This window comes from Bos indicus, chromosome 21 (assembly GCF_029378745.1).
Source record: "Bos indicus isolate NIAB-ARS_2022 breed Sahiwal x Tharparkar chromosome 21, NIAB-ARS_B.indTharparkar_mat_pri_1.0, whole genome shotgun sequence".
Lineage (NCBI taxonomy): Eukaryota > Metazoa > Chordata > Mammalia > Artiodactyla > Bovidae > Bos > Bos indicus.
In genome coordinates this window covers 3,009,488-3,297,845 of record NC_091780.1, presented here as the reverse complement: position 1 = coordinate 3,297,845, position 288,358 = coordinate 3,009,488, and the positions used below count along the sequence as shown (strand labels likewise).

General features: G+C 46.0%; 1 protein-coding gene and 1 non-coding gene across 4 annotated transcripts; one reads left to right on the top strand and one right to left on the bottom strand.

Annotated features, from left to right (window-relative positions):
* Nucleotides 1-97,480: 97,480 nt before the first annotated feature.
* On the top strand, nt 97,481-286,629 carry ATP10A (ATPase phospholipid transporting 10A (putative)). Of its 3 annotated transcripts, none has more exons than XM_070774988.1 (22): nt 97,481-97,575; nt 99,784-100,335; nt 172,922-173,138; nt 220,062-220,147; nt 228,679-228,785; nt 229,148-229,279; nt 230,527-230,657; nt 232,491-232,743; nt 239,345-239,562; nt 240,928-241,122; nt 242,945-243,512; nt 254,433-254,536; nt 254,614-254,740; nt 256,254-256,438; nt 270,841-271,150; nt 273,848-273,924; nt 277,629-277,754; nt 281,905-281,991; nt 284,336-284,416; nt 284,495-284,599; nt 284,998-285,185; nt 285,329-286,629. In XM_070774988.1, exons 2-22 carry the CDS (start codon nt 99,890-99,892, stop codon nt 285,945-285,947), a joined length of 4,362 nt encoding a protein of 1,453 aa, XP_070631089.1. In that variant the 5' UTR covers nt 97,481-97,575; nt 99,784-99,889; the 3' UTR covers nt 285,948-286,629. The 3 variants fall into 3 exon arrangements, with proteins under 3 accessions (XP_070631089.1, XP_070631087.1, XP_019838729.2); XM_070774986.1 differs by having other exon boundaries at nt 97,561-97,575; nt 281,791-281,991; XM_019983170.2 differs by lacking the exon at nt 97,481-97,575 and having other exon boundaries at nt 172,922-173,126; nt 281,791-281,991.
* On the bottom strand, nt 119,285-119,387 carry LOC139178384 (U6 spliceosomal RNA). Its single transcript, XR_011562784.1, has one exon. It is a non-coding gene; the product is annotated as a U6 spliceosomal RNA (small nuclear RNA).
* Nucleotides 286,630-288,358: the final 1,729 nt, after the last annotated feature.

The following is a 288,358-nucleotide window of genomic DNA, read 5'->3' as shown; positions in this document are numbered from 1 at the left end:
TCAAAAGGGAAAATAATCATAGCTTCTCTTGGCCATGACAGTTTACTGTCCTAATAGTTACCTTAAACATTACATGTTGTCAGCTTTCTTAAGCACATCCCAAATTACCCTTAAAAATTCCATAATGCTGCTTAACACTCCCTCCTTATTCTTCCCAAAACAAATATACAGATTTTCACACACACACACACACACACACACACACACACACACACACACCAGGAAGGAAAAATTCTCCCATAATCATAGCTGTTTACTTGTTCAGTCACAGGAAAAACACAGTACTCACTTCCTTCCACTTTTATTATCTTTTTCAGAGAAGTAAACGTAAGCCAAGTTCCAATAATCTATTGGGTGTTAGAACTGGTACGAACATTAGAAATTGTATAACCCAGTCCCTTATTTCAGGTGTGAGGAAACTGAAATCCAGAGTAATGACTCAATCACTTACCCAATCATGGAACCATCACACTAAAGATGGAATCCATATCGCTCATTTTCCAAGCCAAAGTGCTTTCCATTATACCATTACAGCAAAAGACCTCTTTGTTATAGAAAGTATATTGAAACAACCGAAAAAGGAACAAAGAGGAGACTCCAAGCTCTTCCCTTTTTGTACCCAGAGGCAAACTCCGGGAGATGGTGAGGGACGCAGAAGCCTGGCATGCTGCAGTCCATGGGGTCGCGGAGAGTCAGATATGACTTGGCGACTGAACAGCAACAGCATGTTTATGGGTCGGGAGAGGACTTCAGAGGTCCAGGGTATGAGCCTGATTAACTGAGCAGAGGAGTGGCTGAGAAAGAAATCTGACTTCAACATCCAGCTCTGAGATTTACCCTCCATGTGGCCTTGCGAAGCCTTCACTGGGTCTCAATTTTTTAGAAAAGAGGTTTGGATTATCAGATGATCTGTTTTCTGTAGTGATAAGCATTTGATAAATAGTTGAATAGAACTCAATTCCATGGCATACAGATGACAATTATGTTGTAATACAGTGCCAGTTCCTGAGTTAGTCAAAATAAATCTTAAATAAAGAGGTTTAAATATTAGAGCTGTTCATTGAAAGTACTTCAAATGTATAAAATATTGGATTTTTTTCAGTTATGTGTTGTTTTTGTCTGGCATCTTTTTCTCTTTATCCATGAGCGTAACTGTGTCCATTTAAATAATTAATCATCAATTGAAAAGTATAGTGAAGAGACAGCCCAGAAACTTCTCAAGATGGAATCATGATTATCAGACTTACTTCCCACTGGAAAGTTATAAAAATGGACAAAATGTATGAAACTTCTGTTTTCAGGCCTGAGTAGAAATTCACAAAGGGCTCTGATCCTTAAGAGAAGAGAAATTCAAGGGCTGAGCTCTACATATATTCAAGCTTCTGCTTGGGGCAATTTTCAAAATCCAGGAAAGGATAAAGCACCAAGAGAAAGCTGAATTATAAGCTGGAAAGGACAATAATATATGCAGAGCAAAATACTGGGGGAAGGGGAGCTTCACAAGGAGAAAGCTTTATATGCCTTTCTGAGGGACCCCCTGAATTTTTGGCCAAACATTAAGCAGATCTTCCATAGAGTGAGACCCCCTTGAGGCCTCTCAGGGAACAACTCTGTGGCTTGTGAGCTGAATGGAGACTTTAAAGTTCCAACATCCAGAGCAGCCAGTCTGCTGTACATTTCAAGCATTCCATTGAGAACCCAAAAAGGTTACTGAAGTGTAGTAGTTAATATGGTATAGTGTTCCTCTAGCTTCATGGTGCTCAGCTGGGGGCAGTTCTATCTCCTCAGGGACACTTAGCAATATTCAGAGTTATTTTTGGTTGTCACAACTGTGAGGATGCTACTTGTATCTAGCGAGTAGAGATTAGGGAAGCTGGGACAAGCCCCCTCAATAAAGAGTTGAGTCCAGAATTCAGTCATGCCACTGCTGAGAAGCCTTGCTCTAACTCTACTTCTCTAGACCTGGCTTAACTTTATAAAGCTCAGAACCAAATCCCAATGGATGATGTTTAGCTGCTACTAAATTGACTGCTTTTAAGAACAAAATTCAACACTCTTTAGAGGAAATCAGCATAATTCAGACTCACACCAGAATATGCACAATATTCAGCATACAATAACAAAATACTATATATACAAAGGAGCAGGAAAATATAATCCAAAACTGGAGTGGGGAGGGTCAAAATAAATAGATTCAGAGATGATAGATATTGAATTTAGCAAATAAAGACTTTCAAAATGCTATTTAAATATTATAATTCCAGGAGAGAAGAGACATTGAGACCACAGTCTGTGCAGGGAGAATGAGGAATTGCCTTTGCAGAAATTCAAAGCAGAAACATCACGTTTGAATTAGAAGAAAGGTACTCCCTTATTTTAAATCTAACTTAATTAAGAGGCAGGGAGAAGAGGTGATCCTGAGGAGCATACATCCCTCCTACTGCACTGGAAGATACAGAAATAGCTGGAGAGTCAACTGCAACCAGTCAATGATTTATATCGCTCTTTGCTGTTCTTTGGGGAAAATGATTAAAATGGATAAAAACCTGAAGAAGGTAATATAGAAAATGTTCTTTCCATTCAGCTGCATCAAAATCTTAATCTTGGACCTAAACCAAGGGAAACAGAATATTAACAGACCACCTTGCTGTTCCTGAGAACAAGTTACATAATTTACATAGAAGCTTGCCATGAAATGTATAAGACAACTTCTATCAAATTTAGTAGTGGCCACACCTCAGCATGCAAAATAAACTTCATGGTAAACAGACTTCTGGCATGAGTTGTTTATGAGTGCTTCCTTCATTTCTCTTTTTAGAATGTTTAAGCACCTCAAAAAGAGTGATCACATGCATTTATAGTGACTGACATTTCAGTCCAGTAAATTATAAGCTTAGATGCAAGAAACACAATATTCTTGTCTTCAAAAATATCATTTGGCATGTTTTTGTCATCCTACCTTTCATTTTCTGAACAGGTCTAGCTTGAGAGTTCTGAATAAATAGGTCTTTTTTAAACTCATCTTCTATTCTCTGAGACGGTTACATAGCGTCCCTTTCGGCCAGACCCTGTGACTCACCAGTGCTCACTAATGGCAGAAGACAAGACGAAAATAACACAGGACCAAAGAAAAAAAGAAAGAAAGAAAAAAAAAAAAAAAAAGAAAATAACACAGGACCTAACCCAAGTCTGTGAGCTTCTTTGTTCTGCAGAAGGATGGAGCTCAGCTGGGTGTGCACGCACACACACACATGCATAAACATGCATACTCATGTGTTATACGTGTGTTAGACTTATACACATGAATGCATAAGCATACACACCCACATGTACATATGCTCACACATATACATGAACACACACATGTTCACACACACACACAAGGATTAGCAATATCACAAGAGAATTGGAGGGGATGGAGGTTATGTTTTTACTGATTAATTTTAATGACATTGCTAAATCCAGTGCAAGAACCTAATGGATGTATTGCAGGAAGGGGGACCTCTTCCAGGGCCCAGAAGTGGGCTCTTGTCTAACACCCAGAAATGAATTCTCCGAGGAGACACACATGCTGACAAAGCAAGAAATTTCACTGGGAAAGGGCGCCCGGGTGGAGAGCAGGAGGGTAAGGGGACGCAGGAGGACTGCTCTGCCACGAGGCTCGCAGTCGGGTTTTATGGTGATGGGATTAGGTTCCAGGTTGTCTTTAGCCAATCGTTCTGACTCAGAGTCCTGCCTGGTGGGGCACACCTTGTTCAGCCAAGACGGATGTCAGAGAGAAGGATTCTGGGAGGTGGTCGGACACGTGGTGTCTCTTTTTGACCTTTCCCGAACTCTTCTGGTTGGTGGTGGCTTGTTAGTTCCGTGTTCCTTACCAGGACTTCCTGTCATAAAACAGCTCATGCAAATGGTGACTATGGTGCCTGGCCAGGGTGGGCCGTTTCAGTCAGTGTGCTTCCCCTCACAGATGGAGGGGTCTAAAATGTTTTGAGCATTTGCTATGTGCCAGATATTGTGCTAGGCACTTTGTATACTTTAATTAATTTCAAGATTCACAGCAAATCAAGGAAGTGGATGTTAATATTCCTGTTTTACAGATGAATAAACTGAGATACAAAAACTTAGAAAATAATAACAATATCACAACAGTGAACTTAAGATAGAAGTAAGAATTTCCTTGAAGTAAAACAGCTATTAAGAGGGGTAGGATCTAATTCTACTTATCTGTGTTCAGACATGTTTGGACTAAAGTGATGCAGTTAGTAAATAAACTCTCAGTTCAGTTCAGTCACTCAGCTGTGTCTGACTCTTTGTGACCCCATGAATCACAGCACACCAGGCCTACTTGTCCGTCACCAACTCCTGGAGTTCACTCAAACTCATGTCCATCGAGTCAGTGATGCCATCCAGCCATCTCATCCTCTGTCTTCCCCTTCTCCTCCTGCCCCCAATCCCTCCCAGCATCAGAGTCTTTTCCAATGAGTCAGCCCCTCACATGAGGTGGCCAAAGTACTGGAGTTTCAGCTTTAGCATCAGTCCTTCCAAAGAAATCCCAGGGCTGATTTCCCTTAGGATGGACTGGTTGGATCTCCTTGCAGTCCAAGGGACTCTCAAGAGTCTTCTCCACAGTTTAAAAGCATCAGTTCTTCAGCGCTCAGCTTTCTTCACAGTCCAACTCTCACATCCATACATGACCACTGGAAAAACCATAGCCTTGACTAGACGAACCTTTGTTGGCAAAGTAATGTCTCTGCTTTTGAATATACTATCTAGGTTGGTCATAACTTTTCTTCCAAGGAGTAAGCGTCTTTTAATTTCATGGCTGCAGTCACCATCTGCTGTGATTTTGGAGCCCAAAAAACTGAAGTCTGACACTGTTTCCACTGTTTCCCTGTCTATTTGCCATCAAGTGATGAAACCAGATGCCATGATCTTAGTTTTCCGAATGTTGAGCTTTAAGCCAACTTTTTCAGTCTCCTCTTTCACTTTCATCAAGAGGCTTTTTAGTTCCTCTTCACTTTCTGCCATAAGGGTGGTGTCATCTGCATATTTGAGGTTACTGATATTTCCCCTGGCAATCTTGATCCCAGCTTGTGCTTCTTCCAGCCCAGTGTTTCTCATGATATACTCTGCATAGAAGTTAAATAAGCAGGGTGACAATATACAGCCTTGATGTACTCCTTTTCCTATTTGGAACCAGTCTGTTGTTCCATGTCCAGTTCAAATAAACTCTAAAAGTCCCATTTAACTCTGTGATTCTTAGGTTATCTCTGATATTGAAATATCAGCCAGTTAGTGTTGCCAGATAAAATACAGGACACCGAGTTAAATTTGAAATATTTGGGACATTGAGAAGGTAACAGTCAGGAAGGCCAGGGGTCTCCAGAGGAAAAAGGCTGCAAGTGTCAGACATTTTTTATCTCTCCCTTAAGCATCAGGAGAAAACAAACTACAAGTGTCAGATTTTTTTCTCTTAAAATTCTGTGTTGCCATGACGACACTTGGTTCCACCTGAACTTAAACTTTTCTCAAACCTTGAACTAACAATGCTTTTTTTCTTATGGAAATGTTTTTCTTAAGCTATGTTAATGAAACTATGTATTTGCTTTGGAATTTGCCTTTCTTCAAAATTATTCCACCTAAGACTAACTTTTTTCTTTTCTCAAACCTTGGGCTGATGATAGCTCAACAAACCAGTATTTGTATCAATTGTTTTATGACTGGGAGATGACATACCTCATGCCATCCTATCTCAAAAATGCACACTGTGGGACAGGGGCCTGGTGGAACTCCATCAGCCTGGAGGTATCTCTCTTATCTGATTAATAGCTTTCTAACAGACCTAAAACATCCGGCCAAAGACTAGCAAGGGGCACTCTCTGTCCCCCTCTGCTGTCTATGTCAGAGGCTTTCCCTGGCCCTTTTCACTTTAATAAAACTGCTACACTAAAGCTCTTGAGTGATCAAGCCTGGTCCCTGGTCCCAAAGCTAAATCTCCTTCTGAGATCACGAATCCAAAACCGTTCACCATAAGCTAACAACATCCTAAAACGTTATTTGTCATTTACCTGAAACTCAAACGTAACACAGGGTCCTGCATTTTCATTCCTAACTCTGGCAGGCAGCCATATAGTCCATGTACCAAACAGCAAGAAAGTGCCCAACAGAAGCCCAGGTTTATCCACACTGGCCTGGATCCTCCTCATCCCACAGAATGACCTGAGTTGGCTGCCATGGGCTCAGTCACATCTTCCTCCAGGATGGAGTGTGGAGAGACCCTCATGACAGTGACTGGGGATCTCAGGGCTCAGGCACCGTGCAGCCACAGTGGCTGCAGCTTTCACAGCTGCCAGGGCTCAGCTCTTGTCACTGGGCATGCTGACCCCACTGGCTGTGCCTTTGCTCTGCAGGGATCTGGCCACGTGCCTGCTCTGTGTCTTCCCTGGGGCCTCGCCACACCCGCTGGAGCTCTAGTGGCAGTGAGTGCTCCACTGCAGACCCCCATGTCCTCAACCTTTCTCCTCACTTGTCTTCTTATCAGTGAAGATTTGCCACTGAAACCGCAGGGTCAAACCCAGGGACTTTGTATTCCTCCTCTTGAATATTCTCACTTAGTGAAACTGAAAGTCACTCAGTCCTGTTCGACTCTTTGTCAGCCCGTGGACTATATAGTCCCTGGAATCCTCCAGGCCAGAAAAGTGGAGTGGGTAGCCTTTCCCTTCTCCAGGGGATTTTCCCAACCCAGGGATCGAACCCAGGTCTCCCACATTGCAGGCAGATTCTTTACCAGCTGAGCCGTACAGGAAGCCCAAAAATACTGGAGTGGGTAGCCTATCCCTTCTGTAGCAGATCTTCCCAACCCAGGAATTGAACCAGGGTCTCCTGCACTGCAGGAGGATTCTTCACCATCTGAGCTAGGATGGAAGCCCATTCTCATTTAAATCAATCACATTGTTGGGTGCTGTGAGGGAGATGGCTATCATCAGCATTTATGGTTGAGGAAACCAAGGCTATGTCATCAGTATATTTCCTGCTTTCCAGGACACCAGTGGAAGACACAGCAGACATGGCCCCATGCCCTGGAGATGTGTTATCCATCAGGAGACCAGGACATTCATGTATTATATGCATTAATAGGGACACACATGACAGACCAAATGCAACTGAATAAAGCGCTTTGACCCAGGAGCCCTTTTGACAAACAGAAATAGCCACGCTCTCCTTTGGTTTATCTGGGACACCTAAATGAAGAGCATAACTGAAAACGAGTGAAAGCAATGGTGTTAATAGTTGAAATTTGATTTTTCAAACATCATATTGTCCTCTTCATATTTCCCCTCTGCTCTGTTGAAACTTTCAGACAATAATACTTTCCCTCATTTACAACAAGTATAAACAACCACAAAGTGGATACTTGACATACACCCTGGTGAATCCTGGCTTTAAGGAATATGTAACAGCGAAAACCCTAAAACTGCCATTCTTTCTTTGGTTTCTACATATGTCTTCACCAACAATATGTTGAAATGTGTGGGTGTCATTGTATATATAGCTTGGACTTGAAATCTGACAGCCTTCTTCACCTTGCAAGGCTGTGAACTTGATGGGAAGGATGATGTGAGTCAGGGCCAGTGTAGGTGGAAAACCCAGTCAACTGAAATTTAAAAGTACACAATGTGTTTAAGTTTTGTTTAAGGAACTTACTGAGGACCGTGGGATTCCCAAGTGGCACAGTGGTAAAGAATCTGCCTGCCAGTGCAGGAAACAAATGAGTCATGGGTGTGATCCCTGGGTCAAAAAGATCCCCTGGACTAGGAAATGGCAACCCACTGCAGTATTCTTGCCTGGAAAATTCCATGGACAGAGGAGCCTTGCGGGCTACAGTTCATGGGATTGTAAAGACGCAACTGTGGGACTGAGAACAGCACAGCACACTGAGGACTGTAGCATGGGAGACAGCCACCCAGCAGCTCTAAGAACTGCTGGGAAGAGACAGAGGAGGAGCCAGCATACACATACATTCTTTCGGCTGGGATGCACTTGGCTGGATGTAGTCAAGCATACATCTTGGTAAAAGATTACGGTTAATCACAAAGAACAGACATCTCAGATTAACGATTTTAGTGCTTTTCTGTGTGTGGGAAGACGCAGGAATCTGGGGTCACTAAAATTCTTCCTTAGCTATGCATCTTAATCATGTAGGGGCTCCTTTATCCAAAAACACAGCATACTTTGTCCTGTTTCTGGTCCTGAATTCCTTTCAGGGACAGTTCCTGCAATGGCTAATGACTTGATCCCTGTAGAACGGAATGGCAGGAACAGTCTTTATTTTCCAGCCCCTTGAATCCAAGGAGAGCAGCCAGGAAGTATTTAAAGGTCTTGTCTTGCTCAGGATACAAAGCTTACAGATCTGATTACTTTTCTTCAAATAGTGGCTTTACTGAGATATAATTAACATATCATAAAGTTCACCCTTTTAAACCATATAATTCAGCAGGTTTTTATTATATTTACAGACATGTGTAATCATCATCACCAATTCCAGAACATTTATCACCGTGAAAAGGAACACCACACACATTTGTAATCACTCTCTGCACCCACATCTCCCCAGCCCCTCGCAATCTCCCATCTGCTTTCTGTTACTGCGGATCTGCCTATTTGGAACATTTAATGCAAACTGAACCATACACTATGTGGTCCAGTCCTTCTGATTACTTTAGTTGGTGTTCATGGTTTCTGGTTAATGTTTGAAGTTCAGCACACTGTAGCATGCGTCAGTATTTCTTTAGAGTAAACAATACCCCGTCACTTGGAGAGACCACATTTTGTTTACTCTTCCGTCCCTTGATGGACACTTTGGTCATCCCCACTTTTTGTCTATTAGGAATAACATTTCCTTGAATATTTGTACACAAGTTTTTGTGTGGACAGATTATTCAAATCTCTTAGTGCACCTAGGAATGAAATTGCTGGGTATGTGGTAACTCTTCATTTATCATTTTGAGAAACTGGGGAAATGTTTTCTAAAGCACCTAGACATTCCTTCTGCAACTGTGAGAGCTCTCATTACTTCTTAATGTTGATTAAATAATATGTTTAAACATGTTTTCCAAAAGGTTAATGGCAATGCTAGATAAACTAGAAATAGGATAAATAAATTTCAAACCATAATTTATGGTGAACCAAAAAGAATCTAACAATTCAGAGATATTTTTTTAAATATATACATAAATTACTAAGTTTATTTGGAATAGGTTAAACATTCAAATGAAGTTGTAACCTTAGAAACTATTGGAAAGGGAGCCAAAGCCATGGCTCACAAAAAGTCACTAGGTCCAGACAGTTCAGGAGCAAATTCTTTCATAGTCCCAAGCATCAGTGAGCTGTGCCATAGTGGCTGTGAGTGCAGGGCATCAGACAGTCCCCACCGCAGAGGAGGACTGCATTCCCACCTCCTTCGGGTGCTGTGTGGCCATGCAGCAGGCTTTGACCCCCAAAGTATAAGCAGAAGGGAGGTATGTCTTTGCTGGGCAGAAGCTTTAAGGACTGAGGTGGGATTTGCAGTGGCCTCTTGCCATGGAAACCATTCACACTCCAGACAGCACATCCTTGTCAGCCTGTGAACCAAAGTGACAATGATGTGAAGGAGAGCCCCAACCAAGAGTAGGCATATGGAGTGAGGGAGAAACACGTGTCTGCTTCTTTCAGCCATGACATTCTGGAGCTGTAACTGCGGCATAACTTAACCTATTATGCCAACACACAAAAAAATTAGTACCAGAATTGATGTATCATGAAAAATTTACAATATGTGACCCTGTTCTTCAGTGCTAGGCAGCATGCTTGTGAGAAAACTATTACTGGAAGCCAGAAGTATCACAGTCTGTATAATGCAATGGCAAAATAGCTGGTAAAACCACTGCCTACAATAATCTATATGCTGGATCATAAGATAAATATAACCCAGGGGGAAGAGGTTGAAAAACAGAACACTAGTAGTCTACTCTACTTATTATAGGTTTCATTTAGAATGTTTTTACCAAAAAAAAATATGAGCTCAGGGAAAAAGTGGCTTACTTGCAAGTAGGATTAAAAGAAAATGGAATATAAAAAGTCATGGATTTGTAGAGTTTGAAGAGGCAACTTCTCAACTCCAAATGGTAGAAGATAAAACTAATGTGGTCTCTGAGTGGGCTCTACCCTTCAGTTCAGGAAGATTTCAAAGATGAGGCAACTTCCAAGCTCTACTTGAAATATAATTGGTGACCTATCCAGTTGTAAAAATGGTCAAGGATTTCAAATAGAAAGGATCCATCCTTGCACAAGAGAAAATTCTTGTGAAGCAACTTGAAGTGTTTGGGGGAAATACAAGTAGTCAGTGTTGCATCACAGTAGTTTCCAAACCCTCCCAAGGCAAGAATAACTTTCTTCAAGCTCAGGATCTACAATGGAAGAAAGATGACTTGCTTCCCGTTCGGTGGATTGCAGTTAGAAAATCACCTTGGTGACCTGTCAGTGGTGAGGATCCACGTCACCACTCAGTAACAAACCAAAAGACAACATAATCAGATTTACTTTCTGGAAAGATTATTCTAGTAGAGGAGTGACAGGAGAGTTGCAAGGGAGCCCCTAGAAGTAAACTGGCCAAATCAGAGACTGTTTCAATCACCAAAGCATAGGAGGAAAAGGCCCTAAAATCTACAATTGCTCTGCAATAGCACAGAGGGGATTGATGTTAGAGATATTTGAGAGAAGGGGTCAATAGGATCAGACAACTGATTAGAGGTTGGTAGAAAGATATGGAAAGGATGGGGTCAAGAGTAATTTCCAGACCTCAACATGAGAGACAGGATAAAAGGTATTAATAACCAAGGTGAGGAATACAGGGCAGGCAAGGATGGCAATTAGGAGAGAAGGGACTGAGTTTCCTGGGGAAGATGTTGAGTGAGAAATATCCATGATAGCCAGTTTTGTGTCCAGTAAAGAGAATTTGGGAACTCTAGGCAGATGCTAAATCTTGGATGTTGCCTAGACACCAAAAGAAAACACTTATCACCACCACACCACCCCCTACCTTGAGGAAGGCAACATGCCCCACCACCAAGAACATAGCCCCACTCCATTCTCCCTGCCCATGTGGGGGCATAGTGTGTCTTTATCCACAGAGGACAGATGTTTAATTCAAGTAGCAGAGAAATGTCTGCTGACATCTGGGAAGGAGATGTATCCTGCTCCCTCTATTCCCGTCCCAGCTCTCCCTTTATAGATTAAGCAAAACAGTAGTAAGTATATTTCACAAATCCAAAGATGTGTTTGCAGCTTCTGTTAGCCAGGGCTCTTGAGAATGGTTAGACACTGACCATATGGAAGTGGACAGGCGGGGCAGGGTGTTGACTGATTTTTACCTCATCACACGTCTACTGCATAGCACTCCTCTGAGTCAAGGGTTGTTCAGTCGCTCTGTCATGTCTGACTCTTTGCAACCCCATGGACTGTAGCTTGCCAGGCTTCCATGTCCTTCACCATCTCCTGGAGCTTGCTCAAACTCATATCTATCGAGTCGGTGATGCCTTCCAACCATCTCGTCCTCTGTCATCAACAGGGTGGTGAATAAACCACTGGTGGCTCAGATGGTAAAGAATCTGCCTGCAATGTGGGAGACCTGGGTTTGATCCCTGTGTTGGGAAGATCTCCTAGAGCAGGGAATGGCAACCCACTTCAATATTCTTGCCTGGGGAATTCCATGGACAGAGGAGTCTGTGGAGCTACTGTCTATGGGGTCACAAAGAGTTGGACACAACTGGGCAACTCACACACACACACGTCATTCAGTTACCAGATACTGAAAAATTAAGCTACACTTGAAATTTTAACAGATCCAAGTGAGAGTCACTCACTGCATCTATAGAAATGTAGTGATGTGCTCACAAAGTCAGAGTCCCTGAGAAACAGGCTCTGAGAGCCACGTACAGCAGATTTATGGGGATGACTTTCAGGAATCTCTTCCTGAAAGGGAGGGCAGGATGGAGCAAAGGGGTGATTGAACTGTAACACCTCAGTGAACTGAAGCTGGGCTAGCCCTGCCGAGCTTGAGGCAAGAGCGCTAGGACATTGCACCTTCTATAAATTAGTCACAGGATGCAGGTGGCCCAGGGAGCAGGTACAGTCTGGATATGTCAGTTCCCCAGTAGATAGCTTCCTCAGCAAATGGCCATAGGTCCCTTGGAGGAAGGACTGGGAGTGTCATTAATACATACCCTTGCACGATGTCATAGGGCCCTTCCTTGTGGGAACCTAGCATTTCTTCCAGCCAGTGGAGAAGATTTAAGAGTCTAGAACCATTAGCGAAAATGTGTAGCTGAAGATACGTTTTTCACTACATATTCCACCTCAGAGAACAGATATACCATTTTTAAAGACCTTACAATTTTTTTTTCAGAGCAATATCAAAATAGAGAATTAAGAGTGATGAACTTATGCTCAGTACAAGAACTCTGTTCATATGTTCTATGCCACAAAAATTAAGTATTTGTATTACATGCACATTCTCACAAAAGTATATATGTGTATGTGCATACATTCTCTGAAGAATCTGCTGTGTGTGTGGAAAATATACCTGTCTCCAAGGAAGCATCCGATTGCTCACCTGCAAATCTAAGTTAGCTATCACATTATCCTTTGGAAAGGTTGCATGCAAACTCAGTTGTTAAGTAGTGTTTGGTTCTTCGCAATCCCGTGGACTGTAGCCCACCAGGTACCTCTATCCATGGAATTGTCCAGGCAAGACTACTAGAGTGGGTTGATATTTCCTCCTCCAGGTGATCTTCCTGACCCAGGGATCAAACTCACCTCTCTTGTGTCTCCTGCAGTGACAGGAGAATTCATTACCACTGCACCACCTGAGAAACCCTTTAGAAAACCCTTCATTTCAAATTCAATGAAATCTTCTTCCCCTCTTTTCATTACATATCATGAAAAAGGAATATGCTACTGAATATTAAATCTACAAAGTTGCGAACATGGGGAAGTGAAGAGGGGACAGAAATTGGTATGAGTTTAAAAGAGGCATGAAACAACATGGGAGGAGCAAGCATGCACACATGTGTGTGCACATGAATTTTTTCCTGATTCTTCTCAGGGGTTCTTTCTGGAAACCCTGTTCAGTTTTAGCCTTATTACAGGGCACAGATTCATTTCCTTCTCACTCCCCTTTTCCCTCCATCATAATTCTAGACCTCAGTCTCTATTTGAATGAACTTAACCAATGTGCACAGTGGACCCCTCAGCAGACATCCTCTGTTCTGGGTCAGACACCCGTCACTTACACCAGTGTTATCCATGGGAGTTACAACAACCATGCAGGGAAAAGTGGAAATCACAGGTGGGATATATATATAATATGCATACATGTGTTCTCAGTCATTCACTAGTGTCTGACTGTTTGCAACTCCATAGACTGTAGCCCATCAGGCTCCTTTGTCCGTGGGATTTCCCAGGCAAGAATACTGGAGTGGGTTTCCATTTCCTTCTCCAGGGGATCTTCCTGACCCAGGGGTTGAAGCTGCATCTCCTACATTGGCAGGCAGATTCTTTACCACTGAGCCACCAGAAAAGCTCCATATATATAATGTAAGTATGCCCTATGCAATATTTGGGACATACTTGTACTAAAAGTTGTTTTTTATCAACACAAATTCAAATGTGCTGGGTATCCTGTATTTTAATTTGCTAACTCTATTCTTTCTCACTTCTCTTTCACTTCTGCACGTCAATCTTGTTTGCTGTAGAAATTCACATTACCATCCTTCCTTGCCAAAGACTACATACTAGAATCATTGAAAATCTTGAGGATAACAGACAAGTAAGCAGATCTGGTACTCCAAGTCACACCACAGAAAAAGCGAACCAAACTGGCTTCTTATCTTAAGAAACACTCAGAATTTGCCCCAAAATTTAAACATTCTTGGCAGAACTTTCCTACTCAATAACTATCACACATCAGCATGTAATACCAGTATTTGCAATCAGCTTTCATGCTGCTGCTGCTGCTGCTGCTGCTAAGTCGCTTCAGTCATGTCCAATTCTGTGTGACCCCATAGACGGCAGCCCACCAGGCTCCCCCGTCCCTGGGATTCTCCAGGCAAGAACACTGGAGTGGGTTGCCATTTCCTTCTCCAATGCATTAAAGGAAAAGTGAAAGTGAAGTCGTTCAGTCGTGTCCGACTCTGTGCAACCCCATGGACTGCAGCCTACCAGGCTCCTCCGTCCATGGGATTTTCCAGGCAAGAGTATTGGAGTGGGTTGCCATTGCCTTCTCCAAGCTTTCATGCTATTATATCATAAAAAGAATTATCTTGAGTCTATCACCTTAACCTTTCTATCATTCACAGGTTCTACTAAATTATCCCCCAACTTAAGAGCTGAGAACAACTTGATGACTGCTCTGGAGTCTTCTGGTCAGCTGGTCAGTTCTGACTAGCTCAGACTCAGCCCAATGTGGCTGTTTGTTCAGGGAGGAAGAAGCTCTGGGAGTGGGAAGGCTGTAAACCCAGTGGGGCTGATGGAGGCCCGAGTCTCCAGCCACCTGTCAGACCAGCCTAGACTCTGCAGGGCCCCAGAGGAGAAGCACGCAAGGCCCCTTGAAATCTAGAGTCAAAATGGACACGCTTTTACTTCCCCTGCATTCTACCAGCCAATATACATTAAAAAATTCCCAGAGACAGAAAACGGACTCCATTTCTTGGTGGTAGGAGCTGCAAAAAGCATGGAAACTGGAGAGAATAGAAAATCAGGTGCGTTGTTCTAATCAATCTCTCTGTCCTCAACTACTGTCAACTACAAATTGGTGCCTGCCAAGGGTATTTGCCATCTGCCTCTGCAGAGATTAAATCCTGTGCTGCTGCAGCTGTTGACCTTTGCCACGCTCTGAAGGGAGTTCAGTGTGGAGAATGAGGCACTCTGTGCTCCAGGGAAACTGGTGGGACAGGTCTTTAGAGAGTTATATATTTTAGACATTTTCAGGAAAACTGGTGGAACGGGTCTTTAGAGAGTTAGATATATTTTAGGAACTGGTTTCATGATCCCAATCCTTGCATATCCTTATGTCTAGAAAAGCACTTTCCTACTCAATAACTATCACACATCAGCATGTAATACCAGTATTTGCAATCAGCTTTCATGCTGCTGCTGCTGCTAAGTCGCTTCAGTCGTGTCCGATTCTGTGTGACCCCATAGATGGCAGCCCACCAGGCTCCCCCATCCCTGGGATTCTCCAGGCAAGAACACTGGAGTGAGTTGTCCAGTGGGTTTTCACCTTCATGGTGACATCAGCTCCTTGTAGCTAGCAGAAAATCTTTTGTAAGATAAGTGCTTGATCACATCAAACTCTCCCTTCACCAAAATTGTATATATTGACCTTCCCCCAGTACCTCTCTGGAGCAGTTTCTCAGAGTTATCTGTGGTGCTGTCTCCTGGGCTGTGGGCCTCATATCGCCCCAAGTAGAACTTAACTTACAACTCTCATGCTGTGCATCTTTTTTTAGTCAACAATACATTACTGAAGTCATCTGAAATTTTGGAGAAGAAAGTAAAACTTTCTCAATGAAAAAAGCCTGGAATAGATTTAGGAAAGGAACAAAGATTTCCAGAGGCACACCCAGTCTTCTAAGCTTCTTTGGACACAGCAGGGATTGTGCCCAGCAGAGTACAAATCCCAACCTCTACCGCCCATGGAGACTGCAGCATAGTAACGAAGTAAAGGTAACTCTCAGACGGACACCTCCAGGTCGTATCCGTGTAGGGACTTTCCTCTGGTCAAGTCAAAGCTCTTCAGGGCGGTTGACTACTGAATAGCTCTTGAAGCACAGCTATTGAAGTAAACACAGAGATCATAACTGACTTGGCTGCACTGGGTCTCCGCTGCTTTGTGCAGCTCTCTTTACTTGTGGGGCTACTCTTCACTGTGGTGCATGGGCTTCTCGTTGCAGTTCCTTCTCTGTTTTGGAGGACAGTCTCCATGATTGTGGCACACAGGTTTAGTTGCTCTGAGGCAACTAGATCAGGGATCAAACCCGTGTCCCCTTCATTGGCAGGCAGATTCTTATCCACTACACCATCAGGAAAGCCCAAACACAGAGATAAATCCTTTAGGCCTCAGGGGCAGGCATGGGTGTTATCTTCATGACTTTGGAATCACTTACATCATCACCCTTTGGTGTGTCTTTTCTTGGTTCAGAAAAATCCAGTAAAACTTGTTTAATTATCAGCAAATTAGGATATAAAATAAACATTACAAATTTCACTTAGTTGCTTTAACTAATAACGTTAACACTGGGCTTGATTTAAAATTATAATGACTATAAACATCAGATATTGTAGAATAAATGCTCCCGTTTTTTTCAAATGCAGAAGCTCGACTTGTGGGTAACAAGTCAACAACAAAGATCACAGGTGTTAAAGTCCTGTCCTTGTGGCTAGTCTATGGCTCCCACTCACCTGAGTCCAGCGGCCCCTGAACTGGTCCATACCTACTTATCGAGTCCCCTGATGGCACACAGGGATTTGGGGGCAGTGTCAAGTTTCTCCATTCCTCTACTCATGTTCCTGAGGGAGGAGGTAGATAGGGCCCAGGCAGAGCAGTTGGACTTTGTCCCGTGTAAACATATACTCCAGGACAAAATATAACAGCAGAGGCAGAAAGGAGCTGAGTCCTGCCCAGGCCAAAAATAGAGAGACCACATATTCCTCATTCTCAAAGTCAAGGAGACCTTGCCAACTATGAGCAGAAAGGCTTCTCAGGGACTAAAAGGCGGGGGGGGTGGGGGGGGGGTGGGCATCACCCCAGACTAGGTGATGTCAACCTACCCAGAGGCCTCTTCACTAGAGTCCAACTTGGTTAAGAGATGTGCACACCCAGTAGGACCCCAAGGTAAACCAAACAGCTCAGAATCAGGCAAAGCAAGATGACTGGCCAAAGGAAACCCAGAAGAGATGCCTCACATTAGTGAGCGTATACTTCTCTCTGAGCCCAACTTGTGAGTCTATTCACATGTACTCTTTTTCCTGTTAGTAAACACTTTACGTACTTCACTACTTTACCTCTATTTATGGAAATTCATTTCTACAAAGCTGATGGGCCAGGGCTTTGTCACTGGCTACTGTCCCTGGTAGTCTAGTGGCTAGGATTTAGCACTCTCTGACTTCACTCTGGCCAGGAAGCAAAAACCTGCTTAAAGCCACTGCAAGCCAAGGGCCCTTGAGTTTATCACCACATAGAGGTGGTAGGGGAGCAGAATTTGTTACCCCAAAGTGTGTCTGCTGATGATTAATTATTCTAAACTGGTTATTTTTTCTCACAAATACTGAGCATGGGAACCAAATAGGAATTATCCTTTTGTAAGAAACATGTACATTTGTAAAGGCAATCCCCATTCCTTAAGGGTGTGTACCTCCCAGTACCTGGGAGAGGTGTGCGTGTGTTAGTCACTCAGTCATGTCAGACTCTTTGTGACCCCATGGACTGTAGCCCACCAGGCTCCTCTGTTCATAGGATTCTCCAGGCAAGAATACTGGAGTGGGTTGCCATGCCCTCCTCCAGGGGATCTTCCTGACCCAGGGATTGAACCCAGGTCTCTGACATTGCAGGCAGATTCTTTGCTGTTTGAGCTACTTGGGAAGCAATGTACATTTGTAAAGGCAATCCCCGTTCCTTAAGCATGTGTACCTCCCAGTACCTGGAAGAGGAGGATGCCTAAGTCTCAAAACTGCTAGTCACTGCGGTGGCCTAAAGCTGCATCACAATCACCCTGGTTTACTCTGCTTTTCCTGGTCCCTCCCATAACTGACTCTCCCCACTCTTAATATCCTTTTTGTCTTTAGCTGAAGATAATATTTAAGGTGCGGATTTTGACCATTTTGGAGAGAGTTACTTAGGTTCCTGAGTCTCTCCCTTGTTCACATGGCACTGAATTTGTGTTTGACTTTCTCCTGTTAATGGGGCTCATGTCGATGTGCTTCTCAGACCAGCCAAAAGAACCTAGAAGGCTAGAGGGAAAATTCTTCATCCTGACACAACAGACACCAGGAGATAACATGTAGCCGTATTCAACTCAGACCTGGAGTCCGAGCCGAGCCCTCAGATCCCACTCTCTCTGCTGCTCTGTCCAGGCAAGCCAGCTTTGTCCAGAGGAAGACTAAGCATGGCTACTGAAGTTCCTAGAACCTGGGAAGTTCCTCTGACTTTTCTGATGGGTGTGTTCAAGCCAGCTGGTCACATACAGAGACACTGCTGGTTTCTCCTTTTGTGAGTCAGATGGGTTTTGATCCTGGCTGCTTGGTTGAAACCAAGTCCTTCTGCCAAGTTTATGATCAACCTGTCTATCCAAAACCTTTTTCCCCTTCTTGTCCTGACCCAGTACTCTGTCAAGATTGACAAGTATCAGAGAAAAGAGGGAATTGAAACCCAGCAAGACCCCACAAGACCTTCCTCTTATAAATGCCCTTCCGTGTCCCCCATTTCTTGTTTGTAGGGAAAAAGTTTCTGCCTCCTAGACCTTGCTTGAGTTCTAAAGGGCAGATTCAAATAATTAGAGGAGAGGAGGAATGCAGAGATAAAGGAAAGGCAGTTGAGAAAAATAGTTCAGCGATCTGGCAGGGTCCTGGTTCCCCACCAAGGGTTATACATATCAAGCTGAAACAAATCTCTGAGTTCTTCTATATGAACTAAGGCCCCCATCTGGTGGAGGACAGTAACTTCAGGCTGAGCACAAGATTCCTGGAGCACTGCCCTATTACCTCACCTCCAACCAATCAGAAGAAAACCATACACCCTGCAGCCCTCTTCAAATTTTGCTGTAAAAACCCTTCCCTGAAAACCAATGGAGAGTTTGAGCTATTTGAGGATGAGGCACCTGTTCTTGCTTGGTCCTGTTGTTGCAGGAAATACAATGGGGCACAAGAGGATGGTCACATCCCAGGTCACGTCTGAATTCCTGGAATGGCTGCAAGTGTGGGTTCTTGGCTTTGCGCAGGAAAGAATTCAAGAGCCATCCATAGTAGGATGAAAGGTTTATTCAGAGAAGAAACACACTCTGTAGCCAGAGTATAATCCATCTTAGAAGGCAAGAGAGGCCCCAGGTACCGGGTTGTCAGTTTTTATAGAGTCGGGTAATTTCACAGGCTAATGTGTAGGCTAAGTATTCCAGCTATTTTGGAGAAGGGATAGGAATTTTCAGGAACTGGGCCACTGCCCACTTTTTGGCTTTTATGGTTGGCCTTGGAACTATCTTGGCACATGTGTGTGTCACAGTTTGCGGGTGTGTTACAATGGGAGTTACTGGCCTGCCATCTTGGATCCATTTAGCTCTAATCAGTTTATCCTGTGTCCTCAGGCTGTATCATTTTTTTAAAAAGCTGTGCTCTGCCTGCTTCCTGTTTCACTGCAATAAACCTTTCTCTGCTCCAAACTTGGCTTGTTTGTGATCAGGCACCTTGAACTTGTGTTCGACAATATAGTGACCCCTGCACAACAAGCCATTAATTTTCTCTCAGTAGGATGCCTCTCACACCCACTTATGCCTGTGTTGCTTGATTAAATCACATATCCTTTCCATCTCTACCTATAACTTACAGAAATTGGAGAATACACAAAAGCCTCTACACAAATAGATTTGTGCATAGAAAAGCAATGTATTTAATAAGAATCTTTGGATTTAATAAAATAAAGAACATTAGGAGCCTTAAGTATTTCAAAGACCGTCTTGAGTGAGGACACTGACAAGCAGAAGGACAAACAGCTTTGTACAGGACCACACAGCTGACCGCCTGCAGGACTGAGCCTGTGCCCTGGAACCCAAGCGTCTTTCATTATCACAGAAGCTCCAAGAGCTATAATGATTTATAAAGATGTAGAAAATCATCCAGCATTTCCAAGTTGGTCACATTTCATTTCATTTGTATGTTCTCCCTCCCAACAGCTTCCATGTGCTTGACAATTTAATAAATTATGATAATATTGAATTAAATGTCTTACACCTTGACAAGCATCACACATTTTCAGAAAAAATAAAGCAGTGATTTCTAATTTAAGTTGCTGTTATTTACTTATTTAAAGTAAGTTGCCCACTCTTGGGGCATCAATATCATAAAGTAGAAAATGTTCTGAGCATAAATGCTGAAATAGAGGGTTCCATTCACTTATTTCATTCATTTATTCACAGATTCATTGCTGAACTGAAATCAATAGGTCTAATGTATGTTTTGAATGCCCACTATATGCCTGGTATAAGAGACATACTAGGTTTGTAAGAGGCATAATCCCATCACAAAGAATCTCACAGTTTAGTTGCAGCATAGGTACATAGAGAGCAAAAATGCATATTTGTACAGAGCCTGCATGCAAGCTGGGGACCCAGAGTCCCAGGTACCGCCTCATGCTGGAGAACAGCTTGCCTTGACCTCAAAGGATGCTGGAGGCATAACTGATGCAAAGAGCAGGTGTGAGAGAAGGAAAGTCAGTTCAGTTTTGTTCAGTCACTCAGTTGTGTCCGACTCTTTCTGAGCCCATGGATCACAAGGTAGAGGGGACAAGAAAAGCAGAGGAGGCAGCAGGGCAAAGGCGAGGGAAAGGATGCGGAAGGCACCCACTCAAGGGAACTATGAGCAAATCTGTGTTTCCAGTCATAAGAGGCAACATCAGAGGAGCAGGTGCAAAGGTGTGGTCAGATCAGAGTAGGCCAGGGTCTTGGGCACCCTGCTGGCTTTGTTCTAAGTGAGGATTGCCCAACCTCAATGTTATTGCTATTTGGACCAGATGATTGTGGTACGGTAGATGGAGGGGGTGCATTGGAGCCTGTTCAGCAGCATCCCTGGATTCCACCCACCAGCAACTCTGCCCCCAGAAATGTCTCCAGATGCTGCCAAGCCTCCCCTGGGAGAATAGTGCCCTAGTTGAGGATCACTATTGTAGGCAAAGGGCTCCCCTAGTGGCTCATTGGTAAAGAATCCACCTGCCAATGCAAGAGACATGGGTTTGATCCCTGGGTTGGGAAGATCACCTGGAGGAGGGCATGGCAACCCACTCCAGTATTTCTTGCCTGGAGAATCCCATAGACAGAGGAGTCTGGTGGGCTACAGTCCATGGGGTTCCAAAGAGTCAGACATGACTGAGTGACCAAACAACAATAATTGTAGGCAAAAGAGATCCATTCTGGAGTCTTTTCTGTAGGAGGGTACACGAGAGGATTTGCCTGAGCCTGTGGCAGAGCCTGGCAGGTCTGTGGCAGCCATTCTGAGGGATCTCTGCCAGGTAAGAGCATAGGTGGAGAGAGGTGTTACCTGGAGAAACACTGGGGCCAAGCGCAACTGAAATAGAGGGAGATATCCCCAGTCATGCTGTGAGAAAGCTAGGTTTAGAGAGAAACGATGACAAATTCCTTTGAGAACATGTCCCATGTGAAGTGTGAGTTTGGCGTTTTGCTGATGGGGTCTCCTCAGCATGAACCAGGAGGAAGGGTGTTAACTGAAGGCTTCCATCTGGACATCACTGTCAGGTATGCAGTGGCTGAAACCCTAACTGTGACTAAAACCCCCCCAGGAAAGCATCTCACAAAAGCAGCAGGGTGGGGACAACCCTCATTTAGAGACAGTGAGAAAGGCTCCAAGGTGCCCAGAGAAGGCAGTCAGAGAAGGTTAGAAAGAGCCAGGCTAGCTGCTGTCCTGTGGCCACAGGCACAGAGTGTGTGGGAAGGACTATGGCCGGTGATACGGGGATGGAAGGGGAAACCCACGGTGAGAAGAGCTTCTTCCTGCCCCACACAAGCCAGCAGGACAGTCAGAGCTGGAGCATTTGACCTTGCAGGATTTCTAGAATCCTAATGCCTAGCTATGTTAGCTAGTATCACCAGTACTGTTTTTATTTGGCTTATAACGTACTGTCCAAAGCTGTGTTGTTGTTGTTTTTTTTACCAACTTTCCTATTCCTGAGCTTCTATTCTTAAGCACCAAGCCCCAGCATCTTTTTCTATCTCCCTCTGTCCCTTAACATATGTATAAGGAGTTTCCAGTCCAATCAGTTCAGTTCAGTCTCTCAGTCATGTCTGACTATTTGCGACCCCATAGAGTGCAGCATGGTAGGCTTCTCTGTTCGCCACCAACTCCCAGAGCTTGCTTGAACTCATGTCCATCAAGGTGGTGATGCCATCCAACCATCTCATCCTTTGTCATCCCCTCTCCTCCTGCCCTCAATCTTTCCCAGCATGGGGATCTTTTCCAAGGAGTCAGTTCTTCACATCAGGTGGCCATAGTACTGGAGTTTCAGCCTCAGCATCAGTCCTTACAATGAACATTCAGAACTGATTTCCTTTAGGAAATCCTGTCCAATAGACAATTTTTTTCCCCAGAGTATCTTAAATCAACTCCTTCTTATACCTCTAGCCTCTAGCCAGGCCTTCACACCTTCTCTCTGCTTTGCTAAAATCCAATCCTTTAATTTGCCTTTCTGAAGACCATCTGTGGGTCCCCTGTAGGCAAAGGATAACCCTAACCATCTTAACTTGGCCTCCAAGACCCTCTTCCATGCAGCTCCCACCAGCCCTGGTTCCCACCACTTCCTATACCAAGTATGTGTTCATGGACTTTGCGGTCCAGGGAAGAAAAGAAATATCCTCAGGACCAGAATTCAGAAGGTAAGCCCTGTCAAATGGGAAGTGAGTGAATTCCCCTCTTTCTTATGTGGGCCATGCCTCAAAGTACCTCTAGTGATATGGGGAAGCTCCCAGAAGATAAATGTGATATTGTGTTTTATAATAATAAAATAATTTGGTCTTCATCCCTGTTTTTGGCACATAACTCTTAAAACCATTAGAATTTCCTAAGTGAAGAGCATGATAAAGGTATATTTTTATTATGCTAATGAGTGACTTTCAGAAAGCCCCTAGGTGACCTAAGGATGAGGGCTGGTCACCAGTGGAACCAACCATGTGATTGCTGTTGTTCAGTCACTAAGTTGCATCCAACTCTTTGTGATCCCATGGACTGCAGCAATCCAGGCTTCCCTGTCCTTAATTTTAAAAGAATGACATAGCCTAAGGACATGACAGACATAAACTGATTAGAACCAAAGAGATCCAAGATGGCAGGCCAGTTGACTTCCTCTAGAACTTGAGTCTCAGATTATGCTCATTGTAACACATCAGCAAAATGACATACCCACCAGTGCCATGACAGTTCCAAAACTGACCATAAAGTTCAAAAAATGGACAGTAACCCAGCTCTTAGAAATCCCCAATCCGTCCCAAAAGTAGTTGGAATACTCCTCCCATTTATTAGCCTATGAAATTTGTTGTTGTTCAGTCACTAAGTTGTGTCTAAGTCTTTGCAAACCCAGGACTGAAGCACGCCAGGCTTCCTTGTCCTTCACTATCTCCCAGAGTTTGCACAAACTCACATCCATTGATTCGGTGATGCCATCCAAACATCGCATCCCATCCTCTATCATCCTTTTCTCCTGCCCTCAATCTGTCCTAACATTAGGGTCTTTTCCAGTGAGTCAGCTCTTCACATCAGGTGGCCAAAGTATTGGAGATTTAGCTTCAGCATCAGTCCTTCCAAAGAATATTCAGGGTTGATTTCTTTTAGCATGGAGTGGTTTAATCTCCTTGCTCTCCTAGGGATTCTCCAGTACCACATTTGAAAGCATTCTTAGCCATGTGATTAGAGGGTTTTAATTTGCAGTCCCACCCTCCTGACCTCAAAGGAAGGAGAGGAGACAGAGGTGAATATATTGCCAATGTCCAGTGATTTAATCAGTCTTTTTTTTTGGGGGGGGGGGGGGGGAGGGGGGGAAGGGTTGGGGGGAAGCCTCCAAAAACCCAAAAGGATGAAGCTAGAGAGCTTCCTGGAGGGGACAGACAGCTCTGTGCTTTCCCATACCTCACCCTCTGCCTCTCTTCCATCTGGCTGTTGCTAAGTTATATCCTTTTATAACCAACTGGTGATCTAGTAAGTAAAATGTTTCTCTGAGTTCTGTGAGATACTCTAGCTGTCCCCCAAGGAAGGGGTCCTGAAACCTCGGATTTCAGCCAGTCTGAAGCACAAGTGACAACTTGGACATGGAGCTGGCACTCGAGGTGGGGCTAGTCTTGTAGGACTGAGACTTTAACCTGTAGGATCTACTTCTGTCTCCAAGACCTCCGACAGTATCAGAATTGAGTTGAATTGTAGGATACTCAGCTGGTGTCAGAATTGCTTGGTGGTAAGGGGAACATCCCCCTGCACAAGAACCATAGATTCTGCCTGCATTTCAGACAAAGCTGGGGTACCAGGGACATGCCAGAGTGGAGCCTCACTGCAGGGCCCATGAATGTTGACCTTGACTGCTCCAGTTGGGCACGCTGGGTCTCTGGCTTGGGTGGTGACAAAGGCCCTGCTAGGGGTAGACTGGTGGTGTGGCTGAGTCACCGTATTCTCTCCCAGGCCAGAGAGCAAGACTACTTACCTGCTACCTCACATGGTCTGCTTGGCCCAGGGATGGGGCTGCAGGCAGTCTCCCCTGATTCACAGGTAAGAAACGTTCTCAGTGTGGTTTGCAGATTGTCTGTGGTTGGAAAGTCCCACAGCTGGTCATCCAGACCTCGGCCCAGCCCTGCCCTCCCTGCCCACCAGCTTCGCCCACCAGCTTGGCCCAGAGGGAAGGACACGCAAGTCATGTCTGTGTGATGTGTGTCACTTTCCCTTTGCTCAACTTTTCCATCACCTGCTCCAAAGACTCCCACACGTGGCAGAACACACTCCACCAGTTTCCATTTTAAGGTGTCACTCATTGTGCAAAGTTTTAATGACAGAAAGCCATGGTTGAGGTGGATTTTTATACCTTTTCGTTCAAAAGACAGAGCTACAAGCTACAGCTGGGGGTTTATGGAAGGAAAAAGAGGGAACAGAGAGCCTCAGAAGCTGCAAGTTCAGGTCTCCTGGAAAACCGAATTGCCCTGTCAAAAAGCTAAACCCATGACTCCACACAAATATAGAACAGACGTGTGTCAGAGCTTTGTCTACTCAGCACTAAAGGATCCAGCAGGATAGCAGAGTGATTCAAAGGGTTCATGGAACGAGGTCTAGACCATCCCTCAGGAGGGAAGGAGAAAAAGTGCCACTGGAATGAGTTTCCCAAGTTAGAGACAAAACTGGCTAATGTCCTAATGGGACCAAACAGAAACAAACAAAGCCCACTCAAGCCTTCAGCATGACCATCTCGCCTGGACACAAATGGTTAGCATCTCTACTGCCCAAAAGCAAGTTCTCTGGTCACCTCACAGTCTCTGGGCCTGCGCCAAGCAGAATCTGAAATGGCCCCAGGACTTTCACCCGAATCACTGAGATGGTGAACATGATGGAATGGCTACATGCAAAAGGGATAGTGCAGATGTAATTAAGGTTACTAATTCATTGATTCTAAATTTATCAAAAGGGAGACTGCCCAGGTAGACCTGGTCTCATTACATGTGCCCTTAAAGGCAGAAGAGAAAACCACAGAAGGGATTTACCAGAAGAGGCTCTGCATTGCTGATATGCAGAGGGGCATTCAGCCAGGACCTGAGAGCAGTTTATAGGAGTTAAGGGTGTCCCAGGCCAGTGATGAGCAAGGAAATGGGACCTCAGTCCCACAACCCCAGGAAGTTGCCAAGAACCTGGATGTTACTGTCAACTGAAGGCAAAGAGCAACAATCAAATGACGGAGTATGAGAAGTGCAAACTGTTCATCCTATAACTCACTCATACCCTTCCTCACTGGCTTCTAGATCCTGCAATCTCTACCTCATCCCAGGGAGAAAGAGGGCAAGGCAGGGCATCCTACCTGTGAATCACCAAACCCGTATTTTTAAAAAGCAAGTCTTATAAAATAGGAAGTATGCTTTCATTGCAACCCAATCAACACACATGTATTTGAGGCAAAGCTTCACCAAAAAGATGCGACATGGCATATTACGGGCTGAATTGAGATCTCCAAAAATTTGAGTTCCTAACCACGGTACCTCAGAATGTATTAAAACTTGGAAACAATTAAAGAGATGATTAAATTAAGTGAGGTCATTAGTGTGGGCCCTAATGTGATCTGACTGGCAGCCACAGAAGAGATCAGGACACAGACAAGGCACGGAGAAACCACGTGAGGACACAGGAAGACAGCAATCTACGAGGAGGGAGAGAGGCCTCAGAGGAGCCCTCCTGCCAAATCAGACCTCCGTAAAAATCAGAAATGTCTGCTGCTTGAGCCACCCAGTCTGTGGCACTTTGCTATGGCAGACTGAGTAGATTAATACATGATGTACTCTGATATCTTCTAGTCTGTTCCATTTCTTTCTTTTTTTAATGTTGTTTGAGAAAAAAATTATTTCACAGTAACAAGTGGACCATATCCACAGCTTGAAGAACTAAGAGGATTATAAGATCCTTGCATTTGCTACATCAATAATAAGACATGTGCTACCAATAGCTTTAGAAATGAAAAATTCTATTTCAATACAGGAAGCTGCCTTGGTTGATAGAATCTAAATCTAATGCCTTTAATGAGGTAATTGAATTTTTCCAATCTTAGCTGACACAAACATAAATATTTTTTGCTGCTCTTTGGAGAAAGAAGACATGAACTTGAGTTTAAGGAGAGGAAAGCAAATTTTTTAAGCTATTTCTGAAGCTATGCTCCCACTTTTGATTAAGTTATTTCCATGCCATACTGCAAAGAAGAAACAAGAAGCATTTTTGTTTGTTTGTTTTGAAGCTAATTTGCATCCAGGAAATTGTGAGAAAGAGTAGTACATCTAGCACTTATAGAAATCACTTCCCTGCCAAACAGACAAGAAATAAAAAGATGTCAAACATCACTGATAATCATCAAAATGCAAATCAAAATCACAATGAGATGCCACCTCACACCTGTTAGAATGGCTATCATCAAAGAGCAAAATCAACAAATTTTGGTGACAACGTAGAGAAAAGGGAACCCTCCTACACTGTTGGTGGGAATGTAAATTGGTGCAGTCGCTGTGGAAAATAGTATGTAGGATCCTCCAAAAACTACAAATAGACTTAATACATGATCCAGCAATTCCACTCCTGAAAATATACGCTAAAAAAGCAAAAACACTAATTCAAAAACATTCATGCACCCCAATATTCATAGCACTATTTATATTTGCTAAAGTATGGAAGCAACCTAAGTGTCCTTCAACACATGAACAGATAAAGAAGATGTGATAGATAGAGAAAGAGATACACACACGGTGAAATACTACTCAGCCTCAAAAAAGAATGAAATTTGTATATGCAACAACATGGATGGATTTGGAAAGTTTTATACTAAGTGAAATAAATCAGACAGAGAAATACAAATAATGAATGATACTACTTATATCCCTTTGTGGATCACTGCCTTATCATGGCAAAGTGGCTTGCGTAACTCAATGAAGCTATGAGCCATGCTGTGAAGGGACACTTAAGACAGATGAGTCATGTGGAGAGTTCTGACAAACCATGATCCACTGGAGGAGGGAATGGCAAACTACTCCAGCATACTTGCTGTGAGAACCTCATGAACTGTATAAAAAAGCAAAAATCTATTACACAAAAAGACGAGCCCTCCAGGTTGGAAGGTGTCCAATATAACAATAAAGCCAGTGGAGGTGATGGAATTCCAGTATGGCTAATCAAAATCCTAAAAGATGATGCTATTAAAGTGCTGCACTCAATATGTCAGTAAATTTGGAAAACCCACCAGTGACCAGAGGACTGGAAAAGGTCAATCCTCATCCCAATCCCCAAGAAGGGCAGTATTAAAGAATGTACAAACTTCTGGACAATTGCACCCAACTCCCGTGCTGGTAAGGTCATGCTCAAAATCCTTCAAGCTTGGCTTCAGCATTATGTGAGATGAGAACTTCCTGATGTTCAAGCTGGGTTTAGAAAAGGCAGAGGAACCAGAGATTAAATTGCCAACATTCTCTGGATCATAGAAAAAGTAAGGGAATTCCAGAAAAATATGCAGAGCACATCATGTGACATGCCAAGCTGGGTGAGTTACAAGCTGGAATCAAAGTGGCTGGGAGAAATATCAACAATCTCAGATATGCGGATGATACCGCTTTAATGGCAGAAAGCAAAGAGGAACTAAAGAGCCTCTTGATAAGGGTAAAAGGAGAGTGAAAAGCCAGCTTAAAACACAACATTAAAAAAAAATAAGATCATGGCATCTGGTCCCATCTTCATGGCAAATAGAAGGAGGAAATGTGGAAGCAGTAACAGATTTCCTCTTCTTAGGCTCTAAAATCACTATAGACGGTGACAGCCGCCACGAAATTAGAAGATGACTGCTTTTTGGCAGCAAGTCAGTTCAGTTGACTGGATGGACCTTTGTTGGAAAAGTAATGTCTCTGCTTTTTAATATGCTGTCTAGGTTGGTCATAGCTTTTCTTCCAAGAAGCAAGCATCTTTTAATTTCATGGCTGCAGTCACCATCTGCAGTGATTTTGGAGCCCAGGAAAATAAAGTCTGTCACTATTTCCATTGTTTCCCCATCAATATGCCATGAAGTGATGGGACCAGATGCCATGATCTTAGTTTTCTGAATGTGGAGTTTTAAGCCAACATTTTCACTATCCTCTTTCACTTTCATCAAGAGGCTCTTTAGTTCTTCTTTATTTTCTGCCATAAGGGGGTGTTATCTGCATATCTGGGGTTATTGACATTTCTCCCAGCAATTTTGAGTCCAGCTTCTGCTTCATCCAGCCCAGGCTTTAAACAGGGTGACAATATACAGCCTTAGCATACTCCTTTCCCAATTTGGAACCAGTCCATTGTTCCATGTCCAGTTCTAACTGTTGCTTCTTGACCTGCACACAGATTTCTCAGGAGTCAGGTAAGGTGGTCTGGTATTCCCATCTCTTGAAGAACTTTCCACAGTTTCTTGTGATCCAAACAGTCAAAGGCTTTGGCAAAGTCAATAAAGCAGAAGTTTTTCTGGTTTCTCTTTGATCCAATGGAAGCTGGTAATTTGATCTCTGGTTCCACTGCCTTTTCTAAATCCAGTTTGAATATCTGGAAGTTCTCGGTTCATGTACTGTTGAAGCCTGGCTTGGACAAATCTAGACAGTGCATTCAAAAGCAAAAACATCATTTTGCCAACAAAGGTATGTATAGTCAAGGTAATGACCTTTCCAGTGATCATGTATGGATGTGAATGCTGGACCATAAAGAAGGCAGAGTGCTGAAGAATTAATCCTTTTAAACTATGGAGCCGGAGAAGACTGTTGAGAGTCCCTTGGACAGCAAGGAGATCAAACAAGTCAATCTTAAAGGAAGTCAACCCTGAATATTCACTGGAAGGACAGATGTTGAAGCTGAAGCTTTTATACTTTGGCCACCTTATGTGAAGACTCAAGTCATTGGAAAAGACCCTGATACTGGGAAAGATTGAAGGCTGAAGGACAAGAGCACGACAGGGGATGAAATGGTTGGATGGTATCACTGATTCAATGGACATGAACTTGGATAAACTCAGGGAGATAGTGAGGAACAGGGAAGATTGGCATGCTGCAGTCTCTGGGGTTGCCAAGAGTAGGACACGACTGGATGACTGAAAAATTACAACAAATAACTTATATGTGGAACCTAAAAAATACAACAAATTAGTGAATATAACAAAAAAGAAGCTGACTCAGAGATACACAGAACAAAATAGTGGTTATCAGTGGCAAAGGGCAAAATAGGCAGTTGGGAATTAGCATGGATAAACCACTGGGTATAGAATAAATTACTAGGCTATATGGCACAACAGAGCAAATATACTCAATCTTTTATAATAACTATAAGGGCAGTATAACCTGTAAAAAAAGTGAATCACTGTATTGTACACCTGTAACTTATATTGCACATCAACTATAAAAAAATGTCTCTCAATCATGTCTGACTCTTTGTGACTCCGGGGACTATAGCCTGCCAGGCTCCTCTGTCCATGGAATTCTCCAGGCAAGAGTACTGGAGTGGGTAGCCAGTCCCTTCTTCAGGGAATCCTCCCAACCCAGGGATCAAACCTGGGTTTCCTGCATTGCAGGCAGATTCTTTACCACCTCAGCTACCAGGGAAGCCCTGGTATACATCAACTATACTCCAGTTAAAAAAGAGGAAACAGAGATAGATATAGACATGTTATTGGCTCTATTTCTCTGAACAACACTGACTAATATATATGTCAATACTGGTTAATTAATCTTCGATTATACCACACTGATGTAGAATGTGAATAAAAGGGGGGACAAGAACAGGAATATATAGAAGTTCTCTGTGAGTTATGGCCAATTTTCCTGTTAATCTAAAGCTTTTCTAAAAAATATAATCTGCTTAAGAAAGAAAAACAAAACAGGGTGATGTTGGGGCCCAGCATAGGCTGCCCAAATGGCACATCGATTATTTTGAATCTAAGTTACTCAAACGTTATTATATATAAAATAGGTAAACAACAAGGATCTACTGTATAACACACAGAGAGATACTCAATATTTTGTAAAAACCTATGTGGGAAAAGAATCCAAAAATTATAAATCTATACACACACATATTTCAAATTCTAAAAGATGATGCTGTGAAAGTGCAGCACTTAATATGCCAACAAATTTGGAAAACTCAGAAGTGGCCACAGGACTGGAAAACATCAGTTTTCATTCCAATCCCAAAGAAAGGCAATGCCAAAGAATGCTCAGACTACCACACAACTGCACTCATCTGACACGCTAGCAAAGTAATGCTCAAAATTCTCCAATCCAGGCTTCAGCAGTACGTGAACCGTGAACTTCCAGATGTTCAAGCTGGTTTTAGAAAAGGCAGAGGAACCAGAGATCAAATTGCCAACATCTGCTGGGTCATCAAAAAGTCAAGAGAGTTCCAGAAAAACATCTATTTCTGCTTTATTGACTATGCCAAAGCCTTTGACTGTGTGGATCACAACAAACTGTGCAAAATTCTTAAAGAGATGGGAATACCAGACCACCTGATCTGCCTCTTGAGAAACCTGTATGCAGATCAGGAAGCAACAGTTAGAACTGGACATGGAACAACAGACTGGTTCCAAATAGGAAAAGGAGTACGTCAAGGCTGTATCTTGTCACCCTGCTTATTTAACTTATATGCAGAGTACATCATGAGAAACGCTGGACTGGAAGAAGCACAAGCTGGAATCAAGATTGCTGGGAGAAATATCAATAACCTCAGATATGCAGATGACACCACCATTATGGCAGAAAGTGAAGAAGAACCTCTTGATGAAAGCGAAAGAGGAGAGTGAAAAAGTTGGCTTAAAACTCAACATTCAGAAAACTAAGATCATGGCATCTGGTACCATCACTTCATGGCAAATAGATTGGGAAACAGTGGAAATGGTAGCTGATTTTATTTTTCTGGGCTACAAAATCACTGCAGATGGTGACTGCAGCCATGAAATTAAAAGATGCTTACTCCTTGGAAGGAAAGCTATGACCAGACATTACTTTGTCAACAAAGGTCCGTCTAGTCAAGGCTATGGTTTTTCCAGTGGTCACGTATGTGAGAGTTGGACTATTAAGAAAGCTGAGCACCGAAGAATTGGTGCTTTCAAACTGCAGTATTGGAGAAGACTCTTGAGATTCCCTCGGATTGCAAAGAGATCCAACCAGGACATCCTAAAGAAGATCAGTACTGAATGTTCACTGGAAGGACTGATCTTGAAGCTGAAACTCCAATACTTTGGCCACCTGATGCGAAGAGCTGACTCATTTGAAAAGACCCTGATGCTGGGAAAGATTGAAGGCAGGAGGAGAAGCGGATGACAGAGGATGAGATGGTTGGATGGCACCACTGACTCAATGGACATGGGTTTGGGTGGACTCCAGGAGTTGGTGATGGACAGGGAGGCCTGGTGTGCTGCGGTCCATGGGGTCGCACTCAGTCATGACTGAGTGACTGAACTGAACTGATATACACATATATTTATGTATACACACTACACACATATCTGTATCACTTTGTTGCATAGCTGAAACTAACACAATATTGTAAATCTGCTGCTGCTAAGTCACTTCAGTAGTGTCCAACTCTGTGAGACCCCATAGACGGCAGCCCACCAGGCTCCCCCGTCCCTGGGATTCTCCAGGCAAGAACACTGGAGTGGGTTGCCATTTCCTTCTCCAATGGATGCAAGTGAAAAGTGAAAGTGAAGTCTCTCAGTCGTGTCCGACTCTTAGCGACCCCATGGACTGCAGCCTACCAGGCTCCTCCATCCATGGGATTTTCCAGGCAAGAGTGCTGGAGTGGGGTGCCATTGCCTTCACCGATTGTAAATCTACTAGACTTCAATTAATAAAACACTTTTTAAAAAGGACTCCTAAATTTTTTTTTAAGTTACTTAAGAAATGACCTATTGAAGAGGGATGCTCTGACCTTCCTCTCCATTTTATTTCCTGAAAGCAAGAAATAAATTTCTCTTATGAAAGGGGGGACTGCCTGCTTCTGGAGGTAGAAGGACACCCTTAACACCAAATAGATTTCCAGCTGTTATCACCAAAGTGGCATCCAGCCCAAAGCCTATATAATAAGGGTTGAATCCTGCCCCAAGGTCACAGGTAGGAGGCTTTGCACCAAGGCCACAGAAGCAGATCCCAGAGTCAAGGTCACCTCCAAAGCTGACTGAGCCCCTGTGCAACCTTGGCAAAAGTCCCCTGATTGTTACTAACAAGCTTCCTGACTCCCAATTAGGCAAAGATGCCCACTCAAGGAAACACCCTATAACACCCCCAACCAATCACCTAACACCAATGGTCAGCAGGAATTTTCTTTGTCTTAAGGCTACAAAAATTAGCTATTAACCCACAAAAATGGTCAACTCTCCCTGGACTGTCAGGAGTTGTCGGCCCGCTGTGCTCACAGTGCCCACTATCTCTGCTCTTTGTTCTTAATAAATTCATTCCTTTCTACAGAACTTTGTGTCGGGAAATTCTCTCCCAGTGTGTGCTCGGACTGTCTCAACAATAAGTAAACCTTGTTACTTCTTTAATCTGTTTCTAATTGGGCGTTCAAAACCTAAATTTCTTTGTTCTGTTGATACCTCAAAAATTTATTATTTCTTTGTCTAAAAAGTAAAAACGCTGCCTACTTTGACTACTTAGGTCCATTTCTGTGAGCCCTCCATTCCTATGAATTATATATGCTTCTTTTTCTTCTTTTAATCTGTTCTGTATATTAGACCAGGAGAAGGCAATGGCACCCCACTCCAGTGCTGTTGCCCGGAAAATCCCACGGATGGAGGAGCCTGGTAGTCCACAGTCCATGGGGTCGCTGAGTCGGACACGACTGAGCGACTTCACTTTCACTTTCCACTTTCATGCATAGAACTCCAGTGTTCTTGCCTGGAGAATCCCACGGACGGAGAAGCCCGGTAGGCTGCAGTCCATGGGGTCGCACAGAATCAGACACGACTGAAGCGACTTAGTAGTAGTAGTATATTAGACCAGCCACAATAACTCAAGAAAGGTAAGGAAGGATTTCCCCCTCTGTCAGTAAATAAAGACATAACAACCCAGTCCACATCTGGCTCTCTTTTTAGACTCACATTTGAACAACTGAATGGTAAAAGGCATTCCCAAGGCATAGCATTTTCATTATAGAATTCACATAAGAAAATATTCAGAAACTGTTGCTAATTTCATTGAACAAGGCAACTATATGGGGAAAAATAACAAACAAAAAATTATGTTCTTGTGGATTAGAAATACACTCTGCAATGTTTATTGGTGAAACAACATGATGTCTGGGATTTGTTTTCATGAGTTTCTGAAAAAAAAAAAAGGAGTGGGAAAGATGAATGAAGATGGATGAAGCAGGATGGCAAAGTTGCAAAAGCAGGGTAAAAGAGATGATTAACACTTTTAATTTTGTTACCATTTGAAATGCTCTTTAAAAAAAAAAAAAAAAACTTTTTTTTAAAAGTGGGAGGAAATATCTTGCCCTCCCACCCCACTCCATGGGATGTTTGTGAAGACCGTCCAAGATTGGTCTGTGCTATAAAGCATGGGTCCCCAGCCTCCAGGACAAGGTCCAGTACCTTGTATCAGATCAGCAGCGGCATTAGATTAGAAATAAAGGGCACAGTAAATGTAACGTGTTTGAATCATCATACCAAAACCATCCCCCACCCCTCCCTTAAGTTAAATGAAAGTCCTTCAGTCATGTCTGACTCTTTCAAACCCCATGGATTATACAGTCCATCGAATTCTCCAGGCCAGAATACTGGAGTGGGTAGCTGTTCCCTTCCCCAGGGGATCTTCCCAACCCGGGGATCAAACCCAGGCCTCCCACATTGCAGGCGGTTCTTTATCAGCTGACCCACCTTAGGAAATCCATTGTCTTCCCTGAAACCAGTCCCTGGTGCCAAAAAGGTTGGGGACCACTGCAAAGGACTTTGCAATGTGCCTCCCCCTGCTGAAGTGGGGAAACTGTGGGTTACAGTTTTTCCTCAGTAACTTGAAGGTCACACTGATGATGTAGACAGATCCAAGAAGGTGCACATCCCAAGAGTTTGCCACCTCTTGGCTCTGTCAATTTAGTGTTGGCCAAAATTTAAAAAATTAAAAAAAAAAATTTTTTTTCCCAAATTAGGAAGAAGCTTGAAACAAATCTAAAGAAACTGGAGTCACCTCTCTGCTATTGAACTGGCAGTCTTCACTTTGAGAATTAAATACTTTCAATGTAGTGCCCTTAAGAAAACAACTTCCTAAAAAGCACAGATGTTGGTGGTTATCATAGCAAATTTTGTTCATGACTTTTGTTTCACTAGCTTCCTAAAGCTGGTGTCCTTGTCATGGGTAGAACACATTCAGTGAGTCCAGTTGAAAGCAGGGGGAAAGGTGAAGGATGGAAGAAGCTGTGAAAGCAGAAATATCCTGGGATGGCAATTCCTGAAAAATATAATTACCATGTGACCCAGTAATTCTACTTCTCGGTATATATCCAAAAGGACTGAAAGCAAGGACTCAAGCAGACAGTGTACACTCGTGTTCAGAACAGCATTATTCACAATAGCCAAAAGGTGGAAACAACTCAAATACCCATCCACAGATAAACTAAATGTGATCTACCCATGAGTAGGATACCATTCAGCCTTAAAAGGAAGGAAATTCTGACACAGGCTACAACACAGAGGAGCCTGGAGAATATTATGCTAACTGAAATAACCCAGTCACAAAAAGACAAATCTTATGTGACCCACTTCTCTGGGGCACCCGTAGTAGCTAAACTCATAGAGGCAGAGGTAGCTGGTGGGTGAAGGGGCTGGGCGAGCTGGGGTGGGGAGTTAGTGTTTAACAGGTATGGAGTTTCAGCTTTGTCAAATGAAAAGAGTTCTGTGGATGGATGGTGGTGATGGTGGCAAAACAATGTGTAGGTACTTAATGCCATTGAGCTGGACACTTAAAAATGAAAAACCGGGGGCTGGGGTAGAGAAGGGATGGATTTGGAATTAGGGATTAACAGATGCAAATTATTATATAAAGAATGAATACAAAATGAGATCCTACTCTATATCCTGTGATAAACCATAGTGGAAAAGAATATAAAATTATGAGAAGGAATATGTGTTTTATATATATATATATGTATGTATGTATAACTGAATTGATTTGCTATAAGCAGAAATTAACACAATACTGTAAATCAACAATACCTCAATAAAATAAATTTGTTTAAATGATAAATTTTGTTATGGCCATTTTACTAGAAATTTTTTAAGTAAATAATTTTTTTCAAAAAAGCATTACTCAGAGATCTCCACTTAGAGTGTCAATATTGCCTAGAATCAACAAACCTACAAGAGAGCCCTCTTTTCTCTTCATTTTCACGGGGAAGAAGCACACCATAGCTGGGAGCAGGGTCCCTAAACCTCCTCCAGAGAGTGTTTCCCCAGCAAGCAGAGCCTTGGCTCTATAAAGGGGAACACATTCCTCAGTTCCTCAAACACTCGGGCGTGATCTCCTTACCTGCCTTTCCAGCTGGCTCTCAATTCTGTGCCAGGTGAAGAATACAGCAGACTTTTAGGTGTAGATTCATCCCGGGCTCTTTTGCAATCAACTTAAGAGCCCTCAGAAAACCCTCTTCAGGGAACTCAGATGCCAACAGCAGAGAGAAAGCCTAGATCAGCTTTCTCTGTGAAGCAGCACACGTAGATTCCAAAGATGCTTCAAGATACAGCCTCTGACGGGGACTGGGGGCTTGGTCCACACTTATACCCTGTAGGTCTGCCAAGAGGCCTGCTGAGTTGTAAGTTTCTGATTACCAGGAACTGAATATCTATGAGCATAATAATTCATTTGTTAAAAATCACTAGAAAATGGGGTGCATGACTAGAGTGTTCAGGAAGAAACTGTAAAAATGATTTAAGAGGTCATGTTATAGGGGGGCCTGGTGTTTAAAATCAGATGCCGGGACATGTCCAAACCAAACATTCTAGATACTAGAGCAAATATCAAGGTTGTACTTTTTTTTAGTAGCTTTAATTAGTTTGCCCATAAAAAAATACCACCCAAGTATACTTTTGAATTATTTTATTAGTCTAGAGATGATCTGTAGATACTTAGGAAATAATACACATAGATGAAAGACAGATCTTTACTTCGTCTAAAAGTGTTCTTAAGAGAACTCAGGAGGTAGCTGAGGGACTTGGACCCAGCACTAAGAAAGGTGATGCAAGCTTATGTGGAGGTGCTTGGCGGGGCAGGGGTGGCTGGTAGAGGCAGTGAGACTGACCTGTCTGACCTTTCTAGATCCAAGCCATTTCAAACAAAAAGGATTTGATTGCCTCAAAAAAAAAAAAAAGGAAAGAAAGATGAGACTGTTTGGGGAATTAGAACCAGCACTGGAGAAACACTGGACATTTATACTCCTGATTGGCTAAACTGCATTAATCTCCCACCCAGTTTGACTTATTATTTTCAGTCTCTACAAAGCTCTTTGCATTTGTCACTAAAATACATTTCCCAATAAATTTACTGGACTAAATTTTGGTACCATGATGCTATATACAGACAAAACTGGGAAAAATAGGGGCTACCTTTTTCCTTTTGTGAGCATGGTAAAAGCTCAATCTTCTATGGCGGCACTGCATTCCATTTGTAAACGTCCAAATGATAGCTCTTCCACGTCAAAAGCTCTATTAGACTACAGACTTTTCCATGACGGCATCTCACACTGGCACAGAACATTGTGTTGTTCTTACTTGTAGGATGTCAAGTTCAATTTATTTTTATGAAGAGAAATTGTTCGTGGGAAAGTCGGGTTTTAAGGGAAATGGAATCATGACGCACATGAGTTATACATTTAGAATGCCAGTGAATGTTCTTTGGAACGTTTGAAAAATGGTCATGTCATCAAGATGTCAAACCCTCTAGCTGCTTTCCTGAATTCTTAGAGAATTCCCAGAGCCAGAGTAGGTCCCGTCTGTTTTCTAAATCTTCCCACTGCAAATGCAGGCTTCTGGAAAGAAGCCTTCCTTCGCTGAGTGTGTCCTGTTATTAGAAATAAATGTAACGAGAATATCTTTATGTCTAATCTACAAAGCACATTATATAGAATTTAATTCCTTTTCTGCATGAATGTTTGAACTATTTTTATTAATTAAGTGGCTGGAAAATGTAGGTGTGAAGACTGCTCGCAATGGGCTGAGTGTATATTTTGCCTCCTGAATGAAATTCAAGCAGTGACTCCTGTTTTAAAGTCCAGGTTCTATTCTCTGCCTTGCTTGCTGCCAGTCCTCCCGCCCCCTCCTTGGGTGATAATCAGACTTGAGGGCATCGTCTCCCTCAAGTCTTTCCTCTGTATCCACGCCCACAGCGCCTCTCTGAATTCCGGGAGCCCATTCTTCTCCTGCCAGCCAGGCAGCCTACACCTCAGCCTTGCTTTTCTTGAACACCTCAAGTGCTTGATGATCAACTAGTAGGTTTAGACACACAGCTTCCTTATTTCTTGTATCAAATACAAATTGAGGGCGGGGGGGGCGGGGGGGAGAGAGATTTTTCTTTAAGAGGTTTTTCCAATAAAATAAGAAGAATGGGTTTGGTGGTGGTTACTGTCTAGGTGGTAAATGACTGAAAGGTGAAGAGTGATTTCATTTTAGAAACGTTAGCAGCTTTCTTCTTTTAATAAATAAGATAAGCAGGGAAATGTGTAAAATAGGGCTAGATACATGAAAAAATTTATATATTTATTGAAAGTCCAGGAAAGGAATCAAAATGAAAAGCAAAGCAGTGTTTTGGGGTTAAGCTATGTGTACTGTTTACCTCAGAAGGAAGTCACGCGAGACCGTGTTCTCTGAATCCTTTTCCACAGGCCTGCTCCCGCGGCTGGCCCTGCAGGCTGCGCGCGCACCGCGAGGGGGAGCCATTGCCCACTCCACACGCCGCGCCGTTGGGCTCCCTGAAGGGCAAAGGAAATCCCGGCTACACGCGCTGCCCCCGCCCCTACCGCAGTGTACTGCTCTCGGTGTTAAGGAACAGATACGCCTTTGCCTTCAAGACGTGTCTGCCTATCAGAGGCCGTCAGCAAAGTTCAGAACCCTCTGCAGCTTCCCGCAGGGCTTGGAAGGTGGGCGAAGATTGGATCCCCCGCCCCATGCTAATTAATCTGCACGAAGGCACTCCTGCTGCCGGCTGAGTCAACCAGCTCCCCAAAGAGAGGATCAGCTTCGAGGGGACTGGAAGACCGCTGCGGAGAGAAGCAGGCCGCTGGCTGTGCCAGGCTTGGGAGGGTGGGAGCCACCGAGGGACACAGCAGGGGAGGAGGGAAGGCCAGGGAGGCTAGCCTCGGGCTCAGGCCAGAGGCGGGTGGCCCGAAGCGGCTGTGTCCCCAGGTGGCAGCAGCACAGGACGCAGGCCACTGCCCGTCCTTCAGACGACACACGCTGCGGCCCCTGGAGCAGAGTGAGGCCCTGTCCACTGACAGCGCTGTGCCGCTGCCCTGGGCATCTGTCTCTGTGAAGAAGGGACACCACCTGGAGGAATGGGAGAGGGGGGCAGGAGCGAGTCCCTGGGAGAGCTGTGTTCTGGGGGCGCGGAAGAGAAGCCGACACCACCCACCTCCTCATCCACAGCTGTGGGCAGGAGGCTACGCCCCCGCCTCCTCCGAGGGGCGCGCTGCCACGAAAGGTCCATCACTCTTCGGGCCTATGTGAACGTCCACAGCTTGAGAGCACCTCAGCAACTGCTCAGGCCTGGGAAGCCTGTCCTGACTCCTAAGTCTGGTGGGCTAGTGATGGGAAGAGCAGGTCTGACTCCACAGTGGACCCACTTCTTTGACTTTAACCCTTGTGTTCTATTGCTTTTGCTACAGGTCAATCGCTAAAGGGAGGTGGCCTACAGTTTAAAGTGCACATAACGGCTCATCTCTGGGAACCCTGCCTCCCATGGCTGAGTGTTAAGCTAAAATACCTTTGTTTCACTGTCCTATGTAAAGTGGATAACCAACACGGACCTACTGTATAGCACAGGGCACTCTACTCAATGTTATGTGGCAGCCTGGAGTAAAGGGGAGTTTGGGGGAGAATGGATACATGTACATGCATGGCTGAGTCCCTTTGTTGTCCACCTGAAACTACCACAACATTGGTAATCAGATATACTCCAATATAAAATTAAAAGTTTGAAAAAAATTCTTTATCTTGCACAAGTGTGCTCATTCAGTTGTTTCTGACTCTTTGTCACCTTATGAACTGTAGCCTGCCAGGTTCCTCTGTCCATGGGATTTTACCAGGCAAGAATAATGGATACCTCACAGGAAACATCCTGAGTCCACATGAGAATGGGTACAGGAAAGAAGAAATGAACAAATTAACTCCTGTCTGGAGTCTGGCAGAAACCAGGAAATATTTGCAACAACTTAGAGCCTTTTTAACTTTACCTCCTCACCTCCCTCTCTTTGTTCCATAAAAGTTACCAGGAATCAAACTCACTCAGGTGAGATGGTTCTTTGGGACAGGAGTCCACCATCTTCTTAGTCTCCCAGCTTCCTGAATAAAGTCATTACTCATGTTATTCACTGCCCCAGCGCCTCATCTCTCCATCTATAGATCCGTAGTGTGTGAGCAGTACAAGCTCAGACTCTATAACAGAGTTAGTCTTTCTAACAGCTGAAGGTTGAAGGATCAAGCGGAGGCATTGCTGTGGCCAAGAGGCCTGCAGGTTGGTCCTGGGATTGAGCACCAGCCCTGACAGGGGCAGGGAGCCCGCTAGGCACTGGCCAGGGAGCCCCATGTCGACTTTCCTGGTGCAGTGCTCAGCTAACATTTGGGAATAAGACAGCCAGTACATCGTGTCAGACAAACCACCCTACGCCAAGACAAACTCCCTTTTAGACTGGGAAACAAGAGAATTCTGTGGGACTTGCAGCACATTCCCCTGCAGGGGCACCAAGCAAGTGCTGGTTTTGGCAGCCCATGTAAGGAAAAGTCAACTGCAACCTTCAGTGGAACTTACAGATTTCAGACACTCAGTCCCTACCTTCCCAGTCCCCATGGCAGGCATGTGCTCCAAAGGCCAAAGGAATCCCTATAGTATTATTTTAAGAACTGAAATTTCCTAGAACCCTGGAATGCTCTGAGAACTGTCAAAGAAAGTCACTTTTGTGCTCTGAAGATTTGGCCAGTATTTAACCTTCTCCCTCAATCATCCAATTTCTTGCCAGTGGAAGTACTTCCCAGGTGTGAAAGCTGCATTCCTGATGTAAGCATTTTGAGTTTGCTGGGACATGAGCTGACACTGCCAGGGCATGTGGGACCCCAAGCAAGGATCACACACTTTCACAGAAACCCTGAAGAGGTACAGGTACAAGGTAAGATCTTTGGACTCTTCCTTTCACTTCTAGATTCACTGAGAAAGTCTCCCACTGGTATGGAAAAGTTGACTCTGGCCACAGTCAACTTGCCATAAAGACAAAAAAAAAATGTGTGTTTCCCTCACAGAATAGGGAGATACTTTCTTTATTGCCAATTTAAATTCACTTATCTGTAGGAATTTTTTAATTTGTGAGATTCATTATAAATGCACACCAATAACCTCTTTTCTTCCTACTTAGTTTTAGAATTCAAGCACCGGCTGTGGTTCCCCACTAGGTGTGGGGTTCCCCACGTGGGAGACTCACTGTGCAGAGGTGCTGCGATGCTGGGAGGCCCGGCCTGGGTGGGGTCTGAGTGCCTCTGGCCACGTAAACTGAAACTGAGTGTCCACTGGCAGTTTGGTAGGACAAGGGAGAAGTGTGCTGAGAGGGGTCACCATCAGGCGGGCCATCCTCTATTGAAGGCTTCCCATAGACCCAAAGACCACCTTTTATTCTTTTTTCACTCCTCATGCCCCTAGGGCAAGGCGTTTCAACCTTGACAGAGTCCACCCGGGTGGGATAATCCCTGGTCGTGGGGACCACCCTGAGCATTGGAGGTTTGGCTGCATCTCTGGCCCTACTCACTGGATGCTCTTCCCCAGTTAGGACACTGAAACTGCCTCCACACAGCAGCAAGTGTCTTATGGGGGTCAAGCCACCCACTACCCAGGGGAGAACCACTGCCCATGTGGCCACCAAGCAGGAAAGGGTTGGCACGAAAGGGAAGCTCCTGGGAGCTGGGTCAGAGCAATGCCATGAACTGAGAGGAATGTCCCCAGAGGTCCTTGGACACAATTGCACAGGCTGGGAGACCCTGCAGGATAATAAAGTGGGGAACCACATCTAAGGAAGAGAGCCTGATGGTGTTGCAGGATGGGAGGGCCAGGGAGTCTAGAGGCATAGGGACAGTCAGGTGTCTGTCTGCCAGTAGGGGACCCACTCAGGCTGCCCTGGACCCTAGCAAACCGCTCTGGGTCACAGTCTGCACAGGCCCATGTGATCCCACTGCAGAACCCAGGCAGGGTGTCACCTCCAAGGATAAGATAGAGGGGCTCTCCCTTTGTGCTGGGCACCAGCAAAGCCTTTCTGTGCTCACTGTGGTCGACACCTGGTAAAGGGCATCATCAGATCAGAGCAGAGACTCATGTGTCCAAGATTGTGAGAGCATTCAACAGTGAATCATATGGGGAACAGCGGAAAGAATTAGACACTGCTTTTGAGAAGAGAAAATACCTTTTGACAACGTGACAGATGCTATAGGGTATCCCAGCCTCTGAAAAATAAAGGTAGTGGGCAGGACAGCTGCCTTCACAGGACTGAAGGGTCCTCACAGAAAATCAAATGAGGATGAAAGGATAAATGCTACCAGGATGCAAGTGTGAGGGAAGCTGTCAATCTAGATGAGTCTGAGATTCTTTAATTCCATCCAATCTTCCCACACACCCAGGGGTCAGCCACACCTGGAGGGTCATGGTAGACTCTGAAGGCCACATTTCAGAAGGAATTCTGAAGCTAGATTAAGCTCAGAAAAGAACATCATCTCATTATAAGCCACATTGTCATGTTAAGTTTTACCAAGTGAATTTAACATTTCACCAAGTTAATAGGGTGAAGTTTCTTCTTTCTCCCTTAACATCTATAATTTTATCAGATTATAAATGTGTTCTCTTCAGGATATTCAGAAAATACAGATGAGAGGAAATACAAGGACCTGATTTTTTCATCTCTTGAGGTGTGTGTTGTATGCAAAGTTTTGCATCTCATTCTTTGTACATAACTTATGCCAGCATTACTGGCATGTCATTAAACTTTCCCAGAATGCAGATTGAAAATGGATGGATAATATCCATCTGATGAATTTCCTAATAAATTTACTATTTCAATTTAAGTAATGGTTATGGTAAAGGCAATTTTTTTTTTTGATAGATAAGAAGTGGATTTATTTAGAGAGAAGCACATTCCACAAACAACGTGAGGGCCATCTCAGAAAGCAAGAGCAGCACCAGGCTGTGGGGCTGTCAGTTTCTACAGGGGTGGGTAATTGCACAGGCCAATGAGTGGGAGGAGGAGTCCAACTATCTGGGGACTCACAGGAATTGGGCTACTGCCCACTTTTTACTTTTATGGTCAGTTTTGGAACTGTCATGGTGCCGATGGGTATGTCTTAGCTGATTATTACAATGAGCATATGCTGAGGCTCAAGTTATAGTGGAAGCTGACTGGTCTGCCGTCTTGGATCTGTTTTGTTCTCATCTGTTTGGGTCATGTCTTCTGGCAATGTCATTCTTTCCAAGGTTTTGGTCTACCCGCTTCCCTCCTATGTCGTTCCCCCTGAGAAGATTTACTACCATATTCTTATGGAAAGCAGAAGGGTGACAGTACATCTCCTGGAACTGCTTCAAGTCTGAGCAGGGGAATCGACCCGGCTGTCAGGGAGTAAACATCTAGATGCCTCATCCAGGGCTGCAGGGACAGGGCATCTCCTTGTTTTAAATCAGTATGGGTTGGAGTACTCACACAGCCTTCCTCTTGAGGTGAAACAGCTTGTAGCTGCTTCCATAGCCTTTCTATGAATCTCCTTGATGATGCAGCACTTTTTTGTAACAGCATCAGAGTACAAAAATAACAATCTATAAATGACAAAAGAATTAAAAGACATGGTTAAACATCTGATTACAGTGTAGCTGATAAAAAACTTGGTTACAATTGTCAACTACAAATTAGCACTTACCAAGAGCATTGCCAATGACTGAACAACAAAGGCATTTGCCATCTGTCTCTATGGAGGTTGAACCCCAAGCTGCTATAGCTGTTGACCTTCAACAACCCCTGAAGGAGTGCAGGGTGGAGTGAGGCACTCTGTGGTCCAGGGAATCTGGTGGGACAGGTCTTTAGATAGTTGGGTGTTTTTAAAAACAAATATTATTATCTCAATCCTTGCATCTCTTCATATCTAAAGAAGCACTAAATCCCTTCATGGTGACATCAGATCCTCATGACTAACAAAAACCTTTTGTAAAATGAGTGCTTCATGGCAATGAATTCCCCCTTCACCAAAACCTTTCCCAATGGCCGATTTGGAGCACTCTCTCAGAGCTATCTGGGATGCTGTCTCCCAGGCGACAGTCCTCATTTTGCCTCAAATAAAACTGAACTCACAACTCTGAAGTTGTGCATCTTTTTTAGTTGATACAATAACCAGAATTACAAACGATTACATTTAACTTACCATACCAAATAATCCTGGTTAAATATTTCTCTGAGATGCCTCAGGGACCCTCTAAAGCATCCCAAAATTAGCTGAAAATCAATAGAACTTAAATTAAAATTGGATATTTTGGAAGTTTGTCAAAATTTTTTAAACATTTGGTCAAATAAGATCATTGGTCACTGTGAAACAATACTTATTTCTCAAAGTTATCAGAGATCTCAAAAGCAAATACAAATTACTTAAAGGTAAAGAAGCTCACACAATCTGTTGTCAAAAGCTGCATTTCAAGAATATTTTTGTGGAAGGGATCAAATTCAGCCTTGTGTTAGCCCATTCCCAACAAAATTCATTTACCTAATTATTAATAGATTTAATTCAATCTTAGAAAGTCCTGATCATACACAACTCTTTTTTTAGTTTATTATTATTATTATTATTCACATCTTCTTTTACTGAAAACATATATTTCACTTTCCTTAGAAGTTTGTTTTGTTTTTTTTTTTAGTAACATTGAGTTAGTTTTCTTGCTGACAAATTTGCAATAGATATAATAAGTTATAATAAACCTAGGTACATCGTAATTATTATGCATGACTCTACAGACATGTCTGTATTAATCAGAGCAAAAAGCTTAAACCACCTTCAATACCAGATATTAATTTAGTGTTATATATTTCCTAAATCATATAAACCTGAAATTCATTCTGGCCAGTTTTATATTCCTGAGTACTTATATAAGCACTTACTTTTTTAAAAAGTCAATTAAGTAAAGCTTTTTTTTTTTTTTAACAAATTAGCTTTGCTAATACCATACATCTACAACACACATAGATACATACAATCACACAAACACAGATGCTTCAAAGTTCTTATTTAAACATTTCAGCCCTGAATCAAGTACAGCAATGTAAAACCCACCAGTTTCAAGAGGTTGAATTCAAACTGAGCTTCTGGCATGAGTCATGTCCCACTCTTTGCAACCCTATGGACTATAGTCCATCAGGCTCCTCTATCCATGGGATTCTCTAGGCAAGTGTGCTGGAGTAGATTGTCTTGCCCTCCTCCAGGGTATCTTCCTGACCCAGGGATCAAACCCTCATCTCAACATCTCCTGCATTGGCAGGTGGGTTCTTTACCACCTGGGAAGACCAGATATCAGGTGAGTGATTCTAATTAAAAGATCATGGGCTCAAGTCTCAATCAGGGTTTCGGCTGGGTTCAAGTCCCAATCTGAGGGGCACAGTTTCAATATTTTCTATTAAACAGTTAATCATATGGTCCCATCAGTCTCTATCCCCTGGTAATACCATTATGGGTTTGCCTCAGAAGTGTCCTCATGCCTCACCCAGGGTACCACATGGTCCCATGGGATCAGTCAGCTAAGATGCCCTCTGTTTCTTTCCTAGAGTTATCCCTCCAAACTACACAAGCCTTAAATTCCTTCCAGATTCCATTGCCTAGATACAAGGAAATAAAAATTTGAACATCGGGTAATTCACTCCATCCTAAATTTCCTAACTCATATGTGGACAAACCTGATTATATAACATATATTTTTTTTCCTTTTTAATTCCTGCTGTCTGAAACCTTCCCAGCCCCAGAGTGTATGGCCCAGAAGGGCACTGGCCAGGTCTGGTGCAGCCTGATACAGTTTAGACCTGAGCCTGATATGACGTCTCCAGCTGTACACTTTGGCCAAGATTTGCACTTATGATTTTAGATGCCATCTCTGCCAATCAGTCTCCCAATCAGGGATTAGTGTCCAAAAAGTTGTTGCAAAGGACTGACACAGAGTGCATCTCCAACAGTGCTGACAGTGAGTGGGAGTTGGTCTAGCTATAAGCTGGAAATAAAGGGTCAGCACTTGTCAAATCTAAAGTAGATCTTTTCAACCACACAGGTCTTCTGGGGTTAAGAAAAAGAAAGAAATGAATGTAGAATGATAGGAGGAAAAAACTCAGAGTCAAGGAGAGAAGTATAGATTATCAAAGCCTGAAGCAATAATTCTGTTTTGGACCTGCTATAGGATGTCCCTAAGCATAACCATGCAACACCATCTTTCTATAGAAAACTATGCCAATTGCCATCATTCTTCTGGTCTGGACCTAGGTTTCCAATACAAGCCCTGAAGCATTGAGGGTTGACCAGCCCAATGAAAATAGGCAGACATTGGCAGAGCATCCTCCCCTGTACTCCTGGCTCATGGCATCCCACAAGCCCGTCTCAGGCCAAGACCTAACTCTCATCATTTCTGCCTTTATCACTGTCCCTTTGTGGCTCTCCAGCTGAAACCTCCAGAATGGGACAGGAGCCCATAGGCCTTTAACTGAGATCGGTTTAACTGAGTCCTGGTTTCAGGACTTAATGAAGCTCAGGTTCTTGATGTCTTCTCTCAGAAAGAAGTCAGTGAGAGACAAAGTGACAGATAAGAAATTGATTTAATTAGAAACATACTTCATAAACAGAGTTGGGTCATCTCAAAAGGCAAGAGTGGCCAGTAAGGACAATTTTTATGATCAATATAGATGGCTAACAAACACATGAAAAGATGCTCAACATCACTCATTATTAGAAAAATGCAAATCAAAACCACAATGAGGTACTGTTTCACGCCAGTTGGAATGGCTGAGATCCAAAAGTCTACAAGCAATAAATGCTGGAGAGGGTGTGGAGAAAGGGAACCCTCTTACACTGTTAGTGGGAATGCAAACTAGTACAGCCACTATGGAGAACAGTGTGGAGACTTCTTAAAAAACTGGAAATAGAACTGCCATATGACCCAGCAATCCCACTGAGGAAACCAGAATTGAAAGAGACACATGTACTCCAATGTTCATCGCAGCACTGTTTATAATAGCCAGGACATGGAAGCAACCTAGATGTCCATCAGCAGGTGAGTGGATAAGAAAGTTGTGGTACATATACACAATGGAATACTACTCAGCTATTAAAAGGAATACATTTGAATCAGTTCTAATGAGGTGGATGAAACTGGAGCCGATTATACAAAGTGAAGTAAGCCAGAAAGAAAAACACCAGTACAGTATACTAACACATATGTATGGAATTTAGAAAGACGGTAACAATAACCCTGTATGCGAGACACCAAAAAGACACAGATGTACACAACAGTCTTTTGGACTCTGTGGGAGAGGGCGAGAGCAGGATGATTTGGAAGAATAGCATTGAAACATGTAAATTATCATATGTGAAACGAATCTCCAGTCCAGGTTTGATGCATGATACAGGGTGCTCGGGGCTGGTGCACTGGGATGACCCAGAGCAATGGGATGGGGAGGGAGATGGGAGGGGGGTTCAGGATGGGGAACACATGTGCACCCATGGCGGATTCATGTCCGTGTATGGCAAAATCAATACAATATTTAAAGTATAAAAAAAAATTAAATTAAATTAAAAATCCATGTAGAAAAAATTTACATGTGCTTTGTTTTTGTAGATAAATGCCTAGAAGTGAAATATGACTTTAAAGGGTAAGCATTTGTACAATACTTGGTCCATTTTGCCAAACTGCTTTCCAGAAATATAATCTTTTAATGATCTACAACCACACAAACAGGATATGAAGTTACTGTTTTATCTTTCCTACACTCCTTGCTAGTTCTGGCTCTTATCTCATTTTTCCTCATCAATATTTGACATCAGTAAGATGCTTATCTTTCTTATTTGCATCTTTATATTTGAATAGAAATTTCTTTATATTTGTCAGACTACTTTTTACCTTTTGTGTGTTTTGCTCATTTTCTATTCACTAATAGTAGGGATATTCAGCATTTTCCTTGATTTCTACTGAATTTTCTTTGATAAAACTTACCTTCTACCCTCCCCCTTCAAATTCATATGCCTGCAATGTGGGAGACCCAGGTTCAATCCATGGGTCAGGAAGATTCCCTGGAGAAGGGAATGGCTACCCACTCCAGTATTCTTGCCTGGAGAATTCCATGGACAGAGGAGTCTGGCAGCTATAGTCCATGGGATCACAAAGAGTCAGACACAATTGAGTGACTAACACTTTTAACCTGCACCAGTCTTTGCTCCCTCTTCTCAGAGGCCTTTAAGCTAACCCTGGCATTACTGAATTAGGTCTGGCTGCTGGCAACTCAAAAGTCAACACACAAGAGAGACAATACTGGTAGAAAGAAGAGTGGTTTTTAATCAAAATGCCAGCAATCTAGGGGAGATGGTGGGCCCAGAGCTCCCCAGAAATCGCTTCTGAAGATTCTGCCCAGCCATGAACATTCTTAAAAGGAAAAAGAAAAGTCATGTCAGTTAATCATTGAGATGGGGGTCACAGTCATTGCCACTCCCACTGTGTATACGCTGGTAAGCGGGCTGTCAACTTCTTGTGATTTTTCATTAGATGCCATCTAGTTCAATTTGTTTGCAATATTACTGAAGGGGAAGCTAGGGAAGAGATCTGGTCATCTGTTAAATACTTATTCTTCATTTCTACTTCTTTGATCTAGAGAAAGAACCAACAAGTCAGGCAAGGTGTGGCGTAATCACAAGATCTGAAAGACATGCTTGGGTCTCAGAGGAGTAGAGCATGACCAGGGAGGCTGGTTTAAAGTTAATTATAATGTAGCTCTGCTAAAGTGACAAGAAGGCTTCCTGATGAGAGAGGTTTCCTGAAAAGAGCTCTTTCCTTTCCAAAGCTGTTTGCACTGAGGGTAAGCTGTAGCTTTCTAAGGAAGGCAGAGGTACAGATGGTTGTAAGGTAACAATTCCATAAGTTCTGTACACTATGAAACTTCTTGCCCAGGTCTCCACGCTGCAGCTTCTGCAGCTACCACTCCAGCATCTCCTTCCATGACAACTCCTCATGTAGCAGAGAAGGGTGTGCCACTCACCCGTGTCCAGTTATAAAAGCTAAACCAAAGACCCATCTGAAATATTTTTACTTTATTCATGTATTTTAAATGAAACAAAGATGAATATTTTTAATGATAAAAGGTAACAGTAATAATTCACCAGGAAGATAGACATCATAAACCATTAGACACCTTAACAACAAAGAAACAGATATATAAAGCAAAAATCAGAAGAAATATAAGGGAAAAGAAAAAATATATAATCATAGTGAGATATAGTCATAGACCCATCTAAAATATTATCTTTCACAAATCAAAACTATAATAAGGTACCATCTCATACCAGTCAGAATGGCCATCAGTAAGAAAAATCTATAAATAACTAATGTTGGATAGTATGTGGAGAAAAGGGAACCATCCTACACTGTTGGTGGGAGTGTTAATTGGTACAACCTTTATGGAAAAAGATATAGAGGTTCCTTAAAAACTTTGGCCACCTGAGGCAAAGAGCTGACTTATTTGAAAAGACCCTGATGCTGGGAAAGATTGAAGGCGGGAGGAGAAGGGGACTATAGAGGATGAGATGGTTGGATGGCATCACCGACTCAATGGACATGGGTTTGGGTGGACTCCAGGAGTTGGTGATGGACAGGGAGGCCTAGCGTGCTGCAGTCCATGGGGTTGCAAAGAGTCAGACACGACTGAGCGACTGAACTAAACTGAACTGAAAAACTAAACAGAGTTGCCATATGATCTACAGAAAATTGAAGACACCAAGGGAATATTTCATGCAAATATGGTCACAATAAAGGATAGAAACAGTAAGAACTTAACAGAACCATAAGAGGTTAAGAAGAGGTGGCAAGAATACACAGAAGGACTGTAGAAAAAAGGTCTTAATGACCCAGATAATCACGATGGTGTAGTCACTCACCAAGAGCCAGACACCCTTGAGTGTGAAGTCAAGTGGTCCTTAGGAAGCATCACTATGAGCAAAGCTAGTGGAGGCGATGTAACTCCAGCTGAGCTATTTCAAATCCTGAAAAATGATGCTGTTAAAGTGCTGCATTCAATATGCCAGCAAATTTGAAAAACACAGCAGTGGCCACAGAACTGAAAAGTTCAGTTTTCATTCAATCCTAAAGAAGGGCAATGCCAAGGAATGTTCAAACTACCACACAATTGCATTCATTTCACATTCTAGCAAAGTTATGCCCCAAATCCTTCAAGCTAGGCTTCAGCACTACATGAACTGTGAACTTCCCAATGTTCAAGCTGGATCTAGAAAAGGCAGAGGAACCAGAGATCAAATTGCCGACATCCGTTGGCTCATAGAGAAAGCAAGAGAATTAAAAAAAAAAAAAATCTACTTCTCCTTCATTGACTACGTTAAAGACTTTGACTGTGTGGATCACAACAAACTGTGGAAAACTCTTAGAAAGGGGAATACCAGAGACCACCTTACCAATCTCCTGAGAAGCCTGTATGCAGGTCAAGAAGCAACAGTTAGAACCAGACATGGAACAATGGACTCGTTCAAAATTGGGAAAAGAGTAAGTCAAGGCTGTATATTGTCACCTGGCTTATTTAACTTCTATGCAGAGTATATCATGTGAAATGCCAGGCTGGATGAAGCACAAACCAGGATCAAGATTGCCAGGAAAATGATCAACAACCTCAGATATCCAGATGATACTACTATAATAACAGAAAGCGAAGAGGAACTAAAGAGACTCTTGATGAAGGTGAAAAGGAGAATGAGAAAGCTGGCTTAACAACTCAACATTCAGAAAATAAACATCATGGCATCTGATCCCATCACTTCATGGAAAATAGATGGGGAAACAAGGGAAACAGTGCCAGAATTTATCTTGTTGGGTTCCAAAATCACTGCGGACAGTGACTGCAGCCATGAAATTAAAAAATGCTTGCTCCTTGGAAGAAAAGCTATGACAAACCTAGACAGCATACTAAAAAGCAGAAATATCACTTTGTTGATAAAGGTCTGTATAGTCAAAGCTATGGTTTTTCCAGTAGTCATGTACGGATGTGAGAGTTGGATCCTAAAGAAGGCTGAGTGCCAAAAAATTGATACTTTCAAATTGTGGTGCTGAAGAAGACTCTTGAGAGTCCCTTGGACAGCAAGGAGATAAGACCAGTCAATCCCAAAGAAAATCAACCCTGAATACTCATTGGAAGGACTGATGCTGAAGCTGAAGCTCCAATATTTTGGCCACCTGATAGGAAGAGCCAACTCACTGGAAAAGACTCTGATGCTGGGAAAGATTGAAGGCAGGAGGAGAAGGGGATGACAGAGGATGAGGTGGTTGGATGGCATCACCAACGCGATGGACATGAGTTTGAGAAAACTTCATGAGATGGTGAAGAACAGGGAAGCCTGGTGTGCTGCAGTCCATGGAGTTGCAAAGAGATGGACATGACTTAGTGACCGAACAACAATATGATTCAGTAATCCCCTCTGGGGCATACATATGGATGAAATTGTAATTCAAAAAATACATGCACCCCTATATTCACAGCAGCACTATATATAATATCCAAGACATGGAAATGACACAAATGTCCATGGACAGATGAATGGATAAAGGAGATGTGGTACGTATATACAATTTACTCAACCATAGAAAGTAATGAAATAATGCCATTTGCAAGAACATGGATGGACCTAAAGATTATCATGCTAAGTGAGTCAGAAGGAGAAAGATAAATACCATATGATATCATCTATATGTGGAGTCTAATCTATGACACAAATGAGCCTATCTATGAAACAGAAACAAACTCACAGACATAGAGAACAGATGTGGTTGTCAAGGGGGAGAGAGGAGAGGAGAGGATGGATTCGGAATTTGGGATTAGCTGATGCAGATTATTAGGTATAGGATGGAGAGACAGCAAGGTCCTATTGCACAGAGAACTGTTGTGGGGAGGGGAACCCCTTTGAGGGCCTGAGACTTGTCTAACATTCAGAAATGTACTGTCCAAGGAGATGCTCATGTTAACAAAGCAAGAAACTTCACTGGGAAGGGGTATGCAGGTGGAGAACAGGAAAGAAAGGGAAGCCGGGAGAACTGCTCTGCCATGTGACTCTCGGTCTCGGGCTTTATGGCAATGGGATCAGCTTCCGGCTTGTCTCTGGCCAGTCGTTCTGACATAGGGTCCTTCCTGGTGGTGCACATATTGCCCAACCAAGATGGGTTCCAGCGAGGATGATTCTGGGAAGTTGCTGGGACATATGGAATGGCATCTCCTCCCTTCTTTGGACTTTTCATGAATTCTTCCAGTTGGTGGTAGCTTGTTAGTTCCGTGTTCCTTACCAGGACCTCCTGTTTACTCATGCAAATGTTTACTATGGAGCCTGGCCTGGTCAGGGGGTTTCAGTCAATGTGTCCCTTGACAAAACTACATTCAATATTCTGTGATAAACTATAACAGAAATGAATATGAAAAAGACTGTATGTGTGTGTGTGTATAACTGGATCACTTTGCTGTACAGCAGAAATTAACACAACTTGTAAGTCAATTGTATTTCAATAAAAAAATTAAATTAAATTAAAATCACCCTTCAATAGCTGATAAGCCCCCTGAAGCCTGCCAAAGGCTTCTTTCCTGCTCACATGCATGAAGCTGTTGCTGCTGGTGCTGCCTCCATAAGCCAAGTCAAGGGTCTTTGTCAGGACATTCTGAATTTTAATTCTTAGTGTCAGCTGCTGGGACCATTTATCCTAAGGACCTCCTCTTCAAAATTCCCTGAGGTGGTACCAGCTACCTCAGTGCTTGGCAACTGAAGCAAGGAACCAACAAACTTCTGTTAGTTGACAGGCTCAATTTTGTAGGGTAAGTCTCTCCAATGTCCACACCAGGAACGAAATGTTTTTGCCTCAGTTTGGTACAAGCCAATGTGTTTGATTGGGGCATCCTGTTGGAGAAGGGAATTGTTGTTGGATTCTACTTGATTTGGGAACTGGTTTGCTGGTTTTGGTTTTGATTTTGTGATGCATCAATGTTAGAATATGTTTGTGCTTTGGGAGTTGGAATGTGCTTATCTTTTGTCTTTTAGTATTATTAAACTTATAAACAGGGCTTTCCTGTTTATAGGGCTCAGCAGTAAAGAATCCACTTGCAATGCAGGAGATGCAAGTTTGATCCCTGGATTGGGAAGATCCCCTGGAGAAGGAAATGGCAACCCACTGCAGTATTCTTGCTTGGAGAGTCCATTGGCAGAGGAGCCTGGTGGGCTACAGTCCATGTGATCACAAAAGAGTCAGCCACTACTTAGCAACTAAACAACAAACTTATAAAAATGGGAAATACTCCATCTACCCCAAAGGAGAGCCCTTTGAGGCGTATATGAAAATAAATGAGCAAAATAGCCATGAACTTTTGACTAAGAGACATGATACACTATTGTAACAGGGTGTTAGGATCAAAAGCGTGATGGCCCCTGAATGGTCCACTAAATTAATGTATGATCTCACAATTAGAAGTGTTTTGGAAAAGAGCAGGGGAAAGAGATGAGAGTCCATATGTAGAGCGTTTACACTATTGCTGCTGCTGCTGCTACTAAGTCATTTCAGTCATATCTGACTCTGTGCGACCCCATAGATGGCAGCCCACCAGGCTCCTTCGTCCCTGGGATTCTCCAGGCAAGAACACTGGAGTGGGCTGCCATTGCCTTCTCCAATGCATGAAAGTGAAAAGTGAAAGTGAAATCACTCAGTCGTGTCCGACTCTTCGCGACCCCATTTACTGCAGCCTACCAGGCTCCTCCATCCATGGGGTTTTCCAGGCAAGAGTACTGGAGTGGGGTGCCATCGCCTTCTCCATACGCTATTGCATCGGGAGGAAAAGAAGTCAGAGGGCTGCCACCTTATGGGGCAATAGTCTGAAAGGAAACCCGAAGGGGAAGCTGTTTGACAAGGGGAAGAGGGAGAAAGTGAGAGCGGGACATACTGTTTCAGATTCTAAACCCTGGCCTGCTGCTGAGCAAGCAGGCTACACCAGCACTTGTCCCAACTGCCCCCTCCATGTATTCACTCCTTTCACCTCCTGTTTCACTGACCTACGGGAATCGACTAGAAGTTCCTATATTAACTCTGGAGCACAGGGGCCTAGTTTAATACCACCATCTAAGGCCCATTAGGGCCCCAGTTTCGACCAGGAACCACTTCTGCAGCAGGGCAATTTCCCTTTTGCCAATGTTCTGTTAGAGGCCGAGGGACTGCCTTGGACTTGAAGCATCCAATTCTAATTTCCCCTAAGGAGCCTCGGGTAACAGACAGTGAGGAGCAAGTTGACTGACTTTTTAATAGGTATGAATACACATATTATGTGGTAAACACCAAAGTGGCACGGAAAACATCTCAGTCTATTCTGGTAATGAGTGTTCATGGAGAAGTTCAAAAGTGTTTGTTCTTACAACTTCTAGAATGCCAACAAGGGGACCTCACCCTGAAATATAGCTTCTTATATATATGAGAATATCCAGTCCCTTTTGGGACAAGATCCTTTGTAAATTAAATGCTCAAGTAATTTTTTTCCCCAGAACAGTTTGACATCAGAGTCTCACCAGAGGATACTTTAAGCCTACAAATGGTGCTCATGGAAACCCCAGAGAAGGAAACAAAGTCATCCTAGGAGAAACTTGCCAGTATCTTTGAGATACAAATGGCCTATCTGGTATTCTCATGAATCTTCACCTCTGCCATTTTTTTTTTTTAAATGCAAAGAGGGTAATTTAGAAATGGACTAGTCAAGAGTAAAAAGAAATCCTAATTCTCTTTTCTGTAAATATTTAGCCGTCTCAACAAGTAAGCTTGATTTGTTTCATTTGCCAGAAACCTAATTTTAATCCAACTTCTTTCGTAAACTGGTGATTTTACATTGCTGTACCTGACTCAGGGCTGAAATTTTGAAATAAGAACAATGAGGTATCTCTGTTTCTTTATGTTTGTATATGTCTTTGTCTTTGGATAACATTGCTGAGGCTAATTATAAATGAGCTCTATTTAATTGGCTTAAAGAAAAGTTCACTTCAGTTCCATTTAGTCACTCAGTTGTGTCCAACTCTTTGCAACCCCGTGGACTGCAGCACGCCAGGATTCCCTGTCCATCACCAACTCCCAGAGCTTACTCAAATTCATGTCCATCAAGTCAGTGATGCCATCCAACCATCTCATCCTTTGTCGTCTCCTTCTCCTCCCGCCTTCAATCTTTCCCAGCATCAGGGTCTTTTCCAATGAGTCAGTTCTTTGCACCAGGTGGCCAATCACTAGCTTAGATGACCTGATTGTAAGCTATTCTTCAGCTTCCTAGGAGGCTCATGTGGGCCCTCAGGGTGATGGTAAAGATTAGAGAGGGGCTGCTCTGCAGCCCACCCAGGCAAGAGGTTGCAAATCAAGCAATTCTAAATACAAGAGAAATTAAGCTAAACTGGTTTCAGATTCATGTGAACTGGGAAATATTCAGTATTAAATTAATACCTGGTATCAATATTTAAGTTTGTTGACCTAATTGATATACACCTGTCTTTAGAGTCATCAACATTAAGTAAAAGACTTTCACTGCACCTAGGTTTAATAGAAGTTAAATGAAATCTTGTTATATCTGTTACAAATTTTTCAGCAGGAAAAACAACTTGGTATGTTGAAGCTTTAAAGTAAATGTAAGTGAGATAAGAGATTTTTGATAAGCTCTATAGGAATAATTATGTTTTGAAAATTATTTAAAATAACCTCTCTAGATTTTGGTAACTATTACTTGCTTCTTGGTTTTTAAGAGTTTGGGATTCTAATTTAAATATTTAAGTAAAGTTACTGAAAATAATAAGACGTTTCACTATACAGTAAGAAAGTGTCATACATGTTTTGAGTAAAAGGAATTTTATGCATGGTCAGTCTGAGATTGGATTAAGCTTAATTGAGTAAATGAATTTTTTAAAGTAAGCTGGTACAAAACTTGAATTTGGCTTTCTTTTCTGTTAAGGGGACAAGTTTTCTCAAAATGTTGAACTGCCTTTAATAACAGATTTTAAGTTTCTTTACCTTTTAAGCGATTCGTTCTGTATTTGCTTTTGAAATCTTTTGTTGCTACTTTGGCTAATTAAGTAACTACTGTTTCACAGTGACCTATGTTCTTATCTGACTTAGTGTTCTAGATCCTTTTGATATTGGGGGTGGGGGTGGGGGTTACAAAACTTCCTAAATCAATTCTGTTGAAGTTCTTTGGGCTTCTAGCTAACTTTGGGAGGCTTCAAAGGGCTCCTGAAACATCCCAAAGAAAGAAAGGTTCATTGGTATGTTAAATTACATGGGAAGTATTGTCAAATGGGTGTATTGTATTAGGTTACATTGTACAGTAAATGTTACTAATATAGATATTCTTGAAGTAATATAAAGTTTCTAAAATTTGTACATGTCCTGATATAATGTTATAATATTGTTATCTTGAAAGGTTAAGCTCCTTTGCCAAGAAGAATTGTAATCAGATCTTTAACCCTCCCTTTAAAAAACAAATATAAGTTTCTCATAGCCTTTAGATAATACCAGTGGACTGAGTAACAATAGACAAAACTAATGGGAAGCCTGATCACTTCATCCAGATCAATGGGAATTAGCTACATGCAACTGAATGAACTGACAAATATGTTTTATAACTTACTGACTTTGGGAAATATGCTAACCTTAGTGGCACCCCACTCCAGTACTCTTGCCTGGAAAATCCCATGGACGGAGGAACCTGGTGGGCTGCAGTCCATGGGGTCGCAAAGAGTCAGACTTGCCTGAGCAACTTCACTTTCACTTTTCACTTTCATGCATTGGCGAAGGAAATGGCAACCCACTCCAGTGTTCTTGCCTGGAGAATCCCAGGGATGGGGGAGCCTGGTGGGCTGCCGTCTATGGGGTCATACAGAGTTGGACACGACTGAAGCGACTTAGCAGCAGCAATGTTTGATTTACAGGAAAAAAAAAAAACACAAAACCCTTTCCCTTATGCTTAACTTGGAAGTTGATAAAGTGTGTCCTTATAAACAAAGATGAAACATTGATCTTTTTCTATCTGACTGTGCCAAATTTGGATCAGCTTCTCAGCTGGCTCACCTGCGGGCTTGATATTTTACATGTATATTATGCACATGGATATATGGCAGGTGTCTGTAAGATATATACCCTCTTTCCTTACAAAGTGATGATTGGGAGGTTTTTTTGGCCTAAAGGCCACTTGCTTTTTTCTGCCAGGAGCATTCGTAATGTCACAAGTGGAGTTAACAAATGAAGAGAATGCACTTGGACCAGGCCACTCTGCACCCCATACACTGGCCAGCCTGCCAGACCCTCAGAGAGCATGGCTGCAGTCACGAGGACTGGGCGGGCCAGCTCGTGGGGCCAGCGGGGGAGTCTCCAGCCGGAAGGGCCCAGGCCGGCAAGGGAGCCTCGCTCGGGAAGGTCAGCAGGGAAGCCCCACTCTGTGGTGACAAGGAGAACAGACACGAAGAGCTTGGGGGGAGTCCGGAGGCTGTCTTGACGGTAAGCAGCCCGCCGCATCACCGGTGTTTCTCGGGCTATTTGAGCTCTTGGCGAGCATGTGCTGTGACTATGCAGGCCAGGGTCTCAGGCTCTATGGTGATGAGTCTGGAAGCCCCCTGGGGCCAGTCAGCACAGGACTGCGCGGTACCGGGTAGAACCTGCTCTGGACAAAGGTTCCTTCCTCACCAACTCTAGCCAGGCCCCTTGAACCTTCCTGTGGACTCGGCCTCGGCCTCCATCGATGAAGCCTTGAGAAGGCTGACCTAGTTTCTAACAGCCCAGCTGCCTCCCTGAGTTAGTCCTGGGCCCTTCCCCAGTGTGCCAGCCTGCGAAAACCCAGCCAAAGGAAAGTACTGCTCGCTCCATCCTGCAGGTAGAGCCCTGTGTCTTCGGGACCCTAACCTTGCTGGCTGACCAGGGGGTTGCAGGACGGCCCTCCTTCCCCACTCCTGTAACCTGCCCCTCCGGAGCCCCCTCCCTCCCCCCACCCCCTCCTCCCTCAGCAGCCCCTCTGTCCCCCCCTTCCCTCTTCCTGCCTTTAAAATGCTCAGTCACCTCCAAGCAAATAGACATGGAGCTCAGTTCACACTGGGCTCCTTCCCTGGGACCACAGCATGTTCCTGAGGGAAGTCTGTCCTTATCCCTCTAATGGGAATCCAGTCTGTTACTGCTGGATCCAAGTGCAGAGAGCCTGCCCACCACACTTCCACGGGTGACCCCGCTGACCTGCCTTTCTCCTATCTGAGTGTTTGGAGTAGGAGTTGGCTATGCTTTGTTTGTTTTACTGAGTTTCACTCTCTTTGCATGCAGCCACCGTGGTCAGCCAGGCCAGCAGCGTCCTCTGTGTGGAGGTCCTAACTGCGAGCCCGTCACAGGCCGGCCTGAGCGCCCACCCCCAGGTGTGGCCATGGGCTTTGCACCCAGTCGCCTGCTTGGTCGCAGCCGGTCTGCCTGCCCTGTAATGTACACATGTGCTCTCCACACTGTTCGGATGTTCTCAAGGATCTGCCCTGCCCTTACCCTCTTCCTGTCAACCAGGGTCTTCCCTGGAACCCAGTGTCACCTTGTCCTTCACAGTGACTGCTGGCCCCCGTGCTCGCCCCGCACCAGCCCTGCCACTGGCCCTGGGGAAGGGCACCCACATGTCTACCCCTGCTCAGAGCCATGCCCCTGGGACATGGGCAGTCAGGATGTTCAGTGACCTCATCCAGGGAGCTCCAGTGACCCTTTGGAATAGAATAATGATGCTCCAGAGTTTACTGAGTGCCTTCCAGGCAGAGCACTGCGTCTGGAGCTAAGGACTGCTTTACTGATTCCCCAAACTCCGGGGGAGGGGTGAGCTTCTCTGTGTTTCATAGACAGCAAGAGAGTCCATAAGAGGCGAGCTAGGTTCTGGGTTGGGGGGAGTCCCTCCCTGAGGGGCTGCCCTCAGAGATGACCCCTTGGCACGTGTGCCCACCACAGTGGCTCCACCTCGTATCCGATTCCTCTTGAGCTGAAGGAACCAATTCTCAACCTCCCCTGATGTGTTGGGCCTCCCCTCCTGTATTTGCTTCTCCTTGTGGGAAAACAGAATGACCTACCGATCACCTCTCAGCTTTGGTGAACCAGGGTTCTGGACATGGTTAGCAGGTCCTCTGCTCAGGGTGTCACCAGGCTGAGATGAAGGTGCTGGCGTGGACTGTGGTCTTACCTAGGGCTGGAGTTCTCTTCCAAGCTGCCTGGTTCTCCGAACTCAGTTCCCTGTGGCTGTGAGACTGAGATTTGCATACTCTTGCTCATGTCAGGTGGGGCCACTCAGCTTCCAGAGGTCACTGTCAGGTCTGAGCCATGCAGCCCCTCTAGTCAAGATATGGAGCCGACTTCTCCAGGGCCAGCAGGACGGCTTCCTTCTTATTTATGAAAGTGAAAGTGGCTCAGTTGTGTCCAACTCTTTGTGACCCCATGGACTATACAGTCCATAGAATTCTCCAGGCCAGAATACTGGAGTGGGTATCCTTTCCCTTCTCCAGGGGAATCTTCCCAACCAAGGGATCAAACCCAGGTCTCCCACATTGCAGGTGGAGTCTTTACCAGCTGAGCCACAAGGGAAGCCCATGCTTACTAATGGACTCACATGATTTGGTCATGCCCACCCAGAGTGACCCCCTTTTCATTAATGCAAAGTGAGCTGATTCAGTTCAGTTCAATTCAGTTGCTCAGTTGTGTCCGACTCCTTGAGAACTCATGAACCGCAGTGCACCAGGCTTCCCTGTCCATCACCAACTCCTGGAGTCCACCCCAACCCATGTCCATTGAGTTGGTGATGCCATCCAACCATCTCATCCTCTGTCGTCCCCTTCTCCTCCTGCCTTCAATCTTTCCCAGCTTCAGGATCTTTTCCAATGAGTCAGTTCTTCACATGAGGTGGCCAAAGTATCGGAGTTTCAGCCTCAACATCAGTCCTTCCAATGAACACCCAGGAATGATCTCCTGTAGGATGGACTGGTTGGATCGCCTTGCAGTCCAAGGGACTCTAAGAGTCTTCTCCAACACCACAGTTCAAAAGCATCAATTCTTCTGCGCTCAGCTTTCTTTGCAGTCCAACTCTCACATCTATACATGACTACTGGAAAAACCATAGCCTTGACTAGACGGACCTTTGTTGACAAAGTAATGTCTCTGCTTTTTTTAGGGGCCGTATTACATTCGCAAACTCCATGTCATGTCACGCCGCGTCACACAGGTGCAGAGAGGAAGCCCATTGGGCTCCCCCGTGTGGCCCCGCCCCAGGGGAGGGCGTCGTGTAGAACAGTCACGTGAAACACGCGCACCTGGGGGACCGCTTTGGAGCTCCGCCCACCACACACCGCCTCGCTGGTTTCCAGCTCCTGCCAGGGCCAAGGCTGACGACGGCTCCTCCTCCGCTCTCAGGTGCCTGAGAGCAGGCGGTCCTTCCGGCTTGAAAACAAAGACAGCCACGTGGGTGTTCAATGTGCAGGCACTCAGAGCCTGTGCGGCCTCCACGTGTCACCTGGAGCTAGAGAGGAGGAGCAAGTCCAAATGCACACACGCCCCCGTCCTGCACAGTCTGCCGCCAGCCTGCCCTCCGCCCCCTCCGGAGGCCCCTGCGGGCTGGGCCCCAGCGCTGGCTGTGAGAGCCGAGCTGGTCCGCACAGATGCGGGCTCTGCGCTCTCCACCCGGGCCCTTCCACGCTGAGAAGGCTGTCCTCCCCGCTGAGCACCGAAGGTGGATCTCTTCCCCGCCTCTGTCAGGCAACGCGCCAGAAAGGAGAGGCAGCTGTCCCGAGACAGGAGGGCGGGAACAGGAGCTCTGGCGATAGAGGTGGAGACGCGGATGCTGGAGGGAGCTGCAGCGAGATCTGAGCTCTGTCTACGGTTCAGCGAGGACCCAGAAGAACAGCGTCAGATGTGATTGAATATTCCTGTTCAGAGCCTCCCAGCCGTCTCCAAGGCAGCATGCACTTTTAATCCATCATCTATTAAGCAATGTCTGCATGTGGCAAAGGAAAAAATCACGTGATTCAATAGGGCCCACAGTCAAAGCCAAAGTCTTTCTTTCCTTCCTCCGACCACACTCCGAGGGGTGAGCACTGGTTGCTGGTTTTCAGGTCTTCGGAGGGATCACCCTTTATGTCCTTTTGCTGTAAATCCTCAGAGACTTCCTCAGTGCAGGCTTCCAGATTTGCAACTTGGTATTCAGCCATTTCCTCCACCCCCTGTATTATCCTCATCTTTTATTATTAATGTATTATAATCATCTTTTATTTACAATGTTTCTAAATTCCAAGGATTCATTCACGTTCTCCCATGATGCTTTTTCATAGCAATCTATTGTCATTTTAAAGCTGTATCTTCTTATAACAGTTACATATGCATTCTATATGTATGTATGTGCAACATGCATGTATGTTGAATGCATACATGTTATTATACTATATGCATATGTAGTTATGTGTGATTATGCCTTAGTTTTCTATATATTACATATTATCTATGTGTGTGTATACATATACACATATTACATCTATGTAATATGTTATGTACATGCAATATTTGTACAACATGCACACATGCACTCAATTAATAGTTGTATCCAATTACACACAATCGTCTATGTATTTTCTCCAGCTCTTTAGCTTCTCTGTCTTGCGTAAGCAGGTCGTTCATCTCACTTTCTCTGCAGTTGATAGTTTTCCTCACCTGTGGGGTTTCCTCTGCAGGGAGGCCTTTGGGGTTAGTACACGTGGAGGCGGGCAGGGCAGACCCTCCAGGCTGGCCAGCCAAAGGTGCTGGTGCGTGGGCTGCTGCAGCCAGTTCCAGAAGGGCTGATCTTTGTGAGAGCCCACCAGGACCAAGGCCTCAGCTAAGGGCCCCCTGCCTCGCTGTTTAGGAGCAAAGGGTACAAAGTAAGGACTCAGCGCTGCAGTGATCCCATGGAGTGATTCCCTGGAGCCTGCCACCTCCCCCGCCTCTGCACCTGGAGACCCTGCTCTCTCCTCCCCTCCGGTGGGAACAGTGCCTGCTGACCTTCAGCTATTACTACTTAGATCCTAGTTTGTAACCTCTTCCTGCTCAAACAATCTGACCCCACCTGCGTTCTCTCTCTCAAGATTGCCTCAAAATTCACAGCCACTGACGCCTCCTTCCCTGTGTTCCTGCATTTTATGTATTTTCTTATTTTTCATAACTGTCTTTCCTGTCCTTTCAGTGGAACTCCCGCAGGAGGGGCAGAGCTACCTGGGCCACACATGCGGCACCAACCTCGTCACGTCCTGCCAAGGCTGTCACCACCTCCTCTCAAGACAGACGGCACGGAGGCCTGGACTTAGACGCTGCCTGAGGCCTGGGCGTTCTCGCGCGATAGGAGTGTGGGGTTGCCGTGCTTTCTCAAGGGGAGCAGAACCCAGGCCCCATCGTCAGATATTCTGATTCAGTTGGTCAGGATGAGTTCAGGACTTCAGCAAGGGCACCTGGTCATCTGATGGCAAGGCTCAGACTAGCTTCAGGGAACCAGGCTATCCTGGAGATGGGTGGTCTGGGTTTGACCCTCCTCCGTAACTTATTGGCCTTGGGAGAGTCAGTCCCGCTCCTCTAGCTGTATACAGAGGGAAGAGCAGCCCCTCTTTCCTAGCTTGACTGGATAAGTAAGTGGTAAAGTGCAGCAGAGGACCAAGCAGAGCAGGAAGAAGCCCCTGAGGTACCAGTATAGCCCGCTCCTGATCCCGTGGGGCTGGGGTGGGGAACTTCCGCTGGTGGCCCTGGGCTGCAGCCTCTCAAGTGGTGGAGTTCAAGCTGCACCACCCAGGCAATGTCTTCATGAAACGGTGGAACATGAGGACAATCGAGTTCTTCACAAAGGGACTCGGGCTCAATGCCACTTGGATCTTCCTGACAAATTTCCCATGTCATTCTGGCTGATTCCTCCTTGGATGGCAGGCATCTTGCTGTCAGTCCTCTCTGCAGAAGACCCATCTCTCACACGCTCAGATAATTTGCAATTGCTAATCTACCATTCTGAGGAAAACTCCCCAGGTGCATTAGAACTATACCTGATGTAAAAGAAAGAGAGGCCATCCAGCCTTTGATGGGGTTGACTGGTTGTTTGGATGGAGAGACCGTCTGCCTGAGGTGTGCGTCACCCTCACTCGCATGCGTGTGCATGTGCTTGTCTAAGTGCCTTAGTATAACAAGGAAGAACAAATATGACTCCATATTAGGTTTGCTTCATTTACCCTAACCTTTGTATTCTATTGCTTCTGCTTCAAATTAATCACTAAAAGAATGTTGCCTATTTCCTGAAATATACAGGGTAACCCATTCTCAAGGCTCTGACCTGTAAGATATAATGTTGCCCATTCATTTAGAAATAAAAAGTTACAAAACAGAGAATAATATTTGTCTTGTTGGAGGTTTACAGAAACATCATGACCTGACCTAAGGACAGCTGCAAGGACCAAGGATTCCCATACCAAGAAGTTTGCACCAACCAGCCACACCCCTCCCTCACCTTGCCTTTTAAAATGCTTTGCTGAAACTCTTCAGGAGTTTGGAGTTTGGGGGGGGGGCATAAGCCACCTGTTCTCTTTGGTTGGCTCTGTGATAAAACTTTCTCTTCTCCAAACTCTGACATTTTCATTTTTTTGGCCTCACTGTGTGTCAGGTAACAGTGTGATGGTGTGCCCTTGATGGCACCTCACTTTTATTCAGAACCAAGTAATCTTCCTTAAATACCTGTTCTTGGTAATAGGCATTTTCATTTTCTGTGCAGAAGAAACAAATAGCTACAGTGTTACTAACACTCATCTACTATTAGAGACTTAGTAAGAATAGCATCTTCATGATGAGGCTGACTTCCATGGTATTTCCAAAGCTTTTGAAGTAACCTCTGAATGCTGAGTACAAAATCGAAGCCATACACAGAACGGATCTTACTGTCCTTTGAAAGATGAGAAGACATCAATTGGTGATAAATCAAGTGATTAAAATGAAGTGGAAAAAGTTTTCCTTTTTGATCTAACATGAAGGTCAGTGGTTAGAAAAGAAAGCTGATTTTGAATATCAGAGCAGATGGGTCAGAGTTCATCTTGATAAATTTCAAAGGAAAAGAATGACCTTGATTTAAACTGTCAGTATATAGCTCTTCAAAAGAGAAGGGAGGTTGTTTCAAAATATACCTTTCTTTCTTTGATCCTGTCATGGAGCTGAAAGATGAAATACATCATAATAAAATGGATGTCAGTTTAAAAAAATGTCTAGAAATCATGATTTTATCAGAGACAGGGAAGAAGGAAGGAAGGAAAAGGGGAAAGGGAACTCACATTGCGTGTGGGGATTCTGAGAATCAGGATTCTGAGAATCAAGAATATTTCCTTCTAGCCCAAATGCAGGAACATGGAACTATGAAAAAACTAGAATAATATGGAACTGTTTGTTTCCAACTCATATTTTCTGTCATTCCATTTCATATTTTAATGAACTTTTAGGGAAAATTGAGTTTTCCATTTCTCTTTTTCAAATCCTATGACCTCCTCTGCCCCCACCCCCAGTGAGTCTGCACTGTGAACGAAGCAGGGTTTCACCAGGAACACCAGGGCATCCTCCTCAGACCACAGGGTGCAGGGGTGCCAGAATAGCCCAGTCCCCTGTCCCATGTATGGGACCCTGGTTTCATAGGTCCAAGGCACCCTGGCCAGCTTCTGTCCACCCCTGAGAGCACTCCTGCTCCACTAGCCCCAAGGCTGAGAACGAGACCAGGGGAGCCTGCTCTCCCTGCATGAGAGTTTTGGTGTAGCTTGAGTGCAGATCCTGAAGGCTTTTCAAAATTCTTTTCCCATAGAAAACAGCTTCTCAGTACTCCGCTCTAACATTCTTAAATATACACGTTTGTCTGTTGATTCAGAGGGAAGCTCCTCACTCTGCTATGTTGTTTTCTGCTGTTCACTACCATACCTGACTCAGTCTCTGAGGGCTCCTGGCTCTCCTAGCCACTGTTCTCCTGATCCACTGGTACAATGTTTGTTAAACATAATAACAGCAATATTAACAATAATGCTTCTTCAGATATAACAACGTATAAAGATGACTATATACCATGACCAGGTGGGATTTATCCCAGGTAGTCAAGACTGGTTCCAACATTAGAAAATCAGTTAATGTAATTCCTCACACCAAGAGATAAAAGAAGAAAAACTCATGTGACATCAATAGATGCAGAAAAAGCATTTGACAAACTCTAACACCTATTCGCAGAGAAGGCAATGGCACCCCACTCCAGTACGCTTGCCTGGAAAATCCCATGGATGGAGGAGCCTGGTAGGCTGCAGTCCATGGGGTCGCTAGGAGTCGGACACGACTGAGCAACTTCACTTTCACTTTTCACTTTCATGCATTGGAGAAGGAAATGGCAACCCACTCCAGTGTTCTTGCCTGGAGAATCCCAGGGACAGGGGAGCCTGGTGGGCTACCGTCTCTGGGGTTGCACAGAGTCGGACACAACTGAAGCGACTTAGCAGCAGCAGCAGCAGCAGCAGCACCTACTCGTTATTAGAAAGAAAAAAATTCTCAGTGGACTAGTAATAGAGGAAAAGTTATGCAACTGGATGAAGAACATCTACCAAAAATCCACAACAAATATTATACTTACTAGGGGGAAACTAGAAGCCTTCCCATTGAGACAAGGAACAAGGCAAGGTTGTTCCCTCTCACCATGTTTTTCAACGACACACTGGAGTTCTAGCTAGCAGTAATACAAGAAAAGAAAATACATACAGATTGGAACAAAGAAATAAAACTGTCTTTGTTTGCAAATGACAGTATCATCTACGTGCAAATTCTGACAGAACTGACAAAACTACTCCTGGAATAATTACGTGATTGCAGCAAGGTTGCAGGATACAAAGCTAACACACAAAAGTCAATTACTCTCCTAGATACTAGCAATGACCAAGTGAAAGGTGGATCATTTCCATTTGAGTTCCTAGGGCTTGAATTAAGATGCAGCTTCTCTTCATTTTCCAGTCATGGTGTTTCATTTCTCTCTGTCCGCTGCTCTCTACCCTGTCCCGTCCTCCAGCGCAGGCCAGGAGCCGAGGGCGCAAGGATGAGCAGCCCTGTGTCCTTCCCACCCACTCCCCCGGCAAGCAGCGTCCATCAGCAGGAATGACACTCAGTGCTCACTTGGTCCCCATCGGCCCAGATCAGATCAGATCAGTCACTCAGTAGTGTCCGACTCTTTGCGACCCCATGAATTGCAGCACGCCAGGCCTCCCTGTCCATCACCAACTCCCGGAGTTCACCTAGACTCACGTCCATCGAGTCAGTGATGCCATCCAGCCATCTCATCCTCTGTCGTCCCCTTCTCCTCCTGCCCCCAATCCCTCTCAGCATCAGAATCTTTTCCAATGAGTCAACTCTTCGCATCAGGTGGCCAAAGTACTGGAGTTTCAGCTTTAGCATCATTCCTTCCAAAGAAATCCCAGGGCTGATCTCCTTCAGAATGGACTGGTTGGATCTCCTTGCAGTCCAAGGGACTCCCAAGAGTCTTCTCCAACACCACAGTTCAAAAGCATCAATTCTTCAGTGCTCAGCCTTCTTCACAGTCCAACTCTCACATCCATACATGACCACAGGGAAAACAATAGCCTTGACTAGACGAAACTTTGTTGGCAAAGTAATGTCTCTGCTTTTGAACATGCTACATAGGTTGGTCATAACTTTCCTTCCAAGGAGTAAGCATCTTTTAATTTCATGGCTGCCGTCACCATCTGCAGTGATTTTGGAGCCCCGAAAAATATAGTCTGACACCGTTTCCCCATCTATTTCCCATGAAGTGGTGGGACCGGATGCCATGATCTTCATTTTCTGAATGTTGAGCTTTAAGCCAACTTTTTCACTCTCCTCTTTCACTTTCATCAAGAAGCTTTTGAGTTCCTCTTCACTTTCTGCCATGAGGGTGGTGTCATCTGCATATCTGAGGTTATTGATATTTCTCCCGGCAATCTTGATTCCAGTTTGTGTTTCTTCCCGTCCAGCGTTTCTCATGATGTACTCTGCATATGAGTTAAATAAGCAGGGTGACAATATCCAGCCTTGACGTACTCCTTTTCCTATTTGGAACCAGTCTGTTGTTCCATGTCCAGTTCTAACTGTTGCTTCCTGACCTGCATACAGATTTCTCAAGAGGCAGGTCAGGTGGTCTGGTATTCCCATCTCTTCCAGAATTTTCCACGGTTTATTGTGATCCACACAGTCAAAGGCTTTGGCATAGTCAATAAAGAAGAAATAGATGTTTTTCTGGAACTCTCTTGCTTTTTCCATGATCCAGCGGATGTTGGCAATTTGATCTCTGGTTCCTCTGCCTTTTCTAAAACCAGCTTGAACATCTGGAAATTCACGGTTCACATATTGCTGAAGCCTGGCTTGGAGAATTTTGAGCATTACTTTACTAGCGTGTGAGATGAGTGCAATTGTGCGGTAGATTGAGCATTCTTTGGCATTGCCTTTCTTTGGGATTGGAATGAAAACTGACCTTTTCCAGTCTGTGGCCACTGCTGAGTTTTCCATATTTGCTGGCATATTGAGTACAGCACTTTCACAGCATCATCTTTCAGGATTTGGAATAGCTCAACTGGAATGCCATCACCTCCACTAGCTTTGTTCGTAGTGATGCTTTCTAAGTCCCACTTGACTTCACATTCCAGGATGTCTGGCTCTAGGTCAGTGATCACACCACCATCGTGATTATCTTGGTCGTGAAGATCTTTTTTGTACAGTTCTTCTGTGTATTCTTGCCATCTCTTCTTAATATCTTCTGCTTCTGTTAGGTCCATACCATTTCTGTCCTTTATCGAGCTCATCTTTGCATGAAATGTTCCTTTGGTATCTCTGATTTTCTTGAAGAGATCCCTAGTCTTTCCCATTCTGTTGTTTTCCTCTATTTCTTTGCATTGATTGCTGAAGAAGGCTTTCTTATCTCTTCTTGCTATTCTTTGGAACTCTGCATTCAGATGTTTATATCTTTCCTTTTCTCCTTTGCTTTTCACTTCTCTTCTTTTCACAGCTATTTGTAAGGCCTCCCCAGACAGCCATTTTGCTTTTTTGCATTTCTTTTCTATGGGAATGGTCTTGATCCCTGTCTCCTATACAATGTCACGAACCTCATTCCATGGTTCATCAGGCACTCTATCTATCAGATCTAGGCCCTTAAATCTATTTCTCACTTCCACTGTATAATCATAAGGGATTTGATTTAGGTCACACCTGAATGGTCTAGTGGTTTTCCCTACTTTCTTCAATTTCAGTCTGAATTTGGCTCATGTTCTGAGCCACAGTCAGCTCCTGGTCTTGTTTTTGCTGACTGTATAGAGCTTCTCCATCTTTGGCTGCAAAGAATGTAATCAATCTGATTTCGGTGTTGACCATCTGGTGATGTCCATGTATAGAATCTTCTCTTGTGTTGTTGGAAGAGGGTGTTTGTTATGACCAGTGCCTTCTCTTGGCAAAACTCTATTAGTCTTTGCCCTGCTTCATTGCATATTCCAAGGCCAAATTTGCCTGTTACTCCAGGTGTTCCTTGACTTCCTACTTTTGCATTCCAGTCCCCTATAATGAAAAGGACATCTTTTTGGGGTGTTAGTTCTAAAAGGTCTTGTAGGTCTTCATAGAACCGTTCAACTTCAGCTTCTTCAGTGTTACTGGTTGGGGCATAGACTTGGATTACTCTGATATTGAATGGTTTGCCTTGGAAATGAACAGAGATCATTCTGTCGTTTTTGAGATTGCATCCAAGTACTGCATTTCAGACTCTTTTGTTGACCATAATGGCTACTCCATTTCTTCTGAGGGATTCCTGCCTGCAGTAGTAGATATAATGGTCATCTGAGTTACATTCACCCATTCCAGTCCATTTGAGTTCGCTGATTCCTAGAATGTCAACATTCACTCTTGCCATCTCTTGTTTGACCACTTCCAATTTGCCTTGATTCATGGACCTAACATTCCAGGTTCCTATGCAATATTGCTCTTTACAGCATCGGACCTTGCTTCTATCACCAGTCACACCCACAGCTGGGTATTGTTTTTGCTTTGGCTCCATCCCTTCATTCTTTCTGGAGTTATTTCTCCACACATCTCCAGTAGCATATTGGGCACCTACTGACCTGGGGAGTTTCTCTTTCAGTATCCTATCATTTTGCCTTTTCATAGTGTTCATGGGGTTCTCAAGGCAAGGATACTTAAGTGGTTTGCCATTCCCTTTTCCAGTGGACCACATTCTGTCAAGTCTCTCCACCATGACCCCCCCGTCTTGGGTTGCCCCACAGGCATGGCTTAGTTTCACTGAGTTAGACAAGGCTGTGGTCCTAGTGTGATTAGATTGACTAGTTTTCTGTGAGTATGGTTTCAGTGTGTTTGCCCTCTGATGCCCTCTTGCAACACCTACCATCTTACTTGGGTTTCTCTTACCTTGGGCATGGGGTATCTCTTCACGGCTGCTACAGCAAAGCGCAGCCATTGCTCCTTATCTTGGACGAGGGGTATCTCCTCACTGCTGCCCTTCCTGACCTTCAGTGTGGGATAGCTCCTCTAGGCCCTCCTGCGTCCGCACAGCCACGGCTCCTTGGACATGGGGTTGGTCCTCCAGGCCACCACCCCTGGCCTCGGTCGTGCGGTTGCTCCTCTCCACCGCCGCCGTTGGCCTCGGGCTTAGGCCCAGAAAAGAGTTCCAAATCAGGCAGTGATTTACTTATTACAGTTTCTAATGAAATGTGCACTTTTATGATCAGTAAGTAGCAAATCTTAGTCAAATGAGATAAATGTTTATAGTCTGAAGCACTGTATTTTATCGTAGGAGACCAAGAGATTAAAAAGGACATATTTTCCTCTAACTCTACAGAAGTAAAAAAAAAAAAAAAAAAAGTGGATTCCTTTTGGGGAAAAAAGAAGCACCCTGAGAATTTTAAGGTATAGAAGATGACATTTCTAAAAATAATGTAGTTTTTAATCATATTAAAAGAGAATTAGGATTTAACATGGAAAAATAAACAATTTTCTTGGCACCTGGATCAGCTCACAAATTCTACATTCTGAGGGCCTAATTCTGTAGAATCATTACATTATTGTAAAGAACCCAAGTCAGATATAAATTTACTCATTTAAGTTTCTTTTAAAGAAGTCCAGACTAAATTTTCCTACTTTGGGCATGTACCATGAGAACTTTAAGCGTGAGGCTCAAAGGACCCTGAATTGTTGGTGGCATTTTAAATATTGTTTTTAACTAAAACAATATAGAATACCTTAACCTATCTGAAATTGTTGTTGTTTAGTCACAAACTTGTCTCTGACTCTTTTGAGACCCCTTTAACTCCTCTGTAGCCCACCAGACTCCTCTGTCCATGGCATTCTCCAGGCAAAAATACTGGAGTGGGTTGCCACGCCCTCCTCCAGGGGATCTTCCCCACCCAGGGATCGAACCCCAGTTTCCTGCATTGCAGGCAGATTCTCTACTGTCTGAGCCACCATTACTTGCTGTTTAGTTGATGTGTATTTTAGACTAAGGAAATGATGTTAGATAAAAAGCAAATTTGAGCAATTTTCTTATTTGAATTCAAAATGGATCATAAAGTAGTGAAGACAACTTGCAACATCAACAGTGCATTTGGCCCAGGAACTGCTAGCAAATGTACCGTGTAGTGGTGGTTCAAGAAGTTTTGCAAAGAACAGGAGAGCCTTGAAGATGAGGAGCACAGTGGCTAGCCATCAGAGATTGACACTGACCAAATGAGAGCAATCATCAAAGCTGATCCTCTTTCAACTATGCAAGAATTTGCCATGAACTCAATGTCAATCATACTATGGTTGTTTGGGATTTCAAGAAAATTGGAAAGGTGAAAAAGCTTGATAAGTGCCTCATGAGCTGACCAAAAATTTAAAAAAAAAAATTGTTTTAAGTGTTGTCTTCTCTTATTCTATGCAACAACAGTGAATCATTTCTTGATCAGACTGCGATGTGTGATGAAAACTGGATTTTATATGACAACCAGTGATGACCAGCTCAATGATTGGACAGAGAAGAAGCTCCAAAGCACTTCCCAAAGCTAAACTTGGAGCAAAAAATGGTCACAATCACTGTTTGGTGATCTGCTGCCCATCTGATCCACTGCAACTTTCTAAGTCCTGGCGAAACTATTACCTCTGAGACGTATGCTCAGAAAATCAATGAGATGCACCAAAAACTGCAATGCCTGCAGTCAACATTGGTCAACAGAAAGGGCCCAATTCTCCATGACAATGCCTGAATGCATGTCACACAAGCAACACTTCAAAAGTTGAATGTAGTAGGCTAGGAAGTTTTGCCTCATCTGCCATATTCACCTTACCTCTCACCAACCAACTACCACTTCTACATGTATCTTGAAAACTTTCTGCAGAGAAAACACTTCCACAACCATCAGGAGGCATAAGGTGCTTTCCAAGAGTTCTTTGAATCCAGAAGCATGGATTTTTATGCTACAGAAATAAACAAACTTATTTCTCATTGGCAAAAATGTGTTGATTGTAATGGTTCATATTTTGATTAATAAAGATGTGTTTGAGCCTAGCTATAATGATCTAAAATTCATGGTCCAAAACTGCAATTATATTTGGACCATCCTAATATTATAAACCTTCCTTCTTTAAAGTAGGGTGGTATTGGAAAATGAAAGAGCAGCAGGCCAATGAATCAGCATAAAGTCCTGAACCAAGGGGCGGGCCTTAGAAAGCATCACTACGAACAAAGCTAGTGGAGGTGATGGAATTCCAATTGAACTGTTTCAAATCCTGAAAGATGATATTGTGAAAGTGCTACACTCAATATGCTAGCGAATTTGGAACACTCAGCAGTGGCCACAGGACTGGAAAAGGTCAGTTTTCATTCCAATCCCAAAGAAAGGCAATGCCAAAGAATGTTCAAACTACCACACAATTGCACTCATCTCACACGCTAGTAAAGTAATGCTCAAAATTCTCCAAGCCAGGCTTCAGCAATATGTGAACTGTGAACTTCCAGATGTCCAAGCTGGTTTTAGAAAAGGCAGAGGAACCAGAGATCAAATTGCCAACATCTGCTGGATCATGGGAAAAGGAAGAGAGTTCCAGAAAAACATCTATTTCTGCTTTATTGACTATGCCAAAGCCTTTGACTGTGTGGATCACAATAAACCGTGGAAAATTCTGGAAGAGATGGGAATACCAGACCACCTGACCTGCCTCTTGAGAAATCTGTATGCAGGTCAGGAAGCAACAGTTAGAACTGGACATGGAACAACAGACTGGTTCCAAATAGGAAAAGGAGTACGTCAAGGCTGTATCTTGTCACCCTGCTTATTTAACTCATATGCAGAGTACATCATGAGAAACACTGGGCTGGAAGAAGCACAAGCTGGAATCAAGATTGCCGGGAGAAATATCAATAACCTCAGATATGCAGATGACACCACCCTTATGGCAGAAAGTGAAGAGGAACTCAAAAGCCTCTTGATGAAAGTGAAAGAGGAGAGTGAAAAAGTTGGTTTAAAGCTCAACATTCAGAAAACTACCCATCACTTCATGGGAAATAGATGGGGAAACAGTGGAAATCGTGACAGACTTTATTTTCGGGGGCTCCAAAATCACTGCAGATGGTGACTGCAGCCATGAAATTAAAAGACGCTTACTCCTTGGAAGGAAAGTTATGACCAACCTAGATAGCATATTGAAAAGCAGAGACATTACTTTGCCAACAAAGGTCTGTCTAGTCAAGGCTATTGTTTTTCCAGCAGTCATGTATGGATGTGAGAGTTGGACTGTGAAGAAAGCTGAGCGCAGAAGAATTGATGCTTTTGAACTGTGGTGTTGGAGAAGACTCTTGAGAGTCCCTTGGACTGCAAGGAGATCCAACCAGTCCATCCTAAAGGAGATCAGTCCTGGGTGTTCTTTGGAAGGACTGATGCTAAAGCTGAAACTCCAGTACTTTGGCCACCTGATGCGAAGAGTTGACTCATTGGAAAAGACTGATGCTGGGAGGGATTGGGGGCAGGAGGAGAAGGGGACGACAGAGGATGAAATGGCTGGATGACATCACCGACTCCATGCATATGAGTTTGGGTGAACTCCAGGAGTTGTTGATGGACAGGAAGGCCTGGCATGCTGCAGTACATGGGGTCGCAAAGAGTCGGACATGACTGAGCAACTGAACTGACTGAAGGACAAATGGAAAAATAGAGAATACTATAAAAATGACTTCATAAGCCAGTAAGTAGAAGAATGCTCAAATGTTGTGACAGCTGGATAGCTATTTAAACAAGTGAAATGGGATCTATGCCTCACTCTCTACATCAGACTATATTACACATGTAACAGAAATTTAAATGTAGAGTTTTTAAACTATTTACATTCTCAAAGAGAACAAGAGTAAACCTCTTTATCACGTGGAGTAAGAAAACCTCCCCAATTATGGCTCAAAATTCAAAATGTAGAAGCAATGAAAGAAAATACCAAAAACCTTATGAAAAACCAAGATATATAGAGTGAAAATAGCCCTTAACCATATGAAAAGAAGGGCTTCCCAGGTGGCGCTAGTGGTCTGCCAATTCAGGAGACAAGAGTTCAGTTCAGTTCAGTTCAGTCGCTCAGTTGTGTTTGACTCTGTGACCCCATGAATTGCAGCACGCCAGGCCTCCCTGTCCATCACCAGCTCCCGGAGTTCACTCAGACACATCCATTGAGTCAGTGATGCCATCCAGCCATCTCATCTTCTGTCGCCCCTTCTCCTCCTGCCCCCAATCCCTCTCAGCATCAGAGTCTTTTCCAATGAGTCAGCTCTTCGCATCAGGTGGCCAAAGTACTGGAGTTTCAGCTTTAGCATCATTCCTTCCAAAGAAATCCCAGGGCTGATCTCCTTCAGAAGGGACTGGTTGGATCTTCTTATAGTCCAAGGGACTCTCAAGAGTCTTCTCCAACACCACAGTTCAAAAGCATCAATTCCTCGGTGCTCAGCCTTCTTCACAGTCCAACTCTCACATCCATACATGACCACAGGAAAAACCATAGCCTTGACTAGACGGACCTTTGTTGCCAAAATAATATCTCTGCTTTTGAAATATGCTATCTAAGTTGGTCATAACTTTCCTTCCAAGGAGTAAGCGTCTTTTAATTTCATGGCTGCAGTCACCATCTGCAGTGATTTCAGAGCCCCCCAAAATATAGTCTAACACTGTTTCCACTGTTTTCCCATCTATTTCCCATGAAGTGATGGGACTTGATGCCATGATCTCATTTTCTGAATGTTGAGCTTTAAGCCAACGTTTTCACTCTTCTCTTTCACTCTCAACAAGAGGCTTTTGAGTTCCTCTTCACTTTCTGCCATTAGGGTGGTGTCATCTGTATATCTGAGGTTATTGATATTTGGTTCAATCCCTAGGTTGGGAAAAATCCCCTGGAGGAGGAAATGGCAATACACTCCAGTATTCTTTCCCGGAGAATCCCATGGACAGAGCAGCCTGGTGGGCTACAGTCCATCAGGTTGCAAAAAGTCAGACAGGGCTAAAGTGACTTAACACACACAGCAGATATGAAAGGATGACCAACCTCACTCAAAAAGGAGAAATACAGGGAATGTGTGTGTGTGGAGGGCGACAGTGGTGAAATGAATGAAGGGGGTCAACAGGCACAAACTTCCTGTTACAAAATGTATAAACCCTGGGGTGTGATACACAGCATGATGACTTGGTCAATTATACTGTATTGCATAATTGAAAGTTGCTAAGACTATATCTCAAAAGTTTACAAAAACATGTAATTATATTTGATGATAGATGTTAACTAGACTTATAGTGATGATCATTTTGTAATATATACAAATATAAAATCATTATGTTATACACCTGGAGCTAACATAATGTTATATGTCAACTATATCTTAATTAAAAAAATAGAACTTGGAAAAGACATGCAAATAACAAATTTTGAGATACATGTTATTAATAAGGTTTGAATTCTAGATAGTTGAGTTAAAATAAGTAATGTAAAGATTATTTAGTTTGAGATAAATGTTGACATTCAAGTTCAAGATTTCACTTATATCATCAATCTGTATTTCTCTACAAGAGATTGTGTTTATCATATAAACATCAATTTCAATGAATTAGGAAAGCTGAAACATGCAACTCTAAAACTATACTGAATATATAATATAATCTTTCTTCAAACCAAGATATTTGTTTTTAAACAGAGGGAACTTTTCTTATTGTTCTGATTCCAACCTAAGCAGGAGTTGTTTCTAACAGGAGCAGTGGAGATTAGGCAAACACACTACCAGTGTCTTTACCTCACTCAAACTGGACTTCCCTAGTTGATCATGGAACATTTAGTATTGTTGAATCTGGATTCAACTGCAGAAACTTTTCCAACCTAGTGTTCAAGCAAGTCCCAACAATTCATCCCTTAGCACCTATTGCCATTCCCTGCTTTTGCAAATACAATCTTTAAATAGGAGAAGAAATCATAAATTGTCAGTGTACAATCATTTCAGTTCAGTTCAGTCACTCAGTCGTGTCCGACTCTGCGACCCCATGAATTGCATCAGGCCAGGCCTCTCTGTCCATCACCATCTCCTGTAGTTCACTCAGACTCACATCCATCGAGTCAGTGATGCCATCCAGCCATCTCATCCTCTGTCGTCCCCTCATAATTCATTTAAGACCTCATAATTCTGAACAAAGGAAAAAACTAGAAGAAATACAAATGGAAACTAAGTTGACGGGAAGCAGCAAGGTCCTGTTATATAGCACAGAAAACTGTATTCAATAACCTATGATAAACCATAAATGAAAAATAATGTTTAAAAGAAAGAATGTGTATATACAGAGTAAGTCCCCTACATATGAATGAGCTCAGTTCCAAGAGCACATTTGTTAAGTCCGGTGAAATTAGCCTAGGTATCCAGCTAACACAATCAGCTATATAGTGCTGTACTATCACAGGTTTACAATACTTTTCATGCAAATAATACATAAAAACAAACACTGAAAATAAAGAAAGCATTTCTAATTTTACAGTATAGTGCCTTGAAAAGTACAACAGTACTGCAGCTGGTACACAGGGCGTAGCATCGAATGAACAGGCAAGAAAAGTTAGTGACCGGAGGAGGGAGAGGAGGCGGGAGATGCTAGAGCTGAAGGGTCGTCAGCAGTAGGAGACAGAGGGTGAGTTGCAATGTCACACGTGCCTGACACTGATGACGCACGTGTTCCTGTCTTTGAAAGTTCACAACCTAAACGTTTAATGTAGGGACTTAACTCTATGTGTAACTGAGTCACTTTGCTGTACAGCAATAATTGACACAGCATTGTAAATCAACTATACTTCAATTTTAAAAAATTTTAATAACTAAAATATTTTTAAATTACTATTATTTGTTTGGTTGTGCTGGGCCTTTGTTGCGGGCACAGGCTTTCTCACTGTGGTGGCTTCTTGTTGCAGAGCATGGGCTCTAGGCACAGGGGCTTCAGTAGTTCCAGCATGCAGGCCCAGTAGTTGGGGCACACGGGCTTAGTTGCTCCGCAGCATGTGAGATCTTCCCAGACCAGGGATCAAACCTGGGTCCCCTGCGTTGGTAGGCAGATTTGATCCACTGTACCACCAGGGAAGTCCAAAGAAAATTAAATTGAGATACCATTTCTCATCTACCAAGTTGACAAAAATACAAAAGATTGACAACAAATTGCTGGAACGACCACGAGGAAGCAGGCCCTCTCAAATATTCAGGATATAATGCAATACAGGGAAATTTGGCAATCTGGTGCAAAATGACATATGTATTTACTCTTGATTCTACAATCACACTTCTCAGAATCTAAAGACACAGTTGCAAAAATGTGAAAAGATGTAGGCAAAAGGGTATTCATTGCAGCAAAGAACCAGAAATAGCCCGCATGTCAAAGTAGCAGGATTGAATATGTACACCCTGAAATGGTAAAAAGGAAAGAGGGCTCTGGGCAGTGGCTGTGTTAGGGTGGTTAAATTATTCTCCTGACTTTCATATTGATTTAAGTAATTTTTCATCATAAAATCCTAAATATTACCCCTGCTTTTTTCCTCAGATTAGCCATGGAGGAAGGTCAAGAGACTAGTTTCCTACTACTGAAGCGAGAGCCTACAGATGGCCCATGCTTGTTCAGGCCCTTGCCTTCTATTTGGGAATATAGATGTTTCTAAATGCCTTCTATTTGGGAATATGGATGTTTCTAAACTTTGAAAGGCACTGTTGATAAGACTTACACCTGGCTGCATTACAGAGAAATATTTTGTTGCCATCACAATTCTTTTTCACTCTTTAAATTTATGAGTCTGGCAGCCCTTCTGGCTTCTATAGGCGGCTTCCACTTCAGCTGGCATCATCCCTGGCGGCCTGCACGCAGCCATGTGAATGTTGTTGCTATAGCTTGAGATACCTCTAGGCTTCTCAGCACTTCACATCCCCCAGGTCTTTTTCTGTGTCCCTAGGCAGCACTGCTCACGGGGCAAGGGTACCAGAAATTGAGCAGGACTGTTAGATGTCATGTCACAAGAAAATACACATTCCAGTCCTTTAGCACCAGAAAGCAGCCTTGTAAATAAAGAGAACTAAGGGAGATTGTGTTTATAAATAACAAGTATTAGGGAAATTGTTAACTGCTACTCATATGGGAGGTATGTTACATTAAAATGCCAGCCGCATAGTTTCACCATCCCAAGACTTTTAATCCCTATAAAATCTGGCTTGGCTCAGAGCTTGGTCCACCCAATTTGTAACTGGTATGAATAAACACTTCCATGCTAGCCTAAACACATTTCCCTTATGCTACCTAATCCTTCATTTCTTCCCCAACTCAACAGAAGTAAATTGAAGGTAACTATTTTATCATCCTGTAGAAAACCGTCTAATTCATTAAAAAATATATACTTATCTTGGCCAGATGAACTGGCACATACTTCTCTGCACTGAAGATGTAAGAAAGATTCTAGAAGTGTAATAAAATTTGCCTTCTTCCATCCAAGATGAAAGCTCTTCACACTCAGTGCCCAGAACTGTGAGGCAGCAATTAACCTTGCTGGTCATTTGGTCCAAGTTGGTTGATCCCAACCCGTAGGAGGGTGGCTGACTAAAAAGATACCAAACCTGGGATCTTCCTCTGTGAGCGTCTATCTCTGCAGCAGTTTCTCAGGATGAACTCTATCTTCATACATGGAAGGGTCATCACAGGAGCAGAGAGAGGACATGGGCAAGGAGGTGGCTTTGGATGTCTCACAAATCCTCCTTCTCATTCTAGAAGACCAAGAAGATCCACAGTTCTGACTTACAGAAAGAGTCATATATCAAAGCCCACCCACCTCCCCCCAGATAGAAAGGATATGTATTTTCAAAACAAAAATACAGTGAACTAAGGTTAAAAATGTAAGGCACTGGAATTACCAAGAGGTACAGCAAACCACAAGATAACCAAAGGAGAACTCAGCCTTCTAAAACTAGGAAATGTTAAGTGCAAATTAGAAATTAGGTATTTAAGAAATCTGCTTAAAGTATTGGAAAATGTTCCAAAAAGAAAGAAAAATGCACCAAAGCCAGCTTTAAAGCATCAAAAGAAAGAAGCTAGCTGAGAAATCAACAGTGGGCAAAGCAAGAGGATAGTGAGTGTCTGGAACGATGAGATCCATTTGGAAAAATGGCTACTAGTCATAAAAATGCATGTTAAGGCAGCAAAAAGAAATGTATAACTAATAAATTAAAATATATATAAAGACAAAAATAGCAGGCTTTCAAGCGCCATGGAAGCTGGTTCCCTAGCGTGTATGTAAGTAGGTCCCACACCCCTTACTGCTACTGCTAAGTCACTTCAGTCGCGTCCGACTCTGTGCGACCCCATAGATGGCAGCCACCAGGCTTCCCCGTCCCTGGGATTCTCCAGGCAAGAACACTGGAGTGGGTTGCCACCTCCCTCTCCAATGCATGAAAGTAAAAAGTGAAAGCGAAGTCGCTCAATCGTGTCTGACTCTCAGCGACCCCATGGACTGCAGCCCACCAGGCTCCTCCATCCATGGGATTTTCCAGGCAAGAGTACTGGAGTGGGGTGCCATCACACACCCCTTACCCTACACCTAAAACACTTCCCCAAGCAAGACAGAGCTCCCGGCTGCTGCACGGAAGAGGGAAATGGGGTAAGACTGAGTGGGAAAGAAACAGAACTAGGGTCCTGGGAAAGAGGAGTGGAGGGACTCGACAGGAGGTTTGGAGTTTCCCCTCACTCGTGTTGCCCCGTGCTCTCCCCCCGCCACCATCTCCCATACTGCTGTGTTCTCTGCCTTTCCTGATGGATGGGAAGGAGCAAACCCTTTACTTCCTAACAGACACCTGCATGGTGAGACAGCGTGCTGATGTTAACAGAGGTGTCCCCATGGTGAGATAGCATGTTGGTGTTAACAGGAGTGTCTGCATGGTGAGATAGCGTGTTGGTGTTAACAGGGGTGCCTGCATGGTGAGATAGCGTGTTGGTGTTAACAGGGCATCCGCATGGTGAGAAAGCATATTGGTGTTAACAGGGATGTCTGAATGGTGAGATAGTGTGTTGGTGTTAACCAGGGCATCCGCATGGTGAGATAGTGTGTTGTTAACCAGGGCGTCCGCATGGTGAGACAGTGTGTTGATGTTAACCAGGGCGTCTCCATGGTGAGATAGCATATTGATGTTAACCAGGACATCTGCCTGGTGAGATGATAGCGTGTTGATGTTATTTAGGGCGTCCGCATGGTGAGATAGCATGTTGATGTTAACAGGGCGTCTGCATGGTGAGATAGCATGTTGTTAACCAGGGCGTCTGCATGGTGAGATAGCGTGTTGATGTTAACCAGGGCATCTGCATGGTGAGATAGTGTGTTGATGTTAACCAGGACGTCCACCTGGTGAGATGATAGCATGTTGATGTTATTTAGGGCGTCCGCATGGTGAGATAGCATGTTGATGTTAACAGGGCATCTGCATGGTGAGATAGCGTGTTGATGTTAACCAGGGCATCTGCATGGTGAGATAGTGTGTTGATGTTAACCAGGACGTCCACCTGGTGAGATGATAGGGTGTTGATGTTATTTAAGGCGTCCACATGGTGAGATAGCATGTTGATGTTAACAGGGCATCTGCATGGTGAGATAGCGTGTTGATGTTAACCAGGACGTCCACCTGGTGAGATGATAGCATGTTGATGTTATTTAGGGCGTCCACATGGTGAGATAGCATGTTGATGTTAACAGGGCATCTGCATGGTGAGATAGCATGTTGATGTTAACCAGGGCATCTACATGGTGAGATGATAGCGTGTTGATGTTAACCAGGGTGTCCGCATGGTGAGATAGCGTGCTGATGTTAACCAGGGTGTCCGCATGGTGAGATAGCATGTTGATGTTGCCAGAATAGCAACAAAGACCTAGCACTTGTGTTCTGCAAACAGACAATAGTGTGGCAGAGAAAACCATCTGGTAGAGACCTCAGGGAAGCTCATGATGAAAAGTCATTGCTCTTGCACAATCCGTCGCAGGCTTGACACAGATACCAGAGCCAAGAGGAGGAGGCGGGAGGAGAGGCCACAGTGCCTGGCCAAGGGGCACAGGGTGTAGGGAGCTCCTTCAGACCTTCTCTCACTGGCTTTTTCCTGTCCTGACTTTTCCCCTTTTATTCAGACTTTTATCACCTCTGTGTTTGTTCTGCTATCTCTCCGTCCTCTGACGGACAATATCACATTGATGTGTGTGTGTGTGTGTGTGTGTTTGCACACACATGTGTGTGTTTAACAGCTTCTCATGCCTTTTTCCAACTGTCTCCCTTATTCACTCGGCGAATATTTATTGACATCATACTCTGTGCCTGTCATGGTTCTAGGTGCCAGAGCTAGAGCCGTGAACATCAGAGATTTCAGCCTCCTGTCTGCACAGACTTTATGTTCAAATAGGCAGGGGCCAGTGCAGAAAGGACACGAACAAACAGAAGCAGCACACAGACCACTAGGTGACAAAGAGGCCTCTGAAGTAAACCCAGGAGAGTGACTAGAGAGACAGCAGAGGGGATCAGGCAGGCGGAGGTGCGTGCCAAGGGACGATCCCTCCTGGGAACAGTGCGCCCGGAGCTGACACGCAGCAGGCTCAGCGTGTTCACTGTCAGAACTGCGTGTGCAGACGTGAGCCAGGAGGAGAGGTGTGGCGTGGGGCTGGGGAGGCAACCGAAAGCAGGCTACGGGGCTTCCTCCACCATGGAAAGGTCTCTGCGAAGTCAATAGAGGGTTTCAAGTACAGGGGTAACCTCATCTAACACACAAAGATCTTTCTGTGAAAATAGACCAGAGTGGTGGTTTCTGGGCCATCTGGCAGCAGGAGGCTAAGACAGCAACTTCAGGGAGAAAAGGCGGCTTGGGCAAGAACGCTGCAGCAAGGATGGCACAGGTGAGGAGAGCTGGTTAAGGTATTCTGAGGGAAGAACCTGTAGGATTGCTAGCCAACTCTGTCTCTCCCTGAGCTCTTATTTTTGTTTTACTTTCTCAAAGTTTCTCTTTGTTAACCTTTAAAAAACAGAGATCTGAACTAAATGTTGTTCATTGATTAGTCTTTCTGGAGAAGGTTTCATACCTTAATTGTAAATGCTTCTTTTGAGCATATTATAATTGACTAAGAATAAAAAACCTTCTGATGTCTGTGACATAACTGCTTTTTTTTATTTCTATCTGATGCTCAGTTTCTTTGATCAGTGTGCCAACAACCGTTTTTCTTATTTGCCATTCCTAATGAATGTACCTTTCTTTTTGGCATAAAGATATGAAAGACAGCTATAGCTGCATATTAAGGAAGTGAAAGGAGACATAAGAGATGTGGGTGCAATCCCTGGGTCAGGAAGATCTCCTGGAGGAGGGCAAGGCAACTCGCTCCAGTATTCTTGCCTGGAGAATCCTATGGACAGAGGAGCCTGGTGGTCCTTAGTCCTTCGGTTCACAAAGAGTCTGACATGACGGAAATGTCTCAGCCTGCAGGCAAGGAAGTGAGTGCAGCGACTGCTGCAGCAGCAGTGGACACCCCAGCACACAGGCTGCAGTGGCCGAATATCACTTCCCACACCTCACTGTACCATCAAGGCTCTTTGGAGAAATGGTTACTCCAGGGCTAAGGTAGGAAATGTACGAGCTGAGTCTGGAATGCCATATTATCCAGGAGATGAGGGAAACTGCTAAGCACGACTGGAGTTACATCAAAAAGACTCAGAAATCAGCCTGAAGAATCCTCATGGACCAAATGCTATCTGTAGTGATTGAACAACATCAGATATGTTGACATCTGTGAGTTAATTATGACACAAAACGAAAATACCAGATTGGTCATCAGAGGAGGATGCTATGGAACCAGCTCATTATTCTGTCAGTTAGTTAATAGCGCTAAAAATATATATAATAAAAAGATTGACTTGAATGTCAGTGTATTGAGAGGTCCTTGGGAAAGCTGATTTAACCTACTTCACTGACAGGGGCAGTTAAACAGAGTTTGATTGCTGAGAAGACTCACAGAACCCAGTGGAAATGCTTACAAATCTTCAAGTTATTGCAGAAGAATCCAACGTATTGCATCTAACGTTACAGTGAGGACAGATACCACTGATACATTTTGTCCCCCTGCAAGGCATCCAGAAAGATCAGCAGCAGCCGACGCTCCCTCTGAAAGGGCTGCAGTCAGCACACATTCACTGTGTGATCAGGAAGCAGAAGGCTGGAGAGGCAAGTGCTAAGCCTGCTGGCAAAGCAGAGCAAAGATGTCAGATTGGGAGGGTTAAGTGTAAAAGACCCCAGAGAGCACTGTCAGGGGCAGACGCTGATGACTATTCCATCGTATGGAACTGTATTCCAATGCATATCACATTGTGAGGTTTTCAGTTTTTAGCTATTTTGAACAAAGTTTTAATCAACAAGTCTTTTGTGTGTGCACATATTCTCATTTCTTTAGGGTAAATGCCCAGGGTTAGAGTTGCCAGTGGCACCCCACTCCAGTACTCTTGCCTGGAAAATCCCATGGATGGAGGAGCCTGGCGGGCTGCAGTCCGTGGGGTCGCTAAGAGTCGGACACGACTGAGAGACTTCACTTTCACTTTTATGCATTGGAGAAGGAAATGGCAACCCACTCCAGTGTTCTTGCCTGGAGAATCCCAGGGACCGGTGAGCCTGGTGGGCTGCCGTCTCTGGGGTCGCACAGAGTCGGACAGGACTGAAGTGACTTAGCATGGCTGATTCATGTTGAGGTTTAAAGAAAACAGAAAAATTCTGTAAAGCGATTATCCTTCAATAAAAAATAAATTAATTTTAAAAAATGATCAAGTATCATTCCGAAGTGGTTGTCCTGGTTTTGCGCGCCCCCCAGCGATGGTGGAGAGTCGAACTGCGCCCCCCTCACCTCCAGCTGTGCTGTCCTGCCTTTCAAGTGAGCCATCCTGGTGAGTGTGCAGTTGTACCACTTGGGCCTGGAGTTTTCTTTATGAGAACTTAATACCTTTCTTCAATTTATACAAACATATTTGGATTTCTTACTCATCTTGTATTAGTTTTGGAAAATTGTTTTTCAAGGAAATTATTCATTTCATCTAATCTGTTGACTATAGTGGCATAAAGTTATTTGCAATGTTTCCTCATCACTCTTTTAATGCCTGGAAGTTTGTAGTGATAATGTAATCCTATTTAACGTCTCTTTTCTGTGCTACTGTTGTTGCATATTTTAAATTCACTTAAGTTATAAACTTCACAATAAATTGGTATCAGGTTTGCTTAAACAATAATTTGCCTTTTAAAGATATTAAGAAATGAAGACTATTATGGAGTCTTGAGCATTTTGCATTTATTATACCCAATGCATTTCATTGCCTTCTGCTGATTTGGATTTCCATCTGGTTCACTTCCCTTTAGGCTGAAAAATTCCTTTTAGTTTCTCTCTCTTTTAATTCAGGTGAGCCAGTGATGAGTTCTTTAGGCTTTTGTTTATCTTAAACTCTGTTTATTTCCCCTATATTTTGACAAATTTCTGCTGGATATAGAATTCTGAATTGAGGGTGTGTTTTTGTTTTTTTTTTTCCTTTCAGTGCTTTAGAATATTTATCTCCTGGTCTCCATTTTTTCTAAAGAGAAGTACCTGTCTTTCATATCATACCTCTATTTGTAATGCGTGTTTTTCTCTGGCTGCTTTCAAGATTTTAAAGATCTTTTTTTCTTGATTTTCAGTTTAACTCTGATGCCTAGTTATATTTTTCTTTTACGCCTCCTGCCTAGAGTTTTCTGAGCATCTTGTAAGCTCATGGAAGCTTATGCTTTTACCAAATTTGGGAAATATCTGGCCACTATTTTCTCAGATATTTTTCTTGCTCTGTTTTCTTTCTGTCATTTTCTGAAATTCCAGTTATACATGTATTAGGCCACTGAATATTGTCCTAAAGATTAATGACACTGACCTTACTTTTAAAATATATTTTTCTCTGTTATTCAGATCAGGATAATTTATATTTACCTACCTCTATATGTGCTGAGAACACTTCTGTCATTGTCAATCTTCTGTTAAGCTCATCCAGTAAAATTTTCATTTCATATTCAAATACCATGGTTGAGGTTTTTTCTTCCACATCTACTGCTTCCCCGTAGGTATTAAAAACCTCACCTCTGTTTTGGAAGGACATACACATGCCTGTGCTATTTAACAGGATGAAAATCTGCTAGGACAGCTCTGAGCAAGCTCAACTTAGTAGTTGGACATAGGGAAAAACACTCTGCTGGGAAACTTATGATAGCAATTAAGCATAGCAAGTCTATACATCAAGGCAAAGAGCAAAATGCTGTTCAGTGGCACAGGGCACATATATGTTCTTCCTGAATAGGTGAGGTTTTTGGTACCTGCAGGGGCAGCAGTAGGTGTGGAAGAGAAACGTCAGCTGGAGCATTTAAACGTGGCTGGAAGGAGATGATGCTCTGTAGTTTGTCTCCCTGTTCAACAGGGGCTTCAGAGGACAGAGACAAAGCCCCATTCCAGCGTTTGTCTAGTAGTATATCAACCACTGTTTGTTGCTTGTCTGCAACAAAATTAGGAAGAAAATGTGATGTCAACGTACTGCTTTCTTCATTGAGCAGGTTTTGTCTAATTAACAGTGAGCCAGTTGATCCAGAACACACTTTAAGAAGCACAATGTGTCCTTGTAATCTTGATGGTTATAACAATGTGTGATACATAGTAGGTACTTAACAATTATTTATTCACTTTATGAAACAGTTTTCTGCATGGACTGGTTGATTTTTAGATTAATTATAAGAGGACTCAGGCCTTCTTGGGACAGTAGTTCTCTTATAAGACAATCACTTTTCTCTCAACAATTCCCTCACCAGTAAAGCAGCATATTACTTTTGTATCTGACTTGAGATCCTGAATGTGGGTGACATGGGTTCAATCCCTGGGTCAGGAAGACCCTCTGAAGAAGGGAATGGCAACCCATTCCAGTATTCTTTGCCTGGAGAATTCTGTGGACAGAGGAGCCTGGCAGGCTACAGTCCATGGGATCGCAAAGAGTTGGACACGACTGAGCGACTAACACTTTCACTTTTCATTGATCAGTCCACATATTATCTATCTGGATCTAATGATCAGTCAATTTATTATCTATCATAAAGATAATATGCCACTTATCCAAGCATGAATTTGGTTAATCTATAATGTAAAATTTGGTGTCCTTTCTTTCTTCATTGCCTGCCCATCCTCTTATGGCCCAGTCAAAGCAAGCATTTACTCAGTAAATAATTAATTGGTCTCACCTCTTTGGGGTTGCTACGGGTTAAATTGTGTCCTCCATCCCTGCCCCTAATTTAAATGCTGAAGCCCTAACTCACAATAACACAGACTGTAACCTAATTTGAAAATAGTCATTGCAGTGTAATTAGTTAAGATGAAGTCATACTAAAGAGGGTGGCCCTAACCCAAGATGACTCCTGTCTTTACACAAAGGGGAAGTTTGGAGACAGACGTGCACACAAGAAGAACACCACATGAAGACGAAGGCAGAGCTCTACAAGACGAGAAGTGTCAGAGACGGTCAGAGCGCTGGCAGCAGCTGGGGAGGCCAGGGTCAGAGTCCCCTTAGCGCTCAGATGGAGCCAGCCCTGCAGACACCTGACGCTGGACTCTCAGTCAGACTGGGAGATAGTACAACATATTTCTGTACCCCAGGTTGGGGTGCTTTTTACAGCAGTCTCAGCAAATTGATACATTTAGTTCAGATTTTTGTATTTTAAAAGTTAAAAAACAGAAACTGAGAAAGCAAAACAACTGTAAGAAAATAATAGAGGAAGTTCTACTATACTCTTCAGTATTAACATCTTATATAACTATAGTACAATATCACAACCAGAAAATTCACATGAATAAAATTCATTAACTTTATTCAAATTTCACCATGCATTCCTGTTTAACACGTATTCATGTGTGTGCATGTATGTATGTGTATTTAATTCTATGCTATTGCATTGCATGTGTTCCGTTCAGTTCACTTCAGTTGCTCAGTCATGTCCAGCTCTTTGCGACCCCATGGACTGCAGCACACCAGGCCTCCCTGTCCATCACCAACTCCCAGAGCTTGCTCAAACTCATGTCCATCAGTCGGTGATGCCATCCAACCATCTCGTCCTCTGTCGTCCCCTTCTCCTCCTGCCTCAGCCTTTCCAGCATCAGGGCTTTTCCAGTGGAAAGTCACACGTGTAGATTCGTGTTTTCACTGCTACAGTCGAGACGCAGAATAGGTGCATCATGAGGACCTCTATGGATACCCTTTTCTAGCCAAAGTCACTTTCCTTCCTGCCTCCCAAACTACTGGCAACTACATTGGTTCTCCATCTCTAGTATTTAGTCATTTCAAAAATGGAATGGAATCACACAGTATATATATATATATATATATATATATTTTTTTTTTTTTTTTGAGCAGAGAAAGGTTTATTGCAGACAGAGCTGAACAAGGAGAATGGGGGAGATCATACTCAAAAGGCCCAAACTTCAGTATGTACCCTTTAGAGATTGGCCCTTTTTTCACTAAACATGATTCTCTTGAGATCCATCCAAGCAGTCGTGCGCATAAATAGCTTATTTCTTTTATTTATTTATTAATTTTTTGGACAATGTCAATATTGTCTGTATTCTTTATGGAATCAACTTTTTTTTTTTTTTTCACTTTACAATATTGTAGTGGTTTTGCCATACATCAACATGAATCTACCATGGGTGTACACGTGTTCCCAATCCTGAATCCCCCTCCCACCTCCCTCCCCATACCATCCCTCTGGGTCATCCCAGTGCACCAGCCGCAAGCGTCCTGTATCCTGCATCGAACTTGGACTGGCAATTTGTTTCTTATATGATATTATACATGTTTCAATGCCGTTCTCCCAAATCATCCCCCCTTCCCTCTCCCACAGAGTCCAAAAGACTGTTCTAAGAGCTTATTTCTTTTATTGGTGAGCAATTAAATCCATGATGCAGATGTACCATCATTTGTTTATCCATTCACCTGTTACAGGAATTTGGTTTGCTTCCAGTTTCCAGCTATTATGAATAAAGTTGCTGCTGTGAACATTTGTGTGCAGGTTTTATGTGAATGCAAGTTTTAACTTACTGGGGATAAATGCCTAAGAGAGAAATTGCTGAACTGCAGGGTAAGCACTTGTTTTGTTTTCTAAGAAATTGCTTTATTACATATAAAATTTGCCAAGCAATAATTTTGCTCAGTATCACTCATATTTTTGCTCTGTAAAAACAGTGATGTTCTGTATTCGGTCTTCTGAACCTACTATTTCCCTGAACATTAGGCGTCAAAGATTTCTCTACTTTATTTCACATATCTGCAGTTTATTTATGTCCTTAGCCCTGCTGTTTTTCACTTTGTGGCTATATTATTGTCCATAGTCAGTGGTGGAACAAGTTGCTCTGATTGTGAACAAAAACATCATTTACAAATGAAATGTTCACTAGCAATTTTTTTTTTGGACTAATTCATAGAGATCAGGGTGCTGAGATTTAAAGACTTTGAATGTGAAAATCCCAGATGAAATACCAAATCACTAATCAAGGTGGATGTTCCAATATATAAGCCTGCAGGTGATGTTTAACAGTTCCTTCTAGAGAGAATATGGAGAAAAGGGAGCCCCACTACACTGTTGGTGGGAATGTAAACTGGTGCACCCATTATGGAGAACAGCATGGATATTCTTAAAAAACTAAAAATAGAGTTACCATGGGTTTCCCAGGTAGCTGAGCTGGTAAAGAGTCCACCTGCAATGCAGGAGACCCCAGTTTGATTCCTGGCCCAGGAAGATCCCCTGGAGAAGGGATTGGTTACCCACTCCAGTATTCTTGGGGTTCCCTGGTGGCTCAGACAGTAAAGAATCAACTGCAATGTGGGAGACCTGAGATCAATCCCTGGGTTGGGAAGATCCCTTGGAGGAGGGCATGGCAACCCTCTCCAATATTCTTCCCTGGATAATTCCCATGGACAGAAGAGCCTGGTGGGCTACAGTCCACGGGATCACAAAGAGTCAGACAGGATTGAGCGGCTAAGCACAGCATAGCACAGAATTAACACATGATTGAGCAAGCCTACTCCTGTGCCTATATCTGCAGAAAATTCTAATTCAAAAAGACACATGAACCCCAATTTTAATTGCAGTGCTATTTACAGTAGGAAGCAACCTAAATGTTGCTAACCCTAAATGTCCATTGACAGAAGAATGGGTAAAGGAGATATGGTACATATATAATGGAATATTACTCAGCCACAAAAAAGACTGATTATAATGCCATTTGCAAAAACAAGGATGGACCTAGAAATAGCACAGGGAACTATGTTAAATATCTTGTAATAACATTTAAATGGAAATGAATCAGAAAAAGAATACATAACCGAATCACTTTGCTGTATACTTGAAACTAACACAACATTGCAAATTAAGTATGTGTGTGTTCATGCTAAGTTACTTCATTAGTGTCCGACTCTTTGTGACCCTATGAACTGTAGCCCGTCAGGCTCCTGTGTTTCCTGCATTGGCAGGTGGGTTCTTTACCACTAGCATCAAATGGTATACTTTAATTTTTAAAATACTGATTAAAAAAAATTTCATTCACATCCTCAAAGGTCTTAAGAATTGTTTGGCTTTTTAACTTTTGTCACTCACTTGTGTCCAACTCTTTGCGATCCCATGGACTGCAGCACACCAGGCTTCCCTGTCCATCACCAACTCCTGGAGTTTGCTCAAACTCATATCCATCGAGTCAGTGATGGACTCACTATCCAACCATCTCACCCTCTGTCGTCCCCTTCTCCTCCTGCCTTCAATCTTTCCCAGAATCAGGATCTTTCCCAATGAGTCAGTTCTTCACATCAGGTGGCCAAAGCTTTGGAGCTTCGATTACTTCATTACTTATCTTCAATTTGTCAAGTTGGAAAAAAAAAAAAACTCCAGTTGGAATTAGTTTGAAAAATGCACAAAATCAACAGGTTAATTTGAGAGGTGCACCAAGGGATAAGGGATACTTCTATATTTATTTGGATCTTTCTGTATCAACTCCGTAAAAGGTCACATTGACCAGCCACATGTTCACATGTTTTTCATCTATAACATGGGGATGAAAATCCTTCTGCCTCAGGGCAGGAGGATGGAAATAAAGTCTAGGAAGTGAGCAAAACAGGCTAAGCAGGTGGTACCTGCTCCCCAAACATTAACCATTATTGCTGCTGTTGTTGGGGTTTGTTACACTTATTTGCTTATGTTTCAAGCTGATTTTTAATATTTTTAATTCAGTTCAGTTCAGTCGCTAGTTGTGTCTGACTCTTTGTGACTCCATGGACTTCAGCATACCACGCCTCCCTGTCCATCAGAAACTCCCAGAGCCTACTCAAACTCAAGTCCATCACGTCAGTGACGCCATCCAACCATCTCATCCTCTGTTGTCCCCTTCTCCTCCCGCCTTCAATCTTTCCCAGCATCAGGGTCTTTTCAAATGAGTCAGTTCTTCACATCGGGTGGCCAAAGTGTTGGAGTCTCAGCTTCAGCATCAGTCCTTCCAGTGAATATTCAGGATTGATTTCCTTTAGGATTGACTGATTTGATCTCCTTGCAATCCAAAGGCCTCTCAAGAATCTTCTCCAACACCACAGTTCAAAAGCATCAATTCCTCAGTGCTCAACTTTCTTTACAGTCCAACTCTCACAGTCATACATAACTACTGGAAAAATCATAGCCTTGAGTAGACAGACCTTTGTTGGCAAAGTAATGTCTCTGCTTTTTAATATGCTGTCTTGGTTGGTCATAGCTTTTCTTCCAAGGAGCAAACGTCTTTTAATTTCCTGGCTGCAGTCACCATCTGCAGTGATTTTGGAGCCCAAAAAAATAAAGTCTCTCACCATTTTCATTGTTTCCCCATCTATTTCCCATGAAGTGATGAGAACAGATGCCATGATCTTAGTTTTCTGAATGTTGAGTTTTAAGCCAACTTTTTCACTCTCCTCTTTCACTTTTATCAAAAGGCTCCTTAGTTCCTCTTCACTTTATGCCATAAAGGTGGTGTCATCTACATATCTGAGGTTATTAATATTTCTCCTGGCAATCTTGATTCCAGCTTGTGCTTCATCCAGTTCAGTGTTTCTCATGATGTACTCTGCCTATAAGTTAAATAAGCAGGGTGACAATATACAGCCTTGATGTACTCCTTTCCCAAATTTAGAACTTGTTCCATGTCCAGTTCTAACTGTTGTGTCTTGACCTGCATACAGATTTCTCAGGAGGCAGGTAAGGTGGTCTGGTATTCCCATCTCTTAGAATTTTCCAGAATTTGTTGTGATCCACACAGTCACAGGCTTTGATGTAGTCAATAAAGCAAAAGTAGATGTTTTTCTGGAACTCTCTTGCTTTTTTGATGATCTAGCGGATGTTGGCAATTTGATCTATGGTTCCTCTGCCTTTTCTAAATTCAGCTTGAACATCTGGAAATTCACGGTTCACATATTGCTAAAGCCTGGCTTGGAGAATTTTGAGCATAACTTACTAGTGTGTGAGATGAGTGCAATTGTGTGGTAGTTTGAATATTCTTTGGCATTGCCTTTCTTTGGGATTGGAATGAAAACTGACATTTTCCAGTTCTGTGGCCACTGCTGAGCTTTCCGAATGTGCTGGCATATGGAGTGCAGCACTTTCACAGCATCATCTTTTAGGATTTGAAATAGCTCAGCTGGAATTCCATCACCTCTACTAGCTTTGTTCGTAGTGATGCTTCCTAAGGCCCACTGGAATTCACATTCCAGGATGTCTGGCTCTAGGTGAGTGACCATACTATGGTGGTTATCTGTGTCATGAAGATCTTTTTTGTACAGTTCTTCTGTGTATTCTTGCCGTCTCTTCTTAATGTTTTCTGTTTCTGTTAGGTCCATACCATTTCTGTCCTTTATTGAGCCCATCTTTGCATGAAACTTTCCCTTGATATCTCTAATTTTCTTGAAGAGATCTCTAGTCTTTCCCATTCTATTGTTTTTCTCTATTTCTTTGCATTGATCACTGAGGAAGTCTTTCTTATCTCTCCTTGCTATTCTTTGGAACTCTGCATTCAAATGGGTCTATCTTTCCTTTTTTCCTTTGCCTTTAGCTTCTCTTCTTTTCACAGCTATTTGTAATGACTCGTCAGACAGCCATTTGGCTTTTTTGCATTTCTTTTCCATGGGGACAGTCTTGATCCCTGTTTCCTGTACAATGTCACGAACCTCCGTTCATAGTTCATTAGGCACTCTGTCTATCAGATCTAATCCCTTAAATCTATTTCTCACTTCCACTGTATAATAATAAGGGATTTGATTTAGGTCATATCTGAATGGTCTGGGGGTTTCCCAACTTCCTTCAATTTAAGTCTGAATTTGTTAATAAGGAGTTCATGATCTGAGCCAGTCAGCTCCCAGTCTTGTTTTTGCTGACTGTCAGCGCTTCTCCATCTTAGTCTGCAAAGAATATAATCAATCTGATTTCAGTAATGACCTGGTAATGTCCATGTGTAGAGCTGTCTCTTGTGTTGTTGGAAGAGGCTGTTTGCTACGACCAGTGTGTTCTCTTGACAAAACACTGTTAGCCTTTTCCCTGCTTCATTTTGCACTCCAAGGACAAATGTGCCTGTTACTCCAGGTAGCTCTTGACTTCCTAGTTTTGAATTCCCATTCCCTGTAATGAAGAGGACATCTCTTTTGGGTGATAGTTGTAGAAAGTCCTGTAGGTCTTCATATTTTTCATTAGGTATCTTACATTTATCCTAAAGATAAGTCCATTGGTGATTCGTAACATTTTCAAATTGGCTTTTACTTATACATGAGAAACCTACTGATTGTATGTTTTTATCTAGCAGTTGGCCATATTACTAACCGCTTTTTTGGGTATAAACTGTGATGTTGCAAAGATCACAAACTGTGCCTTTTTATTTTCCAATGTTTATACCTATACCTAGTACTATAGGGTGTATGCATACATACATACAGTCGTGTCCAACTCTTTGCAATGCTGTGGACCGTAGCCCACCAGACTCCTCTGTCCACGGAATTCTCCAGGCAAAAATACTGGAGTGGGTTGCTATGCTCCTCCTCAGGGGACCTTCCCCACTCAGGGATTAACCCCATGTCTCCTACATTGGCAGGTGGGTTCTTTACCACTAGTGCCACCTGCAAAGCCCAGTACTATAGGGCAATAAACTGTGAATAAACTATAGATAGTTGCTTTGCAATTCTACTTTCTGATTTTAACTTCTTTTTCTAGCCTTATTGTTGTTGTTTAGTCTCTAAGTCATGACTGTTTCTGACCCCATGGAATGCAGCAGACCAGGCTTTCCTGTCCGTTACTATCTCCTAGAGGTTGGTCAAACTCATGTACATTGAGTGGGCGATGCCATCCAACCATCTCACCCTCTGTTGTCCCCTTCTCCTCCTGCCTTCAATCTTTCCCAGCATGAGGGTCTTTTCAAATGAGTCAGTTCTTTGCATCAGGTGGCCAAAATACTGGAGCTTCAACTTCAGCATCAGTCCTTCCAACGAATATTCCTTTAGAATTTTCTGGTTTGATCTCTTTGCAGTCCAAGGACTCTCAAGAGTCTTCTCCAGCACTACAGTTTTATAGAATCAATTCTTCCCCACTCAGCCTTCTTTATGGTCCAACTCTCACATAGTCACATAGCTTTGATTATACGGACCTTTGTTGGCAAAGTTATATCTCTGATTTTTCTGCACTATCTAGGTTTTATAACAGCTTTTCTTCCAAGAAGCAGGAGTCTTTTAATTTCATGGCTGCAGTCACCATCTGCAGTGATTTTGGAGCCCCTGAAAATAAAGTCTGACACTGTTTCCACTGTTTCCTCATCTTTTGGCCATGAAGTGATGGTGCCAGATGCCATGATCTTAGTTTTTTGAATGTTGAGTTTTAAAACAACATTTTCACTCTTCTCTTTCATGTTCATAAAGATGCTCTTTGGTCCCTCTTTGCTTTCTGCCATTGGAGTGGTATCATGTGCATAGCTGGGATTGTTATTTTTCCTGGTGATCTTGATTCCAGCTTGGGATTCATCCAGTCTGGCATATCACATGATGTCCTCTGCATATAAGTTAAATAAGCAAGCTGATAATGTATAGCCCTGTTGTACTCTTTTCCCAATTTTGAACCAGTCAGTTGTTCCATGCTCAGTTCTGTTTCTTCTTGACCTGATACAGATATCACAGGAGACAGGGATGGTCTGGTATTCCCATATCTTTAAGAATTTTACACAGTTTGTTGTGATTCACAGTCAAAAGTTTTAGCATAGTCACTGAAGCAGAAGTAGATGTGTTTCTGGAATGCCCTTGCTCTTTTTATGATCCAACAGATATAAGCAATTTGACCTCTGGTTCCTCTGCCTTTTCTAAATCTAGCTTGTATATCTGGAAGTTCTTGGTTCATATACTGCTGAAGTCTAGCTTGAAGGATTTTGAGTGTTACCTTGCTAGCATGTGAAATGGGTGCAATTGTGCAGAAGTTTGAACATTCTTTAGCATTGCCTTTCTTCAGGATTGGAATGAAAACTGACCTCTTCCAGTCTTGGGGCTACTGCTGAGTTTTCCAACTTTGCTGACATATTGAGTGCAGCACTTTAACAACATCATCTTTTAGGATTTGAAATAGCTCAGCTGGAGTTCCATCACCTCCACTAGCTTTGCTCTCAGTAATGCATTGTAGTAATGCCTGCTAAGGCCTACTTGACTTCACACTCCAGCCTTGTTGAACAAATTTAAAAGGTGTTAGTATTTTTTTTCTATACTATACTATGAATAAAAGTTAATCTATTTTGAAGTTTCAGCAGAGTTTGTCTGTTAAATGTTCTTCTTTGGGTGCTTTCAAAGGATAGATTTCTGAGAACAGTTTCAAGATCTTCTGGGGCTGATTAATATATTCAAAATGTTTTCTAGCAAACCATGTAACCCACAAGAGATTAATTTCCAAAATATACAAGCAGTTCATAGAGCTCAATATAAAAACAACAAACAACCCAATAAAAATATAGGCAGAAGATCTATATGTATCTTTCTGCAGAGAAGACCTACAGATGGCTAGAGACACACGCAAAAATGCTCAACATGGCTAGTTGTTCCCGTTGTTCAGTCTTTCACGTTCCAGGGAGGTTATCTTCACATGGGCTATTTCCTAATTTCAGGTGTCAGCATGTCCTTCTTGCATTGACTGTTTCTCAAGTAACTTTAATTCAAAATAACCGATGTGCCAAAGTGGCATATTCTGCTCCCTCTCATCCCCAAGTAATTAACAACTAAACTCTTAAGTGTTACTCTTGGTTCACTTCTCTTTCCTCATCCAAACATCCAATCTGTTGGCCAATCAATCAGCTCCGCCCAGAAGACACAATTGCTGTTTTCTGCTGTCCCTCCACTGCCTGGATCTAAGCCACCTCCTAGTGAATCCACTGTCCTGCCTGCTCCCTCAGGGCTCGTAACCTATCTTCCCTCTTTCAAAAGGGAAAGTCAGACAAGTCAGACTCTTTTATTTCATGCCTCTGCTTGGGGCACTCTGCGACTTCCTGCTGCCCTTGAAGCAAATCCAGAGAAATCCATCCCCTCCAAAAGCCCAGGCCCAGACTCGCTGTCCTCACCTGCACCTCCTCTGTGACCCGATGTCCCTGGCTCGGCCTTCTGCTGAGCTGGGCCGTGTGTACCAGGTCACTCTGCCTGCTGAACCCTGATTCCCAGTAGGGCGGCCATCTACAGCACCGCCCCCATCTAGGCTCCTCCTGCCTCAGGAACTCAGGTTTCAGCTGCACACCCCCAACTCCCTTCTCCCTTTCAGACCTCACCCAGCCCCACCAGCAGGGCCTGCTTGCCTGAGCAGCTAAGTTGCTGCCTCCACCTCGGCCACCCCAACCCGAGTCACCTCCAAGGTCACTGCCATAGCCTCTGACAGCCTCTGTGCTGCTTCCACCCCTTTGCGCCCTCTTCACACAGATGCCAATGATCTTTGCAAAGTTGAATGCAGTTCCATTAGGTTCCTGCCCATTCTCCTTCTCACTCAGCTAAAACGCAGAATGCTCACCAGGGTCCTCAGGGCCCGCAGCAGCCCAGCCTCCAGCCCCCTTGCCAGGCCAACCTGCGGGATGTGGAACCCACTCTGTCCTGCACTTGGTGTCTCCTCCCCCAGACATCCACGCGGCATCTTTCCTCACCTCTCCTCGGGCTGCCTGGAGACAGCCCTAGCTGTGGGGAGCCGAGCACGACTCCTGTGGGTTCACTGTGCCCGCCACGTCCTGTGCCGCCGGGAGAACCCAGCGTTCCTGAGAGCAGGACTTAGTGGTGTGCCCAGAGTCTTCTTTAGGGGCTGCCTCTGTCATTGGATACAGGTTCCAATACATGTGTGCAGGGTGGGGTTTTTTGACACCAGCCCGGTGTCCGAGAGTTCAACTCAATTCTGACACCATCTGCCTGAAGGGAGTATGTGATCCCACAGGGCAAGGACTCAGTCTCATAAGACCGCCTGCACTTCAGGCTCCAATCGCAAGTTCCCCTCTGTCAGCTGTACTCCTGACAACAGCTCAGCTGCAGATTCTAGCCACAGACTGGCAGTTCAGTTGATTTGCTAGAGTGGCTCACAGAACTCCTTGAGTTCCACTGATTTGCTAGACTGGCTCACAGAACTCAGGAAACATTTTACTTACTAATTACCAGTTTATTATAATCAGATATAACTCAGGAATAGCCAGGTGAAAGAGGCACCGGGCAAGGTGTGGAGGAAGCTCTGACCCACACCCTTTTAGAGCCTTCAATGCTTCCAGAATCTCCACATGATCCCCATCTTAGAAGCTCCCCAAACCCAGTCCTTTGGGTTTTTATGGAGGTTTCATTACAGAGTCATGATTAAAACCTTAGGTTATTGGTGATTGATTCAACCCCCAGGCTCCCTCCCCTCCCGAGAGGTCAGGGGGTGGGGCTGAAAGTTCCAATCCTGCAGATGGTTCCCTGGCAACCAGCCTCCATCCTCAGGGGCTTTCCAAAAGTCACTTAAGTAACATCAACCCAGGTGTGGTTGAAAGGGGCTTGTTATGGATATCAAGACACATTTATAGCTCTTATCAATAAGGAAATCTAAAGGGATTTAGAAACTCTGTGCCAGAAATGGAGACAAAGCCAAATGGTGTCTTGTTGTTGTAGCAGGCCAGGCCTCTCCGTTCCTCACCATCTCCGCAAGTTTGCCCAAGTTCATGTCCATTGCATTGGTGATGCCATCCGTGGTACCATCACAGTATCACACTGCCTCTTCTACTAGAATGTTAGATTCATGAGACAATTCTCCCCTGTGGTGTCAGTGCCTAGAACAATGCCAGGCACACACAAGGTGATGAAGAAGTATTTGCTGAGTGAGGACAATGAAAGACATTTTCCAGGGGCCAACAGTAGGGCCTCCTTAGAGCTTGGGGTCCAGATGGCCATCCCAGGAGTCCATCCAAGCCTCGTCCTGGCCTAGGAAGCTGAGTCTGAGAGTTCAGCTGACAGAAGATATCTGAGCCCATAACCCCTGCAGAGCCATCTATGAGAGGCTTACATACCACTGCATACATGTCAGAACAGAAGTAATTCCATGAGGTTCAATGGGTCACACAGTGTGGAAATCTTCCAGGAGACCACATGAGCTAGGCCTTAGTGGAAATACTGAAATGGGATTGATGAAGAGAGGTGGGGAGAGGTTCCAGGCCTTTGGAGCAGTGTGACTCACAGAATCTTGGAACCTTAGAGTAGAATGTAGATGGGGATGAAGAAGGCCTGTTCTGAGGAGGGTAAGGAGACCTCTCCCTTGGGCCTGGTGGGGACGAGGGCAGGGCAGAGTCAAATCAGCAAGTTGGTGCCAGTTCCCCTAAAGGCCTCAAGGAACCTCTGCCTGAGGAGCCAGCCTTTGACTCTGTAAGCTCCCGGGTAAGGAAATAAAGCGAAGCAGTCAAGGAGGTCAAGTAACTGCTTTGGCCCCCTGGGGACTAACTGTAGCTTGGAGACTGGAAAGCAGGGAGACCCGCTCTCAGGCCCCGGGAGGGCTGGGAAGTAAAGAGGGCCAGCAGGCTCTAGGACCTTGGGAAGCCAGGGGATGAGGGAAAATGTGGATCCGTAAGTTAATCACTGGAGACCCCAGAAGCTGTGGTTCTTGGTGGGCTGTTAATATTCAATTTGAGATGCCACTGGCCCACTCTGAGATCTGATTTCTTTCTCGGAAAATGCAGGCACTTCAGTCAAACCTTTCTCTAATCTGGGCCTCTACACACCTACCGGGTACTCCCAGGAATTGGGGGGAGGGAAGAGCCTTGATCTGTGACACAGACTTTCTTAGTACCTGTCACTCTACCTCCCTCAAGCTGGATTCTAGTAAATACTGTGCTCCATGCCAAGGTTCCCTGTAGAGGTGTGGCCCCTGGCCTGGCTGGATGGGGTGTAGGCCAGGGTACAGAGGTGAGGACCATCCAGAGAGAGGGGCATAGGGAAGAGGTAAGTGATTTACACAAAGCCAAGAAAGTGACTTGTCAGCAGGCACCCAAGGGAGGAACCCAGGCTGGGCCAGGCTGCTGAGTTGGTCCCCTCGGAAATGACAGAGTGCTCCAGCGCAGGGAGAGATATGAGGTGCTGACTTGCAGGAGGAGGAGGAGGCGAACAGTTCCCTTAGTCCAGACAGGCAGCACCCAAACGTGCTCGTCTTATTGTGGGAAAGGGGACCCCTTTCCAGGGCCTGAAACTGGGCTCTTGTCTAACACTCGGAAATGAATTGTCGGAGGAGACACACCTACTGACAAAGCAAGAGATTTTACTGGGAAAGGGTGGAGAGCAGAAGGGTAAGGGAACCCAGGAGAACTCTGTCACATGGCTCGCAGTCTCAGGTTTTATGGTGATGGGATTAGTTTCTGGGTTGTCTTCAGCCAATCATTCTGACTCAGAGTCCTTCCTGGTGGTGCATGCTTTGTTCAGCTAAGATGGATGCCAGAGAGAAGGATTCTGGGAGGTGGTCAGACACGTGGTGTCACCTTTTGACCTTTCCCAAACTCTTCTGGTTGGTGGAGGCTTATTAGTTCCCTGTTTCTTACCAGGACCTCCTGTGGTAAAACAACTCATGCAAATAGTTACCATGGTGCCTGGCCAGGGTGGGCGGTTTCAATCAGTGTGCTTCCCCTGACAATCTCACCCAAATTCCCAGCCATGGTCTGCCAGGAAAGACATCCCTAGTTCTCACACTTGGACTTTTAAAGGGGAAGACAAGAGAGTCATGGCCATCGTTGACCTGCGGGCTTGCCCGCTTGGGACGCCCTGACCTTCTGGCGCGGCCCGCCCCGGGCGGCCCTCGCTGACCCCCGGGGTCCTGCAGGGCGCCCTCTGCGCCAGCTGCCACTCCAGCCACAGCCTCCTGGGCCCTCCCTTCCCAGCAACCAATGCTCCGTCAGCGTCTGGGTCAGAGAGGCCACTTGAGAGCCAGAGCACAAAAGGTGTATTTTCGCCCTCACGGTTTACCAGAAAGGAAGACTGAAATAGAGCAAACCAGCCTCCCTTTGCTCAGCGAAATATTCCTCCCTTCAATTAAGGGGAAAAAAAAATCCTATTTAGGGAAATAAGGAACGGCAGCGATGGTCATGGAAGTTCAGTCTGGTTCACCCAAGAGGTTAGTGTAAAAGGGCAGGGTACCGAATTGTCCAGGCTAAGAAGAATCCTCTCGGGGTCCCGGGGACAGATGTCCTCAGTAAATGAGCTTTAAAACTCGGAGCATCGGTATGCTCTGGCCCATGTGCCTTGTGATTCTACCTGGTTCCAGGAGGCGGTTGCCAGCCGGGTCCCACAGACCCATTCCCAGGGGGCCGCGGTGCCTCCCACACCACGCCGTCTCCAGTCTCCTCCGGGGGCGGGTGCGCTTGCCGAGTCCGGGGCCCGCACTGATGCTTCCGGGAAACGAAACTAAGCCGCTCCAAAGTTTCCACCTTGGCCTCGGCTTTTGGTTTCCCGCTCTCCGCGGGGTCCCAGGCGGGGCGTGGGGTGGGGCCGGGAGTGTCCGAGCGGAAAGGCCGAGGCGGGCGCGGAGACTCGGGGCCCGGGCGGCGGGCGGGGCGGGGCGGGGCGGGGCGGCCGCTGACCGAGCTCTCGTGCGTCCCGCAGGCGGGGAGCCCGCGCCGCCGCGCCCGGGCCGCCGGCGATGATCACCTAGGAGGCTGGCGCGGGCGGGTGCGAGCGACGGAGCAGCCGGGCGCGGCGACACGCGGCCATGGAGCGGGAGCCGGCGGCGGCGGCCGAGGAGCCCGGGCCCCCGGGACGGCGGCGGCGCCGGGAGGGCCGGATGCGCACCGTGTGCTCCAACCTTCAGCCGCCGCCGGGCGCCGAGGAGCCGGCGGGCAAGGGGGCGCCGCGGCGCCGGCTGCGCGGGGGCGCCCAGCACCTGGCGGACAACAGGCTCAAGACCACCAAGTACACTCTGCTGTCTTTCCTGCCCAAGAACCTGTTCGAGCAGTTCCACCGTCTGGCCAACGTGTACTTCGTGTTCATCGCGCTGCTCAACTTCGTGCCCGCGGTGAACGCCTTCCAGCCCGGCCTGGCGCTGGCTCCCGTGCTCTTCATCCTGGCGGTCACGGCCTTCAAGGACCTGTGGGAGGACTACAGCCGCCACCGCTCCGACCACGAGATCAACCACCTGGGATGCCTCGTCTTCAGCAGGTGAGCCGAGCGCGCGGCGCGGGGCGGGAGACCGCGGACGGCCGCCTTACTCCGGGCGGGCGGAGGGTCGAGCCTCAGGGGGCTGCGGCCCACGCGGGGACCCTGCGGCCCGGGGCGCTGAGACCTGGAAGCCCTCGCAGAGGTCCGGGCGTGGGGGTCCGCAGTCCCTGAGTGTCCCTCAGACGTCGCGTCTGAGCCTAGCTATCACAGGGCTGGCATCCCGCGGCTCCTGCTTTCTTAGTAAAAAGGAGAGAAATTCCCTGGCGCCCCAGCTTCAAGTCCCAGCCCCAATCTTGTCCAGGCTCCGAGGGCCAGAGTGTTGAACGACTTAAGCAACCTACACAGGAATGTAAAGCTCGGTCTCAGGTAACATCTCCTTTCGGGACAACAGAGTGAAACTGCCACCAAGTTCTGACATACCAGGCACACATCAGATAAAAGGGCAGCGGGGTCCATTCCCTTTGTGAGCTGGGAGCCGGTCACCCAGCCGGGTGCCATCCCGCGGAGCTAACTGCATAGTTTTAAAATATTAACCCGTTTCCAGATGGAAAGACTGAGACCTTGAGGACTTTTTCGAGCCTTGTGCGCAGTTAGTCCCAGGGAGTGTACTTCTCTGGGTTCCTGCTCCTTCTCTCTCCCTGCTCCTCCCTAAAGTTTTGGACCCTCAGGAGAGACCCGTCTGGGACGCTGCAGTCTCTTCTCTCCCTACACTCCCAAACCCTGAGAGCCCCTTGGCCGAAGACCCACCTCGGAGCTGTGTCTGGTGTTAGAGTCCACCTCACGGCCACACCCTTCTGGAAGGCAGATGACCTTGCTCCCTGTCCAGAGCTGAGCCACTGTTTCCCTGCTGCTCGCTTTGCTCGAGCCTTGGTGTCCCGACTGGTTGGGACCTCGGAGGTGAAGGCAGTTAGGCTTGGTCAGCCTCCAGGAAGCCCCTTGTCCTCTCCCGGTTATTCCTGCCTCTTAGGTTAGCTTCGAAGAATGCCTTTGAGGAACTCTGACCCTCCTGGCAACATTGATTGTTGTTTTACAAATTACCCTTGTTTTACAAATGAGTGAACAGGGGTTCAGAGAAGTTAAGTAACTTCCACACATTTCTATGTAGTACTACTAAAGTTTGACCCAGGTCTTCCCAACTTCATAGCTTTTACAGTATTCTGGTGCTTATGTTTTTTAAAGTTATATAAGGATCGCCTGAGAAGCTTATTAAAAATAACAATTTAACAGTGGGAATTAAAAAACTGAACAAACCAACAATTCTCAGGCTCCATCCAAACACATCTGACTGACTCTTCTGGGTCTGGGCCTGGAGGTCTGAGTATTTAATGAGCACAGAGGTGATGTTTCTGTCACGGCCCACGTTTGAGTGATGCTGCCTGCTTGCTGTCAGGGGTGCCCGTTGGCAAGTCAGCAAGCGTGATGCGATGGGCAGGGCCGTGGGATTTCCTGGCTCCTGTTCCCCCTGCATCTGAGGAGGGAGGGGGCACCCTAACCCAGAGGCCCTCCATTCCAGCCTGTTGTGTGCTCTGTGTACTTCAGTATACTCCGCGAGACCTGGTGGGGCCCCAGGTTCTGTCTTTACATGCGTACCACCCTGTTCTTCCTCAGCTGCTACTCCTGTAGCCAGAAATACTTAGGCCTCAGGAAACCATTTATTTTCAGCTGACAAAGTCAATTGACCCTTATAACTACCGTCACCCCCAACATGCCCATGACCTCCCGCATTCCCCTCCTAGTGGAATCCCAGAGCGACCTCTGGTCTCCGTGACCTCAAAAGGCTTTCTGGAATTCTGAACGCTTCCCCTTCCCCATGGACCTGCCTGTCCAACATTTTCTTTTCCTGACCTGGGTTCTCAAAAGCTGAGTATGGTCTTTGGTGGGGGTAGTGGGGAGGCCTCCGGGACAATGGTGCTTTCAGGCCCCAGCGCCTCCCAGCTCCCAAGTTAAATTCCTTGAATGCTTTCTGGGGAGAGAATGGGCCTTCTTCCTGGGGAGGTTCTCTGGGTGTGAGATGGTGTCAGCTGTGCGCAGAGAGGAGGCCGTCTGCGGGAGAAACTCCTTCAGGCCCAAAAGTCTGGGATGGCTGTTTTCAGTCCTGGGCTGTGAGTCATTGTATGTCTGAGCCTCCCCGTCCTCCCCACCGTCAGGCCGGAGTTTGTTCAGGGTCTTTGGTACCCACAGGGACAGTGATCCGATGCGGTGCACAGCTGGGATCTGTCCTGTGTCATGTCATTGCTTTGGTGGACATGGAGTGGGCCTTCTGTAAACGGTGTCCATGCAGCAAGAGCAGACTTGAGTTGGGGAGGCCTGCCACTGTCTCTGGACGGCGGCTTCCCTGGGATGCCCCATGTGTCCTGACTGCAGTGTGCAGTGAATTAGTTATTTGTATCATTATTTATGTGGTGTGTCCCCATGTCAGGGTCTTCTTTGATGGCTCAGTGGTAAAGAAAATACCTGCTATGCAGGAGATGCAGGCTCAGTCCCCTGATCGGGAAGATGCTCTGGAGAAGGGAATGGGAACCCACTCCAGTATTCTTGCCTGGATAATCCCATGGACAGAGGAGCCTGGCGGGCTACAGTCCAAAGGCTCGCAGAGAGTCAGAATTGACTGAGAACACACACACACGTCCCCATTATGGAGCCCTTGGGTGCCTTCTCTGTGGGAACCCCGCGTCAGGCTTGCTGGAAGTGCGGGTTCCTGGGTCCTGCCCTACCACTCCCTGACCCTGAGCTGCTGAGCCCCTGGAGGTGGGAGAACTGGTGGCCACAGCATGCCTGGGTTTACACACACAGACTTGTGCAGAGGTCCTCTGTCTCCTTGGCCTGAGCCCATGGCGTCATCTGGATCTCAGGCTGTGTTTGGGAAAACTCTCCTGAGCCGCAGCAGCGGGACGAGAACACAGAGGCTGGTGCTTGGAGCTCTGGTCTTCCCTGTGGCCTCGGCCCTGGGAAGGCCAGGCGGCGTGGGATGGGGCAGGCACTGAAGTCATTTTTGGTCACACAGGCCTTCCTGTGAGGGTGACGGCTGGCTGGCAAAGCCATCTCCTCTGGGCACAGGTGGAAAGAAGGAGGTGACAGTCCCATCCCCATTCGCTCCGGACGTGGCCTCAGGTTTCTCCTGCTGTAGGGCTTGGACTGTGCTTTAGCCTGCAGGCCTGAGTGAGCCTCCCGCGGGGACAGGCCTGATGCCCCCAGGGCTGGGGAAGGGGCAGCAAGTGACCACGGGGCACAAGGCTGGTGGAGCTGATGGGGGGGTGGGAGGCAGGGATGGGGCCAAGAGCCAGCCAGGAGGAGGACGGGGGTTCTCGTGGAGGGAAGGCAGAGCCTGTGATCAAAGGAGGGGCCGGGGGGATGTGGGGGGTTCTTGTGGAGGGAAGGCAGAGCCTGGGATCAGAGGAGGGGCCGGCAGAGGGGTTGGGATGTGGGCAGTTCTCGTGGAGGGAAGGCAAAGCCTGTGATCAGAGGAGGGGCTGGGGGTATGTTGGGGGGTTCTCGTGGAGGGAAGGCAGAACCTGTGATCAGAGGAGGGGCCGGGGAGATGTGGGGGGTTCTCGTGGAGGGAAGGCAGAGCCTGTGATCAGAGGAGGGGCCGGCGGAGGGGTTGGGATGTGGGCAGTTCTCGTGGAGGGAAGGCAAAGCCTGTGATCAGAGGAGGGGCCGGGGAGATGTGGGGGGTTCTCGTGGAGGGAAGGCAGAGCCTGTGATCAGAGGAGGGGCCGGCAGAGGGGTTGGGATGTGGGCAGTTCTCGTGGAGGGAAGGCAAAGCCTGTGATCAGAGGAGGGGCTGGGGGTATGTTGGGGGGTTCTCGTGGAGGGAAGGCAGAACCTGTGATCAGAGGAGGGGCCGGGGAGATGTGGGGGGTTCTCGTGGAGGGAAGGCAAAGCCTGTGATCAGAGGAGGGGCTGAGGGTATGTTGGGTTCTCGTGGAGGGAAGGCAGAGCCTGTGATCAGAGGAGGGGTCGGGGGACACTGGAGAAGAAATGTTCCTGAGAGGGCATTTGCCAGAGAGAGAGGATGAGTGGAAGCCCAGGGTTCCAGTGCTTACCCGCCTGTTCAGCCTGAGCGACGAGGTTGCCGGTTAAAGGGAGCAAACCTTGCCCCTGCCGCTGGAACCCAGTGAGCCTCATCAGGGCGCAGGCTGAGACGGGGTTCCGGGCGGACGAGGCCCTGCCTGGCCCAAACTCTGCACAAGCCCCTGCCTCACCTGCACCCCGTTTCTAGCATGTCAGTGGGTCCTGGCCCATGTCCACACAACCCTCATGCCCCTGATCCTGTGGACCTGGAGGAGCCGACACCTTGTCCTGTGGCCCCCACCTTCCGCCCAGCCCTGCCTACGTTCTTGGGTAACGTTTTCCCTTTTGCTCCTCTCCGCTTTGTGATGACTCAAACCTGGGCACCTTTCGGTGTCTGCCTCCAGGATGACGGCAGCAGCAGCATTTCTGCCTGAAATTAGCCCGTGGTGACTTTTCCCTGAAGGTTTTGAGCTTCTGGGGCTCTGGCCCTTTGGTGTCTGCCGTCATCTTTTGGGAAAACAGTCAGGGCATGCCCTCATGCTTCTCTTGGAATTTAACTGGTGTCCATCCCTTTCCTTTGACTCTCACTTGGCTTTCCCAGCTCATCAGGGGCACCTGTTCAGCCTGCTTACCCTGGGCTCCACGGCTTCTTTTGTCAGAAGATCCTGAAAGGGACCCGACAGAGTCTCCCCATTGTTGCTGTCCATTTATCTTGTCTCGAACTTCCTTTCCCGCCTTTCCTGGAGAGTCCAGCGTCTTCCTCACCAACAGCAGAAACGTTTTGCCCCTGGGAAGCACAGCACCTTTGTCTTATTTGGAAGAAAATATCTGAAGAAGCAGGGATACCAGTACAAGGCCCCGGGGGACAGGGGTGCACCGGAACAACGTGTCTTCTTGCCGCAGGGACATCTGGCTGGTGTGCTAGGTGGGGGGACTCTTGAGGAATATTTGGACATTGCCATTCATGTGGTTTTGGAAATAATTTTTCTTTTGATACTTTTTTTCATAAATGTGGTCCAATTATAGAAACAGAACCGCTCTTTCCCTAGAAACTTGTTTGCCCTCCGGGGATAGTCTTGTTCAAGGGAAGGTCCTTTTTATACTTGTTAATGTGAGCCAAGTGCTTTAGTGAGCGGTTCCCCTGTAACCTGATGGTCCTGTTTTCACACCTTCATTTCACAGGTGAGGAAACTGAGCTTCAGGGCTTGATAGCCGCCTTAGGGCTGCCTGCTGGGAGATGGCAGAGCCATAGCCTGAGTCCAGACTCATCCTGCTGTGACTCTCAGTTCATTATTTTCTTGTACTTGCCATCTCCACCCCCAAGAGCAGTATGCTTCATTTAAAAAGGAAAAAAGACTTTAAAATTTAGTTCATCTCAAAGTATTTTCTAATTTTCCCAATGGTTTCTTCTTTGACCTATTTTATTTAGGAGTGTTTTAATTTCCACATATTGGTGACTTCCCCAATTTTTTTTGGTATTGATTTCCATTTGCATTCTATTCACACAGATATAGAGCAGTACATAGATAAGGAACCTTTGTGTCTCCATCACCTAGTTTAATAGTTAGCACCTCATGACAGCACTGTTTATCTGTATCCCGCTCACTCCCTTCCCCCTTTTATATTGAAGCACATTCCAGACTTCAGAACATTTCTTCTGTAATATTTCAGCATTTATTTTTAGAAAAGCTACAACTTTAAAAAAAAACCAAAACTATCACACCTAAAGAATTAGTTTTAATTCCTTAATATTATTAAATACCAAACCAGTGTTCACATTTCCACTTGTCTCATAAATGCCGTATTTCTTTATTCAATTTGTATGTTTGAATCAGGTCTCATTGCTATTGGCTGATCTGTCTCTGAGATCTCCTTTACTTGTAATTCCCTTGTAATTCCCTTCTCTCTCTCTTCTTCCCCTTGCAACCTGCGTTATTTATCCTGGAGGGCTTCCCATAGCTTGAATATTGCTGATTTCTGTGGATCAGGTAACACACTCCTTTCCACGGTATTCTTGTGAGGGGGTAGGTGGGTCTTGATGCTTCATCAGAGTTTCATCAGTTTTGATTTTCGAGGAGGAGCGATCGAAACTGCACCTAGCGGTGGTGCACTTCCCTCATAAGGGACACAGAGTTCCTTGGTCCGTCTTTTTGTGATGTCAGCAGCCATGGTGATCATTGACTACCTCCATTAATTTGCTGGAGGTTATGAAATGATGGTGGGCCTAATTCTTTCATTTATTAAATATTATTCATAATACTTTCATAAAAAGATACTTCCTTTCATCTACTATCTGGTTTCCCAGTGGCACAGCTCATAGAGAGAGATGTTTGATTTGGATCACTCACATCTTCCATTGGGAACTAATTGGCTTTCTAAAACGTTTATAAACTTTTTATTTTGAAATACTTTTATTAGACTTTATAGACAAGTTGCAAAAGCAGTATATCCTTAACCAACATTCCTCTCATTTTAATGTTTTACTTAGCTGTGTTACAGCGGTCAAAACTAAAAAATTAACATCAGCACAAAGCTATTAAATTAAGTTTAAAAAATATATTTATTTTTTTTATAATAAAAAAATAAAAAATAAAATGTTTATATATGAAAAATAAAAATATATTTTTACTGAAGTATAGTTGACTTACAATGTTTTGGGTGCACAATAAGGTAATTTAGTTATACAAATGTATATGTTATTTTTGAAATTATTTTCCATCAAAATATTGACTTTAGTTCTCTGTGCTATATGGTAAACCTTTGTTGCTTCTTTCATATCTATTTTTTAATTAGAAATCTAGCATTCTATTCATACTAAGTCAAACAAATGTAATCAAAATGTAATAATTTTTTTAGTTAGACAAAAATCCATACGTTTTGTAAAATATATATATTATACACATTTATATATATGTATATAAAAGCTTTTCTACTACACTTGATAAAGTCTTGAGAAAGAACATCAAAAAAAAAAAAGAGATGGAGAAATCAGAGAACATGAACTAAATGAATAAGAGCACTGAATATGAAATATAAAAAGTGAAACAAGCTAGATCAAAGTAGAAGATCATCATATAATCTAGTTTTTAAGCATGACTGCTCACTGGAAACATCTGGACTCGAGAAAAAAGCAATACTTGAGCATTTGTATTTTTCAAAAAACTTCAAGATAATTCTGATATGCATCTGGATTTTAAAAAGGGATTACAGGTTTTTCTATTAGATCCTAGTTTTGATGGTATGCAGTTCTATTATTTTTATGTTGACCAATCATGATAAAATGGTATTACGTGAGTAATAGTTACATAATCACAATAGTAAAAGATATTTATCAGTGTTCACAATCAATAGCCAGACAAAAAGGAGAAGATAATTACAATTGCAAGCCATATCAAAATGAATCTGCCACAGGTATAAAATAAAGAAAAAAAAAAAAAAAACAATTGCAAGCCATAATGGGAATATGATTAACTTAACAATATAAAATAATTACATACAATTTGGAGGAGGAGTCAAGCAGAGTGATGTGGTAAGTGGAAGTGCACACACGCACATGTTTTCATCCACCCAGCCAGTCTGTGTTTTTTGGTTGATGGACTTAATCCATTTTAAAGTAATTATTGATATATGTGATCCTATTACCATTTACTTAGTTGTTTGGGGTTTATTTTCTGCAGGTCTTTTCCTTCCCTTGTGCTTCCTGCCTAGCGAAGTTCCTTTAGCATTTGTTGTAAAGCTGGTTTGGTGGTACTGAATTCTCTTAACTTCTGCTAGTCGGGAAAGCTTTGATTTCTCCATCAAATCTGAATGAGAGTCTTGCTGGGTAGAGTATTCTTGGTTGTAGTTTCTTCCCTTTCATCACTTTAAATATTCCCTTCTGGCTTGTAGAGTTTCTGTTGAGAAACTCTGGCTTGTAGGGTTTTCTGTTGAGAAATGAGCTGATAGCCTGATGGGAGTTCCCTTGTATGTTATTTGTCTTTTTTCCCTTGCTGCTTTTAATATTTTATCTTTGTCTTTAATTTTTGTCGGTTTGATTATTATGTGTCTTGGTGTGTTCCTCCTTGAGTTTATCCTGCCTGGGACTCTTTGTGCTTCCTGGACTTGGTTGACTATTTCTTTTCCCATGTTTGGGAAGTTTTCAGCTATTATCTCTTCAAATATTTTCTCAGGTCCTTTCTCTCTCTCTCCTCCTTCTGGGACCCCTATAATGCGAATGTTGTGCTTTTAATGTTGTCCAGAGGTCTCTCAGGCTGTTTTCATTTCTTTCCATTCTTTTTTCTATATTCTGTTCTGTGGCAGCGATTTCCACCATTCTGTCCTCCAGGTCATTTATACATTCTTCTGCCTCAGTAAATCTGTTATTGATTCCTTTAGTGTATTGCTCATCTCTGTTCTTTAGTTCTTCCAGGTCTTTGGCAAACATTTCTTAAATCTTCTCCATTCTTTTTCTGAGATCCTGGATCATTTTCACTATCATTATTCTGAATTCTTTTTCTGGAAGATTTCCTGGCTCCACTTTATTAGTTTTTTTGGGGGGGAGTTTTATCTGGTTTCTTCATTTGGAACATAATCATTCGCCTTTTTGTTTTGTTTAACTATCTCTGATTGTGGTTTTTGTTCTGGAGTCTGCAGGATTGTAGTTCTTTCTTATTCTGTCTACAAGCTCAGTCTTAAACCACACTTCTCCATCCAAAGAGGACTTGTTATAAATTGAGATATAATTTAAATACAGCACTGTGTAAGTTTAAGGTGTATAGCATAATTTGATTTACATATATTGTGAAATAATTACCATAATAAGTTTAGTTAGTATCCATCATCCTAGTTCACTTCATTTTAGTCGCTCAGCTGTGTCTGACTCTTTGTGACTGCATCCATCATCTCATATAGATACAAAAAAAAGCAAAAAAGAGGTTTTTTTTCCTGTGTTGAGAACTCTTAGAATTTACTCTCTGAGCAGCTTTCAAATATGCCTTACAGCAGTGCTAACTGTAGTCATCATGTTAGCACTATATTCCCAGTACTTATTTTTCTCATAACTGGAAACTTTGATCACCTTAATCCATTTCCCCGACCCACACCTCTGGTAACCACTAATCTGATTTCTCTTACTATGAGATTTTTTTTTTTTTTTTTCAGATTCCACATGTGAGTTCATATAGTGTTTGTATTTCTTTGTCTGACATTTCATATAGCATAATACCCTTATGGTCCATTTTTGTTATTGCAAATGGCAGGATTTCATATTTTTATGACTGAGTAGTATTCCATTGTGTATATGTACCACTTCTTCTTTGTTCATTCATTGGTCAGTGGACCTAGGTTATTTTCATATTTTGGCAACTGTAAATAATGCTGCTGTGAACATTTGTTGTTGTTGTTGTTGTTCAGTTGCTCAATCATGTCCTACTCTTTGCAACTTCATGACCTGCAGCACCCCAGGTTTCACTGTCCTTCACCATCTCCCAGAGTTTGCTCAAACTCATATCCATTGAGTTGGTGATGCCATCCAACTATCCCTCCTCCTCTGTCATCCCCTTTTTCTCCTGCCTTCAGTCTTTCTCAGCATCATGGTCTTTTCCAATGAGTCAGCTTCACCTTAAGCATCAATCCTTCCAATGAATGTTTAGGGTTGATTTCTTTTAGGATTGACAGGTTTGGTCTCCTTGCAGTCCAAGGGACTCACAAGAGTCTTCTACAGCACCACAGTTCAAAAGCATCAAGGTAAGGGTATGAGCATAAGGGTGCAGAAGTTTCTTTGACATAGTGTTTTCATTTCCTTTGTTAATATTACCCGAAGTGGAATTGTTAGCTCATGTGGTAATTCTATCTTTAATATTTTGAAGAACCTCCATACTGTTTTCCACAGTGGCTGCACCAATTTACACTCTAACCACATTGTGCAAAGTTTCCTTTTTGTCTTCATCCTCACCATTTGTTATCACTCTTTGTCTTTTTTGATAATAGCCATTCTAACAGGTGTGAGGTGATAATCTCATAGTGGTTTTGATTTGCATTTCCCTGATGATCAGTGATGTCAAGCAACTTTTCATAAATCTATCGCTATTTGTATATCTTTGAGAAAATGTCTATTCATGTATTTTTTTCTCCATTTTAAAATTTGATTAGTGGTCTTATTATTTTTAATACAATTCTTTGATAGCTTTCAGTATGGATGTGAGAGCTGAACTATAAAGAAAGCTGATCACCGAAGGATTAATGCTTTTGAACTGTGGTGTTGGAGAAGACTCTTGAGAGTCCCCTGGACAGCAAGGTGATCCAACCAGTCCATCCTAAAGGAAATCAGTCCTGAATATTCATTGGAAGGACTGATGCTGAAGCTGAAACTCCAATACTTTGGCCACCGGATGCGAAGAACTGACTCATTTGAAGAGACCCTGATGCTGGGAATGATTGAGGGTGGAAGGGGAAGGGGACAACAGAGGATGAGATGGTTGGATGGCATCACTTAGTGGATATGAGTTTGAGTAAGTTCCAGGAGTTGGTGATGGACAGGGAGGCATGGTGTGCTGTAGTCCATGGGGTCACAAAGAGTCAGACATGACTGAACGACTGAGCTGAACTGAGTGGCTTTAGATGCCCAATATGTCTGTTCTGTTTTGTTGTGCTGTGGCCTAGCTGGATCCTCATCTGATGGTCTTTCATTTTTGTGATTATCTATTCTGCTTACTCCTTGGAAGGAAAGTTATGACTAACCTAGATAGCATATTCAAAAGCAGAGACATTACTTTGCCAACAAAGGTTCGTCTAGTCAAGGCTATGGTTTTTCCTGTGGTCATGTATGGATGTGAGAGTTGGACTGTGAAGAAGGCTGAGCACCGAAGAATTGATGCTTTTGAACTGTGGTGTTGGAGAAGACTCTTGAGAGTCCCTTGGACTGCAAGGAGATCCAACCAGTCCATTCTGAAGGAGGTCAGCCCTTGGATTTCTTTGGAAGGAATGATGCTAAAGCTGAAACTCCAGTACTTTGGCCACTTCATGTGAAGAGTTGACTCATTGGAAAAGACTCTGATGCTGGGAGGGATTGGGGGCAGGAGGAGAAGGGGACGACAGAGGATGAGATGGCTGGATGGCATCACTGACTCGATGGAGTTGAGTCTGGGTGAACTCCGAGGGTTGGTGATGGACAGGGAGGCCTGGCGTGCTGCGATTCATGGGGTTGCAAAGAGTTGGACACAACTGAGCGACTGATCTGATCTGATTCTGCAGTTTTCATCCTTTCTGGAAGGAGTTGGGTGTCTCATTTGTGGGATGTATTTGCAAATATTCCATTATCACATTGACTGCCAGTCTTCCTAGGACTTGGTGTTCCTGGGCCAGGGTGGAATATGGTATGTGATGCCTTTGCCTCTGGATAGTCAACACTGTTAAGAACCACCCTGTCCTCAAGACCAGTCAGGCCCTCATTGAAAAGCACTTTTGGAAGACATTTTTAAAAATAATTTTCTTTATTTATTTTACTTTTGGCTCTTCTGGGTCTTCATTGCTTTCACGGCCTTTCTCCAGTTGTGGAGATCCAGGGCTACTTGTTAGTTGTAGTGTGTGGGCTTCTTACTGCAGTGGCTTCTCTTTGGTGCAGGGCGCAGGCTGTAAGGTATGTGGGCTTCAGCAGTTGTGGCTCCTGGGTTTTAGAGCACAGGCTCGGTAGTTGTGGTGCTTAGTTGCTCTGTGATTGTACGATTTTCCTGAATCAGAGATCGAACCTGTGTCTCCTGCATTGGCAGGTGGATTCTTTAACCACTGACTACCAGGGAAGCCCTGGGGGACATTTTAAAGACAAAACCTATTCACATTTCCAGATTCCTTGACTTGGGAAGATTCAGGGGACCTGTGTGTCTGCCAGAGTCCCTCCCTTCACAGTGGGGTGGTCCAGCTTCTTGCTGAATTTCCATAAGGAGGGAGCCCAAAGTCCTGATTTGCTCAAGACTTACCTTGCTATATATAGTGCACTGAGACTTTACAGGAAAATGGAGAAGCTATTTTGGTCTTTGGTTTTTTAGAATACACTTGGCTTGGCTTTCTATGTTTACTTATTTTGGATTTTCCCAGGGCACAGTTAGTACACGTTGCCCCCCAATATACCCTCTGGTTATTCTTCCACTGGGGATAATGTATGTTGAAATACTTTGCCCAGCAAACTATTTTCATTAGGTAGTAATGAATTCCTTTGCCCATTTAAATTCAATCAGAGGCAACTGAAGCACCCTTAATGAGGTGATTCCCTCGCTAGCAGTAAAATGCTGGGCAGGTGCATCTCTCTCTGGCCCAGTCTCCTGCTTTAAACAAGAGGGTGGACAGTGGCTGCTGGTCTGCGGTGGGGAGTAAGTGAGACACTGCACAAAAAGGCAGAGCCAAGGCCGGACAGGCGGGCCAGGGTTTGACATGGTTAGCTGTGGAGGAGCCTGGTAGGCTGCAGTCCATGGGGTCGTGACTAATCGGACACGACTGAGTGACTTCATTTTCACTTTTCACTTTCACGCATTGGAGAAGGAAATGGCAACCCACTCCAGTATTCTTGCCTGGAGAATCCCAGGGACGGCGGAGCCTGGTGGGCTGCCGTCTATGGGGTCACACAGAGTCGGACACGACTGAAGCGCCTTAGCAGCAGCAGCAGCATTACAGCTGGGGCTTCCCAGGTAGGTCAGTGGTGAAGAATCCGCCTGCAACGTGGGAGACCTGGGTTCGATCTCTGGGTTGGGAAGATCCCCTGGAGAAGGGAAAGGCTGCCTACTCCAGTATTCTGGCCTGGAGAATTGCATGGACTGTATAGTCCATGGGGTCGCAAAGAGTCAGACAGGACTGAGCGACTTTCTCTTTCAGTGTTACAGTTGTTACAACTGCTACTGATGATCATTGTCGCTAAGATCTTTTGGTTAAAATTTTCTTTTTTGTTTTTAATTGAAGTATAGTTGATTTACCATGTTGTATTCAGTTTCATGTATATGTATACATTCTTTAAAAATTTTTCCTTAATGATATTTTACACTGAAGTAGATATACTTTTAGTCAAAACAAACACCTTCATCATTTAGTCTGTGTCATTTTATCCTCAGTAAATGGGCCGGTTTTTGAAAGCATATTCAAATACTGAAAGTAGCTTGCGGACTCCTATTGCTAACTTCATGGACTCCTGGTAATTTTGGGATGCTCCTGGTGGCTCAGATATCTTCTTAGAAATGCAGTTCATTGAAGAAGCCCTATAGGGACACTGTGATGTTAAGGCATTATTTGTTTAGATTAATAATTCAAAGGCAGTGTATAAGTCCATTGGATGTAGTAACAAACCCTTTTTTAAAAGACATCAAATGAATTAAATTTGTTGACCTATTTGGTGATGTCTTTGAATTTCTCATTTTTGCTTATCAACCCTTAAATAAAAGGCAAAACAGCAACAATTACAGTAGGTCCTTGGTTTTCAAAAGGAAAACAAGTCTTGAGCGGCCAGTGTGGCTTTCTCCAGTGACATGCTTGCAGGAAGAAGAGACTTTATGACCCTTTCTGACATCCCAGAGCTTAGAAGGATAGGAACATCCAGTTAGCTCAGGATCTGCCTTGATTTTTCTTCTGCATTAGGTTTCCCTGTTTCAGAAACTGACTTTCCTTGAAAGGCACCAGGGTGTTCTAAGACAGGAAGGTGGGCTGAGTCTTCAAAGTCTGCCCCTTCCAAAGCCCACTGGGTCCCTGAGCACACTACTGCCCCACCTCCCTGCCTGTGTTTCTTCTTTGCCTTATCAGTGCTTTTCTGATGGCAACTTCTGTCCCTAATGGACTCCAGTACATGAGAGCTTAATGAAATGGGAGGAAGCTCCAGCTGTCCGCAGGCACTTTTCAGGCCTTTTCTGTCCCACCCTGTGTTTTTGTGTGCCTCTTTGACAGCTAAAGAAAAGCAAGTTCAGGAGAGTTTAGTTTGGGTTCCAAGTTCTCTCCTTTGTCAGATGGGACCTTGGGACTCTTGGTGGCGTTGGTCAGCTGCAGATGGAGATGGGGCACGGCATGGGCCCATGGGTCCGTCCTGAGCTGCCCAGCCTTTCTGTCCTGCCAGCCTCCTTCAGGTGGTGCCCAGAGGCAGGGTCCCATCCAGACAGTGAGCGGCCAGAACAGGGTGTCCCGGGTGTGCAGAGGGCGTGGCCCCTTCCCAGTCCCGCTGTTCTTCGAGCAAACACGCAGACAGGCCTCGCCCTTCGCCCTCAGCCAAGTGGGAAGTCATTTTCATTTCAGTCACAGAATCCATCCACTCTCTCTGACCTGGTTGTCTTCAGGCCCGGTCACTCAGGAAACCTGTTACTCAGAAAGCTTGGAGTAAATCTGAGGCACAGAGACAGAGCAGGCGGAGAGTGAGCCTGGAAGGAGGCAGTGTCCTTTTGGGATGCTCTCAGCTTTTGTCTTTCTGAGCAAAGAAGCCATCTGTAAACGCATCCAAGCGGTTTGTTCTCTCTTCATTTAACAGCCTCAGGGTGCCCATGGCATGTGTCTACTTTCTGAAAGAGTATTGTATTAAACGGCATGGTAGTTTAGTAGATATGTCTTGCTTCTCACGACTAATTGGTGATTACCTGGGCCTTCACCTTTCGTACTGCAGTTATCATTCTTTTATTTTCTGTCTATATTTTGCTGTGATACATTTTAGTCAGATCAGATATGTGAGACCATTCCCTGGCATAGTAACATTTTCCACTTACAGTGTTTTTTTTTTTTAAGAAAGAAAAACTGTTGCTGTAAATGGGGTGGGCAGTCTGGCTCACTCCGTTGGTCTGGCTGCTGTGTCGCCGTCTCTGCAGGCCACCCCTTGCCCGTGCTCTGGCCCTTCACCCCAGCTGAGCCCAGGCTCTGCCGCAGGATGGTCCTCTGCTTCTGTGTGCACTCCCCGGGGCGCCCTGCTTCTGGCCTGACTGTCCCCTCTGTCTCATCGGTTCCTCTGTGCCTTTGCGGGAGCTCTTGCACAGTGCTGTGGGCAGGGGGGCGCCCCGAGTCTGTTGTTCTTGGCTCTGATCCCAGTCACTGCAGGCGGTGACATCCCTTCTTTGGGACCATGCTATCCTTGTCTTTTTTTTTTTTCAGGCTTTTTTTGTTTTTGTTTTTATTTTTATTTTTTTCTCTTTTTTTTTTTTCTAATTTTATTTTATTTTTAAACTTTACATAATTGTATTAGTTTTGCCAAATATCAAAATGCAGAAGCCTTGACATGGGGCTTTGCATCCTCTAAGGGCGGTGACTCCTCTGGACCAGCCAGTTCCTAGAGCGAGAGACTGGCCTGTGAGTGTGTCTTTCGTATGCAAAGTAACAATCCAGAGCCCACGCCCTACACGCCCTTTTTAAGAAAAACTGTTGATTTATTTGACCCTGGCCCACAGGGTCTCTGTTGCCTCTTCTGGGACCTTTCCTGGCGGTGCACTGATGCTCTGATCACGGCATGTGGCTTTAGCTGCTCCACGGCGTTTGGAATTTTAGTTTCCTGACAAGGCATCAAACCCTCATCCCTTGCAAGGTGGATTGCAAGGTGGATTCTTAGCCACTGGACCACCAAAGGAGTTATCAGGCTGCCATGCTCAGGGCCACCAGCCTGGTAGCAGACGGCTGGGGACCTACGTCCCAGAGCCAGTGATGTTGTTCCCGAGCCTGGTTACCCTGCCTGGCTCTGCCCTTCCCACGGAAACCACAGTGAAGGCTCTTGCCCGTGTTTCCCTCTCGCTCCTCTGCCTCTTGACTTCCCCGGTGCTTTCCCCACGGCTCCTACTCTTGGGAACTGTGAGAGATAAAGTCCTTTTTCACTGGCAGTGTCTCCCGGTCCACTGGCCTCCACACCTGAATAACAGTGACCCTGCCTTAAAGCCTGTCTCCCTGCAGCCACTGTCTCTGGCCCCCTTTAACTTCCTTGTCATGTGCGCTTGACTTCTCCTCCTGAAATACTTACTCCTGCTCGGTCCCCGCCTCTCTCGTGGTCTCGCCTCTTGGAACCTCCTGGTGAATCCCAGCATTCTGTGCAGCAGTGTGCTGAGCTGCAGCGCTGGCCCCTGTGCGGAGGCCACTGGCCCACACTTGTAGCCCCCACCCCAGCCCTCTCCCCACCCCACCCCTTTTCTGCAGGGCCTGGGGAGCACTCCCCCCTGCTGCTCTTCGCCCGTGCAGCAGGGGCCCCTGCTCTGTGCCCTGCCTCCCTGCACGTGCTCTGCCCTGCTCTTGGGGCAGGTTGGGCAGCAGCCAGGTCTCACTGTCCGTGCAGTGCCGCGGTGACAGGGCCTCAGCATCTCTGATCTGACGAGTGGACGACTCCTCAGGATACCCGAGTATCTTCACAATAAACGCCTGTGGGTAGAAAAACAGCCCCTTAGAGATGCATACATCCTGATCCCCAGAATCTAGGCTACATGGTGCAAGAGAATGAAGGTGGGTTGCAGATGTAATTAAGGTTGCTAATTGGCTGACCTTAGGATGTGGAGAGTCTTTCCGATTATTAGGGTGAGCCCTTAGTCTCATCACCAGTCCTTAAAGGTACTGTAGAAGGAGAGGGCAGGGAGGTGCAGTGTTTGAAGGACCCGACTTGCTGCTGTTCGCTTTGACGATGGAGTGGGGAGCCGCGGCTTGAGGTAGGTAGCCTCTGGGGGCTGGAAACGCAAAGGCACTGTGCCTGCCTCGCCCTCCCGCTGGAGCACAGCCCTCCCAAGACTTTGGTTTTGTCCCCGCCCTCCCAGGACTTTGGTTTTGTCTCTGTGAGACCCAGGTCAGACTCCTGACCTCTAGAACTGTAAGATAACTCTTTGGTGTTGATTCAGGCCACGGAGTCCTGGTGATTTGTTACAGGAGCCACAGGAAATGAATGCATTCCTGTGGACCGGAGGATCTGGCAAATACCAGATTCTTAAACCACAGCCTTTTGTGTCTTGCTGTTGATTTATCTAGTTTCAGGTAAAAACATCTGTAGCCATATGAATCACTGAGAATATCTGAGAATTCCACATTTGCTGAGTGCAGCATGAAGACATGGTAGAATGGAAAATACGTGTTTACTTACTTATTTTTTCAGTTGAGATATTTAGTGATAAGACATTATACATGTCTCTAGCACTGTATACTTTTCAGGGTTTTTATGAATTTGTGTGGGAAGTTGCCAGCCAGCCCTGGCAGTGCAGTACTGGTAAATTCTTCAATGACACTCTGAGGAAATGGTAGCCCAGAGGGGGAGGTCTTGGCTCGAAGGGGGTACAACTCGGGGGTGGGACAGATGGCCTGGACTCCAGGTGATGCTACCAAGGGCCACCAGCTGTGTGCTGGCAACATGCTACCCTATATGAGTGTCCAGGGCCGCTTTCATCTTGTGTAGGGTATGGATCAGCCTTCAGCTGTTTAGTTATTTCAGGTTTTTGAGAAAGTGTCGGAAACCAGGAAGTTATCCTGACACATGCCAGGACCCAGAATTTGCCAAAGGTTAATGACCAAGAGCATGTATGCTTTTTTAGAAAAGTTTAAATGTCGTAATGGACATTCTTTTTAGTGTAACTGGTTCATTTGAGCAGTAATCTGCAAACATTTTTGATCTCACACCCTTATAAGTAGCAAACATTTGTCTGTGTGTACCGAAGGTAGACTTATTAATGTATAAATCACAGACAGGCAATGCAACGCATGGATACATAAATGAATGGATATATAGTAGTGAGGTAAAGAGCAGTTACAGTAGAAACTGAGGTGTTCTCTGCCCCCAGTGACGGTGTGCTTTTGTGCATGAGCACTGCCTGGAGCTTGCTCACGTGGCCTCCTGTCTGTCTTAGTTCACTTGAGCGTATCACATGCGTTCAGATGCACAGTCCAGTTCATTCTTGGGATTTCTCACATTTATCGAGGGCCATTGAGGGAGCTTCAGAGAGCCTCAGGCCCCACAGAAGGACAGTCCACCCGCGAATGCTGTGGAGTCTGTGGTGGTTGTGGCCCACGAGATGCTGGGTGTCTGGCCGTGTCCACTTCCTGGGGCGCAGACGGCTTGCCAGGTGACACTGGGCCGTCTGAGCCATGCTGCTCAGGCACCAGCCACCTGCCCTCCAGTATTCTCTTTTCTGTGCTTTACCTTTAAAAAGCACTTTTATTGTGATGAAATACATACATTTATCGTTTTAACCATTTTTAAGTGTACAGTTCAGTGGCATTGATCGCATTCACATTGTTGTGCAACCATCATTACTACCTGCAGAATTTTTTCGTCTTCCCAAACTGAAATTCTCCTCATTAAACAATAACTCATTCCTGCCTCCTGCAGCCCTGGTAAGCCACCAGTCTACTTTCGGTCTCTTTGACCTCTCATGACTGAAATCATACAGTGTTTGTCCTTTTGTGTCTGGCTTATTTCACTTTAGCGTAATGTCTTCAAGATTCATCCTTATTGTAGCACGTATCAGAACACCCTTGCTTTCTGAGGCTGAGTGATATTGAGAGGCTATGTGTAGACCCCACGGTGTTCTTTCATTCAGCTGGTTGGGTTGTTTCTCCCTTTAGGTTTTTGTGAGTAATGCTGCTTGTAAACATGGCTGTATAAGGATGTGCTTGAGCATCTCATGCTTGACTTTCATGGGGGCATTTTGCATGGATTTCGTTTGGATGCCCCAGTTTCCCGCGGCTGTTTTCACGTATCCAGGGTGATGCAGTCAGGGTAGCATGAGCTGCAGGCCTTTTTCCCATCGTTAGCTTTTGTGTGCTCCCGTGAGCTAAGGAGACCGCTTCAGCCCCTGACCTTCAGGTGGTGCTCCAACAGCCGGGTCTCCAGGAGCCTGGCCCACGTGTCCACAGCACACTTGTCTTCCCACAGCGCACCTGCAGGCTTGGGGTGCTGCTGTCAGCTTGTCCTGGGTCCAGTGTTTCCTCTTGCTTCTGTCGCCCGGATATCATCATACCCTTTATCTTTTTTTTTTTTTTTTTTTTTAATTAAAAAGAAATGGAATGCTTCACAGATTTGCATGTTATCCTTGTGCAGGGGCCATGCTGATCTCCTCTGGTCATCCCAGTTTTAGTATATGTGCTGAGGTGAGAGCCTGCCTTTTATCTTTGAGCTCGAGACCCCTCTCTGCTGCAGAGGGCTCTGCCTGCTGCCCGGCACAGCTGAGGGCTGGCCGCAGCGTGGGTCACTGTCGCCGCTCCGTGGGGTGCCGTCTGCCGTCAGCGCGAGAAGGGCCTGCTGACTTCACAGTCTTGAGCGGGCCTAGCCACCTTTGTCACCTGTCTCACTGTGCTTCTCTCTGCTGGTGTTCAGTCTCCCTACCTGTTCACAATGATTCCCTGAGGTCAGAAACCGGGTGTCTTACAGCTCCTGAGACTCACCGGCCAAGGTCTTGCTCGCTGAGTCCCACTCCATCACATGGAGGTCCCCCATCTCCCTGCATTGGGGCTTTCTCTTGGGTCACTTTTGCCCCTTTGAAGGGGCCCTTGTTCTGGACTGTGTCCCTTTTGGTCAGATCAGAGGCTTGTGGTGACTGGTGCCTGGAGGAAGGCGGGGAGAGTCCAGTGGACCTGGAATCTCGCTGAAGACAGGGAGGGGCTGAGATTGACCTGTGTCCGCAAGGCCATCACACCATCCCTGCGCAGTTCCGTGTCTCGTTTTACAGATGGGATGAGCCCATCCCCAGAGGAGGAGGCTGCAGGTCCACAGCGCTGGTGGCTTCGCTGCAGGAGCGGGGCCTGCGTGCCTGCCCTGTCCTCACGTGTCGCCCTGCGGGCTGTCAGGCCTGGATAGGGACCCCCGCCCTCAATAAGAGTCCAGGGCGTAGAGGGCGTGGTGAGCGGACGGGTGGGCTGTGCGGGCAAACTCACTGCGTGATTGTGAAGCCCCCCTGAAAGAGGCTGCTTTTAACCTTCTTTTACTAATAAGTAACTTCTCACTTTACCTACCTCTCGAAAGTTTTTAGAAACATAAGTGTTTTTTAAAAAGTGAACAGCTTATTTTCCTTTTTGATTACCTAAGAAATTAATATATACCTTTGAAAATAGGACGTCATAAAAACAAACATATTAGGGATGTGGATGGGTAGAAAAATATATCTTAAGCTTCATTACCCTTATCAGGACCCCCAGTTTAGACCCTAAAAGTTCTATCATAATTTAACTTGAAGTTGGAGTTTATTAATCCTCCTTTTTGTAGAGGGTCCAGCTGGCTAGAGGTGGGATGTACAGAGAAACTGAGGTTTTTTTTTTTATCTCAAGGTCATTTTCACAGAACGGAAAATTCTCTCCATATTTGAAAGCATTCAAATTGTAATGTTATGACATGCGACCGATGGGAAATAGTAAACATGCTGTCAGTGTGTACGACAAAGGTGTTTTTGACCCCTGTGTGCTCTGTGTCATTTGTCTCTCACATCTTAGTGCCTTCATTTTATTTGAGTGGTAGTAAAGTCAGGTGTCACCCTCACTTGATTTGTCTTGAACACGTTTCTAATGTGGTAGGCTATATCATAGTTTGGCAGAGGGAGTTATATTGTTATTTTAGACAAATACTTCAAAACCGTGCTTTAAGGCCCAAGGAGGGAGGAGATAAATGAAAAGGAGACTCCAGCCATTTCTGATAGTGTCCCTTGAGTGCTTGTGAGTTTAGAGTTTCTGGTATCAACTGGAAAAGGCATCCAGAAATCGCTTCTGGAATTCGTGAGTCTATGGTAGGAGCTGTGGCCTTGACGTGGCTGACTCTGAGAGCTCAGACCTGGGAGTGTCATGTGGGGGGCCCAGCACCTATCTTTGTTTAGGGGATGGGTTCTTCTTGAACATCCTCGAAGGGCCTTTTCTACTCTGGATGCCAGCATGAAATCTGAGTAGATGGGGACCTGTGGGGTCAGGGCTTTAGGAAGCTGTCTTCATTCACAGCTGCCTAAAAGAGCTGATGTGCATGCACATGTGTGTGTGCACAGGTGCACGCTTGCGTGTATTTTTGTCATAGGGGATGCAAATGTTACACATATCCCCCCTGACCCCTTGGGATAGAAAGGAGCATCTCTTTTCTGCACCACATCTGGGCACTGAGTTGGGAACATCAGTCTATGTAGCGGCATAGTTCATCAGCTTCTTAGAGAAGGTATTCCCTTCCCTGCCATTTAATTGCATTTCTGTCTGCTCACTTAGAAGAGAGTTTCCTTCTGTTGCCAGTTTTCTGTTGAAATAGACGTCTGCAAAGGCGTGGCCCACTGGACTCCTCTGCATGTGCTGATGTGGGTGTGGGTGGTGAGGAATGACTCGGACGCCTGGGCCACACTGAGGGCTGATGTGGGTGGGGACGGGCCTTCTGCCCCTCGGGTTCACACCTGCTCTCTGGCGTGAGTGTGGAGCGGGGTGTGTGAACAAGAGTTTGCACAGTTTTACTTTGTACCTCCACTCCAACTTTAAACTGGCACCTCCTGCAGCTATTGAGAGCACTAGATTTTGAAATTCTGGATGGTAGAGAAAGGCAATTTTAAGAGTTAAATAAAACTACTTGATAATAGAGTTAGACTTTAGCTGTAAAAGAGACCTTATAAAATCAGAGATGACGTTTGTGTCTGAGGCCTTAAAGACTATTGACAATTATATATATAGATATGTAAATTCTGTTCATTACAATATGAAAATGATGTATTTCTTATAGAAATATCCCAAAAACACAACTAAATTGATGTTTTAGTTTCTCACTGTTCATTAATTATGAAAAAAAAATTGAAAAACAGAGACTTCTGGTTCCAGAACAAGATGGTGTGGATTCACTTTTCCTAACTCATCTCCTGCAACCAAATCCTGGAGATAATTCAACAGACAACAGTCAAAGAACACTAGAAGCTGAAAGAAGGCAGACTGGCTGGGGACCTAAGAGCTTGAAGAATGTGAATTCTCAGTGAATTCTCCAGGTCTCCCGTTTATTGGCCATGTACTTCAGCCTGGGCATGGAGATTCCTGTAACCAGAACTGCCAACAAGTATAGACAAAGTGAAAAAGTCTCTGTTTGCCCAAAGGTAAGCCCAGTGGACACCTAGGTGAGCCCCATCCCATACAAGGCACGCAAAGGCACTCAAGGTGCCTACAGGAGCAGCGTTGGCATAGCTTGGGATGCCCTGTTCTTTACCTAGTCGTATAAGGAGAGCCAGGCTACTCACCTGCACCAGTGGGAATCAACTCAGCAAGGTCCTTCCACTCCCTTATCCCACATATGTGCCTTCCACTCCCTTATCCCACATCAAAAATCCCAGAGTTAGCATCATACCCACAGTGAAATACTGATGCCTCCCCTCCAAAGAATGAGGACAAGAATGTCTGCTTCAACACTCTTACTTGATACAGTACTAGAAGTTCCTGACGCTGCAATAAGATTCAAGAAGCAAAATGCATACAGGTTGGAAAGAAATAAGAAAACTTAATTTGCAGAAAATGTAATTACCTATGTAGAAAATACTAAGGAATATACTACTAAATGGGATGAAGTCAATCCTCATCCCAGTTCCTAAGAAGGGTAGTACTAAAGAATGTGCTAACCATCAGACAGTTGTACTCATCTACCGTGCTAGTAAGGTTATGCTTAAAATGTTGCATGCTAGGGTTCAGCATTATGCAAACCAAGAAATTCCAGATGTCCAAGCTGGATTTAGAAAAGGAAGAGGAACTAGAGATCGAATTCAATATTTGCTGGATCATAGAGAAAGCTAGGGAATTCCAGAAAAACATCTACCTCTGTTTCACTGACTATGCCAAAGCTTTTGACTGTGTAATAATAAACTGTGGAAAGCTCTTAAAGAGAGAGGAATAACAGACTGCCTTAACTGTCTCCTGAGAAACATGTATGTGGGTCAAGAAGCAACAGTTAGAACCCTGATGGAACACAGAACAACTGATTGGTTCAAGATTGAGAAAGGAGTACCACAGGGCTGACTGCCATCACCTGTTTGTTTAATCTACATGCTGAGCACATCATGAGAAGTGCCAGGCTGAATAACTTATAGGCTGGAATCAGTATAGGCAGGAAAACCATCAACAACCTCAGATATGTGGCTGATACCACTATAATGGCAGAAAGAGAAGAATAACTAAAGAGCCTCTTGATGAGGGTGAAGGAGGAGAGTGAAAGAGCCAGCTTAAAACTAAATGTTAAAAAAAGAAACTAAGATCATTGCATCTGGTCCCATTACTTCATGGCAGATAGAGGGGGAGAAGGTGGAAGTAGTGACAGATTTCCTCTTCTTGGACTCTAAAATCACCATGGATGGTGACTGCAGCCATGAAATTAGAAGACGTTTGCTTCTTGACAGGAAAGCTATGACAAACCTAGACAGTGTGCTGAAAAGCAGAGACATTGCTCTGTTGACAAAGGTCTGTATAGTCAAGACTATAGTCTTCCCAGTGTCACAAACAGCTGTGAGAGCTGGATCATAAAGCAAGTGGAGCACTGAGGAATTGATGCCTTTGAACTATGGTGATGGAAAAGACTCCTGAGAGTTTCTTGGACAGCAAAGAGATGAAACCAGTCAATCTTAAGGGAAATCCACCTTGAATACTCATTGGAAGGGCTGATGCTGAAGGTGAAACTCCAGTATTTTGGTCATCTGATGAGAACAGCTGACTCATTGGAAAAGTCTCTCATGCTGGGAAAGATTGAGGGCAGAGCAAGAGGGCATCAGAGGATGAGATGGTTGGATGGCATCACCGATGCAATGGACATGAACTTAAGCAAACTTTGGGAGATGATGAGGGACAGAGAGGCCTCCTGTGCTGCAGTCCATGGGGTCACAAAGAGTCAGACATGACTGAGCGACTGAACAACAACAGTACTACCAAAACCAAATCAAACCAAACCCAACAAACAACAAAATGGTGTCTTAGAACTAATAAATGAGCTCATTAAGATTGCAGCATATAAGATAAACATACACGAATCAATTATATTTCTACATACTGACCATGAACAAATCATAAGCACAATACCATTTATAATTTCTTCAAAGAAAAGGAAATGCTTTGATATAAATTTAACAAAGCTCATACAAGATCTGTATGCTAAAATTGCAGAGTGCTAATGAAAGAAAAGAGATCTGCGTAAATGTGGAGATATACCATGCTCATGGATTGGAGAAAGCATCATGAGAGAGAGATCAGTTATACCTACATTTATCTTTAGATTTAACACAATTCCTATCAAAATCTCAGTGAAGTTTTTGTAGACACGAGCAAGCTTATTCTGATATTTACATAGAAAAACCAGGTTGTAGAATAGCCAAGACAGTTTTGCAAAAGAATAAAATGGGAAGAATCCACGCTTCCCAATATCACTGTTTGCTGTAGAGCTACAGAATTCAAGATAGTTTGGTATCAGCAAAGCTATAGTCACCAAAGGAACAGAGTAGAGATCTCAGAAATAAACTCACACAAATATGTCCAATTAATTTTTGACAAAGAACCAAAAGCAATTTAATGGAGGAAGTACAGCCTTTTAAGAAATTATGCAGGAACAATTCAATAGCCATAGGTGGAAAAAAAAAAAAAAAAAAAGAAACAGAAAGGAAAAAACTCTAAACCTTACACCTCAGGCAAAAATGTACTCCAAAACAGTCATAGATTTAAATGTGAAACTGTAAAACTTCTAGAAGAAAATATTAAAAAAATTTTTTTTTCAGTACCTAGGACTAGGCACAAAATTCTTGGACTTGATACCAGGAGCATCATCCATAAAAGGAGAAGTTGATACATTGGACCTCATCAAAATTAAAAACATTTGCTGTGAGAAGGACCCTGTTAAGAAAAAGAGACGCCAGATTACAGACTGGGAGAGAATGTTTGCAAATCACGTACTCAACAAAGCACTTGCGTTCAGAATACACGAAGAACTCCAAAAATTGAACGTTAAAAAATCTGATCTGGAAGTGGGCAGAACTTGAGGAGATATTTTGCTGGAGGAGATATGCAGACGACAGTAATGCACATGGAGCAGATACCCACAGGGAAAATGTTCAGATTCTTAGATAATAGAGGAATGCACATTCAGACCACCAGGAGATATTACTGCACATCTGCCAGAATGGCAAAAACAAGAATGGTGATAACACCAAATGTTGCCACGGACGTAGAGAAACTGGATCTCTCAAGTATTGCTGGTGGGATTGTAAAATACACCCACTTTGGGAAATAGCCCTTAAAACCATAAATAGAATTTCTTTATGATCCCATTTCTCTTGGGCACTTACCCCCAGAGAAATGAGAGCTTATTTTCACACAGAAGCCTGAACACAAGTGTACCTAACAGCCTTATTCATAATAGTCCAAACTGGAAATAACCCAGATGTTTAGTGGGTGAATATTTAAACTGTGGTCCATCCACACCTTGGAATGCTACTCAGCAGTAAAATGGAATGAACTATTCACACATAACTACTTGAAAGTGCCTCAAGAACATTTTATGGAGTGCAGAAAGCTGATTTCAGAAGGAAACATGCTGCACGATCCCATTTATGCACCATTTGTGAAATAACATAATTATGAAACAGATTAGAGGTTGTCAGGATTAGGAATGGGGAAGGGTGTATGTGACTACAAAGAGGTAGCTTGAGGGGGTCTGGTGTCTTGATGTGTTTGTAAGAGGTTACATTGGAAAATCACACAGAAGTACTCATACACCCACCAGAGCACTTAAAACTGGTGAAACCTGCATAAGCTCTGCAGGTTATACCCTTGTCAGTTTCCTCGCTCCGGTGTTGTATTCTGGTTACGCAGGAATGCAGGCTCTTAACATGGGGAGGCTGGCTGAACTGGGCATGGGCCCTCCGTCTACATTACTTTGCAACTTCTTGTGACTCTAATATTAATATTAAGATAAAAAGTTTGAAAATGATTATTTTGTTATTAAGTACTATGATTATTGAATATGGAAAGGAAACACAGAAATTCAGTATTCCTAGGCACGGGCTGTGGGCCGAGAGGCTGCCGGACCTCTGCGGCGGGAGGCCCCTTCCCTCGGCAGGGGAGTGGGGGATGTGCTGCCTTCTCCTGGCGGTGTCCGGCAGTGTGCGTCCCAGCGGAGATAGAGCTTCTCTGACAGGTGTGCGTACAACTGTATACCACTTGTGAATAACTAATAAATTTGGGCTTCCCTGATAGTTCAGTTGGTAAAGAGTCCTCCCTCAATGCAGGAGACCCCTGTTCGATTCCTGGGTTGGGAAGATCCCATGGGGAAGCAATAGGCTACCCACTCCAGGATTCTTGGGTTTCCCTTGGGGTTCAGCTTGTAAAGAATCCACCTGCAATGCGGGAGGCCTGGGTTCGATCCCTGGGCTGGGAAGATCCCCTTGAGAAGGGAAAGGCTGCCCACTAGAGTATTCTGGCCTGGAGAATTCCTTAGACTGTATAGTCCATGGGGTCGCAAAGAGTCGGACAGGACTGAGTGACTTGCACTTTCACTTTTCAAGGACAAAGAATCTTGCTCTTGTTCCAGACCTGACTTTGAGGTGACTTAGTTCTCTGGTTAGAAGAAAAATATAAAACACTCAGGGCTGTTAGCTTCAATTAATACCTGGAAATAGCTCCTAGGATTTTATCTCAGTGCCCTCTTATCTTACTGTTATGAGTAATTCAGATAATGCCGTTGGAAGGGATGCATTAATGCACACACCCTGGAGTTGCTTATTAACCCTGTCTCAGTCCTGGGGGTGTCCCTGACATTTGCCTTTGAGATCACAATTGTGACGGGATGTTAAGGGACAGCCAGTGTCTTCTAGAAAGAATGGGTCTTGGATAAAAACATATCGTTTGTCACAGTTGACACCTAAGTAAATATGCATTTTTAACATATATACTGCAGAGGAATACTACACTGCTTGGGATGTTCCTAAAATTAACAAGCTTTCAGCCAGAGACATTCACTCCCAGGAGACAAGACATCCTGAACATGGGCTGGTATTTTGCAGTCCTGTGGAAAGGGGAGAAAGTTCTCAATAGGAAATGCCTCCCAAATTACCTTGATTGCTAACTGTAAAAAAAGGCTACTTCTAGAACATCTTGGAGGCCTGCCCACCATATCCCTGTTTGCTCAGGGGAAATAGGTTTTAAGGATGTGCTGCACGCAATATCATTAATTAAGAATATTAACTCTCAAAGGGACGCTTCTCTGAAGAGGCCACAAGGGACACCATTGCAGAGGCATTTAAAGCTGCAGAAAATTGAAACTTGATCTGTGTTTTAGTAACAACCCCTGTTGTTGGATTAATAATATTATCTGGAGGGGGAGGGAGGGATTGGGAATTTGGGATTAGCAGATGCAAACCATTATATATTAAGTAGATAAATAACCATTATATATTAAATGGGTAAATAGCAAGATCCCACTGTATAGCAGATGTTGTTGTTGTTCAGTCGCCCAGTCATATCCGACTCTTTGTGGTCCTATGGACTGCAGCATGCCAGGCCTCTCTCTCCCTCACCATCTCCTGATGTTTGCCCAAGTTCATGTTCATTGCATCAGTGATGCCATCCAGCCATCTCATCCTCTGATGCCCTCTTCTCCTTCTGCCCTCAATCTTTCCCGGCATCAGGGACTTTGTCAATGAGTCAGCTGTTCGCATCAGATGACCAAAATACTGGAGTTTCGACTTCAGCATCAGCCCTTCCAATGAGTATTCAGGGTTTATTTCCCTTAAGATTGACTGGAGGAGGGAATGGCAAACCTCCCCAGTGTACTTGCCATAAGAACCTCGTGAACTGTATAAAAGGACTATATAACAAAGGGAACTATATTCAGCATCATGTGATAAATCATAATGGAAAAAATAGGGAAAAATATTTATATATATATGTATAACTCAATCACCTTCTGTAGAGCAGAAATTAACACAATCAACTATACTTCAATAAAATAATTTTTAAAAATATTATTTGTGCTAGAATGGAGATTGAAGGGCAGCCTTGAGCACAGAGCTGAGCCCTGAGGCTCTTTGGAACGCTGTATCATTTGGTTCAAGCCAGAGCTGCCTTGAGCTTTCACACTGTGACTTGGGAACATGTCACCCAACCCAGGCCTGGCTCTGCTGGGCAGTGACTCTGTCACAGGCCTGTTTGGAACTGGCAGTTCCAGGCTCTGGCTCCAGAAGGAAACAGGCTTGTGTGGGAGCCGAACTTGTTTGGGGTCCTGGGCATGTATTCCGTGCATGCCTGCTGCAGGCTGCTGACTTGACATGAGAAGAAGAGTGCATTCCAAGTTGTCTGGTAGGCCTCTGAGAGTCTTATTGCTGAGTCGTAAGCACTTTGAGTGTGTTGGCTGAGAAATGAGTCTCCCGGTTTCTGTTATGTCTGAATCAGGCCAATTGAGAACCTACCAAACCTCAGGAAAACTGGAACTAAGTGAAAGGACCTTCCATGGGACCAGTTACATGGACCTTGGATGTAGAGTGAAGATGACCTGTCTGCTTCTCTGATGCCTACCCAGGAAAGTTAAACATGTTCGCCATCTGGCCTTTGACATCATCAGGTTTCTTCTTTTATATTGGCTATATCCATTCACTCTTCCCCAAGTAACATTTTAATTGTTGTTTAGTCGCTCAGTCGTGTCTGACTCTTTGCGACTCCATGGACTGTAGCACACCAGGCTTCTCTGTCCTTCACTATCTCTCAGGGTTTCTTAAAGTCATGTCCATTGTATCGGTGATGCCATCCAACCATCTCATCCTCTGCCATCCCCTTCTCCTCTCGCCTTCAATCTTGCCCAGCATCAGGGTCTTTTCCAATGAGTCAGTTCTTCACATCAGGTGGGCAAAGTATTGGAGTTTTAACTTCAGTATCATTCCTTCCAATGAATATTCAGGACTGATTTCCTTTAGGATTGACTGGTTGGATCTCCTTGCAGTCCAGGGGACTCTCAAGAGTCTTCTCCAACACCACAGTTCAAAAGCATCAATTCTTCGGTGCTCAGCTTTCTTTATAGTCCAACTCTCACATCCATACATGACTACTGAAAAAATCATAGCTTTGACTATACAGACTTTCGTTGGCAAAGTGATGTCTCTGCTTTTTAATATGCTGTCTAGGCTTGTCATAGCTTTTCTTCCAAGTAGCAAGCATCTTTTAATTTCATGGCTGCAGTCACCATCCACAGTGATTTTGGAGCCCAAGAAAATAAAGTCTGTCACTGTTTCCATTTTTCCCCCCATCTATTTGCCATGAAGTGATGGGACCAGATGCCATGATCTTCATTTTTTGAATGTTGAGTTTTTAGCCAGCTTTTTCACTCTCCTCTCACTTTCACCAAGAGGCTTTTTTAGTTCCTCTTTGCTTTCTGCCATAAGGGTGGTGTCATCTGAGGTTATTGATATTTTTCCTGTCAATCTTGATTCCAGCTTGTGCTTCATCAAGCCCAACATTCTGCATGATGTACTCTGCATATAAGTTAAATAAGGAGGGTGACAATGTACAGCCTTAACATACTTCTTTCCCAACTCTGAACCAGTCCGCTGTTCCATGTCTGGTTCTAACTATTGCTTCTTGACCTGCATACAGGTTTCTCAGGAGGTAAGTAAGGTGGTCTGGTTTTCCAATCTCTTTAGGAATTTTTCACAGTTTGTTGTGATCCACACAGTCAAAGGCTTTAACATAGTCAATGAAGCAGAAATAGACTTTTTCCTGGAATTCCCTTGCATTTTCTATGATCCAACAGATGTTAGCAATTTGATCTCTGGTTCTTCTGCCTTTTCTAAATCCAGCTTGTACATCTGGAAGTTCTCAGTTCATGAACTGTTGAAGCCTAGCTTGAGGGATTTGAACATGACATTGCTGGCTTGTGAAATGAGTGCAATTGTGCAGTAGTTTGAACATTCTTTGGCATTGCCCTTCTTTGGGACTGGAATGAAAACTAACCTTTTCCAGTCCTGTGGCCACTGCTGGGTTTTCGAAATTTGTTGATCTATTGAGTGCAGAACTTAAACAGCGTCATCTTTTAGGATTTGAAATAGCTCAGCTGGAATTCCATCACCTCCAGTAGCTTTGTTCATAATAATGCTTCCTAAGGCCCACTTGATTTCACACTCCAGGATGTCTGGCTCTAGATGAGTGATCACACCATCGTGGTTGTCCGAGTCATCAGTACCTTTTTTGTATAGTTCTTCTGTCTATTCATGCTACTTCTTAATATCTTCTGCTTCTGTTAGGTCTATACCATTTCTGTTCTTTATTGCATCTTAGTACTTTTACATATTTTCTTACACTCAGTAAATTTTACTTAAGAGTAACTGAATGACAAAATAATTCTTCTCTATAACCACCATTTCTCTGAAAGTTGAAGGCTATTTCATATCTAAGGAAATTTATTGAAGTTAAAAAACTCAGTATGTTTGAGTTTTTAATATGATGAGTCTTCTATATACATTAAGTGAGTGAAGTGCATTAATTTATTCAAATTACCTCTCTCAAATCTCTGGGGGGTGGTGAGCCCTCCTGGGGAGACTGTTCAATCACTGGAGAGATGCTTTTTTTGAGTGTATTTGCTTCCCTAGGTGAATTTTTCCTCTTCTCCACTCCCCCTTTAGTGCCCTGGTTTGCAACCATCGCAAGCGTTGGGTCTCCTGTAAGGATTATCAGTGGAAAACAAGCTTGCTTCCCGCTGGTTTATTTTTCTGATGACAGACTAGAATGAGGTCTATCAAGGAAGGCAGTAGCAACTGAAAGGTACTTTCTCTGGAAGGCAGCTGGATCTGTAGTGTTTGCATTCAGAGACATAAGCAGACGCAGTTTTAGCTTGGCTGAATTTGGGGCATAATGACAAAGTGGTATGGTGTGTCACAGAAACACTGGGAGAGCTTCTGCTGCAGCTATGACTAGAACCCCCAGAGCAGTGGTTTCAGAGTGTGGTCCCTGGGCCAGCATCTTCGACATTACCTTGTAACTTGTTAGAGGTTCACATCCTAATGCTCTGTCCTCCAGCAGCTGCACCAGGCTCGCCATCTGTGTGCTTGGTGCTGCCGCCACTGGGTTGGCGCATGGGCACCGGTCACTGGTGCCCTCAGCTGCCTCCTTCCTTTTGACCTCCCCACGGCCCAGGGACAGTGCCCCCGCCAGGCTCTTCCTCCAAGAGCGGTGTCACCTAGCTCAGCCCTCCCTGCCCAGCTTCCCTCCTGCCCGCTGCCCTTTTAACCAGGCCTGCTCTGTGACTCCCCCTTCAGTTTTCCTGAAACCTGCCCCCCATCCTCAGCTGTTTCCCAGAAGTCCGCCCCTGTCCCCACTACTGACTGGGAGCCGACAGGTGATTTCCACCCAACTCCCTGTGAAGGTGCGTAGTTCCTAGGTCTTAGAGCTTAAAGATCAATGCAGTTTATGCCTTTCCTTTTTGTCCCTCAAGTCAGCATCATTATCTGCACGTACAAAGCTCCATTCCAGGCGCTCTGTGAACATGAAGGTGAGACATTGCCCTCTGTCTTTAAGGGGCTTACAGCCAAGCCAGAGGAACAGGTGCTCACAGAGATGGCTTTGTTACACGTGTGGTCCTTTGCAGGTGACTCTGCCCTCACTCTCCTCCTCTGAGTGTCAGGGATTATGATCGTACCTGTTTCCTAGGGTTGCTATGGAGACCAGCTCCTGTGAGCCAATACCTCCAGTGTAGGTGAGACAGTTCTTGGCACACGTCGGCACTGATTTATTATGTGGTTGTCTGAGAGGACGGGAAGGATGATCAGCCCTGGTGGCACTGCCTGAGAAGACTTCTGGGAGGAAGTGGGGTTTGCATGGGGCCTTGAGGTTGTCTCAGTTTTTGAATAGATAGGTTTGAACTTAATAAAATGTGTCTGAACTTGGTTGTCTTGCGTTACTGATGTCTACAGTGGTTCAGCCCACACCACAAATGTTAAACGCTGCTTTTTTAATGTTGGCACTGCCACCTCTGTGGTCAGGGCGTGTTTCTTTTGCCACCACGCTTACGGGGTTGCTGCTTCAGACAACCCTCTGGAGGGAGGTTAGAAAGGGAATAGAATTAGCAGAGGGTGCAAAAAGAGAGGCAGAAGTGAAGTAATGCAGTGGGAAAGGTGGGGCCAGAGCAACAAGGGGTTTTGGGGAAGAAGGTGAGAAGAGACTGGGAGGGCGGGAGGGCGGGGTGGACTTGAACCCAGGATTCTGGATTGTGCTCATGCCTTAGAGGCTGCACTGACTCCCGCAGCCCAGGGAGCAGCTGCCTGTGCTGGTGACTGAGAACTGTGTGCCTGTCCTGATGCGTAGGGGGCCACTTTTGGGGCTTGCTGCCCCTGTGGGGATCGAGGAGGCCATGGAAGAGGGGGGCCTCTTTTTATTTATTTATTTTTAAAATTTTGACTCTGAAGTGAAAAGAAATGTGGCAATATTCCACTGGCAACCGACTCCAGAGAATTGGGGATCCCCCAGGAAAGTCAGCCTGAACTGGCCTTTAGCTGTCCCCCTTGGCAGATGTGAGACTAGAATTCTGTTCTCTAGAGACATGGCTGTCCCATCAGTGAGGTCTTAGAGGAGCACAGGTGTCATGCCCGGGTGCTTTGTGCTCTAATTTCCTCTCTCTAGGCACACTAGTGGGTGCCCGTTTTTGTTTTACTTCCTGCTTTACATGTACTGTATGAAAGAGTGACTCTGATGCAAAGGAAATGTGCTTGGGAGAACCCTGGAACCCATACGAAGTCATTCCCATGATCGTGAAACAAGAAATGGAATCTGCCCGTCTGCAACCTGGGCTATAGAGATGCTGGTGTGGGATCCCCCTGAGGGACCCAGTGTCCCCTCTCCATGACATCTGTGCCTGTGGAAACGGGCTCTGTCTGCCTGGGAAGTGTGCGCGGCTCCGTACTGTGGCTGCGGAGTCCGGACACAAACCTGGTGGCTTAAAACGATGGAAATGCACCCCCTCACACTCCAGGGGCCAGAGGCATGAAATAGAGTTGCCGTCGTGACGGGCTCCCACTGAAGCCTCCAGGGAAGGCCTTGCCTCTGCAGCTCCTAGTGGCTGCCGGCCATCCGTGGTTTGCCTTTTTTGTAGCTGCACAGCTGCAGCTTTTGTCTTCATCTTACCAGGGCTGTCTTCTCCCCGGGTGAGTCTCTGTGTCTTTGTTTCCTTTACAAAGGACAGCAGTCAGTGGATCAGTGCCCACCCTATTCCAGTGTGGCCTCATGTTAACTTACAAAGACCCTATTTCAAATAACATCAGGCTCTGAGGTTCTGAGTGGACGTGGCTTTGAGAACACTGTTTATTGCAGCATAATTGCCATAGTCACTCACTGACACTTGTAAGTCTCTGTTGGCACGGTTTGTTGGTTTTTGTTTGCAAAGGATTCCATCTGAGTGATGAATGTGTGAGTGCTTTGTCACTCAGTCATATTCAACTCTTGGCAACCCTATGGACTGTAGCCTGCCAGGCCCCTCTGTCCATGGGATTCTCCAGGCAAGGATACTGGAGTGGGGAGCCATTCCCTTCTCCAGGGGATCTTCCCAACCCAGGGATCAAACCTGGGTCTCCTGCATTGCAGGTGGATTCTTTACCTTCTGAGCCACCAGGGAAGCCCTTGGGTGGTGAATAATGAGTTGTGAAGAGCTGAGTGTGGTGTGGCTCTTTGGAGATCCCTGCCAGTGCTTATGTTCTGGGTCTTAACCTGAGCAGGCCGTTAGGCGGTGCCTATAGGCGCCTCTGTCAGTGCAGGGAGAGTCTGCCTCACAGTTCTTGGCTCCCCACGCCTGGCACCGTGCCTGGCATGTCATATGGCTCGGAGCTTGTAGATAAATAGAAACTCAGAAAACGCAGTACTTTTATCCATATGGTATTTGGAAAAAAATCCTTGAAGACACTCTGATTGCCAAGTATTTCGAGGATGTTGCTGGGTCAGCTTTGCTTTCGCATCTCTACACACTGACGTGTGTTTTTAGAGAACTCCCGAAAGTGGTTCCCTCCCCTATTAGGAGGTGCCCGCCCACAGCATTCCCCTGGAAAATGTCATCAAGGAGATTAACTGTGTCCATGAATAAATCTGGCATTTTTTGGAGGGTGTATAAACACATGGAACTCGCTGCAGTTATAGTCATGACCCAACTGTGTGTAATTGCAGTGAGTACCTTATATGGGTGGGTCCCCACAGCCTGAGCCACACACAGCTTTGGAATGAGCTGGGCTTCCAAGGGTGGGGTGGGTGTGGGCAGGGCCTCCAGATGTCCAGACGCCCTGGAGGGTGGTGAGTCGGGCCAAGGTTGCAGCCTGTCTGCAGGAAGTAGGGGTGGTGGGCGGGGGAGAGTCTGGTTGCATTTCACTGTGGATTCGTCATGCACCCAATTACAGTTTTGGCTTCATGTGACTTTGCTGGATGGTCGGAGGCAGGGAGTCTGGCACATGGGGAACCCTTGAAGCTGGAGGAGGGTGGATGCTCCTCTGAGAGCACTGTCAACCTGGCTCATTGTTTTCTGGTATATTTTGTACACCTGAGGAAATGGATTCCTTAGATTTAAAATGTTGACTCCTGTAAGCTCTTAGATACTGAAGGTCTTACCAGGTGACAAGCTTCTATAGCTAATTTTTTCAAAAGCGTAAGAGCTGGACCATAAAGAAGGCAGAGTGCTGAAGAACTGATGCTTTTGAACTGTGGTGCTGAAGAAGACTCTTGAGAGTCCCTTGGAGTGCCTGGAGATCATACCAGTCCATCCTAAAGAAAATCAACCCTGAATACTCATTGGGAGGACTGATGCTGAAGCTGAAAAGCTCCAATACTTTGGCCACCTGATGTGAAGAGCCAGTTCATTGGAAAAGACTGATGCTGGGAAAGATTGAAGGCAGAAGGAGAAGAGGATGGCAGAGGATGAGATGGCCAGACAACATCACCGATGCAATGGACATGAACTTGGGCAAACTTGGGGATGGTGGGGGCCAGGGAGGCCTGCTGTGCTGCAGTCCATGGGGTCACACAACTTGGTGACTGAACAACAGTTAAAACAAAAAGATACTCTTACAGTGTCTTGACTTCCTGGGTGTGGAAAAATTATAGACTTAGAGTTCTTAGAAGACCAGGGACCCTCAATCCATGAAGAGAGAAGTGGACAGGTCCCACAGAATGATACCCTTCAGCAGAGCAGGGCGTGGCGTCTGGGGACGTGTGCTGAGCTGAGGTGACGGGAGGATCGGCGCGTGGAGCCGGCACTGCCCATGGGCGCCCCCTCAGCGGCAGTTAAGCCCCCCGGTGCAACCGCGCTGTGGACTGGAAGGGGCTCCCTCGTGCCCCTCTGCTTCATGGGCGGTCCCGGCTCCGCGGGTTTCCCTCTCGTCCCTCACCTGATGGGTGGGTCCCGGCCCCGGGGGTTTCCCTCTCCGTGCCCCTCACCTGTCGTCTTCATCCCCTGAGTCAGCCGCCCTCCGCCTCTGTCCTCGGCGCGCACAGCACACACCCTCCGCCCGGCAGCTTGTCACAGTGATGCATAAAACCTGCAGACTTCGCAGGCTTCTGCGCGGAAGCCCCCCACCTCTCCCGCACCGGAGGAAGCCCTGGCGCCCCCTGCAGCCCTCTCCCCCAGCCGCTGCCTGCCGCTCCTGTCCTCGTCCCCCACCAACATCTGACCACACAGCCCGCGTCGGCTTCCAGGCTCCAGCATTACGTCCTCGCGGAGCCCTCCCTGACCCTGCCCTGTTTATCCCGACCACTCTCACCGCGTGCACACGCTGCCTGCCTGGATCTTTGGTGTTTGGTAGCACCCGCCCCACACACACACCCGTCCTGGCCCTTAGAGTGTGAACTCCACAGGGTCCACAGAAGCAAGAGCTCAGCTGGTCCCTTGAGGGGCATATGCCTTCCTCCCAAAATACAGTATATTTTAAAGAACAAATAATGGCAGAATGCTCATTAACCATTGCCTCACTTATTTAAGACTGTTTTACTGGGTGCCCCATTTTTACTCATGTGCACATATGTATGTGTTTGTATGGTAAAAACCCTTGTCAAAGTAGGTTTAGAGGGAACATATCTCAACGTAATTAAACCTATTGAAAATTAAAGCTATGAAAACCTATAGCCAAAATAATACTCAACAATGAGGAGCTGAAATCCTTCCTGCTGAAATCTGGAAAAGACAACTATGCCCAGTCCTACTTCTTGTGTTTAGCACAGTATTGGAAGTCCTAGTCAGAGCAGTCAGACAAGAAAAAGAGAAAAGTATCCACATTGGAAGAGAATAGATAAGGTTTATGTAGATGACATAATGCTATATATAGAAAACTAAAGACTCCACACAGAAGCTATTAGAACTGATAAATTCTGCAAGGTAGTAGGATATAAGATTAAAACACAGAAATCCATTGCATTTTTTTTTCCCCCACTAATAAAGCATCAGTAAGAGGAAGGAAAAAAAAATCCCTTTTAAGATAATATTAAAAAAAATCTCTGAATAAATCTAACCAAGGAAGTGAAAGACTTCTATGCTGAGAACTGTAAGATATTAATAAAGAAAAATGAACATGATTCAAAGAAATGGAAATATAGCCCATGCTCTTGGGTTGAAAGAATATTGTTAAAATGGCCATACTACCCAAAGGAGTCTACAGATTTAATGTGATCTCTATTAAATTATCCATGAAATTTTTCACAGAACTAGAGCAAACACTCTCAATTTATATGGAACCACAAAAGACCCAGAATTACCAAAGCAATGCTGAGAAAAAAGAACAAAGATGGAGGCATAACCCTTCTAGATTTCAGACAATACTTCAGAGCTGCAGTAATCAAAGCAATGTGGTATTGGCTCAAAATCAGACATAAGGATAAATGAAACAGAATAGAGAACCCAGAAATAAACCCACACCCATACAGTCATCTCATCTTCCACAGGAGAGGCAACAATACACAGTGGAGAAAAGACAGTTTCTTCATGTAAATAATGGAGTTAGAATATTCCCTTCTTATACAAAAATAAACTCAAAATGCCTTAAAGAGTTAAATATAAGACATGACATGAATATTCATTCGAAGGACTGATGCTGAAGCTGAAACTCCAGTACTTTGGTACTTGATGCAAAAAGAGTCAACTCATTGGAAAAGACCCTGATGCTGGGAAAGATTGAGGGCGGGAGGAGAAGAGGATGACAGAGGGTAACATGGTTGGATGGCATCACCGACTCAATGGACATGAGTTGAGCAAGCTCTGGGAGTTGGTGACAGACAGGGGAGCCTGGCGTGCTGCAGTCCATGGGGTCGCAAAGAGCCAGACACCACTGAGCGACTGAACAACAACAGCTACATGATAAAGCTCCTAGAAGACAATATAGGCAAAACATTTTCTGACACAAACCATACCGAAGTTTTCTTAGTCAGTCTCCAAGACAAAAGAAGAAAAGCAAAAATAAACAAATGGGACATAATCAAACCTGTAAGCTTTGTACAGCAAAGGAAAAGTGAAAGTGGGAGTCTCCAAGACAAAAGAAGAAAAGCAAAAATAAACTAATGGGACATAATCAAACCTGTAAGCTTTGTACAGCAAAGGAAAAGTGAAAGTGAAGTCGCTCAGTCGTGTCCGACTCTTTGCGACCCCACGGACAGTAGCCTGCACCAGGCTCCTCCGTCCATGGGATTTTCTAGGCAAGAGTCCTGGAGTAGGTTGCCATTTCTTTCTCCAGGGAATCTTCCCGACCCAGGGATTGAAACCAGGTCTCCCTCATTGTAGACAGACGCTTTACCATCTGAGCCACCAGGGAAGCAAAGGAAGCCATAAACAAAACGAAAAGACAGTGGGGGAAAATATTTTCGAACAATGTGACCAATTTGGGCTTAATTTACAAAATATACAAATAAATCATACAGTAGAATATTAAAAACAACAACAACAACAAAAAAAAAACAACAGCCCAGTCAACAAATGAGCAGGCCTGAATAGACATTTCTCCAAAGAAGACATGCAGATGACCAACAGGCATATGAAAAGATAGTCACCATCACTACTTATTAGGGAAATGCAAATCAAAACTACAATGCATTATCACCTCACACCAGTCATAATGACCATCATCAAAAAGTCTATAAATAATAAGTGCTGGAGAGGGTGTGGAGCAAAGGAAACCCTCCTACACTGTTGGTGGGAATATTAATTCATACAGCCACAATGGAGGACCGTGGGAGGTTCTGTAAAAGACTAAAAACAGTTACTATATGATCCAGCAGTCCCACTCCTGGGCATATATCTGGAGAAAACTAATTGAAAAGATCCATGCACCCTCGTGTTCATAGCAGCATCCTTTACAATAGCTGAGACACTTCATGGCCCTAGTGGTAAAGAACCTGCCTGCCAATGCAAAAGACATAAGGGACACTACACAGATTCAGTCCCTGGATCAGGAAGATCCCCTGGAGGAGGGCACGGCAACCCACTCCAGTATTCTTGCTTGGAGAATCCCATGGACAGAGGAGCCTGACAGGCTACTGTCTATAAGATAGCAAAACATGATGGAAGCAACTTAGCATGCACGCAAGACATGGAAGCAACCTAAGTGTTTGTCAGCAGGTGAATAGATAAGGATGATGTGGTATATGTACACAATGGAATACATTCAGCCATAAAAAGAATGAAATATGCCACTTACAGCAACATGGATGAACCTAGAGATTATCATACTAAGTAAATCAGACAGAGAAAGACAAATATATGATATCACTTAAATTTGGTATCTAAAATATGATACAAATGAACTTGTTTACAAAACAAAGACTCAGAGTCACAGAAAACAAACTATAGTTACCAAAGGGGGAAGGAAGGGGAGGGATAAATTAAGGGTTTGGGATTAACATATGCACACTACTGTATATAAAAGAGATAAATGTCAAGGACGTATTGTATAGCACAGGAAACTATATTCAATGTCTTATAATGACCTGTAATGGGAAAGAATCTGAAAAATATGAATGTATGTATATATAAAAAACTGAATAACTTTGCTGTATACCTAAAAGTAACACAACATTGTAAGTCAACTGTACTTCAGTAAAAACGAGGAGTATATTATTTAAAGTCCACGTATGTTTGTGTTTTCCAACTTTGCATCTGTTATTGATTTCTAAATTCATTCCATTGTAATTAGAAAACATAGTTGGTATGATAGCTATCCTTTGAATGAACTGAGTGTTGCTTCGTGGCCTGGTCTATGATCAGTGCTGTAGACTATTCCATGTGCATTGGGAAGATGTGTGTCCTGCTGTTGTTGGGTGGCGTGTTCTGGAGTTGTCTCAGAGATCTAGTTCATTTATACTATTGTCAAATCTTCTATTTCCTTACTGAGTTTCTGCTAGTTCTATTGATTATTGAAATTAGGTGTTGGGGTCTCCAACTCTTAACTGTTTGTATATTTCATCCTTCATTTCTGTTAGTTTTTGCTTCATGAGTTTTGGACCTTGTAGTTAGGAGGATTTAAATTTATTATGGTATGACTTCGTGACAAATTAACCCTTTTATCATTATAAAATATCCTTTAGGTTTAGTACCAATTTTTGTTTTAAGTTTTCTAGTCTAATATTTGTATAGCTAATCCAACTCTCTTTTGAGTACCATTTGCAAGTTATACGTTGTCTGTGACTGTTTCGTACTCTTGTGGCATAGTTAAGTTGATGGGAAAGAGATCTTACAGCCTGCAAAGCCTAACAAATTTACTCTCAACGTCCCTTGCAGAAATTTGCCAACCTCTGAAATGTAATAAGTAAGTAGCTATTTAAAAATTTTTTTGACATAGGAAAAGATCATAAAAGGAGTCAGCTTAAATTTTCCTTATTGCCATGTGGTTACTTTCAAAGCTCTTGTTATTGTACAGTTGCTAAGTTGTCTCTGACTCTTTGTGACCCCATGGACTGCAGCACGCCAGGTTTCTCTGTCCTTCACTATCTCTGAGAGGTTGCTCAAACTCATGTCCATTGGATCAGTGATGCCATCCAACCATCTCATCCTCTGTCGTCCCCTTCTCCTCCTGCCTTCAGTCCTTTCCAGTATCAGCGTCTTTTCCAATGAGTCAGCTCTTTACATCAGGTAGCCAAGTACTGGAGCTTCAGCTACAGCATCAGCCCTTCCATAGCTCTGATGTGTAGAATAAATTCATTGGAATGTTTGGATTGTGAGCTATGTTATGCTGTGGCAATTTTTTTTTTTTTTTTTTTTTTGCTGATTACGTTATAGAAATTAAGGATCAGTGATAGCTTAATTAATTCAAGCAATATTTTTTTGTGCTCTAAATAAATTATATAGTTACTTCCTTGAAAAAATATTATACTTGGAAACAAGTATTTGAGTCCCTTAAGTTTAAGCATTTGACATGTTGTATTTTGAATTTCTGACTCTAAGGAGGAGGAATGCCTGTGTAAAGGCACTGACCCTAAAGGAGGACACCTGGAAGAATTCTTCAAGATTCAGTGACTTTGCCTAATTTACAGTGAAAAGCAAAAATGAGTATGTTATTCCATCTGATGGAATGTACATTACAGGTAGAACTTTATCATCACCGTAGTGTTGCATTTAATTACAAAATTTAAAAATACCCTTTAAATTCTTTAGCATCCTTCTTCTAAAGAGCCCTGTTTGGTCTTGTTCTCATTTTAGAGATAAGGACTCTGACCCTGGGAAAGATTAAATAATGTATACCCACCCGGATTTCCATCTGTGACTAGGTAAACTGGTTGAACCACGGCAATGAACAGTGTCATACTTGCTATAACCTGGGTGGATTTAGAGAGTTTGGAGAAAAGAAAAAGCTGATAGTGTGTGTGCATTTGGGCAGTTGTCCTTGCAAAGTAAATTATGTTATCAGTTGTTTTTAGACACTTTTGTAAGATTGTGTTAAGTGCAATTTCATTTCTCAAAATTAATAGTATTTTCATTTCAATAGTCTTCGTGCTTTCAAAGTTGGAAATTGATCTGTTAAGCTAATCTATTTAGATAAGGATTTACTTTCCAATGGGATATGGACTGCATTGTTTGTTAAAAGAGTGAGGGAAGATTGCATTATATGATAGATTACATAGACTAGTAGATCTATTAGATTATCTATCAGATCTATCAGATTATCAAATTCTAAGGTGGAAGCTACAACAGAAATTCTCACACCCGTTTTTATAGTAGGCTCTTCTGCTTCTAATGAGGATGATGCTTTAAAATGTGGAGAACTTAAATCTTTTCACGTCTCAAAAATTCATATGGATAATACAAAAATACCAATTTTTCTCATTTAAAAAAATTTTTGTAATGCCATATCATTTCAGAAATGTGAAGCACAATAGCTGATGTAGCAGGTTAGTGAGACTAACCAAATCTGTAGCATGGTTGATGCTTTTAAATAGATTTAAATAGATATTAAAAGCATGGCAGTATTTTTGAAAATATAATACTAATGTATATTCTTAAAAAACTTGTATTTTTAAAGAAAATTCTGTATTTAGTTCATTCTTATTGTGCCCATCATTAACATAAATTTGAACTTTTGTCTTATATAAAACCAATTTATTCTTTGAAGTGAAGTGAAAGTCACTCATGGACTATACAGTCCATGGAATTCTCCAGGCCAGAATACTGGAGTGGGTAGCTTTTCCCTTCTCCAGAGGATCTTCCCAACCCAGGGATTTAACCCAGGTCTCCTGCATTGCAGGCGAATTCTTACTAGCTGAGCCACCAGGGAAGCCCTTATTTTTATATTCTTTAGGCACAGTCAGAAAGGAAGAACTTTGAGTTCATTTAATTTTTCGTACTTTTCCCCTTTTGTTTTCAAAGTGAAACCAGAAAAGTGACGTAAATCTAGTCATTTTATTCATCATAAATTTTATTGCTCTGCAAGTTCTGTTCACTAACTTCAAATGTTTTAAATTCTAAATTTTAACAATGATTGATAATAAAGGAACAGGTATATCATTACTTTTAGAAATATTTTAAGTTTTCTTGTAAGTTATTTACTTTAGTCATTCTAGATCCTCTATGATGGAAATTTCTGGTTTAAAAAGATTTGCATAATTTCCCTTCTTATCTTAAAACTCCTTCCATAAGACACAAATGTCAGAGTAAGCCTCAAATTGTCAGGCTACAATTGGAAAGATAAAGTTTGCTTACATTTGCAAGAGTTGGAACTGAAATGACCATCAGTTTAAAGCATAAAGGTAAACAGACTCTGTAAAACAAAATGTGTTATCCTCAGCAGGGAAGCTCGTTGCTTGATAAAGTTAACATTTTCCTCTAAAGTGGCTAATAAATAAAACCAGCCTCTTAACATTTCAGACATAGTATCATTTTCATGGAAAAAGGTATTTTTCACATGTGTAGAATATCTGATTATTACAGTAAGCTTAATAAAGGATGTTTGCAGAATTCACTCCTGAGTTTAGTTCTGGTCCATGTCCTGTAATAACCAGGAGAGATGACCTGGTGTGTTGGGTGAGAGTTGGAAGACGTGGGCTCTAAGATTCTTTGCCATCAAGGATTCTGCAGTGTAAAGAGCATCTGCTAATAGATAGCAGAGTTGGTGCATTGATGTTTTCCATCTTCTTCCTGCCCGGCCACTCCTGAGCGTGAGAGGAGCTGGTCGGCGGGGCGGAGGGTAGTGCCCAGGAGGAGGATGTGTCCCCAGGAGGTGCCGAGCCTGCAGGCCCCAAGATGCTGTGACGGGTGGCTCTGCGCTGCAGAGGCCAGCTGGCCCCTGGTTCCCATTTAGGTAGTACTGGCTGCATTTCCCGACAAAGTAGACATCGACATTTTTATAAATGTCTTTTTGACCACTGAGGGCAGTGGTTATTGTTGTCCAAGGTTTGAGACCTTGGCACTCCCATGGAACGGGCGTTCACTCTGTAGATGCTATTTTAGAAGAGTCCAAAAGAGAACCTTGAGTGGGTTGCAGAGCCAAAACCCCTCCTTGATGCCATGAGAAACCAGTGCCGTTATGAAATGAGGAAACAGGCCTACGTGTGCAAAAGTGGCTGCAGTGTGTGGCTGTCCCGTCACGTCTCTTGGTCCCCTCCGTGGTATGCCACACAGATTTTTCCTGGTTTGGAATTCGAGGTTATGTTCAATCATTTTGCATATTGATCATCTCAGCTGATCAGTGACCTTGGTTAATTGGGTTAGGTGAATAGGCATTCATTTCCATTTTTGGTTTTGTTTTGGTGGAGCACAGCTGCCTGTGTTATATGGTATGTAACTTCTGAGAGCCCACTGGTTTAAGGTCAACTTGGTGGTGGGTGGAGAGAGTTCAATGTCATCAAACAGATTTTAGCAAACAGAAGAAAATTTCACTGGAATATCCTTTTTTCTTGCAAAGACATTCTAGCTTGTTGAGAGAAGCTTCTTACATTACTGTTCTACACAAGCCAGGTGGACATTGTGTTTGGGACGGATACACCTCACACCACCTGGGGAGATATTTGTGCACAGATGTTTAGCTTTTAAACAGTAGTTGCAGACTCTGAGAAACTTCACAATGCCGGGCTGTGTGGCTGGCTCTGCCTTTATCTACTGTCTTTTCTCAAATTTGGAAATACAGAAGTTTCCTCCTTTTATACCTAAAATGCGTTCTCAAATCAGAAATAGTTCCAAGGGCTTAGTAGTTCCACAGTGGCTTAATTTACATTTAAGAAGGCTTATTCATTTATCTTTTGAAGTAACAGACTCCCTTCCCCCAGTTTGAAGACGTGGAAGCCTCGGGGATTACAGGGAAATATGTATTTTCCACAGATGCTTAAAAAAATTCACAGGAAAATGAGGCCTGGGTTGGTGTGGTGGTGCTGAGGAAAAGGGCAGATGAGGATTCGGACTGCAGACCTGGAGGAGTTGCTGTGCAGCCGTCACTGTTGACACCAGGCCACGGGCACTGCTTCTGTGCAGGCGGATTTCCACCCGGCCTGATGGCCCTTCTGCCCAAAGGGTTTCTGTTTCCTTTCCGAGAGTTTAGATCTGCCTGAATTGAACTCTTTCCACTTTTCTACGTCTGAAAAAGTTTTCATTTCTTTTTTGTTTTCAAAATATGTTTTCACACATTATAGATGGACAGGTTTTTTCTTTCAGTACTTTGAAAGTGTAGTTTCACTGTCTTTTCTTGCTTCAGTGTTTGCAATGACAAGGTTATCATTGTACATAATGCATTTTTTCTCTTTTTATGATTCTGTCACTGCTTTTTAAGCAGTATGAATAGATTTGCCTGGGGTGCTGTTTTCTTCCCGTTTCTTGTGTTTGGGATTTATCTAGTGTTTTGAACCTGTGAGTTATAGTTTTTGTCAAATGTGGACAATGTTTGATCATTATTTCTTCATTTGTTTTTCTTTGTCTCCCTCACCCTGCCCCGACTCTATTTCAGGCAACTGTATGTTCTGCAAGAGTCAGACACGACTTAGCGACTAAACCACCACTATAAGTTTCCCAGAGCTAACTGGTGCTCTTTTTTATACCCTCCCATCTTTTATTTTTTCATTGTATAGTTTCTATTTCTGTGTCTTTGGGTTCATTAATTCTTTTTCTTCTGTGATGTGGGATCTGCCATTTATCTCATCCAATGGTCTTTTCACATCAGACTGTAGTTTTCAAGTCTAGAATTTGATTTGGGTCTTCGTTTTTAAAATATGTTCCAAATGTCTTCTTAACAATTTCATCTTTCCTCTAGTTTCTTGAACATGAGGATTAGTTATCACAGCTGTGTTAATGTCCTGCTCATTCTATCACCTGTATCACTTCTGCATCTGATTTCATTGCTTGGTTTTTATCTTTGTGACTGGTTTTATTTTTCTCCTTCTTTGCACGCCTGTGGTTTTTCACCAGGTTGTGTTGTGAATCTTATTTTATAAGCCGTTGGACACTTTTGTTCATCTTGAACTAAGACTTTCTACCCCAGCTGGTGACAGCAAGGACTGTTCCTGGACCACTTGGAGCTTCTCGGAGAGCTTTCTGTGCTTTTTTCCAGGTAGTTCTTTCGCTGGCCCTGGGTCATTTCCTTAGCGGAAGCCTCAGGGGACACTCCGTTGGCCTCCCGAGCAGCTGGCCTCTGGGCAGCCCTCTCTGTGCTCTGCCCTCACACTGCCGTAGCCTTTCTCTCCCAGGACCCTCAGTTCTGTCCCCCACTGCCCTGGGGAGACTGAAGTCTCTGCCTGGTTCCCCATCCTGTCTGCAGCCCCACCCTTCAGACAATAAAGTGGGCAGGCATGGGGCTCACCTTGACTGTTCCCCTCTCACAGCTTCTTTCTGTCCAGTGCCTGGAAACCAGTTTTTTAAATTGTATTTTGTCCCAGCTTCTTCTTTGTTTCAAACAGGAGAGTAAATCCTATACCTTTATTCCGCTTGGTAAGAAGTAGAAATGGATGATCATTTTTGGAAATGAAATTATACTTTGTCTTTTCTAAAATTCCAGTGCAGAGATTAATAGTGTGTTTTGCTGCTGTTCCACAGCCAGAGAGTAAATAGTACAAGGTCTCAGAGCAGCATATTCCCCTGTGTTCAAAGAAAAATAAAGACAGCCCAGTATTCAAAAAATAGCTTGTTTTAATTTGAAGTGGAACAGAATGAGTATTTTTTCCTCAGTGTTCAAGTCAGATTGCTTGTAGATAAATCAAAAGGCTTTGATATCATTAGCAAAGCATTCTTGCCAGCCTGGGGACAAATACAACTGTTCTTGGAAAAGGTTTGTGGGTGTGCTTAGGGCTTCCTTGTTATTTTCCCTCCCTTTGAGTGGATAAAGAAGCTTATTTATTTTTATAGTAATGTTTCCTCAAAGTGATTGTGTAGCAACAGTAGAACATAACACTCTACATTTCAAAGCAGGAACACATTGAGCTTTGTACTCGGCCCAGGGCATGATATCCAAACTACAGAAGTGTTTAACATGGTAAGAAGCTGAGTGAGGTTCCTGTTTCCTGACTTGTTTTTTAAGTGTGGTTGATACCATGCTCTTGTTAGAGGATAGTCAGAAACAGAACACCGGTGGGTTTTTTAACTGCCTGCTGCCTGTCAGTGTCTGAGCACGCCGGGTGGGCGCGGTGGCTGTCATGCTGCCTCCTGTAACGGTTTGCTTTGCATGCTGGGCACGTATGTCTGCTGCAGAGGCGCCCCGCGGGGTACTGTGCGCCCGTGTGACCGGCATCTCCCAGCCTTGGCCTCAGTTTCCCCTGCCTCACAGGGTGGAGGCCAGGACTGTTTGCACTGTTTTCAGACTGGCACAAACATTGCTTGCTGTAGGCAGGTAAAGCCCCGTGGACATAGAAGTTGAATTTAGGTTGGCTGCTGTTTTCTTTGGGCATCTTTCATCGTGTATTTTTAAAAAGTATTTATTTGTTTTTGGCTGCATTGGATCTTAGCTGCAACACGTGGGACCTTTGCTGTGGTGCGTGGGCACACGGGCTTTGTTGCCTCCTGGCATGTGGGATCTTAGTTTTCCAACCAGGGATTGAACCTGTGTCCCCTGCATTGGAAGGCAGATTCTTAACCACTGGACCACCAGGAAAGTCCCCATCATGTATTTTTAACTTGCAAAACAGTCTGTGCTGAGAGCTCTGTTGGCACTGTTACACTTTGAAAACAAGCAAATAAATATGTGTGTGTATATATATATATATGTACATACATATATGCATTTCCCAGAACATCTTTTGTTTGAAGAAACCATAAAATATGCAGGTGAGAGGACTTGTCTGTCCTTGAACGGCCTGCTAGGGCTTATGTCGTCCATTTGGTGATATTCCCTCCCTGCCCTCCGGCTCCAGGCGGCCCCCCACCTCCGCCCACCCGCTGTCCTGTTGGGTGAGCACAGACAGGAAATCAAGGAAATGTGAACCGGGTCCTTGGACTTTTGGCAGCGGGTCTCATTAGAAGTTGAGCAGGGGATGAGTTCAGGAATGATTTTCTGGGCCTGACCTCCTCGTTTCTCAGCACCACCCCCCACCATAACGCTTACAGGGCTCACAGGGAATTAGTGTAAAGTGATGGGGAAACTGCCATCGAGCCTTCATCTCTAGTTGATAACCCTGACTTTGAAGACTAGTCTTTAAATACACATTGTCATTTTTGGGAAAAAAAAGTTACTTCAAAAATTAGTTTCTTGCGTCAGGGGTTTACCATACATGTCCTAGATCTACTTGAAGTGCATACAGTCTGCAGTGCACGTGACCCCGAGGCAGACCGCTTCTGTGTCAGCGGCCAGCCCAGATCTAACCACCCAGGTAGCAGCCCAGTGATGGCAGAACTGAGAATGCAGGCCGTGGGAAAGAGGGCCTGCTCTCCTTTTCTCATTTCTATTTCAGGATTTTTAGCAACAAGTCCTCGGACTTTCCTGGTGGCTCAGACGGTAAAGAATCTGCCTGCAATGCAGGAGACCCAGATTCAATCCCTGGGTCATGAAGATCCCCCGGAGGAGGGCATGGCAACCCATTCCAGTACTCTTGCCTGGAGAATCCCTGGACAGAGGAGCCTGGTGGGCTTCAGTCCATAGGGTCATAGAGTCAGACACGACTGATTAATGCTTTCATTTTCCTCATGCTTAAATTAGAATGTGCTGCTCAAGTTGAACAGAGGTCATGGAGACGTCTTCCTGCCTCTCCACATCCGCGTGATGAGCACTGTTCTCCACATGTGGTGCGTCTGTGGGACTGTGCGTGAGTCTGAGGGTTTCCCAAGAAGGAAGGGAAAATGAGTGCAAATAAAAATGTTGAAAGCAGATATTTAATTATGTCCTACTTGACAATAGACTTTACCATGAAAAAAAAAAGCCATTCTTGTATAAATACGCCTTGTGTTAATGTTAACATTTGTGAAGTGGATGGAGTTCTCATGGTTTGTTGCTCATTTGATTTTTTTCTTGTCTTTGGTTTTAAAAGAAATGCCATAATTTTAAGAAGGTCAGAGTGAAGTACGAGTCCTCATCCCTCTGCCGAGCAGCGATGGCCCCTGATGCCCTCCCATCCTGCTCCCGCTAGACTCTGTGTGGGAGGCGCAGGCCTTACAGACCGCCTCCTGAACCCCATCTCTTGGGGGCTCCTCCCCTGTGACATGGGGCCCACCCCATCCTGCACTCAGCGAGGCTCTCTTGGGGGTTGGTCCCACTTCCTTGCTCCCCACTCTCCCATCTTGGCTGCCCAAGGTGCTCTTACTTCAGAGTGCAGACTGTCTCAGTGCTCAGGAAGCTTGTGCGGGGCCCCAACTTCAGAGTACATGAGCAGTCACTCTCCCACGCAGCCGTCACGCCTCCCTTCCCTGCCACTGCCCCGCCTTCTGTAAGGACATTGTTGCCCACTGCCGCCCTCCCTGCACAGCCACATCTCATGGCCCGTCAGTGAGCATCTCACATCCTCCCACACATCCATCTTCCCCAAACCCAGGAAAGCCTGAGCTGATGTGAGTGCTCGTGAATCCCCCCACCTTTAATCCTGAAACCAAATGCCAGCTCATCCAAGAAACTTCTCCTAGGTTCCCCCAAAGAATAGATAGCGTTTGGCATAAAAATACCATAGTTTCAGGCTGGTAACCCAATAGGGGAAAATCCTGGCATAAAAATGCCTGAATTGGGAGTCACTAGTTCCTTATACAAATGGCAGCCAACTCCAGTATTCTTGCCTGGAGAATCCCAGGGACGGGGAGCCTGGGGGGCTGCCGTCTGGGGGATCGCACAGAGTCGGACACGACTGAAGCGACTTAGCAGCAGCAGCAGTTCCTTATACAAGCAGTCTTCTTGTCTGGGGTTCTGGAGACAAACAGGAGAGTGTTTCCATGGGAGTTGGTGGATCAGTTGTGCTGCAGTATAGGTATCCCTCACTTTTTGAAAATTTATGTCCTAAGATAATTGCTTCTTCATTTATGCCATTTTGGATCAGGAAAGGACGCATAGGAATACCCTACTTTTAGATAGTGGGGGCAGTCTCTCATCCTTTTTTTTGCTCATTTCACCATTAATTTATATCTAGCTGCTTTATTCAGAATTCCCTGTAGCACAGTAAGATTATAGTGATACCTCGAAGAAAGCAAATGCTACAATGAGAAGAGACCCTTTAACTGGGAAGTAACCTTGCCACCCAGAGGTGACTCATGGTGGAGTTATTTTCATATTGTGAAATGGAGGCCTTGTTCAGCAGGCCTTCTCCTTGTAGTACAGCAGGGAAACCGAGAGTTAGATTAGGGACTGTCTGCTGTCAGCCTGCTGATATATTTGGCACTTAAGAAAGTAAATAGAACACATTTAACTTTCGGTATTATTTAAATAGTGATTGCATACTGCTTTTTTTCTTGCTAGTATGTTCTACTGTGGTCTTCCTCAAAGAAATCATTCAGTTGCACTTTTCACAGTCACCTCTACTATTGTTAGCAAATTTGTGAAGACGTCACTTCAGAGTCCCAGCTGGCACCAGTAAGAGTTTTTCTCTTAAAAATATTTGGTTAATTAGGACTTCATTTAAAACCATCGCCCCACAAGGAAGGCTTGACCGCTGCAAGACTCTCAGAGCATCCATCCATTAGCAAAGCCAGCTCTGCCCCTTGAGAGGCCAGGCCCTGGCGAGGTGAGGAGTCGGCAGCACGAGGGCCAGCCTGCTCTGTGCCCGTGGCTGGCCGAAGGGTGAGGAGCCTGCTGGCAGCCTGCTCTGTACCTGCGGCTGGCCGGAGGGTGAGGAGCGTGCGGGCATCCTGCTCTGTGCCTGCAGCCGGCTGCAGTGGGTGAGGAGCCTGCCCGCCAGCCCTGCCCGCTGTGGGTGCTCCGAGCCCAGGCTCTTGGTCCCCTTGAGTGTCCGAGGTGCTCGGTGGGGGAGAGAAGATGGCATTTGGGGCGATTCTTCCTGAAATATGTGACGATTCCACCGTGTGAAGAGACAAGTAATGGGTGTTTTCCTGGTCTCACACACGAGGTGGCCCTTCTTTGAAACTCCTGAGCGCTTTTCCTTTGCCGGCCTTCTGTTACCTCCTGAAAGCTCACCTCCCAGCCAGGGTAGGGGCGTCTGTCTGATGCAGACATGGATGGCTTGAAGGGTGGGCCTTGGTGGAAATGGGCCATTTAGATGCAATGAGAAAACACAGTCTGTTCCTGCAGTTCTCCTGATTTGGGGTCAGGGGCTTTCTTGGTGGGGGGAGGGCAGAAAGTGCATCAGGCCGGCTGTTCCTTCTGTATTATTAAATAATTAGAAGATAATTATGTTTAGCAGTTTTCAGTTGCTTCTTCTCAAAGCAGTAAAGGGATTTTCCAAGAGTTCAGCTAAGTGTCTTGGGAAAGCTATTTGAAACAATTAGCAGATGTGCTTCTCATTTTTGATTCTGAAATACCTTTCCCTCCAGTCTCTGCTTGGAAATTAAGGGTTTTTCAGGTTCTCTTTTTTTCTTTTTAGTAAAGGTAGAAACTTGTTTTCATGAAGCAAATTGTGAAATGTTTGCCGATTCCTAGAGCTCGGTGAGTTTTGGAAAGGGTGGTAGTCCAACCTTCCTTTTGTAACCTATGGATTTAGCGTTTCTTTGTGTTCTGCCCCAGAAGGGCCATGTGTCCAGTCTGTGGTCCCAGGAGGTGCTCAAGTGGGACGCAGCCCATGGGTGTTGAGCTCCAAGACTTTGACTTTTATCTGGGACCTGCTCTTATGTTCATGCATTATATTTCCCATCAAAATCTGTAAGTAGGCAGCTCATTGCTGTTCTAACCCCAAAATAGCACAAAAGTACATATTGGGTGTGCTGCAGTGGGTGGGACCATTTTTTGGTGAATGCCACTATTGAAATATGATAAAATGCTTTTTGTTAAGGAGGCAGCATCTCTTTTGCTGGATCGGAACCCTTGTACGGCAGGAGGAACTCAGGGCGGTGTAGTGGGGGCCCTGGGGTCAGTGTGTGCTGGGCCTTGGCAGATTGCATCTGCACTGAGTCCTAGGGACTCCACTGGCTCTTCTAAACTAGCTGGAGAAGTCCCACCAAGCGAACATCCAGCAGGTTCCTGTGGGCCTGTGCCTGGATATGGAGGTTGGTTCCTTCAGGACTTTTTCCCTCATCTCATCACCATTAACTTGCCACACCTGCTGTGGGTGCCTGATAAGATTTCAAAAGAGAACTTTACTTTTCTCCCATTTCCCTCTTTCTGCTTTCCAAACCCAAGATGTATTACAATTTGAGCAAATCTAAAAAGCCAGTACTTAAAATTGCTGGTATTTTTATAACATACTTCTAAAGGATATACCACATGTATTATTCAACTGTTTACATTTTTTTTTACTCTATATATTTAATATTCAAAAGTGTGTACTGGAAAAAATCTGCTTTTATTCCCAAGGACAGTTCTGAGAGGTGACTCGCCTGTGTCATTAGCCATATTTTACAGATAATATGACTTACGTTCTCATTCATAGTAGTCGGGTGGCTTATCCAGGCACATGCACTCAGTGGAGACAGAGGCAGGTTTGAACACTTCAGTCTTTGTAGATCTCAGGCTCTTCCTATTTGACTTCCACACATGCCAGCTGTCCTTTATGTGTATGTTTGTGTGTACCTATACACGTGTGGGAGTGTGCACCCCCCACACCTACAGACACACCACACACATGTCCTGCTCACCCACGTCTCGGGGCAGGGCAGCGTGAAGACAGAGCAGCCGTGTGGGTGCTGTTAAGGTGCACGTGGGCCCACCTCCAGGTGGTCAGTGTCCCCCATTCGGCACTCGCAGAAGCCAGGACCGTGGGGGTCTGGGAATCGCCTTGTGTGGTCAAAGGCTGAGTGCGCTTCGTCCTAAGGCTTTCCGAGTCACTGCTGGGTTTATCGAGCACTGCTGCTGTGCTCACTGTGGCTTGTCTTGGCCTTGCAGGCAGGACGGCAGCACTTTCGAACCTGAGGGTCACATCTTTATGGAATAGGTGCTGGTGACAAGGGCCCTTGGGAGTGGGGACTGAACTTTACCTGCCATGGGACACATTGTGGCCAAATCCTTATTCCCACCGACTATCTGAGGCAGAGCAGCTTGGGCTGTTTGTGTGGGTTTCATGGCAATGGCAACCCACTCCAGTACTCTTGACTGGAAAATCCCATGGACGGAGGAGCTTGGTAGGCTGCTGTCCATGGGGTCGCTAGGGGTTGGACACGACTGAGCAACTTCACTTTCACTTTTCACTTTCATGCACTGGAGAAGGAAATGGCAACCCACTCCAGTGTTCTTGCCTGGAGGATCCCAGGGATAGGGAGCCTAGTGGGCTGCCGTCTATGGGGTCACACAGTCGGACACGACTGAATCGACTTAGTGGCAGCAGCAGTATCACTCTGTTTCAGGAACTCTCCAGGGTGGGCGCGTTGCTCTAGGGATGCAGTCCTCATGTCTGAGGAGCAGAGAGGAAGCGTGCGGACGTCCGCCCAGAGGGCATGAGGGCGGCTTGGGCCCCTCACTCCCTGTCGTGCCTCGTCCCCTAGCACAGAGCGCAGCAGAACCAGCAGACACAGAGTGAGTGAACGAGCGAGTGAGCGAGTGAAAGGAAGATTACCCAGTGGGTCAGGCGCAATACAGGGTTCAAGGGACCATGCAGCAGATGTACCTGAGGGACAGGAAGTGGAGGGGAAGCACAGGCCACAGAGGTGTGGCCCGGTCACCTTCCCACACCATTGACTCCCCTCTGACCACAGGCTGCTGTTTCCAGGGTCAGGGGAGGATGTGTTCCTGTGGCTCGGTCCTACCTTGTGTCAGAAACTGTCCCCCTCACAAGGGTACCTTGGCCATGAGGGCGTCAGGTGGGAGCTGACTTCTGGGCACATCCCACTGAATAGTGGCCACACCCTCCTCACATTTAAAGTGAAGTCGCTCAGTTCTTTGCGACCCCATGGATAGTAGCCTGCACCCAAACTCCTCCGTCCATGGGATTTTCAAGGCAAGAGTGCTGGAGTGGGTTGCCATTTCCTTCTCCAGGGAATCTTCCCAACCCAGGGATCGAACCCAGGTCTCTCACATTGTAGACAGACACTTTACCATCTGAGCCACCAGGGAAGTCTAGGAATCCTAAGGTGGAAGAAAATGTCAGGAGAGAGCCAGAGAGATGGAGCTCAGTGATTCCACTTGGCCTTGAAGGTGGAGGAGAGGTCGGCCAAGGAGGGAGTGGCCCTGGAGACTAGAAAAGGCAGGGAGACGAGTTCACCCCAGGAGCCTCCAGAAGGGGAGGTGGCCCTGCTAATGCCTCGGCTCTAGCTCAGTGAGCCCAGTGCTGGGATTCTGACCTCCAGGACCTTAAGGTGATAAATTTGTGTGGCTTTAAGCCACTTTTGTGTTAATATGTTACTGCTGCCAGAAGAAACTCTTTCTTGCTCCCAGGCTGTGACTCAGGGCGTCCACACGGCCCCGGCTGCAGTGAGAGAGGCCTGAGAGAGGCGGCCTCCCTGTTCCCAGCCTGGTGGTCAAGGAGCAGAGCCCAGCTCTGTGTTGCAGTGTTAAAACAGAGTGGCCTGAGCTGCAGAGATGGGCATATGCGATGTCTGTGTGGTGCACTTTGCCCGATTTCTGTTCTGTTCTCAGGAGACAAGCATCCAGATGGAGAATTCCCAAATAACTCTTGGCCCAAAAGCAACATCTTACTGACTTGAAACAGGAAAATAACTTTGAAAGTTTCCCTGATGAACAAAGACGCCTTTGTGTGTGGTACTAGCCAGAGTCAGCCACGCGCCCCGGTCATGTGGCGCACGTGTTCCCGGTGCTGGTATAAGAGTGTGCCTGAGATCCCTCCCTGTGGAACACAGGGAGGGTCTCAGCCTTTGGCCCAGGCAAGTGGTGCTGCTCGCCAGAAATGGGGGTGCGCTGCCGCGTGGCCTCTGTATCCAACATGTGGGGTTCAGAGGTCAGTAAGGGAGCATTCCCCATGGCTGTTGGAGGTGCCCCTTCCACCTGGTGGTGCAAAAGGACCGCAGCTGGGTTCGCCGGAGGTGCAGCAGTGGCAGGGTGCTTTATAGAGCGGAAAGGTGTGATTTCCTTAGAAGCAAGCTGTTCCTTTTAAAATGAGCACGTTGAGGCCTAATGAATGGGGAACTAAGGGTGAGCGGCGTTGGCTGCCTGGGAGGTGAGTCTGAGCCAGTGTTCCGAGGCTCCTCTGGAGACTGGCGCCCTGCGGAGCTGAGCTCAGTCCTGCGCCCACTCTCCAGCCCCACGGTGCAAGCATCGCCACTGTTGTCCTTCCTCTGCAGATGAGGACCCAGGCTCAGACACGCACCTGGTGGTACAACGCGAGATGCTGACCCTGGGGTTGACCCTGGGGTCCGGAAGCTGCGGCCTGGGTGGCCTAAGATCCCGGTGTGCGCAGGACGGTACGTGTGGCCGGATGCCCCCAGAGCACCTCTGTGCCCCTGGGGTCGCGGCACTCACAGGACTGCCCTCCCTGGCTGAGGGGAGGCCGTCACCCCAAAGAGTTTTCATTTGTTAAAATAAGTTCCCTAAGAGGGGACAGCTTTCCCCTTCACCCAGAGTGATGCCTACACCCTCCTGTGTGTGGCCGAAGCTCTAAGGGGGCAGGGTGAGGATGGTGTGTCATCAAGTTACTCAGATACTCAGATCACAAGTGCTGACTCTACTTCTGTAAAAGCGCGTAGGCTCTGCTATTGTTGAGATACTAGGAATAAAATAAAACTGAAAAGTAGAGTTTAGTAAGGTGAGAAATAGTTAAAGTAGACATGTAGTGGTGTTTGAAATAAAATGAATTGTATTTGGACACGTAGGAAGTCTCCCCAGTGTCGCAGGGGGGCTGCCTGACAGGTGCCCTGCGCTGACAAGTCTGCATCGCTGCAGGGTCTGGGGAGGCCCTCGGGGGTGCCTGGTGCAGGTGCCAGCCAGTGGCAGGACACGCCCACTGAATGGGGTTTTGTCCCCATGATCTGGAGACTGTTCTCTTGGTGAGTGTTGGTCATCAGTCCCCTGTGGCCCAGGAGACCTGGAAGCTGTCTTCCCAGATGGGAATGGCATTCTGTGGGAAGGAGAAAAGCCTTTCTCCTCCTGCTGATGGGAACCTGCTGTGTCCTGAGCTGCCCACTCTGTGCCCGGGGCCTGCTGAGGGACGTCCGTGGGTCGGCCCTTCTCCTGACAGTGACCTGCTCAGAGGTGTCCCTGGGCCTGGGGTTGTCTGTCCCAGCTTTCCTGGCAGCTGCTCGTGCCGGCGAGAAGCCTAATACACAGGTGTGTACCCTGTGAATTTTTTCCTGAAAAATGACATTTCCGATACTAAAGTTTCAAGAGCCACTGAAGGAGTTAGGCACCTGTCCAAGGTGAGTTTGAGTGAGTGCTGCTGCCCTTTCCACCCAGGAGGGCATTGTCCTGAGGCCCAGTTGGCACATTCCAGGGACAGCAGGTGGGTTCCCTGCAGAGGACACCTGTGCAGGGCACATGTAGCTGCAGCCACACCCAGGATGCCTGCCAGGCCGGGGGTCATGTGCCCCATGGAGAGAACCAGGGTGGTCTGCGGAAGGGTGAGTACAGACCCTCTCTGAGGTGAGCCAGCCCCACATGTGCAGGGTCAGAGCCCCAACCCTGCCGTGGGAGCCCTGCGTGCCGGGTGTGGCTGTTTGCACAAGTGGGATCCGACGGCCGTGGCTGTGGCCATGTGTGTGAAGGAGCCTGTGACACTGTTCTTTGTGCCTGTTCTTTGGCTCCAGTACAAACCCTTTGCACAGGTCAAATTTTTCCCAGCGGATTTCATGACACATGACTTCAGTTAAGGAATAACATGGCTAAAGAAACATTTCCGGTTATATTGGGCAGTAATATTAGTGCTGGTACTTATCTGGCAGTCTTTGGGAAAATAAGTATTTCTATCAATAGCAGTAAAGACTGAAGCCAAAATCAGAAATCGAATTCAATGGTATTTAGACTGTTAGAGGCATAAGCAGAAGTCCAAACGCATTAACATGATTTCTGTTCCTATTTACAAGCCCTTTCAACCACAAATCACTGAGGTGGGTTGAGGGAAGACCCGTCTGTCCCTCATCTCAGGAAGCTCCGTTGGGAGTGCAGAGTCGCCACGGTTGCGTGTTCAGGACCGGACCAGCTGGCGGTCCTTTCGCTGCGTGGCCTGTGGGGGTCACCCTGAGGCGCTTGGCCTCGTGGAGCGAGCTCAGCCGTGTGACGCTGAGGCACTGCTGAGGTGGGGAGACCCCCAGCTGGTTCAGCTCCTTGGAGGAGGTGTGCTTCTCAACTTTGCACATTTGTGTAGCATCAAAAGATATTCTGAATGTAACACGTAACCTATTCAATTTCCCAAAAAAAAAAAGAAAAAAATTTTTTTAAATAAAGATAGATGAGATGTATGTGTGTGTGTGTGTGTCTGGCTCTTTGCGACCCCATGGACTGTAGGACGCCAGGCTCCTCTGTCCATGGGATTCTCTAGGCAAGAATACTAGAGTGGGTTGTCATGCCCTCCTCCAGAGGATCTTCCTGACCCAGGGATCGAACCTGCATCTCTTGCGTCTCCTACGTTGGCAGGTGGATTCTTTATCATTTGTGCCACTTAATTTAGTAATTCCCATTTCTTAGCATTTTTGCCCCTAGTAACCTTAAACTGGAAAGCACAGGTTACTTTAGCTTCAAGCTTCCTTTCTCTGTGTGGTTTTGGAGCAGCTCTTCCCTCTTCCAGCCATGAATCTCGGGGTGTTGGCTTCACGCCTTTTGACTCTCAGCATCTTTGTTCTTAACGTGGGCGCGGCCTGCCCTCTCAGGGCACTGCAGGCACGTCTGGTGACAGGGACCCTGCACCCGTGGCACAAGGAGAAGGGGACCGTCGGCATGGCTGAGCTTGCTACGTGCTGCCCGAGGAGGGGTTAAGTCTGTTCTGAGTTCCAGCACTGTTGCTCGTTTTCAGAAAATTATTGGGTGAAATCAGTTTCCTGAGGTTACTGCCACCATTACCGCGCCATTCCTGGAGGCAGTTGGGATCAGACTCCCAACCTGTGAGTTCCAGAGGTGTCTTCCATCACGCAAACTGCATCAAAAAAAATGTCACTGGAGCATAGTTCATATTTTAACACCCCTTCTGTTCCAGGGCTGAATCTTCTGAAGGACAGAGCTTGTTTGAGGTCATTCACTGTGCTTGCCATGACCGAGGGACGTCTGCAATAAATACATTGTGGAGAAATGTTACTGCGATGCTTTTTAGGAGAACTTTATATGGATAAGAGGTTGCTTGTGTGATTCCTTATTCTCCTTGGCGGGAGAACTCGCCGTGGTGTTGGTCAGGGAATGACCCGAAAGTCTGTGCTTCTCCATAAGCCCTGGAGCAGACACCCCTGACACCATACCCCAGTGGATGGAAAAACTTCTCTAGCCTGTAGTCTCCTCGAATGTCAGACGAGGGGATTTGTCGTGAGTAAAGGCTTCTCATATTCAAAATTCAGATTCAGAGGAGGGGGGGACTCTGGTGAATCGGGGACCTGAAGTCAAACGTGTCTCCCATCCAACATGCGTGCTGGCTGGGTGGCCATGGGCCTCTGTGCGCCTGGACTGGCCTGGGTCCATCCGGGTCCATGGAGAGCGGCCCAGGCTCTTCCGTAGGCACTTGGAGAAGAGCAGCCATGAGCCCTGAGTGGGTCCCACAGGGCGGAGCATCTCGGAGAGAGCCTGAGTCTGCGGGGCTGTGGGCCCTCAGCGGGAATGGTGGCATTGGTGTGTGCAGGGGGAGAGCTGACACTGGCCTCAGGCTGGTTCTCACTCACCCTGAGGCTGAGAGGAGCCTGGAGGGAGCTTCGTGCCTCCTGCTCTCCTGGGGCCTGCCTCACTGTCAGCAATGAGGACCTGCCGTCATTTTAGCAAGTAGAGCAGAGCCCAAACACGCCAACCAAGAACAGTGACCGTTCCTTCGCAGGGGCCTAGCGACCAGGGAAAGGAAGGTAGTTTAAGCAGAGGGAACTCATACCCAGAGAAACAGCTGCTAAGGAAGGGACCACAAAGAATGACTCACAGGAGCTCAGGGAGCAGTGAACCTTCAGAGGGGAACTGGGGAGGATAGAGCTGAAGATAGGAACAAATCCTGTAAAAGTACCTAGGAGTGAACTGCACAAGAAGGCTCAAAACCTGCGTGATGACAACGGCAGTATCTCTGAAGGATGTATTCAATAAGCCAGCAGGAGGCTTCCTGTCGCCATGGGTGGGAGAGTGAGTTCTCCAAGAAGAGGGTGCTTGTGTGTGTGTGTGTCTGTGAGTGAGTCTGCCTGCAAGGTTCTCTTGGAATTGAATAAAATGGCCTTAGAGTTTATAATGCCCCGATATAGCCAAGGCTTTATTTATTCATCTGCTGCCTGGCATGTGGGATCCTAGTCCCCGACCAGGGAACGAACCTACGTTCCCTCGCATCAGGAGCAGAGTCCTGACCCCTGGACCACCAGGGAAGTTCCAAGATATTTTTAGGAAGATGAAGCAGGAGGGACTTTTCCCATGGTTGGTGGAACCAGGGCTGCATCATGAAACTGTCTGTGACCTGCAGGGGCCGGCACAGGCAGGGCAGGAAGCACGCGGCCTCACCAGCATGCCAGCCAGGGTCTGCCAGAGGGCTGCCTCCATGCAGGTGAGAGGGGCTCCCAGGGGGGTGTTGACCCCCACACTGTGCAGTGGATCCCAGTGTCAGAGTGTGGACAGGAGAAAGACAGGATGAACCCCTGATATGTGGCATTACATGTGAGAATTGTAGAGTGGGCATTGAAGTTCAGTGGGAAAGGACTGTTTAGTAAATAGTGTTTATCCAGTTGTGTGACTGGAGGAAACAACCTTGGGACCCTCAGATTGTACTATATGAAAATGCAGATCAGTTTGTTTGAACACTTGGATATTAGAAAAGAACACTGCACTCACTCACTAAAACTGAAGAAGTAATATGTCCAGTCTAGGAGCATGCGGGACTTTCTCAACGGGCCTAGAAAACTCACACATTTAACTACATAAAAATTAAAACTTATATGACAAAATATATACAAGCAAATATTTTTAAAAAGTTGTTAGAGAAAATTGTTTTCTAGGTAAAAGAAAAGGGGTTAATAGTTTTAATACAAAAGCTCTCACAAATTAAGTTGTCACGAATAGAATACCAATAGGAAAAACAGCTGGAAAATAGGTAGTTAATCTCCAGAAGAGCAGGTTATGGGAGGCAGGCGGGAGCTGTAAAAAGGTAATGTGTCCTGTCTGCCTATTAGACTGGCAAGGAGGCTGCAAAGGAGGAGAACGCAGTAGCTACTTTTTACAGAAACGAGGGGGCGGGTACTCTTGGGTACCAATGGAGAAATATGGATTGTTTCAGCCTCTTAGGAAAATTGTTAAAAAACACCAGATCTCTCCCAGCTTTAAGGCATCAGCTGAAAGAATGTGGACAGTTTGCTCATTTTGTGAGAATGTCATACCAACCAGTGAATTAATGTACAAGAAATGACCTTGGAAACTCTACAGGTTCCCCCAAAGTGTTTTACATGCTTTACAAATGGGCAGTATTATTATTGAGATGAAGAGTCTTGCTCCCCACGGTCCTGATGTCTCCTGAGCTATTTTGAGACTGTCTCATGAAACTCAGAAAAGATTGCAATAGAAATGATTTGTCCAAAAAAAGTTTTGTAACTCAAGAGGTTGAGTTAAGAGGTTCCTAAGTGGTCTTGCTTTTTTAGGCATCATTGTGCTGTCACAAGCTGGCACATCCCCTGGGAAAATTCCTTCCTTCTGTGTATGCAGTGTGACATTGCAGTGAATGATCGCATGGTCCCAGCATAGTCCAGTGTGGACTGGGAAAGTCAGCAATCTTCATTCTAAAGAAGCCAGAAGCCCTGTAATCTGAGGTGAGAACAGCCAGCATCCTCTGACATTTAGTATGAAATTCCAAATCCATTAGCATGTCTCACCGAAGGAGCAGCTGTTTTGGTTTAGGGTAGAAGGGACACATTCTGGACATTACGCAACAGATTTGGGTCGAGTTCCTGCTGCAGAGTTTGCCACTTTTGCTTCAGTGCTGAGTCCTCACCCATATGGTTTTCAAAATATGTTGGTTCTGTAAGGGTTTACTTAATAACCCACTTTCCTGCATGCCCATCCAGATGCCCAAAAGCAGTGGTCCTCTACCTGGGTGGTGTCCTCCTGGAGGACCTGGGCTGATGGGATCTGTGGTGATGGCCCTCTGTGGAAGGAACAGTCTGGCCCCAGACACCAGGGGAGCTGAAGCTTTGAAGCCATTGTCTCTCTCATTTTGGGCTCTTCCCTTCTCTGCCTGTTGTGTAATTGTTACGCACCAGGGTTCTTGGCCTCCTTGATCAATAGAAATTGATCCGAGGCCAGACAGGAAATTCAGCAAAGACTTTATTGGGCCCCACTAGGGGAGCGGCAAGCTGGCTCTTTATATGGTGTATTCATGCATTGGAGAAGGAAATGGCAACCCACTCCAGTGTTCTTGCCTGGAGAATCCCAGGGACGGGGGAGCCTGGTAGGCTGCCATCTACGGGGTCACATAGAGTCGGACACGACTGAAGCGACTTAGCAGCAGCAGCAGCAGCAGGGGAGCAGCAAGCTGGCTCTTTATATGGTGTGTTCAGGGGTCTGGCTAAAGGGGTGGCTTAGGTGGTTTGCCCACCTTTGCTCCCACCCCCTGCTTTTGCTCCTGGCTCTTTGAAAGTGGCAGTTGCGGGTTTTTTCTTTTTGTCTTTTTATATCTTGTCCATAATTTGCCCCAACTGCATGTATGCAGTTATTTTTAGTCCCTTATAGTTTCTTTTATTTTGTAGCTCAAGGAGACATTTGTCCAGGTGCAGGTATGGCAGCAGAGGGTCCCAGACTCCAGGCCTGTCTCATAAAGAGTCTATAATAAATTTGGGGTAATTTCAGAATCTTGAGGGGTCTTTTTAAAGTGCTGTGGACTGTCTCTGTCTTTCTTTCTCCACGCCCCAGTGCCCACTATCCCACACTGCCTCATTTGTCCACAATCTGAATAATGAATCCAGGGAAGGTTTTCTTATCCTCAAGGCACCAGGCCTTGGCACAATTATTCCATAAGATTCTTGGATCTCTTGCTGTGAACCTCCCATTGAGGGCTTGCTTCATCCTGTTTTCTCATTCATTCTGTTGCTTAAAAAAGCTTTAAAAAGTGTTGAATAGCTCTCTCCTTTGAGAGCCAAAGTAGTACTTTCCTAGGGCCATGGTTGGGAGACGTTGGTCTAGTTGGATTGCATGTTTGGTTAGTTCTCTGGTCTTCTCTTTTTCTTGAAAATGTGTTCTGTGGAACTTTCTAGATACTTTACATTTGATTCTACCTCAACCTTGAACCGTTCGGAGGAAAAGAACATGCATTCAACTGTATGCATGCATGATGACATTTCTGGCCAACTCTATTTCTGTTGGCTTAGTAAATAAAGCACGACCTTAATTGGAGCTTGCCTTTCTTACACAGGGGATGTTTCAGCAGTAGGAGATGTGGTAAGCTGAGAGACCTGAGGCAGTCTGATGTTTGGAAAGAGCGTTCGCTTTACAGGGGCTGTTCCGTGTCAGTGCCTCATACAGGATGCTGCAAGCCACCCGCCGTACTTTCTCTGTGACTCTGCAGGGAGCACTGCCCGTACCGTGCCCCGCGCCCCACTCCTTAACTGCTCTGAGAAGTTGCATCTTTCTAAGTTAACACAACAAAATCCCAGCTCTTGCTTTAGTTACAAACAACAAATTAAATGTTAAATGTAACTTTTCTGTTCATTTGTAGTGTATCTGGTTTTATTAGTTTAAAAAAAAAGAAAATCCCTTCAAAAGTAACAGTAGGGAGAACATCACACCAAAATCACACAAAACTCCAACCATGGGCCTGACCCAAGGCCTGAGCCTGGCCTTGCTTTCTGCTGTGCCTCTTACTGGGGGGAGTCCTTTCTTCTGTGACGAAGGATGTACACCGGGGCACCTTCTATGGAGACCCTGGCCCAGTGCCAGGTGTCACAATTAGTTAGATCCTTCCAGAACCAGCTACTTAGTACCATGTGCAAGTATTTTTGAGGGAGGGATTTTGCAAAAACAGGGTGGGCGCCTTTGTGCAGAAGACACACACACTGGGGAGCTGCCCTATTTGAAAGAGGTCTGTTGGTCCACAGCCCACAGCCTCGCTGCCAGCAGTGTGAAGTGTGCCCTGCCCAGGGCAGGGGTGCCTGTCAGAGCCGCCACGTCACCCGGAGCCGTGAGAGTGACCCTCTGCCCAGCTCTGCTCACAGCCTGCCCGCCGCCCTCAGCCCCAGGGGGTCCTGCCCACCGGCCGTGTTGAGCACCAAGCCGCCCCTCCGTTTGCCCAAGCTCATTGAGGCACACTGCCCAGTTTTAGCCAAGATGACAACTTTGTGACTTTTGACTTTGGACACGGCCCCCCTGGTTGTTTGCAAATAGGCAGGTGTTTTGGCAGATAGACTGAAATGTTACTGGGTGGGGTGGTCAGACACCACATGCGTCTGAAACCGTCTGCCTGTCCACCCCCTTTCAAGCATAACAATATTTTATTGTGTTGGCCAAAAAGTTCCTTTGATATTTTAACTAAAAATAAAAGACACATTTTTCATTTTCACCAAGAACTTTATTGAAAGTCTTCACCATTTTGCTCCACTACTTTTTCTGCTGTTTTTCAGACAATGTCATAATTCTGTCTTCCCAAAACTTTTTATCTTTCTGAGCAAAGAACTGTTCCAAGTGCCTTTTACAGTCTTCCAGGGAATTGAAATTGTTTCCATTAAGAGAATTTTATAAAGACCAAAATAAATGAACATCAGAAAGTGCAACGTCTGGTGAATACTGCAGATGAATCAGAACTTCCCAGCCAAGCTGTAACAATTTTTGCCTGGTCATCAAAGAAACATGCAGTCTTGTATCCTGATGGAAGATTATGTGTTTTCTGTTAACTGTTTCTGGACACTTTTATTTGAGTGCTGCCTTCAGTTGGTCTGATTGGGAACAGTATTTCTTGGGATTAATCATTTGGTTTTCCGGAAGGAGCTTGTAATAGAGGACTTGCCTTCCAATCCGTCCATATGCACAACATCACCTTCTTTGGATGAAAATCAGCCTTAGATGCGGTTGGTGGTGGTTCATTTCACTAGCCCCATGGTCTCTTCCATTTCACATTACTGTGAAGTATCCACTTTGCATTGCCTGTCACAGTTTGTTTTAAAAACGAACATTTTTGGGACCGTTAAGTAGAGAATCGCATGTGGAAATATGGTCAAGATTTTTTTTGATTAACTTGTGCGGAACTCAGACATCAAAGAGATGAACATAACTATGCTGTTGTAAATGATTTTCAACACTTGATTTGGATATTTTGAGTATGTCAGCTTCTCTCGCACATGGTTTAACATTGATTGTCCTCGGGGTTCTCATTGATTTGACCTCTGTCAGCTTCAACTGGTCTACCTGACCGTGGAGCATCATCCAGCTTTCGAGAAAGCTCCAGCACAAAACTTCACCAGCCACTTGTGACGTGTTCGATCAGTCACAGCACCTTCTCCATATACTGCACGAATCTTTCTTCTTTTAGCATTTCAGTTGCGTTTTTACCTTTCTTGAAATAATAAAGCGTAATGTGCCAGAAAAGTTGCTTTTTTCTTCCATCTTCATTATTAAAATGGCTACATGAAAAATCAGTTTTGATAAATTTTTTTTTAATTGCATGCTAATATGACAGCTGTCATAATTCAATCTTAACCTTTTGGACAACCCAGTATTTTCAGATCATATTGGTTTCTGTGTTGTATAATTTAAAAGATAAGAAAAAAATGAGCTTTTGGCATAGAATTTTGCCAAATTATCTTCCTTAAGCAACCCAATTGGGCTTCTCAGGTAGCTCAGTGGGTAAAGAGTCCATCTGCAATGCAGGAGATGCAGGAGACACAGGTTCGATCCCAAGATTGGGAAGATTGCCTCGAAGAGGGCATGGCAACCCAATCCAGTATTCTTGCCTGGAGAATCCCGGGCGGGCTATGGTCCATAGGGTCGCAAAAAGTCGGACACGGCTGAAGCGACTTAGCACACACGCAAGCAGGCCACACAATTGGGTGTATTTTCAAAACCAGACCTCCCCCAGACCTCTGGGGCCCTGGAGTTGGGCAGATGTGGTCCTCACTGTGCCTCTTTCTGGGTGTGACTTTGGACAGGCCAGTCTGTCCATCCATGAGTGAATATTAGGACTCACTACCTTCTGAGTGAGGACTGTGTGTGTTAATAAGTGCCCTGCATGCTGCTTGCTCCTGGTGAGGGCTGCACTTGGTGGGGGCTCCCCTCCCTTCCTGCTGTTCTGTTGTTAGCATGGTGTTAACATGATATGTTGGTGCTGACGGAAACCTGGTCTCAGCCTCCAGCTGGTGTTGGCTGAAAGCCTTGTCCCAAGCCATTAAGCATTTGTGAACCTTGTGGAGGTGGCCCACTTCTGGAAAACATTTCCCCATCTTTCAAGAGACTGAACTCTCACTTAGGCAGGCAGGAAACATGCTCGAGTGGTAAACAGGTTTGGACAGGGAACAAGAAGGACCAGGGGTGTTTGGAATGGTGGCCTTTGACCTTAGGGGCTATGCCATGTTCAAGTGTGTGCCACTGGAGGTTGAGGCGCGAAAAATACAGTGACCGTGAGCACACATTTGGTGATTGTTTGTCCAGGTATGAGCACTTGGCAGTGGCAGTACAGCCTCTGAACCCCTGCCTGTGGCAGTGGGTGGGCTCCAGGGTCTTGGACACGTGTTCATCCCTGGGCTTCCAGCCCCCTCCCTCTGCCCTGCCCGCCTGCCCAGCCCCTCACTAGCTTCCCCTGATGGACATTCCCTCCCTCCTCACTCCTGTCTGAGCTGATACTTATCACTGTTCTTTCTAGCCAGCTCTCTCCCCCGTAATCACCCTCATGGCGCCCATGGGTGGGGGTCCTGTCACCTTCATGCGAGAACCCCGAGGGCCTGTCTCTATCTACCTTGGTCTTCAGAGCATCTCCCACCAGCACACCACCATGCCTGCCAGCACTTGGACTCCGAATTGCTCCCAGCTGGACTGTGTTCCATTCCATAGCACGCCCACGCCAAGGTGAGGTCGCTGGTCACACCAAGGCTGGAGACCTGGACACCCCGTGACTGACTCCTCTAATCATTTGTGGTGTCCAGTCATCACTTGTACAATGAAACTCCCTTGCAGGATCTCTCTTTTCTGTTTCTGTGTCCCAAGTCTTAGGATCTCTTTTGCTATCCCTTGCCTTAGCTTTGGTTTGGTCACTGCCCTTCTATCCTCTCCCTAAATTCCACTCTTTAATATAAGTAGTCCTCTTGAGGTGGGGTATGGGTTACCCTAAGATTTTTTTCATCCTTCAGGAGATAAATTCAGATGCCCCCTCTTCCAGGAGGCACTCCCAGATGGCCTAATCAAAACAAGTGTTCTTCCTCTCAGCCTTGAATTGTACTTAAAAATACAAATGAGAGAATTGTACTTTCTTCTTTAATCCCTTGTTTTCAAGTGGATCTGCTCAAATCTTAAAAACCCTCCCATCTCTCATTTTTCTTCCTCATTCTTTCCTGCCCATCCAAACCCAAGACACACTTCTTCACTGGTTGGTCTTGTTCAGGGAGAGACAAGTTTAGGGGAGGGAGACATCAAGGGAGGTGAGGGAGAGGTGCTTTATCTACCCCTGTACCCCCATCGCCAGCCTCTGAGCAGCATGTGGGCATGGTGAGGTGGAAAGGACGTGGGGACTTCCCATGTGTGGTTGTGAAAAGTATATGCAATTGAATTAAAGCCAGTATTTCTTGAACATAAGAAAGTATACGGTAAGATATGGCCACATAAAGTCAGACAATGTATCATTAAGTCAAATATGTATCCAAGTTATAAGCATTACAGACTTCTCATTCATTTCCTAAATTACTGAGAAGTGGAAGAGGCAGGCATCTCCAACAGTAAGATGTCCTGGGAAGTGGGCTCCATGCATGCGGCATGGGTATTTCATGGAGACGTTTAGAACAGTGGGCAGCCTGCCTCCTGGCTCCAACTGGAATGGTTGTGTCGTGTTACAAGGGAGGAGTCACTTGCTATGCAGAATCAGAAATCATCTTCCCCTCCCTCCTCCTTCCAGCCAGGAGGACGCGTATGTTCATAAAGCCATAGGCTGGGATGGAGAGCAGGACAGTGACAGCCCGGTCTGTCCCTGTAGACGGAGGGGCAGTGGGTCACCAGGGATGTTAACTGGTTTCTCAAATTTGGAATCTATTGTCAACTTAAAAAAACAAAAAATATTCTTTTGCTGTTAGGGAAAATGGTACTCTAATAACCTAAATGCAAATCCATTTGAAAACAACACAGTAAAGATCAAAGTAAAGTTCCCTCAATTCCCACAAGTGCCTTTTAAAAAAAACTTTATCAGTTTGGTTTTATTCCTTCTCTACATTGTTACCAAGTCCAAGCTCATACTACTTGCCACAGGACAGGCCATCAAATTGAGGAATGAATTGCTGTTATTTATAAAGCGGGCAGACCAAGAAGGTGGCGGACTCCTGCCCCAAAGAACCTGAGTTAGATTTGAGGCTTCTTTTATACTAAACAAGGAAGTAAAGTCAAACATTTCCTGGTCCTGGTCAACCTCTGGAGGGGAAGTGTTTGTTTCTTTCTCCCTGCAGTCATTCACAGGTGGGCCTAGTCAGGATGTTTCCTGTGAGAGCTAAACAAAGGTATTTTAGCTTAATGCTCACTATCTGGGAAGCAGGGTTTCCAGAGGTGGGCCATTATCATTTAAGCTTACAGGCAACATCTGTTTAGTGGTTAACTTGAAGCAAAAGCAATAGAATACAAAAGTTAAAGCAACAGATCCACTATGGAGTCAGATTTGTTGAAAAACCTTAGCCATTGCAGAGACAGGACCACAACTGGAGAGGGGCCATGAATGAGGCTGAACTGGTGGGAGTTCTGATACATTTCAAAGCATACATCATTAACAGAACGTTTCTGAGCAGGAGTCCTTGAATCCAAAGAGCTACATGAAAGTAACAAAGCATCTTCAAGCAAAAACAAGCTTTTCAACTGCTTAAAATAATTCCTGTAAATCCTGTAACTCAGTTATCTCCTCTTATTGGAATTATTTTCTTAGTAATCTTAAAAACACAACTAGCACAAATAAATAGATTATCAGCCTAAACAACAGATCAAAAACGATGACGTGAGCTTAGAATTTTGTTTACTGCTTGTCTTTAAATAAAATTTGTCACTGGTCACTTTAATATTTCCTTATTTCTTCACCCCTGCATTGTACTGTTTTGCACAAAAAAGGCTCAGATAAGAACTGCAAAGCTCAGCAGGACTAATAATAAACAGGGTTAACTGATTGTCCCAGAAGAGGAAAGCTAATCATAGAACAGATCTTGGAAATTATTTAACACTTTCACTTTACAGCTGAGCAAACAAGAGGCCAAGAGGTGAGGGCTTTGGTGCAGAAAAACCAGCGGCAGTGTGTCCCTCGAAGAAAAGACTCAGGCCCCGTTTCAGCTCGGTCCCCTCCCCCACTCCCCGCCCCATCTCAGAAGAATCACAGTTTCCCACCAGTGGCCCTTGAACCCTTGGGGGCAGACCCCTCAGGACACCTGAGAGAGGCACTCAGCTGATTGGAAGGACACTTGTCATTCCCGTGGAGGGTCCCACCCCGCGTTTGTAATGGGATGATGTGGACTACATGTTTTCAGGTTTGCCCACGTTTTGATGTGTTATGCATACCCTCTGTTGGGCTCCTTCCTCTGTGGTTGGATTTTAAGCAGTCTTGCTCTGCATTCTTTTCCTGTGAGATAGTCCTTTTCTCATTTGGGCTCCCCTGGTAGCTCCGAGTTTTTCTCAGGTATACGTATTCTGAAGCTGAGTGTGGTTTTCTTGTTGGCTGCACCCTGCGAGGACTGCGCCCCTGGGCAGGGAGCCGTCTCTAGCTCCTGCCTCTGTGCAGAAGGTCAGGATTGTCTGCATTAGCTTTCTCCTGCTGTGTGATGAGTTACTATAAACCCAGCAACTGGAGACAACTCTGCTGTGTGCTGTAGAGTTTCCGGGAGCAGGATGCAGGCGCGTGCTGGCCAGGTGCTCTGCCCTGGGCCTCGCCCGGCTGCGGTCTGGGTGTTGGCCTGACATGTCTCGTCTGAGGCCTGGTCCTCTTCCAGGCTCACTAGATCCTTGATGGAGTTTCGCTCAGGTGCTGGTCGGCCTGGCCCCTGCTCTTGCTGGCTGAGTGCCAGTGGCCCCCTGGCTCTGGCCACGTGGCCCCTCCGTTGCTCACTGCAGTTTTCCATCTGACTCGCCATCTCTGCTTGAGGTCCAGTGTACAGGGGTCCTATGGTTCCGTCAGGCCCACTCGATGGTCTCCCTGCTAATGAGCTCGTAGCCCACTGATGGGGCACCTTCACTGCACGTGTAGGAGTGACTCCTGCGGCACCCCAGCTGACTCGGGGGACCGGCAGGGCACGCCCACTAGGGCTGCGGGTCTGGGGGCATCTCAGAATCCTGCCAGCCAATGAGGCAGCCCCTGCGCTCAGAAGGAGTATCATCGGGCACACTGCACGGGGCCACTTGTGCAGTAAGGTGCTGTAGGCAGATGCATAGTGTCTAAACCTTGTGTCTCGGGTGGATGCCCTGGCCCCTGGCAGAGTGCAGGTGCCTGCCTGGTGGAGGTTAAAATTCAGGAGTTCGCAGGGCACCCATGGGTGGTATACACTCCTGAGACTTTTCCTGTACAGAAGGGTGGTTGCGTGTCTTGTCCACCCTAGATAGCATCCACCATGACCTGAAGAAACAGAAGCCGGTCCTAAAGCATTTAGCTGCTGCTTCTGACATCAGTGCTCTTAGGAGGCCGTGTTGCTGTATCACTGGGGTTCATTTCTCTCTTCCCTGCGGTGCTTCTCCTGTGCACAGAGGGGCCTGTGGGGCGTTGGCCTGTGCAGGAGGCTCCTGGGGCCATGCCCTGAGTCCCCTGGCCCCTGCTGCCCCCTCTTCCTGCTCTCCCGGCTGGGGGCACCCGTCCAGCGGGAGTCAGGGAATGGACATTGTCAGGTGCTGGTCTGCTCATGCTGCCGCAATGGTGCACAGACGGGGCGGCTCACACACCAGAAATTTATTCTTGTCCTATCTGGAGCTGGATGTCCCAGATAAGGCGCTGACAGGACCTCTCCCTGGCTCACCCATGGTGGTCTCTCCGTGTGCTCACATGGTCCCCCGCACACGGATGCCTAGTGTCTCCCCCTCTTAGAAGTGCTCCGTTCGTGTTGGACTGGGGTCCCGCCCTGTGACCTCGTTTAGACTCAGTCATCTCTTTTAACGACTGTATGTCCAAATACAGTTGCTGGGGCTACTTACATATAATATGTATGTTATATGTATGGTATCTGTTATATATGTGTAGACATACACATGTAATATGTAACACGGTATATACATTATACCGTGTATGCTACTTTATGATGTATATGACATATCTATAATGAAAATGAGTAAGAGTGACACAGGCAGGGATGTTACCGGATCAGCGTCGGGTGCAGGCTTGGTGCTGGAGCTCCCGCTGGGGCAGTCGGCGGGGCCGTGGGGCTTGCGTGAGGAGTCTTGGTCTGCAGAGGAGAACAAGCTCTGTGCCATATTCGGCCCCAGGTGCCTCCGGAGCCTGGGTTTCCCAGGTCCCCGTGAGCTGCAGGGCCTCTCTCCTTCAGGCCCAGAGTGGCCTGATGCCGCTCGCTTTGTTCTCGTGCCTGCAGGCGTGGGGGCCGCTCCTGCCAGGACGGGCACTGAGGTCTCGCCGTTGCTGTTTCCAGGGCGGGGGTGGTGAGGGCTCCTCCAGACTCAGAGCCTCCACAGTAACTTTGAGAAGTTGCTGTTTTAAAGACATGCTCTGCTGGAATGGGCAAGCTAATGTTCTAAGATTTCAAGGCAGATGGACAGTGACTTCGTGTTTGACAAGTTCTGTAAATGGAGCATGGTGAAGATAAATTGAGCCAGATGGGGTTCCCTGCCCCGGCCACCCATCCCCAGGGCAGGGACCCAGTCTCCCAGCAGCCGCTGTCACTCTGGGCCGCACAGCTCTCTGAGAGTGTACTGTTGCCTCAGGGACTGCACAGGGACATAACTTCTGGATACTTTCTCCAGGAAAGGACACAGGCCCTTGAGATGCCTCTGTGGCTTCTGTGGGAAGCCGACAAAGGGTCCTGAGGAGGAAGAAAGACTGAGAAGCTAATGTTAGAATGTTTCTAATGGTAGAAAGTCAAAGTCTGACCTTCAGAAGAGAAAATAGGAACACAGTTAGGTGATGTTTCGTCTCAGTCCACTGGAAGGTGGTCAGACTGTGACGGCGAGCGAGCAGTGCCCTCGGGCGGGCCGGGGGACTGTCCAGCTGGGGGACGCTCATCTGAACAGTGTCCTGGCCTTGGAGGGGATGCTGGGCCGGGAGCCCCATTGGTGGCTGCAGGCCACAACCCCCAGGGGGCGCTGTCTAGTGCTTTGGTTTTGCATTTGGCTTTTACTTTTTTTGATTTCAACAGTCACCGTTCCAAAAGTAAAAGGCATTAAGAACAAGTAATAAACATGTACAAGAAATTACAAGAAATGAGTTTCATAAATTGCAAAATAATATCTTACAATTTAGATAAGCTGGTCAAGTATTATTTGAATACACACCATGTTTGATAAAATTGCATTACCTCTCTTCCTCTTTTAATATTTGTATGTACACCTTGCATTTAGTTTTGAGGACAAAGTTGTATCTAATTTGTCTTTGTTGGCTCTGTAGCAACCAAACTACTGTGCTCATGAATTAGAGGAATGCAAGAAAACAGAGGCTTTACAACAGCTTCTTCAGTTTTCAGCACCTGGACATTTGCCATGGGTGCCCTCAGAATAAAATATAAGTCTGACACTCAGGACTGGTCGCCAGAACTCGGGAGTCAGGTGAGACCCAGACTCACTGCTGAATTGGTCTCTGAGAACTCAGCTGAGGAAAGTCACTTTATGAGACAGGGGCCACTGAGAGGGTGAGGGTGCAAGTGGAATGTGTTTTAGGGCTCTTTATTTTCCTGACAATATAGCCCAGAGGATTTTTTGATGCAGTTTCCATCATGTAGAATGATATCTTGAGATAGAGTCTTGGTTCTTTGTTTATTTATAAATGTGGACAAGACTGTCTCCAATGAACTCTTAAAATGTCCTTTGTAGGATTAATGAGCTCAATTTTCCAGAGTAAAAAATCTAAGCAGAAATATACACATAATGTTTTCATCCTGGTATCTATTAACCAATGGTAACTAACAGATGCTGAAAGCTGAGTGTGGTGGCAGTGTTCTGAGTGATTATCCACTTCATCTTGAGTGACATGGGGAAGATCCGTTCTGTGGGCTCCATCCTGCAGATGGTGCAGAGATTCTACTATCTGTATCTGTGACTTTGTCTTGTGTCGGGACCTCATAAAAGTGAGATTGTGTAATAGTTGTCCTTTCGTGACTGACTGATTTCACTTGGCATAATGATCTCCGAGTTCATCCATTTTGTAATGAGTCAGAATTTCCTTCCTTTTCATGGCTGAATAATATTCCACTATATTCCCTTGTGGCTCAGCTGGTAAATCCGCCTGCAATGTGGGAGACCTGGGTTCAATCCCTGGGTTGGGAAGATTCCCTGGAGAAGGAAAGGCTACTCACTCCAGTATTCTAGCCTGGAGAATTCCATGGGCTGTATAGTCTATGGGGGTCACAAAGAGTCAGACAGGACTGAGTGACTTTCACTTCACTTCATGTGGATTTATGACATTTTGCTCATCTCTTCATCTATTTTTGGGCATTTGGGTTGTTTCTACCTTTACGCTACAGGAAGTAATGCTGCTATGAACATGGGTAGGCAAATATCTATACAAGTCCCTGATTTTAGTTCTTTAGAGATACATACCTAGGAGTGGAAAATTTAGTCATTTTATTTTTTTTAATTAATTAATTTTGACCAGGTAATGGCAGTGGGATCCCAGTGACTGAACATGCAGCCTCTGCAGGGAAGTGCTGAGTCCTAACCACTGGACCACCAGGGAAGTCCCCAGTTTACCCATTTTAAAGTGAATAATTAAGTGGCATTTTGTGTGTTTAAAGTTGTGCAACCATGACCACTACCTAGTTCCAGAACGTTTTAATCACCCCAAATGGAAACCTGTACCCAGTAAATAACTTCTCCTCATCTCCCTAACCCCTAGAGGGTGGCCACCACGAATCCATATTCTATTGCCATGGATGCCTGTTCTAAATATTTCATGTAATTGGAGTTACACTGGTTGTGGTCTTCAGGAATCTTCTTTTTAAGTGCTTCTCTTTTCAAAATAATTAATTTTTGGTCGCCCTGGGTCTTTGTTGCTGTGTGCAGCCTTTCTGTAGTTGCATCCGCAGGAGGGGAAGGTGTTCTTCATTGTGGTACATGAGCTTCTTGTTGTAGAGCACAGAAAATGGCCATGATCATCTCGGTCACGGCACACTGGCCTAGGTTGCTCTGTGGCATGTGGAATCTTCTTGAACCAGGGATTGAACCCGTGTCCCCTGCATTGGCCGGCAGATTTTTACCTGCTGTGCCAGGAGGGGGGTTCTCAGCATTTCTTATTATGGAAATTTTCCACATGCCAGAGCGTGGCACAGAGCCTTCACCGAGCTGCGTGTGCCCGCCACCCAGATGTGGCCTCAGTTGGCCTCCGCCAGCCTTGTTAACCGCCGTCTCTTTGCCAGGGAGGAGGAGCAGTACGTGAACCGGTTCTGGAAGGAGATCCGCGTGGGAGACTTCGTGCGCCTTCGCTGCAATGAGACCATCCCTGCGGACATCCTGCTGCTGTCCTCCAGCGACCCCGACGGGCTGTGCCACATCGAGACAGCCAACCTGGATGGGGAGACCAACCTGAAGCGGCGCCAGGTGGTCCGAGGCTTCTCTGAGCTCGTAAGTGACCTGGTGCGTTCTGGCCCCGGGGACTGCATCCCACCGTGTCTCCCGAGTGGGCCTCCATGCCTCTAGGCGCGTTCATTTCCTGTGAGAGCAGGTCCGCGCCTGAGTGGGGCCGAGGGTCTGAGCGGACCTGGCGTGTTCCGGCCCGGGGACTGCGTTCCGCCGTGTCTCCCGCGTGGGCCTCCATGCCTCTGGGCGCGTTCGTTTCCTGTGAGAGCAGGTCCACGCCTGGTTGGGGGGTGGGGGAGCGAGGGTCTGGGCGTTCACTTCCTGCGAGAGCAGGTCCGCGCCTGGGTGGGGCGGTCGGACTGCCCGGGGGCGGGGAGCAGTCTGGCTCTGGGAGTCTGGGTCCACTGTCCACTTCTCAGACTTGGAATGGCCTTCACGTCACTGGGAACACTTGGGCCTGGCCGACTGTTGGCGCATTTCTGCCTGTTGCTCTTGTTCTGACACAGCAGAAGTAGCGACCTGGCCGCAGCATGCGGCTTAGGAATCCCTCTCCTCAGGGATGTGTCTGAGGTCACCCGCATCCACCCGGGTCCATCTGCGTTACCGTCTCTGACTGGATCCTGTCTGGGAGGAGCGTCAGTCCAGCTCAGACATGCTAGGCCTGTGAGGACTGAGAGGTAGAACGGGGGGCCGGGCCCAGCCCCGGTACCCACCAGCAGCCGGTGGCTGAAAGCTCAGAGCCCTCAGGAGGCTCCCTCCTCTGTTGCCCTCCAGGCCTGTGCAGAGGAGACAGGGCGCCGACCTCAGGGGCTGGCAGGGATCATGATCAGGATCATGGCGGCCCTTGTTCTGACACCCCACTGCCTGTCTCTGTGCATGTGGGCCTTGCCATCAAGGAAGGAAGGTTTAGGAAGCACCTGAGACAGTGTGCTCCTGTGTTTCAGGAAGGCCGCCACTGAGGGGTCTCTTCCTCTGTCGTTGCCCTGTCTTCATGAGCTCCTACAGAGGAGCCAGGCCTTACAGTCAGCACCGAGGGGTTCTGGAGCAGTTGGCTTGTTTTATAGCCTGGGATGTCCCTGGGGCACTGTTGGCATCTGCGGTGCAGTGTTCATCGTGCAGGGTGGCTGGGGGGTATCCCTGGCTTCTGCTGTGAGTGTCCGTGCCGTTTGCCCTTGGTTGCTGTGCCCACCTCGACACATTTGCAAAGGGCCAGATGGCCTCCCACACCCTGGGGCCCTCGCCAGCCCTGGTGGCAGGACTTTCTGAGCCTGATGCTCAGACACCTCCTGCAGACCCCAACTTCCTCACCATGTCCGGACCATTGTGCCCTTGCTTCCATCCACTACCCTGATCTCCTCGTTTCAGGCTCCTTTTGTGCCAAGAATGTTTTTGTGAGTTGCTTCAAATCTTTCTTGCAATGAGTCAAAGCATACATAAACATTAAAAATGGTATTTTTAAAAACGGGATCGTCTCCTCCCAGATCAGAAGAGTTGATGGCAGGGCTCGCTGGGCACCCTCGGGGCCCAGCACTGGCCCCTCCAGTGCGCTTCAGCTTCCTTATTGATCGTGCTCCAGGGTTTGGTAGTAAGTGCACAGGGTGAGCTTACCCTGCCCCGCATTCCCCCAGGCTCCGTGTGCCTCTGCTCTGAGGCCGCCTAACTCCCGGGCCTAACCCTGGTCCCCAAAGCCTGCAGTTTGTGAGCCCTTTCCAGGGTCCAGCCCAGCGTGGGAACCACCCCTGAGGTCAGCAAGGATGGGCTTGGATTGGAGGGAGGCGGTGACGACACAAACTCCAGCTCCATCCTGAGAAGTGGCCAGTGTGTGCAGAAGGTGCGTGTAACATAAACAGACGCACCTGAGCATCTAATGGATGAAAGCTCAGACACTGTGGGACAATCTGGTGAAACTGCAGAACTGGAGAGCAGAGTGGATCTGTTTGGATGGCGAGAGGGGCAGAGCCAGGTAGGTGCATCTCCTTGGTCAGCTCTCCTGAGTGACTTTCTTGTTTCCTATCATCTGGTTTGTTCAGCTGCTAAACTCAGTAATATCTAAAAGCCTCCTCAACCCACTTTTTTCCCAAACGAAAGCTGGAACACCTTACTATTCATTGGTGCTTTGTACAAATGTGTAATTTGTAAGATGGATTGGATGTTGAAATTCCAGGATGGCCACAGACGGATGCATCCTTAACCTACCTGCGTAGGGCCTGTGTGTGCCTGTGGAGGCCAGTGGAGCTGAGCCAAAATTAGGAACCTGAACCATTTTGATTTATTAAAAAAAAAAAAAGGTCTGTATTAGCACCCAGATTCTTCAACATGCACACTCTAGTCCCTATTATTAGTATATTTTTTCCCCTTTCTGTTTTTTTCTCCCCTTCTTTCCCTAATGTCCAGAGGCATTTTTCTGGTACCTGAATTTTTCTTTATACAATGTTATTCTGAAATATATGAACTTCCCCATGGAAGCCTGACAATTGGAAAACCAAGGTTCAGCTGTAACGCTACAATGTCAGGAACATTTCAGTCCTGTGTATTGAGATGAGGTTTTCACAGATGGAGTCAGCTGGCATCTCAGGCAGGTTTTGAAAAGCTTATTCCTGTCCAATACACAGTAATACTGTCCCAAGTTGATGACAGCTCTGTTAAAAGTGGAGGCCCCTAGGGGAGCTTAAATTAGAGCTATTTGAAAAACTTAGGTGAAGAATAAGAGAGGGCCTTGACAATCATGCAGGGTCTGGGTGCATCCACCAGGGTCTAGTGAGGAGGCAGAAACCACACCTGATTTAGGGCAAGTTTGATGTAAAGCAAGAATTCCCCATGGGGGTTGCACAGTAAGAAGTAAAGTGACTCCCCAGAATGCAGAAGGGCTGACAGAACAGCCAGTGGTCCTGGGGCTGAGACAGCGTCCAGGGAAGAGGCCCTGAAGCTGAGCCTTGCTCTCATGGCCGAGCTCGTGGACGTCCCTTGTGGGATGGTAGGAAAGCTACTGGGGGCTGTCCCAGGGGCTCAGCCCTCACGGGAGTAGGGAAGCCTTCCGCTGAGAGGCACTGGGGCATGATGCCTGTGGGATGCCGAGGGTGGTGCCATCCGCTGAGAGGTGCTGGGCATGATAAATTCAAGATGCTGAGGCAGGTGCCATCGCTGAGAGGTGCTGGGCATGGTAACTTTGGGATGCTGGGGCAGGTGCCATCACTGAGAGGTGCTAGGCATGATGCCTTTGAGATGCAGGCCAGGTGCCATCACTGAGAGGTGCTGGGCATGATGACTTTGAGATACCGGACAGTTGCCATCGCTGAGAGGTGCTGGGCATGATACCTTTGAGATGTGGGGCAGGTGCCATCGCCGAGAGGTGCTGGGCATGCTGCCTTTGGGATACCGGGGCTGGTGCTATCCACTGAGAGGTGCTGGGCATGGTAACTTTTGAGATGCTGGGGCAGGTGCCATCCGCTGAGAGGAGCTGCTGGAGTTGGGTGCTGGGGATGCCCCCTCTGTGTGTGACTCCTGCTGCTGCCGTGAACAACTGCCAGAGGTGACTCTCTGGACAGCAGCTCTGGGGGTCCCAGGCCTGTGCATGAGAGGGGCTCAGGACTTGGTGCAGGGGGCAGCAGAGCGGGCTCGGGCCCCGGTCCCCTGAGCTGAGAGTCCCGGAGGCCAAATGCACTGAGCGGACTGCTGGCGCCGCCCCCATCCTTGTTGACAATGAGAAAGTGGCTCCTCTTCCCACCCTTTCCAGTTTCTGAAGTCGTTTATGAAGAGCTTGTTTGCCAGGAAGGATGCTGAGAAAGACAGAAGTGGTCCACACGCTGCAGGGTCTGGGCATTTAAGGTGGTGGGCCCAGGCCTGCTCGCCAGCAGATGCTCGACACTGAGCAGTGAAGAGACGCCCTTGAGGGGACGGGATGGGAAAGGGCCTTCCAGAAGGCCAGGGAGGCATCCAGAAAGAGGCCGTGAACTGCATTCTGAAGGCGAGGATGGGAGGGTCTGGGAGCCAGGGAGTGTTTTAGGCAGTGACACAGGTCAGATGATGTCTCAGAGGTGGACACAGCATTGTATTTACTGAAGAGTGTTCACCAAATCATACAGAATTCAGAGGCTGGAAGCCCAGCATGATGACAGTGAGGTGGGGTGCACATGTGGCCTGCCCAGATCCCCGGGTCAAAGGACAGGGCTCCCGGACACCTCCAGCCACCCAGCCGTCTCGGCTCTGGAGAAGGAAATGTAGATATTGGCACTTCAAACTGAACATTTGGTTTAATGTTGGGGTCATGTAAGTTCCCTTGTGGTTAGGACTCCGTGCTTTCACTGCAGAGAGCCCGATGGTTCAGTCCCTGGTTGGGGAACTAAGATCCTGCAAACCAAAAATGAAAAAAACGAAGTTTGGATCAAACTGTCAAATTGGCATTATCCACGAAATAAAAGGGACTCCAAGGCTGACCAGGAGAAGGCAATGGCACCCCACTCCAGTACTCTTGCCTGGAAAATCCCATGGACAGAGGAGCCTGGTGGGCTGCAATCCATGGGGTTGCTAAGAGTCGGAGACGACTGAGCGACTTCACTTTCACTTTTCACTTTCATGCATTGGCGAAGGAAATGGCAACCCACTCTAGTGTTCTTGCCTGGAGAATCCCAGGGATGAGGGATCCTGGTGGGCTGCCATCTATGAGGTCACACAGAGTCAGACACGACTGAAGCGACTTAGCAGCAGCAGCAAGGCTGACCATGAACTGTCCCAGCAACTCACATTTGTTCCAGCTTCCTGGGAGTCAGATCTTACCGGGCCTCTCCTGTTCATAGTGGTGCAAACATTTCCAAATCATATTTTTAAATATAAATTGTGAGGTAATGATGTTGTACACTTTTATAGACAAGAAGCAGAACGGGAAATCAGGAGATTCTACCAAGGCCACTCCTCCGCCGCTTGACTCGGGAGAGTCTGGCGCCCCCGGGTCTGGCTGCATGGGCTGCTCCAGCCCCGTCCGTTCTGGGCGTCTCTCTCTCCATCCCGCACGTTCATTCAGGTCTTCCTTATGCTGATGATTTCACAGTGATCATTTTTTTTTTTTTTTTTTTTACAGACTCATTTTTGTGATGTTTCATTCTTTTAGCAAACATTTCCTGAGCACCTACTATATGTTAAATGCTATTCTAGGCACCCATCAAAATAGGCAAACCTCTTTCCCCTAGTGGTGAATAAGGAAATTGCGCAGAGGTGGACCAGAGCTACTACCAGGGATAAAGCAGCAGTCGGGGCCCGAGTGCCCAGTGATGGAGTTTGGCAGAGGGTGGGGCCCCGAGGCACAGAAGGCATATTGGAGTCAGGGAAGGGCTGTCCAGGAGGGGACTTCGTGTGGGCTAGTTTCCTGGGAAAAAACGTTCCTCTGGTTTGTCTCTTGGATGGACCTGTGGGATTGTTGCCCACACCCACGGGGCCATCTGCTTCCTGCGGTGTGAAGCGCTGATTGCAAGAACTGTAGGAAGAGCTGAACCCACGAGCCTGCCCAAGTTCGCTCTGCCCAGGCGTGTGTGGGTGTGTGCATATGTGTGTGCATGTGTGCCTGGCACGTGCTCCTGATGACATCAGTATGGAATTTCCTAGGCTGGAAAAAGTCTGAGAAGCACTACCTTAAAAAGTAGTGCTTTTTAAGTATACATATACTTGAATATACATGTGTCCATCCTCCCCCTAATGTCCAGACTGGCAGGATCCTAATCCTAAGTCAGTGATGTGGCTTTCCTTGCACTTATGCACATAGATTTGTCTAAAATCCCACCAGTATTGGGTGCCAGACTCTCAGGCAGTGACAAAGCTGAGTTTCCTTTAGGAGGGAGAGGCAGTCCTCCCCCAAGCTACTTGATAAAATTCAAGGAGCTGAGAAGGATAACCAAAATTCCAAATATGAGGAAACAAAATTAATATTTTTTGTTTCTACCTACACATGCTCCCCAAATTATCTCTATGGTAGGAAAACTAGGGGTGAAAAAGTGGTTTGTGATATAGTTCTTGCAACAAAGTTTCTTTTTCCTTAAGCTTTTCCAGTAGTCTTCAAATTAGTTACATTCTCTGCTGTGAGACTGAAGAAGGAAACCATCTGTCATCCAAGTGGAAAACAAAGACAGCTGGCTGGGTGTGTTAATTGGATCAGTTGATATCAAGCCTTCACAAAAAGATTCATGGTTTTCTTTTACCATGAAGTGTAGTCATTAAGCTAATAATTTATTCTATGGGACATTATTTTTTGAAAACTTTTTATTTTGTATTAGGCTGTAGCTGATTAAGTATTGTGATAGTTTCAGGTGAACTATGACGGGAACTCAGCCATACAATACAAGTGTCCATTCTCCCCCAGACTCCCCTCCCATCCAGGCTGCTGCGTAACATTGAGCGGAATTCCATGTGCTGTACAGTAGGTCCTTGTCGGTTATCCATTTTAAGTATAGCATGTGTCCCTGTCCATCCCAAACTCCCTAACTATCCCTCTGCCCATCCTTTATGGAGGCAACTGTAAGTTCTCTAAGTCTGTGAGTCCCTTTCTGTTGTGTAAGTAAGTGATTTGTGTCGTTTCTTTTTAGATTGCACACATATAAAGGATGTTGTACGATATTTGTCCTTCTCTGACTTCACTCAGTACGACAATCTCTAGGTCCATCCGTGTTGCTGCAAATGGTATTATTTCATTCTTTTTAATGGCCGAGCAGTATTCCATTATATATATGTACTGTGGGACATTTTTATTCTCAAATTTAACAAGCATATACTTTTGTTAAGGGATATTAAATAGGTAAGAGGAAAGACTTTGAGAAAGAAAATTATTTTGAGAATATATTTGGACTCAAATTTTAATTCTAGCAAGTATGGATATTCAAAGCAATTCAGTTAGGTAGGTAATATCATTATCTGAGACATGCCATGTTTTATAGTATCAACCGTATTTGATTAATGGGGAATGTCAATTTGATTGTATAATAAGATGCTTTGGTTTCTAATCCTGGTGACTTTGCCATGGATTTTTTAACTTGAACCTGTGGTCTAACAAAGCAGACTTTACAGAGAGTGAAGCACTGTTATCTTAATGAAAACAGCTGAATGCCAGGAAATTGATAATATTCTGCTTATGTGGAGGATTAATCATAAAAGATCTTATTACAATATATAAAAACTTCAACATTGTGTTCATTTAAATTTGTGTTTTTTGTATGGTTGGAAGTAGTTACTTCTTATTCTAGGAAAATGATAACAAAAGCTATAAGGTTTTTGTTCTATTTATGGTGGTGTACAATGTGAAGTGTTTTTTGTATGTTTTCATTGAAAAAATAATTTAATCTATTTTCAGTTTTTCTAAATGTAGTTGAATTACATCAGTGATTGAAAAAAGTTTGAGGCTGTGTGTGTATGTTTCTGGAGCAGGAATTTCTTTACCAGCAGGAGCTGACAATGTGAGATCTTCCCAGTTGTCATAAGTTCCTCCTCATAAGTGAATATGGATGTGTATGTAGGTGTGTGTGTGTGTGTGTAGGCATGTATATGTGTCTGAGAGTGTGTGTGTGCAAAGTGTGTATCCCAAAGAATAAAACCAGATGATCTGAGCATGTCCAAGTTACCACTTTTGACTGTCTTCGAGAAGAGGATAAAAAGATTCTTTGCTGGGCTGAAATGTAGTGTTCCGGCAGCATGTTGACCTGTACAGGAGCTCACTCCTGAGGGGCCTGGGATTTTCAGTCTGATTGTCGATCATCTCTGTTCCCTGAATGCATTAGGCAGTGGTGCCCAGGCAGCCCCATCTCTGCACAGTGCGTGGTGAGGCAGTTTATTTCTTGATGGGGTCTCTCCCTTTCCCTTGTTTTCTGAGAAGAGCTCCCGACAAGAGGAAGGTCCCTGCTCCCACAACATGAGACCAGTTGCCACAGCATTTGAATTTTTTGTGTCAGCCTCCTTTTGTTTCTGAATGTTTAAGAGTCTAGTTCCTCATTTCAAATAAAAGCAAAAATAAACAAATGGGACCTAATTAAACTTAAAAGCTTTTGCACAAAGAAGGAAACTATAAGGAAGGTGAAAAGACAGCCCTCAGAATGGGAGAAAATAATAGCAAATGAAGCAACTGACAAAGAATTAATCTCAAAAATATATAAGCAGCTCATGCAGCTCAATTCCAGAATAATAAATGACCCAATCAAAAAACGGGCCAAGGAACTAAACAGACATTTCTCCAAAGAAGACATACAGATGGCTGACAAACACATGAAAAGATGGTCAACATCACTCATTATCAGAGAAATGCAAATCAAAACCACAATGAGGTACCATCTCACGCTGGTCAGAATGGTTGCAATCAAAAAGTCTACAAACAATAAATGCTGGAGAGGGTGCGGAGAAAAGGGAACCCTCTTACACTGTTGGTGGAAATACAAACTAGTACAGCCACTATGGAGAACAGTGTGGAGATTCCTTAAAAAACTGAAATAGAACTGTCATACGACCCAGCAATCCCACTACTGGGCATACACACTGAGGAAACCAGAATTGAAAGAGACACGTGTACCCCAGTGTTCATCACAGCACTGTTTACAATAGCCAGGACATGGAAGCAACCTAGATGTCTATCAGCAGATGAATGGATAAGAAAGCTGTGGTACATATACACAATGGAATACTGCTACTGCTGCTGCTAAGTCACTTCAGTCGTGTCCAACTCTGTGCGACCCCAGAGATAGCAGCCCAGCAGGCTCCCCCATCCCTGGGATTCTCCAGGCAAGAACACTGGAGTGGGTTGCCATTTCCTTCTCCAATGCATGAAAGTGAAAAGTGAAAGTGAAGTCGCTCAGTCATGTCCGACCCTCAGCGACCCCATGGACTGCAGCCTTCCAGGCCTCTCCATCCATGGGATTTTCCAGGCAAGAGTACTGGAGTGGGGTGCCATTGCCTTCTCCGAATGGAATGCTACTCAGCTATTAAAAAGAACGCATTTGAGTTCTAATGAGGTGGATGAAACTGGAGCCTATTATACAAAGTGAAGTAAGTCAGAAAGAAAAACACTAATACACATTCATTAACACATATATATGGAATTTAGAAAGATGGTAATGATGATCCTATATGCAAGACAGCAAAAGAGACTCAAATATAAAGAATAGACTTTTAGATTGTGAGAGAATGCGAGGGTGGGATGATTTGAGAGAATAGCATTGAAACATGTATATTACCATATGTGAAATAGATTGCCAGTCCAGGTTTGATGCATGAAACAGGGCGCTCAAAGCTGGTTCCCTGGGATGACCCTTTGGGAAGTAATGGGGAGGGAGGAGGGAGGGGTTTCAGGATGGGGACACATGTACACCCACATGGCTGATTCATGTCAGTGCATGGCAAAACTACCACAATATTGTAATTAACCTCCAATTAAAATATTTTTTTTTAAAGGCAAAGAAACCAATAGGGAAATACTGCAATAATCTAGTAAAGAAATGGTAATGGCCTAAAATTAGAACAATAATTGTGAAAATGAACAAGATGAGTTATACTTAGGAAATATTTAAAGAGCAAGATCAATAAGAATTTGTGATTAATTAAATGTGGTTTATAAAAAAAAAGAGTCTAGTTCCTCACTTCAGCAACAATTATAGGGGACGTTATATAAAGCCTTCCGTCTCCGTGGGCTCCTCCGTGGAAGGCAGCGCTAGGTACCTGCACTGGTGAGAGTGCTTCTGAGCGTCTGGCCCCCATGCATGTGAACAGAGCAGGGGTCCGCACCCACCTCTGCGTGGTCATCGCGGTGTCCTGTGAACCACGCCCACCGGGGTTCTTGGCCTTCCCCAGTCAAGAGAAAATTAAAAGAGGCCAGACACCAAAGTCAGGCCAGTCTTCACTGGAGCCCCTGCTGCAGCAGTGAGGGCGAGAACAAGCCACAGGCCCCTCTGCTCCCAACGTTACTTCCTTTGTGGGGGTGGGGGGATGTGTCCAGGGTTCGGGCTGAAGCGGTGGCACAGGTGGTTTGCAAACCCTTCGGTGGTGCTGTGTGCAGGGGGCAGGCACAGTACCCTGCTTTTGTCCCAGCCCCATGTTTTGCTGTTGGCTCTTTAGATGTGGCAGTTGATTGGTGGTGTTTTTTTTTTTTTTTTTTTTGGTCTTTTTGCGTCTTGTCCATAATTTGTCCCAACTGTGCATGCACACAGTTATTTTTGTAACTTATAGGTTCTTGATATTTTGTAGCTTGAGGAAACATTTGTTCAGGTGCAGGCACTGCAGCAAAGGGTCCCAGGTCCCAGCCTGTCTAACTTGCAGGGGGTCTGTCTGTAAGGGGAGGGGAGCTGTGCTACACTGTTACCCACTTGGGTGTGGATGAAACCATGCTCTTGACATCTAAACTGGGTTTAAACCATACTGAGATACACTGGGGCTTTCCCAGCAGTGCCGATGAGTAACCTGTGCTGCAGAAGGCACTGGGATTCGACCTAGCGGGACTGATGGGTGTTGTCACCCAGCTGAGGTCAGGCTGAAGTTTGTTGGTTTCCAGTAGAGCCGCTTGCTAGGTAGCAGCTGTGACTGGATGCCTTCCCCTCCCTGCCCCCTCCTAAAGTGTGTCATTGCAGGTGACCAGGAATCCTCCTCTCTCTTCCAGAGACTGGGCTCTGAGCTACATCTGTGTGGGTTTTTGTAAGTTTAGAATTGGGCCTAAGCTTCAAAATCATTCTTTGTTGTATGCACGCACACACCTAATGCTAATGCAAACAAATATCTTTGTGTGAGTCTTGTGTCTTTGAGAAAAAAGGAAAAAATTTACTCTCACATACTTTTGATGAGTGACTTTTCAGCAGCTCCTCCTGCCGGTGATTAGACGTGAGCCCTTTTGGGTGGTGAAGAAGGCCGGCTTCAAAGGCCTGCAGATCTAGGTTTGTTTTGGAAGGAACTTCAAATGGCTTCTTCAGTCATCTGTCCTTGGTCGAGCGTTCTGGAACCTTGACCATCAGGCGGGAAGTCTTGTGAGGACGGACTTTGTGAGGCTGCAAGGGCGAGACTGAGGGGCATCCGCCCTCAGCCCTGGAGACCCCCTGGAGGGTCCCGAGTGTGGCGTCCTGAGTGGACACTCTGCGAGCAGGCTCTGCAGGCTGAGGTGCGCAGGGAAGTTGTGCCTGCAGGGCGGGGCCCCAGAGCTCGGGTAGGACTTTGTCTCAAGCACCAGAGAGACCAGAGCCTCGGGGGGCTTGGATTCTGGGAGGGGCGCTACCCTGCACATCATGCCCCCGGAAATCCGTGATGGCTGCCTGCCCACCTGTGGACAGGAGATGCTGGCCCCGCATACCCTGGGACCAGGGTTGCGGGGGGCCCTGTCAGTGGTCAGAGAGCTGTGACCCTTCCCGTGAGGAGCCCACCCGCACCCCCAGCCCTGCGTGGTGGTCCCAGCGGACTCTCCCCCAGCGCTCATCGTATGCCAGGCCTCTCTGTCACTGCTGCTCCTGATTCTCTCGAGGGAGGTACACGGACTCCTGAGTAACCCAGATCCCCTGTGGCACACAGCGCGGCCCAGCCTCTTGGCTTAGTGTGGGCAGAGGGCAGGCGGGGTGCAGGGCTGACCCCCGGGAACCCAGGCCAGTGCTGTGGAAGGTTCCGGATGAGGAGGCCTGGGCTGTGCTCTGTGCAGCCTCTGGGTTGGTGTTGGGGGGCAGCATGCCATGCTCAGGTTGGGCAAGGTGAGTCTGGGGTCCCACGGTGGCAGTGCCATACAGGGCCCAGCTGGGCTTCCTGCCCGGTTTGGAGCATGTGCTTCTGACTCCACTCCTGTGGCTTGAGAGGCAAAAAAGATGTTTGCTTTTATTCTAAGCAGAGGCAGCTGTTTGTTCCACTGATTGCACCTTTCAGAGAAAAGGTCCACGCTGAGCTGCTGTGGCAGGAGCGGGCGGCCTGGATACCCCTCCTTCTCGTACCGGTCCCACAGCCCTGAGGAGCGCTCTGCACCTCCGCACCCCACCCACCCCCGTCACGGCCCCTCCGCGCTGTACCCAGTCTCAGGCCGGCCACCCCCGGCCGTCTCCACCCGTGCACAGGGTGCCCACTGGGCTGACCCTCCCGAGGGCAGAAAGCCGCCTCGGTCTGAAGCTTCTGCAGCGCTAGGCCCGACTTCCGCTGGGATGCAGCCCCTCACGAGTTGTCACCTCCGTGGGGACACCCAGGGCCCTTCCGTGCATGCACGCGAGCTGTCCCGTAGAGTCTGTCCCGAATACATGCCTCTGAAAGAGAGCACCTCCCCTCCCCTCCCCTGCTTTCAGAACTGGGAACTCTGCCAGTGACATGCCTGGGGCGGTGGTCTCTGCAGCTCTCTTGGCCAGCACTGAACCACTTTGTACTCTGGTTGACCCAGACCCACCCTGGGGGTACATGGAACCCTAGCACTCTGCCTGCCTGGGGTAGGGGGAGGTGCTGGGCTGTTTGTGCTCCCTGAGGTTCCCAGGGCCCTGAGATGAGAACACTGCCTTCCTCTCTCGCAGAGGAGGTGGTGGGTCCGGAGAGCTGGGTGGCCCCGTCCTGGCTCACGGCTGGCCCTTCAACCTCTTCCTACACCTCTGCAGCTCCGGCTCCTGTGCTCAGCCTGCGGGGGCTGGACCCACGCTCCCCAGATGGCACCTGGCGGGCCCTGCTCGCACCTTCCCGGTGCAGCAGAGGATCTGGCACGTCTTTCCCCCGAGGTCGGCCCTGGGCGTGGTGGCAGCTGCAGTGCCGGAGCAGGAGTCACAGCCAAGTGACCTTGTAGCCTTCACCCTGGCGCCCGGCTCAAAAGCCTATGGCGAGGCAGGCACTTTGGGGCATCGCCGTGAAGTTAAGGGACAGCTCCCCAGGCCCGAACCTCAGGAAGGAAGCTGATCACTGTCCCAATACCCGACTAGAATGTGCTCTGTGGTGGAGCAGCCAGGCTAAGGAAACTGCTGATGCTGAGAAGCCAGGGGCAGAACACGCGGCGTGTTTGTCTGTATGTGTCTCTCTGTACAAATGCACAGGTACAGGAGACAGAGGTGTGCACACACACTTGTATCTGGGGGCTCCATTCAAGGTTTGATTGGTGGGAGTTCTGCTGCTTTGATGTATTGGCAAAAACCTGGCCAGGTTTTTTGGGGGTCCTTGGGATGTGCCTCTTACCAGGCCATGGCCCTTGTCCCTCACTTTGCTCCAGGAGGCCTGCTTGAACACGGGGTCCTGGGCAGGCCAGTGGACGGTGACCTCTGGGGTTCTGGGGCTGCGAGAAGGCTCTGCCTCTGAAAGATCCAGGTGCTGGTGGGGAGCCAGGAGGACCACCACCCCCCCCCACACACACACAGAGGGTGGGGTCCAGGTGCTGAGGAGGAGCTGGGAGGATCACCCTCCCCGCCCAATCACACACACACAGAGGGTGGGGTACAGGTGCTGGTGAGGAGCCGGGAGGACACTTCCCGCCCCGACACACACACACACACGGGGGGTGGGGTCCAGGTGCTGAGGAGGAGCTGGGAGGAACACTCCCCCACCCCAACACAGAGGGGATGGGGTCCAGGCGCTGATAAGGAGCTGGGAGGATCCCCCCCACCACCAACACACACATACACACACAGACACACACACAGGGCGTGGGGTCTAGGTGCTGATGGGGAGCCGGGAGGACCCGCAGGCGCTGAAAGGCCCCTTCTTGTGCACAGACGCGGCACTCCATGTGCTGGGCACCGTGATGAAGGCAGAAAGCACCCCCACCCCCTTGGGGCTAGCAGGCTTGGTGAGCTGCGCTGTGGCTGGGGTGAAAAGCGGTCACACGAGGCTGCGGCCTGACTGAAGTGGCCAAGGTGCTGCCCACCCTCCTGGCCCAGCGCCCCCTACCCTGCCCGCGCTCCCTGCCTGCCCTGTTTCCCCAAGACTCTCTAAGGAAAACCCAGTTACAGGCGAGGCAGGCAGGGCTGGGGAGGCCGACTGCAGACTCCACCCCTCAGGCCACAGAATAGAAGTGACGCTGACCTTCCACGGCCTGTGAAGCAGCACATGTCCTCCTGACATGCCAGCTTTTCACCCGACAGGTGGTGGCTGGCTCTCCTCACGCTGTCTTCCTGACTCAGAGGAGAGCCTTGTTCTAGGAGGGGCCATGGTCCTCAGAGGGGCTGGGAAGGAAAATGCTGTGGGCAGTTGATCCACGAAGGCGGCCTGGGCAAGCTCGGCCACAGGGAGCACTGTGGGGAGCAGGCTTTGGGTTCTGTATCTCCTGGCTGGTGACCTGAGGGTCATATAATCTCTCAGGTCTCAGTTTCAGCACGTGCAAGATGGGAACAGCATCAAGTCCTCCTCCCCTCCTGCCCCTGCCTGTGGCTGCCCTGGAAGTCCTCTGAGGGGGGCATGCGCAGCCCCTGTGGGCCTCTGTGTGTAGAAGAGCCCCATAATACACCCAACAGGTCTGTCCCAAGTGGGAGACATTGCTTTGGGCTCAATGAGTCCAGAGCGGCAGGAGAAAGCTGGAGAACTGAATGCTGGCGGGGGTTGTGTGGGGTCCTGAGGAGGCCTGGGTGTGGTGTGGAGTGCATGCCTGTGGGTCTGGGATGCGGGGTCTGCAGCTTTAACCTACCCCCCTGGTTCAGGAGCACAGGAGTAGGTTGGACACACAGCATCCTGGGGGCTGCTCCTGACTGCCTCACAGGGCAGGGCTACATGCTTCAGAGGGGAAGCCCCAGTTTTTAGAAGGAATCCTTGTTCACATATCGCAGCTATTGGCAAGTACTCTACAGAGGAAGGGAGGATGCTGGCCTCACATGCTGGGGACTGTTAGGGCTCTACCTGCAGCCTAGGAGCCGCGGTGCTGATCTCAGCAGATGCAACGCCCCGTGCTGCAGTGCCGACGTCATCACCAAGGTCCACAGAACCGCCAGGGCTTTCTGGAAATGTTGTTCATTGTTCAGTTGCCCAGTTGTGTCCATCTCTTTGTGACCCCATGGACTGCAGTGCTCCAGGCCTCCCTGTCTCTCACCATCTCCGGAGTTTGCCCAAGTTCATGTCCATTGCATCATTGATGCCATCCAACCATCTCATCCTCTGATGTCCTTTCTCCTTCTGCCCTCTTTCGCCCTGATCTTTCTCAGCGTCAGGGACTTTTCCCATGAGTTGGCTCTTCTCATCAGGTGACCAAAATACTGGAGCTTCAGATTCAGCGTCAGTCCTTCCAATATTCAGGATTGATTTCTTTAAGATTGACTGATTTGATGTCCTCACTGTCCAAGGGACTCTCAGGAGTCTTTTCCAGCACCACAGTTTGAAGGCATCAGTTCTTTAGCACTCTGCCTTCTTTGTGGTTGAGCTTTTACAATTGTACATGACATCTGGGAAGACCATAATCTTGACTATATCGGCACAGTGACGTGTTTGCTTTTTAACACAGTCTAGGTTGGTCATAGCTTTCTTGCCAGGCAGCAATCATCTTCTGATTTTATGGGTGCAGTCATCATCCGTGGTGATTTTAGAGCCTAAGAAGAGGAAATCTGTCACTGCTTCTACCTTTTCCCCTTCTATTTGCCATGAAGTAATGGGGCCAGATGCCATGATCTTAATTTCTTTACTGTTTAAGCCAGCTTTTTCACTCTCTTCCTTCACCATCATCAAGAGGTTCTTTACTTCCTCTTCACTTTCTGCCATTAGAGTGGTATCATTCACACATCTGAGGTTGTTCGCTTCAACAGAACGTGAACCATGAACTTCTAGATGTTCAAGCTGGATATAGAAAAGGCAGAGGAACCAGAGATGAAATTCCCAGCATCAGTTGGATCATAGAAAAAGCAAGAGAATTCCAGAAAAACATCTACTTCTGCTTTATTGATTACGCCAAAGTCTTTGACTGTGTAGATCACAACAAACTGTGGATAATTCTTCAAGAGATGGGAATACCAGACCTCCTACCTTACCTGCCTCCTGAGAAATCTGGTTGCAGGTCAAGAAACAACACTTAGAACCGGACACGGGACAACAGACTGGTTCCAAATTGGTAAAGTAGTACATTAAGGCTGTGTATTGTCACCCTGCTAATTTAACTTATATGCAGAGTACATCGTGAGAAATGTCGGGTTGGATGAAGCACAAGCTGGGATCAGGATTGTCAGGAGAAATATCAATAACCTCAGATATGCAGATGACACTACCCTATGGCAGAAAGTGAAGAGGAACTAAAGAGCCTCTTGATAAAAGTGAAAGAGGAGAGTGAAAAAGCTGGCTTAAAACTCAATATTAAAAACTAAGATCATGGCATCCAGTCCCATCACTTCATGGCAAATAGATGGAGAAACAGTGGAAGCAGTGGCAGACTTTATTTTCTTGGGCTCCAGAATCACTGCAAATGGTGATTGTAGCCATGAAATTAAAAGACGCTTGCTCTTTGGAAGAAAAGTTATGACCAACCTAGACAGCATATTAAAAAGCAGAGACGTTACTTTGCCAACAAAGGTCTGTCTAGTCAAAGCTATGGTTTTTCCAGTAGTCATGTATGGATGTGAGAGTTGGACTATAAAGAAAGCTGAGCGCCCAAAAATTGATGGTTTTGAACTGTGGTGTTGAAGAAGATTCTTGAGAGTCCCTTGGACTGCAAGGAAATCCAACCAATCCATCCTAAAGGAGATCAGTCCTGAATATTCATTGGAAGGACTGATGCTAAAGATGAAGCTCCAATACTTTGGCCATCTGATGTGAAGAACTGACTCAGTAGAAAACACCCTGATACTGGGAAAGACTGAAGGTGGGAGGAGAAGGGGATGACAGGATGAGATGGTTGGATGGCATCACCAACTCAGTGGACCTGAATTTCCTGGAGTTGGTGATGTACAGGGAAGCCTGGCATGCTGCAATCCAAGGGGTCGTGAAGGGTCAGACATGACTGAGCGAGTGAACTGAACTGAAGGTTGTTGATGTTTCTCCTGCCTATCTTAATTCCAGCTTGTAACTCATTCAGTGCAGTCTTTCTCATGATGTGCTGAGCGTATAAGTTAAACAAACGAGGTGACAGCAGACAGCTCTGTCATACTCCTTTCTCAGTCCTGAACCAGTTGGATGTTCCATACAGGCAGGGTTCTAACTGTTGCTTCCTGACCTGCATACAGGTTTCTCAGGAGACAAGTAAGCTGGTCTGGTATTCCCTTCTCTTTAAGAGTTTTCCACAGTTTGTTGTGATTCACACAGTCAAAGGCTTTAGCATAGTTGATGAAACAGATGTTTTTCTGGAATTCCCTTGCTTTCTCTATGATCCAGCAAATGTTGGCAATTTCATCTCTGGTTCCTCTGTCTTTCCTAAACCCAGCTTGGACGTCTGGAAGTTCATGTTTCATGTAATTCTGAAGCCTAGCATGCAAGATTTTAAGCATGACTTTACTATGGGAGATGAGTGCAATTGTCCGATGGTTAGCACATTCTTTGGTACTACCCTTTTTGGGAATTGGAATAAGGACTGACCTTTTCCAGTCCTGTGGCCACTGCTAGGTCTTCCAGATTTGCTGATATATTGAGTGCAGCAATTTGATAGCATCATCTTTTAGGGATTTTAATAGCTCTACTGGAATGCCATCACATCCACTAGCTTTATTGACAGCAGTGCTTCCTAAGACCCTCCTGACTTCACACTCCAGAATGTCTGATTGTGGGTGACTGACCACACCATCGCCTTAACCAATTCATTAAGATAGTTTTTTTGTACAGTTCTTCCATGTATTCTTTCCATCTCTTCTTGATCTCTTCGGCATCTCTCATCTCTGGAGATGCTTCACCTCAAATCCTAGGATGGCTGTAAAGGCCAAGCTTGCAAAAGGAAAATAATCAAGAAACAAGACTTTGTTTATGTCCGCAGCCTCCTCACAGGCATGTGCCAGTCATGCTGCAGAGCTATCCACTGCAGCTGGGAGTCTGGAGCTGGGAGCTCTTGGGCCGCTCGAATCTGAGGGCAGTGGCCAGTGGTTTCCAGTGTCACAGATGGGGCATCCTTGGCAGTGACCTATGTGTCTGAGCTATCGGAAGTTAAGGATGGCTAAGTTCACCAGATATGGCATCCTTGGTCCTGGAAGCCTACAGTGGACCAATGTTTACATTGGAAAAACTATCATATTTGCGTGTAACTCCTTGTGTTCCTAGGTCCTGGTCCAGAGGTTGGTGGGTGGAGTCTTAAGCCAGGGAGAAATGCAGAGTACCAGGCCTGTCAGCCCCACAGAGGCAGGATCTCATTTGGACATCAATGGGGGATTCAGGTCTGAGAAGCCAAGCAGTACTGATTTACATGTGGAGGTACTTAGTTTTCTATTTTTATTTCCTCTGTTTTCCAACCCGAGTAGGAAAATAATCAGTTTCTGTGTTCCTCTTGTTCTCCTGACGGAAGCAGATATTTCAGTAATTCACTAATTGACACTTTTTTTTTTGGAGTCACAAATACAGATCACCTTCCACAAAAGAAGTGCCGATGAGTGCCTCCGATGAGTGAATGCCAATGAGTGAACAATAGATGACGTTTCAGAGGTGCTGTTTGCACTGCTTGCTCGGTCCGTGCGCGGGAGCCCCTGCTGGCCTGACCTGCTCTGCCCTCGGCTCTGAGCAGCGCCTTCTGGGCTCAGCCCTGGCACAGCGAGTGCAGGGCCCTGGGCTTCCTGCCCTGGCCGCCTGTCCCTACCCTTCCCAGGCGAGGGCGCCGTTCCCGGAGTCCTGGGGCCGCTCCTCCCTGAGCCGATGCCGCTGGTCAGGGCGCCGCTTGCCCCACCTGCCTGCTGCCGCCTCCTCCGAAGGGACACTTTCTGATGCACCAGGGCTTTTTTTAAAAATTTATTTTGTATTGAAGGATAATCGCTCTACAAAATTTTGTTTTCTGTCAGACCTCAACATAGGTATACACGTGTCCCCTCCCTCCTGAATCCCCTCCCATCTCCTGCCCCATCCCACCCCTCTAGGTTGACATAGAGCCCCTGTTTGAGTTTCCTCAGACATAACAGCACATTCCCGTTGGCCACCTATTTTACATGTGGGAATGTAAGTTTCCCTGTGCTTTGAGGTGACATTCCCAGCACATCCCAGGCCTCCTTGCTTGGTGCCCCAGGTCCTCCCCGGGGTGTGCCCTGCAGTCCTGTGGGCTTCCTCTGTTCATGGTTCCCGCCTCCTTTCAGGTTCTACCCATGGGCGGAATTTTGAATACCAGCCCTGTCCTCTGAGGCCTCCAGAAATATTGCAACACAAGACTGTTAATACTATGTATAACAAGCATTCTTGGCTTTTAAAGTTTAGAATTTAAGGACAAGCTATAGGCAGAGAGCACACCCCTGTGACCAACATGAATGCACACGTGTGTGTGTGTGTGTGTGTGCGCGCACGCACGCACAGGCAGATACAACAGAGACCTGCAATCTTCCCATCATGAGGTACCTGCCCCTGAAATCAGTATTATTACCAGCTAGGTCAGCTGTATCTGAAAGGTGAGACCTTTGGCAGAGACCACCAAAGGCAGAACTGCTTACAGAAACTGTGTCCTTCCCAACTCTTGCCTCGTTTACACTGAGTGCTCTCAGGGCCGTGAGACTGTTTCTGAAAAGTGTCTTACTTAGGTCCTGGGGCTTCCCTGGTGGCTCAGATGGTAAAGAATCTGCCTGCGATGCAGGAGACCCAGGTTAAATCCCTGGGTCAGAAAGATCCCCTGGAGAAGGGCGTGGCAACCCACTCCAGTATTGTTGCCTGGAGAATCCCATGGACAGAGGAGCCTGGTGGGCTACGGTCCATGGGGTCACAAAGAGTTGGACACAACTCAGTGCCTAACACTTTTACTTTCACTAGGTCTCTGGGAGTACTCAGAAAAAGTGACAGACCCTAAAAGGTCATGGTGCGTTGTATTAGGGCTCTCCAAAGAAACAGAACCAATAGGCTAGATGACAGATAGATGGATAGATAGAAGGATGCATCAGTTTCTATCTATATGTAGTCTCTTTGTCTGTGTGTCTGTCTGTCCATGTTTATATCTCTGTGTTCAGGCTCTCAGTGGGTTGGGTGATGTCCACCCACTTTGGGGGAGGTTCAGTGATGCAAATGCTCGTCTCGTCCAGAAATACACATCGAGAAACATGTTAATCTGGATGTCTTGTGGTCAGTCAAGTTGGCACATAAAATTCACCACCACCTGCCCTCACTTCATATCTTGGGGGTTTTCCTTGGAGAGAGTGTGAACAGTAAAAAGGCAGAGGGAGGCGGTTCTAGAACTGGTGCTTCAGCCCTGACCCCTCCTTTGAGCGTGAACTCTTCTGCTTCTGACCTTAACTGATGGCCTGGGTGAGAGGACTCTATCCCGGGGTCTCGCAGGAGGAGGTCAGGAGAGGTGGAAGGGAGTGGAGTTGTGAACAGATTCAGGGGTCAGTGATGCCGGCGGGAGGGGTGTGGGAGCATGACATGTTCTCAAGACCTTCACCAAGTCACTTTCCCCCAAGCCATTTAGAAGTGGGCATCACTGGACCCTGAGGTCTCCGAGGCCCCTCATGCCCCTGCTCTGAGACTGCCTTCCGTGACAAAAGGCAGGGACCATGTAGTGCTGTGGGTGGAGAGGCGACAGGAATGGGCAGGCAGCTGTGCCCTGGGCATGACCCGTCCAGCTGTAGTGCCCGCTGGTGTGTTTGCTGGGTGCCAGGCCCCCAGCATGGCCTCTCGGGTAACCCCCAGTGACCCAGGGGGTTTGGGTCGATTGCTTCTCCCGTTTAACAGAGGCAGCAGCTGCGACAAGGGATGCTGCAGTCCATTGCCGCTCAGTGTACAATGCGAGGCGTGATGTGCCAGGCCCTGGCCTCTGGTCGAGACAGGCCTCACCTGCCTCCTTATGCCAATCAGAGGCCCAGCTTTGTCAGGAACAGAGCAGTGGAAGGTAGACCTGGGTGGGGGAGATTTAAGTTAAACGTGGGCAACATGCGCCTGCATAAAGAAGCCAGCGATGTGTGCTCCCTGGTGTGGCGGCTGCGGGCAGGAGCCCCTGGGCCACTTCGGAAGCCCCGGGCTCGGAAGCAGCACTGTCAGCCCAGGCGGTGAGCTGAGCTGCTCACAGCAGAGGACGGGTGGGGACAGCATTGAATGCAAGGGCCCTGGTGGCCCAGAGGAGGGGCGCCGTGGATGTCTCGGGAGCCTCCTCCAGGAAGGAAGACCTGGGAGCCTCTGCAAGGTTCCTTCTGCGGCCCTGTCACTCCATGTGCTGTCTCCCCTCCGGGAGGGCTGCCTTGGCTGGACTCCCACAGGCCTTCACTGCCTTGCTTACAGGGTGACCACTCACACCTGATGCTCTGTTCATTCTCAGCTATGAGGCAGCGTTACCGTCATGCCCACTTCACCTGATGGAAGCAGAAGCCTGGAAAGATGCTGTGATCTGCTGGCAGGCACTCGATTGGTGCAGGAAGACTTGGGGTTCCCATGTGGACTCTGCAAGCCCTTTGTCCTCCCAGAGGGGTCACTGGTTCCCAAACTAGGTCACTGCCCCTCGTTGGTGACCAATGCCTGCAAACAGCTATGTATGCTTGTCAGTTTACTTACAAGTTCAATTCTGTGTATTGGGTTGAACCATTGCTGTTGTGTGGGGCAAATTAGGACTGTACTAATGCCTTAGGGGCATCATAGAATACAGAGGATAAATATTTCAGGATGAGATTTAAAAGGAGGATAAACATTTCAGGATGAGATTGTAAAGGAGTCTCCACGGCACTTCTGGCCCTCACTTGCTGCCTGCGGTGAATCTCGCTGGAGGCCGATGCTGGTAGAGAGCCTGGGTGAGACTGGCGTCCCTGTCACTGGTGGGCCATACATGTCTGTGACAGGAGCGATCGAGACTGTGATCAGCTCCCTGCAAAAGAGGACATCTGTCTGAGTGCCAGGCACCCCCTGTCTTCCTTCTGCTTTGCACCTCTCCTTGGCTTTGATCTAGAGGAACCAGGTTCGCTACCTGACTGTGCATGTGAGGGAACCTGGCGGGGATTAAGTGCCTTGCACCACCAGCTGACTGCTCAGCAGGAACTGAGAGTTTCCGTCCTACGCCCTAGAGGAAAGATCCAGAAGTGCCCCTGTTGCCCCCAGGGGCGGTGGGGAGCGGGGAGGAGAGTTGCTGTCTGACTTCAGATCCTTGGGTAAGGAAAAGGATTCTTTTTCTTGCTCAGGTTTTTCCACCTGACGAGGGTTATGGTCAGAAGGAGAGAGTGTTGCTAGCCCGTTAAGTGTGTGCGTCAGTATAAGCCCCGAGGCCGCTGCTGTTGACCTGCTTGGCGGAGGAAGGGGCGGCTCTGACACCAGTGTTTCCGGGGCGGAGGCGTGGAGGAGGCGCGTGAGAGTAGCGCGCGTGGCACAGCTGTTCCTCGTCACCAGGGCCCTGTCTCCACCACTGTGAGCCCTTCACCCCACTGACCTCGGGGGCAAAAAGGAGCACGTGGAGGGCATGATACTGTGAAGAGACTGGACTTCCTGCCTCACTCTGCGGGGCCAGCTCATGCCCGGGGGGCGTCGCTGTTTCTTCATCTGTGCCAAGTGGGTAAAAAATGCTCTTCTGGTCATGCTGTTTTAGGAACTGGAGACAAGTTAAGACCTGGTTCCTGGCATATAGCACGTCCTCAGCAAAAGAGAGGGCGCTGTTTGGGTGCTAAGCAGGTCTGCGCTGTGGGTGTTCTTGAGGGTCAGAAGTGAGCGGGAGCTGAGCTAAGCCCCCGGTTACAGAAAGGTTTGGAGGGACACGGAGAGTAGGCTGAAGCTGGTGGTGGAGGCGCAGGTAGCACGATGCTTGAAGGAAGCTGGAGGGCTAGTCCCGGGGCCCAGGGACAGGGAGTTGCTGAGGGTGGCCTGGCTGGCTGTGGTCATCTGGGATGCGTCACGCTTACCAGCTGCTGATATTCAAGAAGCAAACAAACAAGCTCATGTTAAATTAATGATTTAGAATTGAAATGATGCCAAGTCCCAGTGAAAATAATTTATTTCAAGAATTCCATGTACTGGGACCTTAGGCTTGTGAAAGTAAAGTCCTTGATCGGGGCAGTTTCATTTTGTTGGAGAATGAAGTAAGTGTAGTTATTTTCTTTCAGAAATAAGTTTCTCTTTTCCTAAAATGAAAAGTATCCTTAGAGAAGTCAGATGACAGTATAGTACATAAAGGACAGGCAACTGATTAAGTGGTTATTTTTACCTACTGTATAAGACTCAGGCAAAAAATTAAAAATTAGAGAAAATTAATATGCCACTAGAAAAAAAAATCCCCAGTTTTTGCTTTTTAATTATCAGTTGTAAATTCTGCCCTTTCATTTCAAAAACTGCTTCACTGAGGTGCAATCAACATATGTTATATAATATGTTAATATATTATATATATAATATGTTATAACATATAATACATTGCACATATTTAAAGTGGACAATTTGAGTTTTGACAACATATGTATATACCAGGGAAATGATCACCACAGTCAAGTGAGTGGACATGTCGTCACTCCTAGAAGTTTTAATCTGTCTTTCCCATCCTTCCCTGAGTTCCTGGACCACCATTAATCTTTTAGTCGTTATTGATCATTTTGGATTTTCTAGAGAATTACAAATGGAATCATACAGTGTGTACTTTTTTCTGGCCTTTTCCTCTTAGTACAGATATTTTGAGATTGATCCAAGTTGCTGTGCAATAATAATTTGTCCCTCTTCATTGCCAGTAGTGTTCCTTTATGTAGATGTGTGTCACCTAGATAGATACCTTGATGCATTCATCTGTTGATAGACATTTGATTTGTTTATGGTTTTCGGTAGTTACAAATCAAGGTGCTGTGAAAGCTCACGTTTGGGTCTCTGTATGGAAATGCGCTTTCGTTTTTCTTAGATAAATAAAATACGCAGGAGTGGAGTGGCAGGATTTTGTGGTAGGTGTATGTTTAACTTCTCTGAGAACTGCTGACTACTAACTTGCTTTCCCAAGTGACTGCGCCATTTTGTGTCCGCATGAGCGTGTGTTAGAATTCTGGTTCCTCCACATTTGGTGTGGTGAGGGTCAGCCAATATTTTTGTTTTACTTATGCTAAAATATGTATAACATGAAAGTGTCGTTTTTGCCATTTTTTAAATGTACAGTTTAATGGCATAAATTTCACTCAGTGTTCTACAAACATCACCACTATCTAGTTCCACAACTTTTCATCACCCCAGACCGAGCTCTGTAATCATTAAGCTGTCCCTTGCTGTGCCCCCAGTCCTTGGAACCTTTTATCTGTCTTCTGCCTTTATAATTTATAGTCATAAAAAGGAACTTAATTCCTTTTTATGACTGTGTAATATTCCATTGTTTGTATTCAATATATAGCACAGTTTCTTCATTTGCTGATGTCACTTGGGTTGTTTCTACTGTTTGGCTATGGTGAATGATGCTGCAGTGAACAGTCTGTGTTTTCATTTCTTTTGGGTTTATACTTAGACATGGAATTGCTAGGCCATGTGGTAATTGTACTGACAGAGGAGCATGGCAGGCCACAGTCCATGGGGTCACAAAGAGCCTGACACAACTGAGCACAAGCACACACACACATGGTAATTCTATGTTTAGATTTCTGAGGAACCACCAAACTCTTTTTCCACAGTGACTGCAAGTTTTACATTCTCAACAGAAATGTATAGGGATTCCCATTTCTCTAGATCTTTGCCAATATTTGTTGTTTTCCTTAAAAAAAAAAAAAAAAAAGATAGCCATCTTAGTAGGCGTGAAGCGGTATTGCATTGAGCTTCTGATTTCCGTCTTCCTAATGACCAGTGATATTAAGCATCTTTTAATGTGCTTATTGACCCTTTGTATATATTCTGTGGATAGTTGTCTGCTCAAATTCTTTGCCCATTTTTTAAATAGGTGATTATTTTTGTTTCCCAGTTTTGATTTGCATATTCTGGATATTAAACCTTTATCAGATGTATGATTGCAAATACTTCCTTTTACTCTGTAGGTTGTCTTTTCAGTTCAATGATAATGTTCTTTCATTTACAAATTTTAAAATTTTGATGAAGTCCATTTTATCAGTCTTTTCTTCTCTTGCTTGTTCTTTTGTTATCATATCTAAGAATTCATTGCCAAATGTAAGATTGGGAAGAATTATCCCATGTTTTCTTCTAAGAATGTTATGGTCTTATTCTTCTATTTAGATCACTGATCCCTTTTGAGTTAATTTTTGTATGTAGTATGACTTAGGGGTCCAACTTCTTTTTTTTTTTTTTTTGCATGAGGACACCCAGCACCATCTACTGAAGAGATGAAGAGACCAGTTTTTCATATTGGATGAATTGGGCATTCATTTCTAAAAGTATTTGACCTTACATACAAGGGTTTATTTCTGGACTTTCCATTCTGTTGGTCTGTTAGTCTGCCTTTATGCCAGTAGGAAGCTTTGAAATAGGGATGTGTGAATCCTTCAACTTCATTCTTCTTAAGGTTGTTTTGGTTATGTGGCATTCCTTGTGATTCCACATAAATCTGAAAGTTGACTTTCCCATTTCCGCAAAAAAGGTTGTTGGGATTTTGACAGAGACTAAATTGTGTCCATAGATCACTTAGGCATCTTAACAATATTAAGTCAACAATGTTTTGTATTTTTCACTATACAAATCTTTCATCTCCTTAGTTAAATTTATTCCCAGATATTTTATCCTTTTACATATTGTTTTATTAATTTCTTTTTCAGAATGTTTTTCCCTAGTGTATAGAAACAGCTGGCTTTTGTGTGTTGAACTTGTACTGTGTGACTTTGCTGAATTTATTAGCTATAGTACTTGAGGATTCCTTGAGACTTTCTGTGTATAGGATCATATCATAGGTTACTTTCCTAATAGATACAGGGCTGTTCAGGTTACCTGTTTCTTCAGTGAGTATTGGTCGTTTGTGTCCTTTAAGGAATTACCCCTTTTTATGTAATTTGTTGAATTTATTGACAAGCTTTCATACTTGCTCAATCCTAATACAGGTAATTTGTGTTTCTTTTATCAGTCCAGTTAGAAGTTTATCAGTTTTACTAAGGCTCTCAAAGAACAGTCCTTTGATTTCAACTATTATTCTCTATTGTTTTTCCTTTTCTTTGTAACTGATTTCCAATTTGATCTTCATCACTATCTTTCGCTTACTTTGTTTGGCAAGGTTCACTGTAAGGTCACTGAGTTGAAAACATTCATTTCTTTTTTTAATTAATTAATTTTTTAATGAAACAGATGAATATTTTTCATGATAAAAGGTAAAATTCACAAAGAAGGTAGATATATTAAACCACCAGACACCTTAACAACAAAGAAACAAAGATAGATAAAGCAAAAATCAGAAGAAATACAAGAGAAAGAAAAAATATGTAATCATAGTAAGACATTAACCTTTCTCTGAGAATATTTTATCAAGTACAGAAAAAAATAAGAACAAGAGCATCTTGAATGATGTTATTAATAATTTAAATATATATTTATTTTTAATTATGTATATTAATCATATCCTACACAAATATATTTGAAATTTTATATCTTATATATTATAATTAGATGTCCATAGGACATTTAAAGTAAAATTCATTTTTTGTGTGTGTGACTCAGTTATACATATGCACATATATTAGTTTTTAAATTATTTTCCATTATAGGTATTACAAGATATTGACTATATTTACCCTATACCATAAACTGTTGCTGCTTGTTGCGTATCTTTTTAAGTTAGAAATCTGATAGTCTATTCATATTAAGTGAAACAAGTGGAATCAAAATGTCATAAAATTTTTAGTTAGGCAAAATTTCATAAGTTCTCTAAATATATGTTATACATATTATTTATATATATGCATACAAAAGCTTTTCTATTATGCTTGATAAAGGCTTGAGAAAGAACATCAAAAGAAGAGATGGAGAAATTGGAAAGCATAAACTTAATGAAATGATATCACTGGATATGAAATAGAAAAAGTGAAACAACTATAAAAGTAAAAGATCCTCATATAGTCTGGTTGTTTTTAAATGTGGCTGCTCATTAAAAACATATCTGGAGCTCTGGCCCCCCAAAAACAATACCTGGACATTTGTATTTTTCAACAAATTCCCAGATAATTCTGATATGCATCTGGATTTTATAAAGTGATTATAGGTTTTATAGATGATTATAGGATTTTATACAGTGATTAATGGTAGTTTTGGTGATATAAAATGCTACAGTTTTTCTGTTGACCAATTGTGATACAATAATATTAAGTGAGTGATAGTTATATAATCACAATGTCGCAGGAAGGGGGACCCCCTTCTATGGCCCGGAAGTGGGCTCTTGTCAATGCTCGGAAATGAACATGTGTCAAGGAGACACATGCGCTGACACAGCAAGATTTTATTGGGAAAGGGCCCCCAGGTGGAGAGCGGTAGGGTGAGGGGACCCAGGAGAACTTCTCTGCCATATGACTCATGGTCTCAGGTTTTACGGTGATGGGATTAGTTTCCGGGTTTGTCTTTGGCCTGTCATATGACTCAGAGTCCTTCCTGGTGGTGCACGCATCGCAGCCAAGATGGACGCCAGCAAGAAGGATTCTGGGAGGTGGTCGGACACGTGGTGTCTCCTTTTGACCTTTCCCAAAGTCTTCTGGTTGGTGGTGGCTTATTAGTTTGTGTTCCTTACCATTGTGGTTATCTGGGTCGTGAAGATCTTTTTTGTACAGTTCTTCTGTGTATTTTTGCCACCTCTTCTTAATATCTTCTGCTTCTGTTAGGTCCATACCATTTCTGTCCTTTATTGAGCCCATCTTTGCATAAAATGTTCCCTTGGTATCTCTAATTTTCTTTCTGTTGTTTTCCTCTATTTGCATTGATCACTGAGGAAGGCTTTCTTATCTCTCCTTGCTATTCTTTGGAACTCTGCATTCAAATGGGTATATCTTTCCTTTTCTCCTTTGCCTTAACCTTCTCTTCTTTACTCAGCTATTTCTAAGGCCTCCTCAGACAACCATTTGCCTTTTTGCATTTATTTTTCTTGGGGATGATTTTGATCACTGACTCCTGTACAATGTGATGAACCTCCGTCTGTAGTTCTTCAGGCACTCTGTCTATCAGATCTATAGATCTGATACTATGGATGGAGGTTTGTATGGTGGGAGGACTTTGAAGAACAGAGTCCAATTCTTTGGCCACCTAATGTGAAGAACTGACTCATTGGAAAAGACTGTGATGCTAGGAAAGATTGAAGGCCGGAGGACAAGGCGTTGACAGAGGATGAGATGGTTGAATGGCATCATCAACTCAACGGACATGAATTTGAACAAACTCCAGGAGATAGTGAAGGGCAGGGAAGCCTAGTGTGTTGCGGTCCATGGGGTCGCAGAGTTGGATATGACTGAGTGATTAAACTGAACTGATTCCTTACCATGACCTCCTGTCATAAGACAACTCTTGCAAATGGTTACTATGGTGCCTGGCCAGGGAGGACAGGTTTCAACAGTGTACTTCTCCTAACAACACCCCTCCACCACCCACCCTCCCCAGAGACTTCTTGGAAACTGGGGCGGAGGTCTCTTTCTTCTGTAACTTCTTCCTGCTGTGCATGGGCGTAGGCCTGCCTAGCAGAGCATAGAGTTTGGAGAATAGACACTGAATTGGAAGTATTCCTGAATTCCAAGTCCTAGATACGAGTCTTATATGATTAAAATCTCAATCTCTTGGTCTGCCATTTTGGTGTAACAGACCCAATTAGAAGTAGTTGGAGGAGTAACAACTGGAATCTTAATAAGTGAAAGTAAGTGAAATAAGTGAAAGTCACTCAGTCATGTCTGACTCTTTGTGACCCCATAGCTATAGTCCATGGAATTCTCCAGGCCAGAATACTGGAGTGGTAGCCTTTCCCTCCTCCAGGGAATCTTCCCAACCCAGAGATGGAACCTAGGTCTCCCACATTGCAGGTGGATTCTTTATCAGCTGAGCCAGGATACTGGAGTGGGTAGCCTATCCCTTATCCAGTGGATCTTCCCAACCCAGGGATCGAACCCAGGGATCTCCAGGGGATCTACCCAACCCAGGGATCAAACCCAGGTCTCCCACATGGCAGGCAGGTTCTTTACCAGCTGAGCCACAAGGAAAGCCCAGAATCTTAATAGACAAAATAAATCTCATTTCTTTTCACAAGAATAGGCATGAAACCCAGTCTGGACCTGGCACTTTGGGGAGAATTGTAGTCAGTTGCCTAGTTTTATAAAAAGTAAGGCTGCAGTTAGCAGCTGCCTGCAGACATTGTTTTGAGAATGTCTGTGGCATCCAAGCCTGACATGACTCAGAAAGCAAGTATTGCTTTAGCAGACGAGTATTGCTAGGCTGAAATTACACCCATAGTTCAAGGTCTAGTCTGAAATCACACCCATGGAATCACCTAGTTATTTTCTGGGATGTCTGAACCGTAGCTACTCTATTTTGACTTTTAATTATCAAATTCTCCTTAATAGCCAAAGTAGATGTCACCATTAATGATGTCAGTGTTTCTCTAGGTATGAGAAGATATAAGAATTTGGACTTATAAAATCTCCTGAAAAGATCTATCTACCTGCGGGCATGTTCTGCCAGTTTCTCCCAGAGCAGAGTGCCTCATTCCTGATTTCCACCCTGAACTCCTTTCAGGGGAGTTGAAGGTCAGCACCTGCAGTGGCCATGATTTAATCTTTGTAGAGGTAGATGGCAAGTGTCCGTTTTCAGTTGGCAGACTCCCTTCTTGATTAAACTTGACCATGATTTTAAGGGGGGCATTTCATGACCATTTGATCCCATGGTGCTGAGAATGTCTGTTCTCAACTCTGGCAGAGGTTTTTCTGACAAGCCACTCAATGTGCTGTTATTGGACTAGGCCATAAAGCAGTATCTAAAATTCTCTGGACCACCTGTCTTACTAGCCTCTTGGTCCAGGAAAACATTCCCTTTTGTTGCTTCTTCCCATATCTAGAGTTACACCATTAACATCATCAATCTCATATGGAACTATATATTATTTTATCAGAGGCCTCAGTCACACGTTTGTCAGTGTAAGAAGCAGCAGTTTTGTAAAACAGGTGAAATACAAATAACATAGCAAGCAATATTAGTAAAGTCATAAGTAAGAATTAAGCTAAGAACTTCAATCAGATGTAGCCCAGTATATCTCAGGTCATCTGACTTAGTCTATTCTATATGAATCTTTATCTTCCAGAGAAATTATATATTGGCACTGTCTATAAGTCACATGGCCTGGTTTCCTAGTGTTACTAGACTGATTATCCTTAGTATGATTTAATTGTTTCCAACATAGAGGAGACTTTAAAACTAAATTACCATAGCCTGGTGTTATCTATATAAATCCATCCAGTAATTGTGGGCGATTTTTTCCTTTACTGAAACTTTGCTTGTTGCTCTGATTGAGCTTGAGTAATATAAGAAAAGGGAGAAGGGAATGGCACACCACTTCAGTATTCTTGCCTTGAGAACCCCATGAACAGTACGAAAAGGCAAAATCATAGGATACTGAAAGAGGAACTCCCCAGGTCAGTAGATGCCCAATATGCTACTGGAGATCAGTGCAGAAATAACTCCAGAAAGACTGAAGGAATGGAGCCATAGCAAAAACAATACCCAGTTGTGGATGTGACTGGTGATAGAAGCAAGGTCCGATGCTGTAAAGAGCAATATTGCATAGGAACCTGGAATGTCAGGTCCATAAATCAAGGCAAATTGGAAGTGGTCAAACAAGAGATGGCAAGAGTGAATGTCGACATTCTAGGAATCAGCGAACTCAAATGGACTGGAATGGGTGAATGTAACTCAGATGACCACTATATCTACTACTGCGGGCAGGAATCCCTCAGAAGAAATGGAGTAGCCATCATGGTCAACAAAAGAATCTGAAATGCAGTACTTGGATGCAATCTCAAAAATGACAGAATGATCTCTGTTTGTTTCCAAGGCAAACCATTCAATATCACAGTAATCCAAGTCTGTGCCCCAACCACTAATGCTGAAGAAGCTGAAGGTGAACGGTTCTATGAAGACCTACAAGATCTTTTAGAACTAACACCCAAAAAAGATGTCCTTTTCATTATAGGGGACTGGAATGCAAAAGTAGGAAGTCAAGAAACTTTGCCTGGAGTAACAGGCAAATTTGGCCTTGGAATATGGAATGAAGCAGGGCAAAAACTAATAGAGTTTTCCCAAGGAAATGCACTGGTCATAACAAACACCCTCTTTCAACAACACAAGAGAAGACTCTACATGTGGACATCACCAGATGGTCAACACCGAAATCAGATTCATTATGTACTTTGCAGCGAAAGATGGAGAAGCTCTATACACTCAACAAAAACAAGACCAGGAGCTGACTGTGGCTCAGATCATGAACTCCTTATTACCAAATTCAGACTGATATTGAAGAAAGTAGGGAAAACTACTAGACCACTCAGGTATGACCTAAATCAAATCCCTTATGATTATACAGTGGAAGTGAGAAATAGACTTAAGGGCCTAGATCTGATAGATAGAGTGCCTGATGAACTACGGAATGAGGTTCATGACATTGTACACAAGACAGGGATCAAGACCATCTCCATGGAAAAGAAATGCAGAAAAGCAAAATAGCTGTCTGGGGAGGCCTTACAAATAGCTGTGAAAAGAAGAGAAGTGAAAAGCAAAGGAGAAAAGGAAAAATGTAAGCATCTGAATGCAGAGTTCCAAAGAATAGCAAGAAGAGATAAGAAAGCCTTCTTCAGTGATCAGTGCAAAGAAATAGAGGAAAACAACAGAATGGGAAAGACTAGAGATCTCTTCAAGAAAATTAGAGATACCAAGGGAACATTTCATGCAAAGATGGGCTTGATAAAGGACAGAAATGGTATGGACCTAACAGAAGCAGAAGATATTAAGAAGCAATGGCAAAAATACACAGAAGAACTGTACAAAAAAGATCTTCATGACCCAGATAATCACGATGGTGTGATCACTGACCTAGAGCCAGACATCCTGGAATGTGAAGTCAAGTGGGCCTTAGAAAGCATCACTACAAACAAAGCTAGTGGAGGTGATGGAATTCCAGTTGAGCTATTCCAAATCCTGAAAGATGATGCTGTGAAAATGCTGCACTCAATATGCCAACAAATTTGGAAAACTCAGCAGTGGCCACAGGACTGGAAAAGGTCAGTTTTCATTCCAATCCCAAAGAAAGGCAATGCCAAAGAATGCTCAAACTCCTGCACAATTGCACTCATCTCACATGCTAGTAAAGTAATGCTCAAAATTCTCCAAGCCAGGCTTCAGCAATACGTGAACCGTGAACTTCCTGATGTTCAAGCTGGTTTTAGAAAAGGCAGAGGAACCAGAGATCAAATTGCCAACATCCGCTGGATCATGGAAAAAGCAAGAGAGTTCCAGAAAAACATCTATTTCTGCTTTATTGACTATGCCAAAGCCTTTGACTGTGAGGATCACAATAAACTGTGGAAAATTCTGAAAGAGATGGGAATACCAGACCACCTGACCTGCCTCTTGAGAAATCTGTATGCAGGTCAGGAAGCAACAGTTAGAACTGGACAAGGAACAACAGACTGGTTCCAAATAGGAAAAGGAGTACGTCAAGGCTGTATGTTGTCAACCAGCTTATTTAACTTCTATGCAGAGTACATCATGAGAAATGCTGGACTGGAAGAAGCACAAGCTGGAATCAAGATTGCCAGGAGAAATATCAATAACCTCAGATATGCAGATGACACCACCCTTATGGCAGAAAGTGAAGAGGAACTAAAAAGCCTCTTGATGAAAGTGAAAGTGGAGAGTGAAAAAGCTGGCTTAAAGCTCAACATTCAGAAAACGAAGATCATGCCATCCGGTTCCATCACTTCATGGGAAATAGATGGGGAAACAGTGGAAACAGTGTCAGACTTTATTTTTCTGGGCTCCAAAATCACTGCAGATGGTGACTGCAGCCATGAAATTAAAAGACGCTTACTCCTTGGAAGGAAAGTTATGACCAACCTAGATAGCCTATTCAAAAGCAGAGACATTACTTTGCCAACAAAGGTTCATCTAGTCAAGGCTATGGTTTTTCCTGTGGTCATGTATGGATGTGAGAGTTGGACTGTGAAGAAGGCTGAGCGCCGAAGAATTGATGCTTTTGAACTGTGGTGTTGGAGAAGACTCTTGAGAGTCCCTTGGACTGCAAGGAGATCCAACCAGTCCCTTCTGAAGGAGATCAGCCCTGGGATTTCTTTGGAGGGAATGATGCTAAAGCTGAAACTCCAGTACTTTGGCCACCTCATGGGAAGAGCTGACTCATTGGAAAAGACTCTGATGCTGGGAGGGATTGGGGGCAAGAGGAGAAGGGGACGCCAGAGGATGAGATGGTTGGATGGCATCACTGACTCGATGGACATGAGTCTGAGTGAACTCTGGGAGTTGGTGATGGACAGGGAGGCCTGGTGTGCTGCGATTCATGGGGTCGCAAAGAGTCGGACACGACTGAGTGACTGAACTGAACTGAACTGAATATAAGAAAACTCAAATTTATGGCCAGAGTTGGAGTAGGCATTATTAGTTGGCAAGGTAAGGGGATCCCACCTAGTAATATCAATAGTGACCTGAATGTGATTACAATTTTTCTTTTTAAGTAAATTTTCTTGGGGCCAACCAGTTTGAGCCTTAGAATAGAGAAATTCACCAAGGGACCCAGAACTAGACACAGGTAATTGTATTGATTTCTAAAACTTGCATAGAACCAGGCCTATGATAGAAAAGCATTTCATTTATTGCAAAGGTCCAGGAAGTCAAGAAAACATTGCAAATGATAATATGAATCAGGTCCAGAATCTTGGGCAAATTGTCTACCTCTAATGTCATCTTCTTCCCATCCTGATATAGTGCAATTTCTCCTGTTTGAACATCATTTTAAGGTAAGATCAGGTCAGCTGTCCTCTGTATAGAATAGTCTAGTGTAGGGGCCTTTGGAAGTGGGAATTAATCCAAGGGTCAATTTCCCTTCAATTTTACTGTGCATGAGCCAGTTAAGAGTGTCTGATAAAAAGGTTCTTCCTTCCAGGCTGGAGACAGCCCCTTAAATTATGTCTTTTTCCAGTCCTGATTGCAGGTCATAAGGCATCTGATCTTTATCTAAAGATAGATTACTGAGATAAGCTTCAGAAACAAACTTAGGGTGTTCTTTAAGAATTCAATTAAATTTAACCGTAGTATCACATAATAGCAAAGAACTATCCAAGAAATGAGTCTTACTAGATACAAACCTCCATTAACAAACTGGGATTTAACATTTATTGAAACATCTTTTTCTTCCTAAAATTACCCTAATTTTTATCAAATATAACCATATTAGGGCTAGTTTGTTTGCAAAGTGGATCTGCTCTCAATAAATTTGGCCTGATGATTTGTATAACCATTTAATTGATCATAGACTTTTTGCTTTGCTGAAACTTTTGAGTTTCAGATTGAACTTTTAAAATAAAACAAGGCTGGGAAAGTCATGTCAAAGGCTTATCACAGATTTCTCCTATCAAATCGAGGTGAAGTCTTCCCTTTTCAAGGTTTCAAAAATTCCCTGAGATTTCTATACCTGTTAGTGAGATAACCTTCCTAACTCATCTGATAAAAGTTACTGGGAACCTAAGAGTTTCCAATCTCTCGAAGAGTCAGATAGAAAATATAGTTGTTTTAATTTGTTTATAACATATAATTTTACCAAATTACTGGCATAACTAGTTTTAGGGAAAGGTTTTCCCTACTCCTGGAAAACACAGTTTCAAACCTGGGATTTTTCAGCTAGAAACCATAAAAGTTATAAGCATTTTCACTGGTTTATTCAGTCTTTTTGTTGACTTTTGTGAAGTCATCAAGTTTCCCATTAGACTACCAGGACTCCCATTAGACTATCAGAATGTTAGGAACTCCATATAACTTCTAGGATATCTATATTTGAAATATTTACCATACATTATAACCTGAGAGGATTTATTACTTATTTGATAATATTTCCCTTATAACCAACCAAATAAACATGATTAGTTGAATATCTCTCTTTGGGATGTTTCAGCGGTCCTCTGAAGAATCCCAAAGTTAGCTAGAGGTCAAAGAACTTCCACAGAATTCGATTTAAGAAGTTTTGTCAAAAGAATCAATCAAAAGTTTTTAGAATATTTGGTCAGATTTAGTCAGTGCTGATGAGTGTATCACTTAGCTTGCTGCTCTGTCACCATGGGCCTATATCCTGAGGCTCAAGGTCCAGTGAAAGTCAACTCTGCTATCTTGGACCTAGTTGGCTCTGAAGTCGATTCCACTATCTTGGATCTAGTTGGTTCTAACCATTTTTCATATGGCTGTGTCATTCCTAACAAAATCCAGTTATCCAACTAATTGTGATCCAATTTTAGAAAATCCTGATCATGCATAACTCTTTAAGTATTTTTTTCATACCTTCTTCTACTGAAAACACATCTTAGTTTCCCTGAAGTATTTTCCATAATGAGGGACATTTCTTGTTGACAAATTTGTAACAAAAAGTCTTACTTGACCTCTAGTAAACATAGGTACAACAGAAGTATTATTGATGGTTCTAAAGACATGTTTATGTTCACTTCATTTCAGTTGCTCTGTCATGTCCGACTCTGTGACCCCATGGACTGCAGCACGCCAGGCCTTCCCATCCATCACCAGTTCTCTGAGCTTGCTCAAACTCGTGTCCATTGAGTCAGTGATGCCATCCAACCATCTCATCCTCTCGTTCCCTTCTCCTCCCACCTTCAGTCTTTCCCAGCATCAGGGTCTCTTCCAATGAGTCAGTTCTTCCCATCAGGTGGCCAAAGCATTGGAGTTTCAGCTTCAGCATCAGTCCTTCCAGTGAATATTCAGGACTGATTTCCTTTAGGATGGACTGGTTGTATCTCCTTGCAGTCCAAGGGACTCTCAAGAGTCTTCTCCAACACCACAGTTCAAAAGCATCAATTCTGCGGCACTCAGCCTTCTTTATGGTCCAACTCTCACATCCATATGTGACTACTGGAAAACCATAGCCTTGACTAGATGGACCTTTGTCGGCAAAGTAATGTCTCTGCTTTTCAATATGCTGTCTAGGTTGGTCATAACTTTCCTTCCAAGGAGTAAGCGTCTTTTAATTTCATGGCTGCAGTCACCATCTGCAGTGATTTTGGAGCCCAAAAAACTAAAATCTGTCACTGTTTCCCCATCGATTTGCCATGAAGTGATGGGACCGGATGCCATGATTTTAGTGTTCTGAATGTTGAGTTTTAAGCCAAATTTTTCACTCTCCTCTATCACTTTCATGTCTGTGTTACCAGGTATTAATTTAATGATATTGAGTACGGTGCCCTGTCCCTGTCCTTATTGGTTATCTATGTTTTTTTTTTTCCTGAGGAACTTATTTTTATTTATTTATTTTTTTTTAATTTTATTTTATTTTTAAACTTTACATAATTGTATTAGTTTTGCCAAATATCAAAATGAATCCGCCACAGGTATACATGTGTTCCCCATCCTGAACCCTCCTCCGTCCTCCCTATTGTAGTGTGTATATTTTAATCCCAGACTCCTAATTTATCCCATCCTTTCCCCTTTGGTAAATCTAAATTTGTTTTCTGTGTCTGTGAGTCTCTGTTTTGTAAATGAGTTCATTTGTATCTTTTTCTTTTTTTTTAGATTTCACATACAAATGATATTATATGGTATTTGTCTCTCTCTGTCTGGTTTACTTCACTTAGTATGATAATCTCCAGATCCATCCATATTGATACAGATGACATTATTCTGTTCTTTTTATGGCTGAGTAATATTCCATTGTATGTATGACACCCATGTACTTTATCCATTCATCTGCTGATGGACACTTAGGTTGCTATTGTGTCTTAGCTTTTGTATTAATAAATAATGCTGCTATGAACTTTGGGGTGCATGTATATTTTTGAATTATAGCTTTCTCCAGATATATGCCTGTGAGTGGGATTGCTGGATCATCTGGTAACTATTTTTAGCTTCAGGATCATTGTAAGTGTGGTGATTTAAAATCCCTATAAGCCTGATCCTAGTCTTGTTTTTGTTGGTTCTTATTGCATGATGCCTTATCTTGTGTTATGATTGATTATCTCTGAGTATGTGTCTGACATTGTATTTGGAAATTTGTTTTTTATAAATCATTTGAGGACTAGTGTTTTATATATGTGTGTGTGTGTATATATAGATAGATATAGATATAGATTTTTTTTTTTTTAAGTGAGACTCTGTTTTGTTCATTATCTAAGAGTTCCCACAATCTGAAATGACCTCAGTCCAATGCTAGGTGTTGATATTTTCTGGGCCACCCAGTTGACTCTAACCTGGGGAGCAGTTTGCTCAAAGGCTTGCTCTTTCTTCTGGTTCATTCTCTTTCTCTAGGGATCCATGCCCTTCTATTGGCAAATTCTTTGGTGGTGGAAAAAGAACCCCCAAGAGATGCCCAAGTCTTAATCCCCTGAACCTGGAAATATGTCGTGTTATATGACAAAGGGAAATTAAAATTGCTAATGGGATTAAATTGGTTAATCAGCTGTCCCTGAGGTGGGGACAGTATTGCTAATTATCCTAAACTATTAAGGCAGGCTCCTCATAATCACAGGAGCCTTTAGAAGTAAAAGAGAAGGCAGGACAGTGAAATCAGATGCGGCATGAGAGAAGCTGTGCGTATAGGAATAGGGCCGGCCTCCGGAAGCTGGAAGAAGAGCAGCAGCAGCTTCTCTCCTGGAGCCTCTAGAAGGATCACAGCCCTCTGGACTCCTTGGCTTTAGCTCAGTGAGGCTCCTTTCCAACACATGATCTCCAGACCTGGAAGAGAGCACATTTGTTCCAGCAGAAGAAGGAAACTGCCTCAGGCCCTCCACTCACCACCGGTGTCCCTAGCTCCACTTGAGACCAGAAACTCCCCTGAGGAAAAGGAGGCCCCAAAGATCAGTCTCAACTCCCCAGATTTTCATCTTTTCTAGATTTGATTCTGCTTCACCTTCTTGTTTAACCTCTGACACCTTTGGGCAGACGTTTTTTATATTTTGGCCTGTGTTTCTGTTTGCTCCAAGCTGGACATTTGGTCTAAATTGCCTATCTTTCAAGTTGGACTTTTTTTTTTTTCCATGAATTCCAGTGAGTGTACTGGTCTGGTTGTGCTTTAGAATCCCACATTTCTGCTGCCCTTTTGGTCATTTCCCAGGTTAGTGCAAGGGCTCCTGAGCTGGCCTCTTTTTATGTGCTCCATCCTGATTTTCTTTAACACCAGCAGTATGACTCTCTCCTAACATGGTTCTGCTTGGGAGCCACCCTCAGGACCCACTTGCTTGTAAACACACCCCAGGCTTCGGTTCCCTGCATGCTGCCCTGTGAGGGGTGAGTGCCTCACATCACCCGTCACCTACGGTGATGTAAGTGGGACAGGAGGCCCGTGGGCGGTGTGGATGAAAGATATCACCTGCCATACCAGTAAACAAAGGGCTGGTGCAACCAGCAAGCCATTAACTGGGGGCGGCGGACCCAGGGGAACCCAGGATGAAAACAGTGCTTGCCCTGCAGCCACCCCCGTGTCCACCCCACGGGTGCCCCCGAGGAAACCTCAGCATGCGAAAGCCCAGGATGCTTAGCTGAGCTGTGTATCTCAGGAACCATTTCAGTGAGCCCAGACACTTGTATTTTTCTCATACATAGAAAAACACTAAATTCCTTAACTTGAGATTTCTGGTTTTCTTTTGATGTTTTGACTCTCTTATTTCAAAAACTACTATATATCCTGGCCTCCCCACTCCACCTCTTCAGAAAAATTTCTCAGCGTTATCTGAGATGCTGTGTCCTAGCCTTAAAGTCTTCAGACTATCTGCCAAATAAACCATAACTCTCAACTTTTGCAAAATGCCAGGCTGGATGAATCACAAGCTGGAATCATGATTGCCAGGAGAAATATCAACAACCGCAAACATGCAGATAATACCACTGTAATGGCAGAAAGTGAAGAAGAACTAAAGAGCCTCTTTTTGAGGGTAAAAGAGAGGCATGAAAAACCTGGCTTGAAACTTAACATTCAAAAAATGAAGATCATGTTATCTTAGTTATCTCATGGCAAATAGAAGGGGAAAATGTGGAAGCAGTGACAGATTTTCTTTGGGGGGCTCTACGCAGACCATGACTGCAGCCATGAAATTAAAAGACACTTGCTCCTTTAGAAGGAAAACTATGACAAACTTAGATAGCATATTAAAAAACAGAGACATCTCTTTGCTGGCAAAGGTCCATCTAGTCAAAGCTGTGGTTTCCCCAGTAGTCATGTATGGATGTAAGAGTTGGACAATAAAGAAGGCCAGGCACCAAAGAATTGATGCTTTTGGACTGTGGTGTTGGAGAAGACACTTGAGAGTCCCTTGGACTGCAAGGAGATCCAACCAGTCCATCCTAAAGGAAACCCTTCTGAATATTCATTGGAAGGACTGATGCTGAAGCTGAAGCTCCAATACTTTGGCCACCTGATGTGAAGAACTGACTCATTGGAAGAGACCCTGATGCTGGGAAGGATTGAAGGTGGGAGGAGAAGGGGACGAGAGGATGAGATGGTTGGATGGCATCACTGACTCATTGGACATGAATTTGACCAAACTCTGGAAGACAGTGGAAAACAGAGGAGCCTGGTGTGCTGCAGTCCATGGGGTCGCAAACAGATGGACACAACTTAGCAACTGAACGGCAACAACTCAACGTCTACCTTGTGCATTTTTTTTCAGTCCACGTTGGAAAATGAGACTAGCCTGTCAGCGGGCAGAACAGATCACCTCGGTAGCGCCAGTTCAGATGTGTTAAATGTGGTAGCACCATGTTGAATTACATACAGTTTCTTTTAAGAGGGCTGTTTTAAAGAACAACCCTCATTTAGGTTTCGAAGTTGGTTTTCTATAAAAGCAACTCTGTCGCTTAACTGTCTGAAGGCATAGCCACCAGCCCTTAGATACTCTTAACACGTTTGATAAAAGAAGAAAATGCAGCTCTGCTGGCAGTGACAGCCTACAGTGACTGCATGGAGCATTTGTGGTGAGAGGGAAAGAAGCGCTTTTGATTTTGAGACTTCAGACTCAAACCCAGCACTCTGAGCCTCTGCACTTGGCCTAAAGCTTTGAGGCTTTTTGAATGTGAACCAGCAAGGAGGCCAGGGGACAGAGGATGAAAGGGGGGAAGGGAGGGGGGGGCTGACTCTTGCACTTTTAAGTCAGATTTAACAAATGAAAGGCTTCCCAAAAGCCTTCATGTCTTTGTCATGAAAGACAAAGGGAGGTCCCCTTGATCTCAGGGCAGGTACTTGTGGCAGGAAAATTTGCAATTAGAAAAAGAAGGCAGCAGCCCGGACAGGCCTGGATCAGATCTTTATCAGCCGGCAAAGACACAGAGCTCAGGGAGCTTCCTGAGAGGCCCGCTGAGGCCCCCCTGATGCCTGTGTGCTGTCATCAGTTTCCCTGGAGACGCTGGGGGTCAGGAGCTGCGGTGGCCTCAGAAAAGCTGCTGCGTGCGGGACCGCCCGCCATCCAGGGTCGCTCACAGGCTGCTGTTCCAGCCTCCCTGTGCACTTACGTATCTGGGACGTGTTCAATGATTTAGTCACACTACTGCAATCACAGATTAGCTACTTAAACATGTTTTGTCATCATTTCTGTAGTTTCTGTTTGTATTGGGCATAAACTCGCAGAGTTAAACTGAATATACGAAACAAATTGGAGAGAAGTTTCTTTGGTTAGAATCATACATTTGACTTCTCCTGCCCCCAGGACCAGAGTGCCTTTGGTTTCATTCTCATTTTTAGTTGTTTAATAAAAACTGATCCATCAGGGTGATCCTGCTGTGTGCCAGAGGACACTGTGGTAGACAATTTCTTTTTCATTTCAGGCTGATTGAAACTATTGATTTGGCAGTCCAGTCTTTGCAGTAAATAAGTAAATTCATTCATTCATCCCCTCATTCAGTATTGGGCTATCTGCCTTCTCTTGAATGCCTGAAGCACTGACAGGTACTGAAAATGGAAAGCAGGAGCTGGCATAATTATTCATTCATTTGGGTTAAATGCTTTGCCTGAATTAATGCAGGTATTGTTCACCAATTGTCAGTAAGGAAGCAGCCAGATTATAGGCTATGAAGAAGTCTTTTGATACTGCTTCTAACTGAAATACTTGTAGAAGTATTTCACCTCTCCATATCTATATTCACACTTGTAGAAGAGGGACGGCTTTCCAGAACACAGAGAGGTGCCCCAGGCCTCCTGCCAGCCCTATCTGCTGCAACACCAGGTGCAGGATGTCTGGTAGGCAAGGGGTCCAGGCCTCCAAGGACTCAGCAGGGAGCACTGGGTCTGTTTGGAAGTTTGTGATATGGGAGATCCTTGAAGAAGAAGCATCTGTCACCTCTGGGCCGTGTGTTCATCAGTCCCCGTGCTGGTCTGGAGGAAACAGAACTGTCCTCAGAGAATCCGAGGGCTCGGAAGGAGCCGGTGTTGGGGGGCACACAAGCTCAGGGCAGCAGCAGTTGCCTGCCCAGCCTCGGCCAGGGCACCGTCACCTCCTGGAGCGCCGGGGTGGAGTTCGGTGGGGGCACAGAAAGCCACGTGGAATGGCGTGGGCCTCCCCCAGGCCCCCGAGTGTAGGAATGGCTTTTGGGAGGTGTGGGGGCAGCTGGCAGGGTCGCCTGGAGCCCCCCGGGCAGAACGTGGCTGCTGCGTGGAGGTGCAGACCTTGCCGTGCAGGGCAGCAGCCGTATAGAGGGACCGGCCTTTGAAGGCCACCGCGGGGCGGTGATGTTGGAGCTCAAGGTGGAGGGGACCCCCTTGTGTGCAGGAGCCTTGTGACAGGACACAGCAAAAGGCATCTTCAGGACAGAGTCCCAGAGGCAGAAAACAGAGAGCCTTGTACACGTGCCCGCATCTGGGCTCCGAGCTCCGTGTGCCCTCTCCCCTGTGTGCCCGTGTCTGGGCTCTGTGTGCCCTCTCCCCTGAGTGCCCGTGTCTGGGCTCCGTGTGCCCTCTCCCCTGAGTGCCCGCATCTGGGCTCTGGGCTCCATGTGCCCTTTCCCCTTGTGCTCGCATCTGGGCTCCCTGTGCCCTCTCCCCTCTGTGCCTGCATCTGGGCTCTGTGTGCCCTCTCCCCTGAGTGCCCGTGTCTGGGCTCCCTTTGCCCTCTCCCCTGTATGCCTGCGTCTGGGCTCCGTGTGCCCTCTCCCCTGTGTGCCCATGTCTGGGCTCCCTTTGCCCTCTCCCCTGTATGCCTGCGTCTGGGCTCCGTGTGCCCTCTCCCCTGTGTGCCCATGTCTGGGCTCCCTGTACCCTCTCCTCTGTGTGCCCACGTCTGGGCTCCATGTGCCCTCTTCCCTGTGTGCCCACGTCCGGCTCCTTGTGCCCTCTCCCCTGAGTGCCCGCGTCTGGGCTCCCTGTGCCCTCTCCCCTGTATGCCTACATCCGGTTCCGTGTGTCCTCTCCCCTTTGTGCCTGCGTCTGGGCTCCCTGTGCCCTCTCCCCGTGTGCCCATGTCTGGGCTCCGTGTGCCCTCTCCCCTGTGTGCTCGCGTCCAGCTCCGTGTGCCCTCTCCCCTGTGTGCCCGCGTCTGGGCTCCCTGTGCCCTCTCCCCTTTATGCCTGCGTCTGGGCTCCGTGTGCCCTCTCCCCTGTGTGCCCGCATCCGGCTCTGTGTGCCCTCTCCCCTGTGTGCCCGCGTCTGGGCACCCTGTGCCCTCTCCCATGTGCCCGCATCTGGGCTCCATGTGCCCTCTCCCCTGTGAGCCCGCGTCTGGGCTCCGTGTGCTCTCTCCCCTGTGTGCCCGCGTCTGGGCTCCCTTGTGCCCTCTCCCTTGTGTGCCCGCATCTGGGCTCTGTGTGCCCTCTCCCCTGTGTGCCCGCGTCTGGGCTCCGGGCTCTGGGTGTCCTCTCATCTGCCTCCTTTGGGACCACACTGCCCAGAAACCAAGGCACACATCCTCACTCCAGAAGCTCCAGGGCGAGAGCCAGGCAGGGCTCCTGCTTGGACACGTGCTTATCCCAACAGCATAGCAATGTAAACTGTTTAAAGAACTTCTTTTATGATAAAATATTATGTGTCTGCTTCAGTGGACTATAAATGCCCTTTTGCAGATATCACTGCTTCTGTTTTAGGTGGAAAATACTGATGTTTACTTGTATGGAATACTCATTAGTGATTCATTTAACGCATTTAGGAATCTCAGTATGGATAAGAGAATCTTCCTGATGAAGCAGGCGTTCATTCAGTGACTGCTCTGGGCACTGCTGAGTCAGACCCTGACTCCCCTGTGGGGTTGACCTGGAACGTGGCCCCAGAGGTAGCTGGTTGGCCTGAGAGGGCGCCAGGCGTCAGGGACTCGGGAGGGTCTGCAGGGAGGGGAAGGCGCACTCTCTGGGTGAGCTGGGTCACCAGGCTCTCCGATGCCCCGGTTTCTAGGGAATGCAAGCTCAAAGGCAGGGCCCAGGACTCTGCCCGCATCACTGCCCTGCCTTCCTTTCCACCTAATGAGGTCAAATCACTTGGTCCAAAGAAGCTTGGAAAATGTTTGAGGTAGAAACTGTGAGCATAAGCTGCTTGCTGGGATGTGGAGACTGTGCGGTGAGTGATGGCAACATACTTGGCAGAGGCGTGGGTGCGCTGGGCCCCAGCGTGAGGAGTGGGCGGCCGAGGGCTGCGGCGTGACCCCATGCTGACCACGCTGCTCCTGCAGTGCGCCGCTGCAGTGGGGGGGGAGGGCGGTTAGAAGCACCTCTGCAGTCGTGGACCTGTGATTCCACAGGTCTCTAGAGACCTTGAGAGCCGAGTCTAAATGCCAGGAGGCCCCCAGTTCTTAATCAGAAGAACCAGGGGTAGATTCTAGGGCTCCTGATTTTTTTTTGCTTCAGTTTTGAGTGAATGGTACTAACTCTGCATCCTAGGGCATTGCTGAAGATGGAAAGGGGGTACATTTAATTGACACATGTTTTTGAAAACATTAAAACTTTAAGGCATGTTTGGCAATTTCTGTCGAACCAATTGTACACTTTTTGGCTTATGCATATTCATATATGTATATATACCATCTTTATACATATACATAACTACATCATCTTTCCTTATTAGTGCAAGGCAGTCTTGGCAAGGCTGCTGAGCTGGATGTCTGAGACGCTGAGGAGCCTTCCTCAGTCACCCCCCAGCCACGTGACCGTGGGCATGGTCCTTCATCACCGCACATTAAAAATGGTTTGAAAATGGACCTCACTGTGGTGCTGTGAGGGGTGGTGAACAGCGTTTAGCATAGTACTCGGCATTTAGTGAGCTATCAGACACTGCGGCTATAACTGATGACGATGATAACGACACCAGTGGTGTATGTGTAGAGGTGTCTGCGGTGACTTAAGCATGAGGTGCTCTACGTTTGTGCTGAAATTCTGGATTTCTGAGCTAGGTGTTACTTGATGATTCATCTCTTTGTTCACAGTCAGGTGTTGGTGTCTGTTTATATTTGCTTTCTTTAAACTTTTTATTGTGGTAAAACATATATAATACAAAATTTACCATTTTTGTCTTTTTTATTTTTAAGGTAGAGCCTCTTTGTTATGTTGAACTTTTTGTTTTTTGGCCACGCCACGGGCGTGTGGGATCTTAGTCCCCTGACATGCCCCCGCGGTGAGAGTGCAGAGTCCTAACTGGACCTCCAGCGAATTCCCCCATTGTAGCCGTTTTTGAATGTGCAGTTCTGTGATATGAAGCACATTCAGTCTTGTGCAGTGACCGCCCCCCCATCCATCTCCAGAACTTTTTCACCTTCCCCATATTAAAAATATGGAGTTAGCATGTGTGGCACAGAGTGGTGGACTGGACCTTCTGCCCTTGCTCTGGGGCTGGACCACCAGGAGCTTGGCTGGTAGGTCCTTGGGCACCACCTTGAAGCCAGTTTGGCAGGAAGTAGACGGGTAAATGAGTGGGTGGAGAGAGAAGTAAACACAGTTCTTACATGGGGGTATTAAGAGATTGCCAGTTAAGTTGGAAACAATCAAGGTAAGTAGAATTTTCTCATCCAAAAGATGTGTTCTGGACACAAACTCTTTTTAAATGGGAAAGTCAGAGATGGGCTTTATATTATATTGGTTTGTTAGGGCTACAGAGTGGCCCAAACAACAAATTTATTTTCTCGCAGTGGTGGAGGCCACAGAGTCCAAGGTCGAGGCATCCACAGCGTTGCTCTCTTTGAAACTCCTCTCCCTGGTTTGTAGATGGGTGTCTCCTCCCTCTTTCTTTTCAGTCATCCCTCAACACATGTACACGTGCATGCGTGCATGTGTGTGTGTGCGCGCACGCGCATGTGTCCACAATGCTGGCAGATTCCCTCTTCTTAGCAGTACACCAGGCAGATCGCATGAGGGATGAGGGCTCACCCTAATGATCCCATTTTACCTTACTTAACATTGTAAAGACCCTGTGTCCAAATGCAGCCACATTCTGGGGTACTAGGGATTAGGACTTCAACATGTGGATTCTGGGGGTGGGAGTGAGGAGACACAGTTCAACCCAGAACAGTCTCTGCAGATCCCTCCAGGTCTAGAAACCCTCCCCAACAAGCAGACGAAGGCAGGTATCCCGTGGCCTGGGCACACACATTCCCCAGGGCACAGGCTTATTGGTAGAACGTTACAAAGGCAGCTCTGACGCTCCAGAGACAGAATGTTCTAGTCTCTGAGCCATGCACGTTACATTTTTCTTCGAGAGAAAGAATCATAAACAGAGACAGAGTATTTTAAGTCCGCCCTCCCTGTCTGCCAAGAATACCCTGGTGTGCTGGGGAACTCACCCTCTTCAGGGCCGTCCTGGGCGTTGCATCGGCAGAGGTCTGCTCTGGAAAAGGCAACTGCCTGGCTTCAGGAGGATCCACAAGGCCTGAAATAAATACACTCCTCCAAGCATAGCCGTACTCTGGAGCAGAGCCAGAGGGCATTTCAGTCCACGGAGAGAGGCGCCCATAGCTAATGAAACTTCAAGAAGAGTCTTTAAAGCGGCGCTTTCTTTTCAGCTGTGGAATTGAGCTACTACTGTGTAAACAGTCACAGCCTGGAAAACAGTCGGGCTGACTTTTGAGTCATTACCTTCACAGCTATCTTCTCTGCCAAGTGGGGGGTGCTGTTGTGCTGGAGTAACCGTTACCTGGGAGGGGGGTCACCAGTGTTTCTACCATTCCTCTGATGTTTAACCAGTTACCCTTTTTTGTGATGCTAGGCTTGCGTGAGCCAAGACAGATCTGTTTTATTTTTTAACCACGTGGTGACACTTGATGGATAAAAGAGAATGGCCAGTCTGATCCAAGCAAGCTGGTTTTAAAACTCTGTAGATGGGCCTCAGTAGTTTACACTGGAGGTGTGTCCCAGTGTCTCTCGTTCGCTGCCTGCCACCCACCTTCTTGCCCGTTCCCTCTCCGCACGCATCTCTCCACACGAGCCAGGCCTCGCTTCATCTCTCGCTGCCAGACTCTAAGTGAAGGGCTTCCTTTGTGATGAGCTGTCACTTTTTCATCAAGCAAGATAAAGAAATTATTGGCTTACACACTGATTATTTAAATGTTTGCCCCCAGATATCTGTGAAGAATGTTTAGAGCATGTTGAGGAAATGATATTTTTATTCTAAGCTCCTGTTTTTCAGATGGAAGCTGCTTCTCCGAATCCGTGTAGAAAGTTGGAAGGTGGGGCTTTGTCTCAAGAAACTCAACTCATCCCTGCCCTCTTCTACCATATATGCTTAATTTACATTAAAGCTGCAGTGCTGTGGGCTCACTGACAGCTGTCGTTCACTATAGAAACAAAAAGGCACGGGCCAAGCACTGTGTGTGCGTGTGTGCGCGCGCGGGGGTACGTGCACAGGTTACAAACGCAGAGTCCTTCATGAAATGCTGCCGCTGTGGGTGGGAGACCAAGAAGCAAGTGACTTTTAGATGGACAAGGCTGACCCCAGATCTCTCTAATGTGTACATGCTATTATTTTAGGTCTCCGAATTCAATCCTTTGACGTTCACCAGCATAATCGAGTGTGAGAAGCCCAACAACGACCTGACTAGGTTCCGTGGGTGCATGTGAGTATCGGACCTCTGCCTGGGCTTACCCTTCTGTTTGACACACGATATGAGTGTGTACAGTCGACCCTTGAGCAGCTTGCGGTGTGGGGTGCCAACCCCTGCCAGTGTCCATGGTGGATTGATCCCAGGACCTGCCAGGGTACCAAAACCACGGATTTTTAAGTCCCATAGTCTGCCCTCTGGATCTGTACTTGCGCGTCTGTGGATTTAGCCAAGCTTGGATGATGTAATACTGTGTTTGCGGAAAAAACCCTGCGAATAAGCGGAGCCACACAGCTCAAACCCATGTTGTGGGACGGCCCACGGTGTATAGTATAACACAGCGTGTGTCTGTGTGTGAGTGCAGCCTTTCAGGACTACTGCCCTGTCCCTGAGCTCACGGGGCTGCTTGACAGGAGTCTGTCGGCCGTGGACGCTGGTCAGATCCCCTCCGTCCAGCAGCCTGGGAAGGTGAGGGGGTGAGAAACACGGTGACTGCACGTGACCCCATAAGTGGAAGCACAGACGCCAGGCAGAAGGAGCCTGCCTGGGAGGTCATGCCTTCGTTCATACTCTTCAGCCATTGAACAAGTATCTGCTGAGCACCTACTATATGCTAGGCCCTTTTTAAGGCTCCAGGGATAATGCAGTGAACTGAAAACAAATTATTTCACTGTAGTCAGGGGAACACAGAGACATAAACAAAATTAAAAGTCCTCAAGCATGTTAAATAGATAGTCCAGCTCCTTGCTCCAAAACAAAGAGACAAGAAAGGTAGATGAATGACATGGGATCAGCTGCCCGGTGGTCTTTGTTGAAGCTGGGCTGGGGGCTGTCCGGGGGAAGTAAGTGCCACCCTTGTGCTTCTGCGAATGGTTGGAAATTCCTGTAATTGTGTTAATAATTGTGCAGGCTGCGTACAGGCGGCGTGAGGAAAAGGGAGGTGGGAGAGAACAGGGAGTCACATGGACTTGTGGAGCTGGCGGGGGTGCCCCGCCGGGGCGCAGCTGTGTGGACCCAAGCCGGGGGCCGCAGGTGTGATGCAGGGAGCTGGGGCCTCCCGCAGCATCCAGCTCTGCGGGGCCAGCTGCTCAGGATGCTGCTTAGAGGCTGAAGCGCAGCGTGGCCGCCACAGACACGTAGGCGGGGCTGGAGCTCTGCTCCTGGAGGGGCTCCACTGCAAGAGCTTTTGGCATGAGTTCGAGGCCTCTGCTTCGCTGACACGTCCCGCATCATTGCCTGTGTGCATGCAGTGGGCTCCCCGTCTTGTTGGGGGCGATGGGGGAGTCAGTGAATGAAAAGTGTGCACCATAAAGGGCAGGAGATGTTCACGCCTGCTGAAACTGCCCGTGCTTGCCTGTTCTGCCCTGAGGATCAACCAGAACTTGGAAGTGTTAGATCACCCCTTAAAACAACTGGTTAAAGGAGGGTAAAACTGTTAAGAAAAATCCTAAAATGTCAGCTGTAAAATTTAGGGGCAGATATTCAGGCCTCCGTCTGAAAGCGGTCTTGTGTGGGTTTCCCAGCCCCTGTGTGCACCGCCCACCCCTAGCCCCAGACTTTGTACATGTCACACCATCCTTGGCACCACCCCAAAATCTCCAGGGCCTGGCGGGCAGAACAGAGCAGACCCTGCAGTGAAGGAGGTGGGGGCAGCCTCTAGGGAGAACATTCTGAGGGTATTCTTGCTGATGGGTAACTTTTGGTGATAACTCTGACCTCCTTCTCCAGGCTGTATCGTGGCCAGTGCCCTCCTGCTATGCGGGGTGTCAGGCACCCTGTGGTCAGACCACCCCCCACACAATTGTTGCCTGCCCAAGACTGGGACTGGAGCTGGAGGGGCTTCAGTCCCTAGTCAACAGCTCTCGGTTCTGCCCTTGGGAGCTCCGTCTGTGTTTGTTGGTTGTTGCTCGGTTGCTCAGTCATGTCTGAGTCTCTGCAACGTCATGGACTGCAGCACGCCAGGCTTCCCTGTCCTTCTCCATCTCCAGGAGCTTGCTCAAACTCATTGAGTCAATGATACCAGCCAACCATCTCATCCTCTGTTGTCCCCTTCTCCTCCTGCCTTTAGTCTTTCCCAGCATCAGGGTCTTTTTCCAATGAGTCAGTTCTTTGCATTAGGTGGCCAAAGGATTAGAGCTTCAGCTTCAGCATCAGTCCTTCCAATGGATATTCAGAGTTTATTTCCTTTAAGATGGACTGGTTTTATCTCCTTGCCATCCAAGGGACCCTCAAGAGTCTTCTCCAACACCATTTCAAAAACATCAATTCTTGGGCACTTAGCCTTCTTAATGGTCCAACTCTCACATCCATACATGACTCCTGGAAAAACCACAGCTTTGACTATGTGGACTTTTGCTGGCAAAGTATCTCTGCTTTTTAATACCTCTGTGTTAAACAGGGATATTAACTACATCTGGCTTTTACTGAGGCTGGCAGACTCTGGAGCCCATGCTTTCCAGCAAGACAGTGCCGGTGAACTACTCTACTTTATTCATCTGTATAATGGGGAGAATCCAGGAGGCCCTTGTGTCATGGGTGCAAAGCTTTGTCAATTTAGTATGTGGAAAGCTTTCAGAAGGGGGTGGTGCTTAATAAACATTGGCCACTATTATGGTCATTGCTTCTGGGTTAATGCCGTTGTAGGATAGAGCAGGGAGAGCCCAGTTAGCAGGAAGGCTGAGGGGAGAACTCAAATACTCCCTGGGAAGGAAGATCCAGTGGACGAGCAGGCCGGCAGGAGGGCTTGTCTCCTATGTGAGGATCAGGGAAGAGACTGGTGGAGGAGAGATGGGAGTTGGGATTCCCTGCACGTGAGGAGCTGGCGAGTTCAACTGGTGGAATGACCCAACTGATAGAAAAAATGCATATGATAACAGTTCGGGGAGTAGGAGCTGGATTTACAGGTTTGAGGAGCCTCTGTAGATTGTGTTTGAAGATGGAGATACAGCAGACCAGCGTGGGTCAAGGTCAGAGGGCACGAGAGGAAGGGTACAGATGGCGGTTCCCACAGCCCGGAGCAGGGGCCGGGGATGCCCATTCAAGCGCAGCGCGGTGAGAGAAGCACAGGAGCCCGACTCGGGAGGAAGGCGGCCATGCGCGGACTCTGTGGGAGCCCGGGAGTGAGGGCCCGCCCCGCTGTGGGGGCTGATGACGAGACGGAGGAGGACTTCTGTTTCAACCACTCTTTCTAGAAACAGGTCTCGAAAAGGAAGGGCCGAGCCGGGAATGAAAGCCTCAAAAAAAGAAGAGGGACACTTTGTAGGGAGAGAGAAATAACAAAGGCTGGGTGGAGATCTCCAGGGGCCCTCCATGGGCGGGGACTGCGGTGACCCGGGAGGGCGTGTCCTGCGGCCCTCGCCCACCTGCAGCCCGAGCACCGCCCCCGCGCCGGCCCCAGCGGCCTTTCTCGGGAAGACGCCTCCAGAGGACCAGCCCCAGCGGCCTCGTTCTCGGGAAGATATCTCCAGTGGACGGCGCCGCACCCGCCGCCAGGCTGACTCAGCTGCCCAGACGGACGCCTCCAGCAGGCACTCACGCGTCTTCCTTGCTAGCGCCGCCCGGTTACTTGGCAAGGGCGGCCCCCCTCAGGGACCTCTCCCGCTCTGGTCCAGCCCTGTTACCCTGTCACGCTTTTTCTCACTTTTCCCAACAGGCCGTCCTGCCCGCGGCTTCCACCAGAGCCTGGCCTGCTCGGGTCCTGAGTACCTAGACCGCCCCTGCAGCTGCGCCTTGCTCTCTCTACTGGGCAGTATTTGGGGTTTGCTACAAGGAAGTCAGGGTGCAGATGGGACCCTCTCATGGATAGGCCTGTCCAGCCGGGGCTCTGGGGCTGGCTGTTGGCAGCGGTGTATTGAAAACGCCTCCCTCTGTGACTCGGGCGGAGGTCTGCAGGAAGAGTGCTGGGGAGCGGGAGGCAGCTGAGCAGGGCCTCGGAGAGGGGCCTGGGCCCAGGTCCTGAGTCCTCCTCCAGATCCTGAGCCCTCCGCCAAGCAGAAGGGAGGGAGAGGGCCTCCGCCCGCCTCTGGCCCTGACGCTCAGGCTTGGGGCTGCCCTGGGCTGGATGGAGAGCTGCGGCTTAGCCTCAGGTCCAGAGCAGCTGCGGAGCCAGTTCCCTGGTTTGCTGGCTCTCGTTGTCTGCCCCTGGCGGCCTGCCTTCGGCCGGCCTCAGCTGCCGCCCGGTAACCCCACTCAGGCCACCAGGCAGGCCAGTGGGTTTCACTCTTAATCCAAATGTGAAACCTTAGCTGTTTGCAGCTGGAGAACTAACCTTGCTTAAGATTGTACCAAGACTTCTCCAGACAGTCCCAGCTCATCCCCTTCCCCTTAGGAAAGTTATCCTGTGTTTCTGAACCTTGGCTTCCAGCAAATTCTGGACAGAACAGTGGCTGACAATGGAGTGAAAGACCCGATGTGAATCGAAGCACTTCGTGCCAGAGGGCGGGGTCAGCCATGCTGTGTGGTCCCTTTGGTGTGAAATGCCTGCAGTAGGGAACATCTTTAAAGGCAAAAAGGGGATTTGTGGTTTGCCAGGGTTGGACATGGGGGAGGAATGGGGGGTGACTGCCAATGGGTATAGGGTTTCTTTCTGATGAAAACATTCTAAAATTAGCTGGTGGGGATTACTGAAAAACTCTGTGAATATACCAAAAAACCTGGGCTGTACACTTAAATGGATGAATTTCACAGTATATGAAACATAGCTCAGGCTGTTAAAAGCGTTAGGCACCTCATTACTCCAGTGTGCTTTAACGCCCACTGGCTTTTATAACTCTATTTTTTGGTTTTGGCTGTGCTGGGTCTCACTGCCATGCAGGCTTCCCTTCAGTTTTGGAGGAGGGGAGCTTCTCTCTCATTGCGCTGTGTGGACACCTCCCTGCAGTGCCTTCTCCTGTCACAGAGCACAGGCTGTAGAGCACTGAGGCTCAGTAGCTGCGACACGGGTTTAGGTGCTCTGCAGCATGTGGCATCTTCCTGGGTCGGGGATCACACCTGTGTCTTCTGCATTGGCAGGCGGGTGTTCTTTACCACTGAGCCACCAGGGAAGCCCCTGCTCATTGACCTGAATGCAGTCCCTTTAGCTGTGAATGCATGCTCAGTTGCTCAGTCTTGTCTGACACTTTGCAACCTCATGACTGTAAGCCGCCAAGCTTCTCTGTCCATGGGATTGTCCAGGCAAGAATACTGGAGTGGGTTGCCATTTTTTTCTCCCGGGGATCTTCCCGACCCAGGGACCGAACCCACTTCTCACGCGTCTCCTGCCCTGCAAGTGGATTACTACTGTGACAGCTGGGAAGCCCCGTCCCTCTAGTGAAGCACTTACGAAATCCTCAGAGAGAGGAGCTGGAAATACCACCACTGCCCACCTCTTCCACTGCCCTGGGCCCTGGCAGCCCAGAGAGTTGCTGTGGATGTAGACTCTGGCCATGAGGGCACCCCGCTCCTCTCGCCCAACAGCTCTAGGGCAGAGTCATGGTGGCCTTTGAAGACACTGGTTAACCATTTTCACTTACTCCTAAAGAATGAATAAAACAGAGAGGTTAGTTGGTTTTGTCTTCTGATTCAAGGTTCCGTTTCCAGCTGTAAAGCTGGGCCCTGTTTCTTGTCCTAAGTCCTCCGTGAAGCGGGTTCCGGGGTCCCTGCCTGCAGGCCACAGAGCCTGCGTGACCACGGGGGACCTCAGAATACTGGCCGCCACCCAGGAGCTCTTCTGCGTGGCTCAGATTAAGCGTTAAAGGGTGTGACTCTTTGCTTGGGTTGATGTGGACTGGGCAGGTTAAACCACAGAAACATACTGTCTCATGGTTCTGGAGGCTGGAAGCCTGAGATCCGAGTGTTAGTGGGACTGGCGTCTCCCGAGTTCCCTCTCCGGAGCGTGCAGGCGCCCACCTTCTCCCTGTGTCCCCACACCGCCTTCACCTCTGTGTTTGTCCGACTCTGCATCCGAATCTGTTCCTCTTATAGAGACAGCAGGCCTGTGGGGGTGGGCCCCACCCATATGCCCCCATTTTAACTTAATCGTCTCTTTAAAGACCTGACTCCAAGTGCAGTATTCTGAGATACTGGGGTTAGGACATGAACAAACGAATTCTGGGGGAGAACACACGTCAGCCCATAAAAAAGAGCTGCTGAGGGCAGTGTGCTGGGCTCATGTTGTCGTGTGCATCTTCCCAGAGTCAGCCTGAGCCTGCGGGACCCTGCCGCCCTCTGCAGGGACTTTCCCCCTCCAGAGACCGAGGCAGCCCTTTTGCTACCAAGCACCTGCCAAGTGACACCATTCTCCAGCCTTTCTCCCCTTCTGACGCAGGGTCATCGCTCAGAGTACAGTCCTCATCGTCACTGTGGGCGGCCGGGAGCTGTAAACAGGCCAATGAACCCGCTGAGATCAGTTCTGGTCTGACATGGTCTCATTAGAAAGCACAGCAGTTGCTAAAAGGTGTAGGTCATGTCAAAGGAAGCTTAATGGAATAAGTGCCTTTTTCTTGTTTCTGTTGAGTTCATCTCTTGTTCTGAATAAACGTAACTGGTTTGGTTTAGATGACATGTCCTTGGCTGCTGTTCTGAGGAGTGGTTTCCATGCCTGGCTGTTGCAGAGAGAACCGTGGTGGTGGAGCTGGGTTTGATGTGTGACATCTCCCACCTGCGGGTCTCTTGACACCTTAGCTGGCACTGAGGTCTCAAGTCTTGAATCTCTTTTTAAAGTGAAACTTTACTCTGTTCTGGAATTGCCACAAGGAGGGTATTACACAGGGTTGGTTGCCCATGGGTCTGCACATTATTTTGCATGACTTCTGCAGAAACTGATGCTGTGATGGTAAATACCAGGTTTGCAGAAAATGTGTCCCACAGCATGTGCTTTGGCCTTATCTTTATTGTGTAGCTTCTTTTCTTCACTGTGAAATATTTTGATTTTCCTGGTTGTGAAGAACGTAGATTGTGTTTGACACATCCCTCATGCAGGTGACCAGGGACTGAAGTGGCAGGAAGTGCTGTTTGCACCAGGAAAAGACGTTATGGGCTCCGTTTCACCTTGTTCCTCTCCAGAGCAGCTCTTTTCCTGGTCAGTGGGCACTGTGCTAGGAGCTGTGGGAAGGATGGTACTTGCAGGGGTCCTTGATTGGCCTCAGTACCTCAGAGAAGGAGGCGGGGCTGGGGGTGGGCAGGAGGACTGGAGAGGCCTGTCCACCTAGGCTGTGAGCGGGTGGCTTCCTGGAAGGCGGGGGCTACTGCCTGGTTGATGGAGGTCAGGCTGCGCCCCTGCTCGAGTTCTGGAAGCCTCCAGAGCCTCCCCTTGCGACCCATTCATCAGGCTCCTGGGACCCCCTCCATGCCAGCATAGGACAGTCTTGGCTAACAGGGCTGAGGGTGTGCCTGCCATTAATGGGTCAAGAAGATGAATTTAAAAAGCAGTTGCTTGAACTTTGTATAGTCTCTGAATCTAAATAACTCATGCTCTGTCGCTCAGCATGTCCGACTCTTTGCGACTCTGTGGACTGTGGCCCACCAGGTCCTCCATTCATGGGATTCTTCAGGCAGGAATACTGGAGAGGGTTGCCATTTTCTCCTCCAGGGGATCTTCCCAACCCAGGGATCGAACGCACATCTCAGGTGTCTCCTTGCATTGGCAGATGGATTCTTTACCACTGAGCCACCTGGGAAGCCCAATAAACCAAATTTAAAAATTGTCTCATGGAATTTATCACATCAAATTTAACATGTTGATGTTTGTAATGACTTTTTATAAGAAGAACAGAATGTAGACATTATTGTTGAAACCAATGTGATCCCTTTTTCTAGAGAAATATTTGTACTTTGTGATAATATGAGGTGTACTGGTGAGCAGTGTTCTCTGTGGTGAGTAGGCCGTGGGCAGAGCCCACCTGTCAGGGTCTTCCTAGGCAAGCTTCCTACCTTGGGCCCCAGTCTGGGCTCTGCCCGCTCTAACTGTGGCCAGTCTCTGTGGTGACAAGCCTACAGTAGCCCTGCTTCCAATTCTGATGTGTGGATCTTTCCCACATCAGGCAGTTCTGTGACATCAGCCGGCTATCCCACAGTCTAACTCAATTCTGACACCACGCAGGGAGAGTATCAGATCCCATGGGTAACAGGCTCAGTCCTGTGTGTCAGGAACAGCCAGGCTCAAAGACCAAGTATTGGAACAGCGGACATTCCTAATGCTCTTATCACTTAGGAAATTACAAGAATTTTGGGAGCTCTTTGCCAGGTACTGGGGCTAAATATTAGAATAAAAGGTTATTCTAGCAGTCCTGTTTACAAAGGTGTTAGGAACCCTGTGTCAGGAACCAGGAGCAGAGACAAAATTATACATACCTTATTATTCCACAAAGCCCATGGGCAAAGTAAATGAACAAACATCAGGCTCTGGGGAGGCTTCTAGAAGTTTGTGTAGCCCCACCTCCGCTCTTTCCGAGACCCACTGGGCCCCTCCGCACCTCCCCTCTGCAGCTTCCAGCCTAGGCCTGCCTTCCCTGGTGGTACTGCTTGAGTAGTGAGCACCCTCCTGACCCATGCCAACTGTTCCCTGACAGCATACATGACAATGGCAAAAAGGCTGGACTCTACAAAGAAAACCTGCTGCTTCGAGGCTGCACCCTCCGAAACACGGAAGCCGTCGTCGGTATTGTCATCTATGCAGGTGGGTGCTGCGTGTCTCCCGTCTGGCACAGGCGCTGGCTTGCCACAGTGGGCTGGATGTTCCTGGACATGGCTCCCTGATTGTTTTGTTCTGTTCCTGATTACCAAAGTAGCATAAACCCATTGCAGGAAACCAGGAGAACAGAAGCAAAATGTTTAATAATATCTGGACCGGGAGTGTTCTTAGCATGTTAGCCAGTTTCTTTCTCTGCATCTCCCCAAGGTGGTCACACGTTTGAGATGCATTGTGGAACCCGGTTTTCTGACTGAGCTTGTCCCTTGCGGATCGCTGGATGGCAGCCTCCTTCAGTCCATCTGTCCGCACTGGCCCTGACGCGTCGCTGTCCTCTGTCTGCCCCGCAGGACACGAGACCAAGGCTCTGCTGAACAACAGTGGCCCCCGCTACAAGCGCAGCCGGCTGGAGAAGCAGATGAACTGTGACGTGCTCTGGTGTGTCCTGCTCCTCATCTGCATGTCTCTGTTCTCAGCCATCGGTAAGTCTCCCTGGAGGGCCGTGAGGAGCGGGCCCTGCTGGATGGCCCCCAGGCATGCCTGCCAGGCACGCCGCGTCTGTCTCCTTCTGACGTGGTGCTCCAATTGATACACGTTTGTCCCAGGCTGGGCCTTGGGGTGTTTGTCCCAGTGAGGCCACATGGAGACGCCTCAGTGCATGAGCTTGGCAAAGCGTGTTTTTGGAATGGGCAATTTCTTGGGTGGAAGGACAGCCTAATCACGTCTACTGTAATGATTCCAGTGGAAAAAGTGACACTGACCTTCTGATAGCAGGAATAAAGAGCAGTAGAAGCACAAATTCTACTAAAAGGGACTCTGGGAAAACAGGGCAAACGTTATTTGCGTTCTGAAAGGGGCTAGCAGTTAGGCTGAGAGTGGACTCTTGCACCTGTGGCCTTGCGTGGCCTCCAGACCTTACCTGCCTGGGGCCGCCTGGCAGGTAAGCACGTGGTGCCTCCAGGCAAATGATCGTTGTGCCCCTGCTCAGCTGCCACTGTGCCCAGGTGTGACGGGTTTCAGAGCCTATTAAAGGCACAGGTGTGTGGGCACAAAAGGGCTCTGTCATCAGCTGGGCATGGTGAGATCATGTGTGTTGCCATTGGCTTCTCAGTCTGTTGGACTTCCCTGGTGGCTCAGATGGTAAAACATCTGCCTGCAATGCAGGAGACTTGGGTTTGATCCCTGGGTCAGGAAGATCCCCTGGAGGAGGGAATGGCAACCCACTCCAGTACCCTTGCCTGGAGAATTCCCTGGATGGAGGAGTCTGGTAGGCTATAGTCCATGGGATCCCGAAGAGTCAGACACGACTGAGCGACTTCACTGGTTCTCAGTCTGTGAGCTGTGAATTTTGAATCTCCAAGCAGGGACAATAGGCAGTATTCTGAGCCTACCAGCGTGTTGCAAGACACATGTTAGGAAACTCGTCTCTGGAGTTCCTCACTGGCAGCTGCCCGCGCACACCCAGTTCCCACGTCGTGACCATGTGCTGTTCGGTGCCAGCGGCGGGGAAGGTCCAGGGCAGAGTCCCAGTCCCAGGGCCTGCCTTCCAGCGCTCTGATCGCGGTGCCAACAGTACCATGGGCTTTGCTTTCTTAGGTGGCCAGTCGGGCTCACAAAGCCCAGTGTGCTTATGTTGAGTGACAGTCCTAAAGTGCTGCTGTGACTTGGACTAGCACTACTCTTATTTCTCTGTTGGGTGGATGACGTTTCTCTTTGAATTTTGCTACAGGACATGGACTGTGGGTGCAGCGCTATCAAGAGAAGAAATCATTGTTTGATGTCCCTGAGTCTGATGGCACCTCTTTATCCCCAGTCCCAGCTGCAGTTTACTCGTTTTTGACCATGATAATAGTTTTGCAGGTAACAATACTAAGTTTCGTATGCCAGATGGTTTACCTTTCTGGTGAGAACTTCAAGTCACCGTAGTCTTCTAAGAACTTCCTACAGATTCTGCATCTGGGAGGAGCACAGATTCACCTGATGCATGTGTTGCCTTTTGTGTTCCGCCTGACTTATCTAAAGGACCTTTTCTGGGGTGTTTTTCAAGTTGAAATTCTCCTTTACTGTTCTTAAGATTCTTAGGTTCTGAGGGGTTGGTTTTTTGATCAGTGTTTTTTTTCAATCAGTTACTTCTTTGGAAAGCCCATGTTTTATTTTAGAATAATTTTAACATCAACAGACTAGTTACAAAAAATAGTACAGAGAGTTCTCACGTGTCTCTCACCAAATGTGTCCTAATGTAAGTGTATTACATTTCCATGGTACACAATCAAAACTGAGAAGCCAGCTTTAAGACTGCCACGAACAAGATTCCAGACATTATTTAGCTTCTACTGGTCTTTCCACCAGAGAAGGCAATGGCACCCCACTCCAGTACTCTTGCCTGGAAAATCCAATGGACGGACGAGCCTGGTAGGCTGCAGTCCATGGGGTCGCTAGGAGTCGGACAGGACTGAGCAACTTCACTTTCACTTTTCACTTTCATGCATTGGAGAAGGAAATGGCAGCCCACTCCACTGTTCTTGCCTGGAGAATCCCAGGGACAGGGGAGCCTGGTGGGCTGCCGTCTCTGGGGTCGCACAGAGTCGGACACGACTGAAGCGACTTAGCAGCAGCAGCAGCAGTCTTTCCACTGAGGTGCTTTTTCTTTTCCAGGAGTCATTTCAGGATATCACATTGCAGTTTGCAGCACTGGTTATTATTATTGTTGTTGTTGGTATCGTTAGTTCCCCTGCCTCCCGAACAAGTCCTCGTCATTAACTGAGAAACTATGGCCCACAGGCCTCTGGGAGTGGCAGGGGCAGCAAGCATCTCTGCCATCCTCCTTAGGGAGACAGAGTGAGCAGAAGGTTTAGCCTTTGACTTAAAGGCGGGCTCTGCTGTCTTTTTTACATGTGCTTCACACAACGGGCAATAGTCTTATCTAACTTTCCAAATTAGTCTCCTTTTATGGATGCAAATTTTGTTCTAGCCTTGAGTTAGTACTGTAGTAGGCGTTGCATTTACATATGCTTAAGTTACCCAAAGAACCCAGTTAGTCGGGATGTGATAGTTTGAACCCGTAAGTATCAGCATAATACGGTTACTGCACAAATAAAGACAAAATTGAACGTTGGTTTTATGAAGGTTATTCTTGAATTGTCAAAGCATAACTGTAACTGTTCTTCTCCAAGCCTCTTGCCTCTGCTCTGTATTGTCCGAGATCACAGAGACTGTCCTCCAGCACAGAACCCGCCTCTGAAAAGACTGTCTCTCCTGAACGGTGGGGTGTGTCTGCGGCACGGGCAGCTCCTGCCATCGGGAGCCCCGGCTCAGCCTGGGTGTGAGGTGACTTTGCTTTTGAGGACTCTGACTGTGCCATCTGTTTTGTTTCTCTCTCTCCTTCCCCAGCTTCTCTCACGTGCAACTTAGTAATACGAAAATGCTTGCTTCTATACAAGCCCTGGTTTCCATGCTCCCAGACATGACAGTGGATTTCCTCTCTGTGGCACCATAGGCTGCCCTAGTTTAAACTCTTTGCCAATACTCTAATAGTCTAACAATACTGACTCTAAGCCAGCCTGTTTAAGCTCTGAAAGGTATAGTATAGTCCCTACTTACTTGCAGTTATAGTTATTTGTCATTTTAATTGAAAACAAAATCCCCAGCTTGCAGGTCCTCACTGTCATTCATTCTGTGTGCTTTGTCTCCTAGGTTTTGATCCCTATTTCCTTGTACGTTTCTATCGAAATTGTTAAAGTATGCCAAGTGTACTTCATTAACCAGGATATAGAACTATACGACGAGGAAACAGACTCGCAGCTGCAGTGCCGAGCTCTGAACATCACGGAAGACCTAGGGCAGATACAGTATATCTTCTCAGATAAAACGGGCACTTTAACTGAGAATAAGATGGTTTTCCGAAGATGCACTGTGTCTGGCATAGAATATTCTCATGATGCAAATGGTGAGTCTGGGGACAGAGCTTCCGTCTGGGCAGGACCAGAGAGCTATCAGACCTGCATGCCTGTGTGCTTGTGTGTGCGTGTATACACACACAGAGAGCTTCAGGGATGATGATTTTGAGGGGAGAATAAAACAGAAAGGCTGTCAAAGCAACTCTGGATCATCATCTACAGAAACGCCCTCTTTTCAGTGCTGATGGAACCCTGCTCCCTGCACTGTCTGGTGTGGTGGGTATCTGCATATACATTCATTTTCTGCCAGACAAGCAGAACCAAGGAGGGAAACTTTGAGGAACTCACATCAGAGGCACTTGGTTTCTTTCATACCAAGAGGCAAAGAGATGTTTCCTTTGCCACCCATCAATTTCCTTGTTATCAGCTGAAAATGCTCAGCAGAGTATTGGGCAGTCTATGCTGTGTTCTTTCCAATGAAATACAGTGTCCCAGAGAGAAGTGTCATCTCTCTTTGGAATTTGGGCAGTCAGTTCCTCCTCCCACCTGCTTTCTCATCCTTGGTTGCCTCCCTCCATCCTCTCTGAATGCACAAGGGAGTCATCTGATTCCTATGTCGAGGAGTGACTGCAGCTCGCCACCCATCTGAATCAGGAAAGGGTCCCCATGCCACAGAAGTGTCTTTGGGGCCATCATGTTTCCCTGAGAGGGGGCACCTGCTCTGCAAGCAAGACTCCCCTTCGTCCCTGGAACGGCATCTCAGAACATCAAAGAAACCCTGCCACAGAAACAGAAGCAGATACAGAACAGGGGGACAACATGGAGGCATAGGAAGCTGTTCTTTAGGGGCGTTTGGTGGGAAAGATCTGTTGGAAGCATGATATTTTTGTGACTTATAAAATCAAGAATTATGATATTCATCATATTCTGCATGTTAAAATGAATCATATAACAGAAGGCATAGCTCAGTTCAGTCACTCAGTTGTGTCCAACTCTTTGCAACCCCATGGACTGCAGCACACAAGGTTTCCCTGTCCATCACCAACTCCCGGAGTTTATTCAAACTCATGTCCATAGATTCAGTGATGCCATCCAACCACCTCATCCTTTGTCATCCCCTTCTCCTCCAGCCTTCAGTCTTTCCCAGGATGGGGTTTTTTCCCAATGAGTTAAGTTCTTCGCATCATGTGGCCAAAGTATTGGAGTTTCAGCTTCACTAACAGTCCTTCCAATGAATATTCAGGACTGATTTCCTTTAGGGTAGACTGGTTGGATCTCCTTGCAGTCCAAGGGACTCTCAAGAGTCTTCTCCAACACCACAGTTCAAAAGCATCAGTTCTTTAGCACTCAGCTTTCTTTATATTCCAACTCTTACATCCATACATGACCCCTGGAAAAACCATAACCTTGACTAGATGGACCTTTGTTGGCAAAGTAATCTCTCTGCTTTTTAATATGCTGTCTAGGTTGGTCATAGCTTTTCTTCCAAGGAGCAAGCATCTTTTAATTTCATGACTGCAGTCACTATCTGCAGTGATTTTGGAGCCCAAGAAAATACAGTCTCTCACCATTTCCATTCTTTCCCCATCTATTTGCCATGAAGTGATGGGACTGGGTGCCATGATCTTAGTTTTCTGAATGTTGAGCTTTAAGCCAACTTTTTCACTCTCCTCTTTCATCAAGAGGCTCTTGAGTTCTTCTTCACTTTCTGCCATAAGGGTGGTGTCATCTGCATATCTGAGGTAAATGATATTTCTCCTGGCAATTTTGATTCCAGCTTCTGCTCCAGCCTGGCATTTCACATGATGTATTCTGCATGTAAGTTAAATAAGCAGGATGACAATATACAGCCTTTCCCAATTTGGGAACATTGCCTTGTTCCATGTCTTGTTCTAACTGTTGCTTCTTGACCTGCATACAGATTTCTCAGGAGACAGGTCAGGTGGTCTGGTATTCCCCTCTCTTTCAGAATTTTTCACAGTTTGTTGTGATCCACACAGTCAAAGGCTTTGGTGTAGTCAATGAAGCAAAAGTAGATGTTTCCCTGGAACTCTCTTGCTTTTTTGATGGTCCAGCGGATGTTGTCAATTTGATCTCTGGTTCCTCTGCCTTTTCTAAATCCAACTTGAACATCTGGAAACTCACAGTTCATGTACTGTTGAAGCCTGGCTTGGAGAATTTTGAGCATTACTTTGCTAGCGTGAGATGAATGGAATTGTGTGGTAGTTTAAGCATTCTTTGGCATTTCCTTTCTTTGGGATTGGAATGAAAACTGACCTTTTCCAGTCCTATGGCCACTGCTGTGTTTTCCACATTTGCTGGCATAGTGAGTGCAGCACTTTAACAGCAGCATCTTTTAGGATTTGAAATAGGTCAACTGGAATTTCATCACTTCCACTAGCTTTGTTTCTAGTGATGCTTCCTAAGGCCCACTTGACTTCACATTCCAGGATGTCTGGCTCTAGGTGAGTGATCACACCATCATGATTTTCTGGGTCATGAAGATCTTTTTTGTATAGTTCTGTGTATTCTTGCCACCTCTTCTTAATATCTTCTGCTTCTGTTAGGTCCCTACCATTTCTATCCTTTATTGAGCCTATCTTTGCATGAAATGTTCCCTTGGTATCTCTAATTTTCTTGAAGAGATCTCTGGTCTTTCCCATTCTATTGTTTTCCTCTTTTTCTTTGCATTTGTCTCTGAGGAAGGCTTTCTTATCTCTCCTTGCTATTCTTTGGAACTCTGCATTCCAATGGGTATATCTTTCCTTTTCTCCATTGCCTTTAGCGTCTCTTCTTTTCTCAGCTATTTGTAATGCCTCATCAGACAACCATTTTGCCTTTTTGCATTTCTTTTTCTTAGAGATGGTCTTGATCACTGCCTCCTGTACAATGTCACAAACCTCTTTCTATAGTTCTTCAGGCACTCTGTCTTTCATATCTAATACGTTGAATATATTTGTCACTTTCACTGTAAGGAATTTGATTTAGGTCATACCTGAATGGTCTAGTGGTTTTCCCTACTTTCTTCAATTTAAGTCTGATTTTGGCAATAAAGAGTTCATGATCTGAGCCACAGTCAGCTCCTTGTCTAGTTTTTCCTGACTGTATAGAGCTTTTCCATCTTTGTCTGCAAAGAATATAATCAGTCTGATTTTGGTATTGATTATCTGGTCGTGTCCATGTATAGAGTTGTCTATTGTGTTGTTGAAAGAGGGTGTTCTCTTGGCAAAACTCTGTTAACCTTTGGCCAGCTTCATTTTGTATTCCAAGGCCAAATTTGCCTGTTACTCCAGGTAGTTCTTGACTTCCTACTTTTGCATTCCAGTCCCCTGTAATGAAGAGGACTTTTTTGGGGGGGTGTTAGTTCTAGGATATCTTATAGGTCTTCTAAGAACCTTTCAACTTCAGCTTCTTCAGCATTACTGGTCAGGGCATAAACTTGGATTGCTAGGACATTGAATGTTTTGCCTTGGAAATGAACAGAGATGATTCTTTCATTTTTGAGATTGCATCCACCTACTGCATTTCAGACTCTTCTGTTGACTATGATGGCTACTCAATTTCTTCTAAGGGATTCCTGCCCACAGTAGTAGATATAATGGTCATCTGAGTTAAATTCACCCATTCCAGTCCATTTTAGTTCACTGATTCCTTAAATGTCAGTGTTCACTCTTGCCATCTCCTGTTTGACCACTTCCAATTTACCTTGATTCATGGACCTAACATTCTAGGTTCCTATGCAGTATTGTTCTTTACAGCATCAGACTTTACTTCCATCACCAGTCACATCCACAAGTGGGTGTTGTTTTCACTTTGGCTCCATCTCTTCATTCTTTCTGGAGTTACTTCTCCACTGATCTCCAGTAGCATACTGGGCACCTGCCAACATGGGGAGTTCATCTTTCAGTGTCACATGTTTTTGCCTTTTAGACTGTTCATGGGGTTCTCAAGAATACTGAAGTGGTTTGCATTCCCTTCTCCAGTGGACCACGTTTTCCCAGAACTCTTCACCATGACCTGTCTATCATGGGTGACCCTACTGGTCTGGCTCATAGTTTTCTTGAGCTAGACAAGGCTGTGGTCCATGTGATCAGTTTGGTTAGTTTTCTGCGATTGTGGTTTTAATTCTGTCTTCCCTCTAATGGGTAAGGGTAAGAGGCTTATGGAAGTTTATAGAAGGCATAGAAACATATCCAATTTGTTTAATGTTTTATTTGCCACCCAATAATTAATGGTCAGGAACAGTGTCCCATCCACCCACCTGCCTCTTTCTCTGACTTGTCCTTTCCTGGACTCCTCAGACTTGTGCAGAACAGCTTGGAGTCCTAAAAGCAGAACTCAGCCTGGTTGTGAAGGACTCAGAGGACCAGTTCTTAAAGTCAGCCATTAACCTGGAACTGGGGCTCTGAGGGCAGAATTCCACATAAGATTACAGAAGGATTTTGAGAGTTGTCAGATGCTTACCATAAAACCAGAGCAGTCCATCACCCCAGAAGACACAGGAAAGCATTTCCGGGGAAGGTAGAAACAGCCAGGTGTATCTGAAGTGTGTTTTAAGAAGAGCAATGATCAGTGACCCCTGGCGCCAACATCTCCCTTAGTGGGTGCTGCCATGGTCTAACGTCTCAGATCAGTAAAATGAATTCAGGTCAGTTTGGCTCTGAGCAATGAGCCCAGCTCACATGTACTTGAACTGGCCACACAGACCATAGGTGCACCCCTCTCTACCTTGTGTCCTGGTGACAGTGCAGGACAAGGGTCAAGTGTCAGCTGCCTCTTGTCCCCATCTTCCCTAAGGACCTTGAGGGCCTCACCGAAGCCACTGCTGCCTGTGGCAGACACAGACACATCAGCGGTGGCCTGAGGGACGGCCACTCTCAGGCTGATATCTACCACTGCTGTGGGAGCGTGGGCAGGCCAGTGTGCCCCGGGAGGCTGACACCACACTCGTAGTTTCCAAGCCCAGGAACTGGACAGGCCCGGTCCTGGCTTTGCCCTTCCCTGCCACCCTCTCAGCACCACACCACCAGGTGGCCGCGGTGTGGGCTCAGAGGCAGTGTGTGCAGGAGTCTTATCCTGGGATTAGGAGCTCCTGAAGTGGAATCCTGGGGTTGGCAGTTATACGGCCAGGCAGCCATGGGCAGGTGACTTCCCTTTCCTTCAGTTGCTGAAGTTCAGACTGTTGCTGAACTTCAAGAACAGTTGAAGTTGCTCAGTTGCTCAGTCATGTCCGACTCTTTGTGACCCCATGGACTGCAGCACACCAGGCCTCCTTGTCCATCACCAACTCCTGGAGCTTACTCAGACTCATGTCCATCAAGTGACTGATGCCATCCAACCATCTCATCATCTGTTGTCCCCTTCTCCTCCCGCCTTCAATCTTTCCTAGCATCACAGTCTTTTCCAGTGAGTCAGCACTTCGCATCAGGTGGCCAAAGTATTGGAGCTTCAGCTTCAGCCTGAGTCCTTCCAATGAGTGTTCAGGACTGGTTTCCTTTAGAATAAACTAGTTGGATCCCTTTCCTTATCTCTAAAAAGTCTTCCCGAGGAAGATGCTGAGTTCAGGGCCTGACCCGCATGACAGCCCATGCCCTGGCAAGCCCAGATGGGGTCGCCTCTCTCAGCTCCTCACACAGGCCGCCCTCAGCTGCCACCCCACACCAGGCCTGCCCTGGACGCCCTTAGTAGTTGCTTGTGTTGGTCCCTGTGATGCTCTCCTGCTGCTCGTCCATGATGGAAGATGCAGAGCTAACTAGGTAAAGCTGAGAAGTATTGAAAGCCCGTGTTGGCAAGCAGCGGCGCAGTGCATTTCCCTCTGATTCACAGCAGCCCTGGCAGCTTCAGGGACTTTTGCTCCCCGGCGCCCCCTAGGGCTCAAGCGCAGCATCACAGTCACGGGCCTCAGCGGAGCGCTGCCTGCTTGGGGGAGCTCAGGGAGCATTCGTCCCCGCTGGGCAAGCCCAGGAGGGTGTGAGCCTCCCCAGTGGGAAGTGCGCATCCTCATGGGGTGAGTACAGCACCCACTCCCCACCCGACTCTGAGCAAGGAGCCTCCTCAGGAGAGCACCCTCAGCACAGCCCCAGAATTCCTATTTCTGCTTGACCGCAAGGCAGGTGCTCAAGGTATGATCTATCCTGATGGTCCCAGTGATCAGGTGTCCCAGTGGTCTCGGGATGAAGGTCCAAGCCTGGAGCCCAGCTCCTCTGTGGGTCTTCCAGCCCTCCTGCCCACCCACCCCATTCACACTGGGGCTCTGTTGAACAGAGGGGCCGTGTGTGACTCCACCCACATCTGACTTTCTGTGGGATGGGACGGCCTCTGTGCCATCATGGATGGGACGTGAGCTTTGCAACCTGAGGGCCTGAGTGACATCCTCACCCCTGCATCCTGTGACCTTAATGAGCCAAGACTCTGTCTTCTCGTCTGTGAAGTAGAGTTGAGAACGTAAGCCCCGTGGGTTCACTGAAGGTACATGTAAATGAGAACAGCCCTCGTCCCTCAGTGGAAACCCCGGTCAAATGTGGTCTCACCATCATAAAGAAGAGGGAGAGGGCCTGGGGACACCCAGCATATGCCTCGTTGGAACCCAAATCCCTCAGTTTCATGCCTGGCCTCCCCACGAAGTGTGACTTGGTGTCCCTCTCTCCACAGCCCAGCGTCTGGCCAGGTACCAGGAGGCAGACTCAGAGGAGGAGGAGGTGGTTCCCAGGGGGGGCTCGCTGCCCCTGCGAGGGGGCACCGGGGGCCACCCGAGCGCCCGAGCTGCCCACCAGAGCCAGAGCAGCAGGGCGCACCGGCGCACGGGCAGCCGCGCGGAGGCCCGGCGCGTCAGCATGCTGACCGAGCTCACGGCCTTTAGCAGCCCTATGGTGAGTCCTCCTGCCCTCCTGTGACCGCCCCTCATCACCGACGGCGTCTGCTCTTGCGTGTGGGGTTTCCTCTGTTCAGTCAGGGAGTGTTTTTCTGGCCAGTGTCTTCTCCCCACTCCACGGAATCTTTCCTGAAGCACTGACACAGCAGACTTCTCAGGCTGGGAACCGCGAGTGACCCCTAGGATGGGGGACACAAAGGAAGTCGTGCCCTATGAGGTGAATACAACGGCGGGGCAAGATGACAGCTCTGAAGAAACCCAAGTTTAAGAAAAAGAGTTTGAATTAGATGAGCCCAAATCCATCCCTTGCCTTGTCAGCCACCCAAACATTTATGGACCATTCTCTGGTAGGGAAATTTCCAGAAGTGCATGTGACAACCTCTGAAAGATTCTTTCAGTGAGGGAGAATCCGTTCTGCTCATGTGTGGTGGCCTTACTCTTTTATGTTCTTGGAAACCTGTACACAAGGTGCCACAGAGGTCACCTAGACTCGTGGTAGACTTGTGGTCGCTGGTGGGTGGGTTTGCATGGGGTATGTGACACGGAGCTCTCACCCCAGGCAGGAGGGAGACTACGATGGAAATCTCTCCCAGCCTTTGCTGATACCAATTTTGGAGGCAGTATGGGTCAGAAATATATGAAATGTTCCCAAAAAGTCAGACACGACTTGGCACCTAAACAACAACTCTTTGACCTAGGTAGTTACTGATTTAGTGAATAATTTCTGTGCATAGAAGCTTATCAGTGTGTCATTTACATCAATAAAACAGTGAAGAAATATACCCAGTGATAAAGGAATGGTCAAATAAATTATGTCTGTTTTGAAGCTGTTAAAAAATATGTTTTCAAAAGGCTGTTAAAGGCCTGGTAAAGTTGAGGCGATATAATGTTTTTGTAGAAATGGAAACTGCCATTTACATATAAAGTATTTTGATTAAAACGTAAATCTATAGAAAAAAAGACAAAGGAAAAGCAGAGAAGAATGTTTTTCAAAAAGTATATATTACTATGAGGTGGTGTAATAGAGACCTGCTATATTTTCCCTATAATTCTCTTATTTCTCCAAATATTTCTGAGTAAGATATGTTACTTTGTAATATATATTCTTGGAGGTATTTTTATAAACAACATATATACCTTCTTATATATAAAAATATATGCATCTCAGTTTATTTGTAGACTGTATATTCTTACACAATTAAGATGATATATAATTTGTCATTATAAAGTGATGGGTATGTGTGAGGTGCAGGTCTGTTTACAGCTTCTGGTAAAATCGAGGTACCCTAAATAGTCAAGCTCCAAAAGAGCAGTGGGCCAGTCCCTGGATCAGACTGACCCCCGGCCTCTGTGTCCTCCTCAGGAGAAGGACGTAACGCCCGACCCCAAGCTGCTGGAGAAGGTGCACGAATGCGGCAGGTGCCTGGCCTCCGCGAGGCATCAGGAGCACCCGCTGGACCACCTCTCGCCCGAGCTGTCTGACATTTTTGACTTCTTCATTGCGCTCACCATCTGCAACACAGTGGTGGTCACGTCCCCGGATCAGCCACGACAAAAGGCAAGTTCGGGAGCTTCCGTCCTGGAAGCCCACAGAGGCCTGGGCCTGGATGCGGTGTCTGTCTTCCTGAGAGGGAGCCTGGGTCACTGCGCACCACTCTCAGCTTTTGGGGGTGCACTGAGGGCTTCAGATGGGGCACACCAGCCCCACAGCTCTGTGGGGACATCCCCAGACTGTGGTGGGCAGACGCCAGGATTGTGGTCAAGAGGAAAAGGACAGCCAGCCAGAGATGGCTACCAAGCCTGGGGTGAGACAGGGACAGAGAGTCCAGGCGGGGCTTAAGGTGGGGGTGCTGGCTGCCTCCGTGCTGACCACAGCCTCAGTGTGCAGAGGACAGGCTGGGGCCCAGGGAGGAGCTGCCTGGACTTGAAACCATCACTATAAACCAGTCCCCTCCTGTGTCTCAGACTCCCCTTCTGGGGTGTGGGGGCGATGGCTGGGATTTAGGGAAAGGTCTCAGAGTAGGGTTTGGCACACAGGAAACATCTGTGATGCTAACAAAGGTTGTTAAAACACTAGCGTTCAGAAAGTGGTTGAGAATCAGTGGTAAGTTACTAAAGGTGGTGGAAACATAACAACACCCTAGTTGGATTTTGTTTGGGTTAACATCAAGATTTTCTCCAAAGAGAGGAGCATTTCATGTGTGAAAGGCGCCTCTTTGAGCCAAGCACTCCTCCAGGTGGACCCGGAGGGAGGGTGCACCTAAGCATGGCTGAGCGTGTACAGCCAAACAACTCTAAGTGGACACACGTGAAGGTTCTTGGGTGAGATGCACGCCGTAGGCCTGTCTCCTGACGTCGCCCCCGACTCTCCCAGGCCCCTTCCTCAGTCCAGCCCTGCCAGCAGGTTCTGCTGGTGAAGCCGCTGGGGGTGACAAAGGGAGAACAAGGACCTCTTGCTTCTGTGGCGGCGGCAGCATGTTTGGCAGCAGTGGGACCCCTCCAGGCTCTTCTCACACCTCACTCACCTGGGGAAGCCCCAGGGGCCCAGTGGGTCTCAAGCAAACGGGCTCTGCCACTGAGAGACCACAGGCTTATGCTGCCAGCCTTGGATGGGGTAGCTTCCTGCTGGCGCTCAGCTGTCAGCAGCGTCCGCATCCCATGGGGCCCTTCCTCCACCTTCCTCAGCTCCTCTGGAGCACTGTGCTGAAGAGGCATCTGGTTTCTAGGCTAGACCCTACTTGACTGACCCAGGTGTTGTTGCAGTTACCGAGTAAGTAAGAGAAACTCCGTGACTGAACAGTGTTGTGCCCACGGTCACATATGGAGCACATGGAGCTCACATGGAGCATGAGCTCCATGCAGGGAGCAGACTCCTCAGACTGCATGTGAACGTGTCTCTAGGAAAGATTCTTTGGGGTTTGGGAAATACTGTGTAAACTTAAATTTTTTATGGACGTAATTCCAAAGGAATGTCTAAATTTTGTTAAATGATTTTTTTAATTGGAAAAAAAAAAAAAGGCAAGGTTTGTTCCAGGCAGTGGGAGGCCCACTTCTGGGAAGTTTCTGAAGAGCAAGGGAACTGCCGTAAGGGGACAGTTCCAAAGTCTAGTCTTGGGCATCACGGGCCACCCAGTGCCCAGTGCCTACACTACAATCAGTCACATTTTGAAAGAATGCATGTGGCAGAACCTGTGTTGAGGTGCCGGGGAGAGCCAAGGGGTGGTCTCAAGGAAGACATGCTGACTCTGGTTGCAGTTTTCAGAGGGAAATGGAAAATCCACGTTCAGCACCCCCTGGGGAATTGGAGGGCAGCCCTGTAGGGGCTGGGGTGAGGCCTCTGGGGAGATGCCTCACCTACCTTCTGATTTCTGCCCTGCCAGGTGAGGGTGCGCTTCGAGCTCAAGTCCCCAGTGAAGACCATCGAAGATTTCCTCCGGAGGTTCACGCCCAGTCGCCTGACTTTGGGCGGCAGCAGCGTCGGGAGCGCGAGCATGGCCGCCAAGTCTGCGCCCAAGGCCAGCCTTCTGTCCACGCTGGCCAACGACGGCGCGCTGCTGAGGCTGGAGGAGAGGCTGGGCCCCGGGGCCCCGCGCCTAGCCAGCAACGGCTACAGCAGCGCGGCCGACAACTGGGCTGCAGAGCAATCCGCGATGGGGCCAGAGCCCGGGCCAGAGCTGCGCTACGAGGCCGAGAGTCCCGACGAGGCAGCGCTCGTGCACGCCGCCCGCGCCTACAGCTGCGCCCTCGTGGGCCGGCTGCACGACCAGGTGTCAGTGGAGCTGCCCCACCTGGGCAGGCTCACCTTCGAGCTCCTGCACACGCTGGGCTTCGACTCCATCCGCAAAAGGATGTCGGTGGTGATCAGGCACCCCCTCACAGATGAGATCAACGTGTACACCAAGGGCGCTGACTCGGTGGTCATGGACCTCCTGCTGCCCTGCTCCACAGGTACCTGTGCCCGCGGGCAGCTCCCCGCTACCGCGGTTCCTGAGAAACCAGCCCCTCCCTACAGCAGAGCTTCGCCTCTCTGGGGGGCCTTTTCCTGCTCTCAAGGGTTTGGGCTAGAATGGAGGGTGGGGGAGGATCCAGCGGATGGGGAGCTTTGGAGCCTGAACTTGCCTCAGAAGTTCTCTGAGGTCTGAAATTCCTGCGGGTGAGGCCCTGCATCAGGTCTGGCTCTGGGGATGAAGATTAAGAGCGTTTAGACTAGAAGCCCCAAAAGGCTCCTTTCTACCTCTCATTGCCTGGACCTGGGGCATCTGTGAGGCCCCGGCCATGATTTTTAGCCATCTGTGGGGTGACTTCAGCCCGCAGTGGGGGCTGCTGGCCTCGGGAAAACTTTGGGCCAATAAGCTTCATCTTGGCCTCTTTTGCACTAGTTTGACTGAGTCCTAGCTCGCTCTGCTCACTGCACAACAGGCCAATGAATGCGAAAGAGGAGATGTGGAGGCAAGGGTTATGACTTTATTCAGAAAGCTGGCAGACCGAGAAGATGGCAGACTAATGTCTCAAAATAACCGTGTTGTTGGGGCCTGGATGCCAGGTTTTTTTATAGAACCAGAGAGAGAAGCAGTAAGGAACTAAAGTCGAAAGGCAGAATAGAGAGAGAGAGGAGAAGAAGAGAAGTTTAAAGGGCCATTAGTCTTGCAAAATGTCTCTGAGAATGGCCAGTATCTGGGAAGGGATGTGTTAATCTCTTGTTCCTTGTGTCCATTCACCGGTGGGCAGGGTCAGATATCTCTCTTGAGCTGAACAAAGACACTAGTTTACCAGTCAGGCAGAGGGGCAGGGTCCTCTGGAGCCAGGCCATTATATATGATTTTAACAGCAAAGCAACAAAAAGCAAGTCAAAGAAGTAGTTCCAACATGAAGTTAGAATTGACTCTTCTCTGCAACACTAGACTTCCATGTTACATTGAGGTTGAAGAAGAGTAGTTCAGAAACCACTGTTATAGAAGGTAGAACTTTGTTTAGCAGATGACTTGCAGAGGAGCTTCCCAGACCTCTCCACATGGTCCTGCAGCCCCAGTGTAGCCTTCCTGTTTGCACCAGCCTCCTCCTTGGGTCTCTGGGAGTCATTAACCACAGATGAGAAACAGAGCCTTCCATACATTGTACCATGGAGCAAACAGATCAAATCACGGTGGTGCCCAAACCATGACATTGAAGGGGGCACCTGAAAAATAAGCAGTTTCTGTGGATCTCTGCCTTCCTCTGGGAATTTCCAAGCAGTGTGCCCTTCACATAGGTTTGGATAGGTCATAGCTACATACAGATGCCAGGCAATTTAAGATTCAGGATATTCGGAGCCCCCAATGGTTTTTCAAGAAAAGGGATGGCTCTGAGGTGGTCCTGAAGTTATCAGTGACACCTTGACGTTGTGCATAAATCGTTCTGCTTTCACTGTGGGTGTGGGGTGGGCGGGGTATGGAGCAGAGCAGTCCTGTATATGGCCAGGCTGCTCTACTTTGTGCACGTGATAAAGTGAGGGGGGCATGTGAGTGTCCAATACCTTCTTCAGAGAGCTCACAGAACTTTTACATAAAAGGCACATGGAGGCTCAGCTGACTGTGGATGGGCACTGTGCCGTATTCGCAGGATGTGGCTGCATCTCACCTGCCCTGGCAGTACGTTATGTGGGATCGGGTAGCAAGCAGGGACTCCACCCACCCGTTACCTACAGATCTCTGTTCAAATCCCAAGTCTACATTATGGCTGGGGTGACCCTGGACATGTCACTCTCCCTGTGCCTCTTTTCCCATCTGTACAAAGGAAATCAGGATGCTGACCTCCCAGGAACCCCTGTCCAGGCTCCAGCACAGTGTCTGGTGTGTTCCAGGTATAAAGTATAAGCTGGATCCCTTCCCTTCTCTCTGGTTTCTTTTTCTTAAGGTTCACTTACCTGAGGTTCAGTCCACGTATCACTTTGTGTGGAGATGTTGTGATGACTCCACCTCCTCCGAGGGCAGGTGTAGAGGAGAGGGGATGGGCAAGGTGTGGCAGTCACCACTTCTCCCTGCTGGGCTGGGGGGCCTTCAGCCTGCACAGAAACATGTCAGTGTGGTGTGTAACCTCACCCCTGTCCAGGGCATCCTGGGTCCCCAGTGCCCACCCTGCCTTCTCTCACGCTAGTTTTGTTTGGGCCACTGTAGCTAACAGCAGCATCACAGCCCCTGCTCCTTCCCTGGTGTGCAAGCTTCCCCTCGCCCTTTGGACAGCTCAAGCACTTTATTAGTGTTAATTCCAGAGTCTCTCGGTTAGACGTGTCCTTGCTCAAATTATAGACAGAATCTGGAATAATACTATCACAATAACAGGAGTAAATGGATTTTACAGGAGTAAATAACAGGAGTTATTCAAGATTAACATGACATTCAATGTCATCTTTTCAGGAAATATATATTCCTAAGCAAAGCAATGTAGGACAGTGTTTTCCTTTTTTTCACTCTTTTTTCATTATTGCCCCCTTAAGGAGTCTTTTTAGATTTTTTTTTCTAACTATTCCTCCATTTTAATGCCATGGATATGCTATATATTTATTTATGTACTATACATATATCTGTGCTTTATTTGTAATATGATTTTTCCCCCCCAAGGGACCAGTCTTTGGTCTGTTAAGGGGACTGTCTTCTCCATGGAGAGCACAGATCTAGAAGGTTAAGAGTGTTTCTCCCAGGTCCTATATCAGAGAGCTGACTGGGCCTGTAGTCAGCTTTCCCCAGGCAGGCAGATTCTCAACCACCAAACTGCCAGGGAAGTCCTAGATTTCTTTTTTTTTTCCCAGTAGTGTTAAGTGTATTCATCCAACATTATCTTAGAGATCAGATAACTAGCCTACTAATGAAACAAATATACTAGTAAATGCAGTATTGCATTTGAATACAAGCTTATAGGCAGTTAGAAACATTCCACATATTTACAAGCAAGGGCAACCATGGCATGTATTCCTCAGAGTATGTAGAATTATCTAGGTTTTACCTGACAAGTTTCTCTCATTATTACAGCAAAAGTCTTCTAAATCACTGTATAAATTAGGACGTTATGTTGATCTACCTTGCACAGATCCTCAACTAATGAAACAAAATAAAGTTCAGATAGTTTTAAAGGCAAGTCAAATAATATTTTTCATTGTGGAAAATATTGTATTCTATGAATCAGTGTACAAACACTGCAAAATAATACTGTAAACCATAGACTATTATATTACTAGTCTTTTGAAAAATATTTCTGTAAATAGATCATGAAACAATTTTCAGTTCTAGACACTTGAAGCATTTTTTTTAATGTTTTGCATATGCTTTCTATATGATCAAGGCTTTATGTAAAACGTCTTGACTTTCAGAAATTCAAAAGGATTTCTGTATATAAGTAAACACCTTGTGTTTTTAGGATGATAAATTTTTTTTTTCTATGTTATAAATTGATTACTCTTCATGAGGTTTTGTTATGTGAAATTCTCATTTCAACACGTGATATTAAAAATAGCCAAAACTACGATGAGTTTCTTTTTATTTTTTTATTTTAATTTTTTCTTAATATATATATTTATTGAAATATAGTTGAATTAAGTGTTTCAAGTGTGCAGCAAGGTGATTCAGTTATACACATATATTATCTTTGAAATTATTTTCCATTATAGGTATTATAAGATATTGACTATAGTTCCCTGTGCTATACAGTAAACCTTTATTGCTTGTTGAATATCTATTTTTTTAAATTAGAAATCTAACATTCTATTCATACTAAGTCAAACAAGTGAAATCAAAATGTCGTACATTTTTTAGGCAAAAATTTGAAGTTTTCTATAATATGTATATTATACATATTATTTATATATATGTATACAAAAGCTTTTCTACTACACTTGATAAAGGCTTAAAAAGAACACACAAAAAGAAGAGATGGAGAAATTGGAAAACATAAACTAAATGAAATGGAAGCACTGACTATGAAATAGAAAAAGTAAAACAAACTGGATAAAAGTAAAATATCGTATAGCCAAGTTGTTTTTAAACATGACTGCTCACTAGAAACATATCTGGAGCTCTGGAGAAAAAAAAAAAAAGCAATACCTGACCATTTGTATTTTTTGAAAAATTTCCAGATAATTCTGATATGCATCTGCACTTTAAAAAGTGATTACAGGTTTTTCTATTAAATGATAGTTTTGGTGATATTGAGTTCTATTATTTTTCTGTTGACCAATTATGATACAGTGGTGTTAGGTGAGATAGTTACTTGATCACAGTAGTGAAAGATGTTTATTAGTTATCACATTCAATAGCCAGACAAAAAATTTTTATTTTAATTTTTTCTTAATATATATATTTCTTGAAATTATTAACGTAACAATATAAACATGATTAACTTCACAATATAAAATAATTACATACAGTTAGGGGGATCAAAGTGATGTGATAAGTGCATGCATGTACATACAAGTTTTCATCCGCCCAGCCAGTCTGTGTCTTTTGGTTGGTACATTTAATCCATTACATTGAAGAAAATTTAATTTAATTTTAATAATTTAATTTAATATGTATGATCTTATTAGCATTTTCTTAATTGTTTTGGATTTATTTTGTGTAGGTCTTTTCCATGTCCTGTGTTTCCTGCATAGAGAAGTTCTTTTAGCATTTGTTATGAGTTCACTTCAGTTCAGTTCAGTTCAGTCGCTCAGTTGTGTCCGACTCTTTGCAACCCCGTGAATCGCAGCACCCCAAGCCTCCCTGTCCATCACCAACTCCCGGAGTTCACTCAGACTCACATCCATCGAGTCAGTGATGCCATCCAGCCATCTCATCCTCTGTCGTCCCCTTCTCCTCCTGCCCCCAATCCCTCCCAGCATCAGAGTCTTTTCCAATGAGTCAACTCTTTGCATGAAGTGGCCAAAATACTGGAGTTTCAGCTTTAGCATCATTCCTTCCAAAGAAATCCCAGGGCTGATCTCCTTCAGAAGGGACTGGTTGGATCTCCTTGCAGTCCAAGGGACTCTCAAGAGTCTTCTCCAACACCACAGTTCAAAAGCATCAATTCTTCAGTGCTCAGCCTTCTTCACAGTCCAACTCTCACATCCATACATGACCACAGGAAAAACCATAGCCTTGACTAGCCAGACCTTTGTTGGCAAAGTTATGTCTCTGCTTTTGAATACGCTATCTAGGTTGGTCATAACTTTCCTTCCAAGGAGTAAGCGTCTTTTAATTTCATGGCTGCAGTCACCATCTGCAGTGATTTTGGAGCCCCAAAAAATAAAGTCTGACACTTTACATTGTTTCCCCATCTATTTCCCATGAAGTGGTGGGACCGGATGCCATGATCTTTGTTTTCTGAATGTTGAGCTTTAAGCCAACTTTTTCACTCTCCTCTTTCACTTTCATCAAGAGGCTTTTTAGTTCCTCTTCACTTTCTGCCATAAGGGTGGTGTCATCTGCATATCTGAGGTTATTGATATTTCTCCCGGCAATCTGGATTCCAGCTTGTGTTTCTTCCAGTCCAGCGTTTCTCATGATGTACTCTGCATATAAGTTAAATAAGCAGGGTGATAATATACAGCCTTGACGTACTCCTTTTCCTATTTGGAACCAGTCTGTTGTTCCTTGTCCAGTTCTAATTGTTGTTTCGTGACCTGCATACAGATCTCTCAAGAGGCAGGTCAGGTGGTCTGGTTATTCCCATCTCTTGAAGAATTTTCCACAGTTTATTGTGATCCACACAGAAATAGATGTTTTTCTGGAACTCTCTTGCTTTTTCCATGATCCAGTGGATGTTGGCAATTTGATCTCTGGTTCCTCTGCCTTTTCTAAAACCAGCTTGAACATCAGGAAGTTCACGGTTCACGTATTGCTGAAGCCTGGCTTGAAGAATTTTGAGCATTACTTTACTCACATGTGAGATGAGTGCAATTGTGCGGTAGTTTGAGCATTCTTTGGCATTGCCTTTCTTTGGGATTGGAATGCAAACTGACCTTTTCCAGTCCTGTGGCCACTGCTGAGTTTTCCAAATTTGCTGGCATATTGAGTGCAGCACTTTCACAGCATCATCTTTCAGGATTTGGAATAGCTCAACTGGAGTTCCATCACCTCCACTAGTTTTGTTCATAGTGATGCTTTCTAAGGCCCACTTGACTTCACATTCCAGGATGTCTGGCTCTAGGTGAGTGATCACACCATCGTGATTATCTTGGTCGTGAAGATCTTTTTTGTACAGTTCTTCTGTGTATTCTTGCCACCTCTTCTTAATATCTTCTGCTTCTGTTAGGTCCATAGCATTTCTGTCCTTTATCGAGCCCATCTTTGCATGAAATGTTCCCTTGGTATCTCTAATTTTCTTGAAGAGATCTCTAGTCTTTCCCATTCTATTATTTTCCTCTATTTCATTGCATTGATTGCTGAGGAAGGCTTTCTTATCTCTTCTTGCTATTCTTTGGAACTCTGCATTCAGATGCTTATATCTTTCCTTTTCTCCTTTGCTTTTCACTTCTCTTCACAGTTATTTGTTAGGCCTCCTCATACAGCCATTTGGCTTTTTTGCATTTCTTTTCCATGGGGATGGTCTTGATCCCTGTCTCCTGCACAATGTCAGGAACCTCATTCCATAGTTCATCAGGCACTCTATCAGATCTAGTCCCTTAAATCTATTTCTCACTTCCACTATATAATCATAAGGGATTTGATTTAGGTCATACCTGAATGGTCTAGTGGTTTTCCCTACTTTCTTCAATTTCAGTCTGAATTTGGCAATTAGGAGTTCATGATCTGAGCCACAGTTAGCTCCTGGTCTTGTTTTTGCTGACTGTATAGAGCTTCTCCATCTTTGGCTGCAAAGAATATAATCAGTCTGATTTCGGTATTGACCATCTGGTGATGTCCATGTGTAGAGTCTTCTCTTGTGTTGTTGAAAGAGGGTGTTTGCTATGACCAGTGCGTTTTCTTGGCAAAACTCTTATTAGTCTTTGCCCTGCTTCATTCCATATTCCAAGGCCAAATTTGCCTGTTACTCCAGGTATTTCTTGACTTCCTACTTTTGCATTCCAGTCCCCTGTAATGAAAAGGACATCTTTTTTGGGTGTTAGTTCTAAAAGGTCTTGTAGGTCTTCATAGAACTGTTCAACTTCAGTTTCTTCAGCGTTACTGGTTGGGGCATAGACTTGGATTACTGTGATATTGAATGGTTTGCTTTGGAAACAAACAGAGATCATTCTTGTCATTATTGAGATTGCATCCAAGTACTGCATTTCAGACTTTTGTTGACCGTGATGGCTACTCCATTTCTTCTAAGGGATTCCTGCCCGCAGTAGTAGATACAATGGTCATCTGAGTCAAATTCACCCATTCCAGTCCATTTTAGTTCGCTGATCACTAGAATGTTGATGTTCTCTCTTGCCATCTCTTGTTTGACCACTTCCAATTTGCCTTGATTCATGGACCTGACATTCCATGTTCCTATGCAATATTACTCTTTACAGCATAGGACCTTGCTTCTATCACCAGTCACATCCACAACTGGGTGTTGTTTTTGCTTTGGCTCCATCCCTTCATTCTTTCTGGAGTTATTTCTCCACTGATCTCCAGTAGCAAATTGGGCCCCTACTGACCTGGGGAGTTCCTCTTTCAGTATCCTATGATTTTGCCTTTTTGTACTGTTCATGGGGTTCTCAAGGCAAGAATACTGAAGTGTTTTGCCATTCCCTTCTCCAGTGGACCACATTCTGTCAGACCTCTCCACCATGATCCCCCCCCATCTTGGGTGGCCCCACAGGGCATGGCTTAGTTTCATTGAGTTAGACAAGGCTGTGGTCCTAGTGTGATTAGATTGACTAGTTTTCTGTGATTATTGTTTGAGTGTGTCTGCCCTCTGATGCCGTCTTGCAACACCTACCATCTTACTTGAGTTTCTCTTACCTTGGACATGGGTATCTCTTCATGGCTGCTCCAGCAAAGCGGAGCCGCTGCTCCTTACCTTGGACCAGGGGTATCTCCTCACCACCACCCCTGCTGACCTTGAATGTGGAATAGCTCCTCTAGGCCCTCCTGCGCCCCTGCAGCTACCGCTCCTTGAACGTGTTATAAAGCTGGCACTAAATTCTCTTAACGTTTGCTTGTCTGAAAAGTTTTCAGTTTCCCCATCAAATCTGAACAAGAGTCTTGCTGGGTAGAGTATTCTTGGTAGTAGGTTCTTCCCTTTCATCAGTTTAAATATATCGTGTGATTCCCTTCTGGCTTGTAGAGTTTCTGTTCAGAAATCAGCTGGTATCTTGATGGGAGTTCCCTTGAACGTTATTTGTCATTTCTCCCCTATTGCATTTAATATTTTGTATTTGTCTTTAATTTTTGTCAGTTTGATTACTGTGTGTCTCAGTGTGTTCATCCTTGGGTTCATCCTTCCTGGGACTCTCTCTGCTTCCTCGACTTGGTTGACTGTTTCCTTTCCCATGTTAGGGACATTTTTAGCTATTACCTCTTCAAATATTTTCTCAGCTCCTTTTTCTCTTCTCCTACTGGGACCCCCTATACTGCAAATGGTGGCACATTTAATGCTGTCTCAGAGGTCTCTTAGGTGGTCTACATATTTTTTTTTTCATTCTTTCTTCTATATTCTGTTCTGTGACAGTGATTTCCACCATTCTTTCTTCCGGGTCATTTTTCCATTCTTCTGCCTCTTATTATGCTCTTGATTCCTTCTAGCATATTATTCATCCCTATTTGTATGTTCTTTAGTTCTTCTAAGTGTTTGGTAACATTTCTTCCATCTGCTCGATCTTTGAGATCCTGCATCATCTACACTATCATTACTCTGAATTCTTTTTCTGGAAGGTTGCCTATTTCCACTTTATTTAGTTGTTTTTCTGGGTTTTTTTCTTGTCCCTTCATCTGGGATATAACTCTCTGCTTTTTCATGCTGATTCACTTTCTGTGATGTGGTTTTTGTTTCAGTTACTCTGGTTCTGTGCTTCTTGCTTCTTCTGTCTGCCCTCTGATGGAAGCGGCTGAGGCTTGTGTGAGCTTCCTGATGGGAGGGACTGGTGGTGGGAAAAACTGGGTCTTGCTCTGGTGGGCAGGCCCTTGCTCTAAGCTGCAATCCAAGAATCTGCTGATGGGTGGGGTTTCACTCCCTCCCTGGTAGTTGTTTGGCCTGAGGTAACCCAGCCCTCTTTACAGGCTCCATGGTAGGGAGAACTCCAAGAGGGTTTACGCCAAGGGGGCCCTTCCTGGCCTGATGCTGCTGGAGCCCCCAGCCCTGTGGGGAGCCCCTGCTGACTCATGCCTCCACAGAAGACCCTCCAACGCTAGCAGGTAGTTTTGGTTCAGTCCCCTTTGGGGTCACTGCTCCTTTCCCCTGTGTCTTGGTGCATGCAAGATTCTGCTCGTGCCCTCTACGACTGCAGTCTCTGTTTCCCCCAGTCCTGTGCAAGTCCTATAGTCAAATCCCGCTGGCCTCCAAGGTCAGATTCCCTGGGGATCCCCAGTCCCTTTGTCAGATCCCCAGGCTGGGAAACCTGATGTGGGGTTCAGAACCTTCACAGCAGTGAGAGAACTTCTATGATATTATTGTTCTCTAGTTGGTGGGTCACCCATCTGGCAGGTATGGGATTTGATTTTATTGTGATTGTGCCCCTCCTCCCATCTCACTGTGCTTTCTTCTTTGTCTTTGGATGTGGGATGTCTTTTTTTAGTGGGTTCCAGCATCCTCCTGTCAATGGTTGTTCAACAGCTAGTTGCAATTTGGGTGCTCTCCCAGGAGGAGATGAGTGCACATCCTTCTACTCTGCCGTCTTGAACCAGAAGTCTGACGAGGTTCTTTTTAAAATAACATCTAACTTTAAGTTCGTTGAACGTGTATACTATTGACAAGTAGTAAAACAGGTGCTTGCTAAATCTAGTGGTGCACATGTTTTCTGGGCACCTCTTAGTGGAGGTGTTGGAGTAAATCATAATGAAAGGTTACTCCTGTGACATTCCTGCCTAATTAATTGGAACAAAATTCTGGCCAGCATTCCGCTTGCAGCCAGCTACAGTGAGACAGAATGGGGAGGGCCACTGACTCCATAACACACTCATACTCTTATCATGCACAAAGTAAAGAGTCTTCTGACTTCTCACTAACAATTATTAACCCGAGAACACATTGGAGTTAAGAAGGTGTATGTCACTTTGCCATGGATTCCACAGTGGTAAGGCTCAGGGTTAGCACTTCTGCAGTCTGGTAATAAACAGCCAGGTCTGTTCTGCACCTGGATCTACAGAAAACAGGAAAGGGTGAATGTTTGGAAATCTCTTACTAGCTGATAGCTAATTTCATACCTTTTTCAAAATTATGGTTAAAGAAAACAACATAACATTAGTTTACCATCTTAACCAGTTTTGAGTGTACAGTTCAGTAGTGTTGGGTATATTCGCATTGGTGTGCAGCAGATCTCTAGGAATTTTCATCTTGCAAAACTGATGCTCTGTATAGCTCCTTCCTCCTCTGCTCCCCCAGCCCCTGGCAACCAGCTTTCTACTTGCTGTCTCTCTGAGCTTGGTTGTTTTGTGGTATTGTGTTGTGTTAGTCGCTCAGTCATGTCCAACTCTTTGCGACCCCATGGACGGTAGCCCACCAGTCTCCTCTGTTTGTGGGATTCTCCAGGCAAGAATACTGGAGTGAGCTGCCATTCAGACTTGAAAATGCAGCTCTATTCTCTCCCTGGATGGGAAGAGTTCCCAACTAGACCCTGATGGTGCTGAGCTCTCAGCTGTGGAAACCTCAGCAGTGACCATCACTGCAGACTGATTTCAGCAGACCTGGCATCTGAGGGAACCAGGGCATTCCACTGGGCTCTGTTCTCACTCTTTTTTTTTTTTTTTTCTTTTCCTACTTCCAACTTAGATGACGCCAGAGGGAGGCATCAAATGAAGATCCGCAGCAAGACCCAGAATTACCTCAACTTGTATGCGGTGGAGGGCCTGCGCACCTTGTGCATTGCCAAGAGGGTGAGTAGGCAGCTCCACGGAGGGGCAGAGCCAGCAGCGGGGCACGGCCCATGCGCTCATCAGCGGGTCTCACCCAGGTTCTGAGTAAGGAAGAGTATGCCTGTTGGCTGCAGAGCCACTTGGAAGCAGAATCCGCTGTGGACAACCGGGAGGAGCTCCTCTTTCAGTCCGCCATTCGCCTGGAGACGAATCTGCATTTGTTGGGTAATTATGTTCTCGAGCCGGCTAGTGTCCTGTAGGGCGGGGTGGAGTTTGCAGCATCCCGGGCAGAGAGGTACCCTGACTCTAGTCCACAGCAGCTCTGCACACACTGGTCTTCCTTAAGTACCCCGCTGGTCTGACACTGGGCTTCCCTTGTGGCCCAGCAGTAAAAAATCCACCTGCAATGCAGGAGACCTAGGTTGGATCTGTGGGTCTAGAAGATCCCCTGGAGAAGGAAGTGACAACCCACTCCAGTATTCTTGCCTGGGAAATCCCATGGACAGAGGAGCCTGGTGGGCTACAGTCCAGAGGGCTGCAGCAGAGTCAGACATGACTTAGTGACTAAACAACAAAACAATTGGTCTGACATTAGCACACCCCCCGGGCGGGGCTATGCTCCATTGAACATTCTCCTCTCTGGTCAGTTTTTGGGTGATTCCCTGTGCCACCTTTCTGGGCACCATGTCAGACTTTCCTCCCCTAAAACCCTGCTTTCCCACAAAAAATAGAGATAAGAAGCAAGGTTTCTCAACAACTGATGCTTAAAATGGTCCCTCCATCCCAGGAACAATCAGAAACTGTTGGACTCAGACAGGGCTGCCTTTTATACATAAAAGTCAACTCTCTCATATCTTTTAATATAAAGGCACTAATCCCATTCATGAGGGCTCATGCTCATGACCTAATTGCCTCCCAAAGGCCCCAGATGCTAATGCCATTACCCTGGGGATTAGGGCATCAACCTATGGACTTTTAGGAGGGACACAGACATTTCAGTCCATAGCAGCATCCCAGCACAGGGAACAGCATGCATAAAAGAGAAAGGCAAGGCTGACAAGGAGGCCTCAGGCAATGCTGCACTTCTAAAAGAAAGATGGAGACCGTCTCACCAAGCTGGAATCAGGAAAACCAGGCTGGCCTAGAGGACACTTTTCTGCACTAAGTGGTGTATTTTTCCTAAAATACTGAGACTTGCATGGGAAAAATCTGCTCCTTAATTCTTATGTTTGTGGAAAAAGCATATTCAGGATAATGTTGCTTTCAACAAATAATGGGCCTCTGTGGTCTGTTTCAACAGCTAATGGTAAACACTGTTGAGAGCCATCACTGTGGGCTCATTTACCAGAAGCTTTCTGCAGGATGGATAAGCTTGAAAACTTTTCATCCCTCTGGGTATGGTCATTCTCACCATCTCCCCACAAGCTTTATTTCCAAGCTATCTGTAAGTTATAAGTTCACTGCATGTTAGGAAGCCTTGGAGGTGTTCTGTTCAGTGTCCAGAGAATTAATGTTTAGTGCTCCCAGCTGTCCCTATTGTATGGAGTCAAGAGTTGGTGAAGGTACCCCCATATCCTGAATGAGGAATCACCCCAGTGCTTCCAGAGAAGATGGACCTCAGCAGGGTCCAGTCTTCAGGGTGGGGCCAGCACCTCTGCTGAGCTGGAGTGTAGTATTCATGCTGGTCAGGGCAGGGGCCCGGAAGCAGGGCCTCACCTACACTGGTACCTTTGAGCAGGTGCCACCGGGATTGAAGACCGCCTGCAGGATGGAGTGCCCGAAACCATTGCTAAACTGCGTCAAGCAGGTCTGCAGATCTGGGTTCTCACCGGCGACAAACAGGAAACAGCCGTTAACATCGCTCATGCCTGCAAACTTCTGGACCATGACGAGGAAGTCATCACCCTGAATGCTGAATCCCAGGTAGGTGGATGTTAGGGAGCCTGCTTTGCCGAGGCAAACCCCACACCCCCCAGCCCCAGAGAGGAGCAGGAAGGAATGCCTTCCATTTCTGGCACTTGCTGTGAGGTGGGCCTTTGTTCTTCACCTCTGTTTATACCTGTGTTGTGTTTCTTATTGTCTTGGAAGATGTGGGATTTGCTGGGACTTCTCAGGAACACTTCTGAGCTTTATAATGCAGAGTTCAACCAGCTTTTTCCTGAGCTACTGTCCAGCCAGCAGTATCAGAGTGTCTTATGAGGTCTCATGGAGCGAGGGCAGCTGTCGATTTGGCATTGGCATTCCCAAGACAGCACGTGTTATCTCATTAATGCCCCAGCAGGACTTGGGTTGTCATTCCTCACCTCTTGACTGAAATCCCCCCATGTAGAGGGTGAGTCTCCTCCCACAGGCTCTTCCAGAGTGACTCTTCTTTGGAACATCTTCTCCAAGGGATGAGGAAGTCCAGCCTTTATGGGTCATGCTTTAGGGATCATGTAGGTATCACACTTGCCTTATCACAGAGTTTTCACCTTTGTTTTCTCCTAAAAGGTTTATAGTGTAGCATCTCACCTTTAGACACAATCTGTTTTGTGTAGAATTTTGTGTAATGTATGAGGTTTACATCAAACTGTGTTTTTCTGCATGTAGCTGGCCAGTTATTCAGGAACTGTTTGTGGACAGTTTGTCTTTTCTCCACTAAATTGTTGAAAACCTTTGTTAAACCTTTGTTGAAAATCAGTTGCTCCTATTTGTTGTGTGTCTATTTTTAGATTTCTATTATTTTCCATACCTGTATCTATCCCTTCTTCAATACCATACTGTCTTGTGAGTTTTTAAATAAGTCTTAAAATAGGCATTATTTTGTTTAATCTTTAATACAATTTTCTGTTGATGGGCAGGCTGTGTTCCCTCTCTGTTGTTTGACCTGAGGCCAAACTATGGTGGAGGTGATGAAAGATAATAGCTACCTCCTTCAAAAGGCCCCGTGCATGCACTGCTGTACTCAGTGCCCCCATCAACAGAAAACTGGATTAAAGGTTTACTGAGCATGGCCCTGCCCATCACAACAAGACCCAGTTTCCCCCTCAGTCTCTCCCATCAGGAACCTTCCATAAGCCTCTTATCCTTCTCCATCAGAGGGCAGATTAACCAATCTATTAAAACTATTAAAACTACCAAGCCTTGTCAAACCCAAGGAAACAATGAGAACACTGTGTAGGGCCGCTCAAAATGCGCAGGACATGGTGAAGAGTTCTGACAAAACGTGGCCCAAGGAGAAGGGAATGGCAAACCACTTCAGCATTCTTGCCTTGAGAATCCCATGAACAGTATGAAAAGGCAAAATGATAGGACACTGAAAGATGAACTCCCCAGGTCAGTAGGTGCCCAATATGCTACTACTAGAAATCAGTGGATAAATAACTCGAGAAAGAATGAAGAGACAGAGCCAAAGCAAAAACAACACCCAATTGTGGATGACTTGTGATGGAAGTAAAGTCCAATGCTATAAAGAGCAGTATTGCATAGGAATCTGGAATGTTAGGTCCATGAAATTGGAAGTGGTCAAACAGGAGATGGCAAGAGTGAACGTCGACATTTTAGGAGTTAGTGAACTAAAATGGACTGTAATGGATGAATTTAACTCAGATGACCATTATATCTACTACTGTGAGCAAGAATCCTTTAGAAGAAATGGAGTATCCATCATAGTCAACAAAAGAGTCCAAAATGCAGTACTTGGATACAGTCTCAAAAATGACAGAATGATCTCTGTTCATTTCCAAGGCAAACCATTCAATATCACAGTAATCCACATTTCTGCCCCGACCAGTAATGTTGAAGAAGCTTAAGTTGAATGGTTCTATGAATACCTATAACACCTTCTAGAACTAACACCCCAAAAAAGATGTCCTTTTCATTATAGGGGACTGGAATGCAAAAGTAGTAAGTCAAGAGCTACCTGGATTAACAGGCAAATTTGGCCTTAAGTACAGAATGAAGCAGGTCAAAAGCTAACAGAGTTTTACCAAGAGAATGCCCTTGTCATAGCAAACACCTTCCAAAAACACAAGAGAAGACTCTACACGTGGACATCACGAGATGGTCAACACTGAAATCAGATTGATTATATTCTCTGCAGCTAAAGATGGAGAAGCTCTATACAGTCAGCAAAAACAAGACCAGGAACTGACTGTGGCTCAGACCATGAACTCCTTATTGCCAAATTCAGACTTAAATTGAAGAAAGTACGGAAAACCACTAGACCATTCAGGAATGACCTAAAGCAAATCCCTTACAACTGTACAGTGGAAGTGACAAATAGTTTCAAGGGATTAAATCTGATAGTACCTGAAGAACTATGGAAAGAGGTTCGTGACATTGTACAGGAGGCAGTGATCAAGACCATCCCCAAGAAAAATGCAAAAGGCAAAATGGTTGTCTGATGAGGCCTTACAAATACCTGAGAAAAGAAGAGAAGCTAAAGACAAGGGAGAAAAGGAAAGATAAACCCATTGGAATTCAGAGTTCCAAAGAATAGCAAGGAGAGAGAAGAAAGCCTTCTTCAGTGATCAGCGCAAAGAAATAGAGGAAAACAACAGACTGGGAAAGACTAGAGATCTCTTCAAGAAAATCAGAGATACCAAGGGAACGTTGGGCATAATAAAGGACAGAAATGGTAGGGATCTAACAGAAGCAGAAGATATTAAGAAGAGGTGGCAAGAATACACAGAAGAACTATACAAAAAAGATCTTCATGACCCAGATAACCACAATGGTGTGATCACTCACCTGGAGCCAGACATCCTGGAATGCAAAGTCAAGTGGGCCTTAGGAAACATCATTGCGAACAAAGCTAGTGGAGGTGATGGAATTCCAGTTGACCTATTTCAAATCCTAAAAGATTTTGCTGTGAAAGTGCTGCACTCAAAATGCCAGCAAATCTGGAAAACTCATCAGTGGCCACAGGACTGGAAAAGGTCAGTTTTCATTCCACTCCCAAAGAAACACAATGCCAAAGAATGCTCAAACTACTGCACAATTGCACTCATTTCACATGATAGCAAAGTAATGCTCAAAATTCTCCAAGCCAGGCTTCAACAGTAGATGAACCAAGAACTTCCATATGTTCAACCCATTTACGTTTAAGGTAATTACTGATAAGTATGATCCCGTTGCCATTTACTTTATTGTTTGAGGTTCGAATTTATACACAATTTTTGTGTTTCCTGTCTAGAGAATATCCTTTAGTATTTGTTGGAGAGCTGGTTTAGTGGTGCAGAATTCTCTCAGCTTTTGTTTGTCTGAGAAGCTTTTGATTTCTCTTTCATACTTGAATGAAATCCTTGCTGGGTACAATAATCTGGGCTGTAGGTTATTTTCTTTCATCATTTTAAGTATGTCTTGCCATTCCCTCCTGGCTTGAAGAGTTTCTATTGAAAGATCAGCTGTTATCCTTATGGGAATTCCCTTGTGTGTTATTTGTTGTTTTTCCCTTGCTGCTTTTAATATTTGTTCTTTGTGTTTGATCTTTGTTAATTTGATTAATATGTGTCTTGGGGTGTTTCGCCTTGGGTTTATCCTGTTTGGGATTCTCTGGGTTTCTTGGACTTGGGTGATTATTTCCTTCCCCAGTTTAGGGAAGTTTTCAACTATTATCTCCTCAAGTATTTTCTCATGGTCTTTCTTTTTGTCTTCTTCTTCTGGAACCCCTATGATTCGAATGTTGTAGCGTTTAATATTGTCCTGGAGGTCTCTGAGATTGTCCTCATTTCTTTTAATTCGTTTTTCTTTTATTTTCTCTGATTCATTTATTTCTACCATTCTATCTTCTAATTCACTAATCCTATCTTCTGTCTCTGTTATTCTACTATTTGTTGCCTCCAGAGTGTTTTTAATTTCATTTATTGCATTATTCATTATATATTGACTCTTTTTTATTTCTTCTAGGTCCTTGTTAAACCTTTCTTGCATCTTCTCAATCCTTGTCTCCAAGCTATTTATCTGTGATTCCATTTTAATTTCAAGATTTTGGATCAATTTCACTATCATTATTCGGAATTCTTTATCAGGTAGATTCCCTATCTCTTCCTCTTTTGTTTGGTTTGGTGGGCATTTATCCTGTTCCTTTATCTGCTGGCTATTCCTCTGTCTCTTCATCTTGTTTAAATTGCTGAGTTTGGGGTGTCCTGTCTGTATTCTGGCGGTTTGTGGAGTTCTCTTTATTGTGGCTTTTCCTCGCTGTGTGTGGTTTTGTACAGGTGGCTTGTCAAGGTTTCCTGGTTAGGGAAGCTTGTGTCGGTGTTCTGATGGGTGGAGCTGTATTTCTTCTCTTTGTTCAGTCGTGCTGTGGGGAGGGAGGGAGGGATGCTGCAAACAAATAACACTGGCGTGCGCTCGCAGTACCTCAGCCACACTGGGTCTGCCCCGCTCACGGTGCATGTAGCCTCCCTGCCCACACTGCTCGGGCTCTAGGTTGTTCCGCCGGGAACAATCCGAGGCTGGCCCTGGGTTGCATGTACCTCCCAGGTCCAAGCCGCTCAGGTTCAGGCACTCGGGTAGTCCTCAGAGGCGCAGACTCAGTTGGGCCTGAGTTTTGTGCTCTTCCCAGGTCCGAGCAGCTCAAGTGATGAGGTGTTTGGCGAGCGCCAATGCTGCGACTTATCGCCTCCCCGCCACTCGGTTATCTGGGTGTAAAACCGGCGCACCTTCTCAGGCAGATGTTAACCGTCCAGACCCCCAAGAAGTTTTAGTTAGCAAAGAAGCCTGCTTACAGTTTTATAGATAATATCTCTGGGGCTGCGATTGCCCCCTTCCGGCTCTGGCTGCCTGTCACCGGAGGGGGAAGGTCTGCAGCCGGCTATCTCTGTTCAGTCCTTTGTTCCGTGCGTGGGCCTGGCGGTCTTAGGTTAGGGATGGCTTTTCGCGTGGTAGATATCCCACAGTCTGGTTTGCTAGCCCAAATTATTTCGCTCAGATAGTGCTCAGGGTATTCAGGCCAGATTCTTACTCTAAGCGATGCAGCCCGCGCTGCGCCTCCCTGCCCAGCCCCCGCTTGCTAATGGCGCATGCAGGCGTCTGCGCTGCTTCTCCGCTGGGGGAGTTACCGTAGGACTTGCAATCTTCGAGTTTTAATTGTTTATTTATTTTTTCTTCCTGTTATGTTGCCCTCTGTGCTTCCAAAGCTTGGCACAGATTCGGCAGTGAGAAGGTTTCCTGGTGTTTGGAAACTTCTCTCTTTTTAAGACTCCCTTCCCGGGACGGAACTCCATCCCTCCTTCTTTTGTCTCTTTTTTTGTCTTTTATATTTTTTCCTACCTCCTTTCGAAGAGTTGGATTGCTTTTCTGGATGCCTGATGTCCTCTGCCGGCATTCAGAAGTTGTTTTGTGGAATTTACTCGACGTTTAAATGCTCTTGATGAATTTGTGGGGGAGAAAGTGTTCTCCCCGTCCTACTCCTCCGCCATCTTGGCTCCTCTCTAAACAAAATTCTAGCAATCAGAATCCAACAACACATTAAAAAGATCATACACCATGACCAAGTGGGCTTTATCCCAGGGATGCAAGGATTCTTCAATATCCGCAAATCAATCAATGTAATACACCACATTAACAAATTGAAAAACAAAAACCATATGATTATCTCAATAGATGCAGAGAAAGCCTTTGACAAAATTCAACACCCATTTATGATAAAAACTCTCCAGAAAGCAGGAATAGAAGGAACATACCTCAACATAATAAAAGCTATATATGACAAACCCACAGCAAACATTATCCTCAATGGTGAAAAATTGAAAGCATTTCCTCTAAAGTCAGGAACAAGACAAGGGTGCCCACTTTCACTATTACTATTCAACATAGTTTTGGAAGCTTTGGCCACAGCAATCAGAGCAGAAAAAGAAATAAAAGGAATCCAAATTGGAAAAGAAGAAGTAAAACTCTCACTATTTGCAGATGACATGATCCTCTACATAGAAAACCCTAAAGACTCCACCAGAAAATTACTAGAACTAATCAATGATTATAGTAAAGTTGCAGGATATAAAATCAACACACAGAAATGCCTTGCATTCCTATACACTAATAATGAGAAAACAGAAAGAGAAATTAAGGAAATAATTCCATTCACCATTGCAACGAAAAGAATAAAATACTTAGGAATATATCTACCTAAAGAAACTAAAGACCTATATATAGAAAACTATAAAACACTGGTGAAAGAAATCAAAGTGGACACTAATAGATGGAGAAATATACCATGTTCATGGATTGGAAGAATCAATATAGTGAAAATGAGTATACTACCCAAAGCAATTTATAGATTCAATGCAATCCCTATCAAGCTACCAACAGTATTCTTCACAGAGCTAGAACAAATAATTTCACAATTTGTATGGAAATACAAAAAACCTCAAATAGCCAAAGCGATCTTGAGAAAGAAAAATGGAACTGGAGGAATCAACCTACCTGACTTCAGGCTCTACTACAAAGCCACAGTTATCAAGACAGTATGGTACTGGCACAAAGACAGAAATATAGATCAATGGAACAAAATAGAAAGCCCAGAGATAAATCCACGCACATATGGACACCTTATCTTTGACAAAGGAGGCAAGAATATACAATGGATTAAAGACAATCTCTTTAACAAGTGGTGCTGGGAAATCTGGTCAACCACTTGTAAAAGAATGAAACTAGAACACTTTCTAACACCATATACAAAAATAAACTCAAAATGGATTAAAAATCTCAACGTAAGACCAGAAACTATAAAACTCCTAGAGGAGAACATAGGCAAAACACTCTTTGACATACATCACAGCAGGATCCTCTATGATCCACCTCCCAGAATATTGGAAATAAAAGTAAAAATAAACAAATGGGACCTAATTAAACTTAAAAGCTTCTGCACATCAAAGGAAACTATTAGCAAGGTGAAAAGACAGCCTTCAGAATGGGAGAAAATAATAGCAAATGAAGCAACTGACAAACAACTAATCTCAAAAATATACAAGCAACTCCTACAGCTCAACTCCAGAAAAATAAATGACCCAATCAAAAAATGGGCCAAAGATCTAAATAGACATTTCTCCAAAGAAGACATACAGATGGCTAACAAACACATGAAAAGATGCTCAACATCACTCATTATCAGAGAAATGCAAATCAAAACCACTATGAGGTACCATTTCACACCAGTCAGAATGGCTGCAATCCAAAAGTCTACAAATAATAAATGCTGGAGAGGGTGTGGAGAAAAGGGAACCCTCTTACACTGTTGGTGGGAATGCAAACTAGTACAGCCACTATGGAGAACAGTGTGGAGATTCCTTAAAAAACTGGAAATAGAACTGCCTTATGATCCAGCAATCCCACTGCTGGGCATACACACTGAGGAAACCAGAAGGGAAAGAGACACGTGTACCCCAATGTTCATCGCAGCACTGTTTATAATAGCCAGGACGTGGAAGCAACCTAGATGTCCATCAGCAGATGAATGTATAAGAAAGCTGTGGTACATATACACAATGGAGTATTACTCAGCCATTAAAAAGATACATTTGAATTAGTTCTAATGAGGTGGATGAAACTGGAGCCTATTATACAGAGTGAAGTAAGCCAGAAGGAAAAACACCAATACAGTATACTAACGCATATATATGGAATTTAGAAAGATGGTAACGATAACCCTGTATACGAGACAGCAAAAGAGACACTGATGTATAGAACAGTCTTATGGACTCTGTGGGAGAGGGAGAGGGTGGGAAGATTTGGGAGAATGGCATTGAAACATGTGAAACGTCATATATGAAACGAGATGCCAGTCCAGGTTCAATGCACGATGATGGATGCTTGGGGCTGGTGCACTGGGACGACCCAGAGGGATGGTGTGGGGAGGGAGGAGGGAGGAGGCTTCAGGATGGGGAACACATGTATACTAATTAAATAATTTTCTATTAAAAAAAAAAAAAAAGTTTGCCCGGAAAAATATCAATAACTTCAGATAGGCAGATGATACCACCCTTATGGCAGAGAGAAGTGAAAGTGGAGGGTGAAAAAGTTGGCTTAAAACTCAACAGTCAGAAAACTAAGATCATGGCATCCAGTTCCATCACTTCTTGGTAAATAGATAGGGAAACAGTGGAAACAGTGACAGACTTTATTTTTGGGGCTCCAAAATCACTGTAGATGGTGACTACAACCATGAAATTAGAAGACACTTGTTCCTTGGAAGAAAAGCTATGACAAACCTAGACAACATATTAAAAAGCAAAGCTTATTACTTTGCCAGCAAAGGTCTGTCTAGTCAAGGCTATGGTTTTTCCAGTAGTCATGTATGGATGTGAGAGTTGGACTGTGAAGAAAGCTGAGTGCTGAAGAATTGATGCTTTTGAACTGTGGTGTTGGAGAAGACTCTTGAGAGTCCCTTGGACTGCAAGGAGATCCAACCAGTCCATCCTAAAGGAGATCTGTCCTGGGTGTTCATTGGAAGGACTGATGTTGAAGCTGAAACTCCAATACTCTGGCCACCTCATGTGAAGAGTTAACAGTTAACTCACTGGAAAAGACCCTGATGCTGGGAAAGATTGAAGGCAGGAGGAGAAGAGGAAGAAATGGTTGGATGGCATCACCTAATCTATGGATATGAGTTTGAGTAAGTTCCGGGAGTTGGCGATGGACAAGGAAACCTGATGTGCTGTAGTCCATGGGGTCACAAAGAGTTGGACACATCTGAGCAATTGAACTGAACTGATTTTGTTTAATTTCCAAGTGTTTGGAGTTTTCCTATTGGCTTTCTGTTATCAATTTCTATTTTATACCTGTTCTGTTGATTTCTGTCCATTCTTGTCATAGAATATGCTTTTTTTTTTTTCAGTTTTTTTAAATTATTTTTTTGATGGATAATTGCTTTACAGAATTTTTCTGTTTTCTGTCAAACCTCAACATGAATCAGCCATAAGTATACATATATCCCCTCCCATTTGAGCCTCCCTCCCATCTCTCTCCCCTCTAGGTTGATACAGAGCCCCTGTTTGAGTTTCCTGAGACATACAATAAATTCCTGTTGGTTATCTATTTTACATATGGTAATATAAGTTTCCATGTTAATCTTTCCATACATCTCACCCTCTCCGCCCCTCTCCCCATGCCCATAAGTCTGTTCTCTACATCTGTTTCTCCATTGCTGCCCTGTAAATAATTCTAACCATTTTTCTAGATTCCATATATGTGCATTAGAATATGATATTTATCTTTCTCTTTCTGACTCACTTCAGTCTGTATAATAGGTTCTGGGTTCATCCACCTCATCAGAACTGACTCAAATGTGTTCTTTTTTATGGCTGAGTAATATTCCACTGTGTAGAATGTGCTTTTTATTCTTTTATATTCATTTTTAATGACCCAGGGTGTGGTCTTTCTTGGTGAATGTTCATATGCACATGGAAAGAATGTATGTTCTGTAATGTTGTTGGCTGGTGGGTCAATTAACTCCTGTTGAGAGATGGTACTTCTTCTATAATAAGAATTGGAAAACTGCCTTATGCCTCAAATCCAGCCTACTGCCTGTTTTTATGGTGCTGTATTTGAACACAGCCTTCTCTGTGTTTTAATATACAGTCTTAGGCTGTGTTCATGCTATAATGGCAGTGTTGAGTAGTTGTCACAGAGACTGAATGACCTGAAAAGCCTGAAATAATTTATTCTGTCCCCAAATGGTCACTCCATATATTTTGATTTCTGTTTGCATGGCATGCTTTGTTTGATCCTTCTGTTTTTAATCTACCTGTAGCATTACATTTGAAATGAAGCATTGTAATGTAATGTGGCATTACATTTGGACAATAGATCATGTTTTCATATATTCAGACAATTCCTTTTAACTGATATGCTTAGATCATTTACATTTATTCTAATTATCAATATGTTTGGATGCAAGTCTACTATTTTATCTTTTGTTTTATTATTCTGTTTTTTATTTTTCCATTCCTTTTTCTACCTTCTTTTGAGCTATTTGAACATTTTTTTAGTATTCCATTTTAATTTATCTTATGTTTTGACATCACTTAACTTTTTTAGTGTATTTACTAGGCTTATACTATGCATATTGGAGAAGGAAATGACAACCCACTCCAGTGTTCTTGCCTGGAGAATCCTAGGGACAGGGGAGCCTGGTGGGCTGCCGTCTATGGGGTCACACAGAGTCAGACACGACTGAAGTGACTTAGCAACAGCAGCAGCATACTATGCGTATGTAAGTTGTCAGTCTACTTCATTCCAATCAGTGGAATGAAGAAATCTTATTACTCCATGTTTCCCTCATCTCTTCCCCCTAATGTTGTAGCTATCTTATATATTACAGTTGCATATATTGAAATCCTCATCAGATGATATATACTTTTTCATTTCAATCTAAAAGCAGATTTTTAAAGACATCAAGAGGAAAAGAATGGTCTGTTATATTTACTTAAGTTAGATTATATTTATTTAAATTATATTTACAATTTTTGCTGCTCTTCTTACATTTCCATTGTTTCAAGTTTCCTTGTGGCACAATTCCCCTTTCCTAGGGGGAACTTCTATTTTTTTAAATTTTATAGTGGGGTACAGCTGATTAATAAACAATATGATAACTTCAGGTGAACAGCAAAGGGACTTAGCCATACATATACACACATCCATTCTCCCCAAATGCCCCTCCCATCCAAGCTGTCACATAACATTGCACAGAGGTCCATGTGCTATACAATAGGTCCTTGTTGGTTATCCATTTTAAATACAGCAGTGTGTACAAGCCTATCCCAAACTCCCGAACTTCATCTGTTTTTTAGAGTAGGTCCACTGCTGGCAGATGCTCCTGCTTTTCTTCATCAGAGAATGTCTTATTTCACCACGGTACCCAGTGAGAAATCAGCAGTCATTTGAATCATAGCTAGTGAAGCATTATCTGGCTGCTTTCCAGTGTTTTTCTTTAGTTTTAGGCAGCTTCATTATGATATGTTTGGGCATCAATTTCTTTTGATTTATACTCTGGTATTTGCTAAGCTTCTTGAATCTTTGGGGCTGTGTCTCTCACCAGATTTGTTACGTTTTCAGCCATTATTTCTTCAAACACTTTTTCTGCAGTGCACTTTCTCCTCTTCTTCTCAAAGACTGATGACATGTCTTTTGATATTTTCTCAAGGGTCCCACTGGCACTCTTCAGTTTTTAATTTTTTTTCTCTCGTTCAAATTGGATAATTTCTCTTGTCTTTGAGGTCACTGGCTTTTGTTTCTGTTATTTCTATTCTGCCATTGAGCTCACTCAGTGGGTTTTTTTAATAAACTTTTTATATAGAATGGTTTTAAATTTACCAAAAGAATTGTGAAGATAGTACTGTTTCACCTACACCTAGTTTTGCCTATTATTAACATCTTTGCAGTTAATAAATGGAGATTGGTATACAGTTGCTACTAAAGTCTGTGCTATATTCAGATTGTCTTAATCTTCATCTTATTGTCCTTTTTATTTTCCAGAATCTCATTCGGGACCCACATTACATTTAGTTGCCATGTCTCCTCAGGTTCTTACTGGCTACAATAGTTTCTCAGGCTTTCTTCTGGATGACCTTGACAGTTTTGAGGATAGATACAGTTAGATGTTTTGTAGAATGTCTTATATGGGAAATTGTCTGATGTCTCTCTCTTGATTCAAGTTACAAGCTTTGGGGAAGAAGACCACAGACAAAAGGTCATTTTCTTCATTTCGTCACATCATGTCAAGAGCATATTCTATCAACATGGCGTATTACTGTGGATGTTAATTTTGTCTGGTTTTTTCCACCATAAGCCAATTCTTTTCACCCATTTCACACTGTCCTCTTTGAAAGAAAGTCATTGTGCATATTCCCACTTACAGAATGTGAGGTTATAATACCCCTCCTTGAGCACAGAGAAATTACATAAATTATTTATGTAATCCAATGATGGATACATAAGTGGAATCCAGTGAGCTTTACATTTTGATTAATGTGTTTTGGGGGTTCTGAAATTTGTATTTAATTATTCTTTACATCTTACGTTTTTTGCTGAGACTTTCTATTCATTTCTAGAATTATTTCTTACTTCTTGGAATCCTTTTTAATGACTGTTTCAGTCTCTTTCAGATAATTCCAGTATATGTGTCATCTTGGCATTGACTTCGGTAGATTTTCTTTTTCCACAGCACTGAGAATTTCCTAGCTCTTTATCTGCTGATAAATTTGGAGTTGCATTGTGGGTATTTTAAATGGCACTCTGAAAGTAAAAGTGACAGTTGCTCAGTCGTGTCTGACTGTTTGCAACGCCATGGACTATACAGTCCGTGGAATTCTCCAGGCCAGAATACTGGAGTGGGTAGCCTTTCCCTTCTCCAGAGGATCTTCCCAACCCAGTAATTAAACCGGGATCTCCTGCATTGCAGGCAGATTCTTTACCAGCTGAGCCACAAGAGAAGCCCAAGAATACTGGAGTGGGTAGCCTATCCCTTCTCCAGGGGATCTTTCTAACCCAGGAATCGAACAGGGATCTCCTGCATTGCAGGTGGATTCTTTATCAACTGAGCTATCACGGAAGCCCCAGATGGCCCTCTGGTCACTTTAAATTCTATGGAGAATGTGTATTTTTTTAAGGCCGGTAATCAGTCCTCTTGGGTGCGGGCTGCAGGCTCCAAACAGCCTGGGGGTGTTGGGTTCAGTGTCGTTTTTGTTTAGCCTTTGCCAAGCTGTTAGAATCTGTCTCATATTTTTGCCCAGCTCCTGACTCCTAACAATGTTCCACTACTTTCTGATTCTCTGGGACTCCCTCTGGCTGAAAGGCGAGTGTTTGAGTTGCCTTGATCTGCTTTGTGTCTCAGCACTGACTTCCGGGGCCAAGATGGTGGTCGGACAGACAGAAGGAGGGCAGTGGCCGCCTTGCCGTCGGGGCTGCAGTTGGTCTGAGAAGAGGGACGCCTCCCTTAGCCCTCGGCGACAGGCGGCCCTGCCACCGTGGCTGTTCCTGCTGCTGCCCTGGAGCAGAGTCGCCTGGCGCTGCGTTCAAGAGAATCGAGGGAAATAAATAAAAATGGGGTTTCCTCCCTCTGCCCTGAGCACGGAAAGTTCTCTTTTCTGGTTTTCAAGCCAGAAGTAGAGGTCTTCTCCTCGCACTGGAGCTTTCTTGTCCCGCTTCCAGCTTCTGTCCAGACGTCCGCGTGCTTAGAGTACGGGTCTCCTTCCCCAGCCTGACCGCTGCCGTTTACTCTTGAGTCCTCAGCGCCACTCGGTGACTCTGTCCGGGTGCCACCGCGGGCTTCCGGGGTGGGGGCAGGATCCGCTTGTTCCGTTCTGCCTTGCCAGGGCTTTGTGCTAGGACCTGAGCGTCCGGATTGGTCTTGCTGTGGGGACCCGCCTTCTCCGTAAAGCCTTCCCGGGCACCGCCCCCCCCCCCCCGCCCCCAGCCCCACCCTAGAGCAAGGCTCCCCCCGCCCCGTATCCGGCACACTGTGCATTCTGCTCAGTGACTTGCTGTGGTCATGGGGTTATGCGTGTGTCCCGCTCAGTGACTTGCTGTGGTCGTGGGGTTATGTGTGTGTCCCGCTTCTTGGCCCATCACCCAAAGTCAATGGCTGCATCTTTTCAGGCTTCTGTTCTGCGTCTAGCCCACTTTTCTCAATATAAAGCGTGCTCAGTAAGTGCTTATCGGAAACACCTGATTCCCACAGTGCTATGTGTGAAGCTGCTCACTAACCTGGGTCTCTCTGTCCATGGAGGAGCAGGAACCAGTGGAGTTCCTGGAGTTTATTCATTCTTAGAAACACTTGTCCCTCCCATGCCTCTGTGCCCTGACCCTGCAGTCTCCCCAGGAAGTTTCCCTATCCTTTCTGGGATTCAGATACAGCTTTGGAAGGGCACTGCCAATTCAAAGCCTCAGAAATTTGGCTTTTTTTCCCTTGGTCAACTGGAGAGCTTAAAGAGACTCTGATTACACTTCTTTTGAAGCTAATTACAGCAGAAGGTCTTCTTGGTAGCTCACTAGAAAACAAGAAGTTCTGAGTAAGGGCCTCTGAGGACCGTGGGGAAGTGCCTGGAAAGCTCCCATGGCCTGACCAGCTAGCAGTTCCACCACAGTCTGGCTAGGCCTCCCAAAGTGAAGGTGCTCTGTGCTTAGCTCTACGCGGTATAATGGAATCAAGTAGAATCCTAATAGGAACCCTAAACCCACCCAGACTCTTTCATGCTGAAAGTCGACCACTTCCTCTGACTTTCCAGGTGCAGGAGGGTGCCCTTCTGGGCCAGGACTGCAGCCTGGGTCCCGGCAGAGTCTCAGATGTGTCGCTGGGGTGATATGGATGAGTGACCCGTGTGTTCCTCTTCTGTCCACTTCAGGAGGCGTGCGAGGCCCTGCTGGACCAGTGCCTGCGCTATGTGCAGTCCCGCAGCCCCCAGAGGACCGCTGGCAGCCTCAGCGTGGGCTTCGCCCCTCTCTGTCCACCCTCCGAAGCTACTGCCTCTGGCCCCAGCCTCGTGATCGATGGGAGAAGTCTGGCCTACGCCCTCCAGAAGAACCTGGAGGACAAATTCCTCTTCCTTGCTAAGCAGTGCCGGTCTGTCCTTTGCTGTCGCTCAACCCCCCTGCAGAAGAGCATGGTGGTGAAACTGGTCAGGAGCAAGCTCAAGGCCATGACCCTGGCCATAGGCAAGTATCCAGGCCGGACAGCCTCCTCCTGTGCAGCTGCCTCCCCTTGAAGCATCCTGACTTTCCTACCCCTTCCATACTATACTCTAGGGTGGGAAAACGCTTTCTTTCTCTTTTTCCTATTTATAAAATCACACTCTGTGCAATAAAATTGGCAGTCTGTTCCAAATATAAAGCTTGGATTTGAAAGCCACAAAATACACTAGCAACAGATATAGCTACATATTATGAAGTCAGTAATTCAGTGTCAAATTAAAAAGTTAGAGCTTCTTACTGTCTCCGGGGAGACAGGAGAGTCCTGTCCTGTGGCTTTGGCCTCAGCAGAGGCCTGCACTCTAAGCCTGACCCCAGGCCAACTTAGGAAGAAGGCCCTTTGTAGGTGCTTCTGATGGCCGTGAGCCACCTGGGGTCCAACTTCATCATGCTTCAGGACCCAGAGACTCCATGGTGATCGGAATTCTCATCACTTCTTGTCTGCTGAACTTTGCTTCAAGTGTTAGTCACTCAGTTGTGTCCGACTCTTTGTGACCATATGGACTACAGCCCACCAGTGGACAGGCTCCTCTGTCCATGGGATTCTCCAGGCAAGAGTACTGGAGTGGGTTGTCATTTCCTTCTCCAGGGGATCTTCCCCACCCAGGCATCGAACCCAGGTCTCCTGCATCGTCAGGCTGATTCTTTACCATCTGAGCCACCTGGGAGATGATATTGTTTCAAGACCAGCATCTAATTTTAAAACATTCCTCCTAAGCTCTGAATAGTTGCTGAATTTTGCATCATTTCCTTAAGGACTGTGTGTCTGATGGTGGCTTTTCCTTGCAGACTGCTGGCCTGGCAAGCCTCCTAGGCTCCTCTCCAGTCTACACCCGCACCCACCTGTCTCCTCACCCACTCTGATTGAAGTCCAGTCTCCAGGGAGGTTCAGGGACGTGGCAGCCCCACCTGCTGGGGAGAGCTGGGAGAGACTGCAGGTAGCCTAGGAAAAGGGGTGGTCCCCAGGATTCCCTGATATCAAATAGTTTGGTCTTCCTGCATATAGAATGCACACCTAAATGAGAGCTTGCTCTGAAATAAAGCTTCCTCACCAATCAGTATTAATTACCATATTTTCTACAGGAGGTCTGTGGTAGCCCCCCACCCTTGGTGATGTAGGAATTGCCACCCTGTCACCTCATCAGGATAGTTGAGGCTGGTGATGGCCTTAGCATGGTTGTCATGGAGATGGACCTGCACATCCCCAGGGCATGGTAACTGCTGAGGGGGGTGAGGTGTGTTCACCCACAGCCACTTGGTTCCAGCTGAGATAAGACAGGCAGATCTTCTAGGATGGCCCCTCTTCAGGGAGGCTGTCTCAGGACCACCTTTGCCCTCATGTGCCCAGACAGGCCTTTACGTCTCTCTGAGCAGGTGTTGGAGGCAAAAGCTGAGGAGTTTGAGTCTGGTTCTGCACCCTCACTGGTAACTTTGCTCCTCTGTGCTCCAACCTCAACTGTAACATGAGGTCAGCATCCCCCAGTGGGCCGGGTGTGAGACCCTGAACATCATACAGCATATTCTCACTGCCTGGTCAGGGCCTGGCTCACTCAGCCTCCACATCACTGGTGTGTGACATTCACTTAGGAAACTGGGAAAAGAAAAAGGCTGGTTAGAAAGAAAAAACAAAACAGAATCTCAAAAGGGAAAGGAAAGGTAAAGACCCATCAATTTTTAGTTTATTTCTTTCTATGAGTTAAGGCATAAATATGACCTAGACCTGGATATCTAGCAATTAATAATCCCGAGAGCATCATTGCCCACACATCTCATTTTAAATGGGACATTCTGAGAAGAGCTGCAGAGGTTATTGCTTCACAGAATTTCAGTTGGGCAAATACTGATTCTCCAGGTTGGGCCCTGTGCAGTAAAGAACAGAGGAATCACAGAGGAAAGACATCCTTCTGAGTCACTCTGACTTTATATACCTATACTTCTTAAGTGTTTGAAATGGGGGAGGTATTCTGTGATGTGGGCCCTTCTGCCGCCCTGTTCCAAGAACAGTCACTCTCACAGAATGATAATGACTTTAAGTCTCCGGTTGTCTTTCCCCAAAGATGTTAAGAGCTCTGACCCTGTGCTCCTACACACTTTCTATCAGCAATTTGACTAAATACATAGATGGTCTCGTTAATTACATGCTTAGAGAGCCCAAGGGTGGGCACAGTAACTAACAAGCTAGCCAGACTTGAGTGTGCAAACAGAGTTCCACAGTTGCTGGGCAGAATTTAACCTCCTTTATGCAGTTTAGAAAACCACTCACAGGAGTATGAATAGAAGTAGCCTTGACTGCCGTGTGACAAAGCCTAGAGTGGGTCAGGAAGTAACAGTGAAGGTGGTGATCCTATTTTGTGCTAGATGCCCCGTGAAGGGCTCTACTGGTGTCTGAGCCAGTAGCTTGGAACATGTCCTAACTGGAAAGGGGCGCTGGCTGCTGCTTTCTCAGATTCTTCCTGGTGTGACTGGTGGGTCCAAGCCTCCCACCAGGTTTGCTCTGACTGCATAACCCAGCTCCCCTGGGGCAGGGGCTGCACTGCCTCTTCCTCAGTCCTCCCTAGGACCCTCCACAGTTCGCAGCTCACACCAGAGTCCCGGGAAGATCCACCAAGCCTGTTTAATCATGTACATCTCAGCTCACGATTCTCCCTGCCTGTGCTGTTCTAGGAGACGGAGCCAATGACGTCAGCATGATCCAGGTGGCAGACGTGGGCGTGGGAATTTCAGGCCAGGAGGGCATGCAGGTAAGGACAGGGGGCTGTCCTGGGCAACCAAAGGGCTCCCACTGTGAGCCGCGCTGGCCTCCCTGTGAGCCGTCCTGCAGAGCTGAAGGCTTGGATCTTAGTACAGCTGGTGCTCGCCTGCTGCTAAGCCGGCAGTAGACCAGGTGGCACGTGGCTCTTCATGTTAGTGAAGCCGTGCAGTGAATATGCCTGTCAGTCTGTTTCTGTGGAAAGGTGGCCTGTAGTGGATCGTCTCTGCAAGGCACTTTTTATTGCTCCTGAACATCAGTGTTACCATGGGCTTTACCATAGGACTGTTGTGTCTTGGTGTCACCATGAAGATGGAGGAAAGCCGTCCTCACTCATGTGAAAATTCATCTCTGTGTTTCTCATTTGCCATTGTGTTGGTTCTCCTCACGTGATCCAGATGATGAATAAATGGGTTCATTATAAATGTACTTCTTTGGGATGTAGCAGTTCTACATTTGATTAAGTTTGAATCACAGTATTTTTAACTTGGTGGAAACTTTTGGGAACAGTCTATCCAGTTGTCTTCTTTTAAAAATCAAGACGTTGTTCACTCTTTGGTCATCAGTTGTTCATTGATGTATTCACCCTGTAACTAGCTTTTGAGCACACATATGTGCCATGCTTGTGCAGGTTCATTGATTTTCTCACTTGACACTGAAATCACAGTTTGCTGGAAATTCCTGAGCTAGAAGCACAGTTGCTCCATCCTGGGCTCCTCCTCAGCACATAACTCTCCTGCGTCTCGTCTGACCTGGGTTATGTTACTATACATGTTTTCTTCCTCCATAAAACTGAAAATGGAACCCAGTTGGGACTCATCCTTGCCCCTCCTCCCAGTGACATCACATGCCGCCACTGCTGGTAAGTCGCTTCAGTTGTGTCCAACTCTTTGCAAGCCCATAGACGGCAGCCCACCAGGCTCCCCCATCCCTGGGATTCTCCAGGCAAGAACACTGGAGTGGGTTGCCGTTTCCTTCTCCAATGCATGAAAGTGAAAAGTGAAAGTGAAGTTGCTCAGTCGTGTCCGACTCCTAGCAACCTCATGGACTGCAGCCTACAAGGCTCCTCTGTCCATGAGATTTTCCAGTCAAGAGTACTGGAATGCGTTGTCGTTGCCTTCTCTGTGACATCACATGGGGGAGCTCAAAAATGTCTATTGAATGAATGAGAAAAATAGTTAATTCCATCTGATTTTTTCAGCATGGCCTCCTTTGCACTCATTTCCTAGGATGAAAACCTACCCAGGGCAGTGCTTGTAAACCACACGTGCAGAGAAATGCAGCCAGTCCACTTTGTATCAGGGTCTCTAAGATTGAGCATGCTGGTGAGGAAGGGCATGAGCTGTATCCACTGGAGGGCCTCAGGGCAGGAGCTAGAGGATTCAGTGAGCCATGAAGGAGGTGTGGGGATCAGCCAGACTGTAGGGGATCTTACTGAGACTTAGCTTTGAGTGGACATGACTTGTATTTACTTGAAGCTCCAGTACTGTTGCCCGGAAAATCCCATGGATGGAGGAGCCAGGGAGGCTGCAGTCCATGGGGTCGCTAAGAGTCGGACACGACTAAGGGACTTCACTTTCACTTTTCACTTCCATGCATTGGAGAAGGAAATGGCAACCCATTCCAGTGTTCTTGCCTGGAGAATCCCATGGACGGAAAAGCCTGGTAGGCTGCAGTCCATGGGGTCGCACAGAGTCCGACATGACTGAAGCGACTTAGCAGCAGCAGCAGCAGCATACTTCTTTATTGAGGGCGCATCATGTAAAGTGATGGTAAGACTCGACATGTTCTCCTACTGTTCTAAGGGCTCAGGTTCCCCAGGGAATGTGGCCCCGCTTGCTTGTTAGTCAGTCCAGTAAGCAAGGGGACGTTGTGCGGAGCTCCCTGGAAGACACACTGTGTGGGGCGCTGTGGCTGTAGGGACCCGAGGAGTCCAAGCTGAGTGTCTGAGGTAAAGTGATGGTAGTTGTAGCTCCCCAGCTCAGCCAGGGTGGAAAAGGTGTCCCAGGCAGGGGAACAGAAAGGACAAAAGAAATTCTGTGGCTCTGATACACCCAGTCTTTGAGGAGTCATCTGGTCAACCATGTTTGTTGAGCACTCCATGGGTGCTGACTGGGAACCAGGGCTGTGGGTGATCACAGCGTCTACCATGCAGGGTCTCATGGAATATTCAGAAAGATCAGAAAGGGAAGATAGAAAAGTATTCTAACTTACACCAGGGGTCATAATTGAGTTGTTGTGAGTGCTGTGAAAGAGCAACATGAGTTTCCCTGCTGAGGATGTGATGGGAGGCTCTGCACAGCTGGGAACACTGGAGAGGCCACTGTGATTGGGGGAGCGAGTGGTGTGTTCAGGGTGTGGAGGCGGGAAGCTGGGCCGCAGGGTGGAGGAAAGGCCAGCGGGGCCTGGAAGGAGGGGCATACCTGCGGTTCTCAAGGTCAGGGCTGCTTCCCAAACACCCCCGGGGCTTCTCCTTAACTCTGACTCAACATTAACCCTTCAGTGTTAGGATATTGAAGACAGGGACCACATGTGACGGTATCTGTCTCCAAGTCTGTGTCTGGCAACTGGAGGGTCTTAATACATGATTTTTGAGAGGATGAATTGTGGAATAAACGAAGGAAGAGCAGATGCACAAAACCCTTAAGGCTCCCACATGTTGACAGGAAGAGGGGTAAAGATACTGTTTGCTTTCAGATCCTTACTTTTGGGTTCAGAAAGAAGACATTCTAAGGCTTCATTTTTTCCTGTCATGTGTAATGATGTTTCTCTGTTTCGCAAATGGGACAGTATCATCACCTGCTCTTTTCTAAGTGATATTTAAGGGAAGCCTGTAAAATTTGAAAAGCAGACTTAAATGTTTGTGTGGAATAACCTTCAAAGATAAGCAAAAATGTATCTTTGACATTTTTGTGGATTTTTCCCCAAAGTAATAAAATTCATTCCCAAATAATGATGTATTCCAAGTTATTTTGGACACAGACATTGTCATTAGGATGGCACTGTCTGGCTCAGTTAGTTTAATTGTATAGAATGTGGTGTTCAGTGAGGTAAAGGCAAGCCTCCTCCCCTGGGCTCTTTCCTGTCTGCAGAGGAAGCCTGCCGTCCATCCCACTGTCCTTTTAGACCATGTCCAGTGCCCTACAGTGGGAATCCTGAGACTGGGCTGATTGGCAGGCAGGGCAGCCATGGACCTGGCCTTGCTCATCACCCGTGGCTCTTGGGGAGAATGACCCAGAGGACACCTTGCAGGACAGCTGTCTGTCTGTCCCTGAGGCATACCTTAGGGGCAGCTTTGGTTCATCTTTGGGTTGGGATCCTAATATGATTTAGATGAATAAAACATCAGAGAGTGGAAAAAGCAGGGAAATTTCATACATCTCCACATTTTTTTTTAATTTGCTTAAAAAAAAAAAAAAAAAAAAAAAACATGGGAAAGAAAAAGCAAAACTTTACAAATCCATCAGTTACATATATTTGAAATCTTAAATATGTCCTCTAGAGCAGTATCCCTAAACTACAGTGTAGTCGGTATTGGATTTTTCTTAAATGCAAGCGTTCATCCTGGAGACAGTGGTAACAGCCAGCTCAGACTGGATTTCTGCATCCCCATTGCGCCTTGTGTTTGGGGGGAGTTAAGATGGACCTCAGGCGCAGTGAAGCAGCAGCAACAACTGGCACTCTCTCCCTCTCAAGGCAGTGATGGCCAGCGACTTTGCGGTGCCCAAGTTCCGATACCTCGAGAGGCTCTTGATCGTTCACGGACATTGGTGCTATTCCCGGCTTGCCAACATGGTGCTGTACTTCTTCTACAAAAACACAGTATGTATTTGATGCCAGTGTCGAGGATTTTTGATGTGAAATCCATGAGATTCACAGGACTGTTAACTGAACGTGGTCTGCAGGCCATCCCACAGCCTCCCGTTGGTTCCACCCCACTTGGCTTCTGTGGATTTTTCCCAGGCCTGGTCTGCCTTTGCACCCTCAGTCTCAGAAGTCTTAACTCACTTGCTGCTCTGAGCATGGAAGCAGGTAGATCCAAGGAGGAAGTCCACTTGCAGCTTTATAATAAGTAGAGTGACCGTGGGGTCCGGGGGTTTGCATGAAGTCCTCAGTCAGTGAGTGATCGAGGCTCCTTTCTGCCTCCACCCAGCCAACTCCAGTTTCCAGGCCCTTTACTGCTCTGTCCCTGTCTCTCTCAGGAATGGTCTCCTGAGGTGCCCACAGACAGGATGCTCTGATCGGTGCCCTCTCAAAGCACATGGGCTCATCTGATGAGTGGAAGTGTGGTTGGCAGTCCTGGGTCAGCATGAGAGGACTCAGCTGGGCTGTGACCCTGATGATAAGCAGGCTGTTGAGATTGCCTACTGTCTTCGAGAAGCCTTTCCTCATCCCCCTGGCCGCCATGAGTGTACATATGCCTATGGCTACATCGTTGCTTCTGTGTTCATTCATCAACCACAGGCGTCATCATGTTTTACCATAGTTTCCTATTCAGGAAACTTCCGCACTAGACACTGACACTCCTCTACAACTCTGCTACACTCTACTACACACCGAGCCCGCTGCACCATCTCAATAAATACATAAATAAAATACTTTTGCTTATAAATCTAGGATTACAGAACCAGTCAATGAGGTAGTGAAATGGTAAAAATTTTATTGTGAGCTAAACTGATTTCATAGCAGTTTGTTTATTCAGATACAAATGGACTTTGATATAGCAATTATGACATTGAAGCTTTGGGCCCAGATTTAATGAAGTAGAAATAAATGGCAAAAATCACGCCCACCCTGGGCCAGCAAGAGGGGGCTGCCACCCTCTGTGCTGGCAGGTAGATGCCCCTCAGGCCCACTCATTCTGTATTTGACCTTTCAGGCTGTGCGCAGACCTGCTTGGCTCAGGACAGTTCTGTTTCTTCAGGGACTCTGATTCAGGGCCCTGGTCTATTTCCTGCTGACCCTAACATTTAATTCTTAGTTCCTTCACTACTGTGTCCTTGGCAGACAGCTGTGTGGCAGCAATAGCCTCCAGGATGGACCACATGGCCATCTTAGGACCCTACCCTACTTGTGAGGTATAGACACTCTGCTGAGAACTTGCTGGATTGCTGCTTGTCCCTCTTGCCTCTGATACGAGGCAAGGAGACAAAGTAAGTAAACTCTTGGGGTAGCTGACTCTTCAGAGTAGTCCTGTAGATCTGCCCTGCTGGATCCATAGCTCCAAAGTCAAGAGCATGTCTAATTTTATAGGTTAGGTCCTGGAAATTAATTCCGATTGGGTTCTGCCTGGGACACAGTCCATGCAGGGCTGTGCTGTGCTGTGCTATGCTGTCCCTGACCTCATCAGATCCCCTTGCTACTGACTCCCTGGCATTGCCTCCCCAGCACCTACCCCTCCTCGCACAGAGTTGCAAACCGAGAGGCTCCCAGCCCCCGAAGGTGTAGGTGGTGCTTTGAGTAAAGGTGAGTGGGGCTGGGCAGGCTGGAATCCCAGCCCCGTTTCTCTCAGTCATTAGCTGTGCAATCTGGAGCAAGTTATTTGCCTCCTTTGGATTTTGTTTTTTTTTTATCTGAAAACAAAACAGAACATAGGAATTGAACTCTGCTCTCTGTAATTCCTAACAAAAACTTCTCAGACTGAGGAGGAGGCATTTAATATTTCAGTTGCAGAAGAGACCCAGAGTGGCTACCGGAATGGACAGTGCCTCCTGTCTGCTGCAGCGAATCTGCCCTCTGGAAGGGGGCAAGGAAGGAGATACTAAGTCACCTCAGTCATGTCCGACTCTGTGCGACCCCATAGACGGCAGCCCACCAGGCTCCCCCGTCCCTGGGATTCTCCAGGCAAGAACACTGGAGTGGGCTGCCATTTCCTTCTCCAATGCATGAAAGTGAAAAGTGAAAGTGAAGTCACTCAGTCGTGTCTGACTCTTAGTGACCCCATGAATTGCAGCCTAACAGGCTCCTCCATCCATGGGATTTTCCAAGCAAGAGTACTGGAGTGGGGTGCCATTGCCTTCTCCAAAGGAAGGAGAAGGGGCCTCTTTTTATTCTGTGTCAGATTCAAGGCCTCTGTGAACAGGCACTTAATCTACTTGAGAAGTTCAGAAATAATCACTCTGCCTCCCAAATTGAGAAATTCATTTATTTTCAGAATAAGTTCGCCTGCCTTCCAGTAAGGAGTAGAGAAGGAAAGTTTCCATAGCAACAGTGGTTTGAGAAGGCTTTGGGTACTACATAAAAAAAAAAAAATCTCAATTATCTAAGTACTTTTTCTCCTCTTTGACTCCACTTGCTTACTGATGAGTCACTAGGCTGCACCTGAGGAGATAGACAAGCCATAAGCAAGTGTGGGTATGAAAAAAGGAAGAAAGTTAGTGAAGAAGCCAAGTTTGTCAATTTTCAGGGTGGAGGGGAAGAGTTGCATTAGGGCAAAGACTGAAACAAGGTTTGGAAGATCTGGGTCACTAGAGGTGTTACCAGTGTAGACTTTTTTTTCCTGATCATTGGAACAAGCCATTTTTTAGGTCAAGAAACGTCTCTGAGATCTAGCTCAAAGAGGTTAAGTGACTGCCTCAAGGTCAGAAATGTGCACAGCAGCAGCTCCAGAACCCACCCCAAGGCCACTGTCTGCGGTGTCCAGCAGAGAATTTTCTTCCAGCGTGGCTCCTCCAGGCCAAGACCCCCGAGTGGTTGATCAAGATGGGTTTGTTACTCATTCAGTGACCACTGTCCAGTCATTTGACACCTTGGACCTTAGTTTCCTTTCCTGTAAATGGGGTGAGCACGCCGGCCCTGCTTGAGCCTCAGACGAAGGAAATAGCTGTTCTCCTGACAGTAGCAACCACAGATGACGCTGATGAGCATCTCAGCATGTAGGGAGCTCTTGTGAGTGCTTCAAGGTGCGTTAGTCATTAATTCTCACCACAGCCCACAGCTGAGTACCGCTGGTGTGCCCGTGTCATGGACAAGGTCACTGAGGCAGAACGGCTAAATTATCTGTGCCAGCTTGCATAGCTAGTAAGTGTCAGAATGCCTTGCAGTCGCTAAGCTGCCAGCGCCACCGCCCCCCCCCATGTAGTATCAGGATGTTCAGTAACAGTGGGAAGAGGCTCACCCAGGTCCTCACGCTGGGCATGGGAGGAGGTTCCTCCACCTCTCTGGACCTTGCTTTCCTGTTTGGGATAGCCGTAGGGACCAGCAGGAATGCCTGTAGCTCACCCTGACGGCAGAGTACCCGGCAGAGGCCAGGGCTCAGTCAAAGTCGCGATTACCACCCTGCTTGTGTGTGCCTCCTCCCCTCCACTGAAGTCAGTAACTGTACACTGTCCTCATTAAAGAGAGGAAGGCAGCATCCAGGGTGTGGTCCCAGAGGAGCACAGGGAAAGAAGCCTGGCAGTGGGTGATGTACCCGGCTGGCCCTCTTGACGTGAGCCACCCTAGACTCTGCCAGAGCTTTATTTTGTTTTCTTATGATCTGTGGCCTTTTGACCACAAGACGGCATCCCTCCGAGGGCTATTGGTGGGAATCCCCAGCTGCTGTTGCTGCCCTTTGGATGCTGGAGGGATGCAGGAGGGGAGGGAGAGACAGGGCACCAAGGTGAGAGCCGTTTCTGGAGACAGTCTCCGAGCACAGATTCAGTCTTTCCAGCCAGACTCGGTGAGCCTCTTGGCCGCCTGGGACAGGAGTCCACGGGATGGCTCTCAGTCCCCTGGGATGGCAGTCAAGGGAGTCCGCCGGGCGGCTTTTGGTTGCCTGGGACGGGAATCACGGGAGCCCGAGGGCAGCTCTTGGGCCCCTGGGATGGGAGTCCGCGGGCAGATGAGAATTGCCATCCCACCCTTCCTTTGACCACAGATGTTCGTCGGCCTCCTGTTCTGGTTCCAGTTCTACTGTGGCTTCTCTGCATCTGCCATGATTGATCAGTGGTACCTGATATTCTTTAACCTGCTCTTCTCGTCACTCCCCCAGCTCGTGACTGGGGTGCTGGACAAGGATGTGCCAGCCGATGTGCTGCTTGCCGAGCCGCAGCTCTACCGGAGCGGCCAGAACATGGAGGTGAGCCCCAGCCCGCGCCGCCCTTTCCGTGGACACCCTGGGCAGACAGAGCAGGGGAGATACCATATGAGATCACTCAGGTGTGGAATCCACTTCTTAAAAATGATACAAATGCACTTATTTACAAAACAGATTCACTGGTTTTGAAAACAAACTTTTGTTACCGAAGGAGAAATACGGCATGGAGGGGTAAATTGGGAGCTTGGGACCTTAACATACACATACTACTATATATAAAACAGATCACCAGCAAGGCCTACTGTGTAGCACAGGGAATTCTACTTGGTATTCTGTAATAACCTATGGGGGTGAAGAATCTGAAGAAGAATGTGTGTGTGTGTGTGTGTGTATATAAAACAGAATTTCTTTGCTGTGTACCTGAAACTTAACACAACATTGTACAACATTGTACAACTATACTCCAATAAAATTTTAAAAATAAAATCTTCTAAAAAAAATGGACACTGAAGGAGTTAAAACTCTAGAATCTGACCAGTGAGAGGAAAACAATGAATTCTGTCTATAGAATTTGACAATGGATTTAAGTAGAAAGAGTTGATTGGTTGTGATGGTATCAGAGGTGTATATATGCGCCCAAACTCATCAAAATGTTTACATTAAAACTGTGTATAGTTTCTATATATCAGTTTACCTAAAGCTTACTTAAAAAAAGAGAGAAAGAAAAGACTTTTTTAAAACTATGTGTGCATGTGTGCTAAGTTGTTACAGTCATGTCGGACTCTTTGCAACATTATGGACTATATGACCTGCCAAGGTCTACAGGACTCTGTCCCTGGGATTCTCCAGGCAAAATACTGGAGTGGGTTGCCATGCCCTCTTCCAGGGGCTCTTCCCTCACCCAGGATCGAACCCACAGCTCTGTGTCTCCTGCACTGGCAGGCGGGTTCTTTACCACTAGAGCCACCTGGGAAGCTCTTATGAAAGTATACCAAGGTGAAAACTGTCTTTACACTAAGAGGTTCCAGGAGCCCAAGGAAAGCCCATTTGAAATCCAAGTCAAGGACATGTGGGATGACTGTAGGAAGAGCAGGGATTTTTCTAAAACATCCCCAAAAGAAATGTGATTTCCTTTGAATAGGGATTAATGAGAAGATAAACCCATAGGGAAACCCTGGGAAAACCAAGTGAACACAAACAGATAATGTAAAAACATGTTTCCATCAATACACTGCATAGATTAGCATGCTGACTCCCAGCTGTCCCTGCTGGTCAGTAAAGAAAGCCACGTCAGTGCTTCTCTTGGGCTGATTGGAACTATACATGTGCCCAGGGAATAGAGCCCTGCATCTCCCACAGTGGTCTATAAATAATTCAGACCTGATTTACTGAAGTGCTGATTTCCCAGTGGGCTTCCCAGGTGGCGCAGTGGTAAAGAATCCACCTGCTAATGCAGGAAACACAGGAGATAAGGGTTCAATCCCTGGGTGGAAAAGATCCCCTAGAGTTGGAACTGGCAGTCCTCTCCAGTATTCTTGCCTGGAAAATTCCCTGGACAGAGGAGCCCGGAAGTCTGCAGTTCGTGGGATGGCAAAGAGTCAGACACAGCTGAAGTCAGACTTCCTATGGGCAGCCTGGGACGGGGGCTCCTGAGGGTCAGGTAGATGAGGGTCTCTGCTCGTCACCTGGAGGCACGCGTGTACTCAGCCAGGTCTCACCTCCTGGGTGAGTTTGTTCTGGGGACTAACAGGAAGGGGCTGCCTTTCCTCAATGCTTGGTAAACCCTTGTCTTATCTGCTCTGAGTGTCCTGTGGGCCAGTGCTCGCTCTTGCAGCTCAGAATTCAGCAGGGTCAGATACAGACGTGGGCACCCAGACAAGGAAGACTTGATTAGTCCATTTCAAAGTCATTTTTGCCTTTTCTATGCAGCTAATTGATTTTAACATTAGGAGACATCCGTGATTTAATGTTAAAACAACTCATGTTTAAGAAACATTCTAGGGGGTCCACCAACAGAGGGAAGCAAAGCCCTGGCAAAGTAGAAGGACTCAGGTTGGAGAGGCTGCCCGAATTGCATGCTCTAGTCCCTGGCTTAGGGAAATTCCTCGTGGGATTTTAGAATGCATTTCCTCTTTTTCCTGTTGTAATGGGCCTTGCAGACCCAGAGGCTGTCAGTGACCGACTCAGCCTCAAGGGCCCTTGTGAGCCTTTCCGTAGTGTTTTTCCACCAAGCCCCAGCCCTCGGGACCTCCCTGTCCAAGGCCTGAGTTAGCAAGTGTCCCTGGGGTGCCCGGCTTGTGCCTTCACAAGCCCTGGGGGGGACTAGAAAACCGTGTGAAGGGATGAGGCCATCCCTGTAATCCCTGTGCTTGTTCTTGTGTCTCAGGAATATCGGCCTCGCACATTCTGGTTAAACATGGCCGATGCTGCCTTCCAGAGCCTCGTGTGCTTTTTCATTCCCTACCTGGTAAGTTGGGCCCTGGCCAGGCCTTTCCCGCCAGCTTCATCCAGTGACATGCAGACAGATGACCCCACTGTCTTTCAGGCCTACTACGACTCCGACACAGACATCTTCACCTGGGGCACCCCCATCACTGCCGTCGCCCTGTTCACATTCCTCCTGCACCTGGGCATCGAGACCAAGACCTGGGTGAGAACCGTGGGACTGACCCAGAAGGGGGCTGGTCTGTGAGCCCTCACTGACATGCCCAGTCCGTTAGCTTGAGCAGGGTTTTGCAAAGCCAGCCTCTCTGTGATGAGAACAAACCGGGTTCCCGGGCCGGTCACATGGACCCAAGCCTGGGTTGGGGGCAGCTCCAGCCTAAGCCCGTGCCTGTCCTAGGCAGCACTGGGCTCCTGCCCACCCAAGCCCCTCAACCCAGCTCTGCTTAACCCTCCTTCCCCTGGCCCCTAGCTTCCATCGCCCAGCCTGTGTTCACGCTGACCCACCCTGTTCCCACTGTGCCCTCTGAGAACACTGCGCCTGCTCTAGGAGGACCGGTGCACTTTTGTTGAAACAGAAGCCCTGTTTTACTCTTTACCCCACAGACCTGGCTCAACTGGACGGCTTGTGGCTTCAGTGTCGTTTTATTTTTCACCGTGGCTTTGATTTACAACGCTTCCTGTGCGACGTGCTACCCTCCCTCCAACCCCTACTGGACCATGCAGACGCTAATGGGCGACCCCGTGTTTTACTCCATTTGTCTGCTAGCGCCCGTGGCTGCTCTGCTGCCCAGGTAGGTGTCTGGGACAGTGGGCTTCTGGCCCCACATGGGCTCGGAAAACACTGTCTTTGCTGTGCTCCTGCACCATTCGAATCTCAGAAGCTCAAAGGCTTCGCGGCAGCAGTAGCTGACTGTGTTCTGTATGTTCTTTCCAGGTTGTTTTTCAAAGCCCTGCAGGGGACCCTTTTCCCTACCCCACTGCAGCTGGGACGCCAGTTAGCCAAGCGGTCCCCTGGGAAATTCAGGGCTCCCAGAGAGACCTCTGCTCAGGGGCATATCCCAGAAGAAGCAAGGACCAAGCTACCAGGACAGAGGAGCGTCAGTGTGGCGCGGTCCGTCTCACGGGACTGCAGCTCACAGGTGTCTCAGGGCACGTGGCAGCCGGCCTGCTCCCCCGAGGCTGGTGGGGAGCCCAGCGCGGTGGACATGGGCATGCCATGGAGAGAGGGCACCCTGCCGGACAGGCTGGACAGTCAGCCCTCACGGTCCTCCTCACCAGGGCCGGTGGCCGTGGAGGGCTGTCCGGGGGGCTCCAGGATGAAACCCATGAGCGCCAGCCGGCCAGCCCCCCTGCCATCCGTCTTCAGCGTGCCCGGCCTCAGCTCCCTCAACTGGATGTCCTCGCTGTCTCTGGTCAGTGGGCTGGGCAGCGTCCTGCAGTTCTCCCGGAGCAGTCTGCCCATGGACAAGCGCGACAGTGATTTCCTGCCCGGCTCCGCGCAGCCCGACCAGGACCTGTGTGACTTGAGCGGGCAGACCACAGACTGCTTCTAGGATCCCCTTCCAAGAAGCACGGCTGGCAATGCAGAGGGAAAACCTTGAAATGCTCTTTTTTTTTTTTTTGAAAGATGTTAATATTATTTATGTTTATTATTTGCACAGAGTTCTAGTGAGGTATATTTTATATATTTCCGAGGCTGACACAGGAAATGAAAGGTACTGAAAAAAGAAAGTTTATTTTTTAAAAATTTTAAGTAGAGTATACTGAAAAGAAAAATAAGAGCTTTATCTTATATAAAAATTTAAAGAAGGGTGACACTTGAAAAGGTGTGTTTATATTTATTTTTTCATCTCATTTTATTAAAGAAAATGTGGTCTGTTTGGTTTGCTTCAGTATGTGTGACCTTTGCTTTCCCTGAGTGTAAACATGTATGAGCACAGTGAACCCTGGGGGGTAGTGTGGATGGGGTGGGGGGAGGTGACGGGCACACACGCTTGGCGGAGATCCTCACTGTCTGTCTGTCAGTCCCACTGCTAGGAGGGTTGGATCTCTGCTTCACCAGGAAAGGGAAATTGAGAATTCTGGGATAGCAGACACACACAGAATTCATTCCAACATTCATTTCTATGCAGGCATTTGGTAAAGATCACCTGTAGGTGTTATAATTCATATGTAGGTTCTTGCCTGTTAAAATCATAATAAGCAATAAACAGCCTTCACTTTGCAAAGAGATAAGTCCAGTTGCCACTTTTGTGTGATGTTATTAATATGTTACCTAATGTTACTAAAGACCTGTTCATGTGCCCAATACGCAGGCAGGCCAAACAAACCAAAATGTTGGAGTTTGGAGCAGAGAAATGTTTACTGCCAGACCAAGCAAAGAGATCAGGTGGCTTGTGCTCAAAAATACCATGAACACCCCTAAGGATTTCCACAAAACGTGTTTAAAGGCCACGTGAGGAAGGGGCATCCCAGGGTCTGTGATCAGCTGTGACAATTCCCTAATTGGTTGATGGTGATCAGTCCTTAGGTGCCAGAAAGTCTGGAGGCTCATGGTCATCAAGCAGTTCATTTCTTCCATCTGGTGGTGGTTCCAGCATCTGAAAAACTCAGGAAATATGCATCAGATACTATTATCTAAGTACTTCAGAGAGGAGCTACAGCAGAGGATATGGGGAGGGGTCCATCCCAGGAAGACCCTGTAGGGTCCTGCTCTTTGCTGCACTAACAGAACATGTTCTGAGTACTCTGGGACACTTCTTCATGGCAGGTTCTTTTAGATTCCATGAAGGAAACAGCTGGGTGACATGCAGGCTGCGCACTGGGACATTGACACGGGCTATACCTGCACCAGCATCAGCACCTACAAGACGCTTCCTGCCAAGAGGCTGGGCTTTTTACCTTTTTGTCTTATGAGTCACTACTGCCATCTCTCTAAACAGAGAGAAAGGGAAGGAGGAGATGATAAGAATTTGAGGCAGCTATGTAGTATTTCCTCTTCAGAACCTTCTCTTTGGCTCTGCAGCCACTGTGAGTTGCCTGCTTGCTCAGCTCTGGGGCGTGAAGTGAGCAAGATGTGCTCCTGCTCAGGGCCCCGCGGAGCTTGTTCCCAGAGCAGCGGTGTGCAGAGGTTGGAGGATCTCAAGACTATGCAGTTTCTGAGCATAGCATGCCAGGTAGAATGGCATTTCCAGTGTATGTGGCTCATTGCACGAGGCAGAAAACATGCCTCATCTGATCAGATGGAAAGGAAGATGGCTCGTCTGCAAGGCCAGAGAAGTGGGCCCCCAGGCAACTGGACACCCAACTCAGACCTCGGTTTCCCCTTCCTTCCAGTGCTCAGCTCTCTGAGGACAGCGCGATCCCGAGGCTGGCTCTGTTCCTTGTGATAACATGGCTAGAACCATCCCAGGACAAGTGCTCACATCGTGCTCCAGAGGGGAGAAGGCGTCACTCTCCACATACTGAGCAGACATGGTTTTCTGGACCTCTCCTGGGTTGCAGGACAGTCTTAAGCCAGTTACTGGCAAATTGTGGGGAATGTCCTGATGGGCTCCAAGCTGGAGCTAGGAGAGAGGTCAGCTTCCCTCCAGCTACCAGGGCTGCCTATGTGGATACTCAGTAATATCTGAGTCTGTTAGAGGGGTAAGAGAGGAGAGGAAGGGGAGGGATTTCAGCAGCCATCAATGCCCAGGACTGCAAGTGATCCCGTTTCACCCATCCCCACCCCCATGCCTGAGGTTACTTGATCTGTTTTTGGAGCAACACATATGAAAAGAATTTCCTTGGGAAGATGCACAACTCTACTGTTTCCTCAATTAAGGATTGTTAGTACAAAGTACAAGAAGAACTGAAGTGAAGTCTCTTAGTCGTGTCCAACTCTGCGACCCCATGGACTGTAGCCTACCAGGCTCCTCCATCCATGGGATTTTCCAGGCAAGAGTACTGGAGTGGATTGCCATTC

Coding starts and splice junctions, on each gene's coding strand:
- ATP10A (XM_070774986.1), top strand. CDS start 99,890: ATGGAGCGGGAGCCGGCGGCGGCGGCCGAGGAGCCCGGGCCCCCGGGA. Junction 241,123..242,944: donor CGGATCAGCCACGACAAAAG/GCAAGTTCGGGA, acceptor CTGCCCTGCCAG/GTGAGGGTGCGCTTCGAGCT. Junction 281,992..284,335: donor GGAGCGGCCAGAACATGGAG/GTGAGCCCCAGC, acceptor CTTGTGTCTCAG/GAATATCGGCCTCGCACATT.